Source organism: Diabrotica virgifera, chromosome 1 (assembly GCF_917563875.1).
Source record: "Diabrotica virgifera virgifera chromosome 1, PGI_DIABVI_V3a".
Lineage (NCBI taxonomy): Eukaryota > Metazoa > Arthropoda > Insecta > Coleoptera > Chrysomelidae > Diabrotica > Diabrotica virgifera.
In genome coordinates, this window is record NC_065443.1 from 205,606,802 (window position 1) to 205,895,159 (window position 288,358).

The following is a 288,358-nucleotide window of genomic DNA, read 5'->3' on the forward strand; positions in this document are numbered from 1 at the left end:
CAACTTGAAATGACAGAGAAATGATCGATTTTAGGTGTATAATGCTACCAATACCTTTTGTAGTACTTGAAAAAACCTTTAAAATGTGTAATATTAAATGTCCATTACATCCAAACCTTGCGAGATGTGCTGTAAAAAAAATTGATGACTAATGTATTTTAAGAAAAAATGAGAAGTATATTTAACCCCTCATCCACCAGAACTTAAATGCATCATTTTCCTTTTTCAGTGCCTTTTATTATATTGTTATTTCTATGATAAATAGTTGAACGGGTTCAAAATGAATGGTTTTTGAAAAAAAAAAAAAAAATAGGATCAAATTATAGAGCGCTTTTAAATTTTCTTAAAAATCTTTTTTTTTCTCCATGTAACTCAAAAATGAGATACGAAAAAAAGAGACCGTACAAAAATGTAGGGTGTTTTTAGATAAAAATTTTGTTTTGTTTTTCATTACTGTATCTCTTATCATTTTCAAGTTACATGGAGAAAAAAAATTAATTTTAAGAAAATTTAAAAATACACTCTATAATTTGATCTTATTTTTTTTCAAAAACCATTCATTTAAACCCGTCCAACTTTTCGAACATAGAAATAACACTAGAATAAAAGGTTTTGTAGAAGGAAAACGATTCATTTAAATTCTGGTGGATGGGGGTTAAATATACTTCTTATTTTTTCTTACATTACATTAGTCATCATTTTTTTTTTCAGCATATCTCGCTTAGTTTGAAAGTAATCGACATTTAATATTGCTCATTCTAAAGGTCTTTTTAAGCACTACAAAAGGCATTATACACCTAAAATAGACCGTTTCTATTTTATTTCAAGTTGAATACACCGATTTAAGCATTCATAAACTCTTTTCACCTACCATATCTATTTTTGTATTATAACTAGAAGATTTATGAAGGGACGAATCTTTCTGTTTTTTCTATAAGCTGCATAAATGTTTTATATAAACTTACGTGCATAGAAATCGGCCCACTTAAAAATTTGGTCATTTTTGATGTCTCATATTTCCTAAACCTGTTAGCCGATTTAAGTGATTTTTTGAACATGTTATAGCCTGATTCTTTAACAATACCACTGTAATAATATTGTTGCTAAACAGGTAAATTTTCATTGTATACCGGGTGTACCAATCAAACTGTGTTTTTTTCTCAAATTTTGAATCAGCCTGTGGAATATTCTAGCATTTATAAAATACTGAAATTAAAACCCAACTATAGCATCAGGTTTTCTTAACATTCTGCTTTTTGATTCATTCGTTGATGTTGGATAATAAAAAAATTTAGATACTTTAACAACTAGATATGTTCTTCATCAATACACGGTGTTTTTAAATAAGTGCGACAAACTTTAAGGGGTAATTCTGCATGAAAAAATAATGACAGTTGGCTTTATAAATGTATGTCCGCGTCCGCAAATGTTTCGTTTCCGAGGTACGGTATGTTGAATTTTTTCTTACAAACTGACGATTTATTTATTGCTTTAAAACCAGTTGAGATATGCAAATGAAATTTGGTAGCTTTTAAGAGCTAGTTATTGCGGATTTTTTGACATAAAATTAAGAATTTTATATTTACCATTAGCGTGCATACGGGTAATATGATCGGTCATATTACACGTATGAGCGCTAATGGTGAATATTAAATTCTTAATTGTATGCCAAAAAATGTGCAATAACTACGTCTTAAAACCCACTAAATTTCATTGGCATATCTCAACCGGTTTTAAAGCAATAAAATAAGTCGTCAGTTTGTAAGAAAAAATTCAACATCCCGTATCTCGGAAACGAAACATTTGCGGACATACGTTTATAAAGCCAACTGTCATTATTTTTTCATGCAGAATTACCCCTTAAAGTTTGTCGCACTTATTTAGAATCACCGTGTATTGATGAAGAACAAGAGACTTCAAAAATGACCAAATTTTTAAATGGGCCGATTTCTATGCACCCAAGTTTAGTTATTTTAGTTAGATGCATGGTTTTTACGGTATTCGCAAAAAACCGTTCGAAAAGGTGTTATGTTTCAATGAAAATCGTCAATTTTCAACCACGAATAACTCAAAAAGGTTCACTAGCCACTTCCGTGGTTATTTTAAACAAAAAATTTTTCACCCCTGAGAAGAGGTGGGAACCGCCCCCAAGATAAAAGCGCTAGTATATAGGGTAGACTTTTAATTAGGAGATAAGTAGAGGCTATTCCCAAAATTTCATTAAAATCCATGCATTAGGATAGAATTCGGAGGTAATATCCCGTTCTTGCTCTCATTGACTGGCGTATATTACCGAGGACCGAAAGTCCCTGAAATGTTTATTTTAATAAGTTACAGGGATGAAAAAAAAAGAGAAAATTTAGTGTGATTTTTAATTTCAAATATATTATTAAAAAATCTGTTGTTTCTAAGGGACTTTTGGCCATCGGTAATGTAATCTTTTATTCCGCGTTTAAATTTTCAAAAACATTAGTTTTCTCCAGATTCGAAAAAAAAAGAATACATTTAAAAAGCATTGGAGCCGACATTTTGCGCATGTCTCCTTAAAATGGAAAGAGTTATAAGTAATGGTATTATTTTTTCTATAAGGGGATTATTTGGAAGAGAAACAAACGAAAACTATTTTTTTTTTATTTAATATTCTATAAATAAAATATTGTATAATTGCTATCTAAGCTCAAATAAAATTTCCTATATGATTGATAAATCAATAATATTATGTATAATATGTGCAAAATGTTCATACACCATACACACACTGACCTAGAGAAATAATTGTAAAAATTTAATGAATGATTAAAAATATAGAATATTTCTGACTACATTTACATTTTTCTGTTAAAACCACTAGTAGTGGTTGTATTCTTGTTAAAGTTTGTTTAAAGTTGATTTATTGCTAAACTTTCAATCAAGACTACAATATAATCATAAAAATTTAAAAGATTTAAAAAGATCGAGATATCTGTGCATTTAAAAAGAATTTATAACTGAATACTAAATACTACCGAGGAAATCCAAAACAATGGCAGTACGAAATAAAAAAAATGCACTAACAGAAGTTTTTAGAATAAAACTACTTCTCCTATTCACAGTGTGTATACTGGTTATAAAGAGTGAATAAATATAACAATAAAGTTACACCTCTACAGTTGGAATTCAATATACTACCTACAGTTTTATACTATTAATTATTAAATAAATTCGTTATGGATGATGGTTAATATAAAAAGGACAGATATAATTTACCTACCAAAAGAGTACATATCTTTACTATTTAGGTCGAGCATACAGTTGTACAAAAAAGTTCTAGGAATCTATTTCTACGTTGTTTTAAATTCGACATTTTTCATATGGGAAGGCTGCTCCAATATTTATTTTTAACTCATTAGATCTAATTAAGAACGCCATGGAACATTGCTACCTTGAGAGCACTCTGAGACCGTTTCCTTGGTGACATGTTTGGTTACGATGTCGTTAGGAACTACAGCATAATGAAAAAATAAATTCTTTATTTGTTTTGCCTTCGATATTTGGTATTTTACTTTACTTTAAAAACGACCGATGCAAAGGGCGAAACGTCAATTAAGGGGTTACATAGGTCTTGCGGGGAGAAAAGTGACTTTTGTACTCTCAAAAGAATGTTGAGCCCAAAATATTCAGTTTTGTAGAGTTGACTGCAATTTTTCGACAACAGCCCTTTTTTTGCGGTGGGCAGCATAACTAAGTCCAGTCTCATCTGAAATCAAAAAGTTCTTGTAATTTATACCTCTGGCTACTAAATGAACGAAGGAATTAAAAAAAAAATGAAATTTGAAAATTTTACATAAGTTTAAACACATTTTCGACCCCAATTTTTCTCACTTTTTCAAAAATGATCCTCTTTTAAAGTAGTTTTTTTATAAAACAAAAACAACTTCACCTAATAAAAATTCCTTCGTTCATTCACTAGCCAGAGGTATAAACTACAAGAAACTTTTTGATTTCAGATGAGACTGGGCTTAGTTATGCTGCCCACCGCCAAAAAATGTCTGTTGTCGAAAAATTGCAGTCAACTCTACAAAAATGAATATTTTGGCTGAAAATTTGTTTGAGAGTGCCTTAAGTACTATACTTTTACATGTTCCAATTATAAATAAAAATAATTTTTAGTTTTCGAGATATAATTTTTTTAAAAAGTCACTTTTTTTACCCGCAAGACTATGTAACCCCTTAAAGAGTTTATTTGAAAATATCTTGTTCAATTGAAACGCATCTTTGGTCAGGTTAGGCTCTTTTTACATCAACACGACAGTCGTGTATACGATGTCGTCCACGACAACGGCAGAAATTTGGCTCATTTCACACCTACACGACATTGTTCCGACAGTCGTGTGGTCTCTGTCTGTGAAGTCTCATTTGACAAGATGGTGTCGTAGTTAGAAGTAATATGGATCGCAGTGACTTACTACTTTGGGTAGTGCTGTACAGAAGATTAAAATGAAGACAGAGAAGAAATATGTTGCACTGGATGCATCGAATCAACATGCTAAGAAAATATTCCGGGGCATTTTATGTACTCTTTAATGATTTAAATCAAGATCAAATACTCCTACCCTGGATTGTTTTTGTAATGGATTCGTAATGGTCTTGGTGTATGGTGAGGCGTCGCTTTCAAGAAGCGTTGCTGGCTAAATGGGCGAAGTTCCCAAAGGCCGTAAAAGAAAAAAAAATCAAGATCAAGAAGAGTTTTTAACTATTTAAAAAAAATGTTATTCTGACATATCCAGGCTACAAAGGTTATTAACATTTCAATGTGGATATTACCAACCACTCAAATTCAATTCACTTGTGTACGCTAAACTAATAAAATAGTCGTATGCACAACCTGCCGGATTGATGTGAACAGCTCCACTACCTCGTCTTGCCTACCATCTATCCAGGGGTGGGCAAAGTGCGGCCCCTTATACATTTTTTTGCGGCCCGCGGAAAAAAGTGAAATATTTTAATTTAATTTTTTTTTAATTATGTATTGCTAATACTATTAAATAAATACAGATAATGCAGCTATTAACACAGCTAATATAAATAACACTTTCGCAGCGATTGATTTTTCCGCAAATTTTCAACATAACGCGGGCAATTATTTGGGTTTCCGGTAGAGTTTTGTCGGCTGCCTGAATGAAATCCACGAAATTTCAACAAATGGAAACGATATTTTTGGAGTAGTCTGGAACTGTTTGGAAAATTTTAAATTAGTGCGGTAACCACCTAGTAAGTGTAACAACTGACGGAGCACCATTATTTAAGAGGAGCAAATATTGTAATTTTGAGAAAACTTGAGGATTACGTCCATGAACAATTTTCAGAACATCAGTTATTATTTTTCACTGCTTAATCCATGAGCAGGTATTGTGCAAACTTTTTTTGTAAGTAGTCAACGCCAACGTCATTTCAATTATAACTATTATTGTTAATTATTCGTTCAATGGGATTAAATCATCGTGCATATTTGTATATTATTTAATTCTTTCAAAGAAAACAAAAGCAATGAAGGGAATCTAAGATTTTTCAAATTTGTAACTTTGTTTATTTTGGTTTAATAAATGACGCGTGTTGCATATTACGTATGATTCGTGTTTGCATGTTCAAATATTTAAGTAACTAATAGCAATGTGAAAATGGAATTTACTATTTTATTTGGGAATAAACCAAAATTTAAGTTTGAAATTAAATTTATTTGACGTTTCCATTTCCACTTCGAAAATCGTTATCAAAATACAAAACATTAATAAATTAAACTAATTAAATAAATGCTTAATTAAGTAATATTTTGTATTTTGATTACGATTACCGAAGTGGTAATCTAAACGTCAAATAAATTTAATTTTAAACTTAAATTGTGGCTTATTCTTAAATAAAATAGTAAATTGCATAAGATGTCACAAGGAAATAGCTTCAGAACAATATTAGGGAAAAATAGGTTCATATGTAGATAAAATAAAAATAAATAAATATATAGATACACAGAGGGAAATACCATGCTTAATTAAGTGTGAATGTTATTGGCGAATGGATTTAGTGTCCGCAGTCATATAAACCCAAACAAACAACAAACAAAGTGTGAATGCTGTTTAGGGCAGAGGGATACGGTTTGAAGCATTTAAAATGTTTGATTTTTTCATTATTTTAAATGAAAGTACATAGATAAATAAATAAAAAAAACTTCAAGAATACTCTCCACAATTTTCAGCTTGACCGGAGTAAAATTACCGGAAGAGAAACGTTCAACAGCTGTTCCCGTCTCTTTTGTAAATTACTCTGCGATTCAAAAACATATTCCGGCGTGCATCACTTTACGATTTGACAGACAAAAACAAAGAGATAAAAGTTGTCAAACCAAACGCGTTTTTCTCAAAATTGCTTTTTTCAAAGGCGGTCGACATTGTAACTCAAAAACTACCTACTTGACAGATCCACCTGAAATTTTTCATAGATTTTCTTTAAACATTTCGTGAGTTAACTCTGTCGAGATATGTTTTGATTAACAATAATAAATATGTTGATTTTCACACTTTTTTACAAAAATTTCGTTATTTTGACTTATATTTTGAGTGATATCAAAAACTCAAAAATCGTTAAAACTAAAAAACTCAACAGCGTTACCTCGAGAAACTCATAAGATAATAAAATATTTTTGAATCTTTTGTTTCATATGATCCATTGACGAGTTCTACTGCAAAATCCATTTTTTTGGAGCTGCCTGTAAAAATTTGCCACCGTTGGCTTATTTTCCAATATTTGGCCTTGATTTTTTTTAATAATCTTTGAATTGTACTGAATATGTTTATTTAATTTAAAAATAAAATAATTCTACCATAATTTCAAACAAAATTCAAGCAAAGGTGCTTGAAATGTTGATTTCAAACCATGCCCCCCCTTAAACAAAATTAGTAAAAAGTTAAAAATTCGAACATGTTAAGGTAAAAAATATTGCGGCCCTCGGTAATAGGCCAAAAATATTTTGTGACCCTTACTAAAAAAAGTTTGCCCACCCCTGTATCCGATGTCGTTCGAACGACACGACAGCCGGATGAATGCAGTGGGAAGTCACAGCTTCCCTACGCGATCTCACGACTGTCGTGTGTCGTTTAGACGACACACGTCGTACTAGTGTGAATAGCTCCGTATACTTTTCACCCTTGATGTCGTTTAACGTCATCGTATACACGACTGTCGTGTTGATGTGAAAAGAGCTTTAGCCTTGGAAGCAATTTTAATCACTGAACTGACGTTCTACAATGTTAGTTTGTAACATCACACTGATCACTTTTCATCTATATTTATGTTCGAATGTGATTTTAAGTATTGTGACTTAAAAATAGAGTTTGTTGTTAAAAATTCGTTCAAATATAATCAGGGTGCGACAATGCAATTTTAGCGTGCTGAAGGTTTGCAACCACTGCAAATTAATACGCAAATGCAAGTAGTGTATTGAAACGCATGCTTTGGGTACACATTATTTTAAATCTTTTTTCGGAACATAGGAATTTTCAATGTAATAAGTTATATTCTGGATTTGCAATTAACCAGTGTAAATTTCAAGACAACGTCGCGAAGTTTCATATTTAATTCATTTGTTCGACTGCACTAACTGAGGTGCCCCATCGAATTGCATCAATTGTGCGATAGCCAGCGGTAAAGGGGTTACAGTCGAACAAATTAATTAATTTTAAATCATCGCGAGGTTATATTGAAATTTACACTGGTTATTTGCAAATCAGAGATCTCAGTTCGGTGCAGTCGAACAAATGAATGAAATATGAAACATCGCGACGTTGTCATGAAATTTACACTAGTTAATTGTAAATCCAGAATCCACCGTGTCCTTTTCAATTCTGATGGACAAACTCAACGGTTTCTTATGGATTTTTGGCTGCTGATTACGAATTTCGATGGTGGATTTCGATCCGAGTGGTCAAAAAATTGTTATAAACAAATTAATTGTTTATAAGGCTCTGGCTCATAAACTAAAAGAGATAAAAGAAATGTTTCAAATAAAATTTGTTCTGTAATAAAAACGAAGAAAAAAACGTTTACTAAACTTAAATCCAACAATTAGAACTCAAGATATTGTAAAATTAGTGCACAATACAAATTGCAAAATAATTATTTTTCGAAGCTTTATCGATCGTAACTCGGCTTCGACGAATGCAAATGAGTCTTAGAAGATCTCCATTTTAAAGCTTAATTAATAGGCTTCCAAACAAAGTTTGTTAAATTACTTTATCTTTATTTGTTTTAAAGTTATACCCGTTTGAAGTTATAATTTTCTTAAAAGAATTGAACATTAATTTGTTTATAAGGATTTTAAACAAATTTGAGCTATAAACAATTATACTTTAATTAACAATAATGATAGAATAACTCAAAAGGAACAATTTGAGCTTATGAAAATGTTCGTAAGTGTATTTTTGGCCAAGATATCGATATTTTAATGGCGCGATATGAGGCCCAAGATCGGCTCAGTCGAGTAAGTGACGAAATTCGTTTAGCTTTATTGATCGTAACTCGGCTTTTACGAATGCAAATGAGCCTTAGAAGATCTTATTTCTTTTCGATTTTCGAAAAGATGTAGTGCTCAGATTGCTTTCCCTATCAAAATTTTCCAAACTCCTGTTATGTCCATCTCCTTTGTGTTTGTTCTAGAATCTGTTATGTGTTATTTATCGACTTTAAAACAAAAAAATTTTTATCATTACAAAGAAACAATTTAATTCAGCTCAACCAGGTGTTTTCAAAAATTTTAAATTAATTTTTAACCTACTCAACTATTTATTAAATTCAACAGATATTAACATAAATGAAATATTATTTCATATATTATTTTTTCATATATTACTTTTTCAACTTTTTTAGTTATATTCCATAAAGTTTCATTGCTCTACAGATAATTATAACTTTATATTACAATAAATTTAATATATCATCTATTGCATTACCTATACACTTGACTTTAATTCTGAATTAGCTATTAATGATTTTATTGATTGACACTTTTAATATAAAAATTTTAGCAAATTACTAATTTTACAATTTCAATTTTTCAAACAAATCAAACAAATTTTCACAATCAGATCACAACTATTGCATATCCGACCAATCTTATCTAAAAAATTGCACACCCAATTTTTACATCTACAAGTTCTTGAACATCCTATACAACATCTAATAACCCTATATCAATAAAATCTATACAATTAATAAAAAATAACATCACTTTATATATAACTAATTTCGTTTTTCTCGGTTTAATGTCGTGTTTTCGTACTAATCCCCTCAAGATCCTGCCAATGTTTTGTTAATATATTACAGTCAAATCTATCCCTCTACCAACCCTCCTTTTAGTAAAGTGCAGAGAAAAAGTATGATATTGACTACTACTATATTCTTCCCTTATACCGGAAAGTAAGTATATATCTTATACTTGACATCCTTTTGTTACCACTGCATATGAATGCGTGAATGTATGTGAGTATGAGGGTTACACACCATACGTACGTACATGTGGGTATTTATGTGTATATATAAATATATGTACTTTGATATTGGCTTGATCATTAACATTTGATTTAAACCAGGGGCGGGATTACGAACACTCGATGCGAGATCGCAAAACGAACCGTAGGCAAACTCGATGCGAATACGTATCGAAGCCAAAAAGTGATTACGAACTGGGTTCGAGTAGACTGCCAGAAAATGATCGGCAATTATCGTATTTTTGAACCTACGGGATAATATTTCGAACAAATGGAATGCTTTGCACGTTATATGCCAAGGAATTTCTCTCATTAACCTCAATAATTATTACAATACAATATAAAATAAAGTTTTTATTACATATTTAATTATTATAAACGTTTATTTTATATTCTAAGGATGATACAGTGATAACGTATACCTAGATATAAAAATACTATATGATTTTTGAACTTGAGTACAATTTGAGATTAATTATGACTTTTTACCGTTATTAAAGATTAAATGGCCAGGGAAAGATGGGAGACGTTATATAAAAATATTACTAAAGTTCGTAATGGTCACTGCCCACTGCTAACTACATATTCCCTTCATCGAATTCTGTCTCAGAGCATTCCTTATCTTACCTTTTCGACATTAAATCTTACTCTGCAAATATTACAAGGATAAAAATTAACCATGGACGTTTCCTTCACATCTTTTTAAAATAGAAATAAGTATAAGAGAACTTCTGTAAGTGTAATGAGTGTAATAACACCTCACTGGGAGATTTATACAATATATTATTTTAATGTTCAAAACATGAGAATTATTATCAAAATCGTATAATCTAAATATCGTTTGATTAACGATTTACATTATTTTTAAATTGAAGAAATCAAAGTATGAATATGAAGTAAGTAGGTTATGTCGTTATGTATTCACTTTTCTTAATTTTTATACTTGGACCGGCAAGAGAGAAAGTGTTATAGGAGATCAGAGATCTATCAGAGAGAGATAGATAGTTCGAGTTGGCAACTCGACAGGGTCGTCGATATCGAGCAGTGCCTTCGAGTTGACTCGCATCGACAACGTAGGGAAAGAGGTTTCGTAATCACTCCCTACGGTAAAACATGGCGGATACGATGCGTATCGAGTGTACGTAATCCGGGCCCAGACCACTTAACTAACTCTGGTTTTTTGTTGTTTGTAGCATTTAATTTTACTATAACCGGGACCTGAAGATGCTGTGCAAAGTATAGACAGCGAAACCGGTCGTTAGTTGTAAAATAAATTGTCTGTGAGAACGTCTCTCTTTTCTTTACTACTAAAGTATAAATGTTTATAGCTCACATTTGCTTGAAACCCTTATAAACAAATCAAAGTATAATTTTTTTAAGAAAATTATAACTTCAAACGGGTATAACTTATAACAAATGAAGATAAAGTAATTTAACAAACTGTGTTTGGAAGCCTATTAATTAAGCTTTAAAATGAAATCTTCTAAGGCTCATTTGCATTCATAGAAGCTGAGTTACGATCGATAAAGCTTCGAAAAATACTTATTTTAAGACTAGTCTAGACTAGACTAATTGAAAATTCCTATGTGTCCCGAAAAAAGATTTCCAATACTGTATAACTGTCAAGGAATAGTGTTCAAAATTTAAGAGTGGAAGACAAGAGATGGATGAGAAGCCGCGACCAGGTGCATTGAGTAATGCGTTAAAAGACAGGACAGGTGTGTAGGAATTGTCCAAAAAATCATCTCACGGAGTACAGACACAACCTTTCATCAATAATTGCTAGAGACGAATCTAGGTGTCATTATTATCTTATACTATGTTGCTATTAAGCAATACGACGAAAACATTCAGATAAGCTCTCACATGGTGTCATGCTTTTGCAAGACAATGCTCGCCCTTATGTTGCCAAATTAGTGAAATCTATAACGAAAGCGATGCGGATATTAGAGCATCCATACTACAGTCCCGATCTATCGCCTTGTGATTTTCAACTCTTTGGGCCACTGGAAACAGCGCTGAAAGATAATCGTTTTCAGTCGGACGAAGAAGTATAAAATGCTGTAAAATAATTCTTCGACCAACAGCCACAAGAATTCTTTAAGCAGGGTATACATCGGTTGGTGAAACAATAGGATTTGTGTTTTCATTGTAGCGGAAATTATTTGTAGATATATTTAACAATAATTTTTTTCTGGGCCAAAGATGAGCTTCAATTGAACAAGCATCGTACACCAGATATAAGGATGTGTGTCCAATTTGTACACTGGGTGCATCCACTAGATTACTAGATAATTGTCCATTGTAACATCAATGAATTAAAATAATTCTTATTAAAAATTTTTAGCGTTATTTCAGGATTTCTTGGAATGTAGAATACCTACTGCTGAAATTTCTGCAAAAAACAAAAATAAAAAATATATTTCTTCTCCAAAAGAATAAATATATTAATGATGACTTGTTTTCTATATTGAGTGTAAAGTTTGGTAGTTTGTACTAGTTTTGGAAGAAACTTTTATGATAATGATTGAGGAAGATGACGAACAAACGTATGATATATTTTCGCAAAATGCAGACACCATTAACAACTGTCTACAGGTAGATTTTGTCTCGGTTGTTTTTTATATTCATGTATATTTACGAAAAGCCCTGAAATATGCATAAGAAACCTGTCCAACTTATACACATATAACCAACCATCTTGTTTTTACATGAAAGAAAATTATAATAAGGCAGATAAAATTGGCTTATATAAATGTATATACCTACAAAAATTACACATATTGTCTATTACAAAAGAAGCGTATTCGCAGTCTAAACGCACGGTTCCACATAATTTCCCGGGAAGAGTCCCGTTATGCCCTCCATAACTCCTTCCCACCACCCATCGTCATTTTTCTTCAAGACGTAGATGACTGCGCTTTCTTGGAAACTCAGCTCGTCATCCTTATCGGCATAATAGTCGTATATGGCCACAACTAAAATAATAAAGAAATATTTTTTAAATCCAACTTTATTTATAATCTTTAAAAAAAATAAACAAATTATTTGATCACAATTGGCACATGTAACAATATACCAAGTGGCCGTTTTATTAAGTTTCTTTCTTTCTTTCTCCCCTTCCTTTTACCCTATCAAGGTGTCGGATTTCGGATAGCTATTTTAATTTGTATTCACCCATTTCTACCATTCTTTTCTATTTCCTGCCATTATTTTCAATTCTTCGAGTGATTTTTGTGTAACTTTTCTACTTGCTCTATCCATTTTTTTCTTGGTCTGCTGCTTTTTCTTTTTACGATCTTATTTCCTTCGTGGACTTTCTTGTAATTCTGTTGGGTTGCATCCTCATCAAATGCTCATACCACTTCATTTGTCTCTTTGCTATTTTATTCAGTATTGGTTCTTGGTTGGCCATTCTCCTAATAGTCTCGTTGCTTAATCTATCCCATTTTAGTCCATGTGGTGAGACCGCTCCCGTCTGAAAAAAATTCTGATTCGGTTTCTTTGTGGATTCCTATTCAAAAATGTCCCCTTTAAACAAATCTAAATGGTGCCGGGCGGAATTTTTGGGCAGAAATTGTTTAAACAATTTTTTAAACAAACACAAAATATCACCTTTTTTGCCCTGGAACATATTTTTTTTAGGTTTTTTGGGTCATTCTAAACAAGAAAGGTATCTTGAAATTTTTGAGGTATCTTTGATTTCGAGGCTGAAAAACTCATTTAAATTAGCATTTTTGAGGTTGCCAAATACTTACAATTGCAGTTTAAACATTCATTTTCAAGATTCTGAAGAGTGATCGGGAATAACTTTAATTTTCACCGTTATTATTTAATTGTTAATTATGCGTGTCCATCCGATTTTTTTGTCGGTGCGGCGCACTATTTTTTAACAATTTCTTATTTTCCTCGGAAAAATATTTTTTTAGATTCTTTGGGACATTCTAAATAAAAAAGTTTGTTATCATTTTTCCCAAAAGTTAATAGTTTTAAAGTTATAAGCGATTTAAAATCCGAAAATGCATATTTACGCATTTTTTGGATTTTAAATCGCTTATAACTTTAAAACTATTAACTTTTGAGAAAAATGACTGGAAATTTTTTATTTAGAATGCCCCAAAGAATCTGAAAAAAAATACTTTTTAAAGGAAAATAGGAGATTGTTGAAATAAAGTTAAAAAATCGGATAGATACGCATAATTACCAATTAAATAACAACGGTTTAAACTGAAGTTAGACCCGATCACTCTTCAGGATCTTGAAACTGAATGTTTAAACTACAATTTAAGTACTTGGCAACCTCAAAAATTCTAATTTAAATAGGAGTTTTTAAGCCTCGAAAATGTGTATTTTCGCATTTTTTAGATTTTAAATCGCCTATAACTCGAAAACTATCAATTTTTGAGAAAAATCACAAGATACCTTTCTTATTTAGAATGACCCAAAAACCCTACAAAAATCTGTTCCAGAGCAAAAAAGGTGATATTTTGTGTTTATTTAAAAAAATTGTTTAAACAATTTCTGCCCAAAAATTCCGCCCGGCACCCTTCAGATTTGTTTAAAGGGGACATTTTTGAATAGGAATCCACAAAGAAAATGAATCAGAAATTTTTTTCAGACGGGAGCGGTCTCACGACATGGACTATTTTGTCTTTCCAACTATCCCTCTTAGGTGTCTCATCTCAATTGCATTTATGATGCTCTTATGTTTTTCTGGAATTGTCCAGTTTTCACTAGCATATAGCACAGTCGGTATCACTATCGTGTTAAATATTTTTTTTCCTTGTCTCTCTGTTATGTTTTATTTAGTATTAGGGCTAGTATAACTTGTTTGATTTCTTTGCTCTATTTATCTTCCAGTCTATTTTTCCGTTGTTAGTAATTATACTTCCCAGGTATTTGTAAGTTGTAACTATTTCCAGTTCTAAGTTTTTTACATTTTATCTTTATTTCATTATGTTCCTTATCCGTTGATTATCATTATCTTACCTTTTTCTTCGTTTATTTCCATTTTTAGTTCTTCTATTTGGTCTACCCATATATACATTAGTTTCTGCATTTTATTCTCAGAATCTGCTATTAGTACTATATCGTTCGCATACATTAATAACTCTATTGTTACCGGTTGTAATCTATGGTATCCTATTATTGTCTAGTTGGTTGGTTCTTCCTCTAGTATTTTTTATCAATTCGTTCATTACTATTATGAATAGCAAAGGTCTTAGACTGTCTTCTAGTTTAATACCACTCTTCCAATTAAATTCTCCCGATCTTTCCCCTGTTGTTTGTACTATTTCTTTTACCTCTTCGTAAGTACTTTATATAATTTTTATCAGTGTAATTGGTACATTTATTATCCTCAAGCATTTCCCTATAATCTGTCTTTCTATCGTGTCAAATGCTGCTCTAAACTCTAAGGTCTATGAATGCTAATACTAGTTTCCCCCCGTGGCTATGCTTCTTTCCATTAGGTTACTAATGGTGTATATGTTGTCATTTGTCTGTCTGTATGTAAATGCAGCTTGTTCTTCTCCCAATTCCATTTCAACTTCTGGTCTTAGTCTTTTCTCTATTATTTTCGTATATATTAAAGCATACTGATGACATACATATTCTTATAGTAGTTTACATGTTCTCTTTTTTATACTGGCACGATGATGTTGTTCTGTCAGTCTTTAGGGATTGTTTGTTTTTCCTAACCCTCGTTATATATTTTCTATAGCCAGTTTATTCCCTCTTCTTCTACATTATTACTGAGGGCCGAAAACCTTTGAAAACTTCTATAATCAATATTTTAATAAGTCACAGGGGTGAAAAGAAGAGGAAATTTAATCTAATTTATAATTTCAAATACCTCATTCAAAAGAAAATTTTTGTTTATTCTAAAAGACTTTCGACGCTCGGTAATAATGTAATCTTAAATTTCCTTTCATAATTTGTTCAAAAATATTTAATAATTTTTTCAGGATTCGGAAAAAATAAACACCATGTCCGTGGTGATATTTTTCAAATCGAACATTCGCTATCTTTGTCATACAACGCACTCAGTCGAATATAATGTGTTGACATTGACAAGGCTACTAAATATTTCATAAATACAATAAATAAATATTTGATAAATAGAGAAAATGGGAGCAGCACAATGGGAATTAGTGGCACAAGATCGACAAACATCGAAGAACAGTAAATGCGGCAAATACTCACGAAGACTTGTAACGCCATTGATGATGATGATTTGATAAATAATTGATTTAAGACGTGAAATTAATAAAAAGATATTTATTGTTTATTATTTATGGAAGATCTAAGCAAGGAATACAGCAGGGTATATTCTGTGATTTAAGTCTTTTGCTGTTAAAAATGTTCAAAATTTTTCTAAGCGTTCCATAGTAATAGTATATTATTAACATCACTCTATCTTTTTTCTCTTTTCTAGATTATTAGTTTTTATTGTAGATATAGTATATAAATTATTATAATCACCGAATACGTAGTTAGTGAAAAAACAATCCTATTAATTAAACTAATTAATAATTTAATCGATTATACAAGTAACGATTATCCAAGAACATTCAAAATCTGAAGAAATTGCCATCTCTATGTTGCTGATGACAATGTCATTGTCAACTAATGTTTACATCTCCTGCAGCTTCCATACCAGTGAGAATTTTACTACACATATTTGCCGTGTAAAGAAAGAAAAAGTAGGGATAGCCGTAAAATATTTTTATATTAGCGCCTACAAGAGTCGGTGACACTGGCGTCTGCGCGGTGTTGGCTCTTATGAGAGATATTTGTCTCTCCCGATGCAACGCGACGCAATGCAGCCCGATGCGACGGATGCAGCATACAGTTTTACATGTTGTTCTGAAGCTATTTCCTTGTGGCATTTTTATGATTAATTATTTATATGGGAAATAAGCCACAATTAAAATGAAAAAAATAATTTTATTAACGTTTCGACGCCCAAATCGGGTGCCGTTGTCAAAATACAAAATATTACTAAAATAAACTAAAGTGTTGTTGCTAAGCAAAAAAATTCTTCTAATAATTTATTTAATCTCACTCATTTATATTGGCAATTCAGACATATATTATACATTTTAAAGTAGAAGACTTTAAAATGATATTGCCAATATTTATGAGTTGCGTTCCTGGGACGACTTACTGAAAGATAGTTCATTCGATTACATGAAATTAACCCCAACTCAAGAATATCCGTCATAAAAAATTATAGCATGTGATATGTCTTTAAAAAGACAACCAAATGCAACGACAGTAAAATTCTCGCGTTAGAGACTTCATAGTAAATCACAAGGGAAAACCAGGAAAAAACCTTGTGATACTATCCCGACATCGTAAGTATTTGGTCTTACATTAATTTACTCTCAAAAAATAATACCAAATTCTGACTTGTAACATGTTTAAATTATAAATAATATTAATAATACTAGAAAGAGGAAGTCAATAGAAAGAAAATACCAAGATTAGTAAGTCAATAATATCGAGCTAGTATATATTTTAGTATTACTTATATCTAGTATTATTAATATTATTTATAATTTAAACATGTTACAAGTCAGAATTTGGTATTATTTTTTGAGAGTAAATTAATGTAAGACCAAATACTTACGATGTCGGGATAGTATCACAAGGTTTTTTCCTGGTTTTCCCTTGTGATTTACTATGAAGTCTCTAACGCGAGAATTTTACTGTCGTTGCATTTGGTTGTCTTTTTAAAGACATATCACATGCTATAATTTTTTATGACGGATATTCTTGAGTTGGGGTTAATTTCATGTAATCGAATGAACTATCTTTCAGTAAGTCGTCCCAGGAACGCAACTCATAAATATTGGCAATATCATTTTAAAGTCTTCTACTTTAAAATGTATAATATATGTCTGAATTGCCAATATAAATGAGTGAGATTAAATAAATTATTAGAAGAATTTTTTTGCTTAGCAACAACACTTTAGTTTATTTTAGTAATATTTTGTATTTTGACAACGGCACCCGATTTGGGCGTCGAAACGTTAATAAAATTATTTTTTTCATTTTAATTGTGGCTTATTTCCCATATAAATAATTAACAGTTTTACATGTAAGTGATTATATTTACCGTGCGCACTGCTATGCCATCCTACCCGATGCAGCCCGACGTAAATATAACCACTTGCATGTAAAACTGCATGCCAGATATTCGTATATTCGTCACATCGGGCTGCATTGCGTCGCGTTGCATCGCGTCAGGCATTGGTTCAATTCAGTCTTCTTGCGAGGCCTCTTTGAAAAGGGATAGATTCCGAAAAATCAGGTGTCAGAGGATGGCAAGAGACTAGAATTGAATCAAAACGAAAACGATTATGTATTTTCTTTTTTGTCATACTTTACTCGGTTATAGAGTACAAAATGACCACGTTTCATTAAAGTAATCTGCGACGCATTATTGGAGTGTTCTCCTAGCAGCGCCGCTTGGTACTACTGTACCTCGGTTAACAGAATGCTGGACTCGTGGTCGAAATTATTTTCACTCATTTCGTCATTCCCCGTTAGGAGGACAGTCTAACCACACTCTGCTGCAAATATTTTAATATCTGCAGTTCTTCTTTGTTTCGTTATGGTTCAATTCAGTCTTCTTGCGAAGCCTCTTTGAAAAGGGATAGATTCCGAAACATCAGGTGTCAGAGGTTGGCAAGAGACTCGAATTAAATCAAAACGAAAACGATTATTTTCATTTTTGTCATACCTTACTCGGTTATAGAGTACAAAATAACAACGTTTCATTAAAGTAATCTGCGACGCATTATTGAAGTGTTCTCCTAGCGGCGCCGCTTGGTACTACTGTACCTCGGTTAACAGAATGCTGGACTCGTGGTCGAAATTATTTTCACTCATTTCGTCATTCCCCGTTAGAGGACAGTCTAACCACACTCTGCTGCAAATATTTTAATATCTGCAGTTCTTCTTCGTTTCGTTATGGTTCAATTCAGTCTTTTTGCGAAGCCTATTTGAAAAGGGATATATTCCGAAACATCAGGTGTCAGAGGATGGCAAGAGACTCGAATTGAATCAAAACGAAAACGATTAAAAATATGTTTCTGCCTGAAGACTCGGTCAGGAAATCGATGTTTGAAAAACCTGTGCTACAAGAATAACGCGGAATAAAAAAACGCTTCCTGGACAATGTGGAAGCAGATCTACACATTCACTGGGATTGGATTGGCATTACATTCACTGGGACTGGATTTACAGCTGTAAAAAATTAAATTTCCTAATACTTTTGCGTATAAACATTTAGATCCTTTTTGAATGAAACAAGCTGTTTTCATCTCTCTAAGAGTGAAAGCTTTCCAATGATAAGAAATTAATTGTGACAAACTTTGATTTGAATTCAACTAATATAAGTTTACCTTTCTCAATATAATTCTTCGGTACCCATCCAGGTAAATCCTCTTCATCAGGTACGATCGGCATCACGCCAGAAGTGCGTGGTCTTCCGAACGATTCGTGCTCATCTTCTGGTGGTGGTGGGGGCGGCAGTGGAGGTGATTGTGCGCCGCTGTTCTGTCGCCCGAAGTTCTGTGCTAACTGTTGGGAGATACGATGCCCTTGTGCGTGGGACAACGTGTGCATACCCAGACTACCTTGTGGAACGGGAACATGGTGTCCGCCCATCATCATTGGGTGCTGTTGGTTCGAAGACAGCACCATTTCTTGGGTGTTGATTAGCGGGGACGGAGGAGCTACAATTTGATAATATAATTTGAAATAAAATAAACATATATTCCTATGTACAACATGTTTTGAAACTTTTTAAATGTAGCCAAGACGAGGTCTGTCTTTTTACTTTTGCATATAGCAGCTTAGAGGGCGCCACCAATAAAACCTTCCGACACAAATGTAACCTCAATCTTTTGTTGACATAAATCCAGAGTTTCATTGCGATACAAGTCGTGTAAGATACAGTGAATTATTGAAATTAACAAGTCGGTCGAAAAATGGATCTGAGGCGAGAACATTTTCTAGCAATAATTTTTTACAATTTTCTGAGAGGATTATCCCAAAAGTAATGTCTCGCTGAAGTGGTTTCTATGTTTGGGAACGAAACATTACACCAGTCAACTATTTCCCGCTGGTACTGCGAATTTCAACGTGGTCGCTCCAGTCTCAGCGACGATTCCAGGCCAAGTACACCCAAAAAAGCAGTCACACAGCAAAACATTGATGCGGTTCGTCTGCTAATGACCGCCGCGGTGTAACATACCAGGAGATAGCGGCATCTTTGGGCACTTCACAGATCTCGATCCAATAGATCCTACTCTATCTTTAACTTGTGTTAAAAATTTGGATCCCCCATTTGCCCACAGAAGAGCAAAAAGCGGTTCGCGTTAGAGCTCCATTTTCCAATTCCCAGGTATCGGGAAATTTAAAATAAAAAGAAGAAATTGTTTTTTAAATTCTTAATCAAAATTAAATGCAATTAAGTAATATAAAAACATACAAATTTGATTTTAAAAGTTTTTAGAAAAATTTAAAGATTTAAATTAATTCAAAGATTAAAAGATAATTCAAAATTTTAAAAGCAATTTTAAAAATAGGAAAATTATTTTGCGTTTTATCTGAATTTTCCTTGTTTTTATTATTGAAATGTTTTAAGAAAACATAAAATGGTTCAGTATTTGATCTTTCCGGTGGCTCTTTTTTTGTACAGAAATTTGCTGAAGTTGAAAACGCACATTTGCTTTCTGTTGAAAGTCTGATGCTTTTTAGCTAAGTAAGTAATTTTTTAATGTCCGGTCAGCTGATTTGAATTGTCATACAGCGCGAGCTCTTGTTTAATGACCTGTTTAAGATCAAGATCATCATCATTTGAATTCTTTTGAGTACGCACAGCTATGGCAGACTCAATTGCAGACGATAACTGTTTTTTTCAAATCATCAGTATTGGTATCCGATGAAACTGATGAATCCGTATCACTTTGAAAACAAAATTTTAATTAAATCACTGACTAATTGATTTATTCTTTTATTAGATAGTGGCAAATGTCTGTTTTCAGCAAAGTACTTATTTAGAACATATCGTATCACTGTAATCACATCAGTTTGTCTGCGTTGGTTAATACGCTGTATACGGTGTATACGATTTGATAGTGTTAATTTTGAAGAATTGTGTTGCTTATTGGCGAGTTTTTAAATGTAATTAATTCTACGCACCCGTTTCAATGCATCAAATATATCAGATCTCACCCTCACTGTTTCAACTTCTGAATGATTACAACATTCTTCGGTTTCATCTTTATTTTTGAGGGAGAGTCACAGTCACTGTAATAACGATCACCATAATTTTTTTTAAATAAAACATCTAAAACCTCAAGATGAATAGCGTGATTGAAACACTGTCGATGAAGCTTGCACAATTCTCGTCCAAACTTTATCATGACACTCGAGTTAGTAATATATCCGTTTATAATTTAAAAAATAATATTAAAAAATATCCCGGGAAATTTTTAAGAATTCCTGGGAATCGGGATTTTCATTTTTTACTGATTTCCCGGGAAATTTGTCAAAACGTTTATAGTATTGTTAATGGCGATGAATCTCGGATTTACTCCTACTAACCTGAAAATCCTCACTAACCCAGGGGGTTAGTGAGCTTGGAGAGGTAGTACCTTTGTATCGGTTTGACTGAACACTGGTCCTCACAAGCTCACAGGGCTAGATGAAGCGAATATAGCTCTTCCAAGTGGAGCCTTAGCCTCTCTCTAGTGAAGACCGTAATGCGTGGTGAAGAGCCACATCCTACACGAGGTGCCCCTGTTAACGCAGAACATTACGGATCTAGACCGGAAGGTCGATAAATATTCCTGAAAATGGTAAGCAGCATTTCCAGTACCATGTTGGGGCGTATGGAAATTTATCCAGGACCGGCCTAATATTGGATAGTAGGAGGCAACACTGCAGCAGTTTGATTGGCTTCTATACTGCGACTCACCAACCCGTTCGGCAAGCGTGGTGTTTTATGTTGCCAACATCCCCTCAAATAAATCGAAATGTCAGATTTTAAAACAAAGACGGAAAGACCCCAGGTGAGTAGGATAAATCCAGAGTCTCACACTGATTTATCAGTCTGTCCCAAGGATTCTGGGGGGGGGGGGGCAAAAAACTGACGAAACGAGAAATACGAAAACCCTTTTCATTCTACGTTGCCACCTATAATGCCAGAACTCTATTGTCAGAAGAAAAATTCTTCGAAATGGAAGATGCAATCAAAGAAATTAAATGGGACGTAATAGGAGTCTGCGAAATACGACACCGTGGTGAAAACTTAAAGACGCTGAAATCAGGACACCTCTTCTATAGCATTGGCTCCGAAACCGAATCAGTTGGAGGGGTCGGTTTCTTCATCCATAAAAAACATAAGAAAAACGTAGTTGATATAAAAAGTGTGTCTACAAGAGTTGCCTATGTAACCCTAAAGCTCAACAACAGGTATAAACTGAAAATTATCCAGGTATACGCTCCAACAACACAACATCCAGACGAAGAAGTTGAAGACTTTTATGATGATATATCTGTAGCTCTAAAAGACACACCCACCCACTTTACAATCCTGTGTGGGGATTTTAATGCAAAATTAGGCCTTAAAGAAGACGAAGCAGAGACATCACTAGGAAATTTTGGAACTCTAGGTAGAAATGAGCGGGGAGAAACACTTTTAGGCTTTTTGCTACAGAATAACTTGTTCCAAATGAACAGTTTTTTCGTTAAAAAACTACATAGAAGGTGGACGTGGGAAAGTCCTGATGGTAAAACAAGAAATGAAATAGATTACATTATCAGCGACAAAAAACAGATTATCACAGACGTGAGCGTCCTAAATAAATTTACTACAGGAAGTGACCATCGAATGGTAAGAGCCACAATAAAAATAGACCTCAAAAAAGAACGAAATCGTTTGATAAAAAAGAAAACCTTGCAAGCCTGGACTCCCCCATTAAATATTGATAAATACCAACACCATATAAACGCTGCTTTGGAAAGAAATACAACTTCAGATGAAAGTATAAATAACTTAAATGAAAACATAATTAGAACCATTGAAGAAAGTCAACGAAAAAACTGCCCAAAAAAGAAGAGAGATGAAAAAATAAGCCCAGAAACTAGAGAACTAATCAAAACGCGAAGTAAAATGAGAGGAAGCGAAAATACTGAAAAAAGTGCGTTAAGAGACATCAACAAGAAAATCCACAAGGAAAAGAAAAAGGTTTTCCTGTAGTTGGCTGTATACCATCAATCACAAAATTGGAAAGAAATCCTTTGTAAAAGGTATAAAATTTTTTTTATTAAAAATCCCTTAAAAGGGCTACATCACAACAAAACGTTTTCGATTTTTATAAAAAATCATCATCAGTGTTCGATCTAAAAATAAGTATAACCGATTTAATGAATATAAAGTTATTATTTAAATTTTGACAAAGGTTAGAGCAAGTTGGTTATACTTACAAACTGGATGCTAGCTGAGCCACAAAAGAAAAATATTTGGGTAAAAACCCTTTACATAAAATATAGATGCCTTAAAAGTGCATACTTCAGTAAAAAGGCCTGTGATGGTCACATGGCAAACAGGATAATGCCCTAAGGTAAGGTATACAGGTTTCCCAACACGTGGGATCCAAATTGAGTTGATCACATTTCAATGACTTAATGGCAACTGAATGCAAAATGAGTGATGTTTCTGAAAGGTGTCAAAAGACAGATGGACAACGTGACGTGGAATTTACCCTGTATTCCGACAGCCAACTAATTGTTAGTAAAATATTTAATGAAAATTTACCTAGTAATAACAAACATCAACAAAGTTGTGGCTATAATTACATTTAAGTAAGTACTTTGAATATGTAAGATGAACGTGAAGTATGAAATGATTTTTATAATGAGAAATAGCCAGAATCTATGCAGCCATCTATACATGTTCCTATTCAAATTGAAGTAAGTCCAACTGTGCTGTTGAAAATTTGATTTACTATGAATTAAAAGGAGTGTTTGGTTTAATTGTACCAATGGCAGAGTAAATTAGAGAGTCTATAGTAAAAGGAAGTCTGATATTAAAGTAGTGTTGAAATTAAGATAAGTTGTATGAGTCACAGGAGGAAACTGATATGATATAATGATATGTGAATTAATTGGTTAAGGTACCTGAGTGTTGATATTGGAAGTGAAGAAGAATATCAAATGAACTAATAACCTGGCAAAAGTATGAGGTCCTTTTATGTAACATAGCATCTAGGACTAAACATGTTTATGAAATAGGGATTTTTTCTATTTTTTATTTTTTATACCAAGTTATCGAGTTGAATTGAAAAGGTTTAAAACAGGATGGATGTATGTAGGTGTATTGGAAAACAAGCAATATGTGTAAAATTAGAAGGTAGTGAATAATTTGTGATTTGATATCAGAATTGTTTACTGTAATGAGATGTGATGAAAAAGGCTGGGCGCCCCAGAAACCAGACCCCACATCCCATGGATAAGAGAGTGGAAGAATTAGTATAAAAACCTTTTAATAAATATTTTTCTGAAGTTTAGTTGGACCTATAACGAAAACCTGATCAGGTCAAAACCTATTGCCATTTGATCAGGTTTTCGTTATAGGTCCAACTAAACTTCAGAAAAATATTTATAAAAGGTTTTTATACTAATTCTTCCACTCTCTTATCCATGGGATGTGGGGTCTGGTTTCTGGGGCGCCCAGCCTTTTTCATCACACCTCATTACAGTAAACAATTCTGATATCAAATCACAAATTATTCACTACCTTCTAATTTTACACATATTGCTTGTTTTCCAATACACCTACATACATCCATCCTGTTTTAAACCTTTTCAATTCAACTCGATAACTTGGTATAAAAAATAAAAAATAGAAAAAATCCCTATTTCATAAACATGTTTAGTTCTAGATGCTATGTTACATAAAAGGACCTCATACTTTTGCCAGGTTATTAGTTCATTTGATATTCTTCTTCACTTCCAATATCAACACTCAGGTACCTTAACCAATTAATTCACATATCATTATATCATATCAGTTTCCTCCTGTGACTCATACAACTTATCTTAATTTCAACACTACTTTAATATCAGACTTCCTTGTACTATAGACTCTCTAATTTACTCTGCCATTGGTACAATTAAACCAAACACTCCTTTTAATTCATAGTAAATCAAATTTTCAACAGCACAGTTGGACTTACTTCAATTTGAATAGGAACATGTATAGATGGCTGCATAGATTCTGGCTATTTCTCATTATAAAAATCATTTCATACTTCACGTTCATCTTACATATTCAAAGTACTTACTTAAATGTAATTATAGCCACAACTTTGTTGATGTTTGTTATTACTAGGTAAATTTTCATTAAATATTTTACTAACAATTAGTTGGCTGTTGGAATACAGGGTAAATTCCACGTCACGTTGTCCATCTGTCTTTTGACACCTTTCAGAAACATCACTCATTTTGCATTCAGTTGCCATTAAGTCATTGAAATGTGATCAACTCAATTTGGATCCCACGTGTTGGGAAACCTGTATACCTTACCTTAGGGCATTATCCTGTTTGCCATGTGACCATCACAGGCCTTTTTACTGAAGTATGCACTTTTAAGGCATCTATATTTTATGTAAAGGGTTTTTACCCAAATATTTTTCTTTTGTGGCTCAGCTAGCATCCAGTTTGTAAGTATAACCAACTTGCTCTAACCTTTGTCAAAATTTAAATAATAACTTTATATTCATTAAATCGGTTATACTTATTTTTAGATCGAACACTGATGACGATTTTTTATAAAAATCGAAAACGTTTTGTTGTGATGTAGCCCTTTTAAGGGATTTTTAATAAAAAAATGTTTATACCTTTTACAAAGGATTTCTTTCCAATTTTATCAACAAGAAAGTGTCAAAGGAAATCAGAAAAGATCTAAGGAAGTATAAAACTCAAAGCATCCAGAAAACCATAGAAGAAAATAAAAGTTTGAAAGTTTTACGAAGGAAATTGACCAACGGAAAATGCGAAATACATAAATTGAAAAATAAAAACAGCGAAATAACATCAAACAGAGAAGATTTACTAAATATCGTAGAAGAATTTTATTTGGAACTATATAGGAGCCAAAGGCTGAATCAAAATAATCTGAGGGAAGCGGTTTCAAAGAAAATAATAAACCAAGGCTCCGAAATACTACCAGAGATAACCACTAGCGAAATCCATCAAGCACTGAGAAAAATGAAAAATGGAAAAGCACCAGGTGAAGATGGAGTCGTAATAGAGGCCATTAAAAACGGAGGCCACATTCTTATAGGTAAAATAAAAAATCTGTTCAACTTATGCCTTCATCAAAAGTCGATACCTGAAAAATGGAAAAACGCAGTAACAATACTTTTGCATAAGAAGGGAGATAAGACAGACTTAGAACATTATAGACCCATTAGCCTGCTAAACCACTTATACAAACTCTTTACAAAAGTAGTGACATCAAGAGTAGAAAAGAAGCTAGATTTTTACCAGCCAAAAGAACAAGCTGGATTTCGATCAAACTTTGGGACAAACGACCATCTGCAGGCAGTCAAGTTACTAATTGAGACGTCAATAGAATATAATAAACCCCTTGTCCTAGCATTCGTGGATTTTCATAAAGCCTTTGACACGATAGAGCTGGATAGTATTTTAGAAGCTCTAAATGAATGCCGCATTGACTACCGTTACAGTACACTCATCTATAATATTTATAAAGAGGCAACAATGAGTGTTAAGTTAGATGATAAAACCAAACAAGTAAGCATAGAACGCGGCGTAAGACAAGGCGACACAGTCTCGCCAAAACTATTCATAACTGTTCTGGAATATGCCTTTAAGATGCTCAACTGGGACAATAAAGGGATCAAAATAGATGGAGAAAAGTTAAATCATCTTCGTTTTGCAGATGACATAGTCCTTATAACTGATGACCTAGGAGAAGTAAAGAAAATGCTAAATGAGTTAGACGCTATCTGCTGGAAAATAGGCCTGAAAATGAACTTTTCTAAAACTAAATTTATGACTAATCTGATTCCTAGCGGGCAGCTGATTATACGCGAACAAGAAGTAGAACTAGTGGAAAAGTACATTTACTTGGGTCATGAAATTAGAATTGGCAGAGATAACCAAACATGCGAAATAAAAAGAAGATTAACTCTTGCTTGGGCAGCCTACGGAGCTCTGAGAGACATATTTAGGAGCAGTATACCGATCGGTTTAAAAAGACAAGTGTTTGACCAATGTGTGCTACCGGTAATGACATATGGAGCAGAGACACTGACTCTAACCAAGGCAACAGCGTCGAAAATGCGGGTTGCTCAAAGGCGCATGGAAAGATCCATGCTGGGCGTAACTCTACGGGATAAAATAAGAAATGAAGATCTCAGACAAACAACCGGTATCGCAGATGTTGTAGAACGTATCACCAGGCTCAAATGGAACTGGGCAGGACACGTCGCCAGGCTGAATGATTCAAGATGGGCACGAAAGCTGATGGAGTGGAGACCAAGAGAAGATAAACGAAGTAGAGGAAGGCCGCCTACACGATGGACAGATGATATCAGGCGGATTAGTAAAAACTGGCAAAAATCAGCACAAAACCGTGAAGTGTGGAAACAATTGGGGGAGACCTATGTCCAGCAGTGGACGTGAATTGGTTGGATGATGATGATGAACCTGAAAATAAACGCCAATCCGCTGTATGGGTGTTTCACGATGAGGAAAAACTAACAAAAGTGATCCGTTCTCGAAGTGTGTCAAAGAAAAAAGTGTGCTTTTGAGTCAAAATCTGGCCATGTGGCAAAAATTGCTTTAGAAGGTCAAAGAACGGTTACTTTTGACTGGTATACATAGTGAGTTTTATGTATGGAACCCCTTAATTATCTCGGAAACGGCTTGCACGATTTTTATAGATTTTGGAGGTTAAGCGTCTTCTAATGCAGCCGATATTATAGTGGTACATATTTTAATTCTTATCAGATCTACCCTTTTTCCTGGAAATCTAAGGAACTTCTTATTTCAAATACAACACCCTGTATATTTTTTGCGTTCTGAAGTCCTTAAGAAGTACTGATTATTTTTAAAAAACTATTTTCAAAAGTATTGACTTTTATCCACTTTTGGACTTATTTTCAACTATGTTTTTCACCTCCGAAAATAGCAAAAGCACACATTGGCATAATATCACTTTTTTCTTTGACACGTTAGCTATATATATATGTCAAATTTCATGTCAATCCAGGCGGTTCTTTAAAATTCGGTGGTTTTGCAATAATTTACAGTGAGCGAATGGACTAATTTGCCAAAATATGCTTTTAATTAATTGTAATAATTTTGGCTGATAGTCTGGTTTGGTAAAAAAAGAAAAAAGTGATTTCCGATAATAATTTGTGAGAAAGTAATGATATAGAAAAAATTATAAAAGAGATAAAAATTTGTAATCACAAAAATAAGATTAAAGCATTGTTTTAAACAAAGATAGAAAGGAATAGATATCAGATGAAACTTGAAATTTTATCGAGGAAAGAACACAACGAAAAAAAGATATCTTGCAAGCAACAACTGTAAAAGGAAGAGCGAAACGATAACAAGAATATGAAACACCAAATAAAGCACTTAGAAGGAAGCAAGAAGAGACAAAAGAAGGTGGGCTGAAGAACTGGCAAAACAAGCAGAAACAACTGCACAACACAACAGGACTAGAGAGCTATACCAAATTACTAGACGATTAACAAAAAATGGACCCAACCGTTCGAACATTGTAAGATCCAAGACAGGTGAATTACTTACTAGAACAGTTGACCAATTAGAGATATGTAAAGAGCACTTTCAGGAGATGCTAGGCACGCCCAGGGATAACGCAGATAAAATTGTCGAAAACCCGCAGAATATAGACTTGCAGATATCTTGCGAGTCCCCCTCCAAAACGGAGATAACAGCTATCAAATCCCTGAGAAATAACAGGTCTTCGGGAATGGATAACATTGCTGTCGAATTAGTTAAAACTGACCCGCATCTAACCGCTGAACTTTTGCTCCCCATAATCCGAGAGGTGTGAGAAACAAACGGCATTACAGCAGGCTAGAAAAAAGGTAACATTATTAAGCTTCAAAAAAGGGCAATCTCACACTGTGCTAAAATTGGAGAGGAATAACCTTGCTTACCGTCATAAATAAAAATTTTTTAATCATGCAGGTTTTAGACCAGAATCCTCCTGCATAATATGTCCTCAGACGCTGTCCAGTCTTTGACCAATCAGCGCGCTGAGAGCATCTCTCACGAATGTTCAAAACTCTATTGGTCCGATCACTCGGGAAAATCCACTCTCCTACGTCATAATCCTTAAAACAAAGGAAAATTTGACATAAAATATAATGCATTTTCTATCGATCGCCAGTCCGAGACTTAGGCCCGGCCCAAATTGAACCTAAGCCAGACACAACCTGTGACGGCGAACTGCGCATCCTACTATCAGTTCATTCGTTCGCAGGTCTAGCTTGGGAACGTTTGTCATCGGCGTACAGTTTTCTTGGGCCGTGGGACGCGTGACTCACCGCCAGATGTTTATTTTTACTTGTTTTTGTTTGCGAGGTGGACGTATCTGAAATGAATACGGATGGTACCTAAGTACAATTTATTATGATAAATAAAAATATTAGCATAGTCGACACCCCGAGTGCAAACTGCGTTGTATTAGTCACTAAATTCTGATAACTTTTGGTAGACTAAATAAGCGGCTATACGAAATTAATAATCGAAGTTATGCCTTTACAAAAACACATTATTAGAAAATATTCATGTTTTAAAACCGTGATCGATAAAAATATCGCATTACCCTCAAATTCAACTTACCGGCATATTACATTTTTGTTTATTACAGATAGTGTTATTTTTTATGCCCGATCAGTAACGGAGGGATTATGAACGACCACGACCAATAAAATGAATTCGTCCCTTCGTTTGTGGCACGACGATAAAGATGGGCCGGTTCGATGTTGCTGCGCGATATATTACAGCTCAGTTTGGCCATCTACTATTCTCAGCGTGGGACCCATTTTCGCGCTTATTTTTACGGCTCTTACGGCGCCGTAAAAAATCGCCCGTGTGACTAAAGCCTTATGACTGAGCAGTAGGGGAGAGGTTATTTTAAATATGTAGGTATTATGTGCAGGAATAAAATACTCAGTGTAAGATATCTTTTTATGCACCCGCTTATGATCAAATTCGATGTTTTCGAAAGTCATACCGCTACGACTACTAGAGACGTGTAAGATATTTTTAAAACGTTACTAGTTACAAGTAAGGAAATACCAATTTTAAGTTGCCTACTCAATTCAGTACAAGGATCAGATACATCAGTATTTTGTAATCAGTATTTGTACTCAGTACCACTGAGAACCGGTATCAAAAGTAACCGTTACATGTCCGCACTGATTTTGCCCGTTTCTATTCGCCACGTCGATAGCCAACTGTTGGGTTGGCTTGTGTTCAATATGCGGCACGCTAGAAAAATAAATGCACGGGTCACCCGTCCCGCCGGCGTAGGTTGTGTGTGGCTTAGGTTCAATTTGCGCCGGGCCTTACTCTCGTATTCGAAGACTCTTTGGTCCGGTGTAGTATTACATTCACCTGGAATCTGCTTTTTATTTCTTGCTTATTGTATATGTCTAGAAACAAAATTTGATATGGATATTTTGCTATATTTTTTCTGTGTTATTCTAGCGGTATCTCTGCTTGCAGACCAAGCGCTGAGAAAACACATATTTACTTGCCATTTTATTGTATTCTGTACTTACAGTTGAGTCCATGAATCTTTACCCGTGCGACATCATTTAAAGCATACGAAATAAGTCGATGATAAGTCGGAAATTCAAATTTACTAAACGCAACAGCAAGTCACTTAATGCTTTAAATGATAACGCACGGGTAAAGATTCAGGGACTCAATTGTATTGTTTGAAAATACTCTTCTAGTGGAATTCCTTTCGTGGGTCAGGCATCCGAAGTATTTTCCCATTTACTTTATCATATTATTTGATATATGTTTTATTTTGTGCTAAGTCGGTTCCTTCCGTAAGTCAAGGAAAAACTTAAAATGTTGCCATTTCATTGTTGCATTTTTCTCTAAGTCGTTTGCTTCTGTAAACACTTAGAAATTTTATGCTGATTATATTTTCTATCTTTCTAAGGTTTCTTTCCGTAAGTTAAAGAAACACTTAGCCATTTGTGTGCATACTTTTCATATAACTCTACGTGTCTTCCGTAAATTAAGAACACTAGAGGAATATTATTCTGTGTTATTCTCTTGTTTGATATCTTTTTTCTATTTCTATTCTTTTCGAGTAGCCCTGTGGAACTCCTCCTCGAAGGTTACGCACTTGCTGTACCTTTCTATGCCAGTTTATAGTTGCATATATGTAGGATTGTAAATAGTTTACCTTATATTTTAAATTTCCCTGTATATCATTTTTCCTTGATTATTAGTAGAAATACGAAACGAACGGCCGTCCCTCAGGGCAGCTGTGTGTGGGTATCTAATCGTTGTGTTTATTTTCGATCGTTAAAGATCAACAAGTAGCGAAGTAGCTAGCTTGACTAATTTTTGTAGTTTTGGGTTATTGGAAGATGTCGGTATATGCTTTGAACCAATTTTAATTCGGTTGTTTCACAGGAAAAAGGAGATTAACCCAAGAGGGTTTGTTTTAGCGTAGGGAAAGAGAACGAATACATTCAGTCGATTATAACATCACAGCGACTACAGACGTGCTCTTAGGGTTAATAAGACGTAAAAAGATGAATTAAGACGGGTATTATATTGATTAGACGCAAATTATCTATAAATACATTTCTTTTTTGTAAGAACAAGAACACGTAAGATTTTAGTCGCAATTACACAACACTTTTACATTTCGTCAATTTAATAGTATCAATAATTTAGTCATCTATTTTATTAATTACAACTGTTAAACATCAAACGGACTTTTATTACGATTGTCTTTAAAGAAAACCTACATCTTGGGGGTTCAATCGCGGATCTAAGAAAGACAATTTCGTTATAAAGTTCGCGAAATATCGTAAAGTGACGTGTAATTTTAAAAAATCGGCTCAAGTGATGTGACGTAATTTTTGGAAACTGTTTATGACTGTTCGGGAAACGTGGAAACTGTTGGTGATTTTCGGATTTTTAAACTATTGGTGACTTTCACAAATTGGGAAACTGTTGGTGAATTGTTGTGTTGGTGGAGTAGCAGGCTAGTACAGTGTAGACGACGCTGTTAGGCAAATACGACGGCTGTTTGGGCAGTGACGACGACGACGACGACGAGACGCAATCATAGCAAGCAGTATTACCAAGGAGAAATCAGGTGTGTTTGTTCCAATATTTTAAAAGTAGTCAAGACACTTTGGTCTTGTGTCTGGAAATTAGAAATCTGACCAAAGATTATTTTTTCGAGGAGCTGTGAACTGGAACTTTGACGATAAACAGTGAATGTTGAGAAAGAACTATCATAAATTAGTTAACGATTAACTTTTTTTTGTTTTTCATTGTTTTTTTTGTTCATTTATTTTAATAAATCATAACTTTGTTACTATTTGTAGTAAATATTGAGAATTTTGGAGTAAAAGCGACTACAATTCTACAGTTCACAATAATACAATTTGCACACGGGAAAAAATAATCTAACTTTTTAGTTAAAAGATAATTTATCTTTTTATTTTGTTTTTTTTTTATTTTTTATTGTTATTATATACCTTTTTAAAATGCAGTCTAAACAAACTCTTAACGATTTTCCAAAAATTAGTTTAAATCTTAGAAATTCGGCATTAAGTGCTGTTAAGGCCTTGCATGTTGTTGCATACGGTGATAAAGGGTTGCCGCGACAAACAAGGAAGAACTTGCGGAATTTCACAAAATTTTCGTGGGATAAAGAATCCGAGGAATATTCCACAAAAATAGAAGACGTGAAAAATAAACTAAGTATGCCGGACTTAGTAGGAGTTTGCCATGTTTTGGTTCTGAACTACATTGGTTCAGAGGACGATGTGATTGAACGTATTTGTTCATTTTTAAACGACTTCAATCTTGAAGACGAGACTGACGATGAAGACGAAGACGCTAGCGACGATGACGGTGATAAAGACGTTTATCACAAGGAAAACGGTAAAGACGTTACCGAAGACGATGGCAATAATGAGGATAACGACGCCGACGTTAATAGTGATAAAGACGCTTATCACGAAGACGAAGAAAAAGGTAAAGACGTTACCGTCGACGATGGCGATAATGAGGATAACGACGTTAATAGTGATAAAGACGCTTATCACGAAGACGAATAAGAAGGTAAAGACGTTACCGACGACGATAGTAATCATGATGACAATAGGGAAGATAAAAGAACGACGGATTTATTTACGAGGAATAGATCAAAATCAAACAAAATAACGACAGGCAGACTGAATGATTCATTTGCCTTAACTTTTAGAAACGTAGAGGACAGTATAAGCAAGATCGCTGATTTTGAATAAATTTCCAATCTGATGGGATGGAATGATTTGCAAATGCTAATTTTTGCTAAACGATGTCTAAAAGAAATCGGTAGCGGAGGAAACATCGAAAATGAAGTCATAATGCAATATATAATTGAGGGAATTATGGAAGACCCGGCTAATAAAGTAATACTTTATGGTGCCAAAAATTTCAATGACTTTAAAGAGAAGATTAAACTGTACGAGGACTTCTTTATAAAAAACAATATTCTGGTTAAATACGAGGACGGCAAGGAAGTGTTAGTCATTCCGAAAAGAATGCAAACAGAAGTAATTAGAAACTTACACGAGGTAGGACATTTTGCTGTAACAAAAACACAAGATTTTTGCGTTAAATGTATACTTGGAAGCAAAAAAGAAGTTATAGAATGCGTGAAGAGACATCAAAAGGATTTCGGAAATCCGCTCCGTATAATATCTGACAGAGGTACCGTATTTATGGCGAAGGAATTCGAAGACTATTGTGAACAAAGAAGCATAAAGTCGACGCCGTTTGAAGTACTGTTCGGAACGAAGATGAAGAACAAAGATCTGAGGATGAAGGAGATCATAGAACAGGAGATAATTAAACAATTTGATGAAGATAGAGAGATGCTGAGAAACGAGAGTCGACATCAGTTAGTCAAAATTCAAGAGGAAAATAGACGCAGATATGATCTACGAAGAAAAAGGCCGAGAATGTACAAAAAGGAGAACTTAGTGGCAATCAAGAGAACACAGTTTGGTGGAGGACTCAAACTGCAGAAGAAATATTTAGGACCGTACGTGGTAGTACAAGTGAATCCAAATGACAGTTACGAGGTAAAGAAATCTGGATACCATGGTGGACTTCAAAGCACTTCAACGTGTGCAGAGTACTTGAAGTCGCGGATAGGTAACTAAGCGGAATTCGGGTCGAATTCGAACAGGATGGCCGAATGTAGGATTGTAAATAGTTTACCTTATATTTTAAATTTCCCTGTATATCATTTTTCCTTGATTATTAGTAGAAATACGAAACGAACGGCCGTCCCTTAGGGCAGCTGTGTGGGCGTATCTAATCGTTGTGTTTATTTTCGATCGTTAAAGATCAACAAGTAGCGAAGTAGCTAGCTTGACTAATTTTTGTAGTTTTGGGTTATTGGAAGATGTCGGTATATGCTTTGAACCACTTTTAATTGGGTTGTTTCACAGGAAAAAGGAGATTAGCCTAAGAGGGTTTGTTTTAGCGTAGGGAAAGAGAACGAATACATTCAGTCGATTATAACATCACAGCGACTACAGACGTGCTCTTAGGGTTGATTAAAAAAGACGAATTAAGACGGGTATTATATTGATTAGACGCAAATTATCTATAAATACATTTCTTTTTTGTAAGAACAAGAACACGTAAGATTTTAGTCGCAATTACACAACACTTTTACATTTCGTCAATTTAATAGTATCAATAATTTAGTCATCTATTTTATTAATTAAAACTGTTAAACGTCAAACGGACTTTTATTACGATTGTCTTTAAAGAAAACCTACATATATTATCTTATTTCTTATTTTCTCTCGAGGTTAGAGTGACACTTCTACAGACGTAGACTAAACACTTGAACCTCTCATATACTGGGACTAGTGGTATTTTCTATTTTGCCGCCCCCCTTAAGTGAGCAAAGCACCACGCACTGCCCCCTTAACCATTCTTGCGCAAGAAAAATATCTTTACACACGAGAAAACCAGTAGAAATAATGGTAGACACCAGAACTAATTCCCGTGCTTCTTCTCAGGACCGGAAGGCGTCCCAAGAGCCCGGTACGGCCCAATCCCCGCCGACCCACACCTCTAGGGAACACATAGACCACATTAATTCTGTGAGGGTAATAATCGAACAATCGGTTGAATGGAACACACTCCTATAATGGTTTTTGTTGATTTCGAACGTGCCTTTGACAGCAATCTCATGCTGGTATATGGAAAATTTTAGAGCTAAGAAACATTCCTCATAAAATAATTTCCATTATAAAGTCACTGTACACTGAGGCTGCATGCAGCGTGACACACAATGGGCTCAACAGTGACGAATTTGACGTACTTACTGGAGTCCACCCACAGCAGACAAATTAGACGAAGTAATACAGGCTTTCTATTACGATTTAAGGAAAGTCCTAGGTAAGTCAAAAGTAGTTAATGATGTTGACACAGAAATAAACCACTTAGAAAACATGGGGAAGGGAATATTAGACCAATACCTGCGACCGAAAAAGACAGAAAAGAAAAAACCATGGATGACCGACGATATATAACAGATGATGGACAGAAAAAGAGAATCCAAGCGGAAAGACTACGCTGCATATCAGTTTCTAGACAAAGAGATAAAAAACAGCTGTCAGAGAAGCTAAAAACAGAAATCTGGAAGGACAGTGTGAAGAAATCGAGAAATTGGAACGTAAACACGATTCCTTCAGCCTCCACAAAAAGATCAAAGAAGCAGCAGGCATCTATAAATCAAAAAGGCCGGGACACTTAACAGACGCTCAAGGAAATCCAATAGTTTATATTGAAGAAACAAAAACAACATGGATGAACTATGTGACAACAACATTTGAAGACGATAGAAATGTCACCATCACACAAAATAAAAATGACGATACCGGACCACCTATTCTCGAAGCGGAAGTAGAAGCTGCTATAAACAACATTAAGGAGGGAAAAGCCGCAGGACCAGACGAGTTCTACTCAGAATTTTTGAAAATTATGGATAAAGACGAAGTAAAAAGACTTACCTTGATCTTCAACAATATATACCAAAGTGGAAAAATACCCCACCAGTGGGTAAGATCAACTTTTATAACAATCCCTAAAAAACCCAATGCCAAAAAATGTGAAGATTATCGAATAATAAGCCTTATGAGCCATCTGAAAACTTTTTAAAAAATTATACATAAAAGAATATATAAAAAATGTGAAGAACACATGACAAACACACAATTCGGCTTCAGGGATGCATTGGGTACTCGAGAGGCACTTTTTGCAATACAAGTTCTCTTTCAAAGATATAGAGACGTGAATTGTGATATATATGTGTGCTTTGTTGATTACCAGAAAGCGTTCGATAGAATAAAACATGACAAACTGATGAAAATATTAAATTCAATTGGTCTGGACAGCAGAGATCGCCGTATAATAAACAATATCTATTACGAACAAACTGCAGCTGTTAGAGTAGGGGATCAGTTAACAGACGACATAAAGATAAAAAGAGGTGTGTGACAGGATGTATATTGTCTCCATTATTGTTCAATACATATTCAGAGCACATTATGAACCTAGCGCTAACGGACATATACGAGGGAATACTTATAAACGGAGAACGATCGAACAACATAAGATACGCTAATGATACTGTAATTTTTGCAGACAGTCTTGAAGGTCTGCAGACACTTGTCTCCAGGGTGGCAGAAGTAAGTAGCAGGTTTGGGCTTGATTTTAAAATCAGAAAAACCAAATACATGGTTATAAGCAAAAATAGGATACCACCTGGTCAATTACTAGTTAACCAACAACCTATAACACAAATCACCAACTTTTGTTATTTGGGTGCAAACTTAAATGAACAGTGGGACCAATCGACGGAAATTAAGATAATGATCGAGAAGGCAAGATCAGCTTTGGTCAAAATGAAAAAAATCTTTAACAGCCACGATATAAAATTGGAAATAAAAGTTCGTTTACCAAAATGCTACGTAATCTCCGTTCTTTTATATGGCGTGGAGTCATTGACCTTAACTGAAGCATCACTGAAGAGACTCGAAGCATTTGAGATGTGGTGCTATAGACGCATGTTCAGGATTTCCTGGATAGACAGAGTTACCAACGAAGAAGTTCTACATAGAATGGATAAAGAGCGCGAACTAGTCGTAACCATAAAACGTCGCAAACTGGAATACCTGGGCCATATAATGCGCAATGAACAACGATATGACCTACTTCGGACCATACTTCAAGGTAAAGTGCATGGGAAAAGAGGTCCAGGACGAAGAAGAATATCCTGGCTGCATAACCTGCGAAAATGGTTTAACTTAACCACTACCGGACTTTTCAGGGCAGCAGTCAACAAAGTCAGAATAGCCATGTTAGTGTCCAACATCCGTAACGGATAGGCACCATAAGAAGAAGACTGGAGTCAGACAGGGATGTGTGCTTTCTCAGTTTCTTTTTAACATATCTTTCTCTCCAAACTAGACTCCGACACAAAAGGGATACAATGGACGTTAACCACACGCTTAAGTGATCTAGAATACGCCGACGATATCTGCCTGTTAGGACAAAGGTTCCAAGATGTGATCGACCAATTGAAAACACTGGTTTCAATTAGTCAACAAATTAGGCAATAAAAGCCAATGAACTATGTGAAGCCAATAAAATAGGTTTGAAAATCAATATTAGTAAAACCAGAAACAAATCCATGAGAATAAATGCAAGGAACAACACGCTATTTACTATCGAGAACATGTAGATTGAAAATGTGGAAAACTTTACGTATCTTGGAAGTGTCATAACAGAAAGCGGAGGTACAGAAGACGATATTCGTATGAGGATACAAAAAATTCAACAAGCATTCAGCATGCTCAGCCCTGTTTGGAGGTCTGGCGAATATACTACAAGGACAAAGATTCGAATATTGGACTCAAATGTCATGTTTGTTCTACTCTATGGATGTGAAATCTGGAAAGTGACAAAAACCCTTACAGACAAATTGCAGGTCTTTGTTAACAAATGTCTACGAAGAATTGTCTGTATTTTCTGGCTAAACATCATTAGAAACGAAGATCTACTAAAACTGACCCAACAAAAGAGGGTAGAAAATGAAATAAAGTCCAGAAAGTGGAGTTGGATCGGTCACACATTCCGAAAAGAGAGTTCCAGTATTGCAAAGACTGCCCTAGAGTGGAATCCCCAAGGAAAAAGAGGTTATGGAGAAGATCCATCATGGACGAGATAAGAAGTCAAGGAAAGTCTTGGAATGAGGTGAAGGCCTTAGCGCAAAATAGAACTCGATGGCGCGGTTGCACTGAAGCTCTATGCTCCACTTAGAGAGTTCAAGAACATCATAAATATATTGTTTTAAAGGCAGAGTGTTTATTTAAATTTATCTTCTCATTACTTACGTGGCATACTCAAATGCTGCTCTTGCATATATCCTCCAGAAACAGGGGGAGGAGGTGGGGGCGGAGTTTGAGGTTGTACTATCTGTTGCTGTTGTGTCATAGGATGTACCATGCCTACTTGTGGCTGATGAGCTCCAGTCATAGGCAATGTGCCATAACCTGAACCTCTTTCACTGGCACGGCGTGGATGGCCAATGGGATAATTGGGAGCATAATGGCTAGGTACCTGCAATATTAATATATATATTTATAATTTACAACATATCAATAGTACTGATGGCCAAAAAAATGTAACACCTAGAAGGAAAAATATTTTTTCAATATTTATCTATAGAAGTATACATTATATTATTCTTATTATTTGATAACATTATAAACAAATTACGCAACGTAATCTTCGTCAAAACATTAGTAATGAGTGGCTCCTTCTTGATTTTCTATACACTCAGTTACTCTATGAGGCATTGAACAAATTAATTGGTCTATACTAGTCTATAGTCTATATCAGGGGTCACCAATTATATTTCCTGAGGGTCCGTTTCGAAAACCTATGACACTTCCGGGGTCCGGAGTTACCACTACCTGTCTGGTTGTTCCAATTCGGTAAACAAATCAGAAGGATGCAAGGCGAAATTTTTAGACAGAAATTGTTTTTAACACTTTTCTAATATATCCAATACATCACCTTTTTTGCTTCCGAAAATATGTTTTTAGCATTTTAGGGTCATCGTAAACAAAAAAGATTTTCTGTCATTTCTCTCAAAAGTTGATAGATTTCAAGTTTTAAGCGATTTATAAAATGAAAAATGCGAAAATAAGCATTTTCGAAGCTTGAAAATTCATGTATACATTATTATTTTTGCGGTTGTTAAGTGCCTAAATTGAAGTTTAAAAATTCAATTTCAAGATTCTGATGAGTTATCGGGGTTTATTTCAATTTCGACCATTTGTTTTTATTGGAGTATTTAATTAGCACATTGTTGCACATTGGAGTATTTGTTGGACATTTTTTGCATAAGTACGTATATGTAACTATAATACGTGCGACAGAGACGCACCATAAATTGCGATGTGCGGCGACTTGAAAGTCGAGTGGACTCGCATAATTAACAATTAAAAAACAACGGTCTATATTGAAGTAAGTCCCGATTACTCGTTAGAATCTTGAAATTGAATTTATAGACTTCAATTTAGGCAATTGTCAACCTGAAAACTAATCATTTACATATGACTTTTCAAACCTCGAAAATGCATAGGTATTTTCACATTTTTTAGATTTTATATCGCTTATAACTCGAAAACCATCAACTTTTGAAAAAAAAATGACGAGACCTTTTTTTTTAAATACAATTTTCGGGGCTAAAAGGTAATTTTGAATTTGTATATAAAGATTGTTTTGCCCGGCATCCCGGGTCCCTTCTGATTTGTTTATGGGTGCATTTTTGAACAGGAATCCACAAAAAAAAAAACGAATCAGAAAATTTGTCATTCTTTACAAAATTAAATTATAAGTGTTGAGAGTTGAGATATTCATCTGTTAGCTGAGATCTGTACCGATTTTTAATAAAGTTCATTCTTGATAAAGCGGCTTCGCTTACATAAGTTGAGTCAAACATAATATGTATAAAATTTCATGGCCCAACATTTTCAAAATTGCCAAACGCTATATTCTGAATTTAATGACGGTCCGCACAAAAGTAGCTCACGGTCCGGATGCGGACCGCGATCCGCTAATTGGTGACCCCTGGTCTATATCGTATTGTGGAATACTCATCCAGATTTTTCTTATTGCATGCCACAGGTCTTCTAAGTTTGCTGGAGGATGTGGCAATCGATTTAGGTTTCGACCTGCCATATCCCAGTCATGTTCGATGGGTGACAATTCAGCTGATCTTGATGGCCACTTCAAAGTCTCTATATAAGATTAATATACGAATTTCATGTTTTCACGAGCAATATGAAATCTTGCGTTATACTGTTGAAATGTCGCATTTGTAATGGTTTCTAGATAGGGGTGTAAAACCAGTTGTAGTACTTCACCAATATATCGTCGAGGTGTGAGAGTGCCGTTAATAAGAGCTAGAGGTGATCTGCTTTCCAAAGATATATTCCGCCCCATACAATTTTAAACAAGATATCCGTAGAATATCCAAGAGGGTATCCGTAATTTGAAAAAAAATTTAAATTTTTTTTATTTTTTTCAATTAGAAGAATATAATTGCATATTATAACATAATTTTTAATTCCAAATAACTTTTCTTAATAACACTTTGCGATATTGTGAAACTAAAAGGTACTTTACTCTTGAGTGAAATTCATATTTTTTAACATACCTCGTACACTATTGATAAAATTTTATATCTGATGATTGCATCTTAGGTTTTAGACTATGCATAGCATTTTGTAAAGAATAATTTTTTTTCATAAAGTTAATAATAAAAAAGTTTTCCATATGGTTCCAACTTAGTGGGACCTATTGCACGTGTATTATATGTCACATTTTAAAAAAGCATATTTTGTTTAAAAATAGTCCTAGAACTTTTTACATTATACCATTTTAAAGTAAAGAAAATAAACTTTCTTTTTTATTGTACAATGTATATACCTAAATATACAAGAAAAAAAGTTATAATGGGAAATTTAAAAATAATCGAAAATATATCAAAAATCATTAAAAGTATAAAAGTTTGAGGAACCATATCTTGCTTAAAAATAGTCATACAGCCTTCTACAATAGACCATTTTAAAGTTAATTGACTTTTCTTCATATTAAATGTAACATTGCATATACCTAAATCTACGTAGAAAAAAGTTACAGAGCAATGTTTGAGAAGTAACAAGGAAAATGGGCCAAAATCACTGTGCGTGGCGAATTTTGAAAAATCATATTTTGGAAACAGTAAATCATAGAGACTTCTACAGCTCGTCAATTTTAAGAAGAAGGATGGAAGTTTTTTTTTCTGTGAAGCAATGTCTATATCTATATCCACGTGAAAAAAAGTTATGGGGCAAACAACAAAATTGTTATCTTTCGTGTTTTTTTCTTGCTTTTCTTTTCAACATTATTTTTGTAAAAAAAAATATTTTTGACTTAAAAATAATGACTCGATAGTAATTTTAACCTGTAATAATTTTCCTGTAGACGTGTTTCTACCAAAAGTGCATAGAACTCACCCTAATTCGCCCTGTGCCTAGGGACTAATTCGCCCCTTTCTCAAAAACGCACCCATGTAAATGGTAGCACTCCGCGGTTTCTTCAAATTTAGACGTCCATTGACCATATGAGACAATAAAATCCCGTTAACGTTGTAGTTCCTTTCTACAATACATAATCAATAGCCTATTATGCGTTACTTTATGGACGCAATGTATACGAGTAATTATATCTGTACTTATAAATAAATAAAAATAAAAAATATTTATTATTTGTTTTTTATTCATTGGCGTTTTTGTTTTAATTTTTGTTTTATTTGATTCTCGGGTTAGGGTCAAAAAACGCATTCTTAAGTATGCTAGGTTTATTGCAGTTTCGACATTTCTATTTGAATAAAATAAATTGAAATATACAATACTTACAATAATATTAATTGCAATAAAAACTTCGGCACCATAATTTAATAGATGTCTTATAATTTAATAGGTGCCTAAATCAATGAGGGTTTGTAGCGTAATAGTGTATTTCAAAGGCTAACCGATTTCAGCACTCTCTGGTGCCGTAGTATAGGAGCATTTGTAAATATGCTTACCGGTAGTCAAATACAAAAGTAACAAAAGTAATAATAGTAATCAAAGTAACGAATACTGTAAATGATTACTTTATACAAAATACCTACCTACTGAGAAATACGATTCTCGATATGATTACCGGTACTCAAATACAAAAGTAACAAAAGTAATCATAGTAATCAAAGTAACGAATACTGTAAATGATTACTTTATACAAAAGTAACGATTTGTAACGAATACTCTAAAGTAACTATAATCAACATCACTACCATCAGAGCCACCCAAACAAAACCTAGATTTATCACTGAAAGTAGACAAAATTCCATTAGCCATTCCAGTTTTGCCGAGCTCTGCATCATTCTAAGCGTTGAGCATCGAGCCTTATGCTGTGATGTTAAAGGTAACACCAAAAGCGGACGGCAAGCTGTCAGTATTGTTAGTTCAAAACCTCGTGAACCTCGTAAATACGCATGCCCGAAAAAATAAATGGAACCTAAAAACATTCATTATTTTAATTTCATAGGAAATTAGGCGACAGGGTAGGATTTGCACGTGCTAAATGATGTCGAGTATTTTCAATAAACATGACATATTATGTTTCTCTAATTTTAAACAAATTAGTTAGTCATCGCATTTTTATTTTATCTCACATTAAAAGATGTAATAAAAATTTACGACCTCCTGTCTTCACTGCCGATAAAAATTGCTGTGTAAAAATGTAAAATATTTACATTGCACTAATTTGGCTTACAAATAAACCTTTTAAGAACTGAAAAATATCTACAGGACAAATAAATAAATAACAAATCAATGTATGATAGAAAAATAATAGGATTTTGGTTTTAAATTCAGCAAAATATGTTTATAGGAGACGAAAACCTCGAATTCCTTGGGAAAAATATTCCCATGAAATTTTTTGCATAATAATCACTTTCATAAAATACCGCAGAATAATGTTTTGTATAAATCCATTTTTTAGGTTGTGATAAGGGCCTCAAAGAGCTAAAAACAATGTTTTAAAATCAAATAAGCCCAAACTAAAGTATCAGAAACTGATAGAACAAGGTTTGGTGAATTCAAAAATAATGGCGCGTTTGAGTAGTGGCATCATGTAAACGCTTTTTTGTTCCAGTCGCCTGCCAGCGCTGTCTCGAATAGAAAGGTGCTCTATTTTTCATGCCACTGGCATTCCAGTGAGACTGGCGCCAGTTACTGGATACGGTAAACGCTACTTGATTGTGTGTTTTTTAACATGTACTTAAAAATCATCATTTTGTGTTTTTTTTTTATTTTTAAATTGTTTATAAGTTGAAAACGATCAACTTTAGAGAAAAATTACAATAAACCTTTTTTATTCAAAATGATTAAAAAAACCGAAAAAGAATTGTCCGGGCAGATGAAATTGATTTATACAATTTGTTTAAAAACAATTATTGTTTAATTAATTTAGAACCACTTCTGCTGGTATTATGTTTTAAGATGAAATAAGTTAAATACAAAGTTATCAATTAATAATCACAAAAAAAAATAAAAATATTACAAGCTATTTCACTAAAGTAAAAACTAGTTCGTCTCTGTCTTGCTACGATAACGCACTGAAGAGAACTACATGTTTTTAGTAGTGCCCGATATCATTGTTTCGTTCGCAGATCGACGTCACTAAATGATTACGTCAGGTCCACGACATTATGAATTACCATTACCATTGTATGTAATCTTTGATTAAATGTATGTTCTTATTAAGACTACCCTTGCTGTAGCTGCAACTAAATCGTCCCTTGATATACACTGTCCCGTCTCTGAGAACAAGAAGTCTAAGATAGCGCAAATTACGGCCCTGCAATATTCTAGGGCACCCAGACCCTTCACGATGCTGATAAGTCTCATCATTGTGCCACCTTCTCCAAACTCTTAACACTGTTGATGGATTAGCTCCAACTCTTCGTGAAATTTCCCGTAAATCAAAACCAGCCTCCTTCATGCATACAATACATCCTTTTTCGAACAGGCATAAATGACGAAATTGATGACGACCGCGAACTATTGGCATTTAAAATTTTTTGAATAAATCAAAAACAATCTTATATGACTAACAATTACAAATAAACTAAAGTTAAATACACATAAATAAACTTTATCTTTTTTGTTTTTGCGAAAAAAAAAAGAAAAAACTGCAATTAAAGAAAATATAGCGAAGTAAAAATTTTATCACAATAAATGTATACAAAGGGTTGCATTTTTTTGGCTATCAGTATATTTAACAAATATGGTGACCAAAAATATCAAATATGTGGGCAACCATCAAATAAAAGTACCTGTGGTGGTGCTACAGCTGGTGGTGTTCTATATTCCCGACTTCCTTTACTTAATGTTCCTCCAGACACTACTGACACTAAAACAAAAATATAGTTTGTGATTATGAATGCTCTAACATGTTATTTAAGGGGGGGGGGTATGGTTTGAAATATTTAATTATTTTTATTATTTCAAATAAAAGTGCATACTTTCAAGAATACTCTCTGAAAATTTCAAAATAATCGGAGTAAAATTACCAGATATACAGCGTGTTGAATATCCCTACCTTCGACTCGCTTTGTCGCGACTTCGCGCCAGCACGCTTGAGCGTAGTGAGAAACGTTAAACAACTGTTCGCATTCTCTTTTGTAGATTACTCCTCGATTCAAAAAACATATTCCAATGTGCATCACTTTACGATTTGGCAGACAAATAAGAAGATGAAGATGCAGTTGTCAAAACTTAAAACGCATTTTTCTCAAAACTGCTTTTTCAAATGCAATGGACATTGTAACGGAAAAACTACTCGGTCGATCTACCTGATATTTTGCACAGATTTTCTTGAGACATTTCATGAGGTAACAACGTCGAGATATTTTTCTTTTTTTGCTTATTTTTTGTTCAACAATAATAAATCTGTTGATTTTTACTAAATTTTTACCAAAAATTTCATTTTTTTGATTTCTGAGTGATACCAAAAATTCAAAAATCATTAAAAATAAAAAACTCGACGTTGTGACCTCGTGAAACTCATAAGCTAATTAAATATTTTTGAATTTTTTGTTTCGTATGATCTAGTGACGAGTTCTGATGTCCACCGCAAAATCCATTTTTTTGTGAGCTGCCTGTCAAAATTTGTCACCAATGGCTTACTTTTAAATATTTTGGACTGAATTTTATTCTAAATATTCTTTGAATTGTACTTAATATGTTTATTTAATTTAAAAATAAAATAATTGTACCATAGCTTCGAAAAAAATTCACAAAAATGTGCTTGATATGTTGATTTCAAACCAACCCCCCCCCCCTCCTTAAAAATAAGAATATACAGTGAGGACGTTTGAGTTGGAATAAATTCATTTTCTTGAGAATGGGCGACTCTCGAGATAAATACCGAAACAGGTCAATTTTTATTTTTAAATTATGATTTTTTGGCATATATGTCATACTAGTGCCGTCATTCATCTCTGGGTGATGACATAATCGATGATTTTTTTAAATGAGAATAGGGGTCATGTGATAGTTCATTCGAAAGGTTATTCAATTATCTATTCACTAATATAAACATTAACATAATTATTTATACAGGGAGCCAAAAAAATTAATTAAATTAAAAAAAAATTTGGGCACCATGTATAAATAATTATGTTAATGTTTATATTTGTGAATAGAGCATGGAATAATCTTTCGAATGAGCTATCACAAGACTCCTATTCTCATTTAAAAAAATCATCGATTACGTCATCACGCTAAGATGGATGACGTCACTAGTATGATACATAAGCCAAAAAATTATAATTTAAAAATAAAAATCGACCTGTTTTGGGATTTATCTCCAGAGTCCCCCATTCTTGAGAAAATGAATTTATTCCAACTCAAACATCCTCACTGTATAACAAGCAATTATTGGACTTCGTAAGTCCTAGGTTTTTACCTAACGTAACTGGAAGTAGAACCGGAAGTCGACATTTTGTTATTTATATATTGTTATGATCTGCTTTCTATTACTTTGATATTAATTATTATTTAGTTGATTAATTATTTACTTGTCGCAAATCATACATAAAAATTAATAAAAAATCTCAGGGTGCCTTTTTATAATATAAAAAATGTCTAAATTATCTTATGTTATACTTATCTTCTCTCGTGGTTTCAGTATCTCTTAGTTGATCCTTATCGGGATAAAAATAGGAAAAGGAAATAAATAGAAATACCATAAATAAACACATACAAATACCTTTATTACCAAAAGCAATGCTCTGTAAATTTATCAATTAAATTATGTGGGCATAATTGTCCAAATGAAACCTTTATCATATAAATTAATCTAATTCAAAAAAATATTTATCGCTTTGTTCTTGATACCATTAATAAAAAACAAGCTAAACAAACAAATTTGGTATTCGCAAATTACTTATACTTCCTATTAAATTTTTGAAATGTTGGAATCTTAAATGCATATGCTTTTACGTAAAAAAATTTAACTTCTGATTATAAAGAAAATCTATCACATAGGTTATTGACTGACCTTTTTGATTCACACACAATGATGTCTCCTCTGGACCCAAACAGCTTCTCCTTGTTGATTATGTTAGGCTACCAATTAAAGCCCTCTCCGTTCTCAGCAAAAATCCAGCAGCATACCAGCAACCATTTCTCCAAAACACCAGCCAGGCTTCCTTTGACCAGAACTCGTTCAATAAACTCCAAATCTCTCTCCTCTCTTTCTCTCAACAATAATCTCCTGAGACCCAAGTATCTTTTTTACTTGGTGTCACAAATAATTTTAATAACGATAATTCTTGTAACTTACTCTCTTGGACTTTACAGAATCAAAGAGGTATTTCTTCTCGATTTGATTTGTCTCTCGTTCCACTTTTCAGCTACTCTCACCTATCAACACGACCACTAGTACTTGCTTCTGAACTACTCACGAAAACTTTTGACTGCTCCTCTCGGCTGCCGGTAACACAATGATCTTTTCTTTTACAAACTGTCTCAACATTCAAACATTTCTCTCTCCACTCTTCCTCTGTTTCATTCGAAAAATCCAGTCATTCTATCAAACAATACTTCTACTCAAAACTTATGACTTTTCGGAAATTATCTAAATATTCCTATCATTAAACAAACATATTTAAAATTCCAATTCTCTTTACCTCTATTTTTCTAAAAACTAATAATTACATCTACCTGTGGTTTGACCTTTCACGTAATAAACAATCGGTTTAAAATAATAATCCTAAATAACTTTCACTTCACTTTTATTTACAAAAATGTTTTTAATATTCTTCATGGAAAAATTCATTAAGGAGAAACCACCTTGCGTTGAAAGCTAACTTCTAATAAATATTTACAAATCAATATACAGGGTGTATCAAATTTATGTGCCCGCGTTATATTAAAAAAATTAAAATTTTTATTCTATCTTTGATTGATAAATTGAAACACAATAATATACAAATATACGATTTCACTAATTTTGAGTCTTTTTGCCAAAGTTCCGGTCAAAATTTCGAAACTTCGGAACTAAATATTCAAGCTCGACTTTTTAATATATTGATATTATATCACGACATGTACTATTTCTGTGACTATAATGTGGCATTTCCGGTTACACCTTTTTAACCGAAAGTGATATAAAAACAGGAAGTATATTATATCTGTACTGAAAACTACAAAGGACTTAAAAATATCCATTTCGACAAGTTTTTTAGTATAAAAAAATTGATAAAAAAATAATAGAAATCGACTCATTTTCATCTCTATTTTGAAATTCAATAGCTTTTCAAAACTTTTTATCGATTTTTTAACATACTAACAAACTTGGTCAAAATCGATATTTTTGCCTTAAAACCTTTTTAATTATCAGTACAGATATTTATTCTCGTATTGCTAGGGCGCGTCGAATAATATAGCGCTTGTACTATTTCGACGACTTTAAAATAGTACTTCCGATTGCAACTGTGGAACTGCAAGTCAGAGGTCAAATTTTCACCTTTAGTACAATCCTAGGGATATAAGCTCTCAGTTGACGCCTCAGTTGTCATTCTATCAGTTCTAATATCGTAGGTGTTTTATTCGCGGACAGACAGGCATGAAACCGGAAGTATACTACGTCCCAAACCATTTTTTCAGTGCGTTACAGATCATCGAATTCTCTCTAACGCATTACAGTTGGAAGCGACAGAAAAAAACGTGCCTCTGTGATTATTATACATTGAACTTAGAAAATTATGTATTCCTTGACAGGTATTTGCATATTAAAACGGATTTATACTTATAGATGTACAATTGGTTGGCGATTACAATACTCTAAATCTAAACAGATAACCAATCAAAGAGGCGAGTATGATAATTTGACACAAAAATAATCGACCATATGGTAAAATGGCTTGTAATTTCTAGGTAAGAAATTTGTCAACTACGTAAATATAAATATTTTATGTCATTGGTATATTCGGGCATTGTATAGTGAAATTTGATATTATATTTATTTAATTTTATAAACTATTTTAAATATTAATATTCTGGCTAATATTTGTATAAATATTGATGTTTATATAAATATAAATATTCTGACAACTGTCAGTGTCTTATTTAACTAAAATGTCATGTAATGATTTGCGACATTCTTAAAAGCCTATGACGTCAAAATTAATGAGGCACGAAAAAAAAGGGTTTGGGATGGAGTACACATAACTTGACTTATTTACAATTTTTTGCTTTGTTTAAAACAGACCTTCAAAGAAAGTGCAGGAGAGTTATGTATCAGGAATGTAATCAAACTCAGAAACAAGGGCATTCAAAGTTAATTATGGTTTATCACATATCTGTATTTATCATAAGTTTCCTGTGGAGTCTCTACATTATTGGCTTTGGGCTCTTTTGCGATATTTCCTGTTTTAATTAGGACCAAAACTTTTTTAAATAGGGAACTTGCATAAAATTTTAATTTCAAAAAAATTTTTATAAATACCACAGAACATAATTTAAAACATGTATTAAAGATAAACAAGTTTTGTTTGTCTTTCGTTTGAACACTAAAGACGATTAAAAATTCAAATTATACCAGCCAGCCCAAAACGTGCTGTGACGTCATCCGGTTATATGTTTACATTCTGTACCAACAAAGTAAACACAATTGTATATAATTTTAAATTAGACATTATAAACGTCAGTAGAAAATACAGTTATGTGACGTCACAAGTGTTTTTGATCGTTTTAACTATTCATAGAAAACTTGTACTTTTACAAAATAGTTTTATTTTCCATAGTAAACCTTCTTTCCTTTCCTTCAAATACTGTATCAAACTCCAATCTCAACAAACTGGTATATATTATTACAATGACATACGATAAATGTAATACCCAAGTAGGTTGAGGCCAATAAACTAAAGAAGGAGAAGAATATACCTAAATATAACCATAATCATAACTATATAATAAAACTATGTGACGTCACAGGTCGTTTGAACTATTTTATACCGCAGAAGACTTTAAATTTGTATTTCTAAGGTATTACGAGTTTTTGAAGCATGAAATTTTGGAAATCTCAGTTTTAAATAAAACTGAACATTATTCTGTAATAAAAAAAATGTGCAAGTTCCCTATTAGGCATTTCTCTTTCCTATATCTATGTTCTAATTATTTAATTATTGATATTTCTATTTTTTTTACCTTTTTGTTTTTTTTTTCAGATATCATTATTTTTGGATAAAAGGGACATTTAAAGGGGTTTTCAGAGCGACCGTAGCATTTTAATAGCATTTACTATTTTTAATGAGAAGTAACCACAATTTAAATCGTAAAATACATTTATTTTAACATTTCAATTTCCACTTTGGGGGTCGACCTCTAAATAAAAATTAAACAAATTATTTTTGTTTTGTTACTTGGTAGTACAAAAAATTCTTCTATTAATATAATTTTATCTGTTTCATTTATATTAATTCAGACATATTTATATAAGTTTAAAATGATGGAAAAGTCATGTGGTTGATAAATCCCCTCCAATAGAAAGAGATGCTAACCCTGCTTACAACATTTTTCTCTGCCGAACTGCGGGAACAGTTTTAGATTGACTAGGCATTATATATGTCTATGTTGACAGCTGATATAGGCGAAATTAGATGATCATTTCTGGTATTTAGGGTAGAGTGGGCCAAAATGAGACATGGGCCACTATGAGACAGTTGAAGTATTTAAATGTAGCGGGGCTTGACAGGTGCTGCACTCTATGAGCAGTTCTATGAATTTCATCTTTACCCATAACCCTACATTACCAATAGCTGCTGTCACTCTATTACAGATTGTTTGACTTTCTTACTTTTTCGACACCAGAAGTTTTTTTATCAATCTATTTTATCACAAAATATTACAAAACTAAGCAGATATTCTGTTACTTTTTATAACTAACATATAACACATGTTTATATAGTTGAATTTCATGATATTTACATTTGAGTTTCTATGTGTAAATTGGATATAATAACAAAAGAGTAAAACACTGTGATTGGGCCACAATGAGACAGATACGTTGGGCCACAATGAGACAAAGTTTTTGTAGGCAGTCAGACATAGAACACTACGTTTCAAGTGAGAACAGCGAGAAATTTGAAATTACTGCTTCTAGTAACAGCGAAGAGAAGTTTTCAGACACTGATAATGAGTAGCAAGAAAGAGTTGATCCTTCAAAATTTAAGACCCTTGATGAAGACCCAACTGTAGAAGATTTTGTCCTTGTTAAGTTTGAGGCTAAAGACATGAGAGATGTTTATTACATAGGTAAAGTAATCTCAACACAGGACATAAATAGTGATGTAGAAGTAAGTTTTTTAAGGAAAAGTTGAAAAAGTCCAGGTGTTTCATTGTGGCCCATGCTTGAGCCACAATGAGACACTTGCAATTATTTTTAAAAAACTTTATGGAACTGATTGAAATCAATCACAGATCATCAATTTCAATGTAAAACGTAGAGAAAACGTCAACGTTTCTAGAATACTAATTTTGAAAATAATCTGTCTACTGAAAAAAAAAAATAAAGTGAATTTTGTCTCATTGTGGCCCACCCTCCCCTACATGTAATTTCTGGACTTCTTCCAAGTGTGGTTATTTTTTGATACCTCAATAAAGAGTATTATAATAAACATATCTAGGTATAACGTCCAGTTGCACCAACAAATAAACAACTGATTTAGATTACCCGTTTATTTTAAAATATAATAATTGTCAAAAAACTATCAAACAGAAATTTTAACGATTCTCCCAAAAAATATTAAATTTTGTAGGCTTTTATCTTCTGTTGTCTACGGTTGATTAATTAATTGGCCACAGGTCGATTTGAGGATACAGCAAACACTTTATTGTAGAACTTGAACTCGTAAATTAAAATGATAATATATCTAAACGATAATTAACACTTGAAATCTAAAACGGGTTTTATAGCAAGAATATGCAATCGTAGTTCGTCGTACGTCGTTATAAAGATGAAAAGGCCGTCTGCCCCTGTCATCCAGCGTCTTACTGTCAACTCGATTCTACTCTGACTGACTGACTTACTGTCGCTTGACAATGATATGCTCAACCCAGATCTATCGCGTTTTTTGATTTTTCGGCAAATGCCACTTTACTGGCCTTCGGCTCGCGTTTATGATAAATAAAATAACTTAATGAGTTCGTAACGGAAAATATAAAGTATTTGCTAACGAATGCAATCCTACAATTTTAACCTTTTTCGAAAAAAGAAGTGTTCTGTTATTATATTATTTGATGGTAAAAAATTTAATATTTTTCGGGAGAATCGTTAAGTTTCTGTTTTTAATTGACAGTTTTTTGACAATTATTATATTTTAAAATAAACAGGCAATCCAAATCAAAAAATCAATCTTTTATTTTTTGGTGCAACTGGACATAAGTATTAGGACATCCTATATTAGTGCTTTCATAATTTTTCAAAAAATTATTTAAATGTATGAAAATTTACCTTTACTAGATGTTCTCGATACTTGTGGTGGGGTAGGTGGCTTAGTTGTGGGAGCAGGACCAACCATAGGGTTTCCTGGCATTGAATTTAATGAATGAATACTTCCTTGGCTGGAACCTCTTTGCTTCTGTCTGGGTGTCCCTCCAGTTCTTATCCCATGGCCAATATCATCAAAAACTAAAAAAAAAACATACAAAATCATATTTAAAGTTCATTTCAAACCCTTCTTTCAGTGTGCCATTAATTTTGATGTCAAATAGGATTTTAATTTAATAGGATTGGTGGAGGCCAATAAACTAAAGAAGAAGAAGAAGAAGGATTTTAAAAATGTCACAAATCATTGCATGAAAATTTAGTTAATGCTGACAATTGTCAGAATATTTATATAGATATCAATATGTATACAATAATATTTGCCAGAATATTAATATTTAAAATTTTAAAATAAAATTTCACTCACAATGACATAAAATAGCTATATTACGCAACGCTAAGAAAATACCCAGTCTGTATGGTAAATGTTTTGTAAGCTACGTTTCTACTTAAGTTGGCTTATTGTTTTCAGAATGATACAATATACCAGGGGTCATCAATTGGCGGACTATGGTCCGCACTGGACCGTAAGCTAGTTTTGTGCGGACCACCATTAAATTCAGAATATAGTGTTGGACAATTATTTTGAATATGTTTGGCCATGCAATTGTGTACTATGTTTGGCCCAACTTATGTGTGCGAAGTCGCCTTTTCAAGAATGATCTTTATTAAAAAATTGGTACAGATCTCAGCTAACAGATGAATAACTCAACTACCTAATGAGAGTCAGTTGCACTAAACTCACTCCAAACTTCAGACAGGTTGTACATAATAAGAATGTCATTTTTCTTACTGATCATTTAATTTTGTAGACTTTTCCCCTTATTGTTATTGTAGTATAAAGTCAACCATAGTGTATTGTAGAGTAGTAGTGTAAATCGACAGCAGTGGGTAAGTCACATAATAAATAAATCCAACTTCATTGAATAAACCTCGTCTATTAGAAATAGATGCATATCCTAAGTACAAACACTGTTCTCTATCGCACTGGGGAAAAGTTCTAGATTACAGTGTGCAGTCTAGGTATCATATGTCTATGGTTTTACCTAAAAGATACTAATTTATCCATGTATTTTTGACTCCAAAATTAATTTATTTAAAAAACAACTCAAAAGTCTCTTACAATAAGTTTGTTGTAGTTCTGTATTTTCTTAAAGATACTGTATTATTCTGAGGTGTTTGTTATTTTAATCATTTATTGTTGTTATGTAGACTTGTAAAACTTATGGACCCCGTAAATAAATAAATAAGTATTACCTATGAGTTTAAGCATTCTAGAGAGTAATTATATAGAGTCTTATATGGTGTCGAAGCATGGACATTAAAAATATCCACAATTAATAATTTGGAGGCCTTTGAAATGGGGCTGCATAGACATACACTAAAAATACCATGGACTTCTATGCTGACAAATCGAGAGCCGAGAACCATAGGGTTCCAAGCGACAATTTTTACAAAATTTACTTTTTTGCAGAAATCTGTTGTAACAAACATTATCTATCGTTTCCTCTAAGAAACTCTTGAATACAGTAATATATGGCGTCAAAATAAACAGAGAAACATACAGTGGTACCTCGACATACGAGGGTAATTCGTTCCGTAACCTTGCTCGTATGTCAAATTGCTCATATGTCAAAGCAATGTTCCCCATTGAAATTAACTGAAATGTCATTAATCCGTTCCAGTCCCAAATCAACCACCTTATTTGTTTTTGTTAAGAGGATCGGAACATATTTTCGGCTGCAATGCAATTCAAATGGGGATTCATTTTTTTCGAATCCTGAGAAAACTAATAAGTATTTTTGAAAAATTTAAACGCAGAATGAAAGATCACGTTATTAGCGAGGGCCGAAAGTCCCTGAGAACTTCTATAATGTTTATTTTAATAAGTTACAGGGGTGAAAATCTAAGAGAAAATTTAGTGTGATTTTTAATTTCAAATATATCATTCAAAATAAAATTTATATTTATTTTAAGGGACTTTCGGCCCTCGGTAATAATTTAGTCTTTCATTCTGCGTTTAAAATTTTCAAAAATATTTATTGGTTTTTTCAGGATTTGAAAAAAATAAACACAATGCCGTGGTAAAATTTTCCAAATCTATCTTTGTCTTACAACGCACTCAGCCGAATATAATATTGTCAGCATATATTGTCAGTCAGACACTGACAATCAGTGACAATTTTAAATATTTGACATTGCATCGGGAATATGTTGAGTTATTGATTAAATATTATTGAAATATAGTGTATTTGATAAATAATTGATTTAAGACGTGAACTTAATAAAAAGTTATTTATTGTGTACTATTTGTGGGAGATCCAAGCAGAGAATACATCAGGATAATATATTCTGTGATACAAGTATTTTGTTGTTAAAGATGTTCAAAATTGTAAGCTTTCCATAACAATATATTATTAAAAAATCACTTTAACACTTTTCCTCTTTTCTCGATTGAGTATTAGTCTTTGTTGTACAAATAAATTATTACAATCACTGAATACATAGTTAGTGAAAAAATTATCACATTTATTAACTGAATTAATAATTTCCAATTATAAAAATAACAGTTATCCAAGAACATTCAGAACCCATCTCTTCAAATTAATAATGACATTTTCAAGTAGAATGACATTCTAGTAATGTTTACATATCCATACCAGTGTGAATTTTACTACGCGTAATTTGCCGTGTAAAGACAGAAAAAGTAGGGATACACGTAAAATATTTGCGAATTATGTACCCATAGCCTTAAGTGTTTTTAAATAAGAAAAATGTGAAGCGCTTAATTTTCGTCAGTGGTCTTCGCTTTTTCGTCACACTTTGCTCATTTTCATCTACAGCTCATTTAAAAAGACTGTCCAAAGAGGTTTGTTTCTTCCTCCCTTTCATCAATCGCTAATGCCTTCTCACATATGATGCTTTGTGCTTCACTTGAAGCTGCTTCCTTCACCCACACATCAGTAGTGTCTCCATCTTTTCATGGAGAGAGGTCCGGAGCTTGGAAATTATTGTAACGCCCTTGGCATTATACCCTTTATCACCTCCTTCAAGTTAGAAGTAAGTAGTCAAAAAGATGCATGCATTTTAATAAAAAGCGGTCCCTCGTATCTCAAATTTTGCTCTGATCTCAAAGCAAAACATCGCTCGCTCGGCAGCTCATATCTCAAAACACTCGTATATTAGGGCACTCATATATCGAGGTACCACTGTAGTTCCAAACGCACATTATGTTTTAAGGTTAGAACCATAAGGTTTCAAGTACAACGAAAGCGCTGTTTCACATTATAAGAATTTTGATCGTGTGATGGTTAAAATCAACATAGTGGCTCGAGCAATCATATGGAATATATTTCTCCCTTCACCGCTTGAAACGTTCGGAGAAGGGCGAGCCACTATGTAAATTTCAACCATCGTACGGTCAAAATTCTTATAATGTAAAACAGCACTAAATGTGATTACAGTTAATAAAATGTCAAAATATTTTTCTGAGAGTGAATCGTGGAAAGATTTACTGAGCTGAGGTTCCGAATATATAGATATTCAAAAGTGATTGTAGAAGAAAAAAGTAAGTTAAAGTCGTAATAACCTTCATTGCATTTTAAACATAATAATATAACTCTTACACGTCAGCATGTTTAGACGTATTTAATTCAATATTCAATATCAGCTAATTCTGATTCTGGCGCTAATCTTCAAAAATATTTTTTATCTAGACGGTTGTATAGAACAATTATTAAGAATTACAGACATAATAAAATATGGTCTCTTCTTTCTTTTATCAGACTTCTGCTTAAAGTTGATAGGAAAAGACCATTTTCTGTCATTAATATGCAGGAATCACAATTTAATTGATCACAATATAAAATCACAATTTCTGTCATTAATATGCAGGAATCACTACAAAAAGAGTGCTGCAAATTTTCAATAGGTATGGCAACTTTCAGTTACGTTTTTTACCTAGGGAAACAGTTTGAAGTACAAAATAAAGTAGTAAGCACTTTGTGTAAGTATCATGGTAAGCAATTTGTCAGAGTTAACATCCAAACTACCAGGATAAAAAGAAGTCTAAAGGATGGTGGTAGTTTTAATACTAAAGAGTTTGTAATAATATATCCTACCAATAATTTCAAAGCAAAGTCCGTAACTAAGAAAAAAATTGAGCAAATAGAATTTCCATATAAGTGGAAGCCGTTGGCATCTGTTTTGTTTGTTAAAATGTTGGTTTTCATTTTTTTTTATAATAAAATCTTGATTTTTAAAATAATACTTATTTTTTTAACCAGAAATATTTATTTTACTAATAAATTTTAGTTTTTGTATATCTTACACAGCAAGAAAACATTAATATAAAGCCTAACAGAACCATAAGGTTTCAAGTACACCGCTTACAGTGCCACAAAGTTCCAAGTACAACTGCAGCTTTTTCCAAAACCGCCAGATTAACGTGTTAAAATTATATAAAACACGAGTATCTGAGAATAATTTTATTGTTAAATACCTATACAACATACTCAAATCTATTTTAATCCGATTTCCTCTATCAAAGCGCATATTATCAAACTACAAACTTTAAAAATCAATTTTCTAAAATATTGGAATTGTTGCTTGGAACCCTATGGTTCTCAGCCCTCGAAATGTAGCAGTCCTTAAGAGAGCAAATGCTGCTTGTGAGCTGCTTGACAAAGAAAGAAGGCCTATTTTGGACACATGGTAAGGGGAGACCGATATAATATTCTTCAACTTATTATTGAAAAAAATTGAAGGATGCAAAGGAATTGGTACAAAACAAGCCTCTTGGTTGAAGAATATCAGAGAGTGGACAGGAATAGAGAAAGCAGAGTAACTATTTAAAATGGCTCGAGACAGAGACAGTTTTGCCATGTTAATCGCCAACATCAAGGGGACTTGATAGGGCACGTTAAGAAGAAGAAGGGAGTAATGACCTCAAATGAAATTAAAATGTTTTGGTTATGGAGGTACTCTTATCTAATGTAATTTAACACCTTGGCTGCAATACGAGACAAATAGACCTCATATTACACTAACAGTTCACTACATCGACTGTGTTGTAACTCACTGTGGCAAAGATTCACTACAGGACATATATGCCTCGTAACGCACTCAATGTAAGTTTATAAATATTTCTAAATGCAGCCAAGGTGATAAGCATGATTATCCTATAGTACCTAACCCAAATTTAAACCAAGATGAACCTACTAACAAGTATACTTACTAGTATAATCTATGGGTTTCCTTAAATACTTAATGGGTTTTTCAGGATTTGCAGGGGCAATTATTTTATATTGTCTATTGGTACTCTTATTAGCAGTCAAAACCCCAATTTCCCTTCTAGCTACTTTCTCCTTATGTATCATAACAGTCTGCGAAATATGGTTCATCTGACTCTCCATCTCAGCCAGCTGAGTAGTCTGTAAATCAAGTAATTGCAAGAAGTTATAAGCCAGAGTATTTATTTGATAAGCTACACTCGCTAAAGACTGTGTAGTGTAATTCTTGGTCTCTTCTAGGGCTAATCGCTTGTTATCATTTTGAAAATAGTTCGCCTCACAATATTCAGCTACTCTTTGTAGATTTGTGTGGTTTTCTGAGAGACTGCTTCGTCCTTCTGGAATATCGGATCGCAATAATGCAGCGAGTTCAGCCATCGTGTCGCAGTCACTTGATATTCCAGGTTCTCTATTTAGTTTTTCTGCAATAAAGGTACCAAACAATTAAAGAAATATTTGTTAACAGTACTTTGCAACTTACCATGGGCGTAGTACACATTCATAATAGAGGCGGATGTTTACTGTTCTCCTTTCCAGTCATGCTCTTTCATACATTATTAACTGCATGGAAACATGTCGACATTAAATTGCATAGAATACAACTCAAAATCGGAGGGTTAGGTGTAAAAAGATGTTAAATAATTAAATTTATTAAAATTATTTTCCTGATTTCATTTCTGACGTTTATTAACTAATTAACTCTGACATTTCGACATTTGACAGGTGAAGTGAGAGAGAATGACGGAATGTTGATAGTTGACAGACCTCTATAGGGCATTCGAATATGCTGTCAAAATTAAATCAATATGGCGGCTGGGAGGCCAATATAACCAGTCGGAAAAATGAAAGAATAGGGCTCTTCATTCACAGTCATTTGTTTCGAGCTTCTGTCATATGTCGTATAATCCGTGTATATTAACATTATACACCGATTATACGACATATGACAGCAGCTCGAAACAAATGAAAATCGATGAAAAGCCCTATACGCTCTGAGCTTCGCTGGTGTCGCTCCTAGCGGATTAGTAATGCAACTTTCACCGGTAATTTTTAAATTTATTATTTAATTGTTATCGCTTAATATTTACAACGCAAAATAGGACAACGCACATATTACGGAACATAAAAAAACTTAAATTCAGTATTTAAAACGTAAGTATATTTAAGGTAAAAATATATACCACAGCTTTGACCAACTAATATTTTTTATAATTAATGTTTTTAATTTTAATTTTAATTTTAAATTAATCACTTTGATATTTATGTCAAATTTCCGGTAAACGACAGACTTGCCACTACTGGCGCTCGCGAATTTGTAAATATCCCCTCTATGTACGAGCTCACAGCGTATAAACGAAAAATTTCTGACCCTGGTGAGATTCGAACTCACGACCATTCTGACCTTTCGATCCAAAGGTAGGCGCTCTTACCACTGAGCCACAGAGGGAGTAAATGTCAACAATTATTAGATTATGTAACGAGATGTAAATGAATTATTGAGCCACCTTACATAAAAAATTGTTATATAGAGAAATTATTAAGGCTGTATGACACTATACATTTTCTTGTATCATTTCTAATATCGTTTCTGATATGTCAAAAAAATGCATAGTGTCATACACAGATACAAGAAACGATATCAGAAACGATACAAGAATTTGAGTCAGACACAGATTCTTGCATGATACTTGCAGTCACGTGACACGCTGTCAGATTTTGTCAGGACGTTTTAACATTGAGTCTTATGGGATTATTTTGTTAAACTTGAATATTTTATTTTGTAGTGATAATAACCGAATACAATCGTTAGAATTCATTAGTTATTAATTTATATTGTAATTTATAGTGCAACAAAAATATTTTCTTTTTCGTTAATAAATATTTATTGACATAAACTGCGATAGTGAGGTTACGTATACAAAATCAAACTGATAATTAATATTGGAAATAGAAGAATTTATATCAGATTAAGTGCGTTTTTATTTTCTGTTTATATTAATACATAATATCACTAGCCTGACACGGCATTTTTTTAAATGTCTCATTTAAACATACACAAAGCGTCCTGATAAAATTTCAAAAAACCGCCACCATGAGCAGGTCGGTCGATTTTGCTTTGACACTTTGTTAACGCTCAGAGCGAATAAATAAAGAGATATTTCCCGTAGCGCAAATACGTCCGAGCTCGCGCATTGATGATGTAACTGGAGACCGGAAGTTGCATTTGAATTCTTGTTAAAGTTAAATAGGATTTGTATGCATTATGTGATGAAATTATTCAATTAGCAAAATAAAATTAAACTTCAATGTATTCGAAAAAAATTTAATGTCGAGATTCCAGTCAAAATAACTGCCAAAAGTAAAATATAAAATACAACCGCGAACAATTCAAAGTAATCGGAGATTACGAATGATTACGAACCATTACGAACTTGCCGGTCTCCAGTTACGTCACGACTTCCGGATGTGCAATATATTATCTTGTTATTTATAGTATCATGGATTCTTGTACAAGAACTGCGCCAATTTCTGCGCAAAGAGCAAAAACGTAAAACCTGCTGGTAAAACATCTAAAATGTCATAATTACTTACTCATAATGGCGGCTGAAATGAAAATGGGATAATGTATTGATGAATTTATTTGTGTTTTTGTAGGTATTATTTATAAATCTTTTATTGATACTTAATATACCGTTTGGTATGGACTACTGTTCTACTAATAACCATATATTTAGCTCCTAGTAAAGTTCCAACTATAAATTAAAGGCCGCGTCCCACCATCAAATAATTTGATCAAACTGGTTTGAGCAAACTGAAAGTGACAGTTAGTGACGTCACATCCTGAGTGTTCATTGTGGATAATAATGAAAAATTTTAATTTTAATTAAAGTACAAACAAGTTAGACAACTCAATACAAAAAATTTGATCAAACTAGACTGATAGTGAGAGCACAGATTTTTAGAATTTCAAAAAAACTGCAATTGTGACGTCACTTTGACGTACTTCCTCAAGTACGTCAAGTTTGCTCAAACTGTTTGATCAAATTATTTGATGGTGAGACGCGGCCTTGAGAGCACAGATTTTTAGAATTTCAAAAAAACTGCAATTGTGACGTCACTTTGACGTACTTCCGGAGTTTGCTCAAACTGTTTGATCAAATTATTTGATGATGAGACGTGGCCTTTAGGTTTCATGGTGCATAATTTTTTAATAGACGAAAATACAATAGTTCCTTATTTGGATCAAACTGAAGATAATTCTAAAGGCCCCGTCTCACCATCAAATAATTGACAGTTATTTGATCAAACTTGACAGTTAGTGACACAAAGTGACAGTTAGTATGTATAGTTTGTGTCACTAGTCAAGTTTGACTGTCAAGTTTGATCAAATAACTGTCAATTATTTGATGGTGAGACGGGGCCTTAATGCAAATATTTTAGCACAAATATCAAAACAAAATAAAAACACAAATAATCAACCGCAGTCAACGTAAAATTCTGGTTAACATTAAAATGTTAATTATATAAAAGTTTATAAATTTTATAAAATATTTAAAATCAGCTGTGTCTGTAGATGCAGTACTACCATAACGTGACACAGGGTGACAAACAAAATTTCGACCAATCACGTGCCGAATTTCATACAATTTTCGATACAAGAACTTGCATAGTGTCATACAGGGCACAAATGTACGTACAAGAATATACGCCTATGGTTTGTGCGCGGCAATCTGCAATCAAGTTTGTTTTCTCTGTGGCAATCGTCAGATAGTTTTAAATGGCAGCGCGCAGTTTATTATAAATGTATATGCGTAAATGTTTGTTCAAACACAACAAGAAACCGTCCATGTAACGATCACCGTCCTGCGCAGTAACATGGAACGTATTATTTCGTTACCATGGAACCCATGGAACGTTAATTATATATTAACGTGATTGTTACCTGACGGTTCTTCGTTGTATTGGAACAAACCTAATGTGACGTGACGTAACATAACCACAGAATTGGCTATGAGTTTCGACGGTAGCGCTCTCACGCGGTTTGAAACTTGTAGTTTTCTGATAAAATTGGTGTATATGAAATATACAAAACGAGAAAAATAGATATTTATCTAGAAAAACACAAATTATGAACTGAAATATTATTGTAACCTGATTACTGAACAAAGACACAGAATTAATAGTAAAAGTAATTATGTTTTTTTTTTTATTTTATTCATTATAATTTTAGTATTTAATATATAAATTCGTGCGACTGGATGACTGCTTACGCAAGAGGCCATTGAGAAAAAGAAGAAGTTTATGTGAAATTTAGAGTTTACCTCTGTTTTTATTGGCTGTGGGTTTCGTCGGTAGCGCTCTCTAGCTGTTTTAAACTTGTACTTTTCTGATAAAATTGTTTAAATTCAATACACAAAACTGCCACTAACAGCGCTGGCGAAAACTGTCAAATCCCCTCTTAGACCAGGGCGCATCTGTAAAAATATTAGTACATTTGGACGTTGAGAGGTGACTCAAATTTTTTTGCAGAAATTGCTTGAAAATAAATCAAATAATAATATTTGAGTTATCCCCGCTCTCAAAAAGGTCCGGAACATTGTTTAAATAATCAAAATGTCAAAAAATTAAGGAAAAATTCGATTTTCTTCTTGGATTTTTGATTATAACTTTAAAAGTATTTATTTTCGAGAAAAGTTGTACTGACATAAAAGTTGCGTAATTAAATTTCCTACAATATAGAATTGGTTAAAAATTTAAAAAATAGTCACCCTTGTTGCAAAATAACAATAATTGTTAAAAAAACATACAAAAACAAGTATTCGCATTATATGTTTTTCAACCATTTATGCTACACTTAGGACTTTCATATTTCACCCTGAAAAACTATATGATACAGTAAAACAATACTGTATATTTCATTAAGATTGGTTCAATAGATTTTGCAAAATAAATTTTGCAATCCAGCTTTCGTAAAAAAAAATCATTTTTTCAAAATGTTACAGGACTGAAAATAAAGCAGATAGCAAGGTGAAAATTTTTTTGCGTATAGAAGTGTACTGTACCTTTCATTTGCAATTTTGCAAAATTAAAATCGATTAACACTACGGCGTCAGGAATTTTTTGATTGGGCATTCCAATGATCTTTGATAATGATTGATACATTTTAATTTTTATTACATTTCGACATAAATCAATAAATTGTTTATTGCAAAATAAAAACACATACTCTATCCTTTGAAATAACACTTTTATTAGCAAAAACTTTCTTTGTTAATATATTTTAACTTAAATAATAAAGTTTATTATTTTTAAACATATGCAATTGTTTAAACAATATTTCACAAACATTAATAAAATTAGTTTGATTTTTGTGGAATTAAAATATTAAAATACAACAAAATATAGAGTAAGAACATAATATATTAGATAAAGATTGGAAGACATTTTGGTGGGAATCAACTTGTGTGAATCGAACACCGCTGTCCTGCGCGTAGCACCAAAGATTATTGTTTATTTCAAAAATTTTCTGACGCCGTGGTAATTAATCGATTTTAATTTTAAAAATTGCAAATGAAAGGTACAGTACACTTCTATAAGCAAAAAAAAAATTCAACTTGCTATCTGCTTTATTTTCAGTCCTGTAACATTTTGAAAAAATGAATTTTTCTTGCGAAAGCTGGATTGCAAAATTTATTTTGCAAAATCTATTGAACCGATCTTAATGAAATTTAAAGTATTGTTTTACTGTATCATAAAGTTTTTCTGGGTGAAGTATGAAGGTCCTAAGTGTAGCATAAATAATTTAAAAACGTAAAATGCGAATACTTGTTTTTGTATGTTTTTTTCAGCTAGGGTGACTATTTTTTAAATTTTTAACCAATTCTATATTATAGGAAATTTAATTACGCAACTTTTATGTCAGTTCAACTTTTCTCGGAAATGAATACTTTTAAAGTTATAATCAAAAACGAAGAAAAAAATCGAATTTTTCCTTCAATTTTTGACATTTTGATTATTTAAACAATGTTCCGGACCTTTTTGAGAGGGAGGATAGCTCAAATATTGTTATTTGATTTATTTTCAAGCAATTTCTGCAAAAAAAATTGAGTCACCTCTCAACGTCCGTCTCAAAACAGATGCGCCCTGGACTATCTACTGATCGGCTCACAGTGAATAGGGCTTTTCATTCACAGTCATTTGTTTCGAGCTTCTGTCATATGTCGTATAATCCGTGTACAATCGATGAAAAGCCCTATTGCGACTTGTGCACTACCATAGCCACCTTTACTTAACAAGCCATGAAGTTGAAATTTGGCAACATCTATTGGTAGACCGATTAATTCTGACAGTTCTCATTTGTTTTTAAATAATTTTCACTGTATTTACAGAGAAACTGAAATATTTTACAATATTTCGTGCTCCAAATTATAAAGAACATTTAAAAGTATGTTATTAAGATGATTTTAGTTCAATATAATATATTTTTATATAAACTTGCGTGCATATAGAAATCCGTCCACTTAAAAATTTTGTCATTTTTAATGTCTTATATTTCCTAAATCTGTTGGCAGATTTAAGTGATTTTTTAATATGTTATAGCCTAATTCTTTTACAATACCGCTGTAATAATATTGTTGCTAACCAGTTAAATTTTTATGGTGTACCGGGCATTTATAAAATACTGAAATTAAAACCCAACTATAGATTCCGGTTTTCTTAACATTCTGTTTTTTTGATTAATTCGCTTGTGTTTAACAACTAGATTTGTTCTTTATCAATTCAGGGTGTTTCTAAATAAGTGCGACAAACTTTAAGTGGAAAGGAACAAAATGTAAAATTTTGACGCCTGTATTTTAAATGTAATCATTTTTTTCGAATCCTGAGAAAACTAATAAGTATTTTTGAAAAATTTAAACGCAGAATGGAAGATTACTTTATTGCCGAGGGCAGAAAGTCCCCTAGAATGAATAAAATGTTTTTTTAATGACATATTTGAAACTAAAAATCACATTAAATTTTCTTAATTTTTCACCCCTGTAATTTATTAAAATAAACATAGAAGTTTTCGGGGACTTTCGGCCCTCGGTACTAACGTAATCTTTCATTCTGCGTTTAAATTTTTCAAAAATACTTATTAGTTTTCTTAGGATTCGAAAAAAATGAATCCCGTTTATATTCTTGTTATTGCTTTTTTTTGTATAATAAACGTTACTTACAAGGAATTACTTTTAATATTATTTTGTACAAACTTCTAATTAATAATATTTTCTTATTCGACTCAAAAAATACTATAAATTTTACCAGAATTTGTACTTTAAAATCGTAGTTTCGAAAGCAGTAGTCCGAAAGTCGGACTACGGACGTCATCAATTGCGACGTTGCCTTTTTCACTTCATGGCTTGTAAAGTAAAGGCGGCTATGGCACTACTATGTTCTATGATGTTGATGTGGTATGACGTCATGGGACTCACAGTGAAAGGTAAACATAAAGAATTTCTTTCAGGTAACAGGACAGAGTGACATGACACTGACAGTGACAGATGACGGTCAGGGTCAACCCACGTCCACGTGGGTGGAGAGTCCGGTAATGTCCGGTGTCCGGTAATCCTATATTATTTATCTATGGCGAGAGTATCATTTTATTTGGTATCATAATAGTCATAGTGTAGTATAGTAATAATTAATTTTTAACCGATTTAATTTTTTGGGTGTAAAACTATTATTGGAATACATAAAATCAAGTGTAACCAAATGGAAGTCAAACAAGAAGTTAGCGAGGAAACTTGTAAAATAGAAATAGAGTATAATGACTTGGATGATGCTCTTTTGGATGGCATTAAATATGTAGTTAAGGAGGAATGCAACTGGCAAAGTACACATGACACAGACCATTATTTAGACTTAAAGGAATGTCCAAAAGATACTGAAATAAAACAACATAGAAGTAAATTTAAACCATTTGAAGAAAATCAAGCAAACGGTTAGTAACCAACGATCTGTCATGACAGTTCATTGTTAGTAACAATTACTGTTCTGAAGTATGATGGTAAATAGAATAATAGGAATGAGGTTTCCCAGTTAATATAATTTTGATCTTAAATATAACTTAAGGGTATATTATAAGAGATGGTTACAAATTAAGTACTTATAGCTAAGGCCATGGTGTTCAAAATCCTATTCTTGGGCTGGCTAGGTGGATTATTCCTATGTCATGTTGTATGGCATGCTGTGTGTCTTTGCTGCTGTTGTGACTCTTTTCCATTTTTGCCTCTCTTGGCACTGAATTTTCCAGTCTGTAACATTTACTAGGTATTTCTTTATATTATATCCTCTTCTACATCATCTAGCCATCTTCTCAGGCCTTCCTCTACACCAGTGGTTCCCAACCTTTTATGTCTGGCGACCTACCTGATGTTTTTTCATATTCGTGACCCATCCCTCACTCACCATCTGGTGCCATTGCTAGATTGTGCACAGTTGTACACTACTCAGCTACTGTAAGTGCCACGCCGTGACCCACTTAAAATTCGCTTGCAACCCACTATTGTGGGACCCACTAATAGTGGGTCCCTGACCCACCGGTTGGGAAACGCTGCTCTACACCTAAGCCATAGTGGTGTCCATTATCCTTCCCAGCATATCTGCTGATGGTGGGTGTCTCTGTATAAATATGTCCTATCGCCTATCCATTCTAAGTTAAGAGATTTCATGCATCTGGCTATATTTTTCCCATTAATTCTTCTTCAATTTCAGCTCTTCAATGTTTTCGCTCTATGTAATTAATTACAAGTTTTTAATACAAGTCTAATTAACTTGTAATTACGTTAAGTACTTAGTTAACACATTGCCTGCCACGTCACCCAAAATTGACTGACAGAAATTTTTTGCTGTAGGCCATGTCAGTCATATATGAGTGACAACGTTTTTTCACTGGAGGCCACAGCAAAAAAGGAAGACATAGGGAATCGTTTTTACATCTAGATTATAATGTTTTCAGCAAAAAATTATTGCGTGATATTTGTTTATTTAAAATCGTCACACAATTACTGTGACTGACGTGGCCTGCCCGAAATCTTATTTTGGAAGAGGCCATGTCATTTGTTAGAGATAAAGAACCAAGAGAAGAACCCATGAAAAAACAGGACATGCATCCACCAAAGACAAAAAATTCGTCATATTTGCTAGCTTTGTTACAGACATTTGATTGTTTCTCTAGGAAGATCGGAAGCCAGAAAGAAGGTGAAAAAAGTAATGACTTATTGCTGTGGTTGTCCTGATCAACCCCATGTGCTTGGACTGCTTTAAAAATATTCATATGCAATACATTTATATTTTCCTGTTTTTGTTTCACTTTTGCATGGCAAAAATAAAAACTATTCTTTTCTTTTAATTTGTCATTATTTTTTCTTGGAGCACTACCAATGTTTTAATGAAGCATCTCACCATCATATAAAAATCTATATACTCTCACGTAATTTTGAGTGATAGAAGGGTCTTCAAAAGCTATCGTGTCAGTCATGTATGACTGACATGGCCTCACCGTAAAAATTTCCGTTAGTCAAATGTGACATGGCCTCTAAGAGTTGAACAACTTTTTTGGTGTGGCGTCCCATGAAACTTTTTGAGAAAAGCATGTAGCAGGTAGTGATGTTGAAAAAGTAACTATTTGTTACAAAGTACTCGTTACTTACGAATAACGAAAGTAACGATTACTATACAGAGAGGCAAATCGTTACTTTGATTACTCTGATTACTTCGTACCAATTGTATCTGAACGAGTACCTATTTTGAGTACATATGATTATATTATGTACAATCAGTTGATATCGGAATCGGACCGGTATTCCACGAGTGTTCGGCATCAGTAGAGTTAACTAAAATTTTATCTATGAAGGCGAAGGCTATGATGAGTTTTACAGGATTACAGGGCGCTGAGAACTGAGAAGTAGCTGAAACAGAGGGGGGTATATCATTTAACAAAGCATGCACCCAGAAACAGATGTCTATACGATTTGTTGAGGTAGATAATTCACAGAATTTCACAGATGTTAGTTCCTTTGAAAATAAAAATGCAACACATTAGATTTTAATAATAAATACACACTATTCGTATCAGGCCTAGAAAAAAATAGCTTAGATTTACTGGAAAATATCGACCGTTAAGTACCAATACCTTCTATCTAACGACAAGTAAATTTTACAGGAGAAGCAAAAAACTTATTTAATTTTGCTCTGCCAATCAGAATAATTTAATATATGGACTTTCTACTTTTTTATGTATAAGATTATCGTACCTCACATATTTGATTTTGAAAGAGCTTTTGAAAAAGACAGTTTGTCAGTTAGGAGGTATTGTTTTTCTCTGTTACTTGAAATATATGTGTTTAATGGAAGATAGGAGGTCTTAAATGTAATTAAAAAATGAATTAAACTCAAAAAACTTTATTATTATTATTAATGATATCAACACATTAAGACTTCTGAGATAGTGAGTCATAGAATGTATGACAGTCTTGCGGTAACACAGTTTTCAATTGTTGTAACTGAGAGTACTTCGTAGAACTAATAGGTAGCACTTTGTCATGCAAGGGAGTATAAATCGGTTCAGGAATAATTTTAGGTCTTATGGGCAACTCACTCCACTCATCATCAAAGTTTAGTTTATATTGTATTTTTCCATCTATGGTATACAGTAAAGCCCTCAGATCTGTTACAACAGGATCTCCTACTTTACGACCTGGCCTAATGGAAGTGTATCGCCATGTGTCCTCATTTGCGTAATTTTTAAAAAATTGATAGTCAACCAATTTCACTTCATACGGAAATGGCTTACTTCTTGCTTCCTTAGTAGCAGAAGCATAATCGCTCGGAAGATGAATCTCACGATGCTTCAATTTAGTCTCGATAGCGCTGTGGACCGAGTCACACTCCATTTGAGTGTGACCCGGTTCTAAAAACTTTTGGGTTATAACTATCTGATATTTTACAGAAAAGGCAGATAATGCGTTAGACAAAATGTTATTCCGATTTTGGTATGTGCAGCCATCTGAAAATATTACTATAGGTAACCTGTTGGCGAGACAGTGTTGTGACAAGTAATCTAAAAGGAAGTTAACAAATGTGCTTGCTGTCAAGTCACTGGCAGTTTCGTCAAACCAATAGCATGTTGCATGATGAGTGACCAAATTGTAGACCGTATAGTTGTGACAACTTAACTTCGTTTTGAAGTAGAGGGCACTTGCAGTCAGATAAGGACACACTTTGACAGCTTCAAGATCCATTGTAAGAAGATTAAATTCACCAGCTTGTGCTTTTTCCTTGTCATGTTCTTTCTCGGCTCTTGCTCTTGATTTACGTTGAATATGATCTTTATATTTTTCGTCTGAAATATTTCCTTCTTTATAACTGACACAGATGTCACACATATCCTTTTTTAAGGTATAAATAGAAAGATTTGAATCTTTAAATATCTTGTCAAAAGTATGTCTGCTTGCACTCGATGGCTCGTAATATGGCTCGATGAATAATTTTCTCGAATTTTTTCTATTATAATGAGAGGGAAGTGTTGGGATATTTTTAAAAAATTCACGTAGCATCTGGATTCTTGTCGCCGTTCCTCTTGGCACAACTCGTTTTCGATTGCTATTGGTGACTTCATTACATGGAAGTGTTTTATGAACTGACTTCTTGACCCAAGATTGTACAGTAAAAGAACCTAGGGAAAATGTATTTAAAAAGGATGTCTTGCAAACTCACAAATTACCCTCAGCTGTAGGCAAAAAATACTGGAAAGTACCTTCCCGTCTTGTCTCACACCCTACAGTTTTTCTAGCAGTAGTTTGTCGGGAGACTAATCCATTTATATAAATCTTCCTTTGTTCCCAATTTAAGTTTGTCCAAAAATTATTAAATATATCTTGTCGCATCTCCACGGTCAGTTTTTCACAATTCCTGACTTTACTTGTTGTACATTTTTTAGACTTGCATGCTTCACCCAGTTTGCGAGCGCTTCGGGGAGTATTGTGTAACATTTTTCCCTCTTTCGGATTTGTATAACCTAAGTAATCTTTGCCAAGCATTCTTAACTCTTTGTTACGATTTTTTTTCCAAGTCTTACTATCTGGTTTAATTTTTCTTTTTCGTTCTTCATTGATTTCTCCGAAATAAACCTGTCTTGGCACCAGCTCAGAATCCGGCACACTATTTTCTTCAGACACCCTATCTTCGCTCTCAGTCTCCGATGAATCAGACTCTGGGTTATAGGAACTTTCACTGGGTGAAAAATCGTGAGCTGAAGATGTACTTGGAGTCGATGCTCTCTCTGTAATTACATTTTCAGTATGAAGTTCCTCGTTTAACTGTTGGAAGTGGGAGTCTTCTAAATTGTTGGAGGAAAACACATTTTGATAGGAACGATTACTTTCTTGATTGTCAGACAAGGCAAGACTACCAACTTGTTGGCTTGTACTAATAGGAGGAGTAATATTTTCATTTGTCTCCGGAATGTAGGAACTTCCATCTGGTAACAGTACACTGTGGATCAATGTCGTAGTTTCATGAATTAAGTTTACACAGTGTTCGTCTTGGCTCAGATTTTTAGATTGTGATCTTGTGGGCTCTAAACCTTCAGAAATAATAACGCTAGTAGTAGACTCACTTGTGCAGCCATAAGGAATGTTTTCATCAAGTTTCAAAGCCAATCCTAATATTTCAGCTGCCCGTGTTTTCCTACGTCGATCTTGATTGATATTCATCTGTAAAAAAATTTGCATTTAGGTACTACTTTGAGATTTTACTTGAAAATTCAATGCTTTAAACATTGCTTGTTACGTAAATATAACTATTAGGGGATCGAAAATAATCTTTATTATAATTTATCATATAAAAGCAAAATGTTTTGTTTCCAATGTTAGTTAAAACGTACTTTAATATTAATAGCTGCATTTTTCTGTTCTTAAACAGCTTTTCATTATGACAAAATATCCGATATGCCCGTTTTTTGCGCCGCCTATGTACTACGAACACCTTAAGTAATTTTAATTATTTTTGTGGAAAGATCTGCTATCTACATTTCAATTTACTAAAACTCCCTTTGGTGGTTGTGTGTACATTTTTAACTATAACTGTATTATAAGCCTTGAATATGTAACTATCATCTTAACTTAAAATTAATTTATAAGAACTTTAACACACAAAAACATGAGTTAAATTGAGGTTAGGTATTTATTTTTTGTACAAAGTCTTACTTAGGCTGTTAATTTTAGTTGTAAAACACTCCTTACCTTTTGATAACACCAGACACACACGTAAATACAATATTGTACGGCAGAAGAACTAAATAAGATACAAAAAACGAATAATACCGGGAAACTGTTGATAGGCGGTACAACTAACAAACAACAACCACAAATGAGTAGATAGAAGGTATTTCTGCTATTCAGTTAGAAGGTATTTCCGGCATAAAAAACGCTGATTAAGGTAGGATATATTTCCATGATGTTATTTTAAATACTTTGAGAATAGATACAGTTAGGATATTTTGTTAGAAGATGCGTAACAAGCTTTGCAGTTAGATGGCGCGATAAACTTATTTTTGAAAAAAATGTAGATAGGAGGTATTGGTACTTAACGGTCGATATGTAGAAATGATAATATTCTAGACTATGATCATCAACTTTAATTTTACATGTAGTTATGCCATCGTTTTTATTAGACCGGGGCATTTATCACTAAAAACACAGGAATAAATATATATTTAAATATAGTAGGTACATAGAGATTTGCAACTTTTTGCATTGTATTTAGGATTAGGATGACGTCTGGAAAAAAGTCTACAATACAAAAATGGGTGGAAATGCATTATTACATTTTAAAGTGTCTTTTTTTGTCCAAAGTAGTCTGGACAAAATTATGTCGGGCACCCCTTGTTTTTAATAATTTTTAACATAATAGATTACATATCATTTAACGACGTTCTACACTTTCGGCAAAGAATTAAGGATTTGCATGAAATTTTAGTATGTTATAGTTTACTTCAAAAAACTAAGACTTGATTTTTTAAAAATTGTTTTACCGTGCCATTTAATTACTATTAAGGGTCAAAGTTAAGTTTTAACATGGGCTCTTATGGGAATTCTTAAAAAGTTAATAACTTTTGACCCAAATTTAGGATTTTTAATTATTTGTGCTTAAATTAAAGGTTTTTTGGTAAGGAATAACATATTAAAAAATGAGGATTGTTTAGCGTCCCATTTATTTTTTATTTATTTATTATAATTAATTCCGTAATTTCCGTAATTTATTATAATTTATTTTTATAAAGTATTCAATACTGAAACATATGATTTGAGTATTTTGCTATAAATGCATTGTTACCAACTTTCGCTTGCATATAAGTTTCCCCTCCTTTCCTCTGAGAAGCATACCCCGCAACGAAGGTGTAGAACGTCGTTAATTTCTATCCAATAAATAGATCCGTGAAGGTCGTTATATTATCGGATCTTATACGAAATACTGAAAAATGCGAGTCTCGATATGATTACCGGTACTCAAATACAAAAATAACAAAAGTAATCAAAGTAACGAATACTGTAAATGATTACTTTATACAAAAGTAACGATTTGTAACGAATACTCGAAAGTATGTTTGAGTATTCGAGTAGAATACTCGAAAGTATATAATCAACAGCACTAGTAAGTAGCAGGCAATGTGTTAAAGGGCCCGGATAGCTTAGGTGTTAGTATGCTTGACTTCCACGCAGGTAGCCCGTGGTTCGAAACCCAGCGTCGGGGAGAACATCTAGGCAGTTTTAAATGTCTATAGGCTCCAGGTCGACTCAGTCGACCCCAGGTCAACTCAGTAATAATAGGTGGTTGAAGCCTAGCACTGGCCCTGTTACCTTCCTTGTACCTATACTGTAGGCCCTATATGTAGCAGACTACACTGCTATAATCCCCAAGCCATGCTAGCAGTATAAAACGGGAGACTATTATTTATAAGTACTTACTTAAATAATTTGTTTACAAAAGAAATATGAACCACAGAAAAAACCAATATATTACAGTATTTATGCCAAACATCCTGAATATTGTTTAGGCATAAGAATTTTGAGTTTGTAGATTAAACCTTCATTTCAGACTTTGTTTAAGGCCATAGCTACGTCAAAAGAGATTGTAGAACAGCCTTTCTTTTCTTCTAATGATTTTTCAATTATGTTTACAATTCTGTGCATCTCATCAATCATAAAATGTTTATTTCTAAAGCCAAATTAGCGGTTTGGAATGAGTTTTTTCTCGTCTATTATTGGTTTCTTCAAAAGCTTTAACATTACTGGTAAAAGTAATAATGGTCTATATGAGGAGACATCATCCTGGTTTTTGTATCATTATAACCCCAGCTATTTTCCATAAATTTCGGACATATCTCAATCTAAATGTAGCTTTTTTGACTATGGCTTTATTAGTCTGGTTTTTTAGTAATTCTTCCGTGATTAGATCATATTTTGGTTCTTTCTTATGATGTATCTTGTCTTTTATTTCATCACCTACTTCCTTCGGGGGTGTTGGTCTGATTAGGCTCTAACAATATTTATTGATCACTAATGTGTCTATCATGCGGTTTCAATGTATTTTCTAAATATATGGCAAATCTCTTTGCCTTTTGCTCATTGCTTCTAGTCCAGCTAGTATCTTCTACTACTGGTCTTTAGCCTTTTTTTAAGCTTTTTACTAGTATTGTTCAAATTTGTTTTATCTTGGTGAGCTCTGGATTGTTGCCACTATGCTGATTTTTATATATTTTGAGTAAACAACTCAACTTCCTCATCTAGTTGTTCAGGTTTTTTTAATGGTAATTTTCTAATAAACATGTCACACACAGTGAGTATTATGGGCGATTAATCTGAATTCACATCCCGACAAAGAAATCAATTAGGTAAGTCTGGTATTTTGTTTCTTTCTGTTGGCCAATAAGTCGGTCTACCTGTTGATATTACTTCACATTTCTGTTATTTTAAGGTTGCCAGTGACTCTTTTCTTTTAGTTATTGTTAATCTTGATCTCAATTGGGTATCCTTCATATTAAGAACAAAGGACACAAAATTTGCTTGAAATGCTTTTTAAGTGCATTAATTTTTTTCGAATTCTGAAAAACTAATAAATATATGTGAGGGATTTAAACGCAGATTGAAAGATTACATTATTACCGAGGGCCGAAAGTCCCTTAGAATAAACACATGGATTCTTTTGAATCAGATAATTGAAATTAAAAATTACACTCACTTTTTATTTTTTTTTCACCCCTGTAACTTATTCAAATAAACATTGTAGAAGTTTTCAGGGACTTTCGGCCCTCATGATAATGTAATCTTTCACTCTGCATTAAAATTTTTCAAAAATGCTACTTAATTAGTTTTCTCATGATTCGAAAAAAGTGAATGCATTTAAAAAGCGTTGCAATCAAATTTTGTTACTACCCACTTAAAGTCACCTTATATAATATATCTTTTTCACGAACTTTTCATATTATATTCTACACAGTGTTCTTTTTTAATGGAATGATTAGGGGGGCTATAAATTGAGCATTAATTTCGTAATTAGTTTCGAGTTTGAAACATACTGTAGTTACTTGTATGAGTTCTGTTTCATATTTTAGCTCCTCATAATACCGGGGGTCCACTTTTATTTTCCCCCATTTTAACTGCCTATAACTTCTAAACGGCTCAAGATAGAAATATGCGGTTTTCGCTGAAATGTTTTATTTTAGTAAAAGTTTTGTCTGAATGGATTGAATTTTTTATATCGCTTTCAAATACGAAAAGAAAAATGGCGGATTTTTGAAAAAAACGTTGACTTTTTTTTAATGGAACACCTAGTATATTTTTTTTGTAAATTAAAAGAAAGGTCATTACCTATCCAGTGAGTTTTTCAAAATCGGTTGTCAAATCACTGAGTAATTAATTTTTAAAATGAGAGGTTCAACATGGATATCCCATACCTAAATAACAGGTTTGTTCGTAGAAGATCAGCAACCGTTGCCAACCGTCAGACGCAAGCGCGTTCCTAGTCTACGAACTCGAATTGTTAACTGCGCAGCGCTAACTGTTAACTGCGCATGCGTCTGATGGTTGGCAACGGTTGCTGATCGATTGGATCGTACTACGAACAAACCTAACATAACTAAGCGAATTGATGTGATTTCCACATTGCATGTCTCATTTTAAAAATTAATTGCTCAGTTATTTGACAACCGATTTTAAAAATATTTATATCGTTGGATAGGTAAATGACCCTTTTTTCAAGTTTTTAGGTAAATGACCATTTTTTATGTCGCTTTTAAATAAAAAATGGCGGATTTTTTAAATAAAAAACGTTGTTGACTTTTTTTATTGAAACACCCAGTATATTTTTTTGCAGTTTGAAAAAACGGTCATTTACCTATCCAATGATATAAATTTTTTTAAAATCGGTTGTCAAATAACTGAGCAAATAATTTTTAAAATGAGAGATGCAATGTGGAAATCACATAACATAATATCATTTTGCTTATGTTATGTTATTTTGGTATGTGATATCCACGTTGCACCGCTCATTTTAAAAATTAATTACTCAGTGATTTGACAACCGATTTTGAAAAACTTTATATCGCTGGATAGGTGAATGACTTTTCTTTCAATTTACAAAAAAATATACTGGGTGTTCCATTAAAAAAAAGTCAACAACGTTTTTTTCCAAAAATCCGCCATTTTTTTTCGTATTTGAAAGTGATATAAAAAATTCAATACATTCAGACAAAACTTTTACTAAAATAAAACATTTCAGCCAAAACCGAATTTTTCTATCTTAAGCCGTTTAGAAGTTATAGGCAGTTAAAATGGGGGAAAATATAAGTGGACACCCGGTATAGAATGTTATCTTTTATTATTGCGCTGCCTCCTTTTGCTACATTGTCAGGATGTATAGTATACATCCTGATGTATCCTAGATGTATAGACTGCAACATAGATCAACTCAAGGTTTCGTTAATAGATTATGTGTAATTTAAAATAACTGAGTATATTAGGATATTAAAAAATTGGGCGAAACACTTTTATTTAAATCCCCCAAAAACCATGGTTTTTTAAAGTTTTGTAAGAATTTTTGCGATTCTAATTATATTTTTTGAGATCGTTATAGCCTGACTTAACGTTATAACATTCCTAACAATGTTTCTCCATTGGTCTCTATCTTCAGCTGCTCTAAGAGCTTCGCAGAATGAGTTTCCAGCTGAATGCTTTATTTGGTCAGACCGTCTAGTTGGTGATCGTCCTCTTGATCTTCTCCCCGGAACGTTTCCAGAAACAATTAATCTCTCCAAACTGTCGTCACCTCTGCGAACCACGTGACCAAAGAATTGCAGAATTCGTTGCAGACATATTGTGGACAGTCTTTTTTTAATATTGAGTTGGTTTAGAATGGAAACGTTTGTCCTATGAGCTGTCCAAGGTATGCGCAGCATTCTTCTCCAGCACCACATCTCAAAGGCATCAATTTTTTGGCGCACGCATGCGCGAAGAGTCCAAGTCTCTGCTCCGTATAGAAATATTGAGAATACAAGGGCATTCACCAGTCTCATCTTGATATTTTGAGAGAGAGATCTGTCTTTCCAAAGTTTAGTTAGGCGACTCATCGCATTTTTTGCCATACCAATACGTCTCCGAACTTCTGCTTCACAGTTACCATCGTTAGTTATACTAGACCCGAGATAGACAAAGGTGTTTACTATCTGGTATTCCTGTAATATGTTAGTCAGTTGAATAGTGTCAAATCTGTCGACCACCATTATTTTTGTCTTAGCTTTATTGATTTTCAGACCAACTTTATTGCTTTCGTACTCAACTTTTCGCAGAAGATCAAACATTTCTTGCTCATTTGCTGCTATAAGTGTAGTGTCATCAGCAAATCTTAAATTGGAGATTTTTCTACCAGCTACTGTTACTCCACCGGCCCATCCTAAAACCATCGACCCATCCTTCTAAAACCATTCTAAAAAAATATACGTACCTATTAAAAAACAAAAAAAAGAGGTTATATGTACACTCAACCTTCGGGTCCATAAAAATAGATGTTCTGTAAAAGCCTCTGTTCTGTAAAATTGACATTTTTGGCTGTGGGGGAGGGGGAATAGGGGAAGTGGGCTAAAATTGCGGTGAGTCCTAATTTTTAAAATCATATAGAACGTAAAAAAAATAAACAAAAAAATTCAGGCTGTATCGATCACAAAAAATATAATTAGACCCGCAAAAATCCTTAGAAAACTTTAAAAAAACATGGTTTTTGGGGGGTTTACAAGTGTTTCGCACAATTTTTGAATATTTTAATATACTCAGTTATTTTAAATTATACATAATCTATTAACAAAACCTTGAGTTGATCTATGTTGCAGTCTATAAAATGGAGAAAATCCCCAAAAACCCCCAAAAAAACAGTTTTCTTGATTTTTCAAGATAGGAAAAATTTGAAAAAAATCAGAGAGATAGGTTTTGATAAAATACACAAAATGCAAAAAAATTGGACCTGCAGCCCCCTCCGACAAAAAGTTATAGGTTTTAAAAAAGTTAAAAAAAATTGAGGTTATGTACACTCGACCTATGGGTCCATAAAAAATGGATATGTTTTGTAAAGGCCTCAGCTACACGTGTGAATTTTTTGAAATTTTTAAATCGATTGCAACCCAACTAAAAAAAATTAAATCTAAAAATCTACGTTTTTGGCTGTGGGGGGAGGGGCAAGGGGGGTGGCGAGCTAAAAATCCGCGTTATCTCATTTTTTAGTTGCATAGAACGTAAAAAAATTAATAAAATTGAATTCTGGGAGTGAAGGCATTTTGCCTATCTTAACGGGGGGTACCCATACTGAAAATATCGCCAAGTACAGAGATCTGGAAATTCAAATACGGAGACAATGGAGAATGCAAAGTAACCAGACAATACCGATGAATATGTCTACTACTCGAGTCATTCCGAAGACCCTCCTCGAAAGCATCAAAAAGCTGGGTCCGAATGAACATCTTTATAAGATCATGCAGACAGCTGTACTACTCGCGACGGCCAGAAGTGTACGAAAATTTTTGGGAGATACACCTGCGTACCAAGTCACCTAGGGCTCGATAACATGGAAAGAGTCCCACCAGAGCTCAATCCTTTTGATACCGTAGGTATTTAATCAGTCAATTTTCCTCTTAGAGGGAGTGTGAGCCGTATGGCTAAATCTGGATAAAAACTGTCTGTGGGAGTTTTTTGTCAGTTCTTCTATCAGGCGCGGCACCCTGCGAATGGGGGATGCTCTCTGGGTATTCGTAGAGGGTAGCAGGGATACTTGCCGTGGAACAAAAACTGACACCTGGCAGTAGGTATAAAATGCACACCCATTAATATGGAGAATATTGATTTATGTTTAGGATCGCTGCCTGGGGATCGCCAGGGCACGTCTGGAGCCGGTGCTGGACGTGACAGCATGCGGGACGTCGGTGGCAGGGTGTTGAGGAGGCGGGTCCCTGTCATACAGTCAACTACAGCTGTATTATTACTTCTAGCAATTATATTATTACTTCTGCAACTCGGTTGCATTGACAGTTCTTAATGTCGTTTTGGGTTGCTTTTGAATTCAGTTGTCAGTTGGCCATTGGAATCCAATATGTGAGGTTTTCTCCAAAAAAATTTAAACCACGTGGGGAGAGTCCTGTGTTGCCCTGGGTAACATCCAGGTATATCTTTAACATCAGATGATTTTTATATAAATATTGTTATGATCTGCTTTTTATTAATTTTATATTAATTATTATTTATCTGATTAATTATTTAATTGTCGCAAATCATACATAAAAATGAATAAAAAATCTCAGGGTGCCTTTTTATACTATTAAAAAAATCTAAATTATCTCACGTTATACTTATCTTCTCTCGTGGGTTCAGTATCTCTTAGTTGATCCTAATCGGGATAAAATAGGGAAAAGAAATAAAGCAAAATATTAAAATAAACATACAGAATTGTCTTTTATTTGTCAAAATCGATACTCTAAAATCTATCAAATCTAAAACCTGTGGACACAGATGTCCGAATGAAAACTTTACCACTTAAATTTATTATAGTTAAAAAAAAAAACAATTTATCGGTTTGTTCCCGATGACTTTGGTAAAACAAACTAAACAAAACAAATTTATGTATTCGCAAGATTAGCTATACTTCCTATTTACTTTTAGAAATATTGGAATTTTAATTCATATGCCTTTTACTCAAAATTTTAGTTTCCGAACATAAAAATATCTTTCACATAAGTTGACTGACCTTTTGCTTCACTCACTCTGATGTCTTCTCGTGACCCAAAACAGCTCTCCCTCGTTGACTATGTTAAAGGCTACTCATCAAAGCCCTCTCCGTTCTCCAGCTTCAAAACTATCAGCATACCAGCACGAATTCTCCAACAAGCCGGGCCTCTTTTGACACGTACTCGATTCAAACAAAACTCCAAAAATTCTCTGCTCTCCTTCTCACAATAATACAGAATCAAAGAGGTATTTCGTCTCAATTTGATCTGTCTCTCGTTCCACTTTTCAACACTATTCTCCACTATCAAACAGCCACTGGTACTTGCTAACTATCTATCCACGACAACGTCGAACTGCTCTTCAGCGATGCCAAAAACATAATGACTTCTTTTTCAAACTCTCTCAATCATCCAATCTACCTTTCCCCTTCCAACTTGCCAAGAATCAGAAACATCGACTTTTCCATTCGACAAACAAACAGTCGTTTTCAAAATTATTCCGACCATCCTTAATTACTTTCGGGGAAACTCTACAACATTTACTCGTGTTGAACAAAGATATTAAAACTCCAAACTTTCTTTTTAAACCACTTTCCCACAAAGTGATAATTACATCTACCTGTGGATTCTATAGTTCTCGTAATAAACAATCTATTTTCATTTTAAATCTAAATACATCGTCCTTTTCACTTTAATTATTCACAAAAGTCTTTAATGGTTCATCGGAAAGCTCATTAAAAAGAGAAATCCACTTACATCCAAACTAAATTTTAATAAATATTTACAGCTCAATATACAGGGTGTATCAAATTTATGTGCCCGCGTTATTTAAAAAAAAAATTAATTTAATTTTTATTTTGCCTTTAATTGATAAAATTGAAAACACAGTAATATGTAAAATAACTTTATCATTTACATTTAAAGGGTTTTTACCCAATACATTTTGGTGGCTCAGGCGTGCAATTTTTGTAAGTATGGCCTCTTGTTTTTTTTAAACCTCTGTCAATTTTTAACTTTTCTCTCAATTAATTAGGTTATACTTAATTTTAGGGCTTTTAAACACTGATGATGGATTCGTTAATCCGAAAACGTTTTGTATTGTGACCCTTATTTAGGGTATTTTAATATATTCCCTTTACAAAAAACTTGGTATTTTTGTGATTTGTGGTATACAGCCAGCTACAGGAAGTTTATTTTCCTCGTGAACCTCTTTACTGCCTTTATTGACTACAAAAAGGCATTTGATTCAGACCGCATGAATGACTTATAGATATATTGAGAATATACAAAGTCGATGATAACATAGTGACATTTTTAAGGCATATAATGACAGATTGGAAGACTAAAATTCACCTCCAAATACCTGGTGAAAACAATATCGAAACGGAAAATATCACAATCAACCGGGGCCTGTTTCAAGGAGACTCGTTGAGTCCATTGTGGTTCTGTTTAGCTTTGAACTTCCCTTTCCCAACTATTAAACTCCACTGACTCAGGTTTTAGCATTAAAAACAATAATACTGTGGTAGCGAAGCTCAATCATCTGTTATATATTAGTCCAGGAACTGAAGCTTTTCACCTCGCAATTTTTACAGAATGGATCGATTTGCTTGAAAATTTGAGAATGAGTAGTGAATAGTCCAAGGATCAAAATCTATATGATGCCGAAAGGCGCTTTTACCATGTGGGTGGTTGCCACCCCATATCGGGGGTGGAAATTTTTTATTATATTTTGACCGAAAAAGTTGATAAAAACATTCATTCTCAGTAAAAAATTATCTATACATTTTTTTGATAAAATTAATAGTTTTCGATTTATTCGCTATCGAAAGTGTTAGTTTTATATCGAAAAAATCAATGTTTTTCGATATATACTCATTTACGATTCACTCAATTTTTGCCGAAGAAATTTTTTTTTTAAACCAAGTTCTGTGGAATTAAATAACCTACAATTTTGTATTTAAACATTTTTTCGTATCTCTGATGCTAAGCTTTCTATTCCGAGGCAAATGGCATTTTTTACCAAACTACAAAAATTCGTTATTCGCTTTTAACTCCAGTTTTTTTAAAACTAATCATTCTAGGCAGTCAAACTTCTAGAATCTATTAATAATACATAAATAAAGACGAATGAATAAGGCCGATGACTAGAAACACCGCTAACTTACATTATTATGCTTCGAATTGGATTTCTTCTTTTTTTTTTTTCAAAAAAATATATTGATTTTTTACCGTAACTTTTTTATTTTTTATCATAGAAAGTTTGGTAAAAAGAATTTTGTAGGTTTTTATAAGATCTATAAGCTTATTAATATTAATTCTTTTTAAAATTCTCAGTCATAAAAAGAGGTGACTTTGAAAGAGTTGGTAAAGGTGGTTTTTGCATGTTATTACAAGTTTTAATTGTCAATAGCTCACTCAATTTTTACAGCACAAAATATTTTTGCAAACCGGGTTCTTGGGAATTAAATGAGGTACAATTTAATATTTAAACATTTTTTCGTATCTCTATGCTAATCTTTCTATTCTGAAGAAAATACTATTTTTTTCCAAACTACAAAAATTCGGTACTCGCTTTTAACTCCATTTTTTTTTTAAACTAATCATTCTAAGCCAGTCAAACTTCTAGAACCTATTTATAATACATAAATAAAGAAGACCAAATAAGGTCAATGACTAGTTTTAATTAGGGTGGTGAGTAGGGGGTGGCTTCCGATCATTTTTTCGCTGAAAAAAATGGGGACTGACATTCTTTTCATTATTAAGTCACTTAATTTTTGAGCTAAAGACTTGTTTTTATTTCTGGAGATAGATATTTTTAAATACTTTGAAAAAGTTTAAACAAATTATCCTCGAAAAATGCATAGTTTTCCCGTTTTTTGATTTTGAAACTACAATAGTTAATATTTGACGAAGAAGAGCTAACATGTAATAAATTATAGTTTGATTACTATTAATATTAAAGAAAATAAAAAAAGGTTTTGTTTACTTTTTCAAAAGGTACATTTTTGTTAAGTAAAGTTGTTTTGATAAAACGAAAACTTTTTGAGTTATTAGCAGAAAACTGATTAAAAACATTGATTTTTTTCGATATAAAACTTACACATTCGATAGCTAATAAATCGAAAACTATTAATTTTATCAAAAAAATGTATAGAACATTTTTTGCTTCGAATGAACGATTTTACCAACTTTTACGATTAAAATATAATAAAAAATTTCCACCCCCGAAATGGGGTGGCAACCACCCCCATGGTAAACGCGCCTTTCGGCATCATATAGATTTTGATCCTTGGATTACTCACTACTTATTCTCAAGTTTTCAGGCAAATCGATCAATTCTGTAAAAATTGCGAGGTTTTGTCCTATTTCAAGCTTCATTACTTGGACTATATGGATGATTTGAAATTAATGGCTTCCACTCGAGAACACCTAGAACAGATGCTAAAAACTGTAGAAACATTCTCTAATGATATTAGTATGCAGTTCGTCGTAGACAAGTGCCGTGTTTTGAATATAGTCAGAGAAAAGGTGAAAGAGGTGGATTCGATATGCAAAATGGCCAGAACATCGAGGCCATGGGCGACAACGATATGTACAAATATCTTGGAGTAAAGCAGGCGCGGAAGATCGACCATAAGCAAATGAAAACTGAGATAACTACTGAGTTTATACGAAGGGTAAAACAGCTGCTTCGTTTACAGCTTAACAGTAAAAATTTGTTTAAGGCACTAAACACCTACGTTTGTTCCGCGCTTAGCTATTCATTTAGTATTGTTAAGTGGACAAAAACGGATATAGAAAATCTTCAGCGAAAAGTACGAACACACCTCACAAAAGCACAAAAACACCACCCTAAAAGTGCAGTAGAACGAACGACATTACCGCGGTATTTAGGAGGAACAGGACTTATGAATATAGGTGAGCAATTAGATAAACAGATTGCTAATTTAAGGACTTATTTTGAGATGCAGGCTGAGACATCTACTCTACACCGCGCTATTTGCGCACTAGATGACACAACACCAATCAAACTGAGGGAACCAGAAATCCGCATAAATCTGGATGGGCAAACCTCTGCACGGGCGACATCCGAATGAGGTCAGCCAAGACTATGTCGACAATACGGCGTCGAACTATTGGTTGACATCAGGAAATATGTTCCCTGAAACAGAAGGTTCATTATTGGCCATTCAGGATCAGGTTATACCAACTAAAAATTACCTGAAATATATCGTCAAAGACCCTCAGATCTAGAACGACAAATGCCGATATGGATGCCGAACCCAAGAAACCATCCAACATCTTACAGGGGGCTGCCAGTCATTTGCTGCAACTGAATACAAGGAACGGCATGACGCAGTGGGAAAAATCCTTCATCTAGAGGCCTATCAAGCTGGGACTTCTCCAAAGGGACCATCTCCCATATTATCAGTACGTCCCTGAGAGTATGCTTGAGGATGGCAACTACAAGCTATACTGGGACAGTATTGTGCTCACAGACCAAACAGTGGCACATAATGGACCAGATCTCGTACTAGTTAATAAATTAACAAAACAAACAACACTAATGGATGTGGCGATACCTAACAACAATAATTTACGTAGTAAATTTACTGAAAAGATCGCCAAGTACAGAGATCTGGAAATTCAAATACGAAGACAATGGAGAATGCAAAGTACCCAGACGATACCTATTATTATGTGTACTACTGGAGTCATTCCGAAGAACCTCCTCGAAAACATAAAAAAGCTGGGTCTAAATGAACACCTTTATAAGACCATGCAGAAAGCTATACTACTCGCGACGGCCAGATGTGTACGAAAATTGCTGGGAGATACTCCAGCATACCAAGTCACCTAGAGCTCGATAACACGAAAAGAGTCTGGGATGAGTCAATTTTCCCCTTAAAGGGGGTGTGAGCTGTATGACTAAATCTGGATAATAATGGGTACCTGTTGGAGTTTCTTGTCAGTTCTTTTATCAGGCGCGACCCCCTGCGAATGGGGGATACTTTCTGGGTATTCGTAGCGCCAATATCCAGAGAGTAGCAGGGATACTTGCCGTGGAACAAAAACTGACACCTGGCAGTAGGTATAAAATGCACACCCATTAATATGGAGAATATTGATTTATGTTTAGGATCGCTGCCTGGGGATCGCCAGGGCACGTCTGGAGCCGGTGCTGGACGTGACAGCATGCGGGACGTCGGTGGCAGGGTGTTGAGGAGGCGGGCCCCTGTCATACAGTCAGCTACAGCTGTATTATTACTTCTAGCAATTATATTATTACTTCTGCAACTCGGTTGCATTGACAGTTCTTAATGTCATTTTGGGTTGCTTTTGAATTCAGTTGTCAGTTGGCCATTGAAATCCAATATGTGAGGTTTTCTGCAAAAAAATTCCATCCACGTGGGGAGAGTCCTGTGTTGCCCTGGGTAACATCCAGGTATATCTTTAACATCAGATGATTTTTATATAAATATGTAAAACAACTTTCATCATTTACATTTAAAGGGTTTTTACCCAATACATTTTGGTGGCTCAGGCATGCAATTTTTGTAAGTATGGCCTCTTGTTTTTTTTAAACCTCTGTCAATTTTTAACTTTCCTCTCAATTAATTAGGTTATACTTAATTTTAGGGCTTTTAAAACTGATGATGGATTCCTTAATCCGAAAACGTTTTGTATTGTGACCCTTATTTAGGGTATTTTAATATATTCCTTTTACAAAAAACTTGGGATTTTCGTGATTTATGGTATACAGCCAGCTACAGCAAGTTGTAATAAATAGTGTGATGTTACTGTCTTCTAGGTCGTAATTAATTAAAACTCTCTTCTTAGTTCAAATACATTATATTATTTACACTCAACTCCATCAATGACTAACCATAACAATCTGTTTACATATATCCGTAGCGACCTACCTTACATTAATTAAATACTGAGTAGAATAATTTTTCTCCACCGAGTTAATGTTTATATACACATTTAAATAATAACAAAACATGACAATTCAATGTTACTTGCGGTTATTGATACAAGAACAGATACTACATGGATTAATGACTTTGAATGAGTTTTAAACATATTTTGTACAGGGTGATATTATAATACCACACCTCCCCGTTTTGTTAAAATTACATATTTTTAAAATGTGATGCTCCTCTTTCCCTTTTACAAAAATGTTTATGGTTACCTAATACTATTTTGAAAAATTAAATTTCCTAACTATGCTAACTAACTGTAACATGGTACATTTCAGATCAATCAATTTTTCCCTAAACATGTATATTCTTTTGCCTATTTTACACAAAAGTTCATATTTTCCCTATACTAAACCGGTATTTTATAACCTATTACTAGTTCACGTACTTTCACGTCGTGTCTTTTCGTCCTTTTTTTTTTCGTTCACTAATTCACTTCATCAAAACAGTGTCCACAGTGAATGAAATTGATCCTAACTTTTAAATAGTCTTTTAGTGCCTATAAGCCGTAACTAATCTAATTGTAATAAAATCTCGACTTTAATACTTCCTAAGCTAAGCTAAATATTACCTAAACTTCTATTAAATGGTATATAAAAAAAGAATTTAACGTTACTTTACTATTTCATCTTATTATTTCAGTCTTATTTTGATTTATTTATATACGCCTTACTAACTTTAAAATATTGTACCTATAATAGAAATGTAATCTCTCTAAAACTTTTAATATGTGTCTCTAAAAAACTTCTAATAACTCTCTTGTACCTATAATAAAGATTTAATCTCTCTAAGAACTTCACTTTTTGTGTCCCTTTGCTTACTATCTACTAACACTATTGTAAGATATTGTCTATCCTTAATTCAAACACTTCCGTTTTCCGCGAAAATTTAACCTGAATTCATTATCTACATTTAAAAATAAGTTATTTATAATTAACATTACTTTAGAGAAAAAAAAAATTTACAGCTTTAATTCTTAGACATAATTCAATGATTAGCTACTTATTTGCTTAGTATCTTCTTAATTTTGCTTCTTTTCTTGCAATTTTTATGTGTCTTCTTTCATTTTTCCCACATATTTTAATAAAAAAATTATCTTTTTTTCTCTTCTTCTTCTTGTCTGGTACTACAACTATATTTCTTCATTTTCTCCACATAATAACACTTCTACAGTGTACATAATTCATCTTCATATACATCTTTCATATAACAATCATATATCATTTATCTCATATATCATTTCATATAACATCATAATCATCACTTCATATACTAGCTCCGATACCTTCGTTTTACCTTAATAAAAGAGGTTTCACTCGGATGTCTTAGTTCTCCGCCAATATTACCCCGAATTTTCGCCCTGATCTGTACGCACCATTAAGGTGGTATAGTTAACTCAAAACACGAAATAGGTATTTTATGCGGTTCAAATTCTTCTAAAAATATCACAACCTCAATCCCTTGCTTTGAGGCCGTTGTTTATTCACGAATAATCATGAATAAAATAGGTACTCTCAAAACACAGAGTGGGTCTCTAATAAGCTTTCAAGCTTCTATAAATCACTTAGTACCTTCCCAATTTGACAAGAGCAGTGGGTTTCTTATTGTCTCAAGTTGTCTCATAATATTTAGCTTATACTATTGTTAGTTCTTCTTCTTATCTATATAGTTCTTCTCCAAATTCCTTATCTCGACGCATCAGGTCGGTTCGTTAAAAATAAATCTCTTGCTTATAGCAATGTTTGTCTTAAGCTCTTATATTAACGTATGTCATCACTAATCATTATTCATTAAAAAAAAATCATTTATATATCATTTATCACACAAAAATTATTAATTCAGGTTCATATCATACAAAATTTAACACAAAATCGATGAAAATGTATCTATAGAATCAATAAATATCAATAAGAAAAACAACTGGCTAATAAAAATTCAGTAATAGTAATAGCATATGCAGAAGTTAGATAAAAATATTCAAAATCAGTTCATATCTCAAAATTCGATAGAAATTTTTGAAAAAAAATTCGATATTCCATAAAATATTCAAAAATAACCGTACTAAAAATAGAAATCGGATAGAGATTTTTCAAATAAATTCAATAAAGATTCAAAATTCAATAAAAATTCAAGAATAGCATATATAATAAACTTTGATAAAAATATTCAATTCAAAAATCACTTCATATTTCAAAATTCATAGATATTCTTAAAAAAAAATCGATACTTCATAAATTATTCAAAAATCAGAAAAGATAAATATTCAATGTTCAATAATAATATAAAACGAGGGAAGCATTTTTAATAAAGATAGACATTCTTACTTACATTTTATCACTTTGTCTTTGTTCCCTGGGTTCTCTGCATCTTCGTCCTGGTCCATCTTCGCCGTCTCCGTTTCCAATTTTTGTCGCCCATTTTCAGAAGATTCTCCCAATTAATTTACAGGAGCGCCATGTAATAAATAGTGTGATGTTACTGTCTTCTAGGTCGTAATTAATTAAAACTCTCTTCTTAGTTCAAATACATTATATTATTTACACTCAACTCCATCAATGACTAACCATAACAATCTGTTTACATATATCCGTAGCGACCTACCTTACATTAATTAAATACTGAGTAGAATAATCTTTCTCCACCGAGTTAATGTTTATATACACATTTAAATAATAACAAAACATGACAATTCAATGTTACTTGCGGTTATTGATACAAGAACAGATACTACATGGATTAATGACTTTGAATGAGTTTTAAACATATTTTGTACAGGGTGATATTATAATACCACAAAGTTTATTTTCCTCGTGAACCTCTTTACTGCCTTTATTGACTACAAAAAGGCATTTGATTCAGACCGCATGAATGACTTATAGATATATTGAGAATATACAAAGTCGATGATAACATAGTGACATTTTTAAGGCATATAATGACAGATTGGAAGACTAAAATTCACCTCCAAATACCTGGTGAAAACAATATCGAAACGGAAAATATCACAATCAACCGGGGCCTGTTTCAAGGAGACTCGTTGAGTCCATTGTGGTTCTGTTTAGCTTTGAACTCCCTTTCCCAACTATTAAACTCCACTGACTCAGGTTTTAGCATTAAAAACAATAATACGGTAGCAGCGAAGCTCAATCATCTGTTATATATGGATGATTTGAAATTAATGGCTTCCACTCGAGAACACCTAGAACAGATGCTAAAAACTGTAGAAACATTCTCTAATGATATTAGTATGCAGTTCGGCGTAGACAAGTGCCGTGTTTTGAATATAGTCAGAGGAAAGGTACAGCCCGGTCGATTCGATATGCAAAATGGCCAGAACATCGAGGCCATGGGCGACAACGATATGTACAAATATCTTGGAGTAAAGCAGGCGCGGAAGATCGACCATAAGCAAATGAAAACTGAGATAACTACTGAGTTTATACGAAGGGTAAAACAGCTGCTTCGTTTACAGCTTAACGGTAAAAATTTGTTTAAGGTACTAAACACCTACGCTTGTTCCGCGCTTAGCTATTCATTTAGTATTTTTAAGTGGACAAAAACGGATATAGAAAATCTTCAGCGAAAAGTACGAACACACCTCACAAAAGCACAAAAACACCACCCTAAAAGTGCAGTAGAATGAACGACATTACCGCGGTATTTAGGAGGAACAGGACTTATGGATATAGGTGAGCAATTAGATAAACAGATTGCTAATTTAAGGACTTATTTTGAGATGCAGGCTGAGACATCTACTCTACACCGCGCTATCTGCGCACTAGATGACACAACACTAATCAAACTGAGGGAACCAGAAATCCGCATAAATCACCTTACTAAGGACGAAAAAATGCGCACCTGGATGGGCAAACCTCTGCACGGGCGACATCCGAATGAGGTCAGCCAAGACTATGTCGACAATACGGCGTCGAACTATTGGTTGACATCAGGAAATATGTTCCCTGAAACAGAAGGTTCATTATTGGCCATTCAGGATCAGGTTATATCAACTAAAAATTACCTGAAATATATCGTCAAAGACCCTCAGATCCAGAACGACAAATGCCGATATGGATGCCGAACCCAAGAAACCATCCAACATCTTACAGGGGGCTGCCAGTCATTTGCTGCAACTGAATACAAGGAACGGCATGACGCAGTGGGAAAAATCCTTCATCTAGAGGCCTATCAAGCTGGGACTTCTCCAAAGGGACCATCTCCCATATTATCAGTACGTCCTTGAGGGTATGCTTGAGGATGGCAACTACAAGCTATACTGGGACCGTACTGTGCTCACAGACCAAACAGTGGCACATAATGGACCAGATCTCGTACTAGTTAATAAATTAACAAGACAAACAACACTAATTAATGTGGCGATACCTAACAACAATAATTTACGTAGTAAATTTACTGAAAAGATCGCCAAGTACAGAGATCTGGAAATTCAAATACGCAGACAATGGAGAATGCAAAGTACCCAGACGATACCTATTATTATGTGTACTACTGGAGTCATTCCGAAGAACCTCCTCGAAAACATAAACAAGCTGGATCTAAATGAACACCTTTATAAGACCATGGAGAAAGCTATACTACTCGCGACGGCCAGATGTGTACGAAAATTGCTGGGAGATACTCCAGCATACCAAGTCACCTAGAGCTCGATAACACGAAAAGAGTCTGGGATGAGTCAATTTTCCCCTTAAAGGGGGTGTGAGCTGTATGACTAAATCTGGATAATAATGGGTACCTGTTGGAGTTTTTTGTCAGTTCTTTTATCAGGCGCGCCCCCTGCGAATGGGGGATACTTTCTGGGTATTCGTAGCGCCAATACCCAGAGAGTAGCAGGGATACTTGCCGTGGAACAAAAACTGACACCTGGCTGTAGGTATAAAATGCACACCCATTAATATGGAGAATTCTGATTTATGTTTAGGATCGCTGCCTGGGGATCGCCAGGGCACGTCTGGAGCCGGCGCTGGTCGTGACAACATGCGGGACGTCGGTGGCAGGGTGTTGAAGAGGCGGGCCCCTGTCATACAATCAGCTACAGCCCAACCACAACAACCACCAGAAGTGAGCCAAACAGCATCAAGAGCTCCACACGCTGAAGGTGATGCGCTGGAATAACAGCCGGCGCTCTCAAGCGGGACGACCGAGGCAGTTCATGAAAAGGACTGTGTCCATTAACGAAAATATTTTGCGCATCTACTACAAGGTGAAAAACCTCGGTCAGGAAATAATCGGCTACCGACAACAGCTGTATGCCGAATTTTGCAGGACGTACCCAGATATTCAAGTATCGGAGCAACGAGTTTCAGACCAATATCGGGTAATTCTGAAACAACCTTATCCCAGAGACCAGACGCAATGCCATCAATCAGAAGCGAGGTCGAACAGGAGATTAATAACCAAGAGTTAGTTTTAGATCAAGTCCCTAATGCAATCCTCGATGAGCAGATTCCTGAGATTCCCATACCAGAAACTCAACCGGATAATACACAGCAGGAAAACAACGAGTTGCGCGATAGTCTAGCAAACGAAATGGCTCGTGCCATATAAAGGCGGATATACACATGCGCTCTGTACGGTGTGCGAGCCGCTCGCGCGCAGCGTATTCGTCAGATTAGTACGTGTTTTCAAGTGACGCACAAACGGCACGCACACGGCGCACCACGATCTAAATTCTGTCGGTTTTTCAACAAACGCTTTGATGGTTTGCAATACGTATCTGGACGGGTTTGTGAGTGGTTTGTTGGTTATGGCGCGCATGAGTTGAATATTTGTTAGTAATGGAATGGTCGGAACTGTCGGAAGGAAATATCTAACTTATTGATGTTTACCGTGGAAAATCATTATTGTGGGATCCTCAATAAAGAACCATTTAATTTAAAGAAACAACTTAAATCCGATCTGAACGGAAATAGAAGCTGAAATAAAAAAATGTACATGCGGACCTTTTTAAAAAATGTTAGTTCATTGTACTAAAAATAACATGTATTAAAAATAAGATTTACTATTTTATTTGGGCATAAGCCACAATTCGAGTTCGAAATCAAGTTTACTTGACCTTTCGACTTTCACTTCGGAAATATTTATCAATATCAAAAAAACATTCATAAGCAGATATACAGGGTGTAACGAAAATACAGGTCATAAATTTAATCACATATTCTGGGACCAAAAATAGTTCGAATGAACCTAACTTACCTTAGTACAAATATGCACATAAAAAAAGTTATAGCCCTTTGAAGTTACAAAATGAAAATCGATTTTTTCCAATATATCGAAAACTATTAAAGATTTTTTATTGAAAATGGACATATGGCATTCTTATAACAGTAGTATCTTAAGAAAAAAATATAGTGAAATTTGGACGCCCTAAAAAAATTTTATCGGGGATTAGTTCCTTTAAACCCCCCCAAACTTTTGTGTACGTTCTAATTAAATTATTATTGTATTACTATTACTTAAACACAATGTTTTTAAAACTTTTTTGGCTCTTAGTACTTTTTCGAAAAGTCAGTTTTTATCGCGATATTTTGAATATTTTTCAAATCCACCACATATTTGTATATGGTTAAGTACGATTATGGAGACTTGGTAATAATATGAAAATTTATGTATGATTTACATTTTTAGGTATATTTTGAATCGTATTAAAAAAGAAGCCATATCTCGATGAAAGTTGCCTTCGCGAAAAAATACAAAGAGGCAAAAAAGTTTTAAAAACATTTTGTTTAACTAATGGTATCGCAGTAATAGTTTAATTGGAGCGTACACAAACATTTGGAGGGTTTAAAGGAACAAAACCCCCATAAAATGTTTATGTAAACATATTAAAAAAGAAGCCGCAACTCGATAAAAACTGCCTTATCGAAAAAATACTAAGAGCCAAAAAAGTTTTAAAAATACTGAATTTAACTAATGGTACCACAATAATAATTTAATTGGAACGTACAGAAAAGTTTGGGGGGCTTTAAGGGAACAAAAACCCCATAAAATTTTTATGGGGAGCACAAATTTCACTGTAATTTTTCTTTGAGATGCTCCTGCCATAAGAATGCCACATATCCATTTTCAATAAAAAATCTCTAATAGTTTTCGATATATTCGAAAAAATCGATTTTCATTTTGTAACTTCAAAGGGCTATAACTTTTTTTATGTGCATATTTGTACTAAGGTAAGTTAGGTTCATTCGAACTATTTTTGGTCCCAGAATATGTGATTTAATTTATGACCTGTATTTTTGTTACACCCTGTATATTATGTGTCACCGGAAAGCGAAATAGGTAACGCACGACTTGGAGAACCTATAGTTTTCTAACTTCGTGTCTGGTGAAGCAACGCAGTTGAAACAAGCGGATATATTATAATTGTGTCACCGGAAAGCGAAAAAGGTAAGGCACAACTTGGAAGACCCGATAGTTTTCTAACTTCGCTTCTGGTGAAGCAACAGAGTTGGAACAAGCAGATATATTATAATTGGGTCACCGGAAAGCCAAAAAGGTAACGCACAACTTGGAAGACCCAATAGTTTTCTAACTTCGCTTCTGGTGAAGCAACGGAGTTGGAACAAGCAGATATATTATAATTGGGTCACCGGAAAACGAAAAAGGTAACGCACAACTTGGAAGAGCCTATAGTTTCCTAACTTCGCTTCTGGTGAAGCAACGGAGTTGGAACAAGTAGATATGTTATAATTGTGTCGTCGGAAAGCGAAAAAGGTAACGCACATCTTGGAAGAGCATATAGTTTCCTAACTTCGCTTCTGGTGAAGCAATTGAGTTGGAACAAGCAAATATATTATAATTGGGTCACCGGAAAGCCAAAAAGATAACGCACAACTTGAAAGACCCAATAGTTTTCTAACTTCGCTTCTGGTGAAGCAACGGAGTTGGAACAAGCAGATATATTGTAATTGGGTCACCGGAAAGCCAAAAAGGTAACGCACAACTTGAAAGGCCCAATAGTTTTCTAACTTCGCTTCTGGTGAAGCAACGGAGTTGGAACAAGTAGATATGTTATAATTGTGTCGTCGGAAAGCGAAAAAGGTAACGCACATCTTGGAAGAGCCTATAGCTTCCTAACTTCGCTTCTGGTGAAGCAACTGAGTTGGAACAAGCAGATATATTATAATTGGGTCACCGGAAAGCGAAAAAGTTAACACAGGGCTTGGAAGAACCTATAGTTCTCTAATTTCGTTTCTAGTGAAGCTACGCAGTTGAAACAAGCAGATACATTACAATTGTGTCACCGGAAAACGAAAAAGGTAACGCATGACTTGGAAGTACCTATAGTTCTCTAATTTTGTTTCTGGTTGTAGGAACAAGCAGATATATTATGGTAGGGGAGCAAAGTATACTAAATGTGCAGTCACTCGAGCGCTTTGGGGACCTATTGGGTTGTGATTATTAGGTCCTAAAACCAAAAAAGTTAAGGAAAATTTTCCATTTTAGTGGGGACTTCCCATTTTTAATTTAATTTTCCATTTCCAACAATCTTTTTTCAGATTATAGCGCCATCTATCCATAATTCAAAAAAATGTTTCGAATAAAAGTTGTTTATTTTTATACAAACAATCCAAATCTGCAATAAGAAACGGGGTCTACCATTTAAGATTTTAAAGTAACCCCCCACCTCACCTCCGTGGGGGGTCGTGTTTGGAACCATTCGATAGATTTTTCAAAAATATTGATAAAGTGTATTTTGCAGTTTTTCGATATGTTTATTTTACGAAAGATCGCGGGATTTGTATTTAAAATTTTAAATTTACCCCCCACCCCTCTCCGTGGGGGGTCAAGTTTGGTATTTTTCGATAGATTCTTGAAAAATATTGAACACGTAGTTTTTAGTTTTTCAATCTGACGTTCATTTCGCGAAATATTCGCTTTTTTTTGTGAAACTTTTTGACTCGCCCATTTCCGTACGCCCCGCTCAAATCGTCATATTTTTGAAATATAGACTCTTTTGCATGTACTTAACTTACCTTATCTTAATCTGACAATTTCGAGTATTTTTAAGGATAGATTTTTTTTCGGGCCCCCCTGAACGAACTCCCCTGTGTTAAGAGCCAATATATGGTGGAGGTACATCTGCAGGGTACCACGTTTCTCCCCATATGATAATCTGACGCGCTCGAGTAACTGCAAAAATCCCCGCTTGGGCTCCCCTACCATTATATTTGTGTTCCCGAAATGTTCCCAAACTGTGGCTTATTCCACATAAAATAGTAAATTGCATAAGATGACACAAGAAAATAGTTTCAGAACAATACCAAAATAAGATGTAGTGGAAGTACAGGACAGAGACATGATTATCTACAAATTTACTAAACGTTCGTAAGTTTCCTCTGGATCGTCAAAATGAAAAATTTTAACGAACAATAACCGCGCCACGAACGCACGGCGCTCACACGGCGCGGAGTTCGCGGCGCGGATATCTGTCTCCGCCTTAAGAGTTTAATGGAACAAACCCACTTAGTAGACCACCGCGACCATGAATAAACTCTTGTAAGAAACTAAGTACGCTGTTGATGCCGATATGGAAGTCAAGCCCAACAAACCATCCAACATCTTACAGGGGGCTGCCAGGCATTTGCTGAAACTGAATACAAGGAACGGCATGACGCAGTCATGCTGATTCATTATCAATACGTCATGCTGATGCATTATCAATACGTCCCTGAGGGTATGCTTGAGGATGGCAACTACAAGCTATACTGGGACCGCATTGTATTTATAGATCAAACAGTGGCACATAATAGACCAGATCTCGTACTAGTTAACAAATTAACAAGCACTGCCACAAACACATTAAATCTAATCTACGTAAAAATGCAAAGGAAAATTTCATATTATTTCAAACCAGCACGTGACTTCGACTGACATCAGCTATAAACGTTTGTGACCAGGACCCTAAATTGCTGTCCCGAGAAGCAAATATTTGTCTAATGTGACACAAACGTCAAATAAATAAATTTTATTTGTTAATGTTAAGAGGCAACAGGTAACAACAAACGCGGTCCAAGATTGCGGCCGTAATTTTAAATATTTTGTCGAGATATTTGGCACACATATTCGTAATATAATAAAGAATGGCGGTACAGAGCCCAATTTGAGAAATATGTTAGTATGTGGAATTTACTCTATAACTAAATAAAATATTGCAAAAAGAGCCCGATAGTTTTTATTATAATAATATAATATGTTATGAACAGTTTAAAGATATGAAAATTGGTGTGGAGAAAGAGGACAAAAATAAAAAGGTGATTGTTCGAAAATTATGATCCTATTGTTTATATCTTTGCCGTAAATGCCGGTCAAATTTGACCGGTTGTATCTCAGGAACCACTCATCACAACTAAACGTTTTTCTTTTAAAAGAAGCGTCCTATCGCTTTTTTTTTAGTACCGTTTTCATGATTTAATTTAATTTAATATTTCCCGAGATATTCTATTTGTTGATAAGCCAAAAAATTGTTTAAATTTTAAAATATTCCCGAGGCCGCTTAAATAGTCCAATTTCAATTCTGTAAAGTACATTAGATAGGTACAGTGTCTTTATACAAAAATCATAGTTATTCTTATGTATCATAATTATTGTAGTTATTATACGACCGTAAATTTTTAATTAACAATTCAATTGTTGCTAAACTGTTTATTCAATTTCCATCGGCTTCTGGAGTTATAATCTATACGAAAAGAGCTTTTGTATTACCAAATTATTTAATTATTGACAAACAATTACTTATCTAAAATTTTAGATGAAAATTAAAGATTTTTTTGAAAAAACCCGCATTTTCCGGGGAAAATTTTCGTCGAAGTAAATCGTGAAAACCACGTCTCTATGCAGAATTTAATTACGGTGAATTTTTATTTGGGTGTTGTTGGTGTAAGGTTAAAATCTTTAGAGTTATAGAGCAAAAATTAGAGCAAAAAAAGTAGCACACTATCTGCGGACTTTGCAAACCTATATTATTAATATATAGAATCGTAAGATTCGATTCCAGCAATAAAATTGCGGGTAAATAACTTTTCCTTGTATTTTGCTAATTAGCCCAGAGTATTAAGCTGTCTACCGAATGATATGTTGTAATATGTATATTATATTTATGTAGGGTTATATTATACAGCGTGTATACTTAAGTTGGACGTAGGACACATATTATTCCACTGCAACCCGACTACACACTGGAGTAGGGTTGAAGTCATGTGCGACTGCATTCAATCAGTTGCAATACGGATTCGGATGAAGAGAGTCTACTCATTTTGTTATTATGTGAATATTTCATACTTTGTATCCTCAGCTCAGAGAAGATGATGAAGTTTTTCAATTACCTTAAGATGTCCGTTTAGAATGATAATTTCATATAGATTCATGTGATTTCATTTCATTTATAAACAAATTATCATTAAAATCAGCTATACCGTGCGTCCATAAAGTAACGCATAAATTCATTATTTCATAAACCGGCGACTTTAAAGAAAAATCCTGAAATAGGTCGATTTTTATTTTTAATTTCCGATTTTTTGGCATATAATAATATATCATACTAGTGACGTCATCCATTTGAGCGTGATGACGTAATCAATGATTTTTTTAAATGAGAATAGGGGTCATGTGATAGCTAATTTGAAAGGGTATTCAATTCTCTATTCCCTAATATAAACATTAACATAATTATTTATACAAGGTGTTCAAAAAACATTTTTTTAATTAAAATAATTGAGACAAAAAGAAGAATAATATGTAATTTATCTAATTCAAAATACGTTTTAATGTTTTCAGAAAACAGGAAAAAAATGTTTATTTGACGAATAAATATTGTTTTTCGCTTAAATTCAATGTTGAAGCTGCCACCCACCTGCCTCTTGCCAGTTTGAACATTTCGTTTAAGCGAAAATCAATATTTATTTGTCAAATATTTTTTTTGTTTTCTGACAGTAGTAAATCGCATTTTGAATTAAATAAATTACATACATTCTTCTTTTTGTCTCAATTATTTTAATTTAAAAAATGTTTTTTTGAACACCCTGTATAAATAATTATGTTAATGTTTACATTAGTGAATAGTGAATTTAATACCCTTTCAAATGAGCTATCACATGACTTCTATTCTTATTCAAAAAAATCATCGGTTACGTCATCACGCCTAGATGGATGACGTTACTAGTATGATATATATGCCAAAAAATCGGAAATTAAAAATAAAAATCGACCTGTTTCAGGATTGTTCGTTAAAGTCGCCGGTTTACGAAATAATGAATTTATGCGTTACTTTATGGACGCACTGTATTTTGCATTTTCTTGAAAGAAGCACAATAATATACTGTATCGTGGTACAACGATGAATGATCTAATCGGAATGCTCGAGAGAAAAGACTCGGTTTGCAATCCACCAACACACTGCACCATGCGGTTCGTGTGCGACGTGTCCAACCACATTTTGTTGCGGACAGCACGGCGAAACTCGACCTCAAGCCAACTGCATTTTTGCAGCTGAACCGCATGTGCGGTCCGTGTATTGTGAAATGATAATTTTGTATTGCAACTGCAGATCGTCCAACGGCGACCGCATGATGCTCCTTACAGTGATCGCACTTTGCAGTCCGTATAATATGGAGACCCTAGTCTAATAAACACACATTGCACTGAATTTTTTTCTCACTTTGATTTTTGCAAAAAAAATTATTGAACAACTCTCAATTCAACGCTCAATATCAAACTGATCAAACACTTTAGAAAATGCAATAGCGGCAGGTAATATTTTAAAGATAGTCACTCGCATATATCTAAATAGATAGCGGTGTGTATGAAAGAATATTGGTAAAACTCATTAAAACTTTAAAATGCGGCACGGAGTACCGCATTGTGGACACCGGAGGGTTAATGAGCTTCGTTTTTAATTAGGTTTATTTTTTTGCATTTACATATATATTGCATTGCTTTATAGCCCGATCAAAGAACAATCTAACCCCAAAAAAATAAAGGAAGGATGAAAATTTGGTAATAGGTAGTTGAAATGGTCTATTATTATATAAGAAAAAGTGTAAAATTCTACATCCCCCTATTTTATAAAATTGAAGGGGATTACCCCCTTCTCGGGGGGTGAAAGAATATACATTCAAAATATGTCCGGGATTAGTTAAAATGACTAATTCTAAGCAACTTTTGCTCTATAGAGATTTTTCACTAAGTCAAGACTTTTCGAGTTATTTGCGAGTGAATATATTTTTAACAAAAAAAAAACATGTTTTTGGACGATTTTTCGCAAATAACTCGTAAAGTATTTTATCGAAAAAATATAGCTTATAAAAAAGTGAACAAAATGGTGTATACATGAAGTGTGTATATCCAGTAGAAGCAGAACTATAGCTAATAAAAAGTAGGTCCTTATTCGTCAAATTCCAAATCGAATATTTCAACGTGAAATAACCAAAAAACGGAGCACTTTTCGGGGAAAACTTATTTCAACTTTTTTAAAGTGTTTAAAAAAAGTTTATTTAAAAAAAAACATTAAAAGTAAGTGAGTTTTTTAAAACACTTTAAAAAAGTTGTAATGAGTTTTCCCCGAAAAGTACTCCGTTTTTTTGGTTGTTTCACGTTGAAATTTTTGATTTGGAATTTGACGAAGAAGAACCTACTTTTCATTAGCTACAACTCTGCTTCTACTGGGTCTACATACTTCATGCGTACACTATTTTTTCACTTTTTTATATAAGATCTATTTTTACTAAAAATATTGTTTTCGATAAAATACTTACTTTTCGAATTATTTGCGAAAAACCGTCCAAAAACATGTTTTTTTTTTGTTAAAAATGAACATATATTCACTAGGAAATAACTGGAGAAGTATTGACTTAGTGAAAAAACTTAATAGAACAAAAGTTGCTCAGAATTAATCATTTTATCCAATTCCGGACTTATTTTGAATATGTTTCACCCCCGAGAAGGATGTATTCCCCTCCACTTTTGTAAAATGGAAGGGATCTAGAAATGTAAACTTTTTCTTATATAGTAATAGACAATTTCAATTACCTACCTATTCCCAAATTTTCATCCTTCCTTTATTTTTTTTGAGGTTTTCGTAAAGTTTTGTGTTCTTTGATCCGGCTGTTATTTTCCTTTACACTCAAATATTTATATTATAGTCAATTTGTATTGTAGGTTATCTCCAAGAGGAACATAAAATGGAAATTATGGAAACACTAATTGAACATTCATCTGACAAAGGAAATTATACAAGTCAACAGAATGAAGGAAAAACAAATCAAAATATGAAAGGTCTTACTGGACAAAGACCTCACAAGTGTGAAATTTGTTTTAAGCAATATAGGAGAGCAGGTCATTTGAAAGAACATTTGAAAGTACACAATGGAGAAAAATCTTACAAGTGTGAAATTTGTTTTAAGCAATTTGGTCAAGCAGGTGGTTTGAAACAACATTTGAGAGTGCACACTGGGGAAAAACCTTACAAGTGTGAGATTTGTTTTAAGCGATTTAGTCAGTCAAGTGATTTGAAAAGACATTTGAGAGTGCACACTGGGGAAAAACCTTACAGGTGTGAGATTTGTTTTAAGCGATTTAGTAAATCGTGTCATTTAAAAAGACATTTGGGAGTGCACACTGGTGAACAAACTACTGGAGAAAAATCTTACAAGTGTGAGATTTGTTTTAAGCGATTTAGTCAAGCATGTCATTTGAAACAACATTTGAGAGTGCACACTGGGGAAAAACCTTACAAGTGTGAGATTTGCTTTAAGCAATTTAGCCAAGCAAGTAATTTGAAGGCACATTTGAGAGTCCATACTGGAGAATCATCTGCTGGAGAAAAATCTTACAAGTGTGAGATTTGTTATAAGCAATATACCCAAGCAAGTAATTTGAAAATTCATTTAAGAGTGCACACTGAAGGAAATCCGTACCAGTGTCAGATTTGTTTTTTGCAATGTAGTAAAGCAAGTCATTTGAAATTACATTTGAGAGTGCACACTGGAGAAAAACCTTACAAGTGTGAGATTTGTTTTAAGCAATATAGTAGAGCAAGTTATTTCAAAACACATTTGAGAGTCCATACTGGAGAAAAATCTACTGGAGAAAAATCTTGCAAGTGTGAGATTTGTTTTAAACAATTTGGAACAATAGGAAATTTGAAAATACATTTGAGAGTACACACTGGAGAAAAGCCTTACAAGTGTGAAATTTGTTTTAAGCAATTTAGTCAAAAAACTATTTTGAAAAGACATTTGAGAGTGCACACTGGAGAAAAACCTTACAAGTGTGAAATTTGTTTAAAGTCATTTACTCATGCAAACAGCTTAAAAGAACACTTAAGCATGCACACTGGAGAAAAACCTAAGTGTGAAATTTGTTTTAAGGAATTTTCTCGTAATTTTACTTTGAAAAAGCATTTGAAAGTACACACATGAAATAATATTGTAAGCCTGAAGTTTGTTGAAGAGGTTCAGTGGCGTATCGATTTATCAGCGGGTTCTGGTTCCATTTGGGATGCGGGCCCACCCGCCCAATTAAAACACATATTGTATATCAAAAGTTTTTAATAAACATGAAATATAAATCGTCATATATTGTGTCATATATTTATAAAAACTCAAGCTAATTTTAAACAGAAAATTAATATTAATCCTATCGTTTTTCATACTGACACGACGGATCACTTTACTCCAGCAGTTTTTATAAATAATCAAACTAAAAAATTTTCTACATCTAAATCTCCAGTCATCATTAAGGGGCTATCCTAGTGTAAAAGTACGAAATTAATGTACTCTTTTTGGGAATTTCTAAAATAAAAAGTACTGTACTAATTATTTTGAAAATATTCATGAGCATTTATTATAAAAAGAAGTACATTTAAAACAATTTTCATAAGAAAATATTGAAAATTAAACGATTTATGCGCCATCTACTAACACAGTGAAAATGAAAACATGGCTCCACTGCTGCAGTGATTGGGACTAATAGACATCCTGAAACATAAAATTTCAAAGTGATTATTGAAATATATCGTTTTTCATACTGACACGACGGATCACTTTACTCCAGCAGTTTTTATAAATACTCAAACTAAAATTTTTTCTACATCTAAATCTCCAGTCATCATTAAAAACCTTAATATCGGAAAACTACAACTGATTTTAAAAAATGAATATTGGAATGATATTTATATGAACAATAGTATATTGTACAACAAGTGAGAAAAAATACATATTTCTCACGAGCGCAGAAGTTTGTTGGCACGACCAGAGGCATGAGGCGAGGGCCGCAAATCAAGCGAGGGAGAAATATGTCATTTTCTCATGTGTACTTTTTCTATGGATGCGGTTTTGTCAAGAGTTCAAACTTCAAAATTAAATAAATTATGTGCTTTTAGGTATATAATATGCACAAATTGAAATAAAATACATATACATGTAGGTATTTAATATTATTAAAATTTATATACCTTCTCTTTTAAAATTCCAATTAACAGTTATTTTTGAATAGTTTTGAAAGGTAATTCCTGGTAAGTTTTGCTTTAACACATTTATTTGACAACATTAATTGTGTTTGTATTGTGCATGTTACCATGGAAACGGCGATCGTAGTATGGAAGACCGTAGGAGAACCCGTGAGAAAAAATATTTCTCCCTGCGTGAGGAATTGTTCGTTTTGAATGTATGTAAGTAGTGAGAGAAGTTGCATATTGTATAGCATCCATAGAAAAAAGAGATTCTTAAATTGTATATGATGCATTTAAAAATAAGTTAAAAAATTATTACATACCAACCTCTAGGGAGATACAATGCTTAAATAAAGAAATATCTAAAATAAAAATTTGGATGACGGTGGGGTTGATATCTTTAATCAAACGAGGAGATCTATTATCTACTTCTTCTATTTGTCTTCCATTTATTTTAATTTTAGTTTCTTGGCTGTTCTTTGAAGTATCGTTTTTTCTGTATTGATCTTAAGGCCCATCACGTTAAAGCATTTTGCAAGCTAACCGATTTTCTTCTGCATGTGGTTGCTAAGTTAGGTCAGGAGACAAACATGTCGTCTCTGAAGTTCAAGTCCTCCTTCCACCTAATACCTGTTTTTACCGCTCACTTTCTTCGTGATCCAATCTGTTATGATTAGGAATAGTGTCGGGGACAGTACGCATCTCTGTTTAAGGCCCGGCGCAAATTGAACCTAAGCCAGACACAACCTGCGTCGGCGAACTGCGTAGACAGTATTGCGCATCCTACTATCAGTTCATGCGTTCGCAGGTCTAACTTGGGAACATTTGTAATCGGCGTACAGTTTTCTTGGGCCTTGGGACGCGTGACTCACCGCCAGATGTTTATTTTAACGTGTTTTTGTTTGCGAGATGAAAGTATCTGAAATGAATACGGATTGTACCTAAGTACAATTTATTAGGATAAATAAAAATATTAGCATAGTCAACACCCCGAGTGAAAACTGCGTTGTCTTTGTCATTAAATTCTGATAACTTTTGGTACCTAGGCTAAATAAGCGGCGATACGAAATTAATAATCAAAGTTATGCCTTTACAAAATCACATTATTAGAAAAATAAGGTGAAAAATGATTCATGTTACTTAAAACCGTGATCGATAGAATTATCGTATTACCCTCAAATTCAACTTGTCGGCATATTACATTTTTGTTTATGCTTGAAAATTAAAAACGAAATATGCAGATAGTGTTATTTTTTATGTTTGATCAGTTGCGGAGGGATTATGAATTATGACCTGCAGTAATTGTAAATGATTGCGATCCTGCAGTAATTGTAAATGATTGTGATCGGAGCAGTAAATTGAGGAATATGAGTTATGACCGGAATGCAATTACAAGTATTATTATAATTATAAATAAGTATAATAATCATTATAATTGCATTTATTACAACGCAAGAGACCCTAAAGAGGTCCGGATTAAACCCCGGTTAACTAACCGGCTGTTAACGGAGACATAAAGTACCGGGCCTCAGTGTAAAATATCTTTTTATGCATCCGCTTATGATCAAATTCGATGTTTTCGAAAGTCATACCTCTACGACTACTAGGGACGTGTAAGATATTTTTAAAACGTTACTAGTTACAAGTACGGAAATAACGATTTTAAGTTGCCTACTCAATTCAGTACAAGGATCGGATACATCAGTATTTTGTAATCAGTATTTGTACTCAGTACCACTTGTTTAATATTTAATATTCCGATAACTAATCGAATAAAGGATTACAGATTACGGTAAATATTTATTAAACATATATGATTACAAACTTTTGTACATGTTTTATTTTAGACCGTGACAAGTGCTCTGATCTGATTGACGTTGACAATGTGACAAATACACTGACACCTAAAGGTGTGTTCACACTATACACTAAACACCTTCCCCTTAAAGATCAAGTTTCACTGGGGGTTTAATAGATCGTCCAAAACGAGATCTTTGATAACCTGAAGTACCTGGGTCAGAGATTACTTGTTCATTTTTATTAACATCTATTGTCCTAAATAATAGATTGATATCATCTACAATATCATTATTACTTATAGGAATCTGAATATTCAAATATGTTTTTTGTTCAGGTATATACTGGTCGGGAAACAATTCGGGTTCCAACATAGCATCATAATTTGATTTTGTTAAAGATGGTTTTAATTGACTGCTGTTGCGCCTAATAACTTTATTATTACTTTCCTTACGTATCCAGTATGCTCTTGGTTCTCGAGCTTTCTCTAGAACAACTGCCTTATACCATATTTTATCTCTATTACTTTGAACTACTACTTTATCTCCCTTTTTATATTCTATTAAGGATTTAGGACTCGTTTTATCATAATGTATTTTCATCTTTTGTTTTTGTTCATTTAGATAATTGACAATATGCATTTGAATTTCTGGTTCTAATTTATTTTGGGTCACTGGAATTTGTGTTCGAAGTGTTCTACTTTGTAAAATTTGAGCTGGGGAGGCTTTTAAACTAATGATAGGGGTATTATTATATTCCAAGAGCAAGTCTCTAAAATCACTTTTTTCTGCTAAACTTTTCCGTAAAATTTGTTTTCCTAAGCTAACAGCCTTTTCAGACAAACCATTGCTCTGATGATGGTATGGTGTACAAGTAGAGACTGTGATATCCTTGTTCTTGTAATATTCCCTGCACTTTAATGATACAAAGGGTAAATTATCTGCGATTAAGTGCTGAGGGTAACCAAATTTTGTAAACGCATTCTGCATCGCATCTATAACAGATTCTGAAGTTTTATTTTGTAAAGGACATATTTCAATCCAATGAGAGAAATGATCTATTAAGATTAGATATGCCTTTGCTCCAAATTCCAGTATGTCTGCTCCTATTTTATTAAAACGTAGTTTTGGGACTGAGTGGGGTAATAGGGGTTCCCTACGATTACTTGGCATGTACTTTTCACAAGTTCGACATTGTTTGATAAATAATGTAATGTCAGATGACATATTTGGCCAAAAAAATAACTGCCTAGCTTTATGTATAGTTTTATTAATGCCTAAATGCCCTTTATGTATTAAATTTAAAATAAAAGACTTTAAACTATTTGGTACCACTATCTTGTCACCCATAAAAATCAGACCTGCTTCAACATATAAATCATTTTTCAGGACATAGTAAGGCTTGCACAATGGTGAAATACTATTTATTCTTGGCCAACCATTATAATAAAAATCTGAAATTTTCTTTAATATTTTATCATTGGCAGTTTCCCTTCTAAAATTTAATTTTTTCTCATCAGACATAGGCAAATGTATTGATACAGTGTGTACCATTTCTAACATCTCAAGATCAAGTGTCTTGACTTTAAGACTAGCTCTGGATAACATGTCTGCAAAATGGACATATTTCCCAGGGACATAATATACATTTAAATTATACTTTAATAATTTTAATCTTAAACGTTGTAAACGTACAGACCCTATCTTACAAATCGGTTTTTTCATTATCGAAATTATAGGCTTGTGGTCTGTCTGTATATCTACTGTTGCACGATAAATAAAATCATGAAATTTTTGTGTGCTAAAATATATTGAAAGCAGCTCCTTTTCAGTTTGACTATAGTTAATTTCATGGTCGTTCATTGTACGAGAAGCGCATGCTACTAATTTAAGAGTATTTTCATGCTCCTGAAACATACAACACCCCAAACCATTTTTAGAGGCATCACACTGAATAACAATTTTTTTATTTACGTCAAAAGAAACTAGAGCTGGTGCCTCATTAATAATTTTTTTTAAATTTTCAAAAACTTGTTGGTGTTTTGGCAACCACTGCCATTCAATATTAGACTTTAATAATTCACATAAAGGACTCATGTATTCAGACATATTTGGGACATATCGTCTCACATAATTAAAAGAACCAATGATTCTTTGAAGTTCTGTTTTATTTGTAGGCGATTCTAATTTATTTAGGGACTCAATACGATCTGGATTTATTTGCATACCATTTTTTGAAAATATTTGACCCATAAATTTAACCTTTAATTGACAAAATTGAAATTTCTCTTTGTTAAATTTTGCGTTTACTTGTCTGGCCCTCGCTAGTACTTGTTTGACTGCCTTGTCATGCTCCAATTGAGTGGCTCCAGAAACGATCATATCATCATGACAAATTGTAACATTTTCAAGATCACCAAAATGTTTTTCAACTTCTTCTTCAAACAAGTCTTGTGAGTCTGAAAGTCCATAAGGTAACACCTTGTACCTATATACTCCAAAGGGGGTAGCGAAGCAACATTTCCAGGATGATTCTTCATCAAGCTGTAAATGATGATAACCTTCCGATAAGTCAAAGACTGTAAATATACTTTTACCACTTAATTTTAAACTTATTTCTTCAATACTTAAATTTGTACGGGGTTTTCTAATTATACTTTTATTTAAGTCTAATGGGTCTAAACATAACCTAATTTTTCCATTAGATTTCTCAACTAAGACTATTCTATTTATACTCGCTCTATAGTCAATTTGTTCAATTTTTTCTATGGCATTTCTTTTAACTAATCTGTTTAACTCGCTTTTAAAAGCATCACGTATGGCTAAAGGTATTTTAGTTGGGGGATGACTAACCGGTTCAAAATTTTTGTTAGTGGTTATATGGCATGTACCAGGGAAAACATCTGAACCTGAAAAAATATCCATATTTTTCTCTATAAAAGTTTGTTTGGTTATGTCTGATTGGAATTTATCAGTAGAAACAATATTAATTCTTTTTATTAAATTTAAATGCAAACAAGCTTGACCACCTATTAGAACCTGATTTGCCCCTTCCACGATCACAAAATCCTCAAAAATTTCCTTATTTTTAAATTTACAGTTTAAATTTACTATACCTATCGGTTTGGCAACAGTACCTTCAAAAGCTTTTAAAATGTACTCTGTTGGCCTGACTCTAAATTGTTTGTTGACATATTTAAATATTTTTAAAGGAATTATATTTACGTCAGCACCCGTATCCAATTTAGTTTTTATTTTTCTCCCTTCAATCTCTAAAAACTCTTCCCAGATACTTCCTCTGCTAGAATTACAAGCTACAACGTTATTACTTAAGTTTACATTATCTACAAAAATTTCACTTAAACTGTCGCCATCTTCATGTTCAACATTTTTAACATTTTTTTACCCTACATGATTTTGAAAAATGATTTAGAATACCACATTTATTGCAAGCTTTTCCATAAGCTGGACATTTGCGGGGGCCGTGCTGAGTCTGGCACCTTTTACAGCGAAACGTCTCAGTAGATTTTGAAATTTTCTCATGACCTTGCTTTAAATTTTTGTTACTTTTTAAAAATTTTGTACTTACAGTTTTTTTATTTCTTATTTCATTTACTTCAAAACCTGTTTCATTGCTTCCTGTACTCTGAAATTGTAAATTTTGACTTTTACTTTGCTCACTGGTTCTGCAAAAACTTATGGCCTTTTCCAGTGTTAGTTTATCTATCCTAAGAAGGGCTTCTCTAGTTGTTGTATCTCTGATACCCATTACGATTTTATCACGGAGTGCCTTATCTTCTGCCGTCTCATCTGGATCATTACGATTGTAGTTGCATGTTCTTACCAAGTGTCTGCAATCTGTTAGGAAATGTTCGAATACTTCACCCTCTTTCTGGGTCCTCTTTAAAAAATTATAACGTTCAAAACATTCGTTCATTCTCGGATTCACATACTTCGATATCGTTTCTATCATATAATCATATTTATCAACCTGGTCATCTGGAATCTTAAATGTTGTCATAATACGGGCTGACTCGGTTCCCATTATGTTTCTCAATAGGGACAGTTTTACCCTATCTGTTGACTCATGCTGCCCTATAGCTATCAAGTAGTCTTCGAAAGCCGTGTACCAAAACTTCCACTCTGTAGCAGCATTCTGCCCTTGCAAGTCAAAATCGGGGGGAAGTTTTACAGACCCCAGGCCTAAATTTGTTGCCATTTTTCTGGTTATTTGAATTTATAACCTAACCTCTATTCAAGCACTGTTAAATTTCAGTTATCTGTCACAATCCTTCTTGAAATATTCTTTTACTTTCGCAGCGCCATGTTTAATATTTAATATTCCGATAACTAATCGAATAAAGGATTACAGATTACGGTAAATATTTATTAAACATATATGATTACAAACTTTTGTACATGTTTTATTTTAGACCGTGACAAGTGCTCTGATCTGATTGACGTTGACAATGTGACAAATACACTGACACCTAAAGGTGTGTTCACACTATACACTAAACACCACTTAGAACCGGTATCGAAAGTAACCGTTACATGTCCGTACTGATTTTGCCCGTCTCTAGTCGCCACGTCGATGGCCAACGGTTGGGTTGGCTTGTGTTCAACATGCGGTGCGCTAGAAAAATAAATGCACGGGTCACCCGTCCCGCCGCCGGCGCAGGTTGTGTCTCGCTTAGGTTCAATTTGCGCCGGGCCTAACTCCAATTTGTATAGCTGTATCTCCTAGCATTTCTCGCGCATGGTTCAGTCTGGCCTATATCCCTTGTAGAATAATCTGATCAGGTTAATGTATTTCATACGTAGTCTCAGAAGTTTCAGAATATTGTCCATATCGTTTCAGAACCGGTTTTAGGTAGTATTTCATGTTTATTTGCATCTTTAGATTTTCTACTATTTCTACTACTACTTTTAGATTTTTTGGATATTTATGCTCTATGCTCTAGTTTCAATGGGTATCAAGAAAAATAAACATTCGTGTCTTTTTGCTTAAAATTTTTAATTTTATTGCTTAATAATACATTATATCTCAACAAAATTTTCTGTACTTCAAACTACTTTGGTACTAACAGTGTCACATATTTAAAAGTTTCTTAGTGAAAACATTTAGTCCTGTCGCCAGGGGGGGTACAACGGCCTCCTTAATTCAGATGGACTTACCCAAGTTTTTTTTATATATTTTGACCCGCAGAATACGATTTTTTTGGGTAACAGTTGATCCGGATGTCGATAAGATTGTTATAGACAAAGAACTTGAGGAATTACATAACAGCGATTTCTCGCAAAACAAAACATCTTTTTGTATTTTTTGGGTCATTTTAAGCAAAAAATATTCCTACAAGTTTTTTCGTAGAATGCATAGTTTTCGAGATAACCGCGGTTGAACTTTCAAAAAATCGAAAATTTGTAATTTTTGAAACCGAATAACTTTTGATTAAAAAATAAAGTAGCAATTCTGCTTACCGCATTTGAAAGTTTAAGTCAAATTATATCGGTTTTGATTATTTGCATTGCTAGAAATTTATTATTTTATTGTTAATCAAAGCTATAAACACCTAGTATGTGAGTGATGTTTTCAATGATTTCTCATTTAAAATCGAACGAGTAGGTAGAGTAGCTACGAGTGCAAGCGAGGCAATTTCTACGTGGCATGCGTTAAAACGCATGTATTAGGCACGGGAAACACTATGTGTTTATAGATTAGTTTAACAATAAAAAAATTAATTTTTAGCAATGCAAATAATCAAAACCGATATAATTTGACTTAAACTTTCAAATGCGGTAAGCAAAAGTTATTCGGGTTCAAAAATTGCAATTTTTCTATTTTTTGAAAGTTCAACCGCGGTTATCTCGAAAACTATGCATTCTACGAAAAAACTTGCAGGAATATTTTTTGCTTAAAATGACCCAAAAAATACAAAAAGATGTTTTGTTTTGCGAGAAATCGCTGTTATGTAATTCCTCAAGTTCTTTGTCTATAACAATCTTATCGACATCCGGATCAACTGTTACCCAAAAAATTCGTATTCTACGGGTAAAAATATATAAAAAAAACTTGGGTAAGTCCATCTGAATTAAGGAGGCCGTTGTACCCCCCCTGGCGACAGGACTAATTTCTTTCTACTACAACAAACTACACATTTCCCTATTCTACAGTTGATTAAAAATCTATTAATTTTATTTACACCTTTATCAATAATAAAATAGTATCTGATTAAGGTGCCCAATATAGCAAAATACAGTTTATAATAATAAATAACTGAAATAAGTTCTAATAAAATCAATAAAAACATTTATGAACCCTAAGAAAAACAAGCTATTATAAAAACGATTGAAAACATCAGTTAAGTCAATGTTATCCTGAAATAATTGGTGAAAAATATATTTTGAAGTAGTAAACCAAAATTACAAGATTTGTAACATTAAATGTTAAATGTAAAACTATCAATAGTTTCCAGAGACGATCTCAAAACCCGAGTTACAACACAATCAACAAGTAGGTTCTCAAATTGTCTGAACCCAACAACGATTTCATTTGGCATCTTTCTGTCCATTTGATATATATCTGTCGTGTAGAAATGTCTAAATCATTAAATACATAATAGAGAAAGGTTGGGTCATGTCCATAAACAAGAAGATATAAAAACAGCAACGAAAATATTACAATGGAAACCGAAAGGAAGGCGAAAAAAAGGAAGGCCTGGAAAGAGATGGTTGGATGACGTGGAAGACGACCTGAAAACCGTGAATATAAGACAATGCAGGAGAAGGCCACAAGAGAGATCTGAATGAATGTTTTTGACAGACAGGCAAAGACGAAGAAGAAGAAGAGAAGAAAAAGCAGAAGAAGAAAATGAAAATAATGCACAATGAACAACAATACATACGACCTACTTTGGATCATGCTTCAAGCTAAGGTACATGGAAAAAGAGGTCCAGGAAGAGGAAGAAGAATATCCTGGCTTCATAATTTATGAAAATGGTTTACTTGACCACTACCAGCTTTTTAGAGCAGCAGTCAACAAAGTAAAAAATAGCCATGTTAGTGTCCAACATCCGTAACGGATAGGAACCAAAAGAAGAAGATGCAGTTCAAGAAGTATAAAACATTTTCAAAATATCGGTTTAGTTTATAAATCTGATACATTTATTAAAATATTCACCAAAAATTCTCACGTCTAACCATTAATATTAGTTTATGAAATGACCGACTTCTCTGAACCTCCGGAAATGCAAATTTATATGTCAAGATCAACATCATTCATTTACCTACTCGGTATTTTTATTATTAATTTGTTTTAATTTCTAGTAAAACGGAATTACTATTCATCCGACTGCAAAATTTATTACCAAAAAGTGAGGCGAGAGAATTTATTATGTAAAATTTGACCTCGATCTTTTTGGTTTTCTCTTACTATTCAGATTGTGATTTACTGATATTCCTTACGACCGAACGTGTCAAAAATTGTCATGTTTGTTAAAAGGTAAGTTGAACTGACTGTGTAATGAAAATTTAATTATGCAGAGCTGGACATAATAACTCCTTAAATGTATAGGTATAAGAAATTATCAGTTTCGTGAAAAGCTCGGTATACCTAACGAAAATTGAAGGACTATTGATTGAAGGAGAAGAAACTTAAAATTGCACTTTGAGAATTAAAGAATGATAAAGAAACAGCGAGAGGAAGGAAATTAATCAATAAAAAAATAAAATACGAGAACAATAAAAATGAAACAAAAAGGAAAGAAATAAGGAGAAATACAGAAGTTAAAAAACAAGAAAAAGGAAAAATAAGAAATTACCAGTTTTGTGAAGAGCTCGGTATACCTAACCAAAGTTGAAAGCATATTGATTGAAGGAGAAAAACCTTAAAATGATACTTTGGGAATTAAAGAAAGAAAAAAGAAACAGCGAAAGTAAGGAAATAAATCAATAAAAAACATAATACGAGAACAATAAAAATGAAGCAAAAAGGAAAGAAATAAGGAGAAATAAAGAAGTTAAAAAGGAAGAAAAAGGAAAAATCAGAAATTACCAGTTTCGTGAAAAGCTCGGTATACCTAAATACAGTTAAAAGAATATTGATTGAAGGAGAAGAACCTTAAATTTGCACTCTGAGAATTAAAGAAAGAAAAAAGAAACAGCGAAAGGAAGGAAATAAATCAATAAAAAACATAATACGAGAACCATAAAAATGAAGGAAAAAGGAAAGAAATAAGGAGAAATAAAGAAGTTAAAAAAGAAGAAAAAACAGAAATTACCAGTTTCGTGAAAAGCTCGATATACCTAACCAAAGTTGAAAGAATATTGATTGTGAAGGAGAAGAACCTTAAATTTGCACTTTGAGAATTAAAGAAAGAAAAAAGAAACAGCGAAGGGAAGGAAATAACTCAATAAAAAACAAAATATAAAAACAATAAAAATGAATGAAATAAGGAGAAAGAAAGAAGTTAAAAAAGAAGAAAAGAAGAAAACACTTAAATAAAAGAAATACATAAATATACCTATTAAGAAAAAAGATAGAAGTCTAAAATGAAGGAAAAAATAGACCAAGTCAGAAATGAAAAGAAAAGACAATAGAAATAAGCAGAAAATAAAGAAAAAATACAAAAGGAATACAACACAAGCATTACATACGGAAGAAAGAACTAAAAATGCGACAATAAGATAAAAAGCAGAAAGACAAAAGTAGAGTGAAAGCTACCTATCTCTGAAACTATTTTTTAACGGAATATTAGTTTATTGTTAATTACATATATAATTGAAAATACATCACAATGGGAAAATAAATTCTTTATTTACCTTTGATCTCCATATTGGAAGATGTGGAGTTCGAAACAAAGGATTTATTTTCAATTGTTATTTACTTGAATTTTATTTAATTGAAAATAAAAAGAATTAACGAACAATGATGCAAGTGGGAAATTAAAAAGAAATAAGTAAGAAATTATGTTGAGAAAGCAGCGGCGGCTCGTGGGTCAATCTTCAGGGGGGTCATTTTGGTTTGAAAACTTCAAACTGTTGATTTTTTAAAGTATTTAAAAGATCTTTTAGCATTTATATTTTAGATAAAAAATACAGACTTAGATAAAACTCAATACTATTTACCCTAGTTTTCCGAAAATTAAATTTGTCTTTTTTTAGAGTAAATCTTTTAAAAAATATAGGAAAAATGGTATGAACAGGTTATTGACTGATATATAGATAGGAATATTTATAGTATAATAAATTGTAAATTTATTAAAACGAAACTTACTTTAAATATTTTTATATTTTAAGTCAATTCTTCTATCCTTTAGTTCTGCAAAATAGTCTATGACCTTCTCATTGAACAAGCAGACGGTAACTAACTAAACGTGAGGCCGTCGACTCTACTACAGGTATACGACGGAAAGGTCACTCCCACTCTCGCCCACGAAATTGCTATCTGCCGTCTCTTTTCTATTTTACATGCATTTGTCCATAAGCCATAAGAACTGTATGTAGACAATTTAAAATACGGCCCAGCCACGGGCTTGTGTATAGCGCGAGGCGCGACGTTATTATATCTATTATATTTGTTTTGCCAATGCAGACTGCTGAGAGTATTTCAGAGTGAAGTTTTAGATAAAAGATATTTTTAATAAAATTGGTATTTTTATGAGATTATTTTAGGGGGGTCATTGACCAATTGACCCTAAGGAGGAGCCGCGCTTGTGAGAAAGAGAGAAAGGACAATGACAAAGGAGAATGAAAAAGGTCAGGAAAAGTTAGAAACATTCTAGATTGTGTTGAACAAAAAATAAGAACATTTAATTTATTTAAAATGTAGTCAAGCTTACAAACAAAAATCAGGTGAGCGAATTAAAAGAAAGGGATGGATTCAAGAAACAACATAATGTAAATACAACTAATGCAAATTTTAGTGACGCTGTTCGATACTTCTAAACCAATACTGTGAAATATCTAGACACAGTAGGTTTAAACTATATGTACAGATTAATATAATAAATTCTCAGATATATATCTACATAAAATTGGGATTTTTTTAATAATATGAGCGATTAAGTACATATAATAAAAACAAGTTACATACCTAACTTGTTAGAGGAATCATCTTTCAAAATAAAATTTTTATTATTAATGTTTCGTATTTCAGATCGGAAATCCTTTCCAATAGGGAGTAAAATTCAACATTTCGAAAACGACTTCTGATCTGGAAACAGAATCTTTCACCATAAAAAGTTCATTTTGAAATTCATGTTTGACCCATTATTTATGTTTATTTAGATATAGAAAGGTTGGCTTTTGGACACCGGATTAGCAGTTTTAAATAATTTAGCAATATTGGATGCAATAGAAATGAATGGAAGGATTTAAATAAGACAACCAAAGAAAAGAAACTAAATTCACGAATTAAAGTTTTAACCAAAAGTTTTTGATGCAGTTCTCAACTTTTTCTGTTGAAGATATACATTAATACATATTTACAATTATCCCCTTTAAAACGGTTTAAATAATTTTAGATTTCCTTAACAACTAAGTTCTTCTGTCAGTATTATTTACTACGAATGTCCAAGAAGAAATATTAGTGCACTTTATATTAAGAATGACTAAAACTTAACAACAATCACAGCAACAATGACCAACTATCTAATCTTCTTTAAGATTATTGAATTCCCTAACATCACGTATCTCCTCTTCATCCATATCTTTATCCCCCCAACCCCACACACATTCTTCGTGCGTATGATGGTGATGATCTTTATTCGATTCTCCCTCTACTTTGCCGTTTGTCCAGGATCCATCTCCCGTTCGGGCCACTCGCTTCTTCACCATTTCCATGGAAGCAGTCTTCAAGTCGTAGGCTTGTCCTATTCGTGACATGAAGTCTAACACTGCGGTTGTGTAGTTCAGCTTGTAGTCTCCTAATTCGGCTGCTTTGTAATCCCAGGGGAAGGTATGATGGTAGTTGTGCCAGCCCTCCCCGAAGCCCAGAGCCGAAACGTATTTGTTTTCTGTGGGTCCGATGGTGCTGCAAATAAAAATTAAGATTTTCAAATCTACTCGATTAAAGAAAATTAAATTTTAATAATATTTTTCTATTCTCATACTATAATATATCAATTATGATGTCACTACCTGTATCCTAATGAACTTCATTATGATACAGATTTTCATTAAGATACAGATTTTTAACCAATAGACCAATCGAACTCGCCGCATACGGCTCGTTTCGTATCCCTTTTGCTCGCTTCATAATGAGCATCATTAAATGCTCGTTGCATAATACAGTTGAGTCCGCGAGTCTTTACCCGTGCGTCATCATTTAAAGCATACGAAATAAGTCGGAAATTTACTAAACGCAACGGCAAGTGCATATTATTCCGATCACGGGTTATAGTATAAAATTTGACGTTATCAAATAAATAGAATGTCAAATTTAAGTTTTGCTTTAAAATTTTGGTGCATAATTACAGCTACATTTGAAGTAGCTTTTTATTATCATTGATTAATAAATAAATAAACAATTTATAAAAGAATTCAATAACATATTTTCTTGTTGTTATTTTATTCACTTTGGCGGAACCTTAAACACAAGCATTCAACTGTGTCAACAATGACGTTAGCTTTGTATGTTGTTAAAATTTATCGTAAAATAACATTAACTTATTACAACATTTCTAACTCCAATATAAAATTAGTTGTGAAAACAACTGTTTGTATACTATAAAAAACTTCAAAATGCAAAAATTCGACAAAATAACAGCAAAAAATTCAACAAACTGACAGCCACAAAAGTAAACAAACCAAAACGTCAGCAAGTGTACTTAAAATATGTGAAGACATCCCCAATCGTCTTTCTTTGTACCTATCTCTCTTCCAATGCACTGAGTCTAAATCGTTCATAAAAATAACATGTGTCTTTACTTAATAACAGGCGGCAGCTGGTTTGTCATTAATTTCATGCGTGGAAGAGAATGATGCTAAATAAAAAGTATGTGTTTTATCTCGCCAGGTAATAATGACGCACGGGTAAAGATTCGCGGACTCAACGTATACTACGTTGTTTAATCATATTAAATACGGAGAAGAGGAAACAGTAGCGAAAACGCGTTAAAAAGTCATGCAAAATAAAGCTATACTAGGATACAAGTTAAATAGAGCAAACTTATAATAGAGGGTATAGTGCAGGAAACAGGCTGAACCTCGCAAAATGGACACAAGTCCGGTTTTATTGTTTTTCTGGTATATCAAGGGGTGCTTATTATGAGACTAACATTTTCTTAAAAAATTTCACCCCGGAACCCCCTTTTCATCCCTTTAAAGTGGGTAATTTGTGGATTTTTGCAAAACGTAGCCCTTCCTGTGCGTTTTACAAAAAATTTACTCAATAGTAAAATGAATAGGACTATATTTCCTACTATTTATTTCCCGACAGCAAATGTCTATCACACACCGTTCAGCGGGGGTGGAACCCCAAAGTTGACAAATTTTTAAAAAAGATGTTTAAAAAAAATATTTTTCCCTAACTGTACTGAAAATTAAGAATAAACCCTGCTGCAATTAATCACAAATAAGTGGCTGATTTTTTGGTATAGGTTTCATTTAAGGGCAATTGCAAATTTTTTGATTACAGGGTGTTACATTTTAAAAAACCCCTTTTTATACCATCTGAACCGCCTATACTAGAGTAAAAAAACTTTCAGCGATTATCCATGTACTGGTGTTATTTACAAATTTCTATAATGTACCCCCATTTTTTCCGGAACCACCCCAAAAAAAGGAGAATAACAAAGAAAGTGGAATATGGAATGGAACTTGGAATCCTTCACACACCATGCCCTTTATTAAAATGCTTCATATATTATTTTGTGCACGTTCTTATTATCCATGCATGGACACCAAAAGCGATTTCTTGATGCAATCCCTGTAGCAAAAAAAAAAAATAAATAAAGGAGGCGTTGAACAAAAATTTTTTTTGGCTTTTTGGCCCATATGGACATATGCTCCATCAATACGGTTTTTCATAAATATATATGATTATTGCAACATCCCTGCGGAAGTACCTCTAGCCTTGAAAATAAACTGCAGAAACTACCCCTATCCCTTGGAGACCATGTTTTTACGATTTTCTCATTACCTATGCATTTCTTTAAAACAAAACTTATACAGAATTAAAGACCACTTTTTTCTCTACAAATAAGGTCCTATGCATTTTTTTCGTATAAGCAACCGTTACCTCAGTGGCGCCGTAAACCTCAGAAATGCTTTGGCGGGCTCCAGTTTTTATTTTTTTGGCGGGCTCCAGTACATGGATAATCACTGAAAGTTTTCTTACTCTAGCATAGGCGGTTCAGATGGTATAAAAAGGGGTTTTTTTTAAAATGTATCACCCTGTCATTAAAAATTTGAAATTGCCCTCAAATGAAACCCATACCAAAAAATCAGACACATTATTTGTGATTAATTGCCGCAGGGTCTCTTCTTAATTTTCATTAAAGTTAGGGAAAAATAATTTTTTTTAAAACATCTTTTTTAAAAATTTGTCAAATTTGGCTTAATATGTCAATGTGTCAACCCCGCTAAACGGTGGTTGATAGGCATATGCTGCCGGGAAATAAAATAGTAGGAAATATAGTCCTCTTCATTTTACTATTAAGTACATTTTTTGTAAAACATACAGGAAGGGCTACGTTTCGCAAAAACCATAAATTACCCCCTTTAAAGGGATGAAAAGGGGGGTTCCGAGGCGAAATTTTTTAAGAAAATGTTAGTCTCATAATAAGCACCCCTTGATATATCAGAAAAAAAAAATAAAACCGGACTTGTATCCATTTTGCGAGGTTCAACCTGTTTCCTGTAATAGAGGGAATAGTATTCTTAAATATAATCTGATACATCATGAAACATGGAGGTTCCTAGAAGGAAGGTATGAGAACCAAATTGACAACATAATAATCCAATTCCGTTGGAGAAGGTGTTTACAATGTACATTCACCGGCAAAATTAACCGCCCATCTTAAAATGGGTCATTTGTGATGTCTCGAATTTCCTAAACCTGTTGTCCGATTTAAGTGATTTTTTAATATGATAGCCGCATTCAACCGAAGCATTTGCGGACAGAGAGAGAGGAGAGAGAGAGAGAGAGAGAGAGAGAGAGAGAGAAAGAGACGACTTTAAAAAATTTTAAAACATCTAATTTTAATTTATGAACTGGCATCAGCAGCTCCTATTATGTATTGAACATTTCGTCATTACTGTTGGCGTAATGACGTAATCGACGATTTAAAAAAAACCGATGTCACGGGACACCTAATTTGAAAGGTTTCCTAATCGCTTTTGCAACTATGTAGTTTTCAAATATTTATTTCTACAGGGTTAACCAAAATTATGTAGGTACTTAGTTAAACAAAATGGAATTACAATAAATACTCATTCTCTAAACTAAATTTAGAAAAACCAATAATTTAAGTTTAATAAACCAAAAGTTTTGGTTAACCTTGTAGAAATAAATATTCAAATAAAAGCATCGTTGCAAAAGCGATTAGAAGACCTTTCAAATGCGGTGTCCCATGACCTTGGTTTCTACACTCGGGTGCAAAAAAATCGATCCACTAAAAATTTGGTCATTTTTGAAGTTTCGAATTTCCTAAACCTGTTGTTGGATTTAACTGATTTTTTTACCACGCCTTATTCATTGATAATATCGCTGTAATAATATTGTTGCTAGACAGTCAACTGTCATTGTATTCCGGGTGTACGAATCAAACTGTGCCTTTTTCTCAAAGTTCGCATCACCCTGTGGACTATTCTAGCATTTATAAAATACTGAAATTAAAACCTAACTATAGTCCCAGGTTTTCTTAACATTTTGTCTTTCGATTCATTCGCTTATATTGGATAAAGAAAAAGTTAGGTACTTTAACAACTGGCCATGTTCGTCATCAGTACAGGGTGTTTCTAAATAAGTGTGACAAACTTTAGGGGGTAATTTTACATGAGAAAATAATCACAGTTTGCTTTATAATCATAATGTCCGCAAACGCTTCAATTCCGAGATACAGGATGTTCAATATTTTTTTACAAACTGACGATTTATTTATTGCTTTAAAACCAGTTGAGATATGCAAATAAAATTTGGTGTTTTTTAAGACGTAGTTATTGCACATTTTTTGACATACAATTAAGAATTTTATATTCACCATTGGCGCGCAAACGGGTATTATGACCCATAATATTACCCGTACGCACGCCAATGGTGAAGTAAATAAAATTCTTAATTGTATGTCAAAAATGTGCAATAACTACGTCTTAAAACCCACCAAATTTGATTTGCATATCTCAACTGGTTTTAAAGCAATAAATAAATTGTCAGTTTGTAAAAAAATATTCAACATCCCGTATCTCGGAAACGAAGCGTTTGCGGACATATGATTATTAAGCAAACTGTCATTATTTTCATGTGCAAAATTACCCCTTAAAGTTTGACGCACTTATTTCAAAAAACCCTGTACTGATGACGAACATTGCCAGTTGTTAAAATACCTAACTTTTTCATTATCCAATATAAGCGAATGAATCGAAAGACAAAATGTTAAGAAAACCTGGGGCTATAGTTGGTTTAATTTCAGTATTTTATAAATGCTAGAATAGTCCACAGGGTGATGCGAACTTTGAGAAAAAGGCACAGTTTGATTCCTACACCCGGTATACAATGACAGTTTGACTGTCTAGCAACAATATTATTACAGCGATATTGTCAATGAATAAGGCTATATGCTCTGAGCTTCGCTGGTGGCGCTCCTAGCGGATTACCTACTGGAATTATCTTTCACCGGTAATTTTTAAATTTATTATTTAATTGTTATCGCTTAACATTTACAACGCAAAAAATTAATTAAATTGTAATCAATTTTTTTAAGATTTTGCTAATCATTTTTACGTTCTATTGATAAAATATGAATTTCTTACTTCAGATACTTTCACAATTATCGTGTAGATGGCGCTAAGATTTTTAGATTAAATTATAATTACATATTACGGAACATTAAAAAAACTTAAATTCAGTATTTAAAACGTAGTAAGTATATATAAGGTAAAAATATATACCACAGCTTTAACCAACTAATATTTTTTATAATTAATGTTTTTAATTTTAATTTTACATTAATCACTTTGACATTTATGTCAAATTTCCGGTAAACGTTTACAGACTTGCCACTACTGGCGCTCGAGAATTTGTAAATATCCCCTCTACGTACGAGCTCACAGCGGATAACGTGGTAAAAAAATCAGTTAAATCCAACAACAGGTTTAGGAAATTCGAAACTTCAAAAATGACCAAATTTTTAGTGGATCGATTTTTTTGCACCTGAGTGTATTTAAAAAATCATTGATTACGTCTTTACGACAACACTGTTGAAGTAATGTTCGACACATAATATAGCAATCGATGGCTATTAAAAGATGAATATTGACGTGTTTTAGTTTTTTTAAGTTATCTGTTTCTGAAATATAATGAATTTATCCATTATTTTGCATCATACTCTATATCGTACTAGAGATTTTACATTTGGTTTAAAAATAATATGTAATTTATTTTGTTTACGATATTATAAAATATTACATAAGTAACTTACTTGTCGTATGGCTTGGTTCCCCAGATATGAGCTGCGCTATTGACCAACCAAGTGATGTTAAGCGACAAAGCATACCTGAATATACACATGTACCAGGCTAGTAAGTAGTTTTCTTTCCAGAAGTACCATGGAATATGTGCAGGAACCAAAAAAGTCAGCATCGTTACCAAAAATACGTAGTATCTGAAAGTAAAGTAAATGAGTATATATAAAAAAAAGAATTCGCTGTAAAACGAAATCAAGAGACATGCTATATTTCAGTTCGTTCAGGGAGCGTCATAAACACCGTTACTAGTTTCACTCTCATTAGAGATCTCCAGTCGGTGTATATAATACTATCTCTTACCGAACTGAAACAAATCAAGCCTCCTAATACCGAATCATAAAAAATAACTAAATATGGATGCCGTAGCGACATCTGCTTAAAACAATTCGAAGTTTTATTTCCGGAGAAAGAAAACCTCTAAAGAGACTAAGTTTCTGTTTACGTCTTCGTGGTTTCTATTCTGTACTTGCAAATCAAGCGAATGCTGAATAAAAGAAGATAAGGGGAGGTCTAAAATTTGCACCTCACTATCTGCCTATTCAACGTGGAAAAATTCCAACGAAAACTTGGTCCCGATACTCAGTTAGAAGTAAAACTAATACAAAAGACGTCCTATATTTTGGTTCATTCAGAGATCGTCATAAACGCTCTTACTAGTTTCACTCTCATTCTCACTCAGAGGGTGTATATGTTACCGGCCAAACCAGATTTCAGGACAAACTAGTTTGACCTAGGCTAAGTGCGTTAAGATAAACTAGTGTGGCCTAGGCCAAACTAGTTTGTCCTATCGCGCGTAGGCCAAACTAGTTTGTCCTATCGCGCGTAGGCCAAACTAGTTTGTCCTAGGCCAAACTAGTTTATCCTGATATAAAGACGTACATTTCAGGCCAAAGTAGTTTGGCCTAGGCCAAATTAGTTTATCCTGAAGTGTATGCTTTTATATCAGGATAAACTAGTTTAGCCTAGCCTAAACCAATTTAACCTAGTCGAAAGTTATTGATTACAGACTGGTTGTTGATTTAAACGTAAGTTTAGAAGACACTATTAAAAGGTGTAAGGCACATCAAAGAAACATGAAACGTAAATTACGTTTCATGGAAATAAAACAGTGCTAAACAAATACAGTGCGTCCATAAAGTAACGCATAAATTCATTATTTCGTAAACCGGCGACATTAAGGAAAAATCCCGAAACCGGTCGATTTTTATTTTTAAATTCCGATTTTTTGGCATATATATCATACTAGTGACGTCATCCATCTGGGCATGATGACGTAATCGATGATTTTTTTAAATGAGAATAGGGGTCATGTGATAGCTCATTTGAAAGGGTATTTAATTCTCTATTCACTAATATAAACATTAACATATTTATTTATACAAGGTGCTCAAAAAAACATTTTTTTCAATAAAATAATTGAGACAAAAAGAAGAATGTATGTAATTTATTTCATTCAAAATACGTTTTACTGTTGTCAGAAAACAGGAAAAAAATGTTTATGTGACAAATAAATATTGTTTTTCGCTTAAATTCAATGTTAAAGCTGCCACCCACCTGTCTCTTGGCAGTTTGAACATTTCGTTTAAACGAAAATCAATGTTTATTTGTCAAATAAAATTTTTTTCTGTTTACTGACAGTAGTAAAATGCATTTTGATTTAAAATAAATTACATATATTCTTCTTTTTGTCTCACTTATTTTAATTAAAAAAATGTTTTTTGAACACCCTGTATAAATAATTATGTTAATGTTTATATTATTGGATAGAGAATTAAATATCCTTTCAAATGAGCTATCACATGACCCCTGTTTCCATTTAAAAAATCATAGATTACGTCATCACGCCCAGATGGATGACGTCACGAGGATGATATATATGCCAAAAAATCGTAATTTAGAAATAAAAATCGACCTGTTTCGGGATTTTTCCTTTAAGTCGCCGGTTTATGAAATAACGAATTTATGCGTTACTTTATGGACGCACTGTATACGTCCGGCCATTTATGAAACTCTCCGAAAATAAAAATGTGTCATGAGCATGAATCACACTCGTTTCATTGGTAGGCGGACTTTGAGATTTGTTTAGCAGTGTTTTAGTTTCATGAAACATGTTTTTCGTTTCATGTTTCATGGTTTTCGTTTTATGTTTCTCTGGTGTGCGGCTTGCCTGAGACTTTTAAGTATTTAGGGTAAATGATAAACCGAGATGGCACTTGTATGAAAGATATAGAAATGAAAATAGTACGGGGAAAACAAGCCAGGAAAGCACTCCATGAAGTGATATGGAAGAACACTCTAACTAAAGAAAACAAATAAGGATTTTTCAGGGCATAGTCCTGAATACTACCCTACAAGAGCGGAAGAATGGCCAGTGACAACAATAATATGAAATAAAATACGAACAGGAAATATGAAACGGAATAGAAGTAATAATGTGAAATTCCCATAATGGGAAAAGCCAAGAAGAAGAAAGTAATTCAGCGAACTAGTACTGCTTAATATAAATAAATAAATAGAATAAAATACTTTGTCTTGGAAAAATATTCATTTCTATTAAAATTATAATTATTCGTAACAAACAAACAATAATATTGAGTTCTATTCGCGGTCGGACGGACAGACGGACAAACAGCTTAGGTCAAATTTCTCACCTTTAGTACCGTCCTTGGATATTAAGCTTTCATTTGACACCTCATTTGTCATTCTACTTGGTATAATGACGGAGGAATTGGGTTTACGGACAGACGGACGAACAGACGACAGACGTGTACGTGGATAATTCAACGTTTTCACATTTTTTCAAAATTGGTGAAAACAATATTAATTCATACTCGATTTTATTCGTAAGTGTATCTTTTCTTTTAATTTTTTTAGAAAACCTCATCCTTTTATTTATTATTTTTTATATTATTTAATTACTTATACAAAAATATTTTGATTTATAGCATGTATCAATATCTTCATTTGATGTATCATATATGATACAATATACCGATGTATAATTTTTTTTGGCATCCCTGTTGGGACGTGATTTGGGAATTTTCCGCATGTAAAAGTCCTTACATGTTCGCTAAATTACTTTCAACTTGGCTAAATTGGTTTAGACTACGCCGTACTAGTTTATCCTGAAGTGTGAGTCTTTATTATATCAGGATAAACTAGTTTGGCCTAGGCCAAACTAGTTTGGCCTGAAGTGTGTGTATTTATATCAGGATAAACTAGTTTCGCCTACGCGCGATAGTACAAATTAGTTTGGCCTAGGCCATACTAGTTTATCCTAACGCGCTGAGGACCAAATAGTTTGGCCTAGGCCAAACTAGTTTTTAACATGGTAAAATATATATTACGGTAACATATATATGACTCAATATTTGAGAATTCAAGAGTAACAAATTTCATATGCCTTATTATTGTTTGTTTTTTTGTTGGCCAACAACAGTTTTCAGTGATTCATTTACAGAAATAATAGTCCAGAGAAATAAGATTTTTCTCGTGGCACATCCCCCTCCAGGCCAAAACCAAATTTTTTGAGTAGTATGGAAATCTATATTAATAACCTATAATATGTTTCCTGCAGCCGATTTTGATGATATACATAGTTATAAACAAATTAAGATAAAAAGATATAAAATTTTCGCTTTTTTCGTCTATTACTAAAAAGTGAAGCACTCTAAACAAATTTGAGAATAAGAAACTCATAAATCATATAAAAAACTTCAATATGGCGTTCGCTAAATATGTCTATCCTTATTTGTCGCTTAGAAAATTTCAAAGTAAGTCATAAATTTTGAGATTTTATAAATGTTCATAACTTATGTAAAGATTAAGTTAGAACCTTCTTATTACACGGAATGCTGAGACTTTTTGTGCTTAAATTATATTTTAAATTTCATAGCAATTGGTCAAATAGTTTAAAAGTTATTTAATTTATTTATCCCAAATTCATTTTTTTGCATCACCATAAGTCAGAAAATTATGAGGTTACAGTAATACTTGGGAGAGTTTATGAAAGAAGAACAATTATACTATTAAAAAATAAAACGGGATAATACCCGAAGGTTGGTTGTATACCATCTAGTTAAATAAAATTAACATGAAGTAAAACTCCCTAGTGTAGTTGGTATATTTAATAAAAATTATAAAAATTTTTAAAAATCCAAACGGATTACGTTCAAAACGTTTTCGGACTTATCAGTCCATCATCAGTGAACCTAAAAGTAAGTAATCTCACTTAGTAAAATTGAAAAGGGTGAAATTTTGAATGTTAAAAATTGAAAAGTGTGGTTACGATTACTTACTCTCTGTCCTTGCTAAATAGCCACAATGCCAAACACTGGTCAAGATGTATGTTCTAACTACATGGTGAAATCTGATCTACAATTTGGTAATGGTTGTAGATTGTAAATTGTAGATCAGATTTCACCATGTAGTTAGAACATACATCTTGACCAGTGTTTGGCATTGTGGCTATTTAGCAAGGACAGAGAGTAAGTAATCGTAACCACACTTTTCAATTTTTAACATTCAAAATTTCACCCTTTTCAATTTTACTAAGTGAGATTACTTACTTTTAGGTTCACTGATGATGGACTGATAAGTCCGAAAACGTTTTGAACGTAATCCGTTTGGATTTTTAAAAATTTTTATAATTTTTATTAAATATACCAACTACACTAGGGAGTTTTACTTCATGTTAATTTAATTATACTATTAACTTAATTAAATAAAAATGACAGAAAGAAATTTTAAACAGTGTAAAATTATTTTCCAAAAAATGTCGATTTTTTGCTTACTTATAAACAATTAGAATAACTTTTTAACCGTTACCCGTAGAAAAATTATTTTTTCATATTTAGAAAGACTGAATTTTTATACACATTTAGAAAGAAAAACAATTCTCCTAGGACAATTAGGGATGTAGTTAGCCCCCCTTTTTTTAATTCACATGTTCTTGTAAAATAATTTAGCAATATTTCGAATTATTTTTTTTTAATTAAATTAAATCTTCTTCTTTCATAAACTATCCAAAGTATTACTGTAATTTAATCATTTTCTGACTTATATTGTTGCAAAAAAAATAATTTGGGATAAACAAATTAAATAACTTTTAAACTTTTTGACCAATTGCTTTGAAATTTAGGGTATGATTTAATCACCAGCATTCCGTGTAATAAGAAGGTTCTAAGTTATTTTTTACATAAGTTATGAATATTTATAGAAACCCAAAATTTATGATTTATTTTGCAATTTTCTAAGCAACCAATAAGGACAGAGATATTCCGGGAACGCCATATTGAAGTTTTTTGTACGATTTATGAGTTTCTTACTCTCAAATTTGTTTAAAATGCTTAACTTTTTGGTAATAGACGAAAAATCGAAAATTTACCGTTTTTTGATGTTCATTTGTTTATAACTATGTATATCAACAAAATCGGCTGCAGGAAACATGTAGGTTATTATTATAGATGTCCATACTACTCAAAAAATTTGGTCTCGGTCTGAAGGGGGTTGTGTCACCAACAGGATATTTTTTTTCGTTATTTCTCTGAACTGTAATCATTTAACTTACTTTTTCTGGAACATAACTACAGGATCGGATTCTACGTCGCTCATGTCTACAGTCTTTCCCTTTTCCAAGACGTCCTTATGCTTTCTAAGCATTAACCATCCTATGTGCGAGAAGAAGAAACCCCTGCTGGCATTATGTGGATCGGCGTCCGTGTCGGTGAATTTATGATGGACTCTATGATCTCTGACCCACTCGTGAATGTCATTCTGTAGAGCTGCTGTGTGGAAAAACGCTAGGAGTAATCTAAGAGGAAATTTGGCTTTATATGTGCGATGTGCCCAGAGTCTATGAGCTCCAGCTGTCACTCCGAGACCAGCAAACACAGCAAATAAAATATCTAAAAAAGAAAGTAGAAAATATAATTTATTTTTCCGAGTGTTTTAATTTCAATCAATTTAATTTCAATTTAATCAATAGGGATTTTCATAAATATATATGCTTATTGCAACATCCCTGCGAAGGCTACCCCTATCCTTGAAAATAAACTGCAGAAACTACCTCTATCCCTTGTAGAGCATATTTTTACGATTTTCTCATTACTTATGATTTTTTTTAAACAAAACTTAGACAGAATTAAAGACCACTATTTTCTCTACAAATCGGGTCCTGTGCATTTTTTTCGTATAAGCAACCGTTACGGCACAGTGGCGCCGTAAACCTCAGAAATGCTTTGGCGGGCTCCAGTTTTTGTTTTTTTTTCGTCACCTATTAATTTTATTGATAACGTACTTATGGAAAATAAAAGAACACACTGTCTGCTACACATTATAACCTATGCATATTTTAATTTCTTTGCTCCCTAAAGCCACAGTGGTGACCCAAAATCAATTTTTGATTTTTTTTATTAATTCTTTTTTTTGGGTGGTTCGATTGACATGACTATGCAAAAATAATGTGTAACAAAATGAAGATGAGTGTGTCGATGAATCGAAAGATTGGTGCAATCAAAACCATACATACACATACATACACATTTTACGTGACACGACATTTCGTAACGCGACAGTTCGTAACCCCACAAATGGTAACGGACAATTCGTAATGGCGTTACTTCGTAACATCGACAGTTCTCAACTATAGCTATAGGTATATTTTTTCGTAACGTCAAAATTGAATTATTCTGTTTATTTTTGTTAAGAGGATGGGTACGTATTTTCGGCTGCAATGCTATTCAAATGGGGATTCGTTTTTTTTCGAATCCTGAGAAAACTAATAAGTATTTTTGAAATATTTAAACGCAGAATGAGATTACGTTATTAGCGAGGGCCGAAAGTCCCTGAGAACTTCTATAATGTTTATTTTAATAAGTTACACGGGTGAAAAACTAAGAGAAAATTTAGTGTGATTTTTAATTTCAAATATCTCATTCAAAATAAACTTTTATTTATTCTAAGGGACTTTCGGCCCTCGGTAATAATTTAGTCTTTCATTCTGCGTTTAAATTTTTCAAAAATATTTATTGGTTTTTTCAGGATTCGAAAAAAAAATGAACACAATGTCCGTGGTAATATTTTCCAAATCTATCTTTGTTTTACAACGCACTCAGTCGAATAGAATATTGTCAGCACATTGTCAGTCAGACGTGACAATCAGTGACAATTTTAAATATTTGACATGGCATCGAGAATATTTTGAGTTGTTGATTAAATAATATTGATATATAGTGTATTTGATAAATAATTGATTTAAGACGTGAACTTAATAAAAAGTTATTTATTGTGTATTCTTTGTGGAAGATCCAACTAGAGAATACATCAGGATAATATATTCTGTGATCCAAGTATTTTGTTGTTAAAGATCTTCAAAATTGTAAGCGTTCCATAGTAACAATATATTATTAAGAAATCACTTTAACACTTTTCCTCTTTTCTTGATTGAGTATTAGTTTTTGTTGTACATATAAATTATTACAATCTACTGTAGGCTTAAACTACAATATGATTTGAAAAGCTGGTTACAGAGTGGTTAATAATGCTTTAAAAATGGAGGGGAATTATTAAAATCCGTGCAACCAAAAAATGAAACTGATTCTTCAAACATATGCTGCGATTAATATTTCCGGAGCTTGTTGTGGATTTTGATAATAATTTTTTTAATTTGTATGTACTCGTCGTCTTATAGAGTACTTTATGTACACATATCACAGATCCCCACCTAACATTACAAAATGTTAAGGGGAACTCCCCTTATCACTCAGGGATATGAAAAATAGATTACGACCGATTTTAAGACCTAATGAATATACATATATAATTTCATAAAAATCGGTCAAGCTGTCTTGGAGGAGTATGGCAACTAAAACTGTGACAGGAGAATAATTCTATAGACGTAAATATATAGATGGCTATTAACAAATAGGGGTTGGTGATAGAAGACTGAAAATTAAGGGTTGTATGTATTTTTTAATTCTACATCATATAAAATTAAGGTAGACAATTTTATCCGAAAAAATAAAAAAAATTTCAGGGGGCAACCCTCCTTATAACTTATGGGTAAAAAATTAGATTAAAGCCTATTTTTAGTCCTATAAAATATACATGTAAACTTTCATAAAAATCGGCCAAGCCGTTTCGGAGTAGTATGGTAACTAACACTGTTACAGGAGAATTTTATGTATATAGAAGTAACTGTGAATTAAATAACAAAGTGGCTAAGTTTGACCGCAATTAACCTAGGAGAAAAGTTTTTTTTTTGAAAATTCGTGTAAAAATACCAGCTTTTGAAATCCCAAAGTAGATTTACTCCACAGTCAATATTAACAAAGCTATTAAAATTGTTTATAAACCAAAAATGACTCTAGTTTAGTAAAATGTTTTCGGAGTAATAAAAATGACTTTTTAATGATTTTTTTCAATACTTTGAAAATATATTTATTCTTCTTTCGTGTGGTTTCCACAGAATTGCTATATCATTATTATTTACTGAACAATAACATTGCGAAAAAAAGCTCTTTGGAAAAAACAAATTGAATAAAATTTAAAATAATTGACGGAACGTCTTAAAATTTTTTGTTCATTATATCGACTGTTTGACTCAACTTTTCATGCAATATGAAAGTCTTAAGATCATTTTCGCAAAAGTTACAGCAAATTTTTTTTTCGAAATTTTAATTTTCAGAAGCAACAAATGATCGGACCAAAATTCAAAAACTGTCATTTTAAACCTTGGCTCATCTACTAAAAGAAGAATATTATAAATAAGATATTTAATTACCCTATTTTTACCTGTAGCGATTTAAATGAAAAAACTGCCATTTTTGACACTTATTTGTTAATAACTAAAATTTTCGTCCGAACTGTGACGGGCATTTTTGTATTTATTTATAATGTATTAGGTATACATTATATATATGGTGTATATTACCCAAAAAACCCATTTGCAACCTGGCTGCTCAAGGGTCCCGACAAAAACGTTATTTCTCTGTAGTCCAGAAAGCCACTGCGCATCCGGTAGGAAAAATATTCTAATTCGGATTTTTTGCACAATTTTACTCAAAAAGGACCCCTTTTAACAAATTTGCATGTTGCCAAGACCAAAAGTTGGTCCAAAATTTTTTAAACGTTTTTTTTTTGTTTTTTTTTCCTAAAATTATATTTTTTTTGCATGGAACAAAATTTTTATAGGTTTTTTGGATCATTCCAAACAGAAAAGGTCTTTAGTGAGTTTTTTTTTTTAAAATGATAGTTTTTGACATATTATAAGCGATTAAAAATTGAAAAATTGCGAAATCGGCCATTTTTAACCCTCAAAAACTATGTGAAAAACTGAAAATTTGAATGTTGCCAAGGTAGGTAGATATTCTTTAAACATCGATTGATGAAATCCCGAAGAGTTTTTTGCAATACAATATTCAAAACTCCTTTGTCTTTTAATTGCTAATCAAGCGTGCGCGACACTATTTTCCACCGTTGCATGTGTATGCAGTATGGTGCAAATGAAAGGAATTAATTCGATATTTCGTAAACCGGCGATTTTAAGGAAAAATCCCGAAACAAATCGATTTTTATTTTTAAGTTCTGATATTGTGACATATATGGTATACTAGTGACGTTATCCATCTGGACGTGATGACGTAATCGATGATTTTTTTAAATGAGAATAGGGGTCGTGTGCTAGCTCATTTGAAAGGTTTTTCAATTCCCTATTCAGTAATATAAACATTTACATAATTATTTATATAGGGTGTCCAATAATTTAATTTTTTTGTCAATTTGCCAAATGATTTAATTTAATAAAATTTTTTTGGACACCCTGTATAAATAATTATGTACATGTTTATATTACTAAATAGAGAATTAAAGAACCTTTTAAATGAGCCAGCACACGGCCCGTATTCTCATTTAAAAAAATCATCGATTACGTCATCACGCCCAGATGGATGACGTCACTAGTATACTATATATACCACAATATCATAACTTAAAAATAAAAACCGACCTGTTTTGGGATTTTTCCTTAACGTCACCGGTTTACGAAATAACGAATTTATTCCTTTCATTTGCACCATACTGTATACACAATACACATGCAACGCAACGGTAGAAAATAGTGTCGCGCACGCTTGATTGGCAATTAAAAAACAGGGTTTAAAGGGGTTTTTGATATTGTATTGCAAAAAACTCTTCGGGATTTCATCAATCGATGTTTAAAGAATATCTACCTACCTTGGCAACATTCAAATTTTCAGTTTTTCACATAGTTTTTGAGGGTTAAAAATGGCCGATTTCGCAATTTTTCAATTTTTAATCGCTTATATGTCAAAAACTATCAACTTTAGAGGAAAGTCACTAAAAACCTTTTCTGTTCGGAATGATCCAAAAAAACCTAAAAAAAATTGTTCCATGCAAAAAAAATAATTTTAGGAAAAAAACAAAAAAAAAAGTTTAAAACATTTTTGACCAACTTTTGGTCCTGGCACCATGCAAATTTGTTAAAAGGGATCCTTTTTGAGTAAGATTGTGCAAAAACTCCGAATTAGAATATTTTTCCTAGCGGATGCGCAGTGGCTTTCTGGACTACTGGCCTAAACAGTACTTTTATTACTTTAAAATGATAATTAGGATACAAAATTCTTTAGTTGTCACATTTACAAAAATATATGCAAAACTATAATATATTTAAAAAAAGTAGATACTACTATACTTTAAGTGTAGGAAAGTATTCAAAATGCATTAATTGAACGCATTCAGTAATGCTAAATTAATGTTAGCGTTACGAATTATACCGTTGCAAATAGTTATAATTACGGACCATCGATGTCAAGAAGTGTCGCCGTTACGAATTGACGACATTACGAACTCTCGCGTTACGAGATGTAATGGAACCACATTTTACACTGATGTGTATTGTAAAGTGTAAAAAATATAATACTTACTAAAAGCAATGGTGAATATCTTAACTCGCCCTAACAACATACAGTATATTCCATACGTTCCTACACTATGAAGTAATACGAAAGCCAACACGTTTCTCCAAACTATCTCCCATTTATACTTGGGCGCTTTTCTAGAGGCAGACTGTTTGACTTGTTGTTGGTAGGTCTGATATGACTGTTGCAGGCTCTCCTTGGTTTGGATAATCTGCACCGGCTCGGCCGATGTAGCATCTGCCATCAAGTAAGACGAGGATTTTCCTAGAAGGTTTGGAGCCATATCTCTGGAAAATAAAAATATAGCGTTATCTATTACAGTAGGAAAAATGAAAGAATACCCATGAACGAACATATAAAACACGCTGTATTTTTCTGTCACCGTGTCATACAAAAAATTGGCCAGCGCAAGTACATGTAATAATTATTATTACATGTACTTGAGCTGGGCAATTTTTTTTGTGACACGGTGACAGGAAAATACAGCATGTTTTATATGTTCGTTCATGGGTATTCTTTCATTTTTCCGACTGTATGAATAGTTCACGAAAAAAAAAAATAGCTATTAAGCTAACGGCTAACTAGTAACAACTATTTTGAATTCTACGTCTAATCGAGATATACAGTGATGATCGCGTTAATATCCGGCAAAATAACGCAAAAGATGGAAAACATAATACACTGTGATATAAAAGAGATAGAACTAGTTGAGGTGAAAATTATCGATATAAACGTATAAATTAACATTACATTTCATAGTTTCCCACCTTTAGACGACTGTGACAGGAGTATTTTATAAAATTCTCCTGTCACAATGACAGCTGTCATACTCCTCCGATACGTCTAAAGGTGGGAAACTATGTAATTTAATGTTATTTTATACGTTTATATCGATAATTTCTACCTCTACTAGTTTCATCTCTTTTTACTGCACAATGTATTACTTTTTCGATGTTGCGGTGCAAAAAAATCGATCCACTAAAAATTTGGTCATTTTTGATGTTTCGAATTTCCTAAACCTGTTGTCTGATTTAAGTGATTTTTTACCACGTTATAGCCTTATTCATTGACAATATCGCTGTAATAATATTGTTGCCAGACAGTCAAACTGTCATTGTATACCGGGTGTACGAATCAAACTGTGCTTTTTTCTCAGAGTTCGCATCACCCTGTGGATTATTCTAGCATTTATAAAATACTGAAATTAAACCAACTATAGCCTCAGATTTTCTTAACATTTTATCTTTCGATTCATTCGCTTATGTTGGATAATAAAAAAGTTAGGTACTTTAACAACTGGCCATGTTCGTCATCAGTACAGGGTGTTTCTAAATAAGTGCGACAAACTTTAAGGGGTAATTTTACATGAGAAAATAATGACAATTTGTTTTATAATCATATTATTATGTCCGCAAACGCTTCGTTTCCGAGATACGGGATGTTCAATTTTTTTTACAAACTGACGATTTATTTATTGCTTAAAAACCAGTTGAGATATACAAATGAAATTTGGTGTGTTTTAAGACGTAGTTATTGCACATTTTTTGACATACAATTAAGAGGTTGAAAGACTGATAGGTTTTGTACACACTTGAAATGAATGAAAGAAGTGAAAGAAGTATATTAAAGTGTGTAAATGTATTTTAATTTCCTTAGCTAAGCGCTTTCGACATAAAAGTCATCTTCAGAGCTAATGGTCAATATATAAAAAGTACCGGCTACTTAGGATTGTATTTTCTTGCATCGCATTAAGAAATTTGTAATTCAGGTCCACTGTACAACTCCGGCTGATGAAAGCTAGTTTTAATTTTTAGTTCTTCTATGGTAAAACAATAAAAACAACCACTGGGACGATACATACATATAAAATTTTTTTCATGGTAAAGGTTTTACCCAACCATTTTGAAGTGATATGAGCTGGCGACTCCAGATAGAGTCTTTCACTTCTTTCATACAATTAAGAATTTAAAATATTCACCATTGGCGCGCAAATGGGTATTATGACCGATAATATTACCCGTACGCACGCCAATGGTGAATATACAATTGTTAATTGTATGTTAAAAATGTGCAATAACTACGTCTTAAAACCCACCAAATTTCATTTGCATATCTTAACTGGTTTTAAAGCAATAAATAAATCGTCAGTTTGTAAAAAAATTGAACATCCCGTATCTCGGAAACGAAGCGTTTGCGGACATACTATGATTATAAAGCAAACTGTCATTATTTTCTCATGTAAAATTAAACCTTAAAGTTTGTCGCACTTATTTAGAAAACACCCTGTACTGATGACGAACATGGCCAGTTATTAAGTACGTAACTTTTTTATTATCCAACATAAGCGAATGAATCGAAAGACAAAATGTTAAGAAAACCTGAGGCTATAGTTGGGTTTTAATTTCAGTATTTTATAAATGATAGGATAATCCACAGGGTGATGCGAACTTTGAGAAAACAGCACAGTTTGATTCGTACATACGGGATACAATGACATTTGACTGTCTAGCAATAATATTATTACAGCGATATTGTCAATGTCAAAAAATCGGTTAAATCGGACAAAAGGTTTAGGAAACTCGAAACATCAAAAATGACCAAATTTTTAGTGAATCGATTTTTTTGCACCGCAGTGTATTATTTTTTGAAATGGATGATCATTTGCACTGATCATTTGCAAAGGACGAAACTATTAATAGATAATGCTCCTCCTCCTATATCCTTTATCCTTCGTAAGGATGTGGTGACGTTATGGTATTTGACGAATGGTTGCTATCCATTCTTCTCTCTCCTGGGCGCGGTGTGCTGCCTCAGACAGAGAGTAACCGGTGGCGCATTTTATTTGGTCTGACCATCGGAGTGGCGATCTTCCTCGAGTTCTTTCACCCTCTACCTTGCCTTCAACCACCAACCTCTCCATGCCTTCTCTTCGTCTGGTAATGTGTCCAAAGTACCTCAATATATTTTGGTTGATGATGGTGGTAAGCCTAGTGTTGATGTCGAGTTCTGATAATATTGAGATATTTGTGCGATGTGCTGTCCAGGGTATGCGCATCATTCTACGGTATACCCACATTTCAAAAGCCATTATACGTCGTGAGTCGGACTTTTTAATGGTCCAAGTTTCTGAAGCATAGGTAGCGATAGGAAAGATAAGCGTCCGTACCAGGCGCAGTTTCGTGTTCCTGGTTATGGCCGTATCTTTCCATATTTTAGTGAGTTTGACCATTGCTGATCTGGCCATTGTAAGGCCTCGGCGTATTTCTCCTTCGCATCCACCATTGTTTGTGATAACAGAACCTAAGTAATTGAAACGGCTTACCACTTCAAACCCCGCTACGTTTCGTATTTCCGGCTGGTTATTTCTAATTCGATCGATTATCATTACCTTGGTCTTCTGTACATTAATTTTAAGTCCATATTCACGACTAATAGTATCTAGTCTGTACATGATGTATTCAAGTTCATTTGTTGATGATGCTAGTACTAAAGTGTCGTCAGCATAGCGGAGATTGCTGATTTTTCGGCCTCCGACTGATATTCCTCCTAGCCATCCGTCGAATACAATGCGCATGATGTGTTCGCTATATATATTGAATAACGTGGGAGAGATAATACATCCTTGACGAACACCGGCTTTTAGTTTAAAATTATCGGAGTATGTGTTGTTGACTCTTACGTTTGCTGTGTTGTTGATATACAGTTGTTTCAGCAGGTATATTAGATGTTCGGGGGTACCCATGTCTCTCAGTATTCCCCACATTTTATGCCACTTTACATTATCGAACGCTTTCGAGTAGTCGACGAAGCACAAATATGTTTCTAGATTAAATTCTCTAGATTTTTCTATAATTTGTCTGAGATTAAGAATTTGTTCTCGTGTGCCTCTTCCAGGGACAAATCCACATTGTTCTTGTGGGATCTATGGTAAAAGTATTGATTTTGATTTTAATAATGCTACTGAACATAATATGCCGCTATTGACAAGCTTGTACTAATTTCGAAAAAGCATTTCATCAAAAAATAATAATGGTTTTTTGGCGTAATCTTGTCAGTTTCATCTTTTCTTCTTTTTAAAGTGCGGTCATAATTATCACTATTATTCAGTCTATCTACAGCTGCTCGGAGAAGTTTTATTAAACTAAGTACATTAAAACTAGTGTTGCTCAAATGCAAGACCAATACGAGACTTAGGCAGCCTTGGTCTTGGTCTTGTGCCAATACACCTAGTCTTGGTCTTGGTCTTGGTATTGCGCTCCCGGTCTTGGTCTTAGTTTTGGTCTTGCAGCAAGAGTTTTGAAAGTCTCGCAATTGCCCATTAGCCTATTGCATATCTTAAAACAACGTAACAAAGAGGTACATTTTAAGCTTGAATATAATAGCCATAGTAAAGACTAGCCAAATTAATAAATATCTAAACAACTGACACCTAATTGTGTTTGAACCCACGATCTAAGTGATCCCTGCCTATGTTCTTACTAACTAAAGTTAAAACTACCTCTTAAAACCCACAAAATTTCATTTTCATATCTCAACCGGTTTTAGAGCAATAAATAAATCATCAGTTTGTAAGAAAAATTTCAACACCCCCTATTTGGTAAACGAAGCATTTATAAAGTAAACGTTTATGAAGCAAACTGTCATTTTTTCGTGCAGAATTACCATTAAAGTTTGCCATACGTATTTAAAAACATTTTGTATTGATGAAAGACATGGCTTGTTAAAAAAGTACCTAATTTTCTTATTATCCAATATAAGTGAATGAATAAAAAAACATAATGTTAAGAAAATATAAGGCTATAGTTTGGTTTTAATTTCAATATGCTATTGCATGCTAGGCTAGAATTATTATGCTAGCATAATGCTAGCATATTCCACAGAGTGAGAAAAAACACAGTTTTATTGGTACACCCGGTATACACTGACAATAATTGACCTGTTTAGCAACAATATCTATTATTACTGCGATATTTATAAAGAATAAGACGAAATATTAAAAAAAATCACTTAAATTGGACAACAGGTTTAGGAAATTGGAGACATTAAAAATGATCCGTTTTTAAGGTGGTGCGTTAATTTCTTGGAGAAGTGTATATCATTAAAATAATATTTCGGTGTTATGTTTACAAGATATCCGGCATTATCTCTATATTTTTGTCTGGTTATGATACTTATAAATAATAGCCGCGCTTTTTCGGCAAACTCGGAGGGATTTTGTTGCAGAGAATTCTTTTCATTTTTACAAACGCATTTCTTGTTACTTCTATTATTCTTGCTCTTATTCTGTTGTTTGATCATTATTTTCTGAAATACACGTTCCAGACAGTTGTATTTTTCAACTCTTTATATAGGTATAAGCTTTATCAGTTAGGTGAATATCACAAATCGTTGCAATTTCTAGGAAATTCTTATTAAATTTTAGGTATTTGCGAACCATAAAATATTACCTCGAAAACTAATTTCGAAATATTTTTTTAAGCTTTATGTTAAGTATTTGAATCCTGATGCTAATTAAAGAAAATACTTGCACATGAATAATAAAAAAGATTACTAAATCTACAAAGCCAATTTAAGTAACCAAACAGTTGTTACTGGGAAATATTTTGCTGTTCTTATGTTCTAAGAATAACAGAGAGTGTTAATTGTTGGATAAATAGGTAAGTATAAATAAACCAATACTATAAAACAAAGGTATTTTATTAATAGGCTAATTAAAGAAAATACTTGCACATGAATAATAAAAAAGATTACTAAATCTGCAAAGCCAATTTAAGTAACCAAACAGTTGTTACTGGGAAATATTTTGCTGTTCTGATGTTCTAAGAATAACAGAGAGTGTTAATTGTTGGATAAATAAGTATAAATAAACCAATACTATAAAACAAAGGTATTTTATAAAAAGGAATGAATTCCTCTCATTGGCTGTATACCATAATAAAAATTACTAAAGACGTAAAAATCTTCCCTTGTAAATGGTATCACAAACAAACATTTTCGGACTAATCAGTCCATCATCATGTTGGACTCAGTTGAAACTAGCTACTGAGGTAGGTCGAATGATCTTACCAATATAAGATTTTAGCCATCTAGGCTACATTGAAAACGACAATAAGTCGATGATAACAGAATAAAGTATTTTAAAATCAGCACATGGTGTCTTCATCTTAGCTTCAAACTTCATGGTTGGGTTGAAGCTAAGATGAATACTCCATGTTGATTTAAATTCTTTATTGTGTTAACATCGACTTATTGTCGTTTTCAATGTAGCCTAGATGGCTAAAATTTTATATTGGCAAGGTCATTCGACCTACTTCAGTAGCTACTTTCAACTGCTTTGGATCTGGAGTCTAACCTGATGATGGACTGATTAGTCCGAAAAGTTTGTTTGTGACGTACTTGTGATGTACCTACTTTGAGTCCAACTTGGATCATTTGAGAAACAATTTTTAAATAAATTATGTACCATTTACAAGGGAAGGTTTTAACTTTTTTAGTAAAGATATTTTAATTTTGAAATTATCTGTCAATTATCAAGGAATCATTATTAGGCATAAAGGAATTATTCCTGTTTTTGTATTGGGTTATGTTTATCCATCCGACCTCTTGCTATTTTTCATTATGAGTTTCTCAACCAGAGGAATATCACTAGAACGATGGCTAGACGACTTTAAAGCAAAAGTGGGGGGAAACTGGCACCAAATAGCACAAAACAAGAAGAGTGGAGAACTCATAGGGAGTGGACGCAAATAGGTTGAAGAAGAAGAAGAAGAACTAATTTAACATATGTTTCCTAATATCTGTCGCTTAATTGATTAAAAATATTGATTGCCGATAAACTATTTAAACTTTAAATTAATAGGATAATGACCAAAACAATTTGACTCACTACAGCTATTAACAACAAAACAATATTGTACATCAAAAATAAAATTTTATTTAATTTAACGTCATATACACACACCCAAACTTATATGGAATCACCATGTATTTCAAAGTAATATTTATTAAACTAACTTTTGCATCCAAAAACGAAAATATGCCTCATGTGGGGTTATAGAACTTACAACGAGGATAGATTATTGGTCTTGTGGAGAAAATAATGTTCTGTATATGTAGAGCTAGGCGTAATACGTTCTGTCCAAAACCTATGCTAGGTAACAGGAACTAGGAAAGCTCAAAAATAAAGCAAGAGAAAGTCGCCAAAAGTAATAACGGCTCTCCACGATCTTTTAATTGTCCAATCAGCTGGAAGAGACCCAACCATTTCTCACCTACAGCTACAAAGGCAGCTTTTGGAAGCTACAGGTGTAACTGTTTCAGTTAAAACGATAAGAAGAAGAGTTCGTACCAAGAAGTATACAGCAGGAGACAGTTATGGGTTCCGAGTTATCCAGGCAGCACAAAATTGATCGCCTAAATTGGTGTCTTCACTACCACAACTGGAACAATGGGAATTGACAAAATGTGCTATTTTCAAAAAAAGTCAGGATTTGTGTAAAATCAGATGACCCACGAAGTTGTGTATTTAGAGGTCGAGGAAGACAATCAAGAACGAAAACTGTCAGATCTGTTCACAAATGTACAAGGGGAAGTGTAATGTTCTGGAGAGGAATTGTGATCCGTAAAAAAACTCCTCTAATTTTCATCCAATCAACTTTATCTGCTCACAGGTATGTTGATAACCTGTAGTCAGGCTCTGGAGAGGTGCAACAGGAGAATATTTAATTTTATTGAATGATAATGGACCTCTATATACCATTAGAGTGACTACATACATCATTGAATCAGAAGGTATCCCTTGTTTGGAGTATTCCTTGCTCACCCTTGCTTGATCCTATAGAGTATTTGTGGGATATGCTTAATAGAAAAATTAGAGCTCGCCGGGATAATCTACAAAACACCGCACGGCTAGTACAAGCTGCTCTTAAAGGATGGAGCAACCTACCACAACAAAATGTTGATAATTTGATTAGAAGCGTGCCCACGCAAACTGAAGCTTGCATAAGGACTAGAGGTGAAAACACTGACTACCACAAAATACAAAAAAAAATAAATAATTAAAACAATTTAAATATTATTCGTTTTACATTGAAATTTTGTATGCTATTGTCTTTAAAACAACTACTTTCAATTTGTTTGTTAAATACTTTATTGTTTTATTTAATTGTTATGTAAGTATTTGTTATTAAATTGCTTTAAAATAAATATTGTTTGAGTTCGTGTGTTCGTTTTTTTAAATTCGCACGTAATAGTAAGAAATATCAGATGATTCCATATAAGTTTGGGTGTGTGTATTTTAATGAATAATTTGAATTTACGGACGTCAAACATATTTATGTAATTTCTCTATTTTAGTTTTTTTATTACATTAATTTATATTTTATTCAAAGTATGTCAAATATAAATAATCATTTTCGTTGAAATTTGACCGCGCTGGACAGATGAGAAGGGAGATGCAACTTTTAGATCTCCCTCAGCCTTCTTTGCTCCAGCATTCGTTGGTTTACAAACTTTCGAAACCACGAAGGTGTTACCAGAAAACTTGGTCCCAATAAAGTTTCATTTTGAATATTATTTTAATTTTATTAAAGTAAAACTATTGCTTGTTATACAAGAACATTATAACGTACGGGCATGAAATATAGATAACAACCTACTCCCTGTTTGGTCGAGTCTACCTGCCAAATTTCATGAAAATCGGTCAAGTCGTTTCGGAGGAGTACGGTAACAAAGCCTGCGAAAGAGAATTTTATATATACTAGCTGACCCGGTGAACTTCGTTGCACCTTAGGTAGTGTGTCATAATTAGATAATGTGTCATAATTTTAATTCTAGATCAATTGGTCAAACGCAATTGCTAGAGATCAATTACTCAAAATCAACTGCTCGAAAATGAATTGCTCGACATAAAAATTGATCGAAATACAAATTGCTCGAATAAAAAAGAAAATTATATGTCCAAATATTTATTCACAATAATGCAAAATTTGTAGGAACATAATAAAGATATATTTAATATGACAAATTATATGATATTCCACGTATAAAGTACCTACGTAAATCGTTCAGCTAGACATCAGTGGCGGATCCAGGGGAGGGCGACGGGGCGATCGGCCCCCCTCTCAAACCAAGTTATACAGGGTGTAACAAAAATACAGGTCATAAATTAAATCACATATTCTTGGACAAAAACTAGTTTGAATGAACGTAACTTACCTTAGTAAAAATTATGCATATAAAAAAAGTTACAGCCCTTTGAAGTAAGTTACAAAATGAAAATCGATTTTTTTTGAATATGTATTAAATATCTTGACAAACATTCTCACATAGTAAGTATGCTACTAATTCACCTTATGTAAAAATACATAATATCCAACATTGTAGGTTTCCCTAATGGCGCCTGTGAAAATAGTCAAAATATATATTTTCACGGAGCAAAGTTTGGAAATTTAATATAAGAAAAGTCACTAATCATCATTAGGTAAGCATTCTCATCCTCCACAATATAGATTCTTACCGTCCAATTTACAGTACTTATAGACATAGACATTGCACATTTCAGTGTAATTGCTAGTTGAAAGTAATTCTTCTTATGGTCAGTCATCTGTAATATGATGCTGGCATTACGTTGGATCGAACGTGTTCGTTTTCTGTAATTTCTCTCGAAGAATTATTCCGTCGTTGCCCAATCACGACAATAAAAAACGGTAAGTGCTATATAATCTGAAGTCAGTGAAATTGCGAGAGAAATGCGTCCTCTAACCTTCAAGCAATTGCAATGTATTAGGTACAGGGTAGGTGTCAGCATGCATGTTGCAATCTGCTTCATGCTGAGTTACAATGAGAATAATAATAAAAATAATCAGCAAAAAGTACGAACACACCTCACAAAAGCACAAAAACGCCATCCTCGGAGAGCAGTAGAAAGAACGACACTACCCCGGTATTTAGGAGGACGAGGACTTATGGATATAGGTGAGCAATTAGATGAACAGATGGCTAATTTAAGAACTTATTTTCAGATGCAAGCTGAGATATCTATTATATATTGCGCTATCTGCGCAGTAGATGACACAACACCGATTAAACAGAGGGAACCAGAAATGCGCATAGACCACCTTACTAGAGACGATAAAAATCCGCACCTGGATGGGTAAACCTTAGCACGGGCGAGAAGTCAGCCAAGACTATGTCGACAACACAGCGTCGAACTATTGGTTGACATCAGGAAGGATGTTCCCTGAATCAGAAGGTTTATTGCTAGCCATTCAGGATCAAGTTATACCAACCAAAAATTACCTGAAATATATCGTCAAAGACCCCCAGGTCCAAAACTACAAATGCCGATATGGATGTCAACCCCAAGAAACCATCCAACATCTTACAGGGGGCTGCCAGGCATTTTCTGAAACTGAGTACAAGGAACAGCATGACTCAGTAGAAAAGATCATTCATCAATAGATAGCTATCAAGCTGGGATTTCTCCAAACGGACCATCTTCCATACTATCAATACGTCCCTGAGAGTATGCTTGAGAATGACAACTACAAGCTATACTGGGACCGCATTGTATTTATAGGTCAAACAGTGGCACATAATAGACCAGATCTCGTACTAGTTACCTGAAATATATCGTCAAAGACCCCCAGGTCCAAAACTACAAATGCCGATATGGATGTCAAGCCCAAGAAACCATCCAACATCTTACAGGGGGCTGCCAGGCATTTGCTGCAACTGAGTACAAGGAACGGCATGACTCAGTAGAAAAGATCATTCATCAATAGATAGCTATCAAGCTGGGACTTCTCCAATCGGACCATCTTTTATACTATAAATACGTCCCTGAGAGTATGCTTGAGAATGACAACTACAAGCTATACTGGGACCGCATTGTATTTATAGATCAAACAGTGGCACATAATAGACCAGATCTCGTACTAGTTAATAAATTAACAAGACAAACAACTCTAATTGCTGTGAGTATTATATCTAACAACAATAAATCTACGTACTAAGGTTACTGAAAAGATCGCCAAATACAGAGATATGAAAATTCAAATACTAAGACAATGGATAATGCAAAGTACCCAGACGATACCTATTATTATGTCGACTACTAGAGTGATTCCGAAGAACCTCCTAGAAAATATAAAACAGCTGGGTCTGAATGAACATCTCTATAAGACTATGCAGAAAGCTGTAGTACTCTCGACGGCCCGATGTGTACAAACATTTTTGGGAGATACTCCTGCATACCAAGTCACGTAGGGCTCGATAACATGGAAAAAGTCCCACCAGTGCTCAATATTTTTGATACCGTAGGTATCTGGGAAGAGTCAATTTTCCTCTGAGAGGGACTGTGAGCCGTATGGCTAAATCTGGATAATAATAATAATTAGCTTGTCGAGCCTAGTAGGTCCATGGCTTGATTGACCATTCTTCTTCGCCCCGTCTTGTCCATTGCTTTTATTCTTCAATTTCTGACATTGAGTCTCTTTAGATCCTCTTCTACGTTCATTTTCCACTTTGTTCTGGGTCGAGCATTCAACCATTTCCTATTTTATTAAACTATCAGAAAGAAAAAGAAACGAATGGATCCGTAACAAAACAAAAATGATATATGTCTCAACCCAAGCAGCAAAGCTTAAATGGAAGTTCGCCGGACATACGTTAAGACAGAAGGATCAAAGATGGACTAAGACCTCCAAAGATTATACATTAGAGACCTTGGAACCACAAACGAAAACGGGGAAGGCTACAAATGCGATGGTCAGATGACCTGAACAAACACGCCGGGTCAAAATGGATTTAAATCTCCCAAGATAGAGAGGTATAAAAGAAGGAAGAGGAGACTTATATCCAAGGATGGATGTGTAGGGCTGATTAGATAGATAGAATGTTAATTTTAGACAATTACAAACAAATTACAAAAGAATGGATACCTTTGATAAAGTTAGAAGTTTGAGGCTCTTTTGTGGCGCGTTTTACTTCAAATTTAGCAAATATTATGGAAAAATCTTTCAAAATAAAACTACCATCAAAATGAAAATACACTTTTGTGCCACGTAATACTCATATCTCGTATCAGTTCTTTTACACCAGGGAAATAAGGCAAAAAATACCATGTTCAGGACACTTGAGCAGCCTGGTTGCAAATGCCCGTCACAGTTTGGACGAGAAATATAGTTATTAACAAATAAGGGTCAAAAATGAGAGTTTTTGATTTAAATCGCTACAGATAAAAATAGGGTAATTAAATGTCTTATTTACAATATTTTTCTTGTAGCAGATGAGCCAAGATTTAAAATAGCGTTTTTTAAATTTTGGTTCGATTATTTGTTGCTTCGGATATTGCAAAATGAAACTAAAATTTCGAAAATAAAAAATTTGCTATAACTTTTGCGAAAATGAATTTAGGACTTTCATATTGCATGAAAAGTTGAGTCAAACAGTCCATACAATGCACAAAAATTTTAAGACGATGCGTCAATTAGTTTAAATTTTATTCAATTTGTCTATCCCAAAGAGCTTTTTTTCGCAATGTTATTGTTCAGAAAATAATAATGATACAGCAGTTCTGTGAAAACAACATGAAAGAAGAATAGTCATATTTTCAAAGCATTTAAAAAAATCATTAAAAAGTCATTTTTATCACTCAGAAAAATTTTTACTAAAATAGAGTCATTTTTGGCTTATAAACAATTTGAATAACTTTGTTAATATTGACTGTATGCTAAAACTACAATGGAATTTGAAGAACTGGTGGTTTTATACGAATTTTCGAAGAAAAACTTTTCGCTTAGGTTAATCACGGTCAAAGTTAGCCACTTTTTTTATTTAATTGACAGCTACTTTGTTTATAACCATTAAGCAACCTAACTAGAGCCATTTTGAAGTTGAAGATATATAGGTTATGTGTAAAAGTTTGAGTAAACTTTGAACCTCAACAGAGTGGTAATAAAGCTTTAAAAATTGCGTCCGAACGGAATTAATTCGTGGTTGGTGGAGGGGAATTACTAAAATACGTGCACTCAAAAAATGAAACTGATTCTGCAAACATATGCTGCGATTAATATCGCTGGAACTTGTTGATGGATTTTGATCATAATTTTTTAAATTTGTATGTAGTCGTAGTCTTATAGAGTACGTTATATACACACAACCCCATCTAACATTACAAAATGTTAGGGGGAACTCCCCTTATCACTCAGGGATATGAAAAATAGATTACGACCGATTCTAAAACCTACCGAATATACATATACAATTTCATAAAAATCGGTCAAGCGGTCTCGGAGGAGTATGGAAACTAACACTGTGACAGAAGAATTTTATAGATGTAAATATATAGACAGCTATTAAAAAATAGGGGTTGGTGATAGAAGAGTGAAAATTAAGGGTTGTATGTATTTTTTAATTTTATATCATATAAAATTAAGGTAGATAATTGTGCCCAAAAAAATAAAAAAAATGTCAGGTCCCTTAATATAATGTCCCTTATAACTTACGGGTATAAAAAATAGATTAAAACCTCTTCAACGTCCTACAGGATAAACGTGTAAAATTTTATAAAAATCGGCCAAGCCGTTTCGGAGTAGTATGGTAACTAACACTGTTACAGAAGAATTTGACGTATAACTGCGAATTAAATAATAAAAGTGGCTAACGTTGAACTTAATTAACCTAGGCAAAAAGTTTTTTTTTTCTGAAAATTCGTATAAAAATACCAGCTTTTGAAATCCTAAAGTAGATTTACTCTATAGTCAATATTAACAAAGTTATTCAAATTGTTTCGAAGCCAAAAATGACTCTATTTTACTAAACTTTTTTCGGAGTGATAAAAACGACTTTTTAATGATTTTTTTGAATACTTTAAAAATATAACTATTATTCTTGCATGTGGTTTCCACAGAATTTCTATGTCATTATTATTTTCTGAACAATAATATTGCGAAAAAAAAGCTCTTTGCGATAAACAAATTGAATAAAATTTAAACTAATTGACGAACCGTCTTAAAATTTTTTGTGCCTTATATGGAATGTTTGACTCAACTTTTCGTGCAATATGAAAGTCTTAAGGCCAGTTTCGCAAAAGTTATAGCACATTTTTTATTTTTGAATTTTTAGTCTTATTTTGCACTTTCCGAAACAAAAAAGGATCTGACGAAAATTCCAAAGGTGCTATTTTAAACCTTGGCTCATCTACAAAAAGAAGAATATTATAAATAAGACATTTAATTACCCTATTTTTACCTGTAGCGATTTAAACGAAAAAGCTGCCATTTTTGACCCTTATTTGTTAATAACTAAGTTTCTCGTCCGAACTGTGACGGGCATTTTTGTATTTATAATGTATTAGGTATATAGTACCCAAAAAATCCATTTGCAACCTGACTGCTCAAGTGTCCTGAAAAAACCTTATTTCTCTGGACTATTTTGTAACTGGAATATTGTGTACGACACTCATTTTTACCGCGTTTAGCGGTTTCTTATTCTTGTTTCTATAATATACCACTTTGCCGTTAAAAGCCGACCCTGTGATCATTACCGACTCTCGCAAGAGTACCATTCTTAAGAATGTTAAGATTTAAACAGTACAATCGCCGAAGAAAGTGAAACCTTGAACGTGGAGGAAACGTACGAGAACGGAACTTGGCGTACAGCAAACACGTTATTATGAATAAATATAATTCGAAGAGCTAGTGACCCAATAACCTCTTGATCTTTCGGTTTTGTATATTTTATATTAGGTACTTTCTATATTCGGAAGCTGGAGATGACATGCTTGAATTAGCAACAGCATTGGATATGGCGATTGTTAACACATTCTTTAAAAGGAGAGAAACTCAACTTATAAAGAAGACATACGTGAATGCAAGGACTGCAAGGTAATAGTTAGTGAGACAGTAAGCCAACAACATAAGCTGCTTGTTCTGGACATCGAAGTAAAAAGCGAAACTAAACAAAAATATCGGAGAGGACCACAAAAAATCAAGTGGTGGATGCTAAAATATGAAAAGGAAGGTCTATCCAGGGAAAGAATAGTAGAAAAAATATGTTGGAACATGAAAGGAAGCCCTAACACAATTTGGAGAAAAATGGCCAATATCATTAGAGAGACGGCTATTGAAATACTGGCGAAAACTTCAGGAAAAAAGTTTGAGGATAAAGAGACTTGGTGGTGGTCAAATGAAGTACAAGGAAAATAAAAGAGAAGGGAAAATTATATAAAAAGTGGCAAGAAACCAGATCGGACATAGATCTCCAAAACTATATGGTCGCCAAAAAGAAAGCGAAAGTAGCAGTAGCAAAAGCTAAAGCAGAAGCGTATTCAAACCTATACGATCAACTTGATACCAGGGAAGGCGAAGCAAAGATATATAAAATAGCCAAACAGAGCAAAGAAAGCAAGATATTTTAATCAGATTAGATGTAGCCGAGATGAAAATAATAAAATACTAATTCACGAAAAGGATGTCAAAAAGAGGTGGAGAAAGTATTTTGACAGTTTATTAAATGAAGAATTTGACAGACAGCCTGTGGAGTTAACGGAGACAGTAACAGCAATGGTTACCAGAATAACAAACGAGGAAGTGGCTCAAGCGCTTCAAAAAATAAAGAAAGGAAAACCAGTCGGACCAGATGATATTCCTGGGGAAGTATGGAGAGCATTGGAAGAGACAGGAATAACTTGGCTAGCAGGTCTATTTAATAGAATTATGGAAGTTGGACAAATGCCAGACGAATGGAGAAGCAGTATATTAGTACCTGTCTACAAAAACAAGGGAGACATACAACAATGCACAAACTACAGGGCTATAAAACTACTTAGCCACACCATGAAAATATGGGAGAGAGTAATACGTGAAGAAACCGAAATACCCGATAATCAATTTGGCTTTATGCAGGGCAGATCAACAACAGATGCAATTTTCATTGTAAGGCAACTGATGGAAAAATATAGGAGTAAAGAGACCAACGCTCATATGGTATTCATTGATCTTGAGAAAGCATATGATAGAGTTCCTCGAGAGATTCTGTGGTGGGCACTCAATAAGAAAGGAGTCCCTGGCGAATATGTAAAGATTGTGAGAGATATGTATGAGGGAGTAACGACTAGTGTTAGAACAGGTGTGGGAGAGACTGATAAATTTCAGGTGAAAGTAGGATTGCACCAAGGCTCGGTGCTTAGTCCTTATTTATTTTCATTAGTTTTGGACTAGATAACAGCGAAACTACAGGGTAGTATTCCATGGTGCCTAATGTATGCTGATGATGTAGTGTGAAAAGGAAATAGTGAAAGAGACTTAGAACAAAAACTGGAACAGTGGAGACAAGCTCTGGAGGAAAAAGGTTTAAAACTTAGTAGGACAAAAACAGAGTATTTGGAATGTTCATTTAAAGATGGAGTTACTACAAATAAAATGGTATCTTTGGATGGTGAAATGATTGTGAAAAGCAATAGTTTTAAGTACCTAGGATCGGTATTACAGAGTAATGGAGAAATAGATGGAGATGCATGCAGTAGGATTAGGGCTGGATGGATGAAGTGGAAAGAAGCGACTGGTGTGTTGTGCGACAGAAAAATTCCAATGAAGCTGAAGGGAAAATTCTATAAAACAGCCATAAGACCGGCTATGATGCACGGAACTGAATGTTGGGCAGTGAAAAAGAAAGAGGAACAACGAATGCATGTGGCGGAAATGAGAATGCTTAGATGGATGAGTAGAGTGACAAAGAGGGATAAAATTAGAAATGAGTATATTAGGGGACGTCTAGGTGTGGCACCAATTGATGCCAAAATGAGAGAGCATAGGTTAAGATGGTTTGGTCATGTTCAACGTCGAGACGTTAATCACTCAATACGAATAATAGCTGAAGTGCAGATTCCTGGAAGGAGTAGGAGAGGAAGACCAAAAAATACCTGGGGGGAGACGATAAGGCAGGACATGTTGGTAAAGGGGATTAACATTGATATGACCCAAGATAGAATTGTATGGAGAAATGAAATTACTGAAGCCGACCCCGCATAGGGATAAAGCAAAGAGAATGATGATGTACTTTCTATATTCGATGTTTATAGAAATTTTCTATTATTGTTGTCTTTGATAGGTAAATTAGTATTAGGATAATCAAAAGGCAGAAATTATAGAAAGTTTTGAAAATCATAATTTTAATGGACTTTTGACATTATCTATCACCATTAACTTTTTAGAAATGTTCTACCTATCTATACCATTTATGATACCAGAAGAAAAAACCTGAAAGAATTTCTAAAATAAAAAGAGGAATCAAACAGTAATGTATGTTTTATTACCATCAATTTTGTTTTTCTTTTTTTTACTGATTAATATATTTTGTTTTTTCTTATAATTTTATTTATCTTCTGCTTCCATCGCAGCTGTAGTTAATATTCTACACTAGTTAAAGTTGCACGTCATTTTTTACATTTAAAAACTGAAATAAGCTTACTTCTGTAAGCTTTTGTGTTTCCCCAGTGTTCTAACTATGGCAGTCCTTGTGTTATTAAGAAGTGTGTGATACTTGGATCGTCATACAATATCGTACGCCATTAGGACATGTATGACCAATATTCACATACTATGTTGCAGATGTTTGGAATAAATTCGTTATTTCGTAAGCCAGCATCTTATGACAGCAAATAACTTACTTCGACAGGAAAAATCCTGAGACAGGTCGATTTCATACTAATGGCGTCATCCATATGGACGTAATGACGTAATAGATGATTTTTTAAATGAGAAAAGGGGTCGTGTTCTAAGCTCATTTGAAATGTTATTCAATTCTCTATTCAGTAATATAAACATAACATACTTATTCATACAGCGTGTTCAAGAAAACAATTTTTGGATTACATTAATTGACACAAAAAGAAGAAAGTATGTAATTTGTTTAATTCAAAATACATTCTACTGCCGTCAGAAAACAGAAAAAAATGTTTTTATTTTGATAAATAAACATAGCTTTTCGCTTAATTTCAATGTTCAAGCTGCCACCCATCTGCCTCTTGGTATTTTGAACATTGAATTTAAGCCAAAATGATAGTTAATTTATGAAATAAACATTTTTTTTGTTTCTCGATAGCAGTAGAATATATTTTGAATTAAATAAATTTCATACATTATTATTTTTGTGTCAATTAATTTAATTCAAAATAATTTTTCTTGGACACCCTGTATAAATAATTATGTCAAGTTGAAATACTGATAAATTTTGTAGACACTTGAATGAATGAAGAAAGTGAAAAAAGTATATTAAAGTGTGTAAATATATTTAATTTCCTTAGCTGAGCGCTTTCGACATATATGTCATCTTCAGAGCTAATGGTCAAAGTATAAAAAAGTTGGTCTGTTGTGCAACTCCGGACTCCGGATGATGAAAGATTATTTGAATTATAATTAAAAATTGTAAAACAGTAAAAACAACCACTTAGGCGTTACAAACATATAAAATTTGGTCATGGTAAGGTATCAACCAGCCATTTTTAAGTGATGCGAGTCAACTGCTCGCTTAATGTCGCTAGCTTACGAAATAACGAATTTATTCCAAACATTTGCACCATACTGTATGTATCTAACTAATTTTAGATAGTCTTTGATGCATTTACTACAGACAAACTTTTCGAATTTTGATTTTTCTAAATTTGCACAAAGTTAACTAATTTCCTCTATATGACTATTAGTCCTGTCGCCAGGGGGGGTACAACGGCCTCCTGTATTCAGATGGACTTACCCAAGTTTTTTTTATGTATTTTGACCCGTAGAACACGAATTTTTTGGGTAACAGTTGATCCGGATGTCGATAAGATTGTTATAAACAAAGAAGTTGAGGAATTACATAACAGCGATTTCTCGCAAAACAAAATATGTTTTTGTATTTTTTGGGCCATTCTCACCAAAAAGTGTTCCTATAAATTTTTTCGTAGGATGCATAGTTTTCGAGATAAACGCGGTGGAACTTTCAGAAAATCGAAAAATTGCAATTTTTGTACCCGAATAACTTTTGATTAAGAAATAAAATAGCAATTCTGCTTACCGCATTTGAAAGTTCAAGTCAAAGTATATCGGTTTTAGTTATTTGCATTGCTAAAAATTTATTATTTTATTGTTAAACAAAAGTATAAACACCTAGTGCTGGAGTGATGTTTTCAATGATTTCTCATTTAAAATCGAACGAGTAGGTAGAGTAGGTACAAGTGCAAGCGAGGCTATTTCTACGTATCATGCATGTAAACGCATGTATTAGGCACGGAAACACTATGTGTTTATAGCTTTTTTTAGCAATAAACACATAAATTCTTAGCAATGTATATATTCGAAGCCGATAGAATTTGACTTGAGCTTTCAAATCCGGTAAGCAGAATTGCTATTTTATTTTTTAATCAAAAGTTATTCGGGTTCAAAAATTGCAATTTTTCGATTTGTTGAAAGTTCAATCGCGTTTATTTTGAAAACTATGCATCCTACGAAAAAACTTGTAGGAACATTTTTTGGTTAGAATGGCCCAAAAAATACAAAAACATGTTTTGTGTTGCGAGAAATCGCTGTTATGCAATTCCTCAACTTCTTTGTTTATAACAATCTTATCGATATCCGGATCAACTGTTACCCAAAAAATTCGTGTTCTACGGGCTAAAATACATAATAAAAACTTGGGTAAGTCGATAAGTCCATCTGAATACAGGAGGCCGTTATACCCCCCCTGGCGACAGGACTATATGTCAGGTTGTCATTTTGAAACGACCTTTAGTAAATCACATCTGAGCCCAGAGCCCGCCAAATAAAATTCTATTTTGCTGTCGTCACAAAATAGAATTTCATAATGGGAGAATCAAGGGTTGCTAGGCAACGTGACGTCACTAAAATATAATTCTATTTTAGTGACGTCACGTTGCCTAGCAACTGTCGATTCTCCCATTATGAAATTCTATTTTGTGACGACAGCAAAATAGACTTTTATTTGGCGTGTTCACAAAATAGAATTTCATAATGGGAGAATCAAGGGTTGCTAGGCAACGTGACGTCACTAAAATAAATTCTATTTTAGTGACGTCACGTTGCCTAGCAACCGTCGATTCTCCCATTATGAAATTCTATTTTGTGACGTCAGCAAAATAGAATTCTGTTTGGAGTGCTCAGGGCCCATAGCAAAAGCCGGCTTTTGCCCAGTATCCATGATTTATCATGTGAATTTTAACAATTGCTCTTCTATGAAGGATTTATAAGAGGACGTAAGTTTTTTCAATCTTTTGTTTATAAAAAATCTCTTATCTTAAATGTCCTTTTAGGAAGCTCTGATGATGGCACGTTATGTGTTGAAAGTACTTGACTGATTATTAAAAATTTTTTACACACTTTCAATTTCTTTGAGAACATACACCTGTTTGCCGATTTGACCTATTTAGAAGTGTGTACAAGTCATACAGTCTGTTTCAATTAATTCACTTTTTGCCTTACTCATTACTTCAAGTATTTGTTGTGATTTCACAAACGGTTTGCATTTTATCATTATTAGAAGAAATTGCACCATGAAGATTTTAAACGCTCTACATCCACTAAAACGCTAAACATTATAATAATTGCACGCTATTACTTTCATTATTAATTAAACTTCTATAAAACATAGACTTTTATGAAAAATCTTATTTTCGCTTGTACGAGTCGAAAAAGATCCGTGATATAAATAATTTTATTCTTTGCTTCCATGAAGTCTTCTTTATTTTTTGAAAGTAGAATTATTCTATAACAATGAATTAATTATTTCTTCTTCTTTTTCTTCTTCTTTATGTACCTACCTTGTCCGTTTAGAACGTTTGTTACCATAATAGCTATCCTAAGTAACATGATTGTATCAACACCCTACCAATCTTGCAAGTTCTTCAACCATGAAGTTCTTCTTCGTCCTGGACTGCTTTTGCTTGATATTTTCCCTTGCATAATATTTTGTAGCAACCTATATTTGCGACCTTTAATCACATGTTTGAAATACTCCAGCTTTCTCTTCCTGATGCTTTTTATAAACTCAGTAATCTTGCTGAGACGTACTAGTATTGTGGAGTTTCTAATCTTCTCCACCCAAGAAACTTTTAAAATTCTTCTATAGCACTACATTTCGAAAGCCTCAAGGTCTTTTAGATAGATTTTATTTACAGTCCAAGACACAGTTGTCAGAGTCAAGACACAATTTACAGTCTTTTTGTGCAGACATGTGTAACTATATGCCTGTTTTTAAACGTCCCTCCAGTAAGTTGTCATTTCATCGTTTTCTTGGTCTTCCGACTGATCGTCTTCCTATTGGGGAACCGTCTCTAGTCAGTCCAAGACTCGACACTATAAAGTAAGAACGACAACACGTAGCAGCGAAGTTGCGGATCCTCAATGCCAATTTTAGGTCTCTGTTACCTAAAATGAATATATGCGTTAAAATTGAACTGATATCCAAGATGTTGTTTACTTACTACGAGTTTTTCCCGTATGTTCAGATCCAGGCCTGCTTCCTTATAGCTCTCAACTACACTATTAAGAAGTGTTTGCAGATCTTCTTGAGTAGGAGCTATGAGTAGGTACCTACTGTGTCGTCCGCATATCGCAAATTATTGATGACTTCACCATTTACAACTATTCCTTCTTGTTTTTCAGAAAGTGCATTTCTGAAAATTCTTTCGGAGTAAACGTTGAAAAGCAGGGGCGACACGAGGTATTCTTACCGTGCTTCTCTTTGCCTGTGCAAATACTAAGAGTCTATTATTGCAAGCCGTCTACTAAAACTGATGTTGTTTGATTCCAATACAAAGCAATGTCTCTTAGAACTTCTATCAACCGATATAGAGTGTTTCACACGATGAAATGCCGTTTGGAAGTCAATAAAACAACGGTACATGTCTACAGATATATCGCCGTTCGTCCCAAACAATGCCAAACTCATTCCTAACCCGTTACGGAAACCAAACTGTATGTCACTTAGGTATTCCTCGCATTTATTGTAGATACGGCCATGTATTACCTCCAGAAAATTTTTCAATAAATGGCTTAACAAACTGATGGTTCTATAATCAGTATAGGTTTCTGCTATTGTCTTCTTAGGTAGGGCTACGAACAATGAATTGGATCAACTATTAGGTAGGTGTCCGCTGATATAAATGGTATTGAAAAACGAAGTTACAGCCTCTAAAACATTGCTTTCATTTATAATCTTGTATATTTCACTTGGGATACTAATTTCTGAACAGTATATTTATAATTAACTAGTTTTGATGGTAAATAAGCCACAATTTTTCAAAAAAAATATTTTATTAACGTATCCTTTTCATACTTTACAGGAAGTATATGTACTGTACAAACTACTAAATTATGTTAAACAAACGTTTCTGGCTATTACCAGAGGCGTACTACGGGGGAAAGTGAATAGTTGACCCTTTCCAAATTCTACGCCACTGGCGGAATTGCTATTTTAGTTCAACTGTTGGATTCTCCAATACTTTCTATGAAAATAATATACTCTTCATTCGTAACGATAAAGTCATTAGTTTTCGAGATGTTTGAAGTTAAAAATTAAACAGCACGGTTATTTTGATTAATGTATTGTGTCGCTTGAAAAATAATCATTTTATCGTTACGAATGAAGAGTATATTATTTATATAAAAAGTATTGGAAAATCAAAATATTACACTAAAATAGCAATTTCGTCAATGGCGTAGAATTTGGGAAGGGTCAACCAGTCACTATCCCCTGTCGTACGCCTCTGGTAGCAGCTAGAAACGTTTATTTATATAAATTTAGTAGGGTGTACAGTACCTACACTTTCTGCCAAGTATGATAAGGATCCGCCAAATAGTTTTAAAGTACTGGGTACAAATAATTTTTAAATTTTAATCAATGAATCATATATCATACATTAATCAAAATAACTGTGCCGTTTCATATTTAACTTCAAATATCTCGGAAACTAATGAGTTTGCCGTTACCAATGAAGAGAATATTATTTACGTAGAAAGTATTGAAAAATCTAAAAATTACACTAAAATAGCAATTTCGTCAGTGGCGTAGAATTTGAGAAGGGTCAACCATTGTCGTACACCTCTCGGTAGTAGCTCGAAAGGTTTATTTAGAGTTACCTTTAAGAATGTATGTAATTTATTTAATTCAAAATACATTTTACTGCTCTCAGAAAACAGAAAAAAAAGTTTATTTGAAAAATAATCATGGCTCTTTGCTTAAATTAAATGTTCAAACTATCACGGGGCTGGTGGGTGGCTGCTTTAATATTGAATTTAAGCAAAAAACAATATTTATTTGCCAAATAAACATTTTTTCCTGTTTTATGATAGCAGTAAAATGTATTTTGAATTAAATAAATTACACACATTCTTCTTTTTATGTCAACAAATTTAATTTAAAAGATTTTTTGGACACCCTGTATAAATAATTATGTTAATGTTTATATTACTGAATAGAGAATTGAATTACCTTTCAAATGAGCTATCACACGATCCCTATTTTCATTTAAAAAAATCATCGATGACGTCATCACGTCCAGATCGGTGACGTTACTAGATATATGCCAAAAAGTCGTAATTTAAAAAAAACTTGACTTAAAAATACAATCAAAATTCCATTTTTAATTCAGTTGCAATGCGAAGGCAAAACAATCTTATTTTTCACTTAAGATACGGAGAGCAGTCCAGCCCTCTGAATCGACGATTTTCGACTTTTGTTGGAGTCTCATCGGAGAGAACGTAGGCCTGCTTCTCCATACTTTAAGTGATCAACACCGAGAGTTTATCCCTCACACCGCAACTGACGTGAATGGACTAGGTGACTAGCGTCATCTGGCAATTGAAAGATGAAGTAGTTTTCAATCCTAATAACAATATTATTAATATTTAAAAATATTAAAATATTACTAAATGATTTTTAAATTGACAATTTATTGGTCCATTTTCTTGCTAACACCTCCATGGCTTCTAAAATTTGCAAGCCAGATGGATGCTGAAGCGAAGAAGACAAGAGGGAATTCAAAAAACTTACAATTCACGACCCCGTCTGTTCAGCTGGTAAATTCCAACAGAAAATGGACCTAAGTTACTCAAAAAAGTAACGACCAATATAAAAATAAAATAAAAATTTCATTTTTAATTCAGTTGCAATGCGAAGGCAAAACAATCTTATTTTTCACTTAAAATACGGAGAGCAGTCCAGCCCTCTGAATCGACGATTTTCGACTCTTGTTGGAGTCTCATCGGAGAGAACGTAGGCCTGTTTCTCCATACTTTAAGTGATCAACACCGAGAGTTTATCCCCCACACCGCAACTGACGTGAATGGACTAGGTGACTAGCGTCATCTGGCAATTGAAAGATGAAGTAGTTTTCAATCCTAATAACAATATTATTAATATTTAAAAATATTAAAATATTACTAAAAGATTTTTTTCTCCAACCGTGTTAAAAATGCAATTTTTAGCACTCCATACGAGCGTTAAAAATGCTACTTTAAGGCACTAGTGCTTAAAAAAATGTTTAAGGCACTGCAGTTCGTATTGACCGTATATGCAATTTTGATGTATTGTCAAAAAAATATAAAATTGGAATGTCAGTCAAGTTCAAGTAAAAGTTTTTGTAGATATTGTCCTGTAATTACGTTTGTAGAAAAACTATTGTATGATATGCATGTTAAAAAGTACATTTTTAAGGCACTCATGTGAATTGCAGAATTCGCTTTCGCTCATTCTGCAAACTTTCAGATGCGTGCCTTAAACGTGTACTTTTAACACTTATATCATAAATAACTATTAAATTGAAAACTTATTGGTCCATTGACCATGGACCAATAATTTTTCAATTTAAAAATCTTTTAGTAATATTTTAATATTTTTAAATATTAACAATATTGTTATTAGGATTGAAAACTACTTCATCTTTCAATTGCCAGATGACGCTAGTCACCTAGTCCATTCACGTCAGTTGCGGTGTGGGGAATAAACTCTCGGTGTTGATCACTTAAAGTATGGAGAAGCAGGCCTACGTTCTCTCCGATGAGACTCCAACAAGAGTCGAAAATCGTCGATTCAGAGGGCTGGACTGCTCTCCGTATTGTAAGTGACAAATAAGATTGTTTTGCCTTCGCATTGCAACTGAATTAAAAATGGAATTTTTATTTTATTTTTATATTGGTCGTTACTTCTTTGAGTAACTAGCTGAACAGACGGGGTCGTGAATTGTAAGTTTTTTGAATTCCCTCTTGTCTTCTTCGCTTCAACATCCATCTGGCTTGCAAATTTTAGAAGCCATGGAGGAAACCAAGAAAATGGACCAATAAGTCTTCAATTTAAAAATCTTTTAGTAATATTTTAATATTTTTAAATATTAATAATATTGTTATTAGGATTGAAAACTACTTCATCTTAAAAATTGACTTGTTTCAGATTTTTTTTTCCAAAACCGTCCATTCTCGAGAAAATGAATTTATTCCAGCCTTTACGTGCTCACTGTATATTATAAATCAAAATTTTTATCATACGCATCACAGATTAAACTGCAATAAAATCATTCCTAAATCGACTAATTTATTTTTTAAGTGTATTATTTAATGATTTATTGTTCTATAGACCGTAGAATGATCCATTATAAAAATAATTATTTATTTATCATCCATAAATTACCAAATTCGATTCAATGACAATAATAATAAATCATTATAGTTTAATATCGTTGGCTACTGTTTATCATGCCTAAATCATTGGCATCTGCATAAGTTTTATTATTTGTAGCATATATTTTAATTACTTTTAATGAGTCATTTATTCATAATTTATTCATAAACAGTTTCGTTCGACGAAATCCAAGTCAACCTATTTTGTTTGTAGTAAAGTAGAGGATCTTTTTAAAGAATAAACCTATATCTATTACACATATAAAAAACACAAACTATTTAAAAAATGCATGGAATATAATAAAAAAGTATGTATTCATATACGTTTGACAGAGGTCAATATCGCACCCTCAGTAATATAAGGACCTAACTCAAAATTTGTGTTAACTGTGATTTTAAATGATACAGACACAAAATGAAATTCTCTACCGGTTAGCATTGACAGAAGGATAAAAAGAACATGAATGGTTCGGTAAATATATTTGTGCCTCTCTCTCACTCTCCCCGGCCACCTCTGGTTTTTACTGCTACAAGGGAGCAATCAGTAACATGTCTTTCTATGACGAAAATCCTGGTTAGTTTGTGTTTTAACATTTTGTATTATATAGAATAGTTTTTAGTTGAGCCGTTATATTATGCAAAATGTAATAAATAAATGGGTCTAATTCATAATAGATCGCCATTTTGTATAAACAGAGACAGGGCATTAATAATATAAGGGATCACACTTAAACAGTTCCTTATTTCTGTTATGTATATATGGGACTAACTTGAAAGTATTTTTTTCAATTACATATAATTAATGGAATTTATTTCAATAGACGATTTACAAATTCTCCTAGAGATTCTCCTAATAATGAAAACATATAGAATATAGATAAAACAAAATACACGGTGATCAAAAAATAAACCTGTTGACTACATACATCTGACATTGGAGGGGAAACCGCTAGAGAGGGTCGACAAGTATAAATACCTCGGAGCAATTATAAACTCACAGCTAGATCAAAATGAGGAGATAAAGGTCAGAATAGAAATAGCTCGAAAAGGATTTATAAAATACAAGTCAATGTTTACAAATAAGAAATTGAGTATGGACATTAGATTGAGGTTCCTCGAATGTTGTGTTTGGTCGCAACTACTATATGAAGTAGAAGCTTGCACTCTAAAAGCACAATCCGTAAAAACATTGGAGGCATTCGAAATGTGGCTACATAGGCGTATTCTGAAAATTCCTTGGACTGCAAAAGTCGCAAGCAAAGAAACGTTAAGACGAATTGGACATGGCAGAAAGCTTATGAACACCATTGAAATAAGAAAAACATCTTATCTGGGCCACATAGTTCGATCTCCAGGCCAAATACTCTCTGCTTCTCGTCATTATGCAAGGAAGAGTAGAGGGAAAAAAGGCTTGGAAAAAATAAAATATAAGTCAATGTTTACAAATAAGAAATTGAGTATGGCCATTAGATTGAGGCTCGTCGAATGTTATATTTGGTCGCAACTACTATATGGGGTAGAAGCTTGGACTCTGAAAGCCCAATCCGTAAAAAAATTGGAAAAGGCTTGGGAAGAAAGAAGAAACCTTGGCTAAGCAATATCAGAGATTGGACTGACCTCAGTGTTGAACAGATATTTTACGTTGCAAAAGATAGGGAAGTGTTTAAAGAAATGATCTCCAACCTTCGTTAGAAGACGGCACAGTAAGAAGAAGAAGTTACATATATTATGTGTCCTCCTTGAAATATGGAAAAGGTATAGTCTACAAACAGATAATAATTCAAGTCTACGCTCTCACTAGTGGTTATAATGGTATCGAAATAGAAGAACTGTAGTATGAGGATACAAGCAAAGCAAAGGGAATGGAAAAAGCTCACTTTATTTTGTAATGGGCGGTTTTAACGCTAAGATAGGCAATAAAAACAATCAACATATGCAGATCAGAGGAGAATTTTCGAAGAATCAAATGAACGAGGTTAAATGTTACTAAATTACCTACAAAGTGAGGACTTATACAGCATGCACTTTTTCATTCTAAAAAGCTAAAAATAGAAAGTGGACATGGAGAAGTGTAAATAACCAAAAAAAAAACGAATTCTTAACTTCAGTATGGGTGGTTACGACCGTTTAATCAGAGTCAAAGTAAGTATCAATCCCAAAATGGAAAGGAAAAGGAATTATAGGCACCCTGCGATAAAAGAACTGAAGAACATACAATAAGGATTCAAGAACTTCTGAGTACTAGATTACCAACCCAAGAGAATCTAGTAACAATAAAATCGAATAACAATAAATTAAAACAAACCATCTGAGAAGCTGTCGAGAAAACAGAAAACCTAACAAAAGGATTCAATGAATATAAAGGAACAAACAGAATCATAGAAATCAGAAAAATAATAATAACGATCGTATAACAAAATAAATATATTATGAAGATATTAAAACAAGGAATATGATGTGAACAGCAACAATACAATAGCTACAGTATCTCGGACATGTGATGCGGGGCGAGAAGTATGGCATCCTGCGACTCATAATGCAGGGAAAGATAGATGACAGAAGAAGCATCGGAAGAACACGAATTTCATGGCTGAAGAACCTGATAGAATAGTTTGGATGCAGCTAAACAACTATTTAGGGCTGCTGTCTCAAAAAATTAAAATAGCTATGATGATTGTGAACCTCCGTAGCAAAGATGGTACCTGAAGAAGAAGAAGCAACAATACAAAAGTTGAGGAATGAAATTGGAGACATACAACAAGGATATAAGCAAATGTCTGACATTGTTGAAAAATATTATAAAGAACTCAACTCATATGTTACCGGCATAGTGGTTACTAACTTTCATAATATTGCGAAATACTTACTAAATAATTAATAATTAAATTAGGCTTTTTATTTATCTGATTTTTATTGCACCTAAATAAAATATTTTGTGGTTTTTGCATAAAAAATATTTTATGAAATTCGTATAAAAAATGTTTTTTTCTATGGATGCTATACAATGTGCAACTTCTCTCACTACTTACATACATTCAATACGAACAATTTCTCAGGCTGTGAGAAAAGTCGGCCATTGCAGTGAGAAATATTTTTTCTCACGGGTTCCATACTAGAATCGCGGTTTCCATAGTAACATGCACAATATGCACATGAATTACCTTTCAAAACTGTTCAAATATAACTGGTAACTATACTTTTAAATAAATAAAAGTATATAAATATTAAGAATATTAAATACATACATATGTGTATACTATGTATTTTATTTCAATTTTGGCATATAATCTACATATGTAAAAGCACCTACATTATTTAATTTTGAAGTTTGAACTCTTGACAAAACGCATCCATAGAAAAAGTACAGTGTACAACACGTGAGAAAACGACATATTTCTCGCTTCAAACTTCTGCGCTCATGAGAAATATGACTTTTTTCTCTCTTGTACAATATACTTTTACCGTTGATTGATGAATATACTGGTACGCTATTACACAAGTGTGTACACTTGTATATAACAGCTTACGAACGTAGGTGCAAAATTTCGGATCAATGCTTTTTAAATGATCAAAATGCAAAATCTTAACGCAGAATGAAAGATTACAATATTATCGAGGGTGGAAAGTTCCTTATAATAAATTAAAAGATTCTTCCGAATGAGATATTTGAAATTAAGAATTACCCTCAATTTTCTTTTATTTTTCATCCACGTAACTTATTAAAATAAACATTATAGAAATTTTCAGGGACTTTCGGCCGTCGGTAATAATGTAATATTTCATTCTGCTTTTAAAATTTTCAAACATACTTATTAGTTTTCTCAGGATTCTAAAAAAATTCATTTACCCGAAATTTTTCTAATTTATTAACGTAAAAATATATTTCACAATTAATACTAATAGTAGAAATTTTCAAAATACTAACCTTTCACCATTCATAATTTTGAACCAAATTTTCAACTTTTTTCCCAAATACCAAAACATTTTTTTAACTATCGACTAACTGAAGAGCGCGAAGCTACTGTTATAAAAGTAATAACACGACAAATTTTATAGTAATAATAAAAAAGTCGTTAGCAATCGATACACAAGAAGGACCACATATAATTCAATTTATAGTTTGTTTGCCCCCCCAATAAATGAATATATTCTGGTTAGACTTGTCCATGAATCTTATTAAATAATTGCCAAAGAAAATGATATACTTTACTGAATATTCTGCCTCATTAAGTTACAGATTGAATAACATTTTGTCTAATAATAATAATTAATTGTTAAAGAATTTGAAATTTAGAATATAAAGTAGGAATATAATTATTGTATAAACTCTTAAGTTTTCAACAATAAAAATATTTAAAATTTATTAATAATTAAGTGAACAATAATGAATTAATTCTTTGGTAAGTGACGTTGTATTGATACCTAATCTTTTGTTTTGATTTGAACTATCAAATCAGGGAGACCCATCTGTTTAATGGATAAAAATTATGTACTTTAGTATGTTAACAATAGGACTTTTCATCGACTCTCACTTTGATCGACTCAGTTGATGACAGTAATCGAATGGCGAGAATTTGAGTGAACTTAAACTTAAAATTTATTTACTTTAAGTATTAAAAATATTGTACACAATTTGCGTTATTAACAATTAAATTTATGTCAAAAAGTGAAATTCTGTAGTATTTTGTAAATATATTATATATAAAATAAATTAAAACTTTACCGATTTAGTAATTATTCAATATTGATAAATATCGATTAACAATCGAAAGCGGCCATATTGCAAAAGTTATCTGTCATCACTGTCATGAAATTATTATGACGTCTAAATCTTAAAATGTTCTTAAATTGTAAATTGCAAGTAAGTGTTAAAACCAATATCAAATTATTGTAGATAGTGAAATTGCAGATAAAATATATTTTGGCATTATCCAAGCTGTCAAGCTTTCAGTACTTCATTTCCCAGTTGTTCATTCACGGATTATTAAAAATTAAGATGATTCATTTTATGAAATAATGAAGATAATCAAATTAAAAAAATTGTGTAGTGTTATAATGAGATTTTAAAGAAGTTAAATAAACGACAGGTTTTTATTCAATTTATTTTATAAATTTTATATTATTTTTAAATTATTACAGAGCCCAAACTCTTACGTAGTCAACTTTAAGGTGCGAATTCAAATTCCAATTTGTTTCAAAAGTTGATTTCCAATCAAATTATGTTGGCGATCAAATTTTGTATGCACCACGTCAGTAAAGACTCTTTATCGAACTCGTCTGTTACTCGCCTCGCTCGCTACGCTCGCTCTTCTCGTAATATCAAGACTCGTTCGATAAAGTGTCACTTTACTGACTTGGTACATAAATAACTATTTTGAAATTATGAAATATCTAAACTCAAGTTCAAAACTTATTCTTTCAGTTCTTATATTTTGGACTTATTTCATTGTAAAATATTGGTAAATATTTTATTGGTTTTATATGGTAAATATTTTTATCGGGACCTGATAGAAGAAGTACTTCGTAATCTCAAAAATCTTTTACTTGTGTTTTTGAGACTTATTCGTCATCTTTCATTCTTTTTTCAGATTTGAATTGTTTATAATTCGAAAACGACCAACTTAGAGAAAAATTACAAAATACCTTTTTTGTTGAGGATGATCCAAAAATTCTGAAATAACACCTACCTGAGTAGAATTTTTTTTTAATTTATAAAAAAGCCGTTTTTTAATTATTAATTAATTATTGTCAGAACAAAATTTTATTGGGCACCACTTGATTTTTTTTATAATTGTTAATATACTTACTAAATTAGGTATCCAATAATTTTTATCCATTAAACAGATCGGTCTCGATCAACCCCAAAATCGTATCCTCTACTACAAGGAAATCATCTGTTTCTAACGATTGAACCAACTGAAATTATCAGTTTTTGTTACTAGATGCGAAGGACCCAAAACGAAGAAAAAAAAACTGCATGTACGGGATAGGATGATTTTTTGTTTTGATGAATTTTTTAGGAATTTTGAAATTAATTTTTTATTATGAGAATTTAACTGTATAGTATAGTACATTCTTTCACGGTTTTTGCTCTAAATTTTAAAGAACCGCTTGGATTGACATGAAATTTGGCATACGTATAGCTTACATGTCAAAGATAAAAAGTGATATTGTGCCGATGTGTGCTTTTGCCCTGGGGGTGACTTTCACCCCCTCTTGGGGGTGAAAAAATATATATCCAAAATAAGTCCGGAAATGGGTAAACTGACTAATTTTAAGTAACTTTTGTTCTATAGAGCTTTCTCGCCAAGTCAACACTTTTCGAGTTATTTGCCAGTGAATATGTTCATTTTTCAACAAAATAACCACATTTTTAGACGGTTTTTCGCAAATAACTCAAAAAGTAAGTATTTTGTCGAAAAAAACGTTCTTAGCAAAATATAGCCTATAAAAAAGTAAAAAAAATAGTGTACGCGTTAGGTCTCTGGATCTCGTAGAACAAGCGTTATAGCCAATGAAAAATAGATTCATATTCACCAAATTTCAAATAGAATATTTCGACGTGAAATATCCAAAAAATTAAGCACTTTTTGGGGAAAATCCCTTACAACTTTTTTAAATTGTTTTAAAAAGGCTTTATTTCTGTTTTTACAAAAATATTCTAGCATTAAATTTAAGCAAGTTACGCTCAAAATAAAGTTGGTCCCTTTTGTTTTGGCAAAAAAAATCGGGAAGACTACCCCCTAATTAGCAACTTAAATGAAATTAATCGTTACCGCTCCACAAATTATTTTACTTATGTTGTGTTTATATGATCTGTAAGTTTCATTGATTCAAAGTGCTTATTTTTGAAAAAATTTGGTTTCAAAGTAAAATTTTTAAAAATTTAGTTTTGAAAAATATGCTTTTTTTAAAATAACTTAAAAATTGTTAGAGATACCAAAAATTTCGAAAAACAAAAAAAGTCAGCATTGTTTTTCTGAATATCATGTATTTTTTTGTTTTTCTGTAAGACAAAAATTGAATAAGATTTGGTGTTTCTAAATTTGCATATATTCGTGATCAGTGACTCATTCAACCTCTTTTAACTACAGCCTTTTCAACAATAAGGACTTTGAACCAATGAAACTTACAGATCATATCAACAATACATACACGAGTCAAGAAACTTGTGAAGTCGTAACGATTAAGTTCATTTAAGATACTAATTAGGGGGTGATTTTCTCAAATTTTTTACCAAAACAAAAAGGAACTAACTTTATTTTGAGCGTAACTTGTTTACTTTTGATGCTAGAAACTTTTTTTATAAAACAAAAATGAAGCTTTTTTTAAAAACTTTAAATAAGTTTTAATAAGTTTTCCCCGAAATGTGCTTCATTTTTGGTTATTTCACGTTAAAGTATTTCATTTGGAATTTGATGAATATGAACCTATTTTTCATTAGCTATAACTCTGCTTCTGCTAGGTATAAAGACGTGATATATACACCATTTTTTAAAATTTTTTACAGGCTATATTTTTACTATGAATGTTTTTTCGACAAAATACTTACTATTTGAGTTATTTGCGAAAAACCGTCTAAAAGCGTGGTTATTTTGTTGAAAAAATGAACATATTCACTGCAAATAACTCGAAAAGTATTGACTTAGTGAAAAACTCTATAGAACAAAAGTTACTTAAAATTAGCCAGTTTATCCATTTCCTGACTTACTTTGGACGAATATTTTTTCACCGCCAAGAGGGGGTGAAAACCACCCCCAAGGCAAAAGCACATATCGGCACAATATCACTTTTTTTCTTTGACATGTTAGCTATGTGTGTGCCAAATTTCATGTCAATCTAAGCGGTTCTTTAAAATTTAGAGGTTTTGCGATATTTTACCGTTAAAGAACGGACTAGTAATCTTTGATATAACCATTAGTTTCTAAACAGAAGAGAAATACTATAATATAGATAAACTAAAGTAATAACAATTCGTTGAACACTGATTTATGAAAATTGTTTAATAAGATGGTTCATAAAAAGGTTTTGAAACTGCTTTCTTGTGACAAGTCTAAGATAAACTTATATTTATGTGGGATGAAACCACAATATATTTTTAACTAATGTTTCGATTTCCACTCCGGAAATAATTTTCAAAAAAGACTATTTTAAAAAATTCGGTGAAAAATTTTTTTTTGGCAACGACTTCCTGAGTGGAAATAGAAACGTCATACATTAGTTAAAAATGTAATTTTGATTACAATCAATTGTGGCTTAATCGCAAATAAACATAATATTTAACTTAAATAGTTTATGTCCTAATTCATTAAGGAGATTGCTATGAGTAAATCTATTCTTCTCTACAACCATTGTCTTCTCTATAACCATTTCTTACACTCAGTGGCGTAGCCAGGGAAGGGGCCCAAGGGGGCCGGCCCCCCCCCCGAACCTTCCAACAATTTCAACACTACAAAATGATGAGTTGACGGGAAAAAATCTTTGACGGGAAAATGCCGGACGTTAGTGAACAGATGATTATTAAGGATAAGAAAGATATTGAAAAAAACAGGTTAGTTTTAAAATGTATGGTAGAAAATGCAGTTTTTCTTGGACGACAAGAATTGTTATTCCGTGGACACAGAGATTCTGGCCGCATTAGGATTGAAGAACCTAATTCAAACGATGGACATTTCAGAGCTTTATTGAGATATCGAGCTGCTCATGGAGACGCTGTACTTGCAGAACACATTGAGTCTTCAGCAGGAAATGCCATGTATTACAGTCGTACAGTGCAAAATGAACTGTTAGAATTGATCGGTAATCAAATACAAGAATCAATTTTGAAAAGAGTAAACCAAGCTAAATTTTTTTCTGTCCTTGCAGACGAAACCACAGACATTTCGAGGGTAGAGCAGTTTTCACTTTGTTTTCGATATGTTGACAGTACCATTCTGGAACTTAGAGAAGATTTTATCACGTTTGTTCCAGTATTTGATTTGACTGGAGCTGGGCTTGCAGAAACAATTAAAAGTCAGCTTAAGAAGTTTGGATTGGATTTGAACAATATAAGAGGCCAAGGATACGACGGTGCTTCAGCAATGCGCGGAGCTTTTACAGGAGTACAGGCTCTGATCAAAAAAGAATACCCCAAAGCTGTGTATACCCACTGCTCGTCACATTGCCTGAACTTATGCCTCAGTGACGCCAGCAAAATCCCGTGTGTTCGGAACTGTTTGTCAACAATTTCCGAAGTGTGTAGCTTTTTTCGTGAGTCTGCAAAGCGCACTAAAGTCCTGAGAGATGCCCTGTCCGCTGCAGGCAAAGACAATAGCACGCTCCACAGCGCCTCAGAGACACGATGGGTAGAGAGGCATGATGCTGTCAGCGTATTCCAAGAATCGTTTGAGTGCATTGTTGGTGCTTTAGAAAAAGTCATTGAATGGGGCGATGAGCACGGATCAAAAGCATCCAGTTTCCATGCATGCTTGTGCAAATTTGACTTCATAATAACTTTGACCATTATGAACAAAATGATGTCTTTGACATACATAGTATCCAAGTATTTGCAAAAAGAGTCGATCGACTTGAGTTCAGCTATGCTCAAGATTGAGTTGGTACAACAAAGATTTTCCGAAATGAGAAAAGAAGGCGACAAAGAGTTCTTACAACTGTATAGAAGAGCTGAAGATATGGAAGAGAAACTTGGTATCAAACCAAAAACCCCGAGAGTCGTAGGCACACAAAGATTTAGATCGAACGTAGAAGCCAACAACCCAGAGGAGTATTACAGGAGATCTATATTTTACCCGTATATTGACGAAATATCATTTTCACTGACCGAAAGAATCACCAGCCACAAAGATGTGTTAATTGGCCTAGACAGTGTACTTCCTTGCAATATCCAACAAAGGCAGTTCACTGATCTGGAGCCTGCCTTGGATTTTTACCAATCCGATTTGGTCCACACAAACCGGGACATCTTGAATGCGGAGTGGGAGTTATGGAAAAGCCACTGGAAGATTGCCCAGGTTACGCCTAAAACTGCTACTTCAGTGCTAAAGGCTTTGAAGGACGAAGATGATGCTTTTCCTAACATGAAGATTCTGCTTGGTATATTGGCAGTCCTCCCTGTCACAACAGCATCAGTTGAAAGGTAAATTATTATACAATATTTCCTATAAACTTTGATGAGTTTACTTTGAACTATAAATAGTTAATATCGTTCTTTTTAGTTGTTCTAGTAATATGTTTTCTTCATTGTAATTTATTGAAGTTGTAACAATTTTTAATAATACTAGACAGCTTGTCAGTAATATTACTCATTACCTCACTTTAAAGTTCAAAAGATTCCAGCTTTTTTAATTTTCCAGATCATTTTCAACACTGAAAAGACTGAAGACCTATTTAAGAAATTCAATAGGTGAAGAAAGGCTCACTTCCCTTGTACTCTTATCCATACATCGAGGTTTGCAAGTGAAGACAGAAGAAATTATCTACCAATACACAAGAACTCCAAGAAGGTTGCAGTTCCATTAGTAGGGCAGATCTTCATATGTATTACCAATTCAGGATTGTATTGAAAGTAAACTTGCTAATTTTGTGCACATAATAAATGTTATGAACGAATAAAAAATTGTATTGAGTTTCGAAACCTTTCTATGAACATTACTTGTAATATTTATGGGTTTTGATCTGTTAAAATATGAGTATTTTTCAATAAGAAAGTGGCAGAGTATACAGTATGACAGAGCATCAATCAAATTATGACTCAAGGATCATTAACATACAACTTTACATCTTTCCTAAAGTTTTAATCAACAAAATAAAATGTCGTTGATTTTTCCTTTTCGAGAGGAATTGAAAACTATAATAAAGTTATTTGTAACCTAAGATTTTGATGCTTAAATGAGTCCCAATTCAAGGTCTAATTTTCAAAAATTTTCCGGGGGTGGACCCCCGGACTCCATTTTGCCTGGGGGTATTCCATACCCCCAGACCCCCGGTGGCCCCCCCCAAATCCAATTCCTGGCTACGCCACTGCTTACACTCTTACACCATTGTTTGTGTTTCTTTCGTCTGTTTTTACGTTTCGCAGAAATTACAAAAAATAAGAAGAGAAAGCAGATTACTCTTTGGGAGAATCCATGATGAACTAACAAACTTATCAGGTATACCTGACAGGTATATCTTCAAGTATACCTGACAGGTATGCCTGAAGAGTATGTGTGCTCCTCATACCTGACAGGCGTACGTGTATAGGCGTACCTGTTAGTTATAGCTGATAGTGAGTGACGGGCCTTAGATTAGATAGATTTAATATTAACATATCTACAGTGGAACCTCGATAACTCGGATTAATCGGGACCACGGCCTTTCCGAGTTATCGAAAATCCGGATTAGCCGGAGAGTATGGTAAAAATGAATAAAATACGGTATACTTACAGATAAACTCCGTTATAATTGAAATACAACTGTACTACACACAATACGGTCACAATCGGAACGCTGTTATGTTTTTTAAGAGCAGTGGAGACTAAGACCAATTTTTAAAAATTTCTTTTTAAATAGTCTTTTAATCTTTTTTAAACAATGTTAAGACAGTTTGAAATAAATAAAGAAATAACAGGTGCCTGTTGTTTCCAATAATCCGAGACAATGAACGTCGCTCTGCCGCCGTGTGCAATGAGTCATTTTTACAATCGTATAGTTCAAATTACACAAATACGCATTATCTCTCAAATATTATATTACATACATTTTTATTGTTGAAATGCTTGTCTGATGAAAATCGGTCCGGGTTAGCCGGACTTCCGGGTTATCGGGGGCCGACTTATCGGGGTTCCACTGTACTTTAAAAAATTGGCAATTTTTAATTTCAAATGCAAAAAAGTTAAAAATATTTTCAAACAATGAAAGTACACGAGTAGATACGGTGTAGGTAAGGAGACAGGACTAAAAGTTATTAGATAAAATGTTAAAAATATGTGAATTATTTTTCAATAGTCTATTAACGCACTAGTATAACTATACTTAATTCGATTTATTTATTATGTCAGTTCTTCATTTATTAGTTTTGTAAGAAGAGAAGAACGTAAAACTTTTCATTTATTTTCAGAAACAATGCAATTTGAAGCAAAATGTGATAAATACATTCTTGGAATCAAATCAGTAGAAGCAATCTAAAAATTGAAAAAGTTGAAGTACTAAATTTAAAAGAGATCACGGTATTAAAAAAAGGTTAAACCTGTTTTTTATTTTGTAAAAAAATAAATAAACAGTAAATTTAAATTAAAATGGATCTATTTCGCGAACTTACATAATAGTACTGTTTATGTAATTAATAATCAATTTTATGAGACATATTATGACAGTACAAAATCATGTTTCTTCATTTTATAATGATTTTTTAAGTATAAGTCAAACTGATATAATTTATAAAGCTGGAGGAAGAGACCGAAACCAATAGTCCATCGCTTTTGCTCCTAATTTACTTCCTTTTTAACTTCATAAAATTTTTATTATGGATTTCTCTTTTTGATCTGATTTCAAAAATGTATATGTTGCTTTAAATTGGTACTGTGTAAACAGAGAATTATACAGTGTGTCCAGAAACTCTACCGACAAACGAAGACAGGAGATTCCTCAGGTAATTTTAAGACAATTTAACCCAATTCACCTAGTCCGAAAATGCTTCCTAAGGGAGCTAGAGCTCTTTGAAGATGGCGTCATGTAATTAGTTTTTCTTAAATACCCCCAGAACACTTCTATTTAGAAAAACGAAAATTGGTATGCGTATTAACTTTTCAGAAATGAATCGATTCCATCCATTGCGGATTTCTAGCACCGGTCATAGGCGTCTGTTTTGGGTAGGGCAACGGTTATTTTATCGCCTAACTGTTTTGTTTTTCATTTTTAAGCATTTTTGAATCTGAATTATTAAATTGTGAGGTATTCTAGTACTAAAATGTACTCTTACTTTAAGTCGATGGGATACACCGTTTTCTAGAAAAATCGATTTGAAAACTTTTCGTTCTTTCAATTTAAAAAAAAAATTAAAAAAAAACTATTTAGAAAGACGAAAACTGTTACATTTATTTTTATTCCAGAGGTTAATCGATTTTATTAATTGCGAATTTCTAGTACTGGTCATAGGCGTCCGTTTTGGGTAGGTCAACAGTTATTCTATAGCAAAATTTTTGTCATTAATTTTTAAGTATTTTTGACACCAGATTATTCAATTATGAGGTATTCGAGTACTAAAAGTTACTCTTGCTTTAAGTTGGTAAAATACATCATTATTTTTTGAAAATTTTTTCAATTTTTTTTCGAATTCCCAAAACTAAAAATTTTCAAATCGATTTTTCTAGAAAACGGTGTGTCCTACCGATTTAAAGTGAGAGTAACTTTTAGTACTAGAATACCTCACAATTTAATAATCCAGTATCAAAAATGCTTAAAAGTTAAAGACAAAAAAGTTATGCGATAAAATAACCGTTGCCCTACCCAAAACGGACGCTTTAACCGGTACTAGAAATTCGCAATGGATGGAATCGATTCATTTCTGGAAAGTAAATATGCAACAAATTTTCGTTTTTCTAAATAGAAGCGTTCTGGAGGTATTTAAGAAAAACTAATTACATGACGCCATCTTCAAAGAGCTCTAGCTCCCTTAGGAAGCATTTTCGGACTAGGTGAATTGGGTTAAATTGTCTTAAAATTATCTGAGGAATCTCCTGTCTTCGTTTGTCGGTAGAGTTTCTGGACACCCTGTATATTATTATACAATAACTGTGTTACATTATCGAAAATAAACAACTAAAAAGTTACAAATTTTCAAATTGTTCTCCATCATTACACAATGAGTTAATCTGGTAATTTTATTCGCCTGCAACATTCAGTAACAAAACTGATGTTATGTTCTACGTTTCTTGTCTGGTTGAGTCTTTGTATCTAGTCTATTCATATTACATTTTAGACTTTAAGTAACCCTATATAAAAGTTATATTGGCTCAATCAGGTGATCCAGCTGGTCATTTACTCTTACTCTGTTTCCTATCTACCGACGTAGTACAGTCGAACCCGCTTATTGGAATAGCCTCCGTGCCAAGCAAAAGTATTCCTATAACCGGGATATTCCAAGTTCCTTTTGCAACCTGTCTTGATACAGAGCTCATATACAAGTTATTAAAACGGCAATAGGAAAGTGCACATAATTAATACAACAAGCCTATCTTTATATATCCATAGGAAAAGCCGGAAAAGGCATTTGATACTGTAATATAAACCATTATAAAATGTTTTGAGTATTGGCTGACCCGCAGCATTTGTTAATAGTAAAAAAGTTTCTGATTTGTTGTGAAAATTAGTAGATTTATTATTTAAAGTTTCAATTAAGTCCGTAATTTTTTTTGGTGTTTTGGTGGAAATGAAACATGCTACGAGGAATTTGACCATCGATGAGTGTGTTCAAGTAGTAGGGGAGGTCGGGTACAATTGTAACAATTTTTACTTGTAATTTTTTATTTAAAAATGGGTTCCATATAAGTGGGATATAAACATAGAGTACTATAGGTTGAACATTTGACTTCAATTTCCAAGTTTACTTTGTAAGTTTTATTGATTAGGTAACTAGAAAAATGCATAATTTTAACTTAACAACAAGTGTTACATCTGTACCCAATCAAGGGACAATTGTAACACATAAAGGGGACAAATGTAACGATGTCAAAATCATGGAATTTTATCCAACTTATTCCCAAAATAAATATTTATAAACAGGTGTCTTGTAAACCAATAAAGAATTAAATATGATATAAAGACCTACTTACTACTACTTGAAATACAATCAAACATATCAATAAAAAATTCTACGTTTCTTGTCTGGTTGAGTCTTTGTATCTAGTCTATTCATATTACATTTTAAACTTTAAGTAACCCTATATATAAGTTATATTGGCTCAATCAGGTGATCCAGCGGTCATTTACTCTTACTCTGTTTCCTATCTACCGACGTAGTACAGTCGGACCCGCTTATTGGAATAACCTCCGTGCCAAGCAAAAGTATTCCTATAACCGGGATATTCCAAGTTCCTTTTGCAACCTGTCTTGATACAGAGTTCAAATACAAGTTATTAAAACGGCAATAGGAAAGTGCACATAATTAATACAACAAGCCTATTTTTATATATCCATAGGAAAAGCCGGAAAAGGCATTTGATACTGTAATATAAACCATTATAAAATGTTTTGAGTATTTGGCTGACTGCCGCATTTGTTAATAGTAAGAAAGTTTCTGATTTGTTGTGAAAATTAGTAGATTTATTATTTAAAGTTTCAATTAAGTCCGTAATTTTTTTTTGGTGTTTTGGTGGAAACGAAACATGCTACGAGGAATTTGACCATCGATGAGTGTGTTCAAGTAGTAGGGGAGGTCGGGTACAATTGTAACAATTTTTACTTGTAATTTTTTATTTAAAAATGGGTTCCATATAAGTGGGATATAAACATAGAGTACTATAGGTTGAACATTTGACTTCAATTTCCAATTTTATTTTGTAAGTTTTATTGATTAGGTAACTAGAAAAATGCATAATTTTAACTTAACAACAAGTTAATCTGTACCCATTCAAGGGACAATTGTAACACAAAGGGGACAAATGTAACAATGTCAAAATCATGGAATTTTATCCAACTTATTCCCAAAATAAATATTTATAAACAGGTGTCTTGTAAACCAATAAAGAATTAAATATGATATAAAGACCTACTTACTACTACTTGAAATAAAACCAAATATATCAATCAAAAATGTTTTCCAAAACAAACACACACATTTATAAAATAATATATACATATATATTGTTAATAAATATATTTATGTATATATTTATTTATATATATACACACATACATAATGATACATACATTATATAATGTGTATGTATATACTGGTATGGGAAATACACGTTTCAAATGTACCCGTTGCTAGTGTTATAATTGTACCACAACGACATGCCAATGGTTTGTCAAAATTTTATAACAGATCACGAAATCTAATCTCAATTTAACAAACATATTAATAAGTGTATAATATGACTCAATTCTTATGCCACCCTTTCTAAACAATAACTCTAAAACTAGAGCGATTATCCAAAAAATACAAAATTTAATTAATTTTACTCGCCTGGCGTAAAAACCAATATTTTCGTCTAACAACGTAACCCTCTCACTTAACATCGCCAAACTACGGTCAACATTACACCACTAAATACTTTCTCACATGCAGCGTTGCCAGCTCTAGTCGACCAGAAACAATATGTTTAAAAGCAATATTACATTTGTACCGCGTTACAATTGTACCCGATCTCCCCTACATAGCGAAGGACTATGCTACCATGCTATCGGCTAATCGGCTCCTTATATTGGTAACACGTTTTTACACTGCACGATAATGTAAGAGCTAAAGTTGCACGAAGTGTAACCGAATATTTACAGCAGGTACATCTTCGGAGTTTTAAATTGGCCACCGCACAGTCCAGATCTTAACCCAATCGAACATTTGTGGGACATAATGTACAGAAGAATACGACAGCGTTTGCCACCTCCTAGAACCTTACAAGAGGTAGAAACAGTAGCTCTCGAGATTTGTAATGATATTGTTCAAGATCACATGGCAAACCTCATTTGTAATATAAAAGTGCATATCTCTTTCATTATCGAACATAAGCGAATAAATCAAAAAACAAAATGTTAAGAAAGCCTAAGGCTACGGCTCCACGGGCTGGAAATTGACGCTAGCAGTAGCCGCAAAACGAACTTAAGGTTCCACGGAACGGAATAGGAGTAGCCGAACTGAACCGACTACGCATAAGTCCTGTAGTCGGTACAGTTCGGCTATTCCTATTCCGTTCTGCGGAACCTTAAGTTCGTTTTGCGGCTACTGCTAGCGTCAATTTCCAGCCCGTGGAGCCCTAGCCTAAGGCTACAATTGAGTTTTAATTTCAGCATTTTATAAATGCTAGAATATTCCAAAGGGTGTTCCTTTTAGAAAAAAAAAACACAGTATGATTGGTACATCCGGTATACAATGACAACTTACCTATCTAGGGGCTCTGTCCATTAATCACGTGAGACTCGAAGATGGGGGGGGGAGGGGTCCATAAAAATCACGAAACATCACAAAGAGGGAGGAGGCTGTAGTAATATATCACGTGTATATTTATTTTTTTGTCAAACGTGTACAAGTGTACAAAAATCGAAAGCGGCATTGGTGTGACTGAAAAAAAAATCCATTTCTCATTCATAAAATATAATACACCCCAACAACACATTCATTTTCTTTCCTTTCACCCAAATTTCTATAAATAGTTTTATTATATTGGATGTTAATGTTAGCCACATGGGATACTACTCTTCATGGTAATAATTATCTTAAATGCTTTAAGATAAGAAGGGACCCTTATTGTTTTCTTTTGAATGTATACTCACAATCTGGTCAAAAACTATCTCTAAACAGGAAAATATACAGCATTTTTAAAAGAGTTGTACTTTATGTATGTGAAACCTGGTAACTGACTGAAGAGAAATAAAGAACAAAAACTCGAAATGGATTTTTGGAGATCAACAGGTATATCCAGAATGATACATGGTCTTAAACTTTACTTTACCTTTACTGGATATTAACACAGGTCGGCGAATGCATAAAACCATTAAACAGATATAATAGAAAAATATGCCTAATGATTACATGAAGAGAACTCTCGAAGATTTTCTGCCCAAACCTCGAGTCGATAATAGGTCTGATAAAAAAAAAGTTGATTAATAGCAAGCTGAAAATTTGTTAATAGCTTAAGGGTGTCTAGTCGGATAAACTTTGATATATGGGAACACTGGAACAGGGGCAGTTTTAATTGTGGAACAGGTTAAAAATTTGGAACAGTCAGACCACGAAAACGGCAAATTTATTTTGTCCGACAGAATAGACTTAAACTCTCCGAACAGAGATTAAGCTCTCATGCAAAAATCAGACTGCTATTTATCACCTGTCATAGTTCCTGTCATTTGACATATTCTACATGTTCCATTAAAACGCCCATTTGGTGATAAATAGCAGTCTGATGTTTACATGAGAGTTTAATCTCTGTTCGGAGAGTTTAAGTCTTTTCTATCCGGCAAAATACACGCGCCGTTTTCGTGGTCTGACCGTTCCAAATTTTTAACCTGTTCCACAATTAAAACTTCCCCTGTTCCAGTGTTCCCATATATCAAAGTTTGCCCGACTAGACATCCTTAAGCTTTTAACAGATTTTCAGCTTGATATTAATCAACTTTTTTGAAGTTATACTTCTTTAGGCGCGATTAAGAGTGAATTTTTATTATCCCACGCGCCTGCGCACACCGACAGTATGGAGTTAATTGCTAATCCTTTCAATTTATGTATGTATCAGCGCAAATAAGGTGCGAAAAGTATATATTAGTGTTTTTAGTAAATGTATTTATTATAATGTTTGTGTCTTTGGATTTGTTTTGCTCGGGAGTAAGTAACAAATATTAGTAAAACATTTTTATTTTCATATTTCACTTGAACTATTTCTCACCGTGATTGTAATTATGTCCGAGAAGTGATGTAAACAGAGTCGTGGTAGGTCACTGGTAAGAGCATTCGACTACGGATCGAGAGGTCCGCGTTCAAATCCGGACAATTCATATTCCTTTTTTTTATTTTCGTTATTGTTTTAATAAAAATTTTTTGAAAGTGGTAAGTATTAAAATTAGTTTAATATTTAAATAATATAGGTACAAATAAACTGTTTAAAGTATATTATTTTGGTTGAAATCATATAATAGAAGTATAACTTCTTACGTGCGTACAAAGTACACACACATTCTTTTTTTTCATACGCGGGATCCAGACCTATAAATTTTATAGCTAACCTTGATTTATGTTATACATAATCAAAAGTCTCTTTTATATTGAGTTAATGTTTTTAATACGGATAACATCAGTATCATAGCAAGAAGAGAGGGGTGTCTTTGTCCAATTGTTCACGGCAATATAGACGGAGAGCTAGAGCCGAAAAATCATCGTCATAAGTAATATGGAGTTTGGCATGTGAAATGTGTCTATTGTATCTTGATAATTATGACCCCTTTCAGGCTGACATCTTAGTGGATACAGGAAGTAGTAATAAGGGATGAAAGGGGAAAGTTAGTGCAGTCATTAAAGGTTTTTACCTACTATTTTGTTAAACCTCCATCGATTTGCATGAAAATTGGTGACTAGTTAGAGCATACCTCAAGAAACAAAACTGATTTAGTGCCAACTTGCGCTTTTACTCTGGGGTTGGTTGCCACCCCTTCTCGTGGGTGAAAACTATTTTATTAAAAATAACCCCACTAATCGATAGAGCGACAAATTTTAAACAAAATTTGTTATATCAAGTTAATAAAATAAATCAAAACTTTTTGAGTTACTAAGGATCAAATATTGCCATTTTTTGTGAAACAAATACATGGTGTAAAGCGGTTTTTCATAAATAATTCAAAAACTGCAAGTTTTAACAAAATAGTTATGACAACCAAAATTGAAGATAATAAAAAATCGAATAGATTTTTTACGTGAAAGGCCTTTTAGAATTAATTAAAAGTGAGTTATAATTGATTGAATATATATTTTTTTCGGCTAGTACTCAAATCTAAGTATTTACGAGTATTCAAGCTTAAATAACGGGAAAACGATGCATTTTATAAAATATACTTACTTACTAAACACTTGTCAAAGTACTCAAGAACACCTATCAAGTGAGCTCCAGATGAAGTTCAGTTTTTCTAGGAAAAAGTGAAAATTAAAACATACGCTATTTACATATTTATTTTGAAATTAGTTAACAGAATAATTTTCAAAGGAATTTCGGGAATGAAATTAGGATTATAATTTAATAATTAAATTATTAAGTTCGTTTTATTACAATTCAAATATAACAAGCTAAAAATGCGAGCATTATTATAACGAAAACTTTGTATATTTATGGATTTAAATTCCCAATATGGAAACTTGTTATTATGAAAAGTTGTTTAGAATTCAAAATTATGTTTTAATGTGAAATTATATCCTTCTATTTAAATATTGTGAGCTATAAAGATACTTTACTGAGCGAATTTCTTGAGAGAAATTCATATTTTTTTACATACCTCGACTAAAATCGATATACAATTTTATATTATTATATGATCATTGCATCTCGGATTTTAGACCATGCATATCTTTTTATGAAGAATAATTTTTGTTTGCAAGACTTGCATCTCGGAACAGCAATTTAGGGTCTTGACCACAAGCATATTTAGCTGATGTCAGTCGAATCACGCCCTAGTTTGAAATAATATGAAATTTTCATTTACATTTTTACGTACATTAGGTTTAACGCATTTTAGCTGTGTCTCCATTGTAGAATTATCTCACTATCTAAAATTGCTAAAAGATCCTAAATTGTTGTCCTGAGATGCAACTTGTCTTTGAGGTCGGTTATCCCGCAGATGGTTTGAGATATCGAAATGCCGTTTAAGATTTGGATTCAGTAGACAAAACTACATTGATATCGGTAGATAAGCTCCAGATATTGTAGGGGCGGCAACGCACGAATGAACGAACGAACAGACTTTGCGAATTTATAAACGAAAACATTCACTAAATTCGCTATCATACTTATTTTCATCATCCATCTCATCGTCTGTTTCATTCTCAAAAATAATATCTCCTCTGACTCTTCAAACCATTTGAATTTAAATGTGTTTACTTCAGCAAGTTCCCAACCATTTTGTTCAATAACCAGCTCTCTTGGATTTTTTATAGGCGTTCAACCAAATACTTGTAATATATCGTGCTCGTATAATATGTTGGTATAGCTCAGATTGAGATGGTGGTTTTTGAGTTATTTATGAAAAACCGCTTTACACCATGCATTTTTTTTTCACCAAAAATTCAAATCTTTGATCTTTAATAACTCAAAAATATTGATTTATTTTAATAACATGATATGACAAATTTTACTTGAAATTTGCCCCTCTATCGATTTGTGGGGTTATTTTTAATAAAATAGTTTTCACCCTCGAGAAGGAGTGGTATCCACCCCCAGGGTAAAAGTGCAAGTTGGCACCAAATCATATTTGTTTCTTGAGGTATGCTCTAACTAGTCATTAATTTTGATGCAAATCGATGGAGGTTTACCAAAATAGGAGGTGAAAACCTTTAATGACTTTAATGCACTAACTTTCCCCTTTCATCCCTTATTGCTACTTCCTGTATCCACTGAGCTGTCAGCCTGGAAGGGGTCATAATTATCAATATAAAATGGATACATTTCACATGCCAAACTTCATATTACTTATGACGATGATTTTTCGGCTCTAGCTCTTAGACTAATAGAAGCAGCAGCAAAAGACTGGGGCTACACGTTTTTTTTCTTCTTTTATGGCCTTTGGGAACTACGCCTATTTAGCCAGCAACTTTCTCTTATATGTGAAGTTATATACAGTCGAACCCGCTTATTGGAATAGCCTTCTTGCTAATCAGAAGTATTCCTATAACCGGGATATTCTAATAACCGATCATTAGTCGGTAGTAGGAACGTTTCGGGACCTCAGATTTCTATTCCTTAAACCGGGATATTCCTTTAAGAGGTATTCTAATAAGCGGGTTTGACTGTACTTGCTTCTGCACAATAAATAGTTTTTTACTTCATAATCATGGTCAAAGACCATGGATTGTTTACTGTCTGCGCTATTTTCCAATTGATAATTAGAACTTGACGCCATCTTTCAACAAGTCTATTGACAAATTCACAAAAGTAGCATACGTTGGACGGAGGTAGCGGAATTAAAATGAGCTCACTGTCATGGAGATTATTCCGTAACACGTTCCGCAAGTAGCACCACATTCAGAGAACGAATTCCCAACAGTTGCGGAACCGCTGTCACTTTTTCCTCTCCTGAATGCGACAAATGAGTACGAAATTGGAAAATCAAGGCGAAGGATAGGAAGGAATGGAAGCTGATGCTAGAATAGGCCAAGACCCACCAAGGGTTGTAAAGCCAATGATGATAATGATAATGATAATATTTTTAATTGTGAGAAAATTTTCAAAACTATGTATTGATACATATTTCGCTTTTTTGCATTTTTAGGTGACTGTTTTATTCTACATTACCTATAAAACATAAAACTTTCTTTATACAGATAAGTACCTACATAAAAAATTACTTAACTTAAGTAAGTACTTAGGAAAATGGGAAAACGATAATTCCTTTTTCCTTCCTTTATATAATAGTTATAGTTTTTGTTGTTACAAATAAAGTACCAATTAAGAATCTTCACTGTTTCACTGATAATTGCCGCAACTAAGCAGGAACCACCGAGGAAGTTCCGTTATTATTTTTTCCAATTCAAGCGTTTCTAATGCGGTTTTTTTGAATCAGTAAAAGTTTGTACTAAATAATCTTGAATAAGTGAATTTGTAGTTTATGATTGGTATATTTGATCAGAGTGTGCCTATTGTTTCGGCAGTTAAGAAGTTTCTAATTTTTTATGATTACATGACGGTGGTATGCCTCATTACTCTCTTTGTATATTATGAAATGAGTTGCAAAAATAAGTATGTATTATCAAATTCCCCTTCCAGTTCCACTCCCACCTCTTCGCTCATCTTGGCCCTTTGCCATACCTATAAGGTTAAGATTCCAATATTTTATGACAGTACGAGTGATAGTCGAAGAACATACCAATAACAAGATTAAAAAAAAAACCACTGGTTTGATGACGAATGTAGAGCAGAGTTAAAAAACGATTACATTGAAAATTAAAATGTTTGCGATCTCAAAAACATACGACCTAAAAAGGTATGCCTAACAACGAAAAAAAAAGAGCGGGATCCTAAGAGTGCGGAAAAGAAAGTATATGAATAATAAAAAGCACGTTGAAGAAAATTACAAGATAAGCGAAATAAAAAATGTCTACAATGAAAGAGGTAATACACATTAAAACTGGATACCAGGGAAGAACGATGAGAGTAAAAATCAGTAATGACACCTGATAATGGACGAAAACCAAATATGTGGAAGATGGAAAGAATATTTCGAAGAGTTGCCAAATGGCGGAGTGAATACTGAAGAAAATTATACTATTCTTAAATCCCAAACAGTAGGTAGTAGAAGAAATATCAAATCCCAAAGAGAAGAAATTAAAGAAATAATAACAGATATGAAAAACCAAACAAGAGTGCCATGATTAATTCTGAGCCATCTACATATTATGTTTGCTGCAACCAGAAGTGTAATCCTTTTTTTACTAGTTTTAACACCTAAAAAATTTTCAGTTTTACAGACGAAAGTTTTGTGCAGCAAAGACATGGAAACCATCGAAATTTTGCTTCATTCACGTGCTTGTAAGAACAAACCCGTATTTTTTTTCTGCTAAACCGTCTCTAGCCGTCTTTACTACACTATTGGTTGTCATTCGACTTATGTGGTCGTTAACTCTACTCTTCTGTTTCTAACCCAGTTTTATGTTCTCCATTTTGCATCTCCGTCGTATATCTGTACTTCTAGCTCTGTCCCATAGGGTCTTACCATCAATTTTTCGAAGATTTTTCACCTCTGCTGTTTCCAGCATTCTTTTTGTCCTATTTGTGTCAGGTCCTGTTTCTGCCGCGTATGTCACTATTTATCTGATGACTATTTTATAAATTTTGCCTTTTACTTCTTTTCCGATATTTTTATTTCTCCATATTGTCTCATTCAGGAAATTTACGACTCTGTTTGGTCCATTCACTTGACCTTAAACTACTGTTTAGAGTTTTATGTAGCTAAATAGTGTGATGCCTAGATATTTACACTACATCACTTCTTGTTCTGTTATCTGACATCTTTTTTTTGGTGAAATTAATATGCTAAACTTTCTAGCGCTTATATTAAATTCTTGCAGAATACGTTGTAAATGATATTCAATTTGATATATAGTATTGTATCGTCTGCAGCATAGCAGATTATTTTAAGTTGTTTTTCTCCCATTAGGTATCCTTTTTTAGTTCTTACTTTTTATTATTTAGACGCAGAATAATAATACTTTTTATTATTTTAAGAACGGCGCAGGATAGACGGGGTTGGAGACGAGGGGAGGAGGTCTATGTTCACCAGTGGACTTTTGAGGCTGGATGATGGTGATAAAAAGAGAGTAGATACGTGACCGTTGTCCTTTCTGCTTTTTTCTATATTCGTCGTCTCCGTGCTTATAAATTGTTAAAGCCTAAGAATCAGGATGTCACCAGAAAGCAGTTTCTTTTGACGAAAAGTCTTAGATTTAAAATATTATTTATTATTTTTAATTGTTTTATTACAGTAAGCTTTGTATCTGAGTCTTTCGTCTACCTCGTTTTTACTAGAGATGTCGCTGTTTTGCGTCTCAAAGGTGGAATTATTTCATCGCGGTAATTTCCCTTAAAAGGCAGGCTTGTTGATTTTTGATTCGGAGCTGTGACTGCATAGCTCCACCGATGACGCATGAGATGCAGAAATAGCTATCTGGAGATGGTGGTCCAACACTTAGTCAAATAAAAACAAAAACTGCCTTTTCCCCCAATTTTTTCTTTCATTTTGTTGTTCTGCTAAATATTTTCGATCGTTTTAATTGTTCCTAGTGGTATTTCTCTTGCGTACAGTAAATGGATAACGTCCATTAATTTGACCCCTTCGAATGCCTTCTTAAGCTCCACGAAACATAAATATGCCGGTATGCTGTATTCTAATTAATGACTTAAATGACTTGCCTCATTATAACTGATGTTTCCCACTTACTTTGTTGTTCTTCTGCTAATGTTAAAATGGCTTTAAGTTTGTTATCACTTTGGTTGTTAATTTTAATGTTGTTTTTAATAAATTACTTCCTGCGTAATTTTCCGGATCTGATTTGTCTTCATTTTTGAAGAGAGGTATTAGGATGCTTGACCTTCATTCTTGTGGTATTCTGTTTGTACTATTTTTTTTTATTAGTTTTATTAGTTGTTTGGTCATGGTCATATCTTGTCCTCGGTACTTGGGAGTTCATTCAATATTATGGTAATTTTATATTTTTTATATTTTATCATCCTGGTTATTTTATATTTTTCAATTTCCTTGGTGATTTCTTTACCTCTCCCTCCTCTCTGTTTATTTTTTTTTTGTTTGTCGTACTTCAGGTGTTACTGTTTCATTATCGTCACTTTATAGAAGTCGAGTTCCATCTGTTTTCAGAAGCTCTGCCGGTGTTCCCTTTTTATTTGTTTGATAAAGTATTCGTTTCGTCTCTGATTCGTTTATAGTTGTTGTATGCCTGTTTTGTTTGTTTTTTCTGTATTTTAAATAGGCTTGCTTCTTTTCTTCACATATTATCTTAAGTTCCTCTATAAACCATGGAGTTTTCTGTTTCATATTTCCGGATGTTCATTCGTTCGTTTTCTTTTAGAGACAAAAGTTCCGTGTCGTAAACAAGTGACAAGTCAGGCAGAAAAAATTTGAATACCTTTTTATCGTTACACCAGCATTTTGTAGGACATACGTCACTCTGTTTAACACAGGGTCGCCAATTAAAAAAATAATCATACTGCAAATTAGTTAATGTTAATTAGTTATTATTACCATCGTTAACGACTAGGAACACTACTCAAAATCCAAATTATAAATTAGAAAGACCCGCTACGTTAAATTAAATGTTTACATAGCTGTACATTACAACTACTGTGTACGCCTTCTGCTGACCACAGCCGCCATAGGGTAATTAAGTTGTTGAACATGATATTATATTATCGTGACAGTAGATGAAGGTGGGTCGTAATACCTCTAAGATGTGTTACATGGCAGATATTTTGTAGCAAGAAAAAATTTCCATATATACACATAATATGAAGAAAATTAATGGTACTTAAGAAAAAAAGTGGTACAGCAGGCGGTACTATAGACTAGCGCATTAATTATTAATTAGTGCGGTAATTTTGCATCCAAAGACGCTGAACCGCTGTTGAATTTTACGAAAGAAATAGAAAAAAATAGCTATTTGTATAACAAAGGAGGAAAGTGCTACTTTTCCTCCCGAGAATGAAGTAATCATTCAAGGGAGGAAAACGCACTTTACTCCCATGTTATACATGTGGTCTTTCCACCTTCCTCAATTAACAAGTCATTTTTTCATTTTTAAATCATTTATTTATGTAACTACTAACAAAATTAATTAGAGAACTAAAACTAACAAGTAGGTATTGCTGTTACAAAATCTCGTGAACCTAATTCATTCATTTCGTGACATCAATATACGAACGAAACGATTGAATCCGACATTAAGTACCTACTCAAAATATCAGGGTGCAGATGGGACCCTGTCGCGCAATTCGCAGCAAATAAAATAGTCGTATATTTTTAGGCTTCATTTTATTTCGGTTATATTATACATGCGCATTTTCAAGGTTCACGAGGTTTTGCACCAACTTTACAGTATAACTGTCAACTGTCAAATATTAGTCAAGTCAAATTATTAATGTAAACATTGTTAAATCAAAATAACAATTTGCTGTTTGTTGCCATTCTGCAAAATACAAGGTGTTTTATAAATAAACGTTAAAATGTATAGATACTTACGTAATACAAAATATATATTGTACAGGGCGTCAATAAGTTATATTTCATGAATGAAATACCATGACGTCACTTTTACTTTTCCCTCCTAGGGAGGAAAAGTACTTATTTTACTCCCTAGGGAGGAAATTTATTTTAACTCTCTAGGGAAGAAAAGCAAGACTTTGCTCCCTACACTTAGGTCCGGAAAAGTATACTTTCGGTAGAGGTAGGTGGAAAAATAATTATTGCGCATGATAAATTGAAAACATGAAGAAACTACAAGAGAAGGACCACTCTTGATGCTGTATTTGCCAGATATATTCAAAACATCCAATCAAAGTTGTACATTTCATATTTCAGTTATCACAAACGAATCATAACACAAATTATGCTCATTTTCATAGTCGATTTTCTCGTGAACGAATTAACGGATTCTGTTATTTTTTTATTATTGTAGATTTTTCTTTTTTACACTGTTGGGCAAGTGTTTACTCAAACTCCTTTTTTGAGTTTATGACCGGATGGAAGAAAAGAAATGTTTTTCTTATGTTAAGTTTCAGACACCCTGTAGGAAGGACAAGGTACAAAGGTGGGTATACATCAAAATTGTATTGTAATAGTCTTAGTTTTGTGAACATTTTATTTTTTAAATTACCCTAAATTTTTTTACATACAATGGACGTTAATCTCACGCATAAGCGATCTAGAATACGCCGACGATATCTACTTATTTGCACAAAGGTTCCAAGATGTGGCTGACCAATTGGAAACATTGTCCACCTAAACCAATAAAATAGATTTGAAAATCAATATTATTAATAACAAAGTACAAAAAACTCGAAGAAGTACCACAAAGTTTTTTTTGTTAAAAAGATCAATAAAATTGGATGCGTTTCATCTCAACATCAGCATAAAGTAAAGAAACACAAACATCAAGAATTGACATACAATATAATATTATAAAGAATTAAACATGAGAATTTTACTCCAAGGCGCATCTGTTTTGAGATGGACGTTGAGATCTGTGATGGTTTATTGTTACTCAATATATACCTAAGTGAAGTAAATATTCAGATATTGTATGCCACCTCATAGTCTCTAAACCAGTGGTTCCCAACGGGGGCGGTACCGCCCACCGGTGGGCGTTGAAGAGAGATAAGGGGGCTTTTTGGGTCCAAGGAAAATTTGGGGGGCGTTAAGGCCCCGTCTCACCATCAAATAATTTGATCATACTTGACAGTTAGTGACACAAAGTGACAGTTAGTGACGTCACATCCTGAGTGTTCATTGTGGATAATAATGAAAAATTTTAATTTTAAATAAAGTACAAACAAATTAGACAACTCAATACAAAAAAATTGATCAAACTAGACTGATAGTGAGAGCACAGATTTTTAGAATTTCAAAAAAACTGCAATTGTGACGTCACTTTGACGTACTTCCTCAAGTACGTCAAGTTTGCTCAAACTGTTTGATCAAATTATTTGATGGTGAGACGCGGCCTTTAAGGAACAGCTGCCGACCCCCTAAAGTAACTCATTGCTTCTTTGCTTCTAACAACTTTGCTTTTCGCTTCTCACACAGAAATAGAGAAGGTGAATCCGAAAATATAAACGAAATGCACAAAATGCATTTTGGTTATGCACCGTGCAATTTTTTATTTATCACTCAGTCCAACACTGCAACAATTTCGACGTTGCAGTCGAACGTTTCAGTTTGGTTAGTATAATTCCGCTTCCATAGTAGAACCTTTCTGCTTTAAGTGAATTTTGGCTCCTCCTTCGCGCAGCGGCATGGTCAGGCATAACTTAATCATTCGAGATTGTTTCGCTAAAGCAGGGTGGTGAATTTTCTGTGTGTTATTTGCAGAAAGTTGCAGTGCATTTATTAGAAATATATTTTATTGTAATACATATTTGTCACAAAGGTAATTATCTACGTGGCATTTATATCACTTACTATAATTCTTTATTATTTTTCCCTATCGTAATTTACGAGGTATTTGTAAAAATGTAATAAATCTAAATTTGTTTCCTTATATGTATAGTTATTGTAAAATATTCAAAAAGTACCAACTTGCACAAACTGGATCAAAGTAAAAAGTTAATTAGGACCTACCTACACTGAGAGAAGAATTGGGGAAAAAGTACAAAAAATCTTAATAAAATTTACTATACTGAATAGTAATCTGATCATAGACTGCCAAAAATAAACTATTTACTGAATATAAAGTTATCTTTATAATATGTGTACAGTATGGTAATTTTTAATAAGTTGTTTTGTAATTTTTCGTCAAATTCTTCTCTCAGTGTATATTTGTTTACTTGTGGCATGTTTTAAATTTCTCGACTACTTGCTTGGATATTCCGCCACTCTGAAATATTGATTTTGCTAACTAAAAAAATATTTAAAAGTTTATTATTTAAAATTATCAAAGCGGTGGCTACAGCATATTTATTTTTACAGATATACCTACAGTATGTCCGATCCAAAGAAAAAGTGCAGACAATACAATGTCGAATATTTGAAGTATGGTTTTATTCAGTCGCCTTCTAATAAGGCATTACCAATGTGTTTAATTTGCCAGAGAGTTTTCTCAAATGCAGCCATGAAACCTTCACGATTACAAGAACATTTGACCAAAATACATCCCGACAGAAAAGACAGAAATTTATCATATTTTGAAATGCTCAAAAAACAACATTTCAAACGTCCAACTTTAGCTAGTATCTTTTCAGCAGCATCAAAGCAAGACGATGATGGGCTACGTGCTTCTTATAACATTTCCTTACTTATAGCTAAATCAGGTAAACCGCATACTATTTGGCGAAGAATTAATACTGCCAGCTGTAAGTGAAGTTTTGCGGACTGTACTGCACCAGCCGGCATCTGATAAATATTATTAAAAAAATTCCATTAAGCAATAATACGGTACAGAGACGAATTGACGAAATGTCTGAGGATGTGGAGCGTTCTCTAACTGATTATTTAAAGACTACTGAGTTTTCTTTACAGCTTGATGAATCAACTCTGCCAAACAATGAGTCTTTACTTCTTGCGTACGTTCGCTTCATAAAAAGTGAAAAAATCTGTCAAGAACTGTTATTTGTAAGAACATTGGAAACAGATACTAAAGGCAAATCGATATTTGATGTTCTGGAACACTATTTTACAGATAAAGGTATACCTCTGGAAAATGTCATAACTGTTGCTACAGATGGTGCTCCGGCAATGGTTGGACGACACCGCGGACTGATAGCATATTTGAAAAAAGCGGTACCAAATATACTCGCCGTGCATTGTGTAATTCACAGACAGCATTTAGTTGCAAAAAATCTTAGTGATCTCCTTCATTGTTCACTACAATATGTAATTACTGCAGTTAACAAGATCAGAAGCAGTGCTCTCAATGATAGATTGTTTAGAAAACTGTGTGATGAAAACGACGAGAATTTTAATCGTTTATTGTTGCACACAGAAGTTCGATGGCTTTCGAAGGGTACCTGTCTAAAAAGATTTCATGATCTCTTTGACTCAGTTTTAGAGTTTTTTGAAAGCAAAGATGATTCTTTGAGAGACAGTTTATTAAAATTTAAGAGCGATATTGCTTATTTAACTGATTTATACGATACATTTAATGAAACAAACCTACAGTTACAAGGTGATAATTTGAATTTGATCAAAGCAAAAGGAACTATTTCCTCGTTCGTGTCAAAACTTAATTTGTATAGGCAAAATTTGGTCGGAGACAATTTCATCAGTTTCAAAATCTTTCCTCTGTGGAGACAAATGATGAAGACATTCTGGTATATTGCCAGCACTTGGAAGCACTTCAAGAAGATTTTAGGAATAGATTTCAGGATATCCTTGGTCTGATTATTCCAGATTGGGTGCTAGAACCGTTCTCAAGTTTAGAAACAGCAGAATTATCACTACAGGAGGAATTGATAGAATTGTCAACAAATGAAGAGTTAAAAGTGAAATTTAAAAATGGATATCAATCATTTTGGCTGCAATGTCAAATTTCAGTATTATATCCAGCTTTATCGGCTGCATCAAAGAAGTTTTTCATTGCCTTTCCTTCATCGTATTTAGCCGAAAGAGGATTTAGCATAGTCAGCAATTTATTAACAAAGAAGAGAAATAGACTGTCCATAGTGGAGCGCGGTGATTTAAGATTGCTGATGACAAGTATGGAACCAAATATTGACAGATTACTATCATTACATCAAGCTCAGCCTTCTCATTAAAAATGTTATATTATTATTATATTGTTTTTTATGATATGTATTTAAGTTAAAGTTTGATCAATACATAAATACTGTATTTTTGAATAAAACATTTTTTTTTAAATTTGTTGTTACTTGGATTAGTTAAGGGGCCGTCGAATCATATTTAAGGTAGCCTTTGACCCAAAAAAGGTAAAACAATTGTGAATGAAAGTGCGTTACTAATTTTAAGAATGGAAAAGTTTTTTAAGGGGGGCGTTAAGTATTTTGTTTTTGGAAAAATGGGCGGTAGGCCGAAAAAGGTTGGGAACCACTGCTCTAAACGAATCCTATTGATCACTTATTAAACATTGTCGGTATACAAAATAGTGATTAGATCGGTGTTTATGTATCGGTGCTCATGTGTCAGTGAGACGCTGACAAAAGCGATGGAAAGAAAATTCATATGTACTGAGACAAAAAACCTCAGAAGGTTTTTTGGACCCTATCATGTCCCGAATAATACCCAATATTGAATGAGAACAAATGCCGAGGTTAAACAGATGTACAGATTAAACATGTTAAATCTCAACGTCTAAGATGGGCTGGAAAGTCCATAGACTCTCTAATAACTACCTTACCAAGTTAATCTGGGAGAAAGCCTCGACAGGGAGAAGGCCCTTAGGATGCCCCCGAATGCGACATAGAGGTAACATATGGTCAAATTTAAGAACAATGGGGCTACCCACTATCTCAACTATCATGGATGACCATTCTAGATGGAAGCGGGCTGTGCAGTCTGCCAAGACTTCCACCCCGTGTTGTAGTGCCACGAGAAGAAGAAGAACAGAAATTGGCCAAATTTTTGCAATAATTTAGGTAGAAAATCAACCCTCACTTGGCAACATATTATAATAAATGGCAGTGGTCAACATTATCATTTGTTGTCAAACTAAAATGGTTTAGCCGTAAGAATCTTATCCAATTCGAATTAATCAATGCTGCAATACAAATTGTCAATATTATAAAATGAAGTCATAAATAAATAAGGCTTTTTCCACCTACCTCTACCGAAAGTATACTTTTCCGGACCTGATTGTAGGGAGCAAAGTCGTACTTTTCCTCCCTAGGGAGGAAAAGTAAAAGTGACGTCATGGTATTTCATTCATGAAATATAACTTATTGACGCCCTGTACAATATCTATTTTCTATTACGTAAGTATCTATACATTTTAACGTTTATTTAAAAACACCCTGACACACCCTATATTTGACAGTTGACAGTTATATTGTACCTACTTGTTAGTTTTAGTTCTAATAAATTTTGTTGGTTAGCTACATAAATAGATTAAGTAAAAATGAAAAAATGACTTCTTATTTGAGGAAGGTGCAAAAACCATATGTATAACATGGGAGTAAAGTGCGTTTTCCTCCCTTGAATGATTACTTCATTCTTGGGAGAAAAAGTAGCACGTTCCTCCCTTGTTATACAAATAGCTATTTCCTATAAGGAAAATTGAAACAAGCAATGCTAAGTCCTAGTAGCAGGGGAGTAAAGTATGCTAAATTTGCAGTCACTCGGGCGTTATGGGGACCAATTGGGTTGTGATTATTAGGTCCTAAAATAAAAAAAAAGTTAAGTAAAATTTTCCATTTTAGCGGGCGCTTGTCATTTTTTAATTTAATTTTCCATTTCCAGCAATCGGTTTTTCCGATTATAGCGCCATCTATCCATAATTCGAAAAAAATGTCTCGAATAAAAGTTGCTTCCAAATATGCAATAAAAATTTGGGGGTCCCATTTAAGATTTTAAAGTAACCCCCCACCCCGCCCCGGTTGTGGGTCGTGTTTGGTACCATTCGATAGATTTTTCAAAAAAATTTTGAAAGTGCATTTTGCAGTTTTTCGATCTGATGTTCATTTTGCGAAATATCGCGGGGTTTGTATTTAAAATTTTAAATCTACCCCCCACCCCTCTCCGTGGGGTCATGTTTAGTACCATTCGATAGATTTTTGAAAAATATTGAAGACGTATTTTTTAGTTTTTCGATCTGACGTTCATTTCGCGAAATATTCGCTTTTCTTCTGTGAAATTTTTGACTCACCCCTTTCCTTACGCTCCGCTTAAATCGTCAGATTTTTGAAATATACACTCTCTTGCATGTAATTAACTTACCTTATCTTAATTTGATAATTTCGAGAATTTTTAAAGATAGATTTTTTTTTCGGGCCCCCCTTAACGAACTCCCCTGTGTTAAGAGCCAATATATGGTAGAGGTACATCTGCAGGGTACCAGGTATCTCCCCATATGATAATCTGACGCGCTCGAGTAACTGCAAAAATCCCCGCTTGGGCTCCCCTACCATAGGTTTTCACCCAATTTTACCGGAAGGAGAACCGGAAGTCGATATTTGAACCATTCGTTTAACTTTGCGTTGAGTAATACACGATTTGACTTATTTTGAGTAATTTTTTCCAACTTCCGGTAATAACTTTTTAAGCGGAAATGACGTCAAAACTAGAACTATTTAGTTCTAGTTTTGATACTCGACTTTTTAATAGGTGTGCATTGATATATCATGTGAATTTTTGTGCGGCTATAATGTGACACTTACGGTTACAACACTTTAACCAGAAGTGATATAATATAACCGGACGTATATATTTGCCCTCCTTTAGGGCACGTCGAACAATATATCGTTTATACCAGTGATACTCAACCTGCGGCCCGCGGGCCGCATGCGTTCCTTTAGCGTTTTTTATGCGGCCCGAAGGCTAACTAAAGGGTCCTGTGATCAAATTATTTGTCAAATTTCACGTGTTTTTTAAAATTATTTGATAGTGTGCCGATGTGTTGGAGGCGTGTTTGGGAGTGAGGCAGACAATTTAATGACTTCAATTTTAAATTATATTGAAATTTTTAAAAACTGATTAAAAAGCAAGGTATTATTAATTTTTAATAATAAATTATTGAAGTTAATGAACAAATACTCATTTTAAAAATAATGAATACTTACCTATAACATTGCAACGACCCATTTAGTAATCACAAGAAAAGTTCAGGTCCGGATTAACAAAAAAATTTTTAAATAATTGTGACCTTGAAACAATACACTGTATATTAAAATTTTCAAAACTTGTCGGCACATTTGAAAAGAGCACAAAAACTAAGTTTAATTGCTTACTTCAATTTTTTGCGCAGACAATTTAATGACATTTGAAATTATATCGAAATTTTTGTTTTGAAAGTTCGAGTTTTTAAAAATTTCGACATAATTTCAAAATTAAAGTCATTGAATTGTCTTCGCAAAAAATAAAAGCTCCATTAAAGCATTTTTCAAATGTGCAAACGGGTTTTGAAAATTTCAATACACATGATGTTTTTTCAAGGTAACAATGGATTTATAATTTTGTTTAATCCGGACCTGGATTTTTCTTGTGATTAGTAGTTTAGTGGTTTGGGTTCTAAATGTGACATATGTGTACCAAATACCAAAAAAATATACAAGATGGTTCGAAAGTTATGGGTCCCGAAAGAAATGGGCAAAATCGATAAAACACCTTGTAACTCGGTTATAAAGTCGGTGGAGCAATAAATTAAGTATGTCTAGAACCGCATCATTTACCCCTATTCACCATTCAAGTATTTACGTTTCCCAATAAGTATACTACTTCATCTTGATTGCGGCCCGCAAGCTGTGGCAATAGCTACTATGTGGCCCAGGAAAGAAAAAAGTTGAGTATCGCTGGTTTATACTATTCCGGCTTCTTTTTTTTCTATATTATTGTTTCAATAATATAGAAAAAGTTAAGTCGTATATATACTTGGAACACAAAATAGAACTGTCAAAGCTTAACCTAAAGTCTGATTTAAATAGAAGATGTTCCTTAGCATGGGCAGCATTTGGTCGATTACAAACAGTATTTAAATCAAACTTGCCAAACACTTTAAAGGCAAAAACGTTCGATCAGTACGTGGTGCCAGTTCTGACATACGGAACCGAAACTTGGGCTTTTAACAACAAACTTCAAGTGAGTCAGAGAGCTATGGAACGGAGAATGCTCAACATTAAGCTCAGTGATCGCAAGTCCAATGAAGAGATAAGAAGGCGATCAAAAGTAACAGATGTGATCCAGAAGGTTGCCATGTTAAAATGTAACTGGGCAGGACACATAGGAAGAATGGAAGACAACCGCTGGACAAAGCGAATTCTCGAGTGGCGACCAAGGGCAAGCAAAAGAAGTAGAGGCAGACCTCAAGCAAGATGGACTGATGACATCAAGCGAATGGCTGGCCGCGAATGGATGCAAAAAACAGCAAACAGATATGAATGGACACACCTAAGGGAGGCTTACATCCGACGATGGATGGAATAGCTGCTGATGATGATGATGATTCCTGCTTCTTTAAAACACTATTTTCATTTTACACCTCATTTTTCATTTTATCTGTCCTAATAACGGAAGAGCTGTGTTTACTGACGGACAGATAGACATAGATAATTTAAGGTTTTCACATTAATTGTGAAAAAAAAAACTGTTATGTTTGTCAAAAAATAATGTTAATGCTTTTTCCTCGTATGGGCCTTATATTTACATTTTACCTAATGTCTAACATTTTTCACTTTATTATAGTCTAAGAGCTGGGAGCGATTTTGCTCGTGATAAGTAATATGGAAAACTATACGGGGATATGTTGAATTAGACATAGATGATTTAAATTTTTCACATTAATTGTGAAAACAAAACTGTTTGTCAAAAAATAATATTAATGCTTTTTTCCTCGTATGGACGTTATGTTTACATTTTACCTAATCAGAGCCGCCGAGAGGGATAAGCTGGCCCCGGTAAGAAGTGAAGAGCGGGTCCCCAGCAAAAATTGAAGAGAGAATTTTTTTTAAATACTTATAAAAATAAAATAATCAGTAAGAAATAATTAATAAGAAACATTTCAAATATAAATTTTATTAAATTTTGATTATATTTATAAGAGTGAACATATTTATAATACAGGTGCTTTTCGATTTTTCTGATTGGCAAAGCTGTCTATTTCATTGTAGATCTCATATAATTTTTTATGCGAGAAAAACAACTAAAGGATCTTTCCTCTTCTGTGACTATCACCGGCAATGTTTAAACTCGAGCAATATATCAATTTTTTTCCTAATATTGTCGTTATCTTTATCTCGGAATGTCCATAAAATGTTAAATAACGAATGAATTAAAAAAATAGTATGACGTCAAGATAAACTGTTAACAATTCCAGCCAAGTTTGAATTTTGTTTTCCATTTGGTTCAAAAGTAAATTATCTTCTCCTGTGGTAAGTTTCATACCATTTCCTAGTCGTCTCCATTTTAAATACCATCTTTTGTGTTTTGCACTACTCTCGTGCTCTGGAATTCTCTACATATTAAATATAGGCGAGCATTAAATTTCGTCTTTGGTCTGGTCGACACCGGGCCCCTTATATCGCCGGGCCCCGGTAAAACGTACCGGCTGTACCGCCCCCTCGGCGGGCCTGTACCTAATGTCTAACATTTTTCAATTTATTATAGTCCAACAGCTGGGAGCGATTTTGCTCGTGATAAGTAATATGGCAAACTACACGGGGATATGTTGAATTAGTTGTGTACATGACTTGCCCCTACGGGCGGAAACCAGAGTGGGGGGGGGGGCGAGGGTAGTTAAAAGTGGTCAAAGTCGCGGTTTTTATTGTTCTTTCTGTGACGCTCATGATCGAGATTGTGCATCAAAATTTGTGAATAAGTAGGTCATGACGTAACTAATCAAAATCTAAAAGGGCGAACAGCTCCGTGGGTGACAAAGGGGTGGCGAGGGTGGCCCCTTATATCGCCGGGCCCCGGTAAAACGTACCGGCTGTACCGCCCCCTCGGCGGGCGTGTACCTAATGTCTAACATTTTTCAATTTATTATAGTCCAACAGCTGGGAGCGATTTTGCTCGTGATAAGTAATATGGCAAACTACACGGGGATATGTTGAATTAGTTGTGTACATGACTTGCCCCTACGGGCGGAATATAAAAATTATAAGGGTTTTTTGTGACGTTCGTTATCTAGATAGTGCACCTAAAATTGGGAGTAAGGAGATCATGACGTAACTAAGCAAAATCACCCGGGGGGGAAGCTGCGTGGCGGACAAAGGGGTGGCGGGCAGAGGTGAATAAAAAAATTATAAGGGATTTTTTGTGACGTTTGTGATCGAGATAGTGCACAAAAATTTAGGAATAAGTAGATCATGATGTAACTAAGCAAAATCTCCAGGGGCGGAACGCTGCGTGGGGAACAAAGGGGTGGTGGGCAGGAGTGAAAATAAAAATTATAAAAATGAACGTCACAAAAAACACCTTATAATTTTTATATTCACCCTTGCCCACCACCCTTTGTCTACCACGCAACGTTCCGTCCCTGGAGATTTTGATTAGTTACGTCATGATCTACTTATTCTCAAATTTTGGAGCACTATCTCGATCATTAGCGTCACAAAAAAACCCTTAAAATTTTGATATTCACCCCTGCCGGCCAACCCTTTGTCCCTCACGCAGCGTTCCGCCCCTGGAGATTTTCTTAGTTACGTCATGATCTACTTATTCCCAAATTTTGGTGCACTATCTCGATCATGAGCCTCACAAAAAAATAATAAAAACCGCGAATTTGACCACTTATAACTACACTCGTCCCCCACTCTAGTTTTCGCTTGTAGGGGAAAGTCGTGTACACAACTGGTTAAACATATCCCCATATAGTTTGTCCATATTACTCATCGCTAGCAAAATCCGCTTATATCTCTCCGACTATTATTTTAACTTCATTCTCCTAGAATTAGAACTATTTGGAACATTTCTCGTTTTTATTATGCATAACGGTTTCTTTTTAATATCTTTCACATTAAATTTAGTCATATATTCAAAAAGATTTACGGCTATCCAACATTTGAAATCATCTCTTCGCGCTATTTCTAAGTATCTCTTGTTTCTTTCGAGGTCACGGAAATCACATTCTACAAATTGGTTAAATTATCACATTAATAAAAATTATTTACGATGTTTATTCTTAATTTTAATTTTTAAATACGATATTCGGTTTTAATTAACTAGACTTCCTATTAAATATAGTTCAAAAAATTGTGTTATACCTGAACATCCACTACAAAATAAATAAATTCTTCTTTTTGTGTAGAATGAATCTGTCTATATGCCTCCAGTAAGTTGTCATTCCATCGTTTTCGTGGTTTTTCCATTGATCGTCTTCCTATTGGGAAACCGTCTCTGGCCGTCCTACTACATGCTCCATTTATTGTCATTCGGCTTATGTGGTCGTTCTATTCTACTCTTCTGTTTTTTATCCAGTTATTAACGTTGTCCACCTTGCACCTCCGTCGTATATCTGCACTTCTAGCTCTATCCCATAGTAATAGATTTTTTGAAGCGATATGTGCTGTTTCTAGCATTCTTTTTGTTCTGTCTGTATCAGGTCGTGTTTCTGCAGCTTATGTCATTATTGGTTTGATGATTTTTGTAAATTTTGCTCTTCATTTCTTTTCCGATTTTTTTGTTCTCAATATTGTTTCTTTCACTCGCAGCTCTGTTTGCTTTATTCACTTGATCTTCCACTTGTATTTCGAGCTTTCCGTAGCTAGATAGTGTAATGCCTATATATTTAAATTCCATTGCTTGTTATATTATGTGACCTTCCATCTCTAATTTACTGTTATAACCAGGCATTTGGTCTTTTTTGAGGAAATTAACATGTTTAATTTTCTAGCGGTTATATTAAATTGTATCCCATTGTATCCTTTTTTGAAGTTATACTTCTTTACGATTGAGAGTGAAATTTTATAATTCTGGGCGCATGCGTACACAGACAGTATGTAGTTCGTTGCTAATCTTTCAAGTTTTGTATGCATCAGTGCAAATAAGTAATTAAAAGAATATATTAGTGTTTTTAGTAAATGTATTATAATTTTTGTGTCTTACTCGGGAGTAAGATAATAAAATATTTATTATAACATTTTTATACTTCACTTGATCTATTGACCTTGATATGTCACCTTGATGTGTAATTATATCCGAGACGTAACGTAGACGGGGCTTGATAGCTTGGTTGGTAGAGCATTGGACCAGATATCGAGAGGTCCCGGGTTCAAATCCCGGACGATTCATATTCTTTTTTTTTTAATTTTTGTATTGTTTTAATAAAATTTTTTGGAAATTGGTAGGTAAGAAAGTTAGTTTAATATTTAAGTAAAATACAAATAAACTGTCAAGTATATTTATTTCGTTGAAATTATATAATAGAAGTATAACTTCTTACGTGCGTACAAAGTACACACACATTCTTTTTTTAGTTCTTACTTTTTTATTATTTCATCCATGATCAGGTCAAACAATAGAGGACTGAGGGAATTCCCGTGTCTTATCCCATTGCCAGCTTCAATTGGATCAGTTAGTTCTTCTTTTACTTTTACTTTTATTGTGTTATTTTAGCAGATATTCTCGGATCGTTTTAATTATTCCTAAAGGTATCTCTCTTGCGTACGTACAACAAATGAATGACGTCTTTTAATTTGACCATGTCAAACACAAATATGCCGGTTTATTATAAAATAAATACAACAAATGTCAAACAGTAGAATTCTTTTCATATCGGTTTTTATGTAAATAAATCCCCAAACAAAGGACTCTAAAGAAAGCCACACCCATTTGAAAATGTTATAAATGTGAAACGAATAATTCCAGTTAGCTAACACTTTGAAAATATTATAAAAATGGTACGTCTATTACCACATAGTTGTAGGGCCAAGAGAGTCTACATACTTTCATGAAGGAAAGACTCCCTACATATCTAGACATCGAAATACTACAAAACACGGGTTACCACCATGAAATATAAACAGTAAAATGAGAGTAAAGCAAGTCATGACCCAATAGTACTGGCCCAGGGAGCTTAAACAAACTACTTTCAGACCTATGAGAAGAAAATGACAAGTTGGCCAAACTACAAAAGGATTGTGAGTGATATCATCGGAGCATTATTAAGGATAAAAACAAAACAAGAACTAGAAGAAGTGTAGCAAAACAGAAAAATCAAAACAAAATGCTATGGATGCAAGCACCATAGAAGAATAAAACCAAAAATAAAGGGGATATTCGGGAAAATCAGCAATGAGCTGAACGAACTGCTAAAAGAGAATATAACAGAGCAAGACAAGACGATAAAAAATTGCGAATGTGCTCAATAGGAGAGTAAAAAACAATTACAAGATTACAGAAACGAAAACCGGAACAACTACTCGTATATAAAGCAGATAAATCCAACCAAATCTGCGTTCTGGAAACTATCAAACGTTTTAACGAAAAACAAATAACTAAGATGGATAACATCTATACATAAAAAAATAAGTAAACAAGATGCAAATAACTACAGAGGTATTGCCGTAACTAGCAAACTAAGTCGATTGTACGGAAGAATTAAAATGACCAAATATGTGAAGAGTATCATCCATAAGAATCAGAGGAACAGATCGGCTTTAGGGTAGGTAGATCCACAATAGACAACATTTTCTGTATAAATCAAGTAATAAAAAAAAGTTGCCAAAAGCCTAAGAGTGGCATTTAATCATGGTAGATGTAACAAATGCACATGACACGATCCCCACTAATAGACTGGGGCAAGTACTATTAGAAAAGACCAGCATAAATGTGTCTATTACACAGGCACTCAAAGAATTATAAAGAAACTCGACATATCCAAAATTAAAAGCGGAAATAAAATATCAAAAGTCGCTGGTCAGTAAAGGATTAAGGCAAGGATGCTATGTATCGCCAATATTATTTAATATATTATGAAGGACAATGTACGAAAAAGTGCAATGAAATGGGATTACTGATAGGAGATACGATACTCTACACGCTGCACTATGCAGATGACCAAATTGTAATTGCACAGGACAAGGAAGATCTTGAATATATGGCAAGGAAACTAATCAAGGAATACAGAAAATGGGGTGTGAAGGTGAATACCAAAAAAAAAACACAATATCTATGCATATAAAGGGGAGAAACAGAGAACCTGAACCTGGAACAGGAGACAATTGTAAGCTGCAATGAATACCTATATCTGGGAATAAAATTTACGAGTACAGGACAAAACGAAGAAAATATTAAAGAAAGGATAGTAAAGGGAAAACAGGTGATAGGAGCTCTGAATTCGGTACTGTGGTAAAAAATATACGAACAGATAATAAAAACAAATTTACAACACAATAATAACACCAGTGTTAACCTATGGAGCTAAAGTCTGGCAGTTAACCAAAAAGTACAAAGATAAATTAATAGCCACTGAGATGGATTTTTGGAGAAGGTCAGAAGGAAGATCTAGACTAGAACACATAAGAAACAACGACATTAGGCAACAAATGGAAATAGAAAGAACAATCATAGATGACATCGAAAAACAAGAGCTAGTATGGTACAGACACGCAAGACGAATGGAGGAAAGACGAATCCCAAAAAAGTGTTAGAATAGACCTCCACAGAAAAATATAAATGAGGAAGATTAACAACTACATAGATAAAGGGCATCTCCAAAACGTTGTTAGAAAGAAATTTAAGAGAAGATTGCCACATTACATTAAAACTAATTCCACCGCTAGACAGAGAAAATGTAAATTTTCTACGAAGCAAAAGATACAGCGGAAAATATGAAAAACACGCTATGCAGAAAGATAATGTAAGGGTAGTAGAATATAGTAGAAACTACCATCCTGACAAAGAAATAAAATCCATAGAAGTTAAAAGGAGATATTTATAGAATTCTAAGAAGAAATAGGGGAAACATGGGTATTACACATATCTTACTAGAAGATGTCAAAACATTGATAAAACTCACAAACCGAAAAAAAGCACCAGGATCAGATGGGATACAAACAGAGCGCTGAAGAATCTATCATCAAAAGCAATAGCGAGATGATAAAACTGAGACATTTTCCTTACAAAAGAAAAGGAGCTACTGTTATAATGATAGAAATGCCGAAAAACGGCACATATCCACAGAACTACAGGCCAATCAGGTTATTATCGGTTATAAGTACAATAAAAAAAGAGTAATACAGTGGAACCTCGATAACTCGGATTAATCGGGACCGCGGCCGATCCGGGTTATCGAAAATCCGGGTTAGCCGGAGAGCATGGTAAAAATTAATAAAATACGGTATACTTATAGATAAAGTCCGTTCTAATTAAAATAACATGAAATATATATGCACAGTACACATCTAACTTACCTATAGTTGTATAGAGTATAGTATAGATAGACTATAGACAGTATAGAGTATTGTTCATTTCTAGGTAAAAAAACTCAGTTTCAGTTGTGTCAATTTCGTCTGCCATCGGAACGATGTTATGTTATTTAAGAACAGTGGCTCTTTCATTGTTTAAAAGACCATTGTTTAGAAAAGAATTTTTTAAAAGACAGTTGGAAATAAATAAAGGAATAACAGGTGCCTGTTGTTTGCGATAGTCCGAGAAAATGAATATCGCTCTGCTGCCGTGTGCCATGAGTCATTTTTACTATCGTATAGTTCAAATTACACAAATACCCATTATCTCTCAAATATTATATTATGGTCGAAGTGAAGTTTTATCAATGAAACTCGAAATTTTTAAGACATTCCAGAAGAGGCTACAGGTAAAATGTTTTAACATAATACATACATTTTTATTGTTGAAATGTTTGTCTGATGAAAATCGGTCCGGGTTAGCCGGACTTCCGGGTTATCGGGGGCCGACTTATCGAGGTTCTACTGTACTAGCAAGGCTAAAAGAAGAAACTGAAACAGTCGGAATGACATCGGGGATTTCTGGGATGATGAAAAAAAAACGAGCATGATACTTTTACATTTTTATATTTTCATTTTTATTTTAGTTATATTTTGTTTCAATAACCTTTTTTTCTATTCTCTAGATAAAAATAAGCTTGCTTCAACAAAAAATGACACGAAATGTGTACAAGGACCGTCCACACTTGGGAATGCGCAGTTCACCATAATTGTTTTCTTTTTTATAGAATTTGCTAGTTTGTAACAGTAGTACGAGAGGTGAATCAAATATGAACCGACCTTTGTTAATAACTTTTTATTGAATTATAATTACAACAGTTAAACAATATTTCATTTTTCTATATAAATTTCTTCCTTCTGAATGCACTTTTTGAAGCGGCTAGGAAGTTTCTGTATTCCATTTTCATAAAAAGAATGAGGGCGGGTATATAACCAATTGCTCACGAAATGCTCCACTTGATTATCATCATCAAAACGCGCTCCGCCTAGTGCAGCGTTTAATGGACCGAACATGTGGTAATCACATTGTGAAAGATCAGGACTGTATGCAGGATGTTCAACGAGAGTCCAAAGTATTTCCGCTATTTTTTCTTTTCAGCTGTATGCGGTCGGGCGTTGTCATGCACGAGCAACACATCTCGTATACGTATTATCAACACACGTACAATCATTCAAGCTTAAAATGGATCCAAACCTCGCAATTCTAATTGCCTTCGTCGATCTTCTTGCAAATTTGGAATTAAGTTCATTTTACCCTCCTCTTCAAACCTGACTTGGTTGCAAAGTATGCTTTTTATTTTTAAGGGGTGAAAACTACCCTTTACTCCAATAAATTGAAAACTAATGAATTAAAGCGGAAATGGGATATACTTATGTTCAAATATGTTAAATGTTGATTGTTTTGAATCATGACTCTATTATTATGATATTCTACAGCTCACAACCCTTAAAAACAACCCCATAAACAAAGATTATTTAAAAACTATGTTCAATAAAAATGAAATTTTTTTATTTTGGATCCTAATAGGAGAATTTCTTTCCTTCAAGTACAAGAAATCTAACATTTAATTTTTTTAATAATGCAACCACCAAATACTACCCCAAACAATGAAACTTGGGAAAAAATTGAAAATTAATAAATGGAAGCAGTTATAGACATCAATATGTTTAAACATGTTAATTTTTGTTGTTTTTTACAATGTAACTAATAGTTCGATATACAGGGTGAGTGGGGAGGAATGTGCCAAACTTTAAGACTGTATAATATTTGTAAAAATAATCAAAAATAACTCATATGTTATTATTCGATTTTCATTTGTTTCCGAGATATGGGGTGTTAAATTTTTTCTTACAAACTGACGATTTATTTATTGCTCTAAAACCGGTTGAGGTGTGCAAATGAAATTTGGTGGGTTTTAAGACATAGTTGTTGCACATGTTTTGACATATAATTAAGAATTTTATATTTACCATTGGCGCGCATACGGATAATAGTCTGTAATTTTTAAATATAAAAATGATACGCCACTGAAATATTTCAAATTAAAAATATTTTTTGAATTCCTCGTTCAATTTTTGACAAAAAATCTATCTTTCTTTTTTTCATGCAACGCTTCGTTTTCATGCAAAAAATAATACATCTTAACGCTTACAAAGTTTTCGACGAAGTTTCTGTATGAATGTGTAGAAACTTATTCCGAATACGTTGTAAGCGTTAAGATATTTTATTTTTTGCATGAAAACGAAGCATCGTATGAACAAACATGAAGATATATTGTTTGTCAGAAATTGAACAGGGAATTTAAAAATAATTTTTAATTTGAAATCTCTCAGTGGCGTACTATTTTTTTTTCTTTAAAAAATTTCAGACTATTACTCGTACGCGCGCCAATGGTGAATATAAAATTCTTAATTGTGTGTCAAAACATGCGCAACAACTATGTCCGAAAAACCACCAAATTTCATTTGCACACCTCAACCGGTTTTAGAGCAATAAACAAATCGTCAGTTTGGAAGAAAAATTTTAACACCCCATATCTCGGAAACAAATTAAAATCGAATAACAACATATCAGTTACTAAACGCTTTTATTTAGTTCAATAGTTTGCGTCAAATCTTTAGACGTTAATTTGAGTGCCTTTTCTCCAATGCAAATGAATGAAAATTTGCAGACATATGCATTCGCGGGAACAATACACGAATAATCAGTAAAAATTTTTTTTATGTTTATTAATTATTGTTTAAATAAAAAAAAAACGATTTTAATGGAAAATGCTTCAATTCTCTTGTTTTTTACAATGTAAAAACTTGAAACTTTTACGGATTATAGCTAATGATATGAACTATACATAATTTCACTTTTTACGTTAATTGTTTACGTTATGCTTCATAAATAAACAATAAAGTTTCAAATTTTTTGCCGATTCCGACTACTTTTCATGTTAGTACATCATATTTTATACATATTTTAAGAAACATGACGATGTATTTTAATGTTTGAAAAGTGTAAGACTAAAAAGTAAAAAATAAAAAATATGAAAAAAAAATATTTTGAAACGCTTTTCTTTAGTTACGAGTGACTAAAATTAAAACTATTATAAAAAAAATCTACTAAAAAGCAAAAAATAATAATTGAAAAAATCTAATACATTCGTTAAAGAAAAGCGTGGGGCGAAAACCTTTTATTCGATGAAGACGCGCCACGCTTTTCTTGTGCTGATGTCTCTGAATGTGTTAGATTTTTTCAATTATTATTTTTGATTATTTTTAGGTATATTATACAGTCTTGAAGTTTGGCACATTCCTCCTCACTCACCCTGTATATGTAACTACCCTTAAAAACTACCCCTCATACAGTTATTAAAAAAGTGGCTGAGATTATAAAATCATTTCATTTTCGATCTTAAATATAAAAAATATATATTATTTAAATATAAAAAACCTGATTAAAGTTTTTAATTTGAATCAACCCCTAAAAACTACCCCTTCTCATAAAAATTGGGGAAAAAATCTTTTTGAAAGCTTGAAGTAATGGAATTCGTTAAGAAAATGAAAATTAATTGTTGCTTATGATATATTAAAAAAAATTGTACCCCATAAAAATATACGTTTCAGGGAAACTAAACTTTTTAAACTTCACATTTTGATAATAAAGAAAAATATTTATTTTACAACATTAAATGAAGTATAAAATTAATATGATTTTTAAATTATATATCAATAATTTAACTTCAACTTCCAATTTCGTCTATTTCTTCTGCATCAACTTCCTTTTCTTCTTGGTCTACAGGAAGACAATTTTGGCAGCTATCACCAGAGCAAGAACCGCAAAATTGATTGCAATATAATCCAAGTGTACGACAGCCACATCCTTTTTTGCAATTGCAAAATATCATTTTAAGTAGTTCTTCTGGTGCAGAAGTATCCGTCATTTTGTTTGGTACCAAGGTGCCATTCACTTTTGTCCATCCCCAATCACCAAAATTGACAGTTTTGTTGCCCGATATGCAAAGATAAAGCAGACACTGCATGTATAAAGAATTAATACTCCAAAAACATCAAAATTTAGACGCTCCGTAATTTTCAAACATTATCTCTAGAAAAATGTATTTGGTTTTTTAACAATAACTCGGCTTCCTTTTAAGCTTTCTTCATTCACTTTTACATAAGGTAAGGTCGCCAGTTAAGGCCACCTTAAGATTTAAATACCTGTAATATTTTATTCAGGAACAATATGGGGGAAAACTCTTGTATACGTATTGCCTAACATTTTAGCTATCGAATTTCAGGATAAAATACTTACCAAATAAATAAAGAAATCTAAAATTTTAACATTGAATAAATCTGAAATATTTGGCCTTATTAGGAACTGGTAGCTTAATAAGGCCAGTTTCATTTTTTACGCAAATTGAGGTGGATAATAAATTTTAAACCTAAGAATTAAAGAACAAATACAAAATTTAGTGAGAGAAACTTTTATTCATATTAAAAACAAAAATTTGTCAATACATTAAGCACACATATCGCACATTTACACATATCTAGGACAATTGGCTTTATTAGGACACTGTCTAGTTTTTTTATTTAACATAAAAAAATAATAAAAAGCAATATAGAGAAAAAGCAGTTCCAGTTCCTTAAAAAGTATTAATTTACTATCGCTTTACAAAGAAAAAATAATTGGCTTATATTCATTAAGTACCATTTTAGTAATTTTATAACTTACCTAAAATTTATAAACGAACTTCCGCACCGTAACAAATACGAGTCTAGTCTACTTGGCGCTGCTATGTGATACTACCGACTGAATGGCGTAGACCAGCGGTTCTCAATATGTGGTACATGTACCACTGGTGGTACATATCATTATTTGAGGTGGTACACAAAACGCAAAAACAGTCAAAATCAGCACCACTATTATTGTTAATTAGATTACCTAGGTTCAGTTACGTGGTACCAAAAATAATAAAAACTATTTGGTGGTACATGACTCAAAAATATTGAGAACCGCTGGCGCAGACGATTTTGACTGAGAAAGACATTTACGGTGACCTCTAATATAATATCTATATTTAAGAAAATATTTGCAATTGGCCTAATTAAGACACTGGCCTTATTTGGCGACACTACCTTACTTTTGTAGGGAATTTCATAAAATATAAGATCATGAGAGTTGCAATCTTTCTAGACCCTTCTGTTCAGAGAATTTTAATGTTAAAGGGCTAAAAAGATACTCGCTTTGCATTAAAATCAATTCTTTAACCGCTTATCTATCTATCTAATTAGCCTTCTTTGGTCCATCTTTGGACATAGGCCTCCCCAATCCTTTTCCATTCTTCTCTGTCTGTCGCTATCGTTATCCACCTAGAGCCCACGTGCTTCTTGACATCATCTACCCATCTCATTTGTGGCCTTCCTCTGCTTCGTTTATATTCCCACGGTCTCCAATTTATGAGAATTTTGTTCCATCGGTCTCCTTTTTGTCTTATAGTGTGTCCGGCAAATCTCCATTTCAACTTTGCAACTTCTTGTCTAACATCCCTAACTTTGGGTTTCTCTCTTATCCACTCGTTTCTCTTTTTATCCAATAGTCTTATGTGCAGCATTTGCCTTTCCATTGCTCTTTGCGTTTTTATGGTCTTGGTCCATGTTTGCTTTTGTAAACGTCCACGTTTGGGAACCATAAGTGAGAACAGGGAGTACGCATTGATTGTATACCTTGGTCTTAAGATGTTGTGGATATCTTTTGTTTTTAACGATGTAGCTTAGTTTTCTAAATGCCGCCCATGCCAGTCTAACTCGTCTTTTGATCTCTGCTGTTTGGTTTTCCTTGTTAAGTTTTATAATTTGACCCAGATATATATATATAATCGCGAACTTGTTCTATTTCATCTTGTCCGATCCTCATGTGATGTCCTCATCTGTATTTGTTATGATTTTGGTCTTGCTGTAATTCATATTAAGGCCTATCTTTCCGGCTTCTATGTCCAGTTCTTTCATCATTTACAACAATTCTTCTTTTTTATCGGTTATCAATACGATGTCATCGGCGTACCTTAGGTGGTTCAAGCGTTGTCCACAAATTTTTATACCGTTTTCTTCCCATTCTAATCTTTTAAAGATATCTTCCAGCTTAACCGCTTATAACTCGCTTAATTTTTAAGCTACGTAAGTCATAGAAAAAGCAAAATTTTCAGCAAAAAAAGCTAAATTTTTGGTCAGAACACTTTTTTCACAAATCCAACAATTTTTGAGATATTTTGAAAAAATAACGTATTTTTTGAAAAATCAAAAAAAAATTACCTAAAACACGATTTTTTTTTAAATGTAATTGTTCTAAATAATTCAAACTTTTGGAATGTGTTGCTGGAACATAAATAAAGTTAATTTTACATGGGCTACGATTAATATTAATTTTGCCGCACATGGCACACATTTTACAGTCATTTTTTCTTTTATAAATTCGAGGTATTTGCCTAATTTTCGTCATAGCTTTCTGAATTTTCATGCTAGAGGCTTTTATAAAAACTATTTTGAAGGTCTAAAAAAGTACTTTCAAAATGTTTATTACAATTTTCTTACTTACTTACTTAGTCCTAAGCATTTCTAACTTTAGGTGTAAGGCTGGTGGAGTTGAGTTTGGCATTGTAGTCTCCATGCTTTCCGATCTTGCGTTCAGTTTCTTGCACTTTCCAATGTCAATCCCTTCTTCTCGACTTCTTTCCTGATTTCATCTACCCACATAACTCTTGGTCTTCCTCTTTTGTTTTTCCCCTGCACTCTCGTTTCGAACACTCGTTTTGTTAGCCTCTCGTTAGACATTCTACACACGTGCCCGAACCATCTAAGTTGTCCTACTACTATTTTTTCATTGATTGGTTTTAGTTTTAGGTTTTGTCTAATTGTTTCGTTTCGTATTTTGTCTGTCCTCTTTCTGTTTGCTATTTTCCTCAGGAACCTCATTTCCATAGCATTGACTCTGGATCTTTGTCTCCCCGTCAATGTTTATGTCTCGCTGCTATACATGATTGTTGGTCTAACTACTGATTTAACGACTGCCGTTTTTACTTTTTCCGGTATCTCTTTTTTCCCAAAAAATGTTGTTTTCATAGTGTTAAATAAGCTTCCTGTTCGTCCCATTCTCTCGTTTATTTCCATGTCTTGTTTACCATTTACCATTTGATTCGATTATTACTCCTAGGTATTTAAAATATTCCACTTGCTCTAGTTGTTTCCCGTCTAATTCTATTGCGTGTGTCTTTCTCGTATTTGAAATTATCATTGCTTTTGTTTTCTCTGTATTAATTTTCATATTTATGTTTGATAGTTCTTCTTCTAGGATTTCAAGATTGTTCTGTAAGTCTTCTCTGTTTTCTGCTATCAATACCATGTCGTCTGCAAATAGTAGCTCCGATAGTTGAGTCTGTTTCATTTGCCAGTATCCTAATGTTAGTTTTCTCATTCTTCTCTTGGCTTTCTTTATCGCTTCATCCAGTACCACTGAGAATAGCAGTGGACTCAGCACGCGTCCCTGTTTGACGCCTTGACTTTCTTGACCAGAAAATTCGCTGGATTCCTCGTTATTGGTTCTTACTGTATTTGTATTATTTTTGTACATATCCTTTATTACTTCTATTATGTGTCTGTCGACTCCCCTTTCTGTTAGTGTCTTCCAAACGTCCTCTCTTCGGATTCTGTCAAACGCCTTTTCCAGGTCAATGAAGCACATATTCTTCTTGATTACCTTCTCACTTACTTGTCTTAATGTGAATATTAGGTCTTGCGTGCTTCTGTCCTTCCTGAATCCACACTGTGTGTCTTCCATAGTTGTTTCTATTTGGGTTTTTATTCTTGTCTCTATTATTCTTGCGAATACCTTCCCAGGGAAACTTGATATGGTGATACCTCGGTAATTATTACAGTTTATCTTGTCTCCCTTTTTGTGTATTGGTAATATAATGTCTTTCTTCCAGTCCTTTGGTAATTCTGCTCTATTTATGATATCATTCATTAGTTCTTTAATGCTATCCATTCCCTCTGTCCCCATGAATTTTATCATTTCCGGGGTGATATGATCCTTGCTTGGTGCTTTGCCCAGTTTTACTCTTTCTAGTACAATTTTCTATGGCACATTAATAATTTTTCCGTTATTTGAGCTCAAATCTTTGCATAAATTTACGAAAAACTAAAAATTTAAGATTTCCACCCCCGAGAAAGGGTGGCATTCAGCCTCGGGGTGGAAGCATACATTGGCACCAAGTCAGGTTTGTTATTTGCATCATTTTTGCGCTACTTTCTAAATTTCAAACAAATCCACGAAAGCCTTTAGAATTGCGAGGTGAATTGCTTAAATGAATGTACTACAGTTGTAATGGAGTGAAACAACACTTACTTGGTACATTTACATGTGATCTAATAAAAAGTTACTTCTTCTTCTTTAAGTTCCATCTTCTATCGAAGGTTGGAAATCATCATGGCAATGCGGACCCTGTTGACTGCCGCTCTAAATATCTCTGCACTACTGCATTCGAACCATTCCCGTAAGTTCTTAAGTTCTTAAAAATTTCTTTAAAAAGTTACAAACATATCATATCCTCGAACAATTTTAAAGTTCATTATGATTGTCAAAAGAATTGTCTAAAGCCGGTCACTCACGATACTGCGGCGTCGTTCAATTTTGTCGAATTCGACTAACTGACAAAAATTTTGATCGTGTGCGTCCGTGCATCCAAAAAGATCGGTACCATTTGATCACAGAGACTGGCCTGTCTGCTGCAGTACTGCAGAATAATTGTTATCATCGACGATTTTGTCGAACGACACCACAATACCGTGAGTGGCCGGCTTAACAATATCGGTAGCTTTCAGCAGATTACAGTCGTAATTGTTGCGTTTTGGTCTTTGAATTCGAAGTATTATTTTATACAAAATACCTAGAGGTAATCCGTCTGCAAATAAGTAGTTAAGGCATATGATTGGTGTCTACGCACAAGTAAATTATAATTCTCGTGATGCAATTAGACATTAGACGATACGCACAGTTAAAGTTGTACTTAAACTTAGTCGAAAGAGGTTAGTTTTATAACAAACTGTGGTACAGAAACTTTAAAAATGTCTAAGGCACACCAGTATAATTCCCATTTTTTCAATAATGCATATCACTGGATTTTAAAATTTATTCTCTACAAATCAAGGTATGCCATGAAAATGAATTTGTCAATTGCACTGATTTATTAAAAGTGACAGAGCCTCAAACTCATACTATTACTTGTTTCAAATTGTAAAAAAATGTTCAATTTTTAAAGATAGTGCGTATTTACTTAAACATTTTGCTAAAACAAAATTGTTAAACTCAACAGTACTCACGGAGCGTCGGCATTTAACGCATAAGTTTAATATAAAAAGGAATGAATCCCTCTAATTGGCTGCATACCATAATAAAAATTACTTAAGAAGTAAAAAATCTTTCTCTGTAAATGCTATATAATGTTATTAAGAAAATTGTTTCTAAAAAAATCCAAGTCGGAATCAAAGTATAATACTGAAAAAGTTGAAATTTTGACTGTTGAAAAGGTTAAGAAAATTAAAACATGTGGTTACTTACATAGGTACCTACTCCAGATCCAAAACAGTTGAAACTAGCTACCGAGTTAGATCGATGACCTTTCAAATATAACATTTAAGCCATCTAGGCTACATTGAAATTGACAATAAGTGATGTTTAAGGCTATGGGTACATAATTCGCAAATATTTTACGTGTATCCCTACTTTTTCTGTCTTTACACGGCAAATTACGTGTAGTAAAATTCACACTGGTATGGATATGTAAACATTACTAGAATGTCATTCTACTTGAAAATGTCATCATTAATTTAAAGAGAGATGGGTTTTGAATGTTCTTGGATAACTGTTATTTTTATAATTGGAAATTATTAATTCAGTTAATAAATGTGATAATTTTTTAACTAACTATGTATTCAGTGATTGTAATAATTTATTTGTACAACAAAGACTAATACTCAATCGAGAAAAGAGGAAAAGTGTTAAAGTGATTTTTTAATAATATATTGTTATGGAACGCTTACAATTTTGAACATCTTTAACAACAAAATACTTGGATCACAGAATATATATTATCCTGATGTATTCTCTGCTTGAATCTTCCACAAATAATACAAAATAAATAACTTTTTATTAAATTCACGTCTAAAATCAATTATTTATCAAATACACTATATTTCAATAATATTTAATCAATAACTCAACATATTCCCGATGCAATGTCAAATATTTAAAATTGTCACTGATTGTCAGTGTCTGACTGACAATATATGCTGACAATATTATATTCGGCTGAGTGCGTTGTAAGACAAAGATAGATTTGGAAAATATTACCACGGCATTGTGTTTATTTTTTTCGAATCCTGAAAAAACCAATAAATATTTTTGAAAAATTTAAACGCAGAATGAAAGACTAAATTATTACCGAGGGCCGAAAGTCCCTTAGAATAAATGAAAAGTTTATTTTGAATGATATATTTGAAATTAAAAATCACACTAAATTTTCTCTTAGTTTTTCACCCCTGTAACTTATTAAAATAAACATTATAGAAGTTCTCAGGGACTTTCGGCCCTCGCTAATAACGTGATCTTTCATTCTGCGTTTAAATTTTTCAAAAATACTTATTAGTTTTTTCAGGATTCGAAAAAAATGAATCCCCATTTGAATAGCATTGCAGCCGAAAATACGTACCGATCCTCTTAAAGAATAATTTATTTTTATGCTAAAATGGTGTCTTCATCTTAGCTTCAAACTTCATGGTTATGGCTGGCGACCGCAGGGAACAGACTGATTGACATAAGTTAATTGAATGATTAACACATTGACGGATAGTGCGTCAAATTTATGTGTGCAAGTGTTGTGACACTATACAGAGTGAGTCTGTAATTTGGAATAAATTCAATATCTCAAATACTAATCGTTTTTTTTTTGAAAAATGCTCGGACCCGTCAATTAGTACTTCAAATTGTCCTTTTTGATATAAAATAATAATGTATGCAGAGTGTCCCAATTTAGAGAAATGACGTCATCGTTGATTTTCTTAAATGGCAACACTGTCATTTTGATAACTGTTTTGATAGGATGTGTAAAGTTATACATATCTGCAAAATATAAAAATTTTATTCTCTACCATTTACAAGATAATAAAAAATAACAAAGTTATCTCTGTAATTTGGAATAAATTCAATAATTCAAATACTAATTGTTTTTTTGAAAAATGCTCAGACCCGTCGATTAGTATTTCAAATTGTCATTTTTGACATACAATAATAATGTATACAGGGTGTCCCAATTTAAAGATATGACGTCATCGTTGATTTTCTTAAAGGGCAACATTGTCATTTTGACAGCTATTTTGATAGGGTGTGTAAAGTTATACATAACTGCAAAATTTCAAATTTTTATTCCCTATCATTTACAAGATAATAAAAAATAACAAAGTTATGAAAAACAAGCAATCAAATAATAATTGAATTTAATTATTTCAATTAAGCAAATGCTCATAAATTTGCCCTAAATTATTGTCAAATAGTCAATGGGCAACATTAGAGCATTTGCTTAATTGAAATAATTAAATTCAATTATTATTTGATTACTTGTTTTTCATAACTTTGTTTTTCTTTTTATTACCTTGTAAATGGAAGTGAATAAAAATTTTAAATTTTGCAGTTATGTATAACTTTACACACCCTATCAAAATAGCTATCAAAATGACAGTGTTGCCGTTTAAGAAAATCAACGATCACGTCATATCTCTAAATTGGGACACCCTGTATACATTATTATTGTATGTCAAAAATTACAATTTGAAATACTAATCGACGGGTCTCAGCAATTTTCAAAAAAACAATTAGTACCTATTTGAGATATTGAATTTATTCCAAATTACAGACCCACTCTGTATGTATTTTGCAAAGTAGAATAGGGAAAAATGCAACGTCTATAGACGTTGTGTCACATTAAATCAATAGAAATTAGACGTTTATAGACGTTCTGTCCGTCAACGTGTTAATTTCACTCAGTCTATTCACTGCTGTCTCCAACCATAACCATAAAGTTTAAAGCAAATATAAAGACACCATTTTAGCATAAAAATAATTTATTCTTTAAACATCGACTTATTGTCGCTTTCAATGTAGCCTAGATGGCTCAAATGTTGTATTTTAATGGTCATTTGACCTAACTCTGTAGCTAGTTTCAACTGCTTTGGATCTGGAGTAAGTAACCACATGTTTTAATTTTCTTAACATTTTCAACAGTCAGAATTTCAACTTTTTCAGTATTATACAGTGGTTTACTCATTTCTAGGTCTAACCTGAGGATGGACTGATTGGTCCGAAAATGTTTGTGATGTACTTTGTGATTCCAACTTGGATCTTTTTTAGAAACAATTTTTTTTAATAACATTATATACCATTGACAGCGGAAGATTTTTTACTTCTTAAGTAACATATGTTTAAATGCTATGCTATGAATATGATTGTGGCTGGTCTATCACAAGCTGATGTTGCACACCATTTTGATATATCGCGATTGTGGCGGCTGTATGAACAATTTGGTAACGTGACTCAAAGATACGGATATCATCAACATGAAATTACTCCTGGACTCCTCAACAATATAGGTATTTGGTACAATTAGCTCGAAATGTGCATATAACTATACGTGCACGTCGTGCACTCTGTGGGGCCTTAGAAAATACCCACAACATTACTTATGTGACCAAAATTTGAGAAATAGATTACCTACATGATGCTGGCTTGCACGGCAAACGTCCATTGAGGGTTACCATGCTACATCATTGAAATCGTTGACTCCGATAAGGTGGGCACAACAATGTGTTCACTTGCAAGAATGAAATTCTGTGGTATTTACAGATCAAGCTACGTTTTGTCTCTATCCTAACTCAATATGATATTCAGTATATTAATGGGTAAGGTAAAATTAAATTGTTAGAAGAATTTTTTAACAAGTAGCGGAAACAAAATTTGTTAAATTTATTAATGCTTTGTTTTTTGAAAACGATTTCAGAAGTGTAATTCGAAACATCAAATAAATTTATTTTAAAGTCAAATTATGGCTTCGTTACAATGAAAATAGTAAATTGCATTAAGATGGCTTAAGAAAATAACTTCAGAACTTCGTTTTGGTTAAAATTTTCGTGAAATTCCGCCGGCCTTAAGGGCATTGGCGCAAAATTTCACACCAACGTGTTTTAAATGAATTTATTTTTTTTCGAATCTTGAGAAAACTAATAAGTATTTTTGAGAAATTTAAACGCAGAATGAAAGATTACATTATTACCGAGGGCCTAAAGTCTCTTAGAATAACCAAAAAGTTTCTTTTGGATGAGATATTTGAAATTAAACATCACACTAAATGTTCTCTCTTTTTCACCCCTGTAACTTATTAAAATAAACATTAGGAACTTTAGGCCCTCGGTAATAATGCAATCTTTCATTCTGCGTTTAAATTTTTCAAAAATACTTTTCATTTTTATTAGTTTTCTCAGAATTCGGACAAAATTAATGAATTTAAAACACATTGGCACGAAATGGTTATCCTACACCTTTAACTGTATTCGTAAATAAATGCGCCAGCAAGGGGGTTGTACCCTAGGGCTTTTCCGGTTACAGCTGTTTCTTTAACATTTTATTGATTCTGATTTTAAAGTTTTTAAATGCTCCTTTATCTGCGGGTTTTCTATGTCGTGACAATAAGAGATTCTACTGAACTTGGACTTTTAGGAGCTTCTTGTTGTGAAAAGGATATTTGGAAGTTTAGGGTTTCTACCGTGCTAATCCTACACTCATTTCTTGTCCGGTATGGGACTTTAATAAACAGAAATTTTCCTGCATCCGTTGGATCGGTTCTCGTCTGAAGTGCCGCAGGCGTTTGGGTATACCTTTTATTAAAACAAGGAAACCAATTTTACTATTTATTTAATCTTACACCAAACTCAAAAGGAGTTACGCACAACATATCTAGATAAGTCTTGGCAAAGAGAAAATAGCACAGTACACAATAGAGTAGAATTTACCAAGCCAGGTAATGTAATTATTATTAAATATGCTTCAAATCCTTAATCCTTACCGGAAATACTAAAATTTTATCAGTTGTAAATCATATCCCTGTATATTTAAATCTGTCTTACTAGGACTAAATTGAACACATTATGCTTATGGTAGGGGAACCAAAGCGGGAATTTTTGCAGTTACTCGAGCACGTCAGAAAATGTACCCCTATGATATTCATATCCATAACCATATCCTATCTTGATATAGGGGAGTTCGTTAAGGGGGGTCCGAAAGAAATCTATCCTTAAAAAAACTCGTCAGATTGAGATAAGGTAAGTTAAGTACATGCAGAACAGTGTATACATATTCCAAAAATCTGAAGGTTTGAGCGGGGCGTAAGGAAATGGACGAGTCACAAAGTTTCACAATAAAAAAGCGAATATTTCGAGAAATGAACGTCAGATCGAAAAACTAAAAAATATTTATTCAATATTTTTCAAAAATCTACCGAATGACACCAAACACGACACCCCACGGAGAGGGGCGGGGGTAAATTTAAAATTTTAAATAGGGAGCCCGTGATATTTCGCGAATTGAACATCAGATCGAAAAACTGCAAAGTACACGTATTTAATATTTTTAAAAAATCTATCGAATGACACCAAACACGACCCCCCACGGAGATGGGGTGGGGTTTACTTTAAAATCTTAAGCAGGAGCTCCCATTGTTTATTGCAGAACTGGATTTCTTACGTAAAAATAAGTAACTTTTATTCGAGACATTTTTTCGAATTATGGATAGATGGCGCTATAATCGGAATAAACGATGGTTGGAAATGGAAAATTAAATTAAAAAATGGAAAGTCCCCACTTAAATGGAAAACTTTACTTAACTTTTTTGGTTTTAGCACCTAATCTTCACAACTCAATAGGTCCCCATAACACGCTCGAGTAACTGCAAATTTGGCATAGTTTCCTCCCCTACTATTATTAAATAATAATAATGTAATGAACAAACATTTTATACGTCCATCTTTTTACTTTCCAAACTCTTCCCCGATTTGACACGTACACAGGGTGAGGCAGATAAAGGGCCTATTAGAAATATATCAAGAACTAAAGGTAAGAAAATCATGAAAATTAAAATACAGGGGTTTTAAGGTGTGAACTATTTAATGAAAATATGTTGGTTTCTTTGCTACTTCCGGTTATACCGGAAGTTGATTGTAACTTCGTTTTTTTAAATAGAACACCCTGTATATTTTTACATTTTTGGATTTTCCTCGATTTCTTCTTTCTTTAAATATAAGGTTTTGTAATATTATACAGGACAGGTTAAAAGATAATTACGTTTTCTTATTAATTTCGTAGCAATATTCACACCCTGTAGGATTGTAGTAGTTTGACATAATAAACTCTATTTATGTTCAAATAATTTTTAATATAGTCTAATATTGTTAGGAATTATTGGTATAGTTAAATTTTTCATTTTAGTATACAGGGTTGGTCGAAACTCGGAATGAGTATTTTCTGAGTTTTCTTAAATGGAACACCCTGTATTTTAGTATTGTAATGAAATGTTATTTTATGGTACTTTTCAATTTCTTAAGCATTCCCTATACCTAACTGCTTTACTTTGTGAGTTATTGGTGATTCAAGCCAAACATTAATTGCAACACAAAATATGTGAAATTGTATCAGGTTGGCGGTGAAAATATTCAATCACAAATAATTTTCTGGAAATAAATACATATTAATCTAGACTGATACTTAAAATTGCCAATAATGGTTGAGCTATCAAAATACCATCGAAGTTAAGATTGTTGGTGCGATTAACAATTAAGCACAAATTAAAGCAGTTAGGTATAGAGAATGCTTAAGAAATAAAAAAGTACCGTGAAATATCATTTCATTACAATACTAAAATATAGGGTGTTCCATTTAAGAAAACTCAGAAAATACTCATTCCGAGTTTCGACCCACCCTGTATAATAAAATAAAAATTTAGCGGTACTAATAGCGGTCTACTATTTTTAAGGACTATATTTAAAATCATTTGAACATAAATAGAGTTTATTATGTCAAACTACTACAATCCTACAGGGTGTGAATATTGCTACGAGATTATTAAGAAAACGTAATTATCTTTTAACCTACCCTGTATAATGTTACAAAACCTTATATTTTAAGAAAGAAGAAATTGAGGAGAATCCAAAAATGTAAAAATATATAGGGTGCCCCATTTAAAAAAACGAAGTTATAAGCAACTTCCGGTATAACCGGAAGTACCAAGTAGATGAAAATATTTTCATTAAATAGATCAGTCTTCAAAACCCCTTTGTTCCAATTTTCATAATTCAGTTGCCTTTAGTTCTCGAGATATTTCTAATAGGCCCTTTATCTGCCTCACCCTATATACTTGGTCTATGTGTACAGTCTAATAAATTAACTTCTTATTTTTAATTTCTGTAATCCGCTAAAACATCGTGCTAGAAATTGGCTTTCGATTGAAAAGTTTTAAAATGAAAGTGTTAGTTTATAACTTGTCCATAAGGTACATCAAAAGGTTAATGACCATTTCCACGAAATTCAATTTTTTTTAGCTGACGGTATTATCATCAGATTTTGATAATATCTTTAAAATATCATTTCGACAAGAAATACTTGTGATTTTCAATCACATAAAAACTAAGAGCGCCAATTTCTTTTATTCAATGGGTCTGGAGTGCTTTGTTCATTCTACCACGAGAGTAGAGTAGAGTATTTATACTCCTATACCTATTTTGAATTTTATTTTGTACTATTCTTGAATAACTAGATATTTAAATAAAATTGTTATCTTAATTTTTCTTAATAAAAATTAATTTATGATTTATTTATAGTTCTAAACTGTCACTTCGGTTGGCAATAAATTATTAAAAATTAGTTTCATTAGAAACATAATATGTACATAATTTTATTTATTACAGTGAAATGAAATCAAGGATTTTGCTACGATTTTTAGTATTATACAAAATTAGTATATTTACAATTTTAATCTATATTTTATTTCGTTTACAAAATTTTGATATTGTTTTTTTTATTTTATAGTAGTTTTGAATTTTATGCTAATGTAATTTAGATTTTTTGTAGAATGTTTTATTTATTAGAGTATTTATTTTTATTACTAGTTTTTAAAGTCCAAAGTTTTTAACATATTTGTTACAATAAATTATGTTTTATAGTTTTTAAATAGTACCAACTGTACCTTTTTTTCAGTAAGTATTGAAGTATATTTTAAAAAAATAAACTTTAATACACTAGTAAAATTTATATAAATGTAATTTTCTATCTTACTAATTTTTATTTTAATAGATATTTTATTTGGGAATAAGCCTTAATTTTAGTTTGAAATTACGTTTATTTGACGTTTCGATTTTCATTTCGGAAAAAGTTATCAAAATACAAAATACTAATAAACTATACAAGTTTTGCTTTTTTTCGCTTGGTAAAAATTCTTTAAATAATTTAATTTTCTTACTCATTCATATTAACAATTCACACATATTATACATTTTAAAGTAGATGACTTTATAAAATGTAGATGACTTTATTAAAATGATATTGCCAATATTTATGAGTTGAATTCCTGGGAAGACTTTATTAAAAGATAGTTCAATGGATTACATGAAATCAACTTTAACTTCAGAATAATCGTCAGAAAAATCCTAGCATGTAATTTGTCCTTAAAAGACAACCACATGCAAAGATGACAGTAAAATTCTCATGTTAGTGATCTCATAGTAAATCACGAGGAAAAAACAAAGAAAAAATCTCATGATTCAAAGGGTCCATTGAATAAAAAGAAGTATTTGCTTTTACTTCCTTGTATTTAAGTAATTACTTAATAGTAATTGAATAAATCATTAAAGAAATAACTTTATTCAATTAGTATTAAGTAAATACTTAAATACTTGTAAGGCTAAGCAAATACTTCTTTTTATTCAATAGACCCATTGTATCTCCACATGGTAAGTATTTGGTCTTAGATTTCTCTATCCATAGATAAGTATTCTCAAAAATATCACCAAATTCTGATATTATATGTGACATTTTTATATTTATGTTATTTGTGTCAAAAATTCCTCGGCAGAATGCAGTAGGATGTGGTTACCAATATTAAAAGAGGAAATCAATAGAAAGAAACTACCACGATTAGTAAGTCAGTAACGCATCGAGGATATATCATTTAAATTTTTAAATAACATACATAAAAAATCAGAATTTGGTGTTATTTTTGAGAGTAAACTAAATGTAAGACCAAATACTTACCATGTGGAAATAGTATCATGAGGTTTTTTCGTGGTTTTTTTCTCGTGATTTACTATGGGTTCACTAACATCAGAATTTTACTATCATAATTGCATATGGTTGTCTGTTTAAAGACAAATCACATACTACGATTTTTCTGACGGATATTCTTAAGTTAAAGTTGATTTCATATAATCGAACGAACTATCTTCCAATAAAGTCGTCCCAGGAACGCAATTGACAATATGAATGAGTCAGATAAAATTAAATTATTAGAAGAATTTTTTACCAAGCAACAAAAACAAAATTTGTTTAATTTATTAATATTTGGTTTTTTGATAACGATTTTCGAAGTGGAAATCGAAACATCAAATAAATTTAATTTCAAACTAAAATTGTGGCTTATTCCCAACTAAAATAGTAAATTGCATAAGACGCCATAAGAAAATAGTTTCAGAAAAATATTATATAAATGTATTAACTTACCTTTGTTTCGCGCAGAAATACCCGCAATAATGAGCGAAATCCAAAGGTATACCTAATACCGTCGATTTAAAAAAATGCAATTATATCGGTGGCCGTGCACTTTATTCACATCACTTCCGCGGCACTGAACTTGAGATCCGTTCTGGTAATGAATAATATTAACGCGAAGAAATGGTACTTGCTTACCCATAGACGGCACCTGCCCCCCGTCGAACCATTCGAAAGTTTTCGTAGTACCAATGAAATTTTCAGCGAATATTTATTGACCTACTATTAACGAAAAGTATTTCGTAAGTATGGTCTTCCAACTTTTACTCAATTTTACTTTTCAATTTGGTGGATTTCGTGTTGGAAGATCGGGTACGGCTTGAGGATGATTTGCAGGTGTGACAAATGACAAAAAGTTTGGAATTTATGAGTTTAATATTATTTTAATCTTGTTTCTTTGATCTCGGTTGATTCTAATACAGGGTGTTCCATTGGGAAAGTAACATACGCTAACTGTAGAAAGAGGACACTTAGGCGGTCTCAAAAATACCATACTTAATGGGTCTTGATTAATCTCTCTCTTCATTAATAACAGAGATACTGGGTGTTTTATTTATTTTGCCATTTTCTTATTTGGTTCATAACTTTTTAACCACCCTGTATAGTTATTTGATATTTGACATGCAAATATTTTTGAAGGTGTACAATCAATTAATTTATTTACAATTGTAAAAAATCCAGGGCCGCACTCAAAATTTTGGAAAAATATCCCGACCCAAAAACAACACCCTGTACATTAATTTGTTTTCAAAATATATTATGCATTTGAAAGGACACTAAAAAACTAAATTTAGTAGTATACTTTGAATTTTCGGCAAAATGATTTTTCTGGTAAAATTTTGAATTTAAATTCTGAAATTATGAGAATTGCGAGAGCTCGAATTAGAAAAAAAATTGAAATACGACTTACAACTTGTTAAACACACTGTGTATTTATTTTATATCTAACAACGAATATTGTTTAAAGCGTCCAATCAATTAATTTATTTACAATTATAAAAAATCCAGGTCCGGATTAAAACATATTGAAAAAATGTTCCGACCCAAAAAAACACCATGTATATTAATTTTTTTTTAAATGGATTTTGCATTTGAAAATATGATGAAAAACTAAATCTCGTCATATACTTTTAATTTTCGGCAAAATGATTTTTCTGGTAAAATTTTGAATTTGAATTCTGAAATTATGTGAATTGCGAGACTCGAAGTACAAAAATTAAAATGTGACCTAATTTTAATTAATACCATTATTTAATCTAAATTGGTAAAATGATAAAATTTCAGTGTTTTTTTATTATAGCGACAAATCATTCATATCAAATATTCACCTTTAATTAACGAATAAGTAATAAAGAGTCCACAAAAAATACATAACTTTATGTAATCAACGAACTATCTTAAAAATTAAAAGAAAAACAGAAAACATTTTCTGAAAAATAACATCAAAACTATAGTAATTGTTCAAAATGGCCACCACCTTGTTAAAGGCAAAGTGTTGCTCTTTTTGTTATTTGTCTGACTGACTTTCTAATCTCGTCAGGGATATTCTTCATTTCTTGGAAGGCCTCTGGAATCCGGTCAAGAAGTTCTTCCCTACTATTTATTTCCTCGTTATAAACTTTGGATTTAGATATCCGAAAGTTCTTTTTCAGCAAATTTTTCCTGTTTTTTAATTTTTAAGATAGTTCTTTGATTAAAGTTATGTATTTTTTGTGGACTCTTTATTATTTATTCATTAATTATAAAAGGTGAATATTTGTTATGAATTATTTGTCGCCATAAGAAAAAAATACTAAAATGTTAACATTTTACCAATTTAGATTAAATATTAGTATTACTTAAAATTAAGTCACATTGTATTATTTTTACTTCGAGCTCTCGCAATTCACATAATTTCAGAATTCAAATTAAAAATTTTACCAGGAAAATCATTTTGACGAAAATTAAAAGTGTACCACTAAATTTAGTTTTTCATCCTCTTTTCAAACGCAAAATCCATTTTAAAAAAATTTAATGTACAGGGTGTCCAAAAACTCTACCGACAAACGAAGACAGGAGATTCCTCAGATAATTTTAAGACAACTTAATTCATCTAGTCCGAAAATGCTTCCTAAAGGAGCTAGAGCTATTTGAAGATGGCGTCTGGTAATTAGTTTCTCTTAAATATCTCCAGAACACTTCTATTTAGAAGAATGAAAATTTGTACAAATATTTATCTTCCAGGGATAAATCGATTCCATTAATTGCAAAATTCTAGTACCGGTCATAGGCGTCCGTTTTGGGTAGGGCAACAGTTATATTATCGCATAACTTTTTTGTTTTCAATTTTTAAGCATTTTTGAGTCTGGATTATTAAAATGTAAGATATGATAGTACTAAAAGGTAGTCTTACTTTAAGTCGATAGGATACACCATTTTCTTGAAAAATCGATTTAAAAATTTTTCGTTGTTTGAATATCAAAAAAAAATTCAATAAAAAAACTATTTAGAAAAACGAAAATTGGTACATTTATTTATATTCCAGAGATTAATCGATTTTATTATGTAGTTGTGAATTTCTAGTACCGGTCATATGCGTCCGTTTTGGGTAGGTCAACGGTTATTTTATCGCATACCTTTTTTGTCTTTAATTTTTAAGAATTTTTGACACTAGATTATTAAATTATGAGGTATTCTAGTACTACAAGTTACTTTTGCTTGAAGTTGGTAAAATACACCGTTTTTTTTTTCTTTAAATTTTTCAATTTTTTTTCAAATTCAGGAAACGAAAAATTTTCAAATCGATTTTTCTAGAAAACGGTGTGTCCTACCGACTTAAAGCAAGAGTACCTTTTAGTACTAGAATACCTCACAATTTAATAATCCAGTATCAAAAGTGCTTATAAGTTAAAGACAAAAAAGTTATGCGATAAAATAACCGTTGCCCCACCCAAAACGGACGCCTATGATTGGTACTAGAAATTCACCGTGGATGGAATTGATTTATCTCTAGAAGATAAATATGTGTACCAATTTTTGTTTTTCTAATTAAAAGCGTTCTGGAGGTATTTAAGAAAAACTAATTAAGACGCCATCTTCAAAGAGCTCTAGCTCCCTTAGGAAGCATTTTCGGACTAGGTGAATTTGGTTAAATTGTCTTAAAATTATCTGAGGAATCTCCTGTCTTCGTTTGTCGGTAGAGTTTCTGGACACCCTGTATATGGTGTTTTTTGGGTCGGAACATTTTTCCAATATTTTTTAATCCGGCCATGGATTTTCTATAATTGTAAATAAATTATATGATCGGACACTTTAAAGAATATTCGGTGTTAAATATAAAATAAATATACAGTGTGTTTAACAAGTTGTAAGTCGTATTTCAATTTTTTTCTACTTCGAGCTCTCGCAATTCGCATAATTTCAGAATTCAAATTCAAAATTTGACCAGAAAAATCATTTTGCCGAAAATTCAAAGTATGCCACTAAATTTAGTTTTTTATCCTCTTTTCAAATGAAAAATCTATTTTAAAAAATTTAATGTACAGGGTGTTGTTTTTGGGTCTGAATATTTTTCCAATATTTTTTAATCCGGACCTAGATTTTTTACAATTGTAAATAAATTAATTGATTGTACACCTTAAAGAATATTTGCGTGTCAAATATCAAATAAATATACAGTGTGGTTAAAAAGTTATCAACCAAATAAGAAAATGGCCAAATAGATAAAACACCCAGTATCTTTGATATTATTGAAGTAAGACCCATTAAGTATGGTATTTTTGAGACTGCCTAAGTGTCCTCTTTCTACCGTTAATGTATGTTACTTTCCCAATGAAACACCCTGTATATTAATATATTTTTTGGAAAAGAATTACAAAAATATTTGATATTTCGACTTAAAGTTGTTTTCGTAATCATTGTCAATACCAAACAAGGCATTACAGTATTTATTCAATCCTGCCCTCGAATATAGATTAAGCAACTAGATTAAACTAGTTACAAACATAACTGGATAATATTAAATTATCTTCGATACATTGATGGCTTCGTTTTGGTAGCAAATAAGAAGGCTACAAAATTAATGGAGTCCTGAAAACTGATTGGGTGGTAATCAAAAAAGTCTCTTCTATTTTTTCGTAGCTCATACGAGACTGTCTTTTGTACTTGGTCACGACACCTTTTTGTCGAACGATTTCCTTTCGTTAAACTCCACACGTAAATTTTTTTCTAACCAACAACTTTCTTACAGATGGTTTAAGGATTTCTCTTGGTTCAATATTGGTCTTTGCACTGTATATTCATCTGTCATTAAGAATACTACATTCACAGAGGGCATGCACCGTTTAACATCACTTCTATAATGGTAATTAATGGTATCTATCTTGCATTTATATTTTCTCAGATGACAGTATCCAGTACCATATTTGTGATCTTTTGTGTAGCTCTAATCTGCTAAATTTATCACAGAAAGATAATTTTCTTTTTTGATTTGACTTTTTGTTGAATTAGCATTTGTTGATATTACTTTTTTAAACCCCTTATTGCTTAAGGTAACTTTCATGATAGCTCCAAAAGGTTTTATAGCTACAACAGATTTTTCTCTCATTAGAACTGTGATTCCCTTAATTTGCTTATCTGTCCTAAGGTACATAATATGGTAATCGTCGATGAATGATTAGGGAATCGAATCTCCAGTATATCTCTTGCTTCCTCAACGTTGAGGGGTTAAACGTTTTAAATGTTTTTTGTTGGTTTCAATCTAAACTATTTTGAAATAGAGAACTGAGGAGGTGGACTGATTTTAAAATACGTGTTGAAAATGCATTCTTTGTACCTGTAGCTATTAGATTCTTGTTATTCTCATCCATATTCTAATTCCATGGCCATTGGATGTATGAGATCCAAAAGTTCATATTTTTGAGTGCCTCATAATGTGGACGAATCATTATAACGCTTGCCTATTTTTATTATATATTGACCAGTTGTGTTTGGTTCAGCCATTTAAGAACATCCTCATTTCTAACTCAGTCGAACCAGCTTATCTTTATAAGTCGTCTGTTTACCCAGTTTTAAAAGGCTTCCAAATATCATATAACAATATATATCATTCCCCTTAGAAGGTAAATACCAAGATCGTGGCAGCAGAGGATTGCTTAAGACCGTACTATTCAGCTTTTAATTTCTATGATTGTATCCCAGCTTCTATTAATATTACTGACGAGATTAGGAATGGCGGTTGTTGACAAAACACCGGTTTTCGGTTATACCGGTTTTTTCACCTACGGTTTAACCTGGCGGTTATAACCGGTCAAAAAACCGGTTATCAAAAAAACCGGTTATTCCAAAAACCGGTTTTCGGTTTTTTAGGCAATAGCCAATACCCAATAGGTTACATTTATATTGAACTTTAGTTTGCGATACTCCATTCTAATCGATGTCAATCCATATCAGTATACAAATCAGTCATCAATGCTGTCAAATCGGTTTCGGTCAGCTTAAAATTTCTCATTCGTGCGTGTGGAAGTAAAAATTTTCCCATTTTTATACCCGGTTAAAACCGGTTATAACCGGGACAAAAAAACAAACGATAAAACCGATTATTGCGTAGTAAAAAAACCGGTTTTAGGTTATATCCGGTAGGTTTTTCCCATCCCTAGATGAGATACATGACTTTCACTATTCTATCCAGTATTGCATATACAGGGTGTAACAAAAATACAGGTCATGAATTAAACCACATATTCTGGGACCAAAATTAGTTCGACTGAATCTAACTTACCTTAGTACAAATATTCCTACACCAAAAATTATAGCCCTTTGAAGTTACAAAATGAAAATTGATTTTTTCCAATATATCGAAAACTATTATAGATTTTTTATCGAAAATGGTCATGTGGCATTCTTATGCCAGGAACATCTTAAAAAGAAATTATAGTAAAATTTGTGCAGCCCATAAAAAATGTATGGGGGTTTTGTTCCCTTAAACCCCCCAAACTTTTATGTACGCTCCAATTAAATTATTGTTGTGGTACCATTAGTTAAACACAATGTTTTTAAAACTTTTTTGCCGCTTAGTATTTTTTTGATAAACCAGTTTTAATCGAGTTGCGGCTTCTTTTTTAATATATTTACATAAAAATTTTATGAGGGTTTTGTGCCTTTAAGTCCCCCAATTTTTTGTGTACGTTCCAATTAAACTATTATTGCGGTACCATTAGTTAACCACAATGTTTTTAAAAGTTTTTTGCCTCTTAGTCTTTTTTCGATAAGACACCTCTTATCGAGATATGGCTTCTTTTCTAATATAGTTCAAAATATATCTCAAACTGTAATTTATAAATAAATATTCATATTAGTACCAGGTCTCTTGTCAGTATACAAATATGTGGTGGATTTGACAAATATTCAAAATATCTCGATAAAAACTAGCTTTTCGAAAAAGTACTAAGAGGAAAAAAAGTTTTAAAAATATTGTGTTTAGCTAATGGTGCCACAATAATAATTTAATTGGAACGTACGCAAAAGTTTGGGGGGGTTCAAGGGAACAAAACCCCCATAAAATTTTTATGGGGTTCACAAATTTCACTATAATTTCTTTTTAAGATGTTCCTGCCATAAGAATACCACATGTCCATTTTCATTAAAAAATCTGTAATAGTTTTCGATATATCGGAAAAAATCGATTTTCATTTTGTAACTTCAAAGGGCTATAACTTTTTTTGTATGCATATTTGTACTAAGGTAAGTTAGATTCAGTCGAACTATTTTTGGTCCCAAAATATGTGATTTAATTTATGACCTGTATTTTTTGTTACACCCTGTATATGACTATGATACATATTTAGTGTTTTTGTTTGCTATTGCATATTTAGTGTTCTTAGCGTTGAGTTAATCCATAGTAATCACAGGTCTGACCAATTTTGTTTAATAGAATTTGAAAGTCCTCACTTCCACGATTAACCTATCTTTGACGTAATATCTAGTATCGTTTACAGTTTTTACCAACGCTTCAACCTTCTGTGTGGTCTGACAAAACTAGAGGTCATGTAATAGTACTTTAAAGCAGAAAGTCCAGAGGATATTTCCAGAATTTTGAAGAATGCTCTCCAAGTACGATTAAGTAGCTCTGCAATTTAGTTATTGATATTTAGTTTGTGAAATAACCGATATATTATTATGTCCTTTACATTTTCTTTTTATTACCTATTGTTTTATTTGTCATCTGTGTTATCTTTTAATATCGTATTGTAAAATAAGTTGAGTGGATCAATAATCTTTTGTATCTAATAATAATAATCTTTTGAGGATATACTTATTAAAAAAATTGAAGAATCTCAGATGCAGAATCCACCAATTTAATAAATTAAAATGGTAGAAAACTGAGATCCTTCGTGTTTGAAAGTTCTTACTGGTACATCCTCAATCTGCGACTTTTTCAATTAATAAGACAGCAGACGACGAATATAGAAAACGAAAGGGAAACGATCACATTTCGCTTTCATCCGTCTAGGAAAAACGGGCAGCAGAGGAACTTTCAGTACTCAAATCCGAGTAATAGGAAATAAAAATAATAAAATGATGGTTTTGCTTGTCTTCGATCCAGAGGGTTGCACAATAGCTAGACAGGCCCCGTTTCTACCCTTTCAGGCGTCATCAGTAGCTTTCCAAAGTGTACTTTCACTACTACAAAGTAGATATACTTATTATTTACTTATATTTACGGAGCGATATTCGAAATTTTGATCATCATTACGTAACTTTCCGTTTTATGTTATGTATCTTATATTTAATTTGAAGATATAAGATGAGTTTTTGTAAGAAAGACCAGGCTAAGTTGCTAATACTTTATGGAAAGCTCCATATCGATATAATCCCAGGTTCATAGTATGACTAAGACTGAGAAAATGGAGGAAACATAACACCAGTGAAGAGGAAAACCTAGTAGGAGATAAGCTGACTTCAGCGAAAAAACTAATTCTGAAACTGATTGCGAATATGATCTATACTACTTGGGAAATGACAAACTTATAAAATGGTTCAAGAGGCCCAGCTGCATCAAGAAAAAAAAAATGTAAAAACTCGTGTTAGAAATAAATCAATCATTTGTCAAGTATTCAAAAAGAGTTAAGAGAAGCTCCAAGTTAATTGGACTGTTCGAAATTTTTTGAGACGGACGAAATTTCTTTTACAAGAAATCCTAAGTACTAACGAACAAACGCAAAAACCAGCATTGTATTCGGAAGACAATAAATGTATGGAAAAGGATACAGCCACTGATGAGACGTTTGTGAAAAATATTTAAACACGGAGTCACTTAGAGCCAACCAGACAAATCATAAATTTGACAGATTCTATCAGCCGCATCAACTGTAGATGGTGGATACGTTAGTGCATTTAGCACTAAAAACATCGGAATAAATCGATTTTTAAATTCAGCACCTAGAGACTTACAACTTTTTGCATTGTGTTCAGGATGATGTCAGGAAAAAATGGGTGGAAATGCTCTATAGCATTTTAACCAGCATTGCATTAAAAAGTGCATTCTTTTTCTTGTAGTTCTTTCTCCTATCGGAGGTTGGCTATCATCACAGCTATCCGTACCTTATTGGCGGCTGCTCTGAAAAGATCTACTGAGCTGCAACTATACCACTCTGTTAAGTTTCTCAGCCAGGAAATTCTTCTTCTACCTATAGATCTTTTACCCTTTATTTTACCTTGAATTATGAGCCTTAATATCTCATATTTCGCACCTCTGGTAATGTGGCCTAAATATTCTAGCTTCCTTGTTTTGATGTTCTTTATCACCTCGCAATCCTTTTGCAGCCTTCTTAACACTTCTGCATTTGTAACTCGTTGGATCTATGGTATTTTCAAAATTCTTCTATAGCACCACATCTCCAAGGCTTCCAACTTCTTTATATTTTCTACTTTTAGTGTCCAGCTTTCCACTCCATAGAACAAAGTCGAGAACACGTAGCATCTTAAGGCTCTTATCCTCACCTCCAGAGGAAGGTCTCGATTAACAAACATCTTTTTCATTTTTATAAATGCTTGTCTTGCAATTTCAATGCGTGTCCTGATTTCTCTACCCTGGTCATTGTTTTCATTTACCCAGGTTCCCAGATATTTGTAGTTATTCACTCTTTCTACTTGTTTTCCCTCGATATCCAACCTTCCTACTGTATGTTGCTTAGAAATAATCATGAACTTGGTTTTCTTAACGTTCATTTGTAGTCCATAGTCCGTACTGACTTGATGTAATCTATTTACTAATAGTTGCAGTGCATCTAGACTGTCTGCAAAAATAGCGGTGTCGTCTGCGAATCTTATGTTGTTCAAGATTTTTCCGTTTATTAATATACCCTGTTCTTCCTCTGATATTGCTTCCTTAAAAATAGCTTCGCTGTACAGATTGAATAACAATGGAGACAACACGCAACCCTGCCTAACACCTCTCTTGATTTTTATGGTCTCTGTTTCGACATTTTCGATTTTAACCGTTGCTTTTTGATTCCAATACAGATTGACAATAACCCGTATATCTCGACTGTCCACATTCTTCTCTTTTAAAAGTTTTATGAGTTTCTGATGTCGTACTCTATCAAAAGCCTTTTGATAATCTATAAAGCAGACATAGAGATCTTGGTTCATATCTAGTCATCTTTGCGCGAGAACGTTAAAAGCGAACAGAGCCTCTCTCGTTCCTAGTCCTCCTCTGAAACCAAACTGGGTGTCGTCTATATCTTCCTCTATTTTTTTTGTATGTATAGTCTTCCATGTATTATTTTGAGGAATATCTTAAGTGTGTGGCTTATTAAAGAAATTGTTCTGTACTGGGAGCATTCTGTCGCATGTATTGACTTTGGTAGTGTTACAAATGTGGACAGCAACCAATCCTGGGGTATTACTCCTGTTGTATATACCTTGTTGAACAGATCTAAAAATATATGCAGTGTTTCTTCTTCAATGCATTTAATTAGCTCAGTGGGTATCTGATCTGGGCCTACTGCTATTGAGGTCTTTGCATTTCTAATTGCCTGTTCTAATTCGCACATTGTTATTTTCGGTCCTGTTTGTTCCTGTGGTTCTTCTTGTATCATTCTATCATCGCCGAAAGTGCATAAACATGTCAAAATAACCCTACTAAGGTTCAGATTTTATTTTGTTTAGGGTACCTCGAACACGACTACGCCATCAGAACACCCACAGAGCACCTGGTACCCAGTGTCACTGTTAAGGTACGTTATATTCTGGAGTTTCGAGAGTTTTCGGCAATAAATTGATTCAAACAGATTTCTCGGGGGTTTTAAGGTTGCTTAATACGAACACGCCATCATAACTGACTCCCAAAAAATCTTGTGCCCAAGGTCACTGCTAAGAGACGTCACCTTCTGGAGTTTCGAAGGTTTTCGGCACTCAATGCATGGAAATAGATTACTAGGTGGTTTTGGGGTCGCTGAATACGAATACACCATTACAACTAGGTCCCGGACCACCTAGTGTCCAAGGTCACTGCTGAGGCATGTTATCTTCTGAAATTTAGAGAGTTTTTGAGCACCACCGGGTGCAGCGGGGTCGGTTCTGATGGCTTATTCTTGTTCAGAACCCTAAAAACTTCCGAGCAATCTGTTTGAATTAATTTAGTGCCGAAAACCGTCTAAACCTCAGATCACGTGCTTTAGGAGTAAACCTTTGTACCAGGGGCTCCGGTGGTCGGTTCTGATGGCATATTCGTCTTCAGTGGCCCCAAAAATCCCCGAATAATAAAATCTGGCCTTCAATATGCTTATTTTGACACGTTCATGCACTTATGGATGCATTTTATTTCCAACCACTTTTGTATAGTTGAATTTTTTCCTGACATAATCCTGAACATAATGCAAAAAGTTGTAAGTTTCTAGGTGCTGTATTTAAAAATCGATTCATTTTGTGCTAAATGCCCTGGTGTAGTAATAGATTTTTATGTAGCGTATGGCACCTGACACATTTACATTTACATATATTTTGTATAAGACAATACATAGGTTCGCAAACGTACATCTAACTTATTTACATAGTCTATCGACTCTGGAGTCGCCATCAGGAAATTCTCTGACCAGTGCCGGCGCTAGGGTATAAGGTGCCCGCCTGCAAAACTAGCAAAGGCGACCCCCCCTTACATACACACAGATACTCGTACAGCCCCAGCCCCAGCCTCGGGGACATTATGTGAGTTCTAATGGAACAGTGAGACCCACATGTCCGAAGATAAAATCGGTCACACTGCGTAACCTGGAGTTGTACCTGACGGCCCATAACCTGGAGTGATATCTATCTGACCCCCAAGCTATACCACCATCCCCCTCCCGTCGCGGTCGCAGTATATAACGAATGCGGAGGCTTTGTACTAAGACTAGGACTATACTAAAAAAAAAACATTCTCGATCCGGACGTCGAAGAGTAAGGTCACTGCTTGCACACCCCACTCTTACCGACGAACAGCGAGAAGCCTGAGAGCACCAAGTGCTGAAGTAGCGGCGCACAGCTAGCCCTAAGCGATTAGTTTGGACTCAGTGTGAAAAACCAACGACGCTTGGCCGTGTAAACCAAAAAGGTAGACGGATTGCTGGGTTACAGAGGAATACTCTGGCCCTGGGCTCGAGTGGCAACGCTCGCCCCGAACTCTACCTAGTGTTCACATACGGCTCCAAGAACAAGTACGAGTAAGGGGGACAAACTAATCACGAGAAAGGCTTTCAGCGAGGGACCCACCAGCGGCAGGGTAAACTGCACCCATCAGGTAAATATAGCCATAGTCTAACGCCGGAAAAGCACGGAGGGGTGGACAAGCCACCTTTATCCCTGGGGTTTACCCCCAGAACACCTTGAGGCTGAGGTGCCCTCCGATCGCCAGACTAGCATCCTCCCAATTGTCATGCCTTCATCAGTAAGGTCCGTCAGCTCCACCCGGTCGCTTCGTCCTCGGACGTCGACCTCGACAAACGTTGCCACCACTGTTACCACAACTACAGCCAACCAATATGCCTCCTTGCAACAGGAAGGCACGGTACCTCCACACAGCGGCTACAACCGGCTCCAGGCGGAACTGGACCTCGCGACTCTTAGCGCGGAGATGCAAATCGTCCGCGATAAGTATCTCGAGGCCTACGGCCGCATCGAGCAGGAAGACGCCAATAACCCTTTTTTGCAGCGATATGCTCGCGACTTTCCGCCTTTAACGCGACCAGCACAGGCTGGTCCTCAGCGTCAGAGCACTCACGTTAAGCAGGGTGCTATACCAAAAATTCCCACTCAAACATCTAAGCAAGTATCTCAATCATCTCAACAACAACCCACGCCACAACAAGCACCCATCAGCGCCAACAATCCGCAACAATTTAACGACTTCGTCTTCCAAAGAAGACAACTAAAACAAATTTCATATGCCAATGCCGCAGCAAATCCTCGCCCAAAAAATCAGTCTAAAAACCAAAACGTTATCAACGCCATTAATGATCCGACTCTGTCCGAGTACCTTATCAAAGATCTTCCAAAAGATTTATGCAATAAACGTACCTTCTTTCGGCAAATAAATGCCACCTCTCTTCTAGCCAATAAGATTCACTCAGGCAAAGTTCTCTCTCACGGCATCGCACACCTGCGACTTTTTAATTCAATAAATGCAGAGGAAATAGAGAAAGCAATCCGAAAAGCAACTGGCCAAACTATGGTTACGGTTCACAGCCGTAGCAAAAACCCCAACACTTCCTCTAAAGAGCCCACTTATCTCCTCTGCATCACCGGTATCGATGTGGATTATTCTGAGGAGGAGGTCACCGCATTGCTCACCGAACAAGAATTCCCAGTTGAAAAACTGTGGAGAGTCAAGTCCTACAAACTAGGCAAGGACTCTAAGGTGATCAAGGTGGTGACTAAATCCTTAGAAAAATTCACAACAGCATTGAGCCGAGGCATAACTCTCGAAGGAGAAATCTACAATGCCGAGCTTCCACACGGCTCCGATCCAACTATCCCTACCCCAAAATATTGCAGCAAATGTTGCATCAACGGACACTCTATTGACGAATGCCCTCAAAAAGCATTCGTCTGCCCCACTGCGGCGGCAATCATAAATCCAGCGCCTGCACAAAACAGCAGGAACCCAAATGCCCGAATTGCAGCGGCGACCACCCTGCATATTCCAATAAGTGTCCACAAAGACACACTATCCCCTCCGCCCCACACGAAATACAGCCACTATCGATCGAAAGATCATTCCCTCCATTCGAACTCCCAACTGAAACGAAAAACATCCTGTCTATCCAGACTGCTCTGTTGCTGAACTTGTTGCCCGAACTTCGCGAGCATATCGCAGCTATCACGGCTAATCTAATTAGCCAAGTCTACGACCACTCGACAGTGGTCCACGGGTACGGAAGCAATGTCACGGTGACATTCCGCTCCAACCACTAAACACCCTCCCTTTATGGATTTCACCCTAGGCACAGTCAACTGTCAGGGTCTCTCCAAAAAGAGACCCCTCATCAAGAATATCCTGTCGAAGCATAACATCCAGATCCTCGCACTCACAGATACTCTGTCGAAAAGCGATCCACACTTCGCAGGATATTCGATCATCCATCGAAGCCGCTGTCAGGTTTCACGCGGGAATGGTATTCTCGTTAAACACGGAATACCGCACACCACACACACATTCCCACAAAATTTTCGTCCACCTGATGTGGACTTCCTGGCAATTGACGTGCATATCCCCAATAACGAAACCCTCACGATAGTCTCTTACTACAAACACCCGGATCAACCACTCAACAGGCATTTGCTAGAGTATTTTTCAAGGCTCGGCAAGGCCGTGTTGATGGGCGATCTGAATTGTAGACACACACAGTTTGGTGATCACCGTCAAAACCCAAACTCACGGATTTTCTACTAGACCTTCCTATCTTTCGAATCACCAACACTGAATACACGTTTCTGAACGCTGCTGGGGCCTCTATTGTCGACCACATCCTAGTTACTAGTAACATCCTGGATCGGTTCGAGGATAGATGCCACATCGGTGACTCAATAACGTCAGACCACGTACCACTTCTTGTCAACACTGACATACTAACTCCAAAACAACCCAACCCTCCAAGAACTATAAGAGACTATCGTCATGCTAACTGGACTGAATTCCAAAATTTCATCACTCAAAATCTCCCTATGTTAGGCGAACTTGATACTAACGATAGTATCGACACCAGTGCAACCGAAATTGAGAACCTCATCACCGAGGCGATCACGCACGCTATTCCACTTAAACAAATAACCTATACATCACCGGCACTTCCACAATACATCATTGCCAAAATCCAACAAAAAAGACGTCTTCTACGTCAATATAAGGCCAACAGAAATCCACTAATCAAAACAGAATACAACCGAATCTGCGCCAGGATAAAGAGAGAGATATCTGACCTAACGGCTCGCCGGTGGGAAGACACTACCTCAAAACTGGACTACAGAGACGGAAGTAAATTCTGGCACAAATTCAAAGTCCTAACAAAACAAAAACTATCTCAACCTTCACATCTGTTGGTCAACAATCACATAGTCAATTCCCCAGAAGGGAAAGCTGAAGCATTCAAAAATTCGCTTCAAATCAACTTTCAAACCCCAGACAACCCGAACTTTGATCACTTATTTAAACTCAACACAGAATACATAGTAAATGTTACTCTCAATCACCACGTTCCAGTCTATGATCCTATCATGGACCCCCTCACAAACAGGGAAACGGAGAGCTTTTGCCAAATAGGTAAAAACAGCGCTCCCGGGCCTGATGGCATCAACCGAAGATGCCTCAAAAAACTTCCAGAGAGTATCATCCCTCTTCTAACTAAAATACTCAATGCATGTCTCAAAAACAGCCACTTCCCTACTCCTTGGAAAGTGGCCAATACCATCATGCTTTTGAAAAAAGGCAAACCCCCAACCAACGTGGAATCCTATAGACCAATCTCTTTAATCAATACTCTGGGCAAAGTTCTTGAGCTAATCCTAAAAGAGAGGCTCAATGACTTTCTCGAAAACCACAATATCATACCAAAATTTCAATACGGATTCCAGTCAGGTAAATCTACCAAACATGCAATAACTGATTTCACTACTAAAGTTACTCAAACCATCAACGATGGTTCATTCGCCATAGCCACATTCCTGGATGTGCAGAAGGCTTTCGATCAGGTCTGGCATGACGGACTTGTTCGGAAGCTTCTGGACATCGGGCTACCATTACAATTTATCAAAATTGTACACTCATATCTCCACAACCGAACTGTCAGAGTGAAAATAAGTGATCAAAAGTCCACCCCCTTCACTCCACAAGCTGGAGTCCCCCAGGGTTCAGTCCTAGCACCGCTGTTGTACATCATCTACAACAGCGATATCACTAACCAAAATATCCCAGGCACTCGGCTGTTTCTCTATGCAGACGACACGGCTCTGCTCACAACAACCTCTCGATACAACCCAAGACTCCTCTTCAGAAGAGCCCAGGCTCTGTTGGACGGAGTTGGTGAATGGTGTTGTAAGTGGAGAGTCACGCTGAACGCGAACAAAACAACAACAATTGTGTTTCGCGCCCCTTCTGTGTCACATAGAATCATAATTAATGAAGACGACCAATATCCTTTGAGACTGTTGGGAGAAAGGCTTGTTGTTAGTCCGACTGCGAACTATTTAGGAGTTCTGTTCACTAGTACTCTTAACTGGAACGCAGATCTAAAGGCAACTTTAGATAGGGTAAGGAACAGGGCCAGACTTCTCAACTCTCTCTCTGGACGAATTGGCAAGACACACAAGAAGACTCTCATTCACACTTACAGGACCTTTATTCGACCCGTCATGGAGTACAAATCTTGCCTCTACTCTCTTTGCGCTAGATCAAAACAAGAGTGGTTGTTGAGCGCTGAACGTAGAATCTTGCGTAGATGTAACTATGAGCACTGGTGATATCTCTCAAACGAATTCCATAACATCTCGAACATCCCCAAAATCACCGAGAGAATAAACTCTCTGAACAGGAACTTCACAATCAAAGTAATCAACGGCCCCCCCTCCGACACACAAGAATCTCTCAAATGTTCCTGTTCATCTTCCGGCCACGTACTCCACCGAAAGCCCAAACGCAAAAAGATTCATTTACCGTCCGCTCTAATGCAAACATGCATTGACGAACTCCCGGTGGAGTACGAAAACATCCTCGAGGCTACCCCGTTAGCCTTCCGTACCCACCTTTAACATCTCCTCTTCCCTACCCCGAACAGGGAGAAGTTGTTTTTTTGCGGTTTCCCAACTTCATTGCACAATTATACCTGTTCGTCCCAAGAAAATAGCCGCAACTATTTTCTCCACTCGAACGCACACTGTCCACGCCGCGCTCAAAGCCACCTCCTGACCGCCGACGAGGGACGCAGGTTCGCCTGTCGTTGTACAATGGTTTCTAGGGAGATTGGTCTAGAGCAAAGCACGGACAGTACACGTAAATGTCTATGGAACCAACAACAATCCATCAAACTTTCTTCTCTGTTGACTTCTTAGCCTTCTGGACACCACCGTCCGGCATAACCCAGGATCCAAAAAACACCAGGATACGGCGCTTGCCCCAGTGTGTTTTTCGGACTGTTTGCTTTTGCTGCCAACATTATACATTCACTACAAACCCTGAAGAGGACAAAATCCTAAACGGGGACAATCATTGATCGCATTTCCACATAGCATTATATCTATACACGCAAATCAAACAATGATAGTAGTTTGTACTAAACATTACCTTGGATGCCCTGGCCTCTGTTTACCTCGGTTTACTTTATATGGTTAAACCATCTGATTTTAGGGGTAGGTAGCTAGAAGAGCTTTTCGCCTTATTAATGCTTGATTTTAGAATTGTGTCCTAAAAATGTGTGTTCCGGGCACCGACTAAGTCTGTGTCCCGCTATCCGCAAATGTCCCCGGTAAATAAAGTTCGGTACAGTTTTATTGGACCCATCATCTGACAAAACAACATCACTTTAACTCTTTTAAGAAATTGGCTAAGGAAGTAAGATGGTTTTTGTGTCATTTCTTCTTTTTCGGCTTTTTTGATAATTTTTTTTGAATCCATTTTTATTTACCTACATAAAAATAATAACTTTAAAATCTCAAGATTATGAAAATAGTAATGTGAAACTGTAATTTAATAATAGTAATGAGTACTTAACAAATATAATTTTATATTAATTGAATGCAACACTGGATTCTTTAACAGAGTATACAACTGCCAAACTATTCTGTATTATATTCACATGAAATAATACTAAAATGTTTATGTTAAATATGTTTTTATGGAATTAATCCTTAACTTGATACCTAAATTAATAGGTAAAATACATAATACTTAAATTAGACAAACAGCAAGAACGCAGTATCACAGTCTTGTTTGTTTTACTAGAAATCATTCACTTCCTCTCATAACTGCTGATACAAAACTAACAACTTGCAAGAAATTTGGAGAAAATAAACAAAGCATTCCCATTAAGAGCAAAGTTGTTTGGTTGAAATATGATATCTTTGACTAATAAATTATATTACCTACTACACGGAAAGACTATTCTATGCGGCATTGCATATTTTTGTATATTTTACATGTGTGATAGTGATATGCACAATTTACAAACACAGATTAGCGTATAATGACGAATTTAAACCACATTTAAAAAATGATTTTTTTTATCTTAGTATTTTGCATAACACCAGCCGAAAAAAGCTCATTTTGGCGCCCCCCAAACAGGGGCGCCCGCCTGCAGTGCATCCCTTGCAGGCCCGTTATCGCCGGCCCTGCCTCTGACCTGCCATGATATGAGCTTGTGGTACACTGTTCTGTGATGTGATAGGATAGATGGTTTGTGGTTGTCCACAGTCACAGAGTGGGGATGGTCATTTACTCCATTTGGGCATCATGTAATCACATCTACCGTGTTGGGTATGATTCGGTTCAGCATAGACGCATGTGTTGCGTGGTAAGTCAAAGCCTGGTGGTTTTTGTGTGATGCAGGGTAAGTTGCTATTTTGTTGTTCTATCCATTCTCGAGTCCATGTTGTCGTTAAATTTAACTCGTTTTCCCAAGCAACCTTTGCTGTTTTTATTGGTGGTCGTCTGGAGCGTAGACGGTTACCGTTGGCGGCATCTATATCTTGATGGATTGGCAGGTTCTCGTTATCTACTATCTTTCTGTACTCACTAGTGAGTGCGTGTATGCGTCGTAGTTTGGGTGGTGGAATGTGGCTCAGTATTGGGAGCCGTTGCGTAGGGGTTGATTTGATAACTCCAGCAATCATTCTCATTGTATTATTTAATTGGGCATCTACTTTGTGTTTATGTGGGCTGTTAAGCCATGCTGAATAGCAGTATTCCGCAGACTAGGCCCAGGGCAGATGATAGTAATAGATAATAATAGGTCGAGTGAGAGGATGGTTAATTCTACGCAAATGTATAAGTTAAAAAATAGTTATGAATCACTATTTAGTGAATTGTGTTGGTTCTTGATCGGTGATTTTTACTTCCTTCTCTTTAATTTTGTGACGTTTATAATATTTATCACGCCTTTTTCTGACATTTCTTCGACGGTTTATTTTTTTGGAAATTGTATTACATATATTAGCATAATATAAGCATTATTATCGTCTTCATAAATCATACAATGATTTCACCCTTTTTCCCAAATCCCAATTTTCTAGTGTAATATTGTAAGACGCTGCCTGGTTTAAAACTTGCTTCAGTTAATACCATATAAGGAACTACTAATAATAAGGTATTTATTATTTTAATGGTATATTTTTAAAGTGAAATAGGTAACAGTTTTATCCGTCATTAGCTCCACTTAGCCCATAATGGTTACTAATGGTATTGATAAAAAGTAACTACCCTTCGTATGCTTGATAATAAGCAAAATTAACACAATTTTGCGATAAATAACAAAAACATAAATAATGTTACGTTTCAATGAAAGATAATAACATCACTTAACTTTTTCCACGTAAATATGCATACGCTTATTTCTTTAAGTAGCAGTACCAATAGTAAAATACAATATTTGTCATTGCTTATAATAATACCAGAATTATTATTTCAACAGCGATGTTTAAAAACTGAAATACATAAATCTAAGCTATTGCTGCAAAAATTATGATTCACTTATGTAAGAAATATTAAAAAAGTTATTCAAGTTGTCCATCTACAGCTGTAGGGACAAACTCATCTACTTGTTCTCTTGTGAATATTTGTGAATTTTTGTCTCGGTAATCAACGTTTTACTTATTGATAAATTTTCTCAATGCACCATAGTCCATAGTTGTCCACTGCAAACCATTCCTTTACTTCTAAATATGCTCGCTGCATTGAATATTATGATCACAAACAAAATGGAAATGCTGACTTGTATAAGATACAGGAAATATGTCAATAAAATATTTGTTGAAGGCCCTTGAACCTTTTCCTCTTCACGTTACTGATAGAATTGAAGATACTCTTTTTGTAATGAATTTTGGACCCCGTTGGGATAGCTAAACAATTTAGGTGGGCGAATCACTTTCACTTCAGTGTGAAAGGCCCAGTGGAATGATGATTCGATCCCCAGCCAAGAAACAAAAAGTTTACTGTAGTAGTTTTTACTAAGAAAACCGCAACTTCAAATAGAATGCGCCCAGTGCCGCGCCAGCACGTTGTAGCGCCTTTGTGCAAAAAATTTAATGGCGCCCAAAATAAACAATAATTAATTATTTATTGTAACCAAAAGAAATAAATAAAAATTCTTACATATGCAACAGGAAAATAAAGTAAATTAAAATAATTAAGTAAAAATAAATTTTTTGGCATAACAGCATAAAAACTAAATACATATATAGCATAGGAAAACATGAAATACTTAGCTATGTATTTTATAAAAAATTAACGTTTCGCGCCTTCAATTCGAAAAATCTTTTATAATATGACGACTCTATAGAGATGGTAGATAAATTTATCAACCACCCTTGACTGATGGTCGATCTTAAATAATTTTTTATAAAAAGTTTCAGTTTATAAAAACATCACTCAGCAGTGGCATCAGATATGGGCAGAGTGAGCAGAATGCGAAGAGCTATTGCTAAATTTGGCTAAACTGCAGTAAATTCGTTTAAAAATATAAATTTACAATTTTACAAAAATTATTTAATTCTGTTAACAAAGGCTGAATCTGTACAATTTCTTCAATTAAATCGTCTCCCCATATATCTAGGGGATCATTATCTCATTATGTACAAATTTCTACACAAAAGTTTTAATTGTGAGTGTTCTGTACTGTCGTTTAAATTATATAAAAATTTGAAAGGATCATCAGGATTTTCAAATATGGAAAATCTTTCATTTACCGAAATTAATGCTTGGTTGAGAACACAATAAAAGAAATGAACTTTTTATGATATTTTAGGATACAAAATCGGTTCGTCTTTATGTTGTAATCGAAATGTTTGATTTTATTCCGACGCCGAACTGTGTGTCTTGAAGACTGGGCTCCACATCCAGTTTCTCTGCAGTTTCATTTGCTGTAGTAATAACATCATTAAATTTGCGATCTATCCAAAACTAGAGCAAGAATTGTTTTAAGGGCGTAGGCGCAAAATTTCTCTCCAGTGTGTTTTAAATGAATTAATTTTTTTCGAATTCTGAGAAAACTAATAAGAATTTTTAAAATATTTAAACGCAGAATGAAAGATTACATAATAACCGAGTGCAGAAAGTCCCTTAGAATAACCAAAAAGTTTGAGATATTTGAAATTAAAAATCACACTATTTTTTTTACCCCCGTAACCTAATAAAATAAATAGGTCTAGGACGTTTCATCGCCGCCGTTTCGATGCCGCTAGTTTGATGCCGATGCCGGCCGATTCATCGCCAGTAAATTAATCTCTATCTGATATATTTCCGAATTTTCGACAGTTACAATTATTATTTATTTTCAGTATTAATTAGGAATTCTAGAAAATGCGAGATATGACGGCGATGAAATGGACTGGCGATGAACCGGCGGCATCGAAACGGCGGCGATGAACCGGCGGCGATGAAACGTCCCATTATCCCATTCCGAAAATAAATATTATAGTAAAAGTTTTCAGGGACTTTCGGCCCTCGGTAATAATGCAATCTTTCATTATAGGTTTACATTTTTCAAAAAGACCTATTAGTTTTCTCAGAATTTGAAAAAAAAATAAATGAATCTAAAACACTTTGACACGAAATTTTGCGCCTACGTCCTCTTGTAAATCATTTATGGTAGGCTGCATATATTATTCTTTGTTTTTGATGGTAAAATTTTGTTAACGAAGTTAACTTTCATCAGAACTTCATATCATACCTATATGTGGACTGAGCATATGAATGTAAATGTTGATATTTTATCTCCTAAATATCTATCTTGATATTTTAAATTAATACATCATACATTTCTATCAATTTTTTTTGCAATGGCTTTAAAGCATAAATTGTGCTGAACCGGTGGCTGCATGTCTTTACAGGATTTTCCTTGTTTATGCAGATTGTATAAATCAATACGTAATTTACCTACCTTTGAAGTTGAGATATACAAGGTCGTTAAATGGGTAAGTGTTGTTTTGACCTGCATAAAACTTTTGTAATAACTCTAGCGGCGCCCCTAATTGCTGGCGCCTGAACGGCGCCTGAACGGCGCCGCGCCTGACGGCGCGGCCCTGAATGCGCCATGTTCAATCAACTTATGGCAAGGTAAAGGAGCTTGCGTCTCGGTGTTGCTCACGCCAAAAGCCCTACAGGAAGAATGCCTTACGCTTAAAAACCGAAATATGTATGTATTTTAGATTTGGTGCCAAATCTAGTCTGACGTTATTTCATTTTGGCATTGTTTTAATGTATTCAGAGACTTGTTGAGTTTCTGCATAAAAGATAACGAAAGTTTTAATGCAATCCATATTGGGTTTCTGGATAAAAGATAAAGAAATTTTAATGCCCAAGATAAAATTAGAATTGTTTAATTTAGCAACGTCTCAATGATACCATAAAGGTACTTATGTAGAGAAAATTAAGAAAAATAGATCTTCTGATTTAGGCGGCTTGTCTACTCTTCCAGGAATTAGGCAGTCAAAACTGAACCAAATATAGAAAAAAACATAAAAGTTATATAGGGAAATTTTGAAACGGGTATGAATATGAAAACTAAATAACTGAAAGTTCTTGCTACTGGAAACTAGAAAAACTTATTTTCTCGTACAAGTTATTATTGTTATATACCATCTTACGCCAACTGTAAGTTACATAATATGTTCGAATGCTCTCAAGGTGTAATATTTTTTGTTTTTGACTTTATATGAACTTAATTTGTTTGCAAAAATGAATCACCATTTTCAATTTCGTTGCAACACGAAACTACATCCGTATTATATTCCAGTTCAATCAGAGAGTGCAACAAGCACCTCTACTAGTTTCGAAACTCTTAGTCTCTCATCAGGAGGCACATATGCTGTTCTCTCTGATCCAACTAGGACACACTCCGGCGTGCAGTTACGGATTGCAACGAACGAAATGGCAGGGATGCCCTAGCGGAAACTGCTGGCAAAAGACTACGTTTTCAATCTAATAGCACATAAAATAATATTAAAAATATTACTCTACATCCCACCAGATATATTTAATATTATTTTCCATAAAATATTAAATTATAATCCCACCAGATATATTTAATATTATTTTATGTGCTATTAGATTGAAAACTTAGTCTTTAGCTAGCAGTTGCCGCTAGGGCATCCTTGCCATTTCGTTCGTTGCAATCCGTAACTGCACGCCGGGGTTTGTCCTGGTTGGGTCAGAGAGAGCAACATATGTGCCTCCTGATAAGAGACTAACAAGTTTCGAAACCGGTAGAGGTGCTTGCTGCACTCTCTGATTGAAATGGAATATAATGCGGCTGTAGTTTCGTGTTGCAACAAAATTGAAAATGGTTATTCATTTTTGATTTACATGTTTACTCTGATTGGACTACGAAGAGAACCATTCTCGTTGGAACTTTACCGCGCTGAGCAGATGGGACGTGCATTATAAATTGTAAAATTCCCTCATCTTCTTTAATCTCATCATCCGTTATGGCTTGCAAATTTTAGAAGCCTCGGAGGTGTAACCAGAGAAGGTTCCCATTGTTTTCAATCTGGTGGGATGTAGAGTATTATTTTTGATATTATTTTATGTGCTATTAGATTGAAAACTTAGTCTTTTAATTTGTTTTATTTTTTCATAAAAATTTACAATGAGAACTATGACAGTCGTACCAGTTTCGATAGATTTTGATCACCGACTTGGGAAAACGAGTTTCTATATAATATTTTACTTCAGATGATGCAAAGTATTGGGAATACTTATAGGTACCTCTAATAGGGCGACATCGTCGCGCTTTTTTCATTGATGTTCACCAGGAACATATGATTAATCACTCTATAGACCTTGGGCCCGCACTTAAAAAATATATTTTTCCCTCATGAGACTTTTTTTTATTCAATTATTCATGCCGAGTCGGATAACTTTTAAAGTTCGGAAAATTTTTGGGAGGGGGTCATTTTGTAAATATAGAAGATTCTAAACTTTGGTGTGTCCGACAATTGGAGTTCCCTTAAACATTTGTCAGACAATATTACCAATTAATTGTAAGTATTTTCATCACACAGAGCAAGAAAACGAGCTGTTTACGCAAGAAGACCATGCAGCAGGACCAATTGAAAACTGTTTAAAAATAAATGCAGAGAGCCCAAAGAAGAAAGAACTATGTGAAGCAATCCGCCACCTGAGGAATAACAAAGCAGAGGGAATTGACAATATCCCATCCGAATTCTGGAAAGCTGACATTGAGGGAACAGTGGAGTTACTGGCACCATTGCTGACAGAGATATAAAATGAAGAACATGTACCTACAGAGTGGAATAATGGAATCATAATAAATCTCCCAAAAAAGGTGACGCGCAGCTATGCGAAAACTGGAGAGGTGTAACGCTATTATGTTCTATAAATAAAATACTAGCCTATATTGTACATCAAAGAATTAACGTCGAAATCGATAAAAGTGTTCGCAATGAACAAGCGGGTTTTAGAAGGGAAAGATCCTGTATTGACCAGATTGCTAAATCACCTATCATCATAGAAGAAATTAAAGAAAATAATGCAGCACTGATAATGACGTTTGTAGACTTTGCCAAAGCGTTTGATAGCATAAAACACAAAGCTCTTTGGAATATTTTAAGCCACGCGAAAATTCCATCTAAGATCATTAGAATAATACAAACGATGTATAACCGAACAACATTCTTTGAAATTTGGTGTACAAAGGTGCCCCAAATTGTTTATATCCTACGCATTTAAGAAACGGAATATTTTCAATAAACCTTTGAATTGTTGTAGTTTACAAGGTAAAAAGGTTTTTATGATATTTACAGTTTTGGTTTGTCGGTTATATGTTCGTCGGTATATCCAAATAGCTAGAGGAAGGACCCCTGCTATGCTGTTAGGCTGTTGCAGTCTAGAAGATGAAAGATTTTTATGACTTTCTCAGACACAAATTTATTGAGGGTGTATTGCAACCGGAAGGCTCAACCTAAAATAAGCCGAGGTTTTTAGTAAAGCTCTTAAATATTGGTTCTAAAAACTAACTGTAAAATTATGAGTCATCGCATTTCGTGTAAACTCGAGAGATTTTGTTGTTGCGAAGTTTAAGTGTTTGTAATTGGTTGAGGGTAAAACCATCATGGCGTTCGAGGGATGTTTTGAGAGTTTTACTGACCATTTGATTGGTAGAGAAATATCTGGTATGATTCCTATTGGTCTAAGTAGGAAGTCACTTTTTTTTTGGGAGAGGAACCCAAGTTTTAGAAGGATCGAGTTAGCGGTCCTAGTGATCAGTTCCACCAGGGCCACCATCAAGTGAAGTTGAGTGATGAGTTCTCCCAGGGCCATAATCGAGTTAAGTTGAGTTTTGGTTCCCTTGGGGCCATCGTCATGGAGTAGAGTTCAATTGAGTGTAAAGGAATGTAGTTTTCCAGTTTCCCAGCCGGCTAGGTTAATTCCAGCCCGGCGAATGTGATGGTATCGTGAACTCCGGCGATTTTCCCGCTGTTTCTAAGCAAATCGTCGTTATCATTTTATACCAATGTTGGTATCCACTAATTTCTTTTAAGCAGTCAGAACCAGAAGTAGGAGAGAAGAGTTTCAATTTTCTCATTACTATGTTTAACAGTGCAGTTAAAACATGTAGTATGCTCACATACTTTATTTTGGTCAAAGTTTAACGAACTTTTAAACTATTTATGTTCGAGTCTTAACTAAATAATTTTGTTCAAGTAAAAGTAAATTTGATCCAGTTTAACGAACTTTTAAACTATTTATCTTCAAGTGAAAGCTGAATTTTTCTATAATAATGTTTGTTTATAAACAATGTACTGTTTGCTGTTTGCTGTAATTAACGACAGTGAAGTAAGTGTTTCGCGAGTGCAATAGCGCCTTGGACTTTCGAATCAAGCTACGAGGAAGAAGCCAGGACACTAATTGTTAAGGTATAATTTTTATATTTGTAAAACTGTTCGTTTCATCTTTGATTAATTGGTAATCTGGTCTCTAATTATAACAGAGAGATCAGAGATTAATTTTTTGTTTTTAATAAATAATGTTTGATTTTCAACATATAATTTATTTTCTTCCCTTCTCTCTTGAATCGTAAGAACGATAAAACATTGACTGAGTATATAATTTTGAGTATAAAGTAAAGGAGGTAAGTTACGTTATAATATTCTGTATATTATGTATATTATTTTATTTGACTATGTTTCTTTGTTTTATTTTAATTTATCTTTCTTTGTTTTATTTCTATTTTTTTTGTATAAAGTTTGGTTTCCCTTAGGTAACCAATGGCGCCCAATATTTTATTTTTTGTATTTTTTTTATCTTTTTATTTCACATCCTTATTCCGATTTTTCTATCTTTCTAATTTTTCTAAGCTAATAAGAATATATCATAACATCTATTAAAGAATCCACTCCCTAAAATCTCTGAGACAGTAGCAACCGAGGTACTTAATAAATTATGTAGCACGAATTTTGTCCAATTCTTAATTAGTCATGTTTCATAAAACAACAGGGGCTATCTTTTGTCTTACATAAAAATGGCGCCCTAGAACGTGGGGCAATCTCTTGTCTAATTCTTATTAGCTTGTCTTACATAAAAATGTCGCAGCCAACCTGGGACATCTTACTCTTAATTAGCATTCTATAGTATTTTCTATCTATTTTTTAGCATATTTGATTCTAGTTACATTTTATTTGCCTTCGTTCGATCGTAGTCCAAACGATCAGCTGCAACCCATATTTTTCCGGCGCGAGAGAATTTTGAACTCTCCGCATTTAGCGATCCCAGCCGTCAGCCGATGTTCTCTGACCGGCGAGAATCATAAACGTTTTTCGATTACGAGGGTATGACAAACAGTTGTTGAATTTTTACCCCGTTGCATTTGGTATTTTGTGTTTACGCTTGATTTATGAAAATAAATACTTATTATTTTCAAATTTTATTATTTTTTGTGTTTGTAACTTACCTACTCAGCAATGTCTTACGATCAAGAGAAAGGATAATTTATTGTTTGTGTTTATGTTTTACAATGTTTTGTAAAAAATGTTTTTTCGTTAAAATAACGAAGAAAACTGTAATTTTTTTTTGTAATTGATTAAATAGAAACATTCAGCAATTTAAATTTTAGACAATAACCTTTTTTGTCTAAAACAACGTAATTCAAATTAATTTTCATTTTTTTGTCGTTAATATTTTCATTTTCGACTTTAACTTATTTTTGAATAACGATTTTTAAATATTTTCTTATCATTTAACAGATTAACTATTAGGTAAAGCCTATATATTTTGTTTTGCCATTTGTTTTCGTATTTTTGGAATCTGTTGAGATGTTCGACGGATTAATAATCTGTTAGGATTGAAAATTATTTTTTTTTGAGTTATTGTGTGTTACGGTCCGAAATTTTTGTTTATTTTTTCTTATTTTTCGTAGGAGATTAGCTTGATAAACGCCGTTTTGTCTTTAATAGCGAACTTTCCTATAAGTCAAATTTTTTAGTATGGTAGATTGTAGTACTTATTTTATTTTTTCTTACATCAGTATTTGTGGTCTAAATTTTTGTTTTCTTAAGAGATTTTCTGAAAATTTTCAGGGCTTACAGTCTTTTAAGAGATTTTAGTTTCGATGGTGGACTTTCGAAAGAAGTCTACACGTTCGATATTTTGGTTCGATGCAAGTTCGTTTGACGTTCTTAGCAATCGATTTTTGTTTTGAGTTGTAATTAGAACAAATTTTTGGGTATAGCCCACAGCCTATGTTCTGTTTGTTTGTTAGTCAACTCACCTTATTGTTAGACCACATTGATATTTTTGTACTACATTAGATTGACCCATTAAGAACATATACGGTTCTTTATATTATTTTACGTTTTTTTTTGAAGTTTTGCCGACGGATGGTAAACATTTTTTTTGCTTTTGGTTTGCTTTGGTTTGCTATTGCTTATGGAGCCTATGAGTTCCGATTTTTTTGTTGTTAGGAGTTGTTGTTTGGCAGTGTGAATGACCAGACACTGGGGAAGCTTAGGGTTTTGATTTGGGATAAACTCGGCAGTTGACCCGTCGGAATGAGAAGTCATTCATGGTTGCAATTCAGCAATAGATCCGGTGCTTTTAGGAATTCTTGCGCTCTGTTGGTAAACTTATCACAAGCATGTCTTTGAATCCAACCAGTTTGTGAAAATGTTTTGCTGTTCAGTTATTTTTTGTATGTGTAAAATCACAATTTTTATTTTTGGACAGGACCGTAATCGACTATTTTAAATCTGTTTTGTTGTGAAAAATAGTTCTTAAACTATTCTTTATTTTCTTTTTAGTTTTTGATTATATCGTTTCCTTTGACTGCTTGCTTATTTCTTTCGTTTATTTTCTTTTTTATTCTGTTTACGCCTTTGCGTACTTCATCTTCGATATTTTTATTTTGTCCGTGTTAGAGGAAAAGTTACACTTAGGTGAACTTTGTCCTATTTATTGTAAATATTTGTATATAGTTTAGTCAGATTTTAGTTCTTGCTACCCCGACCAAACTTTTTGTTGCTTTTAAGGGTGTTAGTAAAACTTGGTCTCATTTTATTTTTTTCTATATCTTTGGTGGAATATGGTTATTTTTTTTTTGGTTGTGTAAACCGGAATATTAGACAATACTGATTATGACCCTACCCGATTAAGACTTACCGAAAATGTACCTATTATTAGGCGTCTGATAACGCGTTAGATATCATTTATTCTGGTTATCACAACTAATCTAAACATCCACCACCCTTTTTGTAAATATCTTTGTCTAGTTGCCAACGATAGTTTAGCTTTGAAGAACTAAAATGGTTCGTAAACTATCGGTAACTCCTTTTTTTTTGTGTGTATGTGTGTTTGTTTTATTTGATAACAGCTTATAGCGTTATCAAACTATGTTGTCCCTGGTGTTAGTCGTAAATGAAAGACTTTACGCATCCAAACAACATGGTAATTTTTTTTATGGTGTTAGTCAGGGATGAGATACTCCTATGCATCCATTATATGTTGTTCTTGGTATTAGTCGTAAATGAGAGACTTTACGCATCCAAAACAACATGGTATTTTTTTATGGTGTTAGTCAGGGATGAGATACTCCTATGCATCCATTATATGTTGTTCTTGGTGTTAGTCGTAAATGAAAGACTTTACGCATCCAAACAACATGGCATATTTTTTTTATGGTATTAGTCAGGGATGAGATACTCCTATGCATCCAATATATGTTGTCCTTGGTGTTAGTCGTAAATGAAAGACTTTACGCATCCAAAACAAGGACAACATGTTATTTTTTTTTATGGCGTTAATGATGTATATCATCATTATTCGTATGTTATTCGTGGTGTTAGTCAAGGTTGAAAGAAACCTCTGCTTCCGAAAAAACGATAACATACCTTGGCTAGATTTTTGTTGATGATGACGCAGAGCGTCGTCGTCGTTTTTTTGTGCGTTATTTTGTTAACGATGACGCGCAGTGCGGTCGTATTGTTCGACAGCGTTTGCGTTTTATTTGCGTTTAGGATGACGCGTTGCGTTATCGCATTTTTTTAGTTTATTTGAGCTTAAGATGACGTGTAGCGTTATTGTATTTTATGTTTTCGTTTTTGTCGATGAGTTGTGTAGTGTATTTGTTAGCGTGAGCCTAAGGTCTCTGAGCAATTACACGACGAATTAGTTATTTGTGTTTTGGGACAACACTGTCGTGTTGTCATTACTGAAATATTTTAGAGGTCTTGAGCCAACGAACCGTTCCTGGAGTCGACTCGTCAAGTCGAATGTCCAGTTTTTTTTTTGTTTTGAGATTGCATTAGGTTAATCTTCTTTTTTTGTTTTGACCGTTTCATTTTTTTTTGGTGTTTGGTTCCGATTTCAAACTGGTTTGCACGACGTTGAAATCGTGGGGGAGGCAGTGAAACACGCTCAAAGTCCCACCGTTTGAATATTTGAAATTCCGACCCAGTAATACTTTCGCTACGCCCTGTATATCGATCTTCCGCATAATGCAGAGTATGGCGTTATTCAATTCTCACGGGATTTGGATGTTTATTTCGGTTCTTGCGATTCTTTGAAATTTGGTGTACAAAGGTGCCCCAAATTGTTTATATCCTACGCATTTAAGAAACGGAATATTTTCAATAAACCCTTGAATTGTTGTAGTTTACAAGGTAAAAAGGTTTTTATGATATTTACAGTTTTGGTTTGTCGGTTATATGTTCGTCGGTATATCCAAATAGCTAGAGGAAGGACCCCTGCTATGCTGTTAGGCTGTTGCAGTCTAGAAGATGAAAGATTTTTATGACTTTCTCAGACACAAATTTATTGAGGGTGTATTGCAACCGGAAGGCTCAACCTAAAATAAGCCGAGGTTTTTAGTAAAGCTCTTAAATATTGGTTCTAAAAACTAACTGTAAAATTATGAGTCATCGCATTTCGTGTAAACTCGAGAGATTTTGTTGTTGCGAAGTTTAAGTGTTTGTAATTGGTTGAGGGTAAAACCATCATGGCGTTCGAGGGATGTTTTGAGAGTTTTACTGACCATTTGATTGGTAGAGAAATATCTGGTATGATTCCTATTGGTCTAAGTAGGAAGTCACTTTTTTTTTGGGAGAGGAACCCAAGTTTTAGAAGGATCGAGTTAGCGGTCCTAGTGATCAGTTCCACCAGGGCCACCATCAAGTGAAGTTGAGTGATGAGTTCTCCCAGGGCCATAATCGAGTTAAGTTGAGTTTTGGTTCCCTTGGGGCCATCGTCATGGAGTAGAGTTCAATTGAGTGTAAAGGAATGTAGTTTTCCAGTTTCCCAGCCGGCTAGGTTAATTCCAGCCCGGCGAATGTGATGGTATCGTGAACTCCGGCGATTTTCCCGCTGTTTCTAAGCAAATCGTCGTTATCATTTTATACCAATGTTGGTATCCACTAATTTCTTTTAAGCAGTCAGAACCAGAAGTAGGAGAGAAGAGTTTCAATTTTCTCATTACTATGTTTAACAGTGCAGTTAAAACATGTAGTATGCTCACATACTTTATTTTGGTCAAAGTTTAACGAACTTTTAAACTATTTATGTTCGAGTCTTAACTAAATAATTTTGTTCAAGTAAAAGTAAATTTGATCCAGTTTAACGAACTTTTAAACTATTTATCTTCAAGTGAAAGCTGAATTTTTCTATAATAATGTTTGTTTATAAACAATGTACTGTTTGCTGTTTGCTGTAATTAACGACAGTGAAGTAAGTGTTTCGCGAGTGCAATAGCGCCTTGGACTTTCGAATCAAGCTACGAGGAAGAAGCCAGGACACTAATTGTTAAGGTATAATTTTTATATTTGTAAAACTGTTCGTTTCATCTTTGATTAATTGGTAATCTGGTCTCTAATTATAACAAAGAGATCAGAGATTAATTTTTTGTTTTTAATAAATAATGTTTGATTTTCAACATATAATTTATTTTCTTCCCTTCTCTCTTGAATCGTAAGAACGATAAAACATTGACTGAGTATATAATTTTGAGTATAAAGTAAAGGAGGTAAGTTACGTTATAATATTCTGTATATTATGTATATTATTTTATTTGACTATGTTTCTTTGTTTTATTTTAATTTATCTTTCTTTGTTTTATTTCTATTTTTTTTGTATAAAGTTTGGTTTCCCTTAGGTAACCAATGGCGCCCAATATTTTATTTTTTGTATTTTTTTTATCTTTTTATTTCACATCCTTATTCCGATTTTTCTCTCTTTCTAATTTTTCTAAGCTAATAAGAATATATCATAACATCTATTAAAGAATCCACGCCCTAAAATCTCTGAGACAGTAGCAACCGAGGTACTTAATAAATTATGTAGCACGAACTTTGTCCAATTCTTAATTAGTCATGTTTCATAAAACAACAGGGGCTATCTTTTGTCTTACAACTTTAATATGTGGCGACTTCAATGCAAAAGTTGGCAACACTACACAGAATGACGACATAAAGAATGTACTGGGGAAGTTCGGTATAGGCCAGAGAAACGAAAGAGGTGACCGTTTAATCGAGTTTTCTATCACAAACAATTATTCTATCATGAATACTCGATTTAAACACCATGTACGTCGACTTTATACTTGGAAAAGTCCTGGAGATAGGTCTAGAAATCAAATAGATTACATCCTTACCAATATTCGCTGGAGATCGTCAATTCAAACAGTCAGATCATATCCAGGGGCGATATGCGGATCCGATCATACTCTACTCGTAGCTAAAGTAAAGCTTAAACTTAAAGCGCCCAACAAACGAAAAGAGACAAATAGGATAGAACTCAGAAAGAAGGACGACCTTCTCCAGGAAGTACAGAAAATAATGCCCTCTATTCGTAACGGAACATCACAAGAAATATGGGAGACTTTTAAACATTGTGTAACAACACCAATTGATCATCCAAAGATAAATAATCCTGTGAAACGGAAACACTGGATAACAGATAAAACCTTCCAAATCATTGAGAATAGAAGAAATCTTTGTCAAAGTGGCGTGCATAGTGAAAGGGAAAAAGCTAGTTTAAGAAACCTCAATAGAGAAATAAAACGAAGATGCAAGACAGACAAAAACCAGTACTACCAGGGTATATGCAAAGAAATTGAGAGACGTGACCGGAATAATCAGCCGAGAGATCTATTTAGAAAAATACGCTACTTAAAAAGAGACTTTAAAGCCAGAACTTGGGCCATTGAAGACAACACTGGAACTCTGAGAACAAACAGAGAAGATATAGCAGAGACATGGAGATCGTATTGCAGGGACTTATATAAAGATGCTCAACGCCAAGAACCTGTTAACCAAATCTCTGACGAGGTGGAAGAAGAACCTGATATACTTGAAAATGAAGTAAGACTCGCGATCAGTAAGCTCAGATATAATAAAGCACCAGGTCCACATATGATAACAGCAGAAATGCTCAAAGCCACAGAAGAAACTGGCGTAAAACTACGTCATCTACTCTGTAACCAAATATGGCATTCAAAACAATGGCCTGAAGACTGGACAAAATCTACAATAACCACAATTCATAAAAAAGGCAGCTTCCATAAATGCGACAATTATAGAACTATTTCTCTTATATCACATGCCAGTAAAATAATGCTACATATAATCAACGAGAGACTAAAAACATTCCTTCAAAGAGAAATTCCACAAGAGCAAACTGGATTTACCAAAGGTAGGGGTACTAGAGAACACCTGTTAAATATAAGACAGATAGTCGAAAAATCTAGGGAATTCAATAATCCACTGTACATATGCTTTATAGATTATCGTAAGGCGTTCGACAGGGTCAAGTGGAGACACTTATGGCAAATACTAAAAGAAGTGGGCGTACCCAACACCTTATTTCGCTTATAACTGAACTATACGAACACTACTGAATCAGTTAAAGTGCTTGACATATTTTCAAACGAATTTCATCCAGAACGGGGTGTCAGACAAGGATGTATACTATCGCCACAATTATTCAATATATATGGAGAGCATATTATGAGAAGAGCACTTGAAGGATGGGAAAAAGGCATCTCAATAAATGGTCATAAAATAAGCAACCTACGTTTCGCAGATGACACAGCCCTTCTTGCAAATAGTCAAGCAGAGCTTGACAGAGTCTTGTACGACTGGTTGAAAACGAAAGTCAAATATTTGGTCTGCAATTAAACATATCAAAGACAAAGATCATTATAGTGGATAGACTACATAACAATCATCCACATATAACCACAATTGATCGGTTTGAGGTTGTGAACTCATACTTATATCTGGGATCATTAATCACAAACACAGGGTCACTACAGGAGGAAATAAAACGTAGATGTGATCTAGCAAAAGTCGCCACAGCGAAAATGACCACAATATGGAAGGACTGTCAAATTTCAAGAGCGTTAAAGATGAGGTTGATCAACTGCTTAATATTCCCAATACTGACTTACGGATGTGAATCTTGGACCCTGAGAAATTCGGAAAGAAGAAAGATAGACGCCACTGAAATGTTCTGTTGGAGACGAATGCTACGAATTCCTTGGACCGACCATAGAACAAATAATTCGATTTTAAGAGAGCTAAAAGTTAGCCAACGGCTCTCCAGTAAAGTCCATCTCCAACAATTAAAATACTTTGGACATGTTATGAGAGCCAACACAGAAAACATGGAAAGACTCATTATACAAGGAAAGGTGGAAGGCCGAAGATCACGAAGAAGATCCCCAACAAGATGGATCGATCAGATTACAGGAATATGCAAAAGACCTATGCATGAATTAAAAGAAATGACCAGAGACAGAGATCTTTGGAGACGGACAATACACGACATCACGTCGACCACTACATTCCCTCCGGGGGGTCAGGATTGAAGAGAGAGATATGCCTGGTATCACATACAACAAATATAATTGATTTGAACAATATGCTAAGTAAACTGGAGAAAGAGGCGGCAGAAATTGGTCTCCGAATACATGTCAATAAGACAGTTGAGATGAGAATAGGTCAATTCCGACAGGAAAAATTTATATATCAATCAAGAAGAAGTAACACAGGTACAAGAATTTTGCTACCTAGGAAGTATAGTTGGCGTACATGGTGGAATCGAGGCGGACATTAAACATCGACTTAGAAAAGCACAACAAGCATTTGGAACACTTTCAAACATATGGAGGTCAACACAAATTAGTCAAAACACCAAAATAAGACTATTTAACAGTAATGTTAAAACAGTATTACTGTATGGATGCGAGACCTGGGCAATAACAGACGGAACTGTCAAAAAACTCCAAGTATTTGTAAACAGGTGCCTCCGAAAAATTTTGAAAGTATATTGGCCCAACATCATAACAAATCAAGAACTCTGGAAGAAAACCAAACAAGAGGCAATTGAAATTGTAACTAAAACGAAAAGATGGAATTTGATGGGACACACCCTGAGGAAGGACAACGCAGATATAACAAAGAAAGCTCTAAAATAGACAGTAGCAGGACGAAGAAAGCAAGGACGACCCGCAACGACCTGAAGAAGAACAATTAAAGCTGACTACAAAGGTATGAGTAAGAGCTGGGGAGAGGTAGCAGCTATGGAGAGAGACAGAGTCCAATGGAGAAGCTTCGTGGATGCCCTATGCTCCTTTACGGAGTAACAGAAAATCATAATATATTTTTATCACACAATCCTGCAAAAAAATCATCATTTATGACTTCATAGTACGCCCCCATATCGGGTGTGGGGCGCACCCACCAGAAAGAGTAATAAAATTTATACCCTCACAGCTGATTTTTGCAAGATTGTTTGATAAAAATATTTACAATTAATTGGTAATATCGTCTGACAAATTTTTAATGGTAGGTACTCCAGTTGTCAGAAGCACCAAAATTTAGAAACCTCCAAATGTAGGAAACGCCCTCCTCACGAAAATTTTGCGTATTAGAAAAGTAGTGTAGGAAACAGAGGTTGAACCTTGCAAAATGGACACAAGTCCGGTTTTATTTTTTTTTCTGGTATATCAAGGGGTGCTTATTATGAGACTAACTTTTTCTTAAAAATTTTCTTTCCGGAACCCCCCTTTTCACCCCTTTAAAGGGGGTAATTTGTGGTTTTTGCGGAACGTAGCCCTTCCTGTACCTTTTGCAAAAAATGTCTTTTATAGAAATATGAATAGGAGTGTATTTTCTACGATTTATTTCACAACAGCATATGTCTATCACCCACCGTTTAGTGGGGATGGGGCCCCAAAGTTGACAAGTTTTTAAAAAAAGATGTTTTAAAGAAATATATTTTTCCCTAACTGTAACGGAAATTAAGAAGATGGGACGTGAATTATACATTGTAAAATTCCCTCATCTTCTTTAATCTCAACATCCTTTATGGCTTGCAAATTTTAGAAGCCTCGGAGGTGTAACCAGAGAAGGTTCCCATTGTTTTCAATATGGTGGGATGTAGAGTAATAGTTTTAATATTATTTTATGTGCTATTAGATTGAAAACTTAGTCTTTTAATTTGTTTTATTTTTTCATAAAAATTTACAAAGAGAACTATGACAGTCGTACCAATTTTGATATTTTCGATATTCGTACCAGTCGAAAACTAGTTTCTATATAATATTTTACTTCAGATGATGCAAAGTATTGGGAATATTTTTAGGTACCTCTAATAGGGCGACATACTTATTTCAATCCATGAATTTTTGTGTAAAAGTTACTATCGTCGCGCTTTTTTCATTGATGTTCACCAGGAACATATGTTGGGCTCGCACTTAAAAAATGTATTTTTTCGTCATGAGACTTTTTTTATTCAATTATTCATGCCGAGTCGGATAACTTTTATAGTTCGGAAAATTTTTGGGAGTCATTTCGTAAATATAGAAGATTCTAAACTTTGGTGTGTCCGACAAATGGAGTACTTTTAAACATTTGTCAGACAATATTACCAGTTAATTGTAAGTATTTTTATCAAACAATCCTGCAAAAAATCATCTTTTATGACTTCATAGTACTCCCCCATATCGGGTGTGGGACGCACCCATCAGAAAGAGTAATAAAATTTATACCCTCACAGCTGATTTTTGCAAGATTGTTTGATAAAAATATTTACAATTAATTGGTAATATCGTCTGACAAATTTTTAATGGTAGGTACTCCAGTTGTCAGAAGCACCAAAATTTACAATCCTCCAAATTTAGGAAACGCCCTCCTCACGAAAATTTTGCGTATTAGAAAAGTAGTGTAGGAAACAGAGGTTGAACCTTGCAAAATGGACACAAGTCCGGTTTTATTTTTTTTTTCTGGTATATCAAGGGGTGCTTATTATGAGACTAACTTTTTCTTAAAAAATTTCTTTCCGGAACCTCCCTTTTCACCCCTTTAAAGGGGGTAATTTGTGGTTTTTGCGGAACGTAGCCCTTCCTGTACCTTTTGCAAAAAATGTCTTTTATAGAAATATGAATAGGAGTGTATTTTCTACGATTTATTTCCCAACAGCATATGTCTATCACCCACCGTTTAGTGGGGGTGGGGCCCCAAAGTTGACAAGTTTTTAAAAAAAGATGTTTTAAAGAAATATATTTTTCCGCAAATCGCCAGGAAATTTTGACATTCCTGTCAAAATTTCTTGAAGAAAAAGTCAGGACTTCCTTACTGTAAGGAAATGTCATTTCCTTACTGTAAGGAAATGATATTTCCGTACAGTTGTTAGTGTTCTACATAAATGATAAATTCAACCTCAATACGTTTCCATAGTAACCCAAGTAATTTTATTAGGAATTTCAAAGCACCATTTATTTGGGAATAAAATTATCGCGTTTTTTTTTAAATCAATCAATATCTGTCGAATTTTAAACGATTTGCGGAAAAATAGTATGTTTACCTCGTAGGAAAAGCCACATTCCTGGACTCTGTGTTGCTAAGTCTCGGCTTGCGCCTCGACTTAGCAATCTTCACAGTCGTCCAGGAATGTTAAGCTTTTCCTACCCGGTAAACAATGTACTATTTCCCTAACTGTAACGGAAATTAAGAAGATGGGACGTGAATTATACATTGTAAAATTCCCTCATCTTCTTTAATCTCAACATCCTTTATGGCTTGCAAATTTTAGAAGCCTCGGAGGTGTAACCAGAGAAGGTTCCCATTGTTTTCAATGTGATGGGATGTAGAGTAATAGTTTTAATATTATTTTATGTGCTATTAGATTGAAAACTTAGTCTTTTAATTTGTTTTATTTTTTCATAAAAATTTACAAAGAGAACTATGACAGTCGTACCAATTTCGATATTTTCGATATTCGTACCAGTCGAAAACGAGTTTCTATATAATATTTTACTTCAGATGATGCAAAGTATTGGGAATATTTTTAGGTACCTCTAATAGGGCGACATACTTATTTCAATCCATGAATTTTTGTGTAAAAGTTACTATCGTCGCGCTTTTTTCATTGATGTTCACCAGGAACATATGTTGGGCTCGCACTTAAAAAATGTATTTTTTCCTCATGAGACTTTTTTTATTCAATTATTCATGCCGAGTCGGATAACTTTTATAGTTCGGAAAATTTTTGGGAGGGGGTCATTTCGTAAATATAGAAGATTCTAAACTTTGGTGTGTCCGACAAATGGAGTACTTTTAAACATTTGTCAGACAATATTACCAGTTAATTGTAAGTATTTTTATCAAACAATCCTGCAAAAAATCATCTTTTATGACTTCATAGTACTCCCCCATATCGGGTGTGGGACGCACCCATCAGAAAGAGTAATAAAATTTATACCCTCACAGCTGATTTTTGCAAGATTGTTTGATAAAAATATTTACAATTAACTGGTAATATCGTCTGACAAATTTTTAATGGTAGGTACTCCAGTTGTCAGAAGCACCAAAATTTAGAAACCTCCAAATTTACGAAACGCCCTCCTTACGAAAATTTTGCGTATAGGAAAAGTTGCCCGACTCGACATAAATAACTGAATAAAAAAGTTTCATGAGGAAGGTACAGTGGAACCTCGATAAGTCGGCCCCCGATAACCCGGAAGTCCGGCTAACCCGGACCGATTTTCATCAGACAAACATTTTCAATAATAAAAATGTATATATTATGTTAAAACATTTTATATGTAGCCTCTTCTGAAATGTCTTAAAAATATCGAGTTTTATTGATAAAACTTCGCTTTGACCAGAATATAATATTTGAGAGATAATGGGGTATTTGTGTAATTTGAACTATACGATAGTAAAAATGACTCATGGCACACGGCTGCGGTGGCAGAGCGATGTTCATTATCTCGGGCTATTGCAAACAACAGGCACCTGTTATTCTTTTATTTACTTCCAACTGTCTTTTAAAAAATTCTTACAATGGTCTTTTAAACAATGAAAGAGCCACTGTTCTTAAATAACATAACATCGTTCCGATTGGCACAACCGAAACTGACTGAGTTTTTTTACCTAGAAATGAACAATACTCTATACTATCTATACTATACTCCAGCGGTGCTCAAAGAGTCGATCGCGATCGACCGGTCGATCGCCAAAGTTTTTGAAGTCGATCGCGATTCACGGAAAAAATACAAATGAAAAACATGTGGACACTAATTTACTTCTGCATACATATGTAAGGTGGTTGAAATAATTAGTTCCGAGATAATTTCTTTTCTAGAAGAACGAGGGGAAAATTTACTTCAAAACGAAAAGCTCAGTGATCTGGCTTTCGTATCAGATTTAGCAAATCATTTGAACCTCCTTAATTTGGAAATACAGGGTAAAAATAACCATTATCGATATGATGAGCGCAGTACATTCCTTTGTCAACAAATTGTTATTTTTGATTAATCAAATGAACAGAAAGAATTTAAACAACTTTCTATCGTTGAAAAAAAGGTTAACCGCCCATTTGAATTATATTTATTATGAGACGGAGATGCAAGTAGTTCATGGCGAGTTTGAAAGATGCTTGGCTGATTTTAAGAAACTGACCGATATTGTAACATTCATGTCTAATCCATTTTCTTGTGAAGACCTGGAAAAAATTGCCACTGAAATATTAATTACTTTCAATATGGATATCATTTCCCTCCAAAATGAGGCACTGAAAATAATTTCGGATACTTATATTCACCTTAAGTCCAGAGCGCCTGATGTTGGTCTTTCATACCGTATAACAAATATCCATCCTTGAGGCAAATAGCTCTGAAGCTCATAGCATTCTTTGGATCAACGTACTTGTGTGAGTCTGAATTTTCCCAAATGAAGGTAGTGAAATTAAAGTATCATAATCGGCTAACTGACTAACATATCTCATCATGGAGGAAAGGCAGCTTTGTTTTAATTTGATTCAGAGTTGGACCACCATCTACAGATAGCTATTTCTGCATCTCACGATTCATCAGTATAGCTGTGCAGTCCGATCTCTGAAACAAAAATCAACAATCCTGCCTGCCTTTTAAGGGAAATCACCGCGATGCAGTAATTCCACCTTTGAGACGCAAAACAGCGACATCTCCAGTAAAACTAAGAAGATGACGAAAAGACCCAGATGCAAAGTTTACTGTAATAAAACAATTAAAATAATTGAAACAAAACAATAAACAATATTTTAAATCCAAGACTTTTCGTCGAAAGAAACTGCTTTTTGGTTACATCCTGAATCTCCGGCTTAATAAGCACGGATACGACGAATATAGAAGAAAGTAGAAAGGACAATGGTCACGTATCTACTCCCTTTTCGTCTAGGAAAAAGTGCCGAAAGACAGTTTCGAGTACTCAAAAATCGGAGTAAAAAAGAACAAAGGGGAAAGGCAGTTTTGTTTTAATTTGATTCAGAGTTGGACCACCATCTACAGATAGCTATTTCTGCCTCTTATGCTTTATCAGTGTAGCTATGCAGTCCCATATCTCATCATGCTTGCATCTGGCCCTCGATAATTCTGTACCCTCATACGAAAATCTTGTGAATGTTATGCAGTGCCATGCGTCAACATCCAAATAAAATTAGGATGAAAAACATGACTTTAATTACAACTCTCTGAAGTTACAACTTTTTATCAAATAGAAATGTGCAACAAAGATTTCTATTTTCAAAACTGTTGTTTTTTATTAGCAGTCGATCGCTGGACGCTTCCAGTTTATGTGGTAGATCCCACACAGTATAAGTCTGAGCACCACTGCTATACTCTATACAACTATAGGTAAGTTAGATGTGTACTGTGCATATATTATTTCATGTTATTTTAATTATAACGGACTTTATCTATAAGTATACCGAATTTTATTAATTTTTATCATGCTCTCCGGCTAACCCGGATTTTCGATAACCCGGATCGGCCGCGGTTCCGATTAATCCGAGTTATCGAAGTTCCACTGTAATTAGGTATTTTTTAAGTGTGAGCCGAAGAACTACTAATTCATAAGACCGTAATATGGAGAATTTATAATTGACCACACCCACCATACTGCGGGTTTTAAATTTTGTTTAAAAATACCATATTTTTATTCACCGTTAGTCTTGAAAGTATAGTAAAAAAGAACTTGTGGAGTGCTCCGGTATCTTCTAGTAAGAAATGTATACGGTACCATTATTGTTGCCAAAAATCGGTCTTGGTCTTGCAGTCTTGGTCTTGTTCTTGCATTTTCGCAAGATCAAGACCGCCTAATTTTAGCAAGACCAAGACCAAGACTGACCCTGCAAGATTTGAGCAAGAACAAGACTGACCCTGCGAGACTCTTGCGTCTTGCAGTTAGGACCGAATGTCGTTTTAGGGAGTATAGTAGTTCGGGTATATGCTTAGATGCATAGAGGCTCTATGAGACGGAAAAAAATATGTAACAAAAATTTGGAAAATTGGAATTACGCACATTACGAACAATATCATAAGCATACATAGCCAATCAAAATATCCATTAAAAGAAAACTTGGTACATTTGATACGTACTCAGAGGGTCATAAAACTACAATGTATAAATAAAACATTTTAAACATTCTTTCCCATAGCAGAAAATTTTTTCGCTCTGAAATTAATTGTCCAGATTTTGATAATAGGCGCCACAATAGCCGCCGTCTAATCGTTTAGAAATATATGTCATCTTAGCTTAACTGATAAAAAATATAATAATATAATAAATCTTGTCGTCCCAAATTATTAAGACTAAACATCGTTTGTGCTGAGTGTGCGATATCGTTTAAACAAACCAAAATTTGCTGAAAAAGCGCGGCTAACTATCAAATAACATTATATTTCTGTTATATTGAACACAATGAACAATAAGTTTCTTTGACATTGTTTATGACACCGACACATATGTCGCGTTGTTAATCACGAAACAGATTATGTTACCTTTTCGATATGTATAACTTTGATAAAGAAATTTCATCATTCGACACACACAACAATATCCTACTAGGGTATTGGATAGTAACGAGTATAAAAGAATCTTTGTATTAATGCTTGGTCAAAAAAATTAATATAAAGATAAAGCAAAGGCAAAGCAATTGCGTACTGTTCTGTAATTTAATTTGTATTGTATTTTACTTTTTATTTAAATAAATGGCAAATTGTATAACTCTTTTATTCCATTTCATATAAGGTGAGGGTCGATCAATCCTTTTCTAGACAGATAATGTTCTTTGAAATACAGTCAACTTAACTTTATGTCATTGTCATTAATTTGGTTTTTTTTTTGTATTTTAACCATGTTTTAGCACATGTAAGCTTATTAAATGCAAACGTTTACTAAGAAACAGACTGTCTCCCGTGGGTCATGGTATATAGTTGTTAGTTAGAGTATAGGCACAGATCGCTTAGATCGTGAGTTCATACCTTACCCAATGTCAGTTTAGACATTTATTAATTTTGTTGGTCATTACCATGGCTATGATAATTCAAGATTAAAATATACCTACTCTGTTACAGTTTACATATTCTAAAGGTGCCGCTGGGGGATGGCGTCTATGCGCAGTATTATAGTCGGTGTAAAGAGAGAACGTATTCGAAATAATGAAATAACAAATAATATAAAATTTGTTATTTCATGATTTTGAATACTTTCTCATAGACCGACTATAATACTGCGAATAGAGGGCGTCCCCCACCGGCACCTTTAGAATCTGTGCACTGTACCTACGTTGTTCTAAGATCTAAAGTAATGCTTAAAGAATAGCAATAGGCTAATGTGTAACTGCGAGACTTGCAAGACTCTTGCTGCAAGACCAAGACCAAGACCAAGACCGAAAGCGCAATACCAAGACCAGGTGTATTGACGCAAGACCAAGACCAAGACTGTATAAGTCTCGTCTTGGTCTTGCATTTGGGCAACACTAGGTACCATTAGAATGTTTTTTTTTCTTATGACTTTTCATGATTCATTGAATCATCGTCCTCGAATAAAGTTGTCCCAGTAATGTCCGTGAAACATACCGGCAATACCATTTTATAGTCTTCTGCTTCGAAATACGTATAATATTTCTGGGTCCGAATAGTCATTTTGATTGCGGCAGTTACATTTAAAGTTAGTTATTAGTAAGTTTTAAGTATTAAGTACACAGATCCAACCTGTAGCAACATATTTACTTAATAATTTTGATTCGACATAAAACATCGGCCTGCTTTTTAAGCATAAATTTATTTCAAGAGACGTGAAAAATCGTAAAATTAATAAGTTCGATATTATGCGTAGATTTTTTATTGCTTTTTAATTTTTATTCTAATAGAGTCTACGCAATACCGGAAATACTAAATTTTTCATAGTCGGTTGTAAATCATATCCCTGTCTGATATTTAAAGCAATCTTACCATCATTATCCAGTTAATAGTAGGGGAGCGAAGTATGCTAAATGTGCAGTCACTCGAGCGCTTTGGGGACCTATTGGGTTGTGAAGAGTAGGTCTTAAAACCAAATAAAGTTAAGTAAAGTTTTCCATTTTAGTGGGGACTTTCCATTTTAATTTAATTTTCCATTTTCAACAATCTTTTTTCCGATTATAGCGCCATCTATCCATAATTTAAAAAATGTTTTGAATAAAACTTGCTTATTTTTACGTAAATAATCCAAATCTGAAGTAAAAATTTGGGGCTCCTATTTAAGATTTTAAAGTAACCCCCCACCCCACCTCCGTGGGGGTCGTGTTTGGTACCATTCGATAGATTTTTCAAAAATATTGATTAAAATTTTAAATTTACCCCCCCCCCTCCGTGGGGCGCATGTTTGGTATCATTCGATAGATTCTTGATAAATATTGAAAACGTATTTTTTAGTTTTTTGATCGAACGTTCATTTCGCGAATTATTCGCTTTTTTTTTGTGAAAGTTTTTAACTCACCCATTTCCTTACCTCCCGCTCAAATCGTCAGATTTTTGAAATATACACTGTTTTGCATGTCCCTAACTACCTTATCTTAATCTGAAAATTTCGAGTATTTTTAAGGATAGATTTTTTTTTTTCGGGGCCCCCTTAACGAACTCCCCTGTGTTAAGAGCCAATATATGGTAGAGGTACATCTGCAGGGCACCAGGTTTCTCCCCATATGATAATCTGACGCACTCGAGTAACTGCAAAAATCCCCGCTTGGGCTCCCCTACCATAATGGATTCCTTTAAAAATATGTCATAATATTAATATAATATATGTAGTCTATTATTAGGCGCCAAATATGTACAGGTATTTTCAATTCTTTTTTAATAATGCTATTTGAAGTTTAAATCTTGGAGTTCCATATTCGTTTATCTCGGGTTTTCGAGACTTTCAACTTATGTATATCTGCTTTTAAATTTAAGCAATCACTTTACCAAAAACTCGTCTAGGACTATTATTAGTTCTCACTCTAGCATGTCTTTGTAGTGGTATACGTGACGTTCTGTGAATATTAAAGTATTGTAGGCAAAAACCAACAGTAAAATTCACAGAGATATTTACAGCATTGCAAGGTATACTGTTCAAGTGGACTGGGTCAAAAATAATTGGTTTAATACGAAATTTTGATCGGCACCGCACTTTCGAATTTTCGGGTATATAATATAGACTTACATACCGTAAGTACATAAGCATACAGTGCAGTGTTTAATTTATCCGTCTTCTACAAATTGTGGAGCCACTTTATCATTTTGTGTTTGGAATTTATTTTATGCAGTTCTCTTATTTTCTGAACAATTTTTAGATATTAAAATTTACAACTTTAAGGTTCGTTCTTATTACACAATTTTTTATTTTGTATATGAATCAAACACTAAATTTTTTTATTCCTTCCTTATTTCTAGAGGTTCTTTCTTCTGATTGCTTAGTATTATTTACATGTGTCGAGGTGCCTTCTTTACTCGTGATTCTCTACGAGAGAACGCCACTGTTTTCTGTCTCTAGCTAATTCTTTGGCTTCCAGCCACGATTTTCCTCCATTCTTCAATATTTCCATCATACTTGTATTCTAGGTTTTCCTTGGTCGGCCTCTCCTGTTTTTCCATATCGGCCTCGCTTCCCATGTCATTTTAACTTGTCTGTTGTCATTCATTCTAAATATGTGTCCATTTTAATTTCTTTGCATGATTTTTTTCCTTTGATGTTTTTACTTTTAATTCTCTTCTAATAACTTCGCTACATCTTTTATCAGTTCTCCTAGCTCCCAAAACTTTTCTTAAATACCTCATTTCCGTGGCTTGTAATCTCTTTTCATATTTGTCGTTCAATACCCAATTCTCTGCTCCATATGTAGTGATAGGTACGTAAATTGTATTAAATATTGCCATTTTGGTTTCCTTGTTATTTCCTTTTCATTTAAGAGGTTTTTATATAGGGAATGATATGTTCTCGTGACTGCTATTATTCTATTTCCAATTTTATCTTCTTGTGTCCCCTTCTTATTTAAAATTATTCCAAGGTATTTAAATGTCTTTACCTGTTCTATTTTGTTGCCTTGGATTTCAATATTTAGATTAACTTCTTTATTTGATATTGCCATTACTTTTGTTTTTTCCATATTTATTATTAGGTTGTAATTTTCTCATTATGCCTCCCAGATTTTTATATTTTCTTCCAGAGCTCTTTCAGTCCTTGTCTCAATAACATTTTTTGTTGTAGGTTTCTGTATCCTATGGTATCTTTATGGTTAGATAAACAGTAGTGGACTCAATACATCAATCTCCTTGACTGACTCTGTCGTTTTCGTAAATTTGCTGGAAATAAGATAGCCTGTTCTTACCTGATTTATGATGTTGCAATACAAACTCTGGATTGTGGTTATCAGTTCCATATCCACTCAGTTATTTGTCAAGCTCTGCCATATTCCCTCTCTTCTCACCATGTCAAAAGCTTATTATTATTTAATATCAGATATTACTGAGTCTGAGTACCAAGAATGGAAGTGTAAATTTTGATAATATTGTAGAATTAACTAGTAGTACAATTTATAAATTAATTGATGAAAGCACAATGTGAACCCCATCATTCCTTTATGACTAAAATTTGCCAACAATTTCTTACTTAAGACTAAGGGATAAAGTTTTTACTTAAGAACAATATTCAAAAACTGAATAAAATTATGAAGTATATTGAAGAAGATACAGACTTGCTCGTTTTTTAAGAAGTTTTTTAATTGCTAGTGTTTAGAAATAGCGTATCCTGCGTTTATCTTTGATTATTTATAGGCACATAATAAAATACTGTTTTTTCTTTCCTGGATTCAACTGTTATAAATCATCCTCATCATTCAATCTTTGCTTGCTCACTGCTGGAAATAGATCTCTCCCTTTTAATTTTCCATCTATTTCGATTTTGTGTCTATTGCATCCATATCCTATGACAATGTTTTAGATCATCACTCCAACGTGTTGGTCCCCTGCTTCATCATTTCAGGCATCACCTCTTGGTCTCCAGTCCAGTATCAGCTTTGTCCATCTGTTATCTGTCATTAGAGCCACATGACCTGACTAGCTCTATATTGTAAATAGGTTGTATGTAAGAGTAGGGCATTCTTTTCCGAGAAATGGTCCTAGTTGTCTACCAAGAGATTTTTTGTTACTACTTAATAGGAAAAACGATTAATTGTGATACCCTGGTAAATTATAGAATCGGTTTAATATCTCGAGAAATACACTTCCAAATGAAAAATAAAAAGACATGTCTGTAATATTTTTCAAAAGTCTATCTTATGGGACCAAACAGGACCTCGCACTCCCAACACAGAGGGGTGGGTAGGGGACAACTTTGAAATCTTAAATGGAATACTTCTTCTTCTTTATGTGCCGTCTTCTACCGAAGGTTGGCGACCATCAAACGATAGGTTTCTCTGTTTTGTGCCGCATGTATTATGTTCGCAGCTTCTGGTATTTTAAACCATTCTCTCAAGTTTCTCAGCCAGGATTTCTTTTTTCTGCCCAAACCTCTTCTACCTTCAATCTTGCCTTCCACGATAAGCTGTAGCAGACTGTACTTATCCTTACGGAACACATGGCCCAGGTATGACGCTTTTCTCCTTTGAACAGTTGCTAACAATTCCACCTCTTTACCCATTCGTCTCAATACCTCTGTGTTGGTCACTATGTCTGTCCAAGGTATTCTCAGTATGCGTCGATACAGCCACATTTCTAGAGACGCTAACTTCTTTATAGTTGCTGCTGTTAACGTCCACCCTTCTACTCCGTAAAGTAGCATAGAGAGTACGTAGCATTTCGTGGCGCGCCATCGGAGGTTAACGCTTAGGTTGCGGTTGCTTAAGAGCTTTCTCATTTTTATGAATTTGGATGTTGCTATTTCAATTCGGATCCTAATCTCTACGTCTGGGTCCCACTTATTATTTACTGTATATCCCAGATATTTAAATCGGTGTACTCTTTCAATACGTTCGGCTTCAATATTCAGGTCGATATGTTGAATGTTCTTTTTACTGATCACCATAAATTTAGTTTTCTTTATTGAATGGGTTGCATATGTGAGTTCATTTTAAATTAAGTAAAGAAACACAGACTTACTCATAATCATAGTACAATTGTAGCATTTAACTACTTGTAACGCCGACCTGAAGATGATCTTAATATTGTAGAGATCGAAACCGATCGTCGAAGTATTATTAAATGATTGTGAGTAAGTCTGTGTTTCTTTACTTTAATTAGTTTTCTTTCTATTGATCTTCAGTCTAAATCGGTTGCCAGTTGTATTTACTCTATTTAGCATCATCTGTAAATCTTCGATATTATCGGCCAGTATAACAGTATCATCTGCATATCGAAAATTACTTATTGGTACGCCATTAATCTTGATGCCTTCATTGTGCTCTTCCAGTGCCTCTAGAAATATTTGTTCCGTGTACAGGTTGAAAAGCAGTGGCGAAAGAATACAGCCCTGTCTAACCCCTCTAGAAATGGTTATGTTTTCACTCACCATATTATGTCCATTCTTTATGTTTAATTCCAATATAGATTTTTTATAATCTGGATGTCCTTAGTGTCAAGTCGTGAAAGATGTAATAGTTCTATGAGTTTGTCATGTTTGATAGTATCGAATGCTTTCTCATAGTCGATAAAACAGGCGTAAACATCTTTCTGTTGATCCAGGCATTTTTGAATCAAGACTTCTATTGCAAATAGGGGCTCTCGAGTTCCAAAACCGCATCTAAATGGAATACTACATTTTTTATTTTTCGATTGGCGAAAAATGGTAATCACAGAAAAAGTATTCTAAGAATCCACAAGGAAGAATTTCCTGTAGCTGGCTATATACCATTAATTACAAAAATTTGAAGAAAAATCTTCCGCATAAAAGGTATACTTATTTGTTTAACAAAAAAACCCTAAAATGGACTACAAATACAATAAAACGTTTTCGCTCTGAAGAGAGCATCATCAGTGTTCTTGCAAGCTTTACATGCCAAGCCATCAAAATACTTCGGCTAAAACCGTTTAAATGTCGGCTAAATGTCTTACATTAGAATGTTAAATGTTAAATGCAAATGATGGATGAGATCCTTAAGAATCTACCCTAAGGAATTATATGACCTTCCACGAAGCACGTGGGTAGTTGAGTAAAATTCTATGTCTCCACATTGAAAAAGGTAGTTGACTTGTACCTTTCTCAATGTGAATACATATAATTTAACTCAACAACCCACGTGCTTCGTGGAAGGTCAAATAATGCCTTAGGGTAGATCCTTAACGATTTCATCCATCATTTGCATTTAACATTTAACATTCTAATGTAAGACATTTAGCCGACATTTAAACGGTTTTAACCGAAGTATTTTGGTGGCTTGGCATGTAAAGCTTGCAAGAACACTGATGATGCTCTCTGTAGAGCGAAAACGTTCTGTTGTATTTGTAGCCCTTTTTTAGTTTTTTTTTTAAATAAATATACCTTTTATGTAGAAGATTTTTCTTCAAATTTTTATCCTAAGAATATTTTGTAGAATCAGAATCTGCAATAAAAATGGGAATTTCTATTAAAAATTTCAAATTTGCCCCAGGGGGTAGGATGGGGGATCACGTTTGTTGTCATTCGATAAATTGAATAAGTGTTTTTCAGTTTTTTGTTTAGAAGTGTATTTCTCGAAAAATTAGACAATTCCATAATTTTCTAAGGATAAATCCTTCTTTCCAATTACAGCGCCACCTATCGACAATTTGAAAAGATGTCCCGAATAAAAGTTACTTATATTTTTGCTTAAAGAATTCAAGTCTGCAAAAAAACGACAGGGACCTATTTAAGACCTTTTTCCCTCCTTCACATCTCCGTGGGGAATGGATAAGTCTTATTTGGTGTCATTCGATATATTTTTGAAAAATATTGAACAGGTGTTTTTAAGTTTTTCGATCCGATGTTCAATTCGCGAAATATTCGACCGTCCCGTTTGCATATTTACAGATGCTCCTATACTACGGCACCAGAGTGCTGAAATCGGTTAGAATTTGATATACACCTATTAAATTATAAGACATCTATTAAATTATGGTCTCTAAGTTTTTATTGCAATTAGTATTATTGTAAGTATTGTGTAATATTTCAATTTATTGCTTGAAAAACGTGAATAGAAATGTCTTTCTTTTTTGAAAAATGTCTTTGGTAGAGCCAATTAGCCAGACTTGTTTGTGATTGATTGCAGATTCATAGTCATAAATTTCTTATTTCATAACATAAGTACTACAATATTATTCTTATAGATACATAGGTACATTTTATTGCTTTACTTTAATTTTTTTTTATAGAAATGTCGAAATGTTTAATAGAAATGTCTAAACTGCAATATACCTAGCATATTTAAGAATGTGTTTTTTGACCCTAACCCGAGAAACAAATAAAACAAAAATTATAAAAAAAACGCCATTGAATAAAAAAGAAATAAATATTTTTTATTTTTATTTATTTATAGGTACAGATATAATTACTCGTATATAGAACGTCCATAAAGTATTGCTTAAATTCATTATTAGCTAAATAAACAACATTATTAGAAATTACGGAAACAGGTCGACTTTTGATTTTAGTTTATGATATTTGGCATATATATCATACTAGTGACGTCATCCCTCTGGACGTGATGACGTAATCGATGATTTTTTAAAGGAGAATAGGGGTCGTGTGCTAGCTCATTTGAAAGGCAATTCAATTCTCTATTCAATAATATAAACATTAACAGAATTATTTATACAGGGTGTCCTATTTTTTATATTAAATTAATTGACACAAAAAGACGAATATGTGTAAATTATTTAATTCAAAACACATTTTACTGATGTCATAAAACAGAAATAAAATTTTTATTTGGCAAATAAACATTGCTTTTCGTTTAAATTAAATGTTCAACCCAACGAATATGTACATATTCGTTGTTCAAACTGTCAAGAGGCAGGTGGGTGGCAGCTTAAACATTGAATTTAAGCAAAAATTAATGTTTATATTTGAAACTAAGGAAGATGAGGCAATTTTACAATTTATAATTCACGTCCTATCTGCTCAGCGCGGTAAAGTTCCAACGAGAATGGTTCCCTTCGTACTCCAATGGGAGTAAACATAAATCAAAAATGAAAAACCATTTTCAATTTCGTTGCAACACAAAACTACAGCCGCATCATTATTCCAGTTCAATCAGAGAGTGCAGCAAGCACCTCTACTGGTTTCGAAAGGTTTTTTTACTGAAAGGTCTACTGGTTTTTAGTCTCAGCATCCGTTATGGCTTGCAAATTGTAGAAGCCTCGGAGGTGTTACCAGAGAAGGTTCCCATTGTTTTCAGTCTGGTAGGATGTAGAATGACATTTTTGAATGTTGTTTTATGTGCTATTAGATTGAAAACTTAGTTTTTTGATAACAGTTGCCGCTAGGGCATCCCTGCCATTTCGTTCGTTGCAATCCTTGACTGCACGCCGGGGTTTGTCCTAGTTGGGTCAGAGAGAGCAGCATATGTGCCTCCTGATGAGAGACTAATAAGTTTCGAAACCGGTAGAGGTGCTTGCTGCGTTCTCTGATTGAACTGGAATAATGATGCGGCTGTAGTTTCGTGTTGCAACGAAATCGAAAATGGTTATTCATTTTTGATTTATGTTTACTCCCATTGGAGTACGAAGGGGACCATTCTCGTTCTAACTTTACCGCGCTGAGCAGATGGGACGTGAATTATAAATTGTAGAATTCCCTCATCTTCCTTAGTCTCAGCATCCGTTACGGCTTGCAAATTGTAGAAGCATGGGAGGTGTTACCAGGGAAGGTTCCCATTGTTTTCAGTCTGGTAGGATGTAGAATGACATTTTTGGATATTGTTTTATGTGCTATTAGATTGAAAACTTAGTTTTTTTTTTAATTATGTTAATGTTTATATTACTGAATAGAGAATTCAATTGCCTTTCAAATGAGCTATCACGCGATCCCTATTCTTATTGAAAAAATCATCGATTTCGTCATCACGTCCAGACGGATGACGTCACTAGTATGATATATGCCAAAAAACCATAAATTAAAATCAAAAATCGACCTGTTTCGGTAATTTCTAATAATGTTGTTTATTTAGTTAACATTGAATTTATGCGTTACTTTATGGACGCACTGTATACGACTATACGAGTAATTATATTAGTACTTATAAATAAATAGAAATAAACAATATTTATTTGTTTTTTATTCATTGGCGTTTTTTTTAATTATTGTTTTATTTGTTTCTCGGGTTAGGGTCAAAAACACATTCTTAATTATGCTAGGTTTATTGCAGTTTCGATATTTCTATTTGAATACAATAAATTGAAATATACAATACTTATAATAATATTAATTCCAATAAAAACTTAGGCACCATAATTTAATAGATGTCTTATAATTTAATAGGTGCCTACATCAATGAGGGTTTGTAGCGTAGGTAATAGTGTATTTCAAAACCTAACCGATTCAGCACTCTGGTGCCGTAGTATAGGAGCATTTGTAAATATGCGTCCCGTTTTTGTTCACACACCCTATTTATATACAGATGTAGTGTTCAGTGTTACACAGTGATAAAAAGTGAGAGAAATCTTCTGCAAAGAGCTTTACAATGTAAACAGCGGCTGCTTATACTACTTGTATTATATCGATACTTTGACTTGCACTTTACCTTTGCAAATTTAAACACCTGATAGTCTAGAGAAATAAGGTTTTTGTCGGGACATTTGAGCAGCCAGATTGAAAATGGATTTTTTGGGTACTATATACGAGTACCTAATCCATTATAAATTATAAATACAAAAATGCCCGTCACAGTTCGGACGAGAAACTTAGTTATTAACAAATAAAGGTCAAAAATAGCAGTTTTTTCGTTTAAATCGCTACAGGTAAAAATAGGGTAAATAAATATCTTATTTATAATATTCGTCTTTTTGTAGATGAGCCAAGATTTAAAATGGCACTTTTTGAATTTTGGTCCGATCCTTTTTTGTTTCGAAAAGTGCAAAATAAAACTAAAATTTTAAAAATAAAACATGTGCTATAACTTTTGCGTAAATGGCCTTAAGACTTTCATATTGCACGAAAAGTTGAGTCGAACATTACTTATAACGCACACAAAATTTTTAGACGATTCGTCAATTATTAGTTTAAATTTTATTCAATTTGTTTATCGCAAAGAGCTTTTTTTCGCAATGTTATTGTTCAGAAAATAATAATGACATAGCAATTCTGTGGAAACCACATGCAAGAATAATAGTTATATTTTTAAAGTATTAAAAAAAATCATTAAAAAGTCGTTTTTATCACTTCGAAAAAAGTTTAGTAAAATAGAGTCATTTTTGGCTTCTAAACAATTTGAATAACTTTGTTAATATTGACTAAAAAGTAAATCTACTTTAGGATTTCAAAAGCTGGTATTTTTGTACGAATTTTCAGAAAAAACTTCTTGCCTAGGTTAATTAGGTTGAAAGTTAGCAACTTTTATTATTTAATTCGCAGTTACTTCTATATACATCAAATTCTCCTGTAACAGTGTTAGTTACCATAGATACTACTCCGAAACAGCTTGGCCTATTTTTATAAAATTATACACGTTTATCTTGTAGGACGTTGAAGAGGTTTTAATCTATTTTTTTTATATCCATACGTTATAGGGGGGTTGCCCCCTGACATTTTTTTTTTATTTTTTTGGACAAATTATCTACCTTAATTTTATATGATGTAGAATTAAAAAATACATACAACCCTTAATTTTCACTCTTCTATCACCAACCCTCATTTGTTAATAGCCAACTATATATTTACATCTATAAAATTCTCCTGTCACAGTGTTAGTTTCCATACTCCTCCGAGATCGCTTAACCGATTTTTATGAAATCATATATGTATATTCGCTAGGTCTTAGAATCGGTCTTAATCTATTTTTCATATCCCTGAGTGATAAGGGGAGTTCCCCCTAACATTTTGTAATGTTAGGTGGGGTTGTGTGTACATAACGTACTCTAAAAGACTACGAGTACATACAAATTAAAAAAAATTATGATCAAAAACTATCAACAAGTTCCAGCGATATTAATCGCAGCATATGTTTGCAGAGAGGGAGTCCGGTTCTGGCATTGTTTAGAACAGTAGCATCGAAGTTACACTCGTAATAAATTGGCTATTTTTAGCGAAAACAAAGTCATTTAATTAAAGTGATTAACACCAGTGTTTAAGTGAACAAACAGGCTTCTGATTACCTAAGTAAGTTCTGAAAATTAATCGACTATTTAATTAATTTCCGTATATTGTCCATTTTTACGATAAGGATATACCATTTATTTACATCTATATTTTATTTAATTCGAGAACAAAAACAAGTCCTGATAAGAACTGTCGCTGACAGGGCAAACGCCAAAATACAGAGGCGGCTCCAGAATTATTCGAAATAAAGAAAAGTGAGAAAGAAGCAAGGTAAGCTAGCTCTCGTACGGGTTGGGGCTGGATTGAGCAGGTCTTTAACACGAACTGTACGGGAGACGCGGAACTTGTGGAAACTCTCACTAAGAAGAAATGGAGGAATTTATAAAGGAACTGCGGGAAAAACTAGATAGAATGGAAGATAGAGGAATGAGAATAGAAGAAAAATTAGATGGGATCCAAAGTGAGCTGGAACAACTAAAAAATACGAATCAGGAACTTAAAAATGAAAATGAACTTCTCAAACAAGAGCTGCATCAACATAAAAATAGAATAGAACAAATAGAAAGGGATATGAAGAGAAAAAACCTGATAATACACGGCATTGAAGAAACAAGCGATGAGGACACACAAATACTGGTAAACAAAGTACAAGACATCATCAACAAAATGGAAATACCTTGCAAAGCCAACCAAGAGGTCACAGAAATTAGAAGAATAGGAGACAAAACTAGAAATCCTGAAAGACCAGTCCTGGTAGAGCTAAGAAGTGGGAATACAAGAACGGAAATTCTTAAAGCTTCATGGAAATTAAAAGGCTCGAAATGGTTTGTTAACGAAGACTATCCAAAAACCGTAATCGAACAACGCACAACACTTATAAAACACATGAAAGAGGCAAGGATGAAAGGGTACAACGCAAAGATAAAATATAATAAGTTAATAATTAACGGAGACGAGTACGATATAGACCAGGTCAAAAGATGGAACAGCGATTCCGAAGATTTGAGAGATGATAATATGACAGAAACTATAAAGAATAAAACTGGAACGAGAACAGTGAGTGAAAGATCACCAAACGGAGACACAGAACTAGATCCAAGAGAAAAAATAAAGAAAGTAAACGAAAATCAAACAATTAAAAACTAGAATTGGAACGGAAACACATTATGACGACAATGGCACGAAAAATGGACAAGGCAATGATACAAAAGGATATGAGAACAAGCAAGATTAGCAAAAAGAAAGAAAGAAAGGGTAATACAAAAAAGAAAAAAAGAGAGGGAGGTGTTATAAGAATAGCGTCATGGAATATAAGAACATTACTTAGAGCAGGAAAACTGGAAGAAATTACATCAGTTCTGATACAGTATAAGGTGGAAATAGCAGCACTGCAGGAAATTAGATGGAAAGGGAAAGGACAAATAGATCAACAGAATAGTACCTTCATATACTCAGGGGAAGAAAAGCAAGGACAACATGGGGTAGGATTCATAGTAATTGGAAATATGAGAGACAAAATAATGGAAGTCAGACTAATAAACAAAAGAATAGCTTACCTAAGGATTGAAGCTAAACAGGCAAACATATCCCTACTAAATGTTTATGCACCGACAGAAAATGCGAAAGAGGAGGAAAAAGATCATTTCTACGACACTATGGAAGAAGAGCTAGAAAAAATACCAAAAGAAGATGTGATATTAATATTGGGCGATTTTAATGCACAAATAGGAAAGGAGGATTATATACAGCAAATAGCAGGCAAACATACAATACATGAGAAAACGAATGACAACGGGCACAGAATATGCAATATGGCGACAGGAAATAATATGTCTATCAGCAGTACAATGTTCAAGCATCAAAGAAAACACAAAGTCACATGGGTTTCTCCAGACCAAAAAACAGAGTCACAAATAGACCACATATTAATATCGAAAAGAAGACAATCAAGTATAATGGATGTGAGAAGCTACAGAGGTGCATGCGGAGACTCAGACCATTTCCTGGTGGTAGCAAAGCTGAGACAAAAGATGAAAGTAATGAGAAGGCAGAAAGAGAGGAACAAGAGGTGGAATATCGAAAAATTGAAGGAAGCAAAAGAGATACAAAAGTATGAACATGAAATAGGTAAAAGAATTGCCGCACTGAATAAGGAAAGAGATGATGTCGAAGAAATATGGGGTGATATTAAAAAAGCAATTAACCACACGGCTGAGACTACATTAGGGACGAAGCAAATTACAAGAAAGAAGGACTGGTTCAATACAGAATGTAAAGAAGCAGTTGAAGAAAAAGTAAAAGCACGAAATCAGTGGATGCGGACTCACAAAAATGAACATAGAGACATGTACGAGCAAAAAAGAAAGGCAAGCAACAAAGTAATAAGAGAACAAAAGAGAAAATTCATGGATAGTCAGTTGGAGGAAATTGAGGCGGAAAGTAAGACTCAGAACACCAAGAAATTCTACACAAAAATCAGAGAACAGAACAGAGGTTTCAAACCAAAAGTAAATGGAGTTAAAAATAAACAAGGGCAAATAGTAACACAAGATCAACCATATATGAAAGTCTGGATGGAACACTTCAAGGAGTTACTGGCAGAAAATGAAACAGAAGAGATTACAGAAATGGAGGAAGAGTGGGAAAATAATGGAATGAAGGAGCCAACACTCGAAGAAGTAATTGAAATAATTAAAAATAACAAAAACGGAAGAGCACCCGGAAAAGATAACATAAACAGCGAACTCATAAAACTAGGAGGGAAACCGTTGCATAGGGAAATACACAAACTGATAGTAAACATCTGGAAAGAAGAAAAAATGCCAAAAGAATGGCAAACAGGCCAAATAATAACGATACATAAAAAGGGAAACCAACAAGAATGTCAAAATTACAGGGGAATAACATTACTGAGTACAGTATATAAGGTATTGTCAACCATAATACAAAGAAGATTACAAGAAGCAGCAGAGAATAAGATTGGTCAATATCAGTGTGGATTCAGGAAAGGAAAATCCACAATAGATGCGATATACATACTAAAACAAATAATGGAGAAGGCGAACGAAGCTAACATAAACTTAGAAATACTTTTCGTAGATTTTAAACAAGCTTTTGATTCCATCAAACGAAACCAACTATTGAAAATATTAAAAATGCTACAGGTACCGCTTAAATTAAGAAAACTTATAAAAATGACGATGAGCCATACCAGAGCGAGTGTAAAAACGCAAATAGGGGAAACAGAAGAGTTTGAAACAAACAAAGGAGTGAGGCAGGGTGATGGTTTATCCACAACACTATTCAACATGGCAATAGAATATATTACCAGAAAAATGAACAAAGGTACACTCAGAAATAGAGGAGGTCAAATTGTAGCATATGCCGATGACGTTGTGATAATGGCAAAGAGAAGAGATATATTAACGCAAATGGTAGAGGAACTCATTCAAGAAGGAAAAACAGTGGGTCTGAGTATTAACGAAAACAAAACAAAAATTTTAAGATTAGGGAAAAATCCTACTAATAGAGAGGTTAAAGTGGGAAGATACAAATTTGAAGAAGTAAGTAAATATAAGTACCTGGGAGTCATGCTGTCAAGTGATGGAACAAGAGAAAACGAAATAAAAGAGAAAACATTGGCAATAAATAGAGCATTCCAAGCCAACAAAAAAATGATAAAAAGCAAAATATTAACAAAAACTACTAAATTAAGGCTCTATGAAACGTTAATTAGACCGACATTAATGTATGGAGCAGAAGTGATGACAATGACCAAGACAGACGAAGAAAATTTGAGAAGAACTGAGAGAAAAATAATTCGGGCAATATTAGGACCAATAAAAACAGCAGAGGGTGAATACAGGAGTCGAAGAAATAACGAAATAAATGAGGAATTGAAGGGACAAGATATAGTCAGGAGAATAAAGAGACAAAGATTGAGATGGCTTGGGCATGTATGGAGAGCAGGAGAAGAAGCGATAATAAACATAGTGACAAAGTGGTCTCCGGCCGGAAGGAGACGAAGAGGAAGACCGAGGTCCAAATGGCTGGAAGAGGTGAAGCGAGATCTAGAGGGCATGGGTATTAGAAATGCAGAAGAAAAAGCAAGAGACAGAAGGAGCTGGAACCGGATATGTAATGCAGTTTAAGAAAGAGAAGAACGGAGGACTGATCCACCTCGAAAACATGGATCTAGAGAGCCTGTAAAGGCGGCGCTACCCCCACGGGGGTGTTTTAGCCACTATATATATATGTTTGCAGAATCAGTTTCATTTTTTGAGTGCACGTATTTTAGTAATTCCCCTCCACCGACCACAAATTAATTCCGTTCGGACGCCATGTTTAAAGCTTTATTAACCACTCTGTTGAGGTTCAAAGTTTACTCAAACTTTTACACATAACCTATATATCGTCAACTTCAAAATGGCTCTAGTTACAGGGGCGTAACAGAGGGCCCCGCAGCGTGAAGCTTGCGGGGGGGCCCCAATCGCTTAAGGGCCCCATCTTGTCATCTGATATTATGTAAAAATCTGTTATTGTTATATTATTTTTACGTTGTCTGTTTAAATTTAAAAACGTAAAAATTTCTAACTAGACGTATTTGCCAAGTGAATCATCTCATAATATCTAGAAACTGAATCCCTTCCGGCCTACCGAAATTTTATGGCAGCGACAATAAACTACCTATATAATGCTTTGTACGTGACTATTGAAAGACATTAGAATTGCAATTTGACGAATTTAAGAACAATATTTTTAAATCTAAAAATGGGTTTTCTTTCTCTCTGTTCTTTACCTACTTTTAGTATTTCGATACAATATTATCGCCAGTAATTTCATATTGGTTGTTTGCATTGAATGTTATTTATGTTTGTGTTGTTTTACGGTTATAGTTGCATCAGTTTGGTACGCATTTATTTAACAATTATTGACGACTTTTCTTGTGTAGGTAATCATTGGACAATCTCTCAACAGATAAACATAAGGAAATTATAACACTTACGCTTTAGGGGAGTCAATGTAGAAAAGCTTGCATTGTTTCGGTTTCGGAAAAAATCAAACAAGCTTATATTTTTCTAATACATTTTTTGTTAGTTTATATATCTTATCTTAAAGTGAAAAGTTCTACTCACTGATGCCTCTAATTGTTTATTAATTCTTTAAACAATAAAACTGTTTTATATTAAATAATTTTAAAAAATATCGGCGAATTCATCATTTTATTTTGTTAAAAAATGTTTCTATTTGCTTTTTGATTAAACTGAATTCGAACATGTCATTAAATCAGGGCCATAAGTACGATGTTGGGGGCCCCGGGGCAAACGTGATCTGGGGGCCCCCTGCCGGGAGGTCTGGGGTTAATCACCCTGCAGAAGGAGTCCGGGAAAATTGATATTTAACCATTTGAAACGCATTTTAATGTACTCCATGACTGAAGTTTCCTGTACCTACCTACATATTGCTATTTTAGTTGAGCAACACAAAAAAAATTGAAATCACATTATTTTAAGCTAAATATATTTACCATCAATATAACATCTTTTCTGTTTTCATAAAAAATATACTAAGTACATATAATGTTACTTACATTCTTCGGATATAATGTAGGTTTTTAATCGCGTTATATTGCCTATAGGCAGTATAACGCGATTACAATCGCGGGGCCCCCTTCGCCGGGGGCCCCGAGGCACTGCCCCGATTGCCCCAATGGTAGTTACGGCCCTGTGAGACATTACAATTTGAAAATTCAAAATAAATTTTTTTGAGCACTTATACAGTATGTCTGCGTGGCTTCGAACCATATGGGAAACATTTTTATTATCAATTTTACGAAAAAAGTTATTCTTCATGAAATGCTTTGAATGGTCTTAAATCTGAGATACAAAATAAGCCAGATAAACCATCAGATATCAAAGCTTATCAATTTTATATGAGGTAAGTCAAAAAATAGGAATTTAACTCAAGGATAAAGTACTTTTTCGTACTTCCGGGCCTAAAGTGACAACTTCACTCCCTTGTGACAGGTACTAAAGTGTCACATTTAATCCCTCCGGGATTAAATATTGACGAAACTCCCGGAACGATTAAATCACAAACAAACGAATTTAAGGGATATTTTATTGAAAAATATAATTAATTAGAATGGTAATTAACGTTAATATTCAAATTAATGATGGCACTGTTTTCTGAATTTTTGATCACAAAATTTCGGTCAATTTTATTTTTGGTGTTTCTAATCGCAATTAGGAAGGAATCGCCCAAATCTCTCACATCGTCGATTTCTAAATCAACCAACTCTTTTCCACGACAAGCTCCCGCAACGCCCAAAATAAGTGCAACCTACAAAAAAATTGATTTCTTAAAATTTCTGAATATAAACAAATTTCCAAATTTACCTTAAGCATTAAATATTTATCATCCGGAGCCTCCCGTAAGAACTGATCTACCTGCTCAGACGTGAGAATTCTTGACTTCTTTGGCTTAAATCCCTCATTTCTTCTCTTCAAAAAAGCTAATAATTTTGGAAATTTACTTATATCAATATCTTCTCTAATGTTAATAACCGATTTCAGCATTGAGTAATGTGCCCAGAGAGTTGAGGCACAAACCGCTTTTGATTTATCATCGAAGTAGACTAACAGCGCATTTTCAGTAGGTTGTCTCACATTTTTTAAGCGGCACCACTTTTTAAAAGCATCGTACTGCTGCTCGTATAGTTTTCTAGATTTCGGTGGTAACAATTCTTCACCTACTTCGGCTGCTCTTTTATCAATATCAGATACACCTTCTTCACTCATGATACCAATAATTATCAATAACAATGTTTCTTTACAATGACACTAGTAATGACAATGTTTCTAAATTATAACTGTCACAACGCAATGTTACTATGGTAACTTATTTTAAAGACAGTTTATTAAATGAGTTGAAGAGAGAAAAAACTGATTGAAATTATTGAAATAATTAATAAAATCATACCGGAAGTACGAAAAGTATCGTATTAGTTCAGAGAAATAAGGAAAAAAAATATCGTGTTGGTGACACAACCCCCTCCAGGCCAAAACCAAATTTTTCGAGTAATATGGTCATCTATAATAATAACCTATATGTTTCCTGCAGCCGATTTTGATGATATACATAGTTATAAACAAATGAAGATCAAAAAACGGTAAATTTTCGCTTTTTTCGTCTATTACTAAAAAATTGGGCATTTTAAACAAATTTGAGAGTAATAAACTCATAAACCGTATAAAAAACTTCAATATGGCGTTCGCTGGATACGTCTATCCTTATTGGTTGCTTAGAAAATTGTAAAAATAAATCATAAATTTTGAGTTTTTATAAATATTCATAACTTATGTAAAAATTAACTTAGAACCTTCTTATTACACAGAATGTTGAGACTTATGGTGCTTAAATCATACCCTAAATTTCAAAGCAATTGGTCAAATAGTTTAAAAGTTATTTAATTTGTTTATCCAAAATTAATTTTTTTTGCAACACTGTAAGTCAGAAAATGATGAAGTTACAGTAATATTTTGGATAGTTTATGAAAGAAGAAAATTTATAGTATTTATTTAATTTAAAAAAAATGACAAAAAATAATTATAAATATTGCAAAATAATTTTGCAAAAACATGTGAATTAAAAAAATGGGGGGGCTAACTTTTTCCCTAAATGTCCTAGAACAGTTGTTTTTCTTTCTAAATGTGTATAAAAATTCAGTCTTTCTAAATATGAAAAAATAATTTTTCTACGGGTAACGGTTAAAAAGTTATTCTAATTGTTTATAAGTAAGCAAAATATCGACATGTTTTTGCAAAATAATTTTACACCGTTTAAAATTATTTTTTGTCATTTATTTTTAATTAGGGTAATAGTATAAATATTCTTCTTTCATAAACTGTCTGAAGTATTATTGTAACCTCGTAATTTTCTGACTTATAGTGTTGCAAAAAAAATGAATTTGGGATAAACAAATTAAATAACTTTTAAACTATTTGACCAATTGCTTTGAAATTTAAAATATAATTTTAGTACAAGAAGTCTCGGCATTCCGTGTAATAAGAAGATTCTAAGTTAATTTTTACCTAAGTTATGAATATTTATAAAAACTCAAAATTTATAATTTATTTTGCAATTTTCTAAGCAACCAATAAGGATGGACATATCCAGCGAATGCCAAATTGAAGTTTTTTATACGATTTATGAGTTTCTTACCCTCAAATTTGTTTAAAGTGCTTAACTTTTTGGTAATAGACGAAAAAAGCCATAATTTACCGTTTTTCGATCTTCATTTGTTTATAACTATGTATATCATCAAAATCGGCTGCAGGAAACATATAGGTTAATAATATAGATGTCCATACTACTCAAAAAATTTGGTTTCGGCCTGGAGGGGGATGTGTCACGAGAAAAATCTTATTTCTCTGGACTATATATACCTTGCGACTGAAGTACATTTAATCCTTCAGGTAAATTATAAACTTTACCTTCAGGATTAAATGTACTACTTCAGTCCCGCGGTATATAATGTACTATTATATTTAACAATATACGATTTTAATTTTAATATGTAATTACATCCTTGTAAATAAAAAATTAATTTTTCCAAATATTTCTCAAATTACCGATAACCAACATCATTTTATTACAATAATTATAATAACTATTTTATTATTAATTTTTTAATTTTACGAAAAAATTCTTTATAAAAAGCTCTGCATTTTCTCAAAACGAAGATTCAATCGTAATATATCACATTTTACCAACTTTATACGAGGTATGTCGAAAAATATGAATTTCTCTCTAAGAGTTAAGTACCTTTATAGTTCACAATATTTCAACTGGAATGATATAATTTCATATTTAAACATAGTTTTTAATTGCGGACAACTTTTTATAATAAAATTTTTCAATATTGTAAAATATAAAGGTGGTCTAGGTACTATTGAGCGAAATTAATATTTTTTTATATACCTCGTATAAAATCAATAAAATTTAATATCTGATTATTGCAACTTAGGTTTTATACCATGCAGAGCATTTTATGAAGAATAACTTTTTTCGTAATATAGATATGTAATAAAAAAGTTTCCCATAGGTTCCAAGCTACGCAAACACACTTTTTTGGAATAGGTCTGTATACCGATAAAGATGAGAAATGTAAGTTGTTATGAACAGTGAATGATAACGCTAACACAAAAAAGTTTTTGTTAAATAAGTCGTATTTGGTAATTGTTTAACGCGGGAGCAGTCGCGCTCACTTCTGCCACGTAAGCAGTCGCGCGTAGAACAAAATCTAACAATACAAATTTAAAACAAATTTCAATTTTATAATATTTTTGTTTGCTTGTTATGTTAAAAATATCTATTTCTAACAATTTTAAAACTAATTGGTTCCCACCAAAGCCATAAATTCCACCAAAAAAAAAAATAAAAATGAAATAAAAAAAATCCTAAGCATTACTACAATCTCTTCTTCGAGGCACTTACAAGTGGAAAGTTATGTTGCAAAATTGTTCATTAAGTTATCACGGAAAATGATAAAAAGTTGGATTTTTTCTAACGACTCGACTGCTCCCGGATTAAAAGGGGCCCCATTTAAAATTCTGCGGGGGGGCCCCGACGGAGTTTGTTACGCCACTGTCTAGTTAGGTTGCTTAATTGTTATAAACAATGTAGCCGTCAATTAAATAAAAAAAGGGGCTAACTTTGACCGTAATTAACCTAGGCGAAAAGTTTTTCTTTGAAAATTCGTATAAAAATACCAGTTTTTTAAATTCCATTGTAGTTTTAGCTCACAGTCAATATTAACAAAGTTATTCAAATTGTTTATAAGCCAAGAATGACTCTATTTTAGTAAAATGTTTTCTGAGTGATAAAAATGACTTTTTAATGATTTTTATAAATGCTTTGAAAATATGACTATATAACAAATTGAATAAAATTTAAACTAATTAACGCATCGTCTTAAAATTTTTTGTGCATTGTATGGACTGTTTGACTAAACTTTTCTTGCAATATAAAAGTCCTAAATTCATTTTCGCAAAAGTTATAGCACATTTTTTATTTTCAAAATTTTAGTCTTATTTTGCAATATCCGAAGCAACAAATAATCGGACCAAAATTCAAAAAACGCCATTTTAAATCTTGGCTCATCTACTAAAAGAAAAATATTATAAATAAGACCTTTAATTACCCTATTTTACCTGTAGCGATTTAAACGAAAAAACTCCCATTTTGACCCTTATTTGTTAATAACTAAATTTTTCGTCCAAACTGTGACGGGCATTTTTGTATTTATAATGTATTAGGTATATAGTACCCAAAAAACCCATTTGTAACCTGGCTGCTCAAGTGTCCCGAACATGGTATATTTTTGCCTTATTTCCCTGGTGTATGATAGCGAACCCGTGTAGTGTCACTGCGGAACTTAGAAGTGGCACGCGATGCCATTGTCATCAAATTGCGATGAATGTGTCATAATAATATGATATGCTCGGTTGATTCAGTTGACTTTAAACTTTTGTGCGAGATGCTGATATCTGATGTCTAATTTACATTTTGACGTGCGAGATATAGTGTTTTTAAAGATTATTTCCATTTAAAATAATCGTACCTATCCGTATAATACGCATGTCTGGTTGATTATGAGAAGGTGTTTGTTTGAGCAAAGCACGCCAGATGATGAAAATATTAAAAGAAGCAGGAATTAACAACCAAGTCTGACCTCACTTACTCGTCAGAAACGTTGACGATTACAAAAAGTGATGAAGAATGGTTAGACTGTTTTGAACGTAAAATCCTAAGATTATGTTTATAAAGATATGCAGGAAAACGAATTATGGCGTATACGCTATAATTTTGAGCTTTATAGTCTAAGAGCTGGGAGCTGATTTTGTGCGTGATAAGTAATATGAAAAAACTATACGGGGATATGTTGAATTAGTTGTGTACATGACTTTCACCAACGGCCGGAAACCAGAGTTGGGGCCGAGGGTAGTTATAAGGGGTCAAAGTCGCGGATTTTATTATTTTTTTATGACGCTCATGATCGAGATAGTGCACCAAAATTTGGGAATAAGTAGGTCATGACGTACCTATTGCCAAAGCAAGAACAAGTTTTATGAAGTTTAAGAAAATCCTGTGCAGTCATGATCTAAATTTGGAACTTCGCATAAGAATGGTCCGATGTTACATATTCCCAGTACTACTTTACGGTGTTGAAGCATGGACACTGACAGAATCGCTTTTAAAAAACCTAGAAGCATTTGAAATGTGGGTCTACCGCCGTATTCTGAAGATCAGTTGGGTAGAAAGAGTCACAAACGAAAGGGTTTTGCAACGTTTGAATAAAAGTTGCGAAGTAGTGAACACGGTTAAAAGGCGCAAATTGGAATACTTTGGTCATATAATGCGTCACCCAGAAAAATATGACATACTTCACCTTGTCATGCAAGGTAAAATAATGGGAAAAAGAAGTGTGGGCCGCCGTACAACTTCTTGGCTTAAAAACCTACGCCAATGGTTTGGGAAAACTAGCACTGAACTATTTCGTGCGGCTGTAAATAAGACAATGATTGTTAATATGCTGCGCAACATGAGAGCCAACGATCGACAAGCGGTCTCGGCACCTTAAGAAGAAGAAGACGTACCTAAGTAAAATCTATAGGGGCTCAACGCTGCGTGGCCGACAAAGGGGTGGGGGTAGGGGTGAATATAAAAAATATAAGCGGTTTTTTGCGACGTTAGTGATTGAGATAGTGCACCAAAATTTGGGTATAAGTAGGCCATGACATAAGTAATTAAAATCCCCAGATCCGGAAACCAGAGTGGGGAAGGAAGGTAGTTATAAGGGGTCAAAGGTCCGTTTTTTATTATTTTTTTGTGACGCTCATGACCGAGATAGCGCGCCAAAATTTGGGAATAAGTAGGTCATGACGTAACTAAGTAAAATCTCCAGGAGTGGAACGCTGCGTGGCCGACAAAGGGGTGGGGCAGGGGTGAATATAAAAAAATGTAAGGGGTTTTTTGCGACGTTCGTGATTGAGATAATGCACCAAAATTTGGGAATAAGTAGACCATGACATAAGTAAGTAATATCCCCAGAGGCGGAAACCAGAGTGGCGGACGAGGGTAGTTATAAGGGGTAAAATCGCGGTTTTTATTATTTTTTTTTTGTGGCGCTCATGATGGAGATAGTGCACCAAAATTTGGAAGTAAGTAGGTTATGACGTAACTAAGTAAAATCTTCAGGGGCGGAACGCTGCTTGGGGTACAAAGGGGTGGTAGGCAGGGGTGAGTATAAAAATATATGGGGGTTTTTTTGCCGTTCGTGATCGACATAGTGCACCAAAATTTGGGAATAAGTAGATCATGACATTACTAAGTAAAATATCCAGGGGCGGAACGCTGCGTTGGGGACAAATGTTGTGCCGGGTCACAAAAAATAATTACACACTGCGACTTTGACCCCTTAAAACTACCCTCATCCCCAACTCTGGTTTCCGGCTCTGGGGATTTTACTTAGCTAAGTCATGGTCTACTTATTCCCAAATTTTGGTGCACTATCACAATCTAGCACGTCGCAAAAAAAACCCTTATATTTTTTATATTCACACCTACCCCCACCCCTTTATCGGCCACGCAGCGTTCAACCCCTGGAGACTGTAATTAGTTACATCATGACCTACTTATTCCCAAATTTTGGTGCACTATCTCGATCATGAGCGTCACAAAAAACACAACAAAAACGGCGATTTTGACCCCTTATAACTATCCTCATGCCCAACTCTGGTTTCCGGCTATGAGGATTTTACTTAGTCATGTCATGGTCTACTTATTCCCAAATTTTGGTACACTCTTTCAATCATGAACGTCGCAAAAAAACCCCTTATATTTTTTGTATTCACTCCTGCCCCACCCCTTTGTCGGCCACGCAGCGTGCCACCCCTGGAAATTTTACTTAGTTACGTCATGACCTCCTTATTCCCAAATTTTGGTGCACTCTATCAATCATGAGCGTCACAAAAAAAAATAATAAAAACGGCGATATTGACCCCTTATAACTACCCTCATCCCCAACTCTGGTTTCCGGCTCTCGGGATTTTACTTAGTAATGTCATGATCTACTTATTTTCAAATTTTGGTCCACTATCTCAATTACGAACGTCGCAAAAAACCCTTTATATTTTTTATATTCACCCCTATCCCCACCCCTTTGTCGGCCACGCAGCGTTCCGCCCCTAGAGATTTTACTTAGTTACGTCATGACCTACTTATTCCCAAATTTTGGTGCACTATCTCGATCATGAGCGTCATAAAAAAAAATAATAAAATCCGTGATTTTGACCCCTTATAACTACCCTCGGCCCCAACTCTGGTTTCCGGTCGTTGGTGAAAGTCATGTACACAACTAATTCAACATATCCCTGTATAGTTTTTCCATATTACTTATCACGCACAAAATCCGCTTCTATCTCTCCGACTATTACCACCTTTATAGTGAGCCTAGTATTGGTGGATCTATCAAAATAAACAGGCTGCGGTGGCTAGGCCATTTAGAGAGAATGAATGAGGTGGAGTCGTCGAAACACATTTATAGCCAGAGACCGGATGGAGTGAGGAAAAGAGGCAGGCTCAGAGCACGATTTAAGGACCAGGTGGAAGACGACATGTGAGTGTCAGGAGTGCAAAATTGGAAAACCAAGGCCAAGGATAGGAAGGAATGAAAGCTGATTCTGGAATAGGCCAAGATCCACCATGGGTTGTAGAGCCAATGATTATGATGATGATCGCTGGATTTAGTCTTTCTAATCATTCTAAATAATAAGTTTGCCATTTTCAATGAAAACTGTAAAGCTTTTCTTTTTTTTTAACATAACTCGATATACTCTTGAATTGTTAACAGCTTTAAAATTTACTAATCAAGTTTTATCTTTCTTTATCCACCCCTTTATGGTTTTGGTCTTCATATAAAGTCATAGATATATAAACTCACCACACCTCAAAATTTTTTTCTTTTTCTTTTTTACATCGTCATCCTTCACCGTTTGTGATTCATTTTGAAGAGTTTTGGAAACTTTGGAACTAACAGAACAGATCCTGTATTATATTTTAAATTTATGGTAGTAAATATAACGGCAGGTTTGAATAAATAAGAATTTGGTAACGTCAATACAAGTTTTGTGAAGAGCTTTTACGCTCTCAACATCATAAAAAATAAGCTAATTACTAAAAAACTTCGTGGTATCAATTATTACGTGTGTGCGTTACGCCGTTTTGCTTTAAAACCAATCAACAAAATTATCAAACTATTAATTTTCTCCACTGCTAGGTGTAAATATGATTTCACAATATGGCAAATGCAACTTTCCAAGGCAAATAATTATCGCTTCTTCGTTTGTTAGATTCCTCATTTCGCAGATGCATTTAAATATATCTGTCATCCGTTTTAAATTTTTAATTGCACTTTTAAGTGGGTTCTATTGTCGTTTCATTTCATTTAATGCTGTCGAATAGTCTGGTAAAAGTGGGTTCTCACAAAAAACCTATCATATTATAAGCATATGTATTGTGTGATTTGCATCTGATGCATTGGAATGACTCTTTTGTTTTATTAAATTGATTTTTTTATGAAAAAGTCCTCCTTTATAATAGTTTTGCCCTATGAATATAAAGTTGAAATCAAGGATATTACGGTATTTCTAAAAAATATTTGAGAATTTCATTTTTATTCCGATATCTATGATAGAAAGGATAAAATAAATGCAAATGATATAGTATTTAAATTCTGTAAAACTGGTTAGATTAGAACAATATGAGCATAAATACATGTCAGATAAAAGTTCAATGTTTATTAGTTTCTGTTTTTGTTGTAATTCTAGATATATAATAAAGAAAATCTACATACAGAGTGAGTCTGTAATTTGGAATAAATTCTCATTTGGAATAAATAAATGCTCAGACCCGTCGATTAGTATTTCAAATTGTCATTTTTGACATACAATAATAATGTTTACAGGATGTCCCAATTTAAGGATATGACGTTATCATTTATTTTCTTAAATGGCAACACTGTCATTTTGATAGCTATTTTGATAGGGTGTGTAAAGTTATGCATAACTGCAAAATTTTAAATTTTTATTCTCTACCATTTACGAGATAATAAAAAATAACAAAGTTATGAATTACAAATAATCAAATAATAATTGAATTTAATTATTTCAATTAAGCAAATGCTCATAATGTCGCCGTCAATTATTGTCAAATAGTCAATGAATTACATATTATTATATAGAGTGTCCCAAAAGTAGTGGAACGGTCGAATATTTCGCGAACTAAACATCGGATCGAAAAACTGAAAAATACGTGTTCAATCATTTTCAAAAATCTATCCAATGACACCAAACACCAATCCCCACTACACCCCCTGGAGGTGGGGTGGGGGGTAACTTTAAAATCTTAAATCGAAACCCCCCGTTTTTCTTGCAAATTTGGATTCGTTACGTAAAAGTAGGCAACTTTTATTCAAGACGTTTTTTCGAACTGTGGATAGATGGCGCTATAATTGGGAAAAACGATTTATCCTGATATCATAGGTAAATTATAGAAACGGTCTAATATCTCACGAAATACACTTCCAAATGAGAAACCAAAAAACAGATTTTTAATCTTTTTTAAAACCTATCGAATAACACCAAACATGACCCTCCAACCCACCCCCTGGATGTGGGGTGGGGGTAACTTTAAAATCTTAAATAGCAACCCCCACTTTTTATTGCAGATTCGGATTAGTCATAAAAAATTAAGCAACATTTATTCGAAACATTTTTTAAAATTTCTGATAGATGGCGCTAATAAATCGAATTTGTCCAATTAAGGCGCCATCTATTAACAATTCTAAAAAATGTTTCGAATAAATGTTACTTAATTTTTCATGACGGATTCGAATTTGTAATAAAAAGTGGGGGTTGCTATTTAAGATTTTAAAGTTAACCCCCACCCCACATTAAGTGGGTGGGTTGGAGGGTCATGTTTGGTGTTATTCGATAGGTTTTAAAAAAGATTAAAAATCTGTTTTTTAGTTTCTCATTTGGAAGTGTACTTTGTGAGATATTAGACCATTTCTATAATTTACCTATGGTATCAGGATAAATCGTTTTTCCCAATTATAGCGCCATCTATCCACAGTTCGAAAAAATGTCTTGAATAAAAGTTGCTTACTTTTATGTAACAAATTAAAATCTTCAAGAAAATCTGGGGGTTTCCATTTGAGATTTTAAAGTTAACCCCCACCCCACCTCCAGGGGGTGTAGTGGGGGTTGGTGTTTGGTGTCATTGGATAGATTTTTGAAAATGATTGAACACATATTTTTCAGTTTTTCGATCCGATGTTTAGTTCGCGAAATATTCGACCGTTCCACTACTTTTGGGACACCCTGTATAAGAAAAAGTTTACAATTCTACATCCACTCCATTTTACAAAAATGGGAAAAATCGAAGGGGGAAAATATACATTCAAAATAAGGCCAGAATCGGATAGAATGACTAATTCTAAACAACTTTTGTTCTATAGAGTTTTTTCGCTAAGTCAATATTTTCGAGTTATTTTCGAGTGAATATGTTCATTTTTAACAAAAAAAAAAAACATGTTTTTAGACGGTTTTTCGCAGATAATTCAAAAAGTAAGTATTTTAGCGAAAAAATATTCTTTGCAAAAATATAGCTTATGAAAAATTGAAAACAATGGTGTATTCATGAGGTCTGCAGACCCAGTCGAAGCAGTGTTATAGCTAATGAAAAGTAGGTTCTTGTTCGTCAAATTCCAAATCGAATATTTCAATATAAAATAACCCAAAAACGGAACACCTTTCGGGGAAAATTCATTACAAAATTTTTAAAGTGTTTAAAAAAAGGTTTATTTTTGTTTTTTAAAAAAGCTTCTAACATTTAAAGTAAGTGAGTTATGCTCAAAATATTGTTGGTCCATTAAATTTTTTGGTAAAAAAAATCGCGAAAATCACCCCCTAATTAGCATCACAAATAAATTTTATTATTACCACTTGACAAGATACTTTGCTTATATATTATTTATATGATCTGTAAGTTTTATCGGTCCAAAGTGCTTATTTTTGAAAAAGCTGTAGTTAAAATAGCTTGAACGAGTAACTAATCACTAGTTTACGCAAATATTGAACAGCCATAGCATAACCAATTTTTGTCTAACAAGAAAACAAAAAATTATAAATATTCAGAAAAGCAAAACGAACATTTTATTACTCTTTGAGATCCATAAAAAAATCCATTTTTTTTAAATTAAAAAAAATGTTTTATTTTAAACCCAATTTTTTTCAAAAATGAACACTTTGAACTAATGAAACTTGTAGATAATATAAACAATACATAAGTAAAGCAACTTGTGAAGCGGTAACGATTAATTTTATTTAAGAAGCTAATTAGGGGGTAATTTTAGTGATTTTTTTAGCAAAAAATAAAAAAGACCAACAATATTTTGAGCGTAACTCACTTACTTTTAATGTTAGAAGTTATTTAAAAAAAAACAGAAATAAACCCTTTTTTAAACGCTTTAAAAAAGTTGTAATGAATTGTCCCCGAAAAGAGCTCCGTTTTTGGGTTATTTCAAATTGAAATATTCGATTTGGAATTTGACGAAGAAGAACCTACTTTTCATTAGCTACAACTCTGCGTATACTGGGTCTACAGACCTTATGTCCTAAATCATTCTTTTCAGTTTTTTATAAGCTATATTTTTGGTAAGAATATTTTTTCGCTAAAATACTTACTTTTTGAGTTATCT

The 288,358-nt window shown here is 33.6% G+C and overlaps 3 protein-coding genes across 5 annotated transcripts; 1 reads left to right on the top strand and 2 right to left on the bottom strand.

The window, feature by feature from the left end:
- Positions 1 to 2,617: 2,617 nt before the first annotated feature.
- On the bottom strand, positions 2,618 to 58,102 carry LOC114332686 (abl interactor 2). Its single transcript, XM_028282513.2, has 7 exons — positions 57,870 to 58,102; positions 57,334 to 57,810; positions 52,005 to 52,181; positions 44,320 to 44,396; positions 38,279 to 38,504; positions 18,929 to 19,261; positions 2,618 to 12,493 (listed from the first exon to the last, which is right to left on the bottom strand). The coding sequence occupies exons 1-7, from the start codon at positions 57,889 to 57,891 to the stop codon at positions 12,330 to 12,332; spliced, it is 1,476 nt and encodes a 491-aa protein (XP_028138314.1). The 5' UTR covers positions 57,892 to 58,102; the 3' UTR covers positions 2,618 to 12,329.
- A 6,838-nt stretch (positions 58,103 to 64,940) lies between these two features.
- Positions 64,941 to 100,749, top strand: LOC126881900 (zinc finger protein 665-like). Its single transcript, XM_050646563.1, has 2 exons — positions 64,941 to 65,369; positions 98,852 to 100,749. Exons 1-2 carry the CDS (start codon positions 65,141 to 65,143, stop codon positions 100,111 to 100,113), a joined length of 1,491 nt encoding a protein of 496 aa, XP_050502520.1. The 5' UTR covers positions 64,941 to 65,140; the 3' UTR covers positions 100,114 to 100,749.
- A 7,189-nt stretch (positions 100,750 to 107,938) lies between these two features.
- On the bottom strand, positions 107,939 to 217,521 carry LOC114332687 (acyl-CoA Delta-9 desaturase). Of its 3 annotated transcripts, none has more exons than XM_028282515.2 (5): positions 217,273 to 217,521; positions 130,571 to 130,851; positions 125,197 to 125,533; positions 119,582 to 119,764; positions 107,939 to 113,973 (listed from the first exon to the last, which is right to left on the bottom strand). In XM_028282515.2, the coding sequence occupies exons 2-5, from the start codon at positions 130,845 to 130,847 to the stop codon at positions 113,592 to 113,594; spliced, it is 1,179 nt and encodes a 392-aa protein (XP_028138316.1). In that variant the 5' UTR covers positions 130,848 to 130,851; positions 217,273 to 217,521; the 3' UTR covers positions 107,939 to 113,591. The 3 variants fall into 3 exon arrangements, with proteins under 3 accessions (XP_028138316.1, XP_050502565.1, XP_028138315.2); XM_050646608.1 differs by lacking the exon at positions 217,273 to 217,521 and adding an exon at positions 167,659 to 167,721; XM_028282514.2 differs by lacking the exon at positions 217,273 to 217,521 and adding an exon at positions 160,160 to 160,312.
- Between the last annotated feature and the right edge of the window lie 70,837 nt (positions 217,522 to 288,358).

Excerpts from the sequence above, each read along its gene's own strand:
- LOC114332686 (XM_028282513.2), bottom strand. The coding sequence starts at position 57,891 with ATGAATGTGTACTACGCCCATG. Across the intron at positions 52,182-57,333 it reads GAAACCCATAGATTATACTA|TTTTTGATGATATTGGCCAT; the intron begins GTAAGTATACTT and ends TTTTTTTTTTAG. Across the intron at positions 44,397-52,004 it reads ATCGAGAACATCTAGTAAAG|TGTCAGTAGTGTCTGGAGGA; the intron begins GTAAATTTTCAT and ends TTTTTGTTTTAG.
- LOC126881900 (XM_050646563.1), top strand. The coding sequence starts at position 65,141 with ATGGAAGTCAAACAAGAAGTTAGCGAGGAAACTTGTAAAATAGAAATA. Across the intron at positions 65,370-98,851 it reads TGAAGAAAATCAAGCAAACG|GTTATCTCCAAGAGGAACAT; the intron begins GTTAGTAACCAA and ends TTTGTATTGTAG.
- LOC114332687 (XM_028282514.2), bottom strand. The coding sequence starts at position 160,218 with ATGTTTTGGTATTTGGGAAAAAAGTTGAAAATTTGGTTCAAAATTATG. Across the intron at positions 130,852-160,159 it reads AAAATTATGAATGGTGAAAG|AGATATGGCTCCAAACCTTC; the intron begins GTTAGTATTTTG and ends TTTATTTTCCAG. Across the intron at positions 119,765-125,196 it reads GTAGTTATGTTCCAGAAAAA|ATACTACGTATTTTTGGTAA; the intron begins GTAAGTTAAATG and ends CTTTACTTTCAG.